Here is a 288,358-nt window from a genome sequence, read left to right on the forward strand (position 1 = left end):
TGGCATCGTCTCGGTTTGTGTGTGTCCCCCCCCCCCCCCCCCCACTACATGTGGCTGCAGAGATAGCCAGCAAACAGCTGTCTCTCGACATTGTATCAAGGCGATGGGTGACACTGGTCAGTCGGTTGCCGAGCTCATACAGCTGGAATTTTCTCCACTCACGTGGGGGCCTTTCCAATCGTATCGTCTCTCGCCACTCATGTCCTGGATCATCTTCCACATCCACTCCGCAGCCTGTATCGCCACTTAGAATATTACGCAAAAAGGGCAGTCGATTTGGCAAAACCCCACAAAAGTCGGCACAGGAACTGTTCCCCGGATAAATCTGAGTGTGTGTGTGTGTGTCTATGAGTATGTGAGTGAGTGTGTGTGTCTATGAGAATGCGAGTGTGTGTTTGTGTCTATGAGTGTGTGTGTGTCTATGAGCATGCGAGTGTGTGTGTGTCTATGAGTATGTGAGTGTGTGTTTGTGTCTATGAGTGTGTGTGTGTCTATGAGCATGCGAGTGTGTGTGTGTCTATGAGTATGTGAGTGTGTGTTTGTGTCTATGAGTGTGTGTGTGTGTCTATGAGCATGCGAGTGTGTGTGTGTCTATGAGTATGTGAGTGTGTGTGTCTATGAGTACGTGAGTGTGTGTGTGTCTATGAGTACGTGTGTGTGTGTGTCTATGAGTATGTGTGTGTCTATGAGTACGTGAGTGTGTGTCTATGAGTGTGTGTCTATGAGTGTGTGTGTGTCTATGAGTACGTGTGTGTGTGTGTCTGTGAGTGTGTGCGTGTGATGGGGAAGCGACGAACCCGATGACCCGAGTTCAATTCCCTCTCACGGCCAACACCAGTAGCTGGTGTGGTGCGTAAAAACATCGCCACTGGGGAGACAAAGGCGGCCGGGCGTGGTGTTGGCCACCCACTCCCTGCTGTACCGTTTCGCCCTTCATAGGTGCTCGCTTACAGCACTTGCCCCAACAGTCTGTTAAGACTAGATGGGGACCTTCGTCTTTATGTGCTTGTGAGTGTTGAGCCGCGAGTGTGTGAGTGTGTGTGTGCCTATGAGCATGGTCGTGTAAGTGTGTGTGCGCCCGAGTGTGTGAGTGTGTGTGTGCCTATGAACATAGTCGTGTGAGTGTGTGTGTGTGCGCTCGTGTTAGTGTGTGTGTGCGCAAGTGTGAGTGTGTGTCTATGTGCATGGTCGTGTAAGTGTGTGTGTGTGCGCTCGTGTTAGTGTGTGTGTGCGCAAGTGTGAGTGTGTGTCTATGTGCATGGTCGTGTAAGTGTGTGTGTGTGCGCTCGTGTTAGTGTGTGTGTGCGCTCGTGTTAGTGTGTGAGTGTGCGCGAGTGTGAGTGTGTGTGTCTATGAGCATGGTCGTGTAAGTGTGTGTGTGTACTCGTGTGCAGGCGAGTGTGGGTGCGCTCGTGAGCGCGTGCGTCAGTGCGTGCGTGCGAGTCCGTGAGTGTGCGTGTTTTTATTTTACGCAGCGGGAACCGGGGCGAGGATAAAAAACAAAAATTCCACTCTGCGGTTTGAGGTGAGCTCACAGACGTTCCTGTCAGCTGTGCTGAGATAGGGGGTGGCGAGGCGGGGGGAGGGGGGCAAGGGACCAGCTCCAAATGCAAATGAAGTTTTTGGCTTTTGCGGTGAGGGCTCTGGGTTTGACGTCGGGGCCGGCCGCGGTGGAGCCGTGACTCACCTTCCCCTGCCAGGAACGCGCAGCGGCACGGCTGGGAAAAGGCCACGGACGCACTTTTAATTGGCAGCGCTTGCCAGCGCTGTTTCTCAGACTTTCAGCGGTTTTTTGTTTTTTTATCCTTTATATTAAGTTCGCTTGCTTGCTTGCGTGCTTGCGTGCTTGTTTGCTTGCTTACGACCGTGCACATCTTTCGGTAATTTTTAACCCACTTCCCGTGATCCAATCGAGCTGACATTTTGCACACAGACTCGTTGTGCGAGACAATTAATGTTCGTGACATTTTTTTTCTAAAATTTTACACTGTTTAGGGAAAACAAATTAAATATTTAATTACCAATTGCTTAATACTGGCAGACAATCATCTGACCCATAGGTGGCAGCCATCTCAAGCCAGAGGACGAGAAGACTCGAGCCGCCACGCATATAAAGGATTTAGAGTGAAAAACTTTGTTTTTACGGGTTATACTTATTTCTCACTCCGCCATCCTTTGGTACAAGGCGTGCGGTCGGAAACGCCGAGTTGACGCTTACCGCCGCTGGTCCTGTTTTGAAAAGCGACAAGTGGCCAGCAAAGTTGTTCATTGACTTCTTTAATACGTACATTTGTTTTAATTAAGATGCTATTTTACTCTTGTGCACCGTGGCAATATTGCTCAGAAGCTTTATGTCCATGGCCAAGGTCTGGCTGGCCACGATAGGGCTTCAGGAGAGAGTTCGTGTAATTTTGATTTCACTGGTCAACAAAAACCAAATTCTGGCCTGGACTTTTGCAGCTGTTTTAGACTAATTTCAGGGTGCTGATTCCAAATCTGATCTCAGATTTGCTCTATCGCATCTCATTTTTAAATCCTTTATATTAAGTTCGCTTGCTTGCTTGCTTGCGTGCTTGCGTGCTTGCTTGCTTACGACCGTGCAAATCTTTCGGCCGTTTTTTAACCCACTTCCCGTGATCCAATTGAGCTGACATTTTGCACACAGACTCGTTGTGCGTGACAATTAATGTTCGTGAATTTTTTTTTCCAAAATTTTACACTGTTTAGGAAAATGTTTTTAAATATTTAATTACCAATTGCTTAATACTGGCAGACAATCATCTGACCCATAGGTGGCAGCCATCTCAATCCAGAGGACGAGAAGACTCTAGCCGCCACGCATATAAAGTATTTAGAGTGAAAAACTTTGTTTTTACGGGTTAATTTTTTGTGCTATCGGCATACCCCATTTTCATTGATTTTACCCGAAATTAACTCTGTCACTTATGATTGTCAAGTTGTTGCGAGTCGGTGACTGCTTTAGTGTTAAAATATGGTGCTGTATTTTTAGGATAGTGTGTTTATAATATAATTTTATGTAGATATCCACATTTATTTAATATTTTTCTTCTGCAGTTTTTATAGAAAATGCAATATTTGATATCTCAAAAACCTAAAGTGATAGACAAAAACTGATGCCAGATTTGGAATCAGCACCCCAAAATTACATTAGAACCGTTGGAATACCTTCTGCCAGAAAAAGTGTGTTGACCAGTGTTTTCTTCCGTTGAAGGAGCTGACACTACAGTGGTTTACTCTCTCCGATCCATAGTTTTGGTTGCATGGCCACAGTCGCACTCTCCTCTGGCTTGTTTTTACATTTGCCGTTCATGAAGGGGATGTGCGTAGCAGAGGTGGGACAAAGTCATTGTTATGCAAGTCCAAGTCCGCTCGGTTCACCGGCGTTCTTCTGGATCTGGGAGAGTTTCTAGCGTGATCCTAGAAGGGGGATCGGCACTTGAGTCGGTGGTGAGGTACATTGTTGAGGTCTTGGTTGACGATGATTGTGGGTGGTTGTCGTTGGCAAGAAAGCGCGTAAACTCCCTTGCGGTTAGCATGTCTCTGCGGATATTTGGTGGCATAATATTCACCAGAACAGGGAGCCAGGGGATTGGTGTTGGTTGCAGTGTTCCCGTTATGACGCACATTGGCTTATCTAATTGCGCATCTAGCTGTGTTGTGTACGAGCTCCCAGACCAGGCTGGCACGCGGTGACTGCCACTGAGTAGATGAGAGGGCAACAGTTCGCAGAGCATCAGCCGAGGCACCCCAGGACCGTTCCTGAAAGTTTCTGAAGCAGTGCAATACCTGATCCAGTCTTCACACAGATCTGTTTCATGTGGGGCCTAAAGGACAGGCTTTTTTTTCTTCTTGGTTCTTTCGGTAAAGTCACGTAGAAGGGAAGTAATAAAATAGTAAAAATAAAACATAATAAAATAATTCTCACGACGTTTCGGCCACAACGCAAGCAGCCGTCCTCAGGTGAAGAACAGCGTCTGTCGGGAAGACAGAGTCTGAATGGGCACCACCATGCTTGGCAGCGTATATTTAAGCTGGGTTGGAGGGGGGAAGGGGCGCCTTGACAAAGGAATTTGCATATCAAGAGGAATTTAGCATATTTAGTGTCCACGATCACCCCCCAGATGTCTTTGAGTGGCGTCATAGCGCACCGGGCTATCACAGAACGGTGGCATTTGCTGCATGATCATGTAGGTGGGAGGCACTGGTGGTCGTGGAAGGATTTGGTCAAAGTCTCCAGTGACAAAAACATATGCCTCCAATAAAGGTAGCTCAGCGGTTAAGAGTATTGGGAAATTTTAGCGATTCGTCATTATGGTTTAGAATGTTTAGCCCAGAGTCAAATCATCATCATCGACTCACATGAGATTGTGAGTTCCAATCCCAGCCAGTTTTGTATCACCAACATCATCATTACAATTATGATGATGATGATGATGACGAATCAATCATCTAGGGTGAGTAAAATCAGCACCACTTGATAAGGCTGAACCAAGTGGCTGCAGCTGTTGTGCACACAGGGACCTGACCCTACCATAAAAATGTGGAATTTCCACCACGGGCCTCAGGATCACTGCCGCACACATTCTATGGCAAGGGGTCACTGTCACTTCATGTGATGAATAATAGTTCATCTATTTTTGCTGTATTTATATTTTTCCTGAAAATGTACACATCTTGATTTATTAAATGTATTCAGCACGACACATTTTCTACAGGTTTGGGGTATTTTTTATCTCAAGATCGTACTTGCAGTCATTTTGTTTGAATGTTCCTGAGCAGGCATGCGGAGAAGATGATGATGATGCTGTTGTTGGGCTCGCATGCAGCTTTAACGATGGTAGCTTGGTAGCTACAACATTAACACCACCACCAACAATATCGAACTTCCTCCACAAGCTAACAATATACAACTATTGGCCCTAAGTATCGAACAGGGGGTCCCCGCTGCAGTTTAGATGGAGTGCTCTTGCCAATATCATCGGGTAACCCGGTGTCATTTTAACGGACCACACTGCTGATGAGACCCAGATGAGACTCAGAAAATCGAAACTGGTTCCATGTTTGCTCATTTAAATACTGCTGGATAATATGGGTCTGGATAGCCAGGAGGCCCATGCACTCAACATATTTTTGTTATTCACACGTGGAGGACATGGAACACACGGCGCTCTGCTTAGATATGCTTTTAGACATCATGCTTCAAAGCGAGCGCAACATGAGTTTGCTCGTGCCAATAGGAGGGGCTCCACGGTCAAGTGGTGAGCACACTTGCCTCTTAGCTAGTTGGCATGGAGTTGACGGTTTGATTCCAGCTAATGGATAACTATTTACGGGATGGCCTAGGGTATGTGGCGCGGGCAAGTGCCCGGCTCACATGTGGAAGGATTTAAATTTAAATTCCGGTTAAGAGGGTAAATTCACCACAATCATCCCTCTCACCGTCGGTAATAATGAATCCATTGCTGGGTGGCATTCTCCCAAAACCGTTACCTTCCCTCGTGGTCCTGCAATGCAATGGATCAGTTCCCTAAGGGTTGATAAAAAAAATTAGAACAACTTAGTGTCAAGTCAATAATGGTTTACATAATGGAGGGCGGCTGGTCCTCGTCAGAGGAATGTGTAATTTCCACTGCCGTTAAGTGTCCGTGTCAGAATAGCCGAATCTTTTCCACTCGATCTTGAATATACACTTTAGAGGTGACATGTACTGACAGTTCTCCATAAACATGACCAGTGACGGTGATGGGAATTCCACCTTCGACTTTATGCTATAACTGACTCAGAGGCTTGCCTCACTCACCATCCAGCTATTCATTCCTCAAACAGGGGCTTCAATTTCTTGTAAATGTGATGGAAACTCAATATGAATTCATCCAGCATCATTAAAACTAACTTTTACACACAAAAGTATGTATTGCATGCCTACACGTTTGCCTCGCGCCTGAGGAAACAGGGTACGTGTGTATATAAACGCGTTTGATTTAATATCACATTTGCAGTACGTTTCACATTAGTTTCATGTAAATAATGTGTTGCTTTTGCTCTGGTTAGTTTACACAATCCCTCCCTGCAACGTCCTGCAACTGCCGCCGTTGCCAGCAGACTTGGGCTGTTGGTGGTCTTTGAAACAGCTGCTGAGCTAAACTAAAACTCCTAAACTATGAAAAAATATGATTTTTATTTCACCACTGAGCTATATCGTTATTTTTCAGAAGCCGCCACCTGGCCACGAGTGATAGCCCAACGAAGTGGCTAATCATGAGGACCATTTATGGCAGCCAAATATTGTAAGCGCATGTCGATTCTGAATGTGGAGAGAAAAGACGAAGGGGCCTGGAGAAAAATCCACGTGACCACGGCAAGAAGATTCAAACTCCAAATATACATTATAGATTTGAAGCTTTCGTGACTGCAAGGATTCATATTCTTAGGTTCTTTCGGTAAAGTCACGTAGAATAGAAATAATAAAATAAAAATAAATATCGATGTAAAGCTTTCGTGACTGCAGGGATTCATATTCTTGGTTCTTTCGGTAAAGTCACGTAGAATGGAAATAATAAAATAAAAATAAATATCGATTTAAAGCTTTCGTGACTGCAGGGATTCATCTTCTTGGTTTCTTCGGTAAAGTCACGTAGGTAAAAAATTTAAATTAATAAAAGTAAAATAACACAACAAAGGCTCATTCCTAACAGCGTGCTTCAGCCGCACCGAACCTCACAAAAATAATATCCAGGGCCTACCTTGGCTCCTCCCACCCTCAACCAGTATATATACAAGGACTGTGTTCTTGGAATTTCTCTCACTTGATACAGCTATCGTGCTGTAACGGTTCCATCTGAAGACGGAAGCTTGTGTTGCCTCCGAAACGTCGTGATTTTTATTTTATTTTTTATTAATTTTAATGTTGTACCTACGTGACTTTACCGAAAAAACCTAAAAATATCCAAATATACAAGTGTCAGGGTCGTGATCGGGATCGGGATCGAACCCTCGACCTCCTGTATACCAGGCGAGGTAGTTAACATCTCGCCACCGTAGCTCAACGGGGGCCTGACCAGCTGCAATAATGTCTGAGTTGCTTTTTACATCTTGCAGCAGAACCGACTTCGGCACGCGCTCACCAATGAGCACTTCCAAGGCGCAGTTGATTAAATAATGACTCGTGTGATTACATTACTCGCGACCGTAATGAGGCCGGATATTTTGAGTCACGCATTTGATAACGGATAGCTTTTTTTTTGCCAACCAAAGGCGCGGTGCCTTGTTGGGATGTGTTTTTACGAACATTTGTTGATTTTGATTTCACTCCCACGGAAGGTTATGATTTTCATCCACGTTGGATTCGAGCCAGCCTCGGGCGTGAAGCGTCACGCATCAGTCGTATCCAACCATTGTCAGCCCTCGCCGGGCGAGAACTCCATCATTGCCATTGCAATGAATCCCCAAATGTTAGCACCTTGTCCACGGCCAGACCCAGCGTCTGGGTCAGATCTCCTTGGCCTGAGACAATTTAGGGAAATATTAAACCCCAGAAGAACAAGATCACGGTGGCGAGATGTTAACTCCCTCACCTGGTATACAGGAGGCATGGGTTCGATCCCAACTCTTGATATTTGGAGTTTGCACGTTCTCCCTGTGGTCGCGTGGATTTTTCTCCGGGTCCTTCGGTTTTCCCCTCCACATTTAGAATCAACGTCACGCGTTTCGTGTATTTGCCTGCTGTAAATTTCCACCCGATAAGCCACTTCATTGGACTATCCTTTGTATCCAGGTCGCTTCTGAAAAAGATCAGTGGGCCTTGCATGTTAAAACAAAAATCGTAAAATTTAGTTTAATACTGTACAAATGTAAAATGTAACAACGCTTTAAAATCCTTATCAGACAGCCCCTGGCAACAGCCTGTGTGTGTGTGTGGGACTGTGATACTACACATATAGGTTTTTCATTTGTGATTACCTTCTTGACAGTGGAGGCACGCGTCTTATCTTGATGAACGTGAACAACGTCTTTGTGATATTTCAGCCAAGCGTTTCCCATCGGAACTTGAGCATTTATATCGACAGGGTATGGACGGCGATCGATCCATCCTGCAACAGCCTCGTTTCAGCTGAGGAGAGAGGCAGCCAGACAAACGGACGGGTGTATAACAACTTAACGTTTTATATTCTTAGGTTTTTTCGGTTAAGTCACGTAAGTAAAACATCAAAATAAAAATAAAATAAAAGCTGCATCAAGTGAGCCTCACTTGATGCAGCTAATCCGGCTGTGACGGTCCCACCTGATGACGGAGACTTGTGTTGCCTCCGAAACGTCGTGATTTTTTATTTTTTATTTTTTATTTTATTTTTATTTTGATGTTTTACTTACGTGACTTAACCGAAAAAACCTAAGAATATGAATCTTTGCAGTCACGAAAGCTTCAAATCTAGAATTAACGTTTTATGTTTGTGCAGTGCTAAGCACTTTCACACATTTTTAATTGCCATTCTAAAACGACGGGCCATGTTGGAGGGTCCTACATGATTTACTTTTGACCTTTCATTTCTGAAAAAAAAACACGCAATTCTGAGGCTTTTTGTATCATCTATGGCCAGGTCGCTTCTGAAAAAGAGCAATTCAACTCAGTAGGCCTTACCTGGTAAGTAATAAATGTTTTTTTATTGTAATGAATCATTAGCACCCTAGAGGTGAAATTGCACTGATAGTGAACCAAACAAATGCAGCTGCCGCTGATTCATCTGCAGCCTTTTCTGCATGCCAATGATCGGGCCCTTTTTCTCAGAAGTTGAATTCCACTGTGATCAAAAACCCGATAGATTGCCGAAACACTCCATCTGAGTGGTCATCTCAAAAAATCGATACAGATTGCCCTGAAACGATTATAAAACCAAAAGCAAAAGTGACCCACTGGGAATATAAACGGAACACTTGGCTTCTCGTAAGAATAGAGATCTTTCTGGAAAGTTCGTTTTGCATTGATGAGTTTTAGTATCACTGCTGCATTATTATTATTATTATTCCTCTTCGTTTACAGTTCATCAGCAGACAATATGCAACGTGCCTGGGGTAAGGTTTGAACGAGGGTTATTTGACTATAGCTGATAACTTATCGGGTAAATAGTAATTTTAGCGGAAATATTTTCGGGCTGATTGAAATCGGTTCTAATTAACATTTAAGAAAAATACATTTCCAATGTAGCAGGATGGTCTTGTTGCCAGCGTTCAGGTTTTAATAATAATTCTTAATGTTTATACAAAGTAAGTCATTCAAACTGCATCTCAAAATGCTGTAAAGTTTGTAATGCAGGGAGTTTTTTTTCCTTCTCTCACATGCAGCCACAGGAAACAAAACAGGCCAGTGGGAGGAAAGGCATCCAGAACTGGCATCAACAATTGCCCAAGATCTGCAGGCCCATTTGTGTTGAGGATGTTTGGCCAACTCCGTTAATGATTGTTTATACACGTGTGAGTAAATCGGAGTTGCCCAAAGAAAACTCACGCATGCAAAGTGGCGGGTGGGTTTGGGGGTAACACTCAATCCCCATGCAGATGGAACACGGATGGATATTAACCCACTTGCTTTACGGTACACCCATACCACGGCAAGCCAGGATATAGTGATCTCTATGCCTTGGCCATGATGGGGTACAGGCGCGTGTAGCCACCAGCGAGAAAATCGACGGCAGCACCTCACTGAATCAGATGTCAACCTGGACACTGCACATCTCCATTGGCGGGCCTTGAGCAAGTGGTTGGAAATTCTAAGTTTTTTCATGGCAGGAACCATCTCACGAGGCCATCCATATATACAGACACAGACACAATTTCAACCGGAGGATGGTTACTCAGCAATCATTGGAAAGATGTCTTCAACCACTTTGGGTCATGACTTGTGTTTTCTTGTCAACCGCCACCGTCAGCAGTGTGCTGTGTGGAGCGGGGTGCAGGGATTTCCTGGCGGCCCTTTGCTGCATTGGCATTGTTGCTGCATTGGCAATGCTGCTGCATTGGCATTGCTGCTGCATTGGCATTGCTGCTGCATTGGCATCGCTGCTGCATTGGCATTGCTGCTGCATTGGCATTTCTGCTGCATTGGCATCGCTGCTGCATTGGCATTGCTGCTGCATTGGCATTGCTGCTGCATTAGCATTACCGCTGCATTAGCATTGCTGCTGCATTGGCATTGCTGCTGCATTGGCATTGCTGCTGCATTGGCATTGCTGCTGCATTGGTAATGCTGCTGCATTGACATTGCTGCTGCATTGGCATTGTTGCTGCATTGGCATTGCTGCTGCATTGGCGTTGCTGCTGCATTTGCATTGCTGCTGCATTGGCGTTGCTGCTGCATTTGCATTGCTGCTGCATTGGCATTGCTGCTGCATTGGCATTGCTGCTGCATTGGCATTGCTGCTGCATTGGCGTTGCTGCTGCATTGACATTGCTGCTGCATTGGCATTGCTGCTGCATTGACATTGCTGCTGCATTGGCATTGCTGCTGCATTGGCATTGCTGCTGCATTGGCATTGCTGCTGCATTGGCGTTGCTGCTGCATTGACATTGCTGCTGCATTGGCATTGCTGCTGCATTGGCATTGCTGCTGCATTGGCGTTGCTGCTGCATTGACATTGCTGCTGCATTGGCATTGCTGCTGCATTGGCATTGCTGCCCTGCCCATGCTGCTGGTGCTGCTGATACACTTGGGCTACGCCCATCTCCAAACCTTTATAAACAGTTTGCCTTTAGAGGCTAACCCCTTTACCTGATGACGACCGCTAGTGTTGCGATCGAAACATCGTGGTATTTTTATTCACTTTATTTTTATTATTATGTTTTCTATCTACGTGACTTTACCGAAAGAATCAAAGAATAGGAACCATCTATTTTTATTTATTTTGGAATAACAAGCTGTTGACTTTCCACAAAGTGTTCCTCGTTTAATCTGTCCGGAAAGCCATTATGGGCCAGAGGTGTCTCGTGACCTGGTTTCGAACTCGTAACCTTACGGATTAACACGTAGGAGGCTCTCGCGACCAATGTCATCCATAATACAGGTTTCTTGGGTTAGATCGCGCAAATATAAACTTGTTGTTAAACCCGCCACCACCCGACACGGCCAACTAGTAAGGGCTGTCACGTGAACAGAACTTGCCAATTCGTCACTAGTACAGCACTAACCGGTGTGTTGGAGAGCAAAGCCACAACATTTACAATCTGAGTGCGACGTTTCGCCAGTAATTACAACTAGCTTCACCCTGACGGATGTTGATTGCTCTGCCACGGTGGACAAATTCAGTGGCTTAAAATGTAAACGTTTTGCCATCCTTCCCTGATCGCCAAGTGACGGCCCACCAAGAGCAGTCTCAGGTAAATCGTAAAAAAAAAGGCTCATTTGTAAAACAACATTTGTGGAACGCTGCTCGGCTGGCTTTGAGTCGCGATTATCTGCATCAGGCGTTACACCTGCAGCACGAGGTGTATAGAGTTGTCCATCCTACAATCCTAGATATTGCGCATCCCTTAGCCGAGTGGTTCGTAACATCTACCGAAGTCTGCAATCGTTAAAACATTCGTCATGTTAATAAACACACAGCTTTGATTGGACAAAGTAGTTGTATTTTTCGATTTAAAGCTTTCGTGACTGCAGGGATTCGTCTTCTTGGTTCTTTCGGTAAAGTCACGTAGAAGGGAAATAATAAAATGATAAAAATAAAACATAATAAAATACAATTCTCACGACGTTTCGGCCACAACGCAAGCAACTGTCCTCGGGTGAAGAACAGGTCTGTCATTCAGACGCTGTCTTTCCGACAGACCTGTTCTTCACCTGAAGACGGCTGCTTGCGTTGTGGCCGAAACATCGTGAGAATTGGATTTTATTATGTTAATTTTTATGATTTTATTATTTCCCTTCTACGTGACTTTACCGAAAGAACCAAGAAGAAAAAGTAGTTGTACTTACGTGCCCGTGTTCAATGTGTGTTTTTAATGATCTACCTTTCAAAAAAAGAAATCTGGCCACGTCTCGCACACTCAGAAAGGGCATCTCGCGCCCCCAGGGAGTGCCGTACACCGCAGGTTAAGAACCACGGCATTAGGACATCTGGATAGCTTATTAACCAGATGGTAACCCCAAACGAACTTTGCATGCGTGTGCTGTACATGCCACCATCGCACGCCGCAGCGCTATTCACGAGGACAGCGTAAGGCGTGGTTGGTTGTGGTTTTGGGCGAAACAGTTTAATGTTTTTTTTTTTCCCAGAACAGCGTTCCGGACTGCTCCTGCTGAAATTAAACACATTCCTGCTGTGGAGGGAGCTGGTAGGAACGTTGGGTTGCTCGGTCAATGACCAGAGACAACGGCGGCGTGGTGTATTCCGCAAATATGCCCGACTGTGAGGGCGGGCACAAGCCGGCGTGAGTAGGTTAAACGTTGAATTTTATAAGGGCACCAAGGGTTGACCAGCCCCTCCCCACCCAGCCCCACCCCCCACCCAGCCCCACCCTCCATACCCAGCCCCTCCCCACCCTCACCACCCAGCCGCTCCACACTTTCCCCACCCAGCCCCTCCCCACCCTGCCCCACCCTCCCCACCCAGCCCCTCCCCACCCTCCCCAAAATAGCGTGACGTCATTTATGAACGGCCCCTCTCTCTCGAATCGCCGCACCTGCAACGTGGCCAACGCACCTCTTGCACACAAACGAGTGAAGTGGACACACACGTTACGAGTCGAGCTCGAGAATGAACGGTACATAGCAGCAATTAGGAAGAGAAGAGGAGAGAGAGAAAAAACCATACACATGGGCTCTGCTGTGTGCCGAGTGAGAATATAAATAATCGCGAGACCGAGCGCGTGAGTCATGGGTGCGCGCTTACATGAACAACAAGGCCACTTAAGATCCAGACGCTTACATAACACGATGACACGACGACACCCGCCCGGGGACAATTTGTTCACTCAATGTTCACTGATAGCATTGCGTAACCTGCTGCCGAGATGGGTGCAATTAATCGTCCGCAAAAAAATAGATGCTTCGTCTTCACGTATGTTGTACGAGGGGGTGGGTGACAGCACCACGCCCGGCCGCCTTTGTCTCCCCAGTGGCGATGTTCACACACCACACCAGTTACTCGTTTGAGGCTGAGTCGACCTAGGGGAGGCCCAGGAGCGGTTGCAATGATCGTCACCGGTGGTGGCCGTGAGCGGGAATCGAACTCGGGTCGCCGGGTTCGTAGCGCAGCGTAGCGCTAACCACTATACTACAATGCGTTACGCTTTCATATGCGCGGGTCACATGACAGATTTGACGTCACAGCTCACTTGCTGTGCAAAAAATATATGCATTATTGTGCCCCCCCCCCCCCCCAAAAAAGTGTATTTTTATAATGTGTGCATGGTGTACAGTCTGGAAAGTACTCACATGGCAAATTTCCAGTTTGTTGCATGTCGGGAAGTGCGCTAAACATTTTGAACAGACACACATAATCACAACTTTGCCTTGTATATATATGGAGATGTATCGATGTTGAACACGTTTCGCGCCGTACGTAGCCGACCGCTAAGACAGCGAAGCGAGGCTGTTGCAATGCAGGCAAGTTAAGATCTCTGCAAGTGGGGAACACTGCACGGCGCTTACGGATCCTTGCCGGGAGAGATTCGGTCTCAACTGTTTGGTTTTGTTCTGCAAAATTCCAAGAATCATTTTTCGTCACTCCGTCCTCGAATTGCGTCACGGTGGGGGTGGAAGTAAAAAAAACTAAATCCCCGCACGTTTCAAACGAAATGCGTTGGGCACAATAACGGAAAGTTTACGATATCTTAGCGCAAAGATCGTGAGCATGGGTTCCTTCTTCCTATTCCCAATTGTGACTCATGGCATTCAACAAAGAGCGGCCAATTGCCAGCCCGCTGTTTTTTGGTCCGCGTTTTTGTTGTTGTTGGTTCAAATGTATCACGTGAAACGAACCCACTGTGTGTTTTTTTTTTGCGCTGCCAAAGAGATGGCGGGTGGGTTTATGTTGTGAGGTTTGATGGAAAAAATACCTCTTAAATTTCGATTTAAAGCTTTCGTGACTGCAGGGATTCATCTTCATGGTTCTTTCGGTAAAGTCACGTAGAAGGGAAATAATAAAATAATAAAAATAAAACATAATAAAATAATTCGGAAAGACAGACCTGTTCTTCACCTGAGGACGGCTGCTTGCGTTGTGGCCGAAACGTCGTGAGAATTATTTATTGTTTTATTTTTATTATTTTCTAATTTCCCTTCTACGTGACTTTACCGAAAGAACCAAGAAGAAAAATACTTATTTTGTCGTCTGCTTCAAAAGCAATGAAGTGGGGCTCAGGAATTGTGAATGAAAGGTCGTGTTGTTTTAAATGCTGCTGGTCAAAGATTGGCGACTTGATTAAAGCTCTTTGGGTTGGTCTGTGGCTTCGTTGGTGGCTTGGTGGCTCAGAAGGGTTACAACCAGGGCCGGATTAGGGTTCTCGTAGGCCCTAGGCACTTCTATTCTTGGGTTTTTTCGGTAAAGTCACGTAGGTAAAAAATTAAAATCAATGAAAGTAAAATTTAAATAAAATAAAAATCACGACGTTTCGGAGGCAACACAAGCTTCCGTCTTCAGGTGGGACCGTCACAGCACGATAGCTGTATCAAGTGTCCCACCTGAAGACGGAAGCTTGTGTTGCCTCCGAAACGTTGTGATTTTTATTTTATTTTTATTTTACTTTTATTAATTTTAATATTTTACCTACGTGACTTTACCGAAAAAACCTAAGAATATGAATCCTTGCAGTCACGAAAGCTTCAAATCTAGAACCTAGGCACTTCTGTTTCGTATGCCTTCATTGATACGTTTCTAAAGTTGGTACTGCTACTTGTTGTTACTGCCGCCACCTCTGTCACTCCGCTTGTGTCACTCGGTACTTCGTCCAGCCGCTGAACAGATGTCGTTACTGCTGGTACGTTCATTATTTAGTCTGTGCCCTCATTCGATGGGAGCGCGCCGTGTGCCGCAGAAAAGCAGATTTAATTTGAAACACCGTGTGCCGATCCTTGCTATATAAATATATTTATTCGAGAACATATCTTGGTTACATTGTTTTATCATCAAAAAAACATGGTACAAATGTTTGTTTTGCAGGCCCTTTAGTTTTCGTAGGCCATTGGCACGGTGCCTGCTGTAGCCTATTGGATAATACGGCCCTGGTTACAACCACGAAACAAAAACCCTAAAAACATTGCCAGCAATCCCAAGTACAGCGGTGTGCAAATCCAAAGCGTTTCGCGTTCGCTAAACCCAACCGCTCTGCCGCTGGTTGAGATAACTGCAAAGCTCACGCGAGGAGGAGCGGTGGGGCTAGTGGTTGGGAACCCCGTCCACCCAAGTTGGATTCCCAGTCCTACGCTCCGCCGCCTTTGCCGCTGCAGCCGCTGCTGCTGCTTCATCATCAAAACGCACGTGGCAGCGTGGTGGAGTATGGGCAAATAATACCCCCACGTGGTCGACATGGTTTCGGGAGACCGCCATCCGTTGCTTAATGAACACCAGAACAATGTTTTTAGACACCAGCTTGGAAATTAATTTCTGTGAGGCACATGGTATTAGGGCCATTTTGTGAATAAGTTCCACATTCATCGTTTTCGTTTCTTCCTGAAACGCAAATCTTTTTTTCGGTGGTCACGTTGGCTGAAAACAAATCAGTCGCGACTGCTGCGTGTGCTTGCCATGCCCAACAGAGCTTGGGGTGAAACTTCCAAAGAAGAAATAATTCACAGCACTATTTTCGGTCTACTGCTGGATAAAGGCCCTCTCTCCATGGCGTGTGAGTCGCTTGGGTTGTTTGACCATACTTGACTGTGCTGGTCATTGCGGTTCGTGAAGGTGGGGGGGGGGGGGGGTAGTGGGTGCAGGACCGCTTCAGATAATTGATTATAATCACTCGCCGCCTGATGTTAGCCGTGGGCGGGAATCGAAGGCAGGTTGTCGGGCTTGTAGAGCAGTGCGCTAACCACTGCGCCACCACTCCACGTGGAATTCATTGTGAAAAAACAAAACGCACTATTTTTTGCGAGTTCCTCTGTATGAATGTCAGTGTCTCCTTTCTGAGACCAACATTATAGTCGGTGCTCATCATGGCTCGCAGCCCTGACCTCGAAGTGTAAATTCCACGTTATTATGACCAGAGTTAGTCTTTGCACAGGAACACCACCATCAACATTATTTCATTCAACCTGGAAGTCAACAGGCTGAAGCAACCCCCACCCCCCCACATAGAAATGTGGAATTTATCGCGGGAGTTGGGCAACAGCGTCAATGTTCACTTTGGCAAGAAGTTATTATTTGTCGCTTCTGGTTTTTAATTCATGACGAGTTCTTTCCGTCAAAAAAACCCATCCCGATCGCTTTTTCAGCGTAGCCAGTTCCTCTGAGTAACAAACGCTTGGCCACGTGATAGCTTCACGTGTTTGTGTCTTTGTCAGATGTGCGGAGGGTTTCTAGCGCCAATTGATATCATGCCTGCACGGTCTAAGGGCGTCCGAAACCGATTGTGAATGGTAATTCTATTCTTAGGTTTTTTCGGTAAAGTCACGGTTCCACCTGAAGACGGAAGCTTGTGTTGCCTCCGAAACGTCGTGATTTTTATTTTATTTTACTTTTATTAATTTTTATGTTTTACCTACGTGACTTTACCGAAAAAACCTAAGACTATGAATCCTTGCAGTCACGAAAGCTTCAAACCTAGAATGGTAATCCTGGTGATGAAAGCCTTCGTATGAGAGATTCCTTAAGAATTGTTTGCTATCCCAGCAAAGTGTTTGCCGCGTGGTGTATTTATGTTTATCTGGTAAGAGCCCTCCTCACAACAGGCTCTTAGCTGAGCTTCAAATAAAGGCCGCAGATGTACCCACCTCATCGCCGCTTTCGTGACGCGCATGGGCTATCACAAGAAAGCAACGTTGTGCGAGAGATCTGTATATGGTCCTTTATGTATACGAGATATTAATACGGCTGCGTAGGTTTTCAAGGTTTAGCCGTATAGCTCTCCAAAGTTGTTTTCGGGGTAGTTGCTGAAGAAGCTTCTGGCACGAAACGTCAGACATTGCACCTAGCAACATGCGGTACAACCGGAAAACCACGTCGGAGAGAAAAATAATGATGAGGTTGTTAGGCATCGCCTCTCTGTTTCTACGCTTTGCCAGCTGGCACGGAACCGATTTTGCTTTTTTCACATTAGCTTCCCTTGTCCCCGTCTCATCTGAATATTCGCTATTCATTGCACATGTCGTTCCGCTGCGCACGCTAATTGCGCGCGGTTTCATCTCGGTCGGTGTCTGTGTTTCTGTGTGCCGGTGAATGTTTTTTTATGCCCGTGATCCATTCACGGGACTGGGGGAGATGCTTTTTGTATGCCGAAGGGGGACACATTCGTATTGTTTGTCTCAGCGAGCGTTACAGAGGCAGATACAATAGCCGCCGGTTACATAACGCTGTTGTGAGCGAAGGACTTTCGTGAGCCGCCTCGAGTTGAAACGAGCGTGGGGTTTTTTTTTTGCACGAAAACCTGTTAAACGGCACGGAATTGCACTTTAATAATCATGGTGAAATTATTTTTACTAAAATTTGTCCTGGATCAGCGAGTGTAGAGATCATTTCATCTGGACTTTCCATGAGCCGGGAGGGGTGGGGGAGGGAGGTGATATCATGAATCATCGAGTGGAATATTTGAGTCCCGCGTCTATCGGCTTAGAGGTGCAAGTCACACGGGCAAGCAGGCTGGCCGCAATGTACGCAAGCCTCGCTCCGAGGAGGCCAATGAACTCGCGCGCGCTGCGGTTTCAATTGCACGAATATTTATACAACGTCAATACATTCGTTTTTAGCGAGTGGCCATTATTCACATTACACAACAATTATTGATTTCAATTATATGTCCGGTGTGAATTTAACTTGATGAAATGTTCACGAGTTTTTTTTTATCTTGCACATTTTATTCTTCATCTTGTATATGTTTGTTTTTTCTGGCTCCATTGAGTGAGTTCTGAGTGCTAAAGGGCAACAGGGGAACGGACAGGGCAGGCGAGGCTGACGCGATGTTCCAGCCGCGTCTGTCTCCCTCGGTGGCTATGAAATGTCAACTACCTCGCCTGGTATGCAGGAGGTCGTGGGTTCGATCCCGACCCTGACGCCTGCTGTTTAATATTTTGAGTTTGCGTGTCTCTCTCCCCGTGGTCGTGTAGATTTTTTTCTAGGTCCTCCGGTTTCTCCCTACGCATTTAGACTCAACATTCATTTAAGAGTATTTGGGCTGCTATAATTTTCCACAAGCCATATCGTTGTGCTATCATTTGTGGCCAGGTCGCCTTAAGTGGGAATGTACATTTATTTTCGTTTTAGTTCATTGATTCTCTCCCCTCACTCTCTTCTATGATCCTTCTGCCCTGCACCGGCTGTGTCCCCATAGCCATTCTAAGTTCTACATAAAATAAAAAAACAGGCTCCTTAAGACTAATATGATGATAACAACAGGTTTTCTTTGTTCGTTTTTTTTGTTATTGAGAGGCCAGGAAGATATTTACGTTTTGCCCGACTGGTTTTCTACAGGAACATATCCTCAGGAAGGATCGTAAATACAAACTTGTTTTTATTATTTTTTTATTAATCACCCCGTTATTTTTGTTACTCGCCTATCCGTGGCCGCTGTGCTCGCCTCGCTCTAAATAGGTCGTGAGCCAGAGATAAATCTTCACCGCACATTGCGGGAAAATTCCCCCCTCCCCCTCCTCCGACCCCCGTGCAGATAAGGGTTTACTGGAAAACACGGAAGCCGTTTAGGAAGGATGCAGGGAAGTCACCGCCACCGCCACTGCCACCGCCACCACCGGTCTGCAAGTTTGGTCATACGTGTTATGTATATCGTTTATTGTTCAATTTAAATCACAGTTCCTATGATTACTGTTGGTTGTTACATTGTTTTTATAGCTTTATTTTAGTGATTTGAAAACATATGGTTAATCTAAATTGTCTTATGGTTGTTGTTGTTGGCTTGCACCACATTGTGATTTTTTTCACACAGCGTTTTAATAATTTTTTGGGGGGGTCGGGGGGGGGGATATTTGCTGGTTTATTCCAGGATGTTTCTGTTACGCGTCATCGCTTTGGGATGTTCTGTGTTCATATTTTGTTTGTTGCGGTTGCACCCGACTCACGAGCCGCATGGCTCACAGGGCTTATACCTAATAAATGAAACTTGAAATCAGTCACCCCGGGAGTATGCGCCGGGCACCGCGCTGCCCGTCTGGGCAGTTTGCCGCCGATGCGGTTGCGGCAAGCGCGAGCTCTCCCTGGCGCAAGTGGCGATTTCAAAAGTTCCTTCGCCGATTTGTTGTTTATGCCATTTATTGTGAAAATTCCGTCACAGTTCCTATGATCACTGTTTCATTGGTTGCATGGCTTTATTTTGGTGATTTCGAAAAGTGTATTGGTTTAGCCATGTTTGTTTGTTGTAGTACAGAGTTAGACTGATGGCCTTAATCTAAGTTGTCTTGTGGTTGTTGTTGTTGTTTGATTTGCATCCCACTGGGATTTTTGCACACAGCGTTGGTGTACGGTGATTTTTTCTGCAATATTTTGCTGTCTTTTCTTGGATTTTCTGTTTGCACTCAGTCACATATTCGCGTTAAGATGTTTTTTTGTTCATGTGTTTTTGTTGTTGCGGTTGCACCCGATTCAAGAGCCGAATGGCTCACAGGGCTATACCTAATACATGAACTTGAACTTGTTTTGGTGCCGGGGCGGCCGCCTTGGAGTCCAAGCGCTGTGTGGGTGCAGCAGTGGTGTTGTGAAACTCTGCCTTGCCGTGGGTGCCGAGGTGCCATACTCTCTGGCTTGTCAGGAGAAGGCGGTGCAGTGAAATGTGGACTCCATCTGTTCCATCTGTATGTTGAACTTCTTTCGTACCGTGCGTAGCCCAACCGTGCTTATCGGAGGTGCAGAGGTACGGGATTGATCGTTGTCCCCTCGCACGCGTGAGTTTTCTGCGGGTGCTCCGGTATCCTCCCACATGTATAAACACTCATTAATTGGTCAATAACAATTTAAAGATTTCGTGACTGCAGGGATTCATCTTCTTGTTTCTTTCGGTAAAGTCACGTAGAAGGGAAATAATAAAATAATAAAAATTATAAAACATAATAACATTTTATTATGTTTTAAAATAATAAAACATAATAAAAAAATGTATTGTTTTATTATTTTTTAAAATAATAAAGCAATAAAAAATTATTTGTTATTATTTTTATTATTTTATTATTTCCCTTCTACGTGACTTTACCGAAAGAACCAAGAAGATGGTCAATAACACCTTAATATATATAGAGGATCGCAGAGCCGGGGGGAGGAATTTGGTACCGGCTCACCCGCGTGGCTGCTGCCTTCCCCCTCTCGTCTGCGGTTCCTCCTCGTGCCTCTGACGCCATTCTCTCTCTACGCGCTGCGGTGGCGCCACATTACAAGTTGAAAACATTCATTATGATAATTGTTTTTTTACCCTTCTATCTGGCAACAAAACTGACACCTTTTTTTACAAGGAGTCATGTTTGCATAGACCACAATACCTGCAGTCATAATGCAAAAAAACATAACTCTGATAATTTTTGTTTGCATTATGACCGCAGGTATTGTGGTCTATGCAAACATGACTCCTTGTAAAAAAGGTGTCAGTTTTGTTACCAGATAGAAGGGTAAAAAACCAAGTATCATATTTTTTACTGGCAAATGAGGTTCCAATGGTGTAAACATTCATTATATTATTATTTTATTATGTTTCATTTTTATTATTTTATTATTTCCCTTCTACGTGACTTTACCGAAAGAACCATGAAGATGAATCCTGCAAGCACGAAAGCTTCAAATCGAAATTCATCACACAATTGAGTAACCCATAACGATGTCTTGAGAGTTACCTCGCCTTGCAAGAGATGCCCCACCAATGCCAGCCGTGGGTTCCCGTCTCTGGTACTGAAACCTGCGCCGTTAACAGTCGACACCCAACCTCCGAGATTCAGCTTTTACTGCAACAAAAACCCCCATCTGGCTTTTACTCCTGCCCCTGGTCGCCGACTCCAATGCCCGTCTCTGGTAAAACACCAACCCTCAGGGGGTCCCCTTAGACACCTCGGGTCCGTCACTGCTTTACAGGGAGTCAAAGGTCAGAAATGTCATTTTAATCATGCTGGAGAGGGTGTGTGTGAGTACCCTGGTGTGGTGTGTAGTAAACATCGCCACTTAGGGAGACAAAAGCGGCCGGGCGTGGTGCTGGCCACCCACCCCCTCGTGTGCCGTGCCGGCCTTCATAGGTGCCACTCGCTAACAGCACTTGCCCCGACAGTCTGTTAAGGCTACACGGGGGATCTTTGTGTTTGTGGCTATTTTACAGTGAGAGCGGTGGATAAAAGTGGTTGACGCATTGCGGTACGAACCCAGTTACCCGAGTTCAATTCCTGCTCGTGGCCAATAACAGTGGCGAATATTTGTACCGGTCCTGGGCCACCCCTAGATCGACCCAGCCTTAAATGAGTACGTGATGTCGTGTGTGAACATCAGTACTGGGGAGACAAAGGCGGCTGGGCATGGTGCTCGCCCCCTTGTTGAGCCATGCCTTCATCGCGGTTCGCAAATAGCACATGTCCCACTCGCCTATACGGGGGATCTTTGTCATTGGCTACGTTAATCCGTGACTGTTGTAATGATGCCAGTGGGTGGGGTGTGAGGCTGGTTGTGACGGTGGGGTGGAGGGTGGGAGACCAGGTGTGGTTCCTTCGGATGCAGATGTTATCAGTCGCTCGTAAGGGTAATTGAGTGCTTAGACATTGTAAGGGTTCATTCATGGAGTTAACCAGTGACGGCTTTCACACGGTTTTAGTACGGCAGTGAAGGGGGTGGGGGGCTCTTTTAACGAAGCCACATGGCAGAGGGTCGCAAACGGGTTTTGATTCCTTACCCGTACCCGTACCCGGCCGCACCAGGGTCGCAAATGGGTATCCGTACCTGTACCCGGCCGGGTACGGGTAGCCGTTCCCTACCCGTACCCGTACCCTACCCGAAATGAGTGACAAACGATTTAAAGCTTTCGTGACTGCAGGGATTCATCTTCTTGGTTCTTTCGGTAAAGTCACGTAGAAGGGAAGTAATAAAATAATAAAAATCAAACATAATAAAATAATTCTCACGGCGTTTCGGCCACAACGCAAGGAGGACGGCTGCTTGCGTTGTGGCCGAAACGTCGTGAGAATTATTTTATTGTTTTATTTTCATTATTTTATTACTTCCCTTCTACGTGACTTTACCGAAAGAACCAAGAAGATTGACAAACGGTTACTCACCAGTGACTCACGGCCTACCCGTAACCGTACCCGGCCGCACTAGGGTCGCAAACGGCTACCCGTACCCGGCCGGGTAGGGGTAGCCGGGTATCGGGTAGGGTACGGGTATTGGGTACCCGGTTTCGACCTCTGCCACATGGCCCCTCGCGTCTCATTCCACCTCCTCCCCCGCTGTCTCCTCTGCTTCTTCCTCCCTGCATCGACCCCCAGGGGTCTCTCGGCAACCAAAATAACAAGAAGAGTGAAGTTTTTTTAAAAATCCTTTATATTAAGTTCGCTTGCTTGCTTGCTTGCGTGCTTGCGTGCTTGCTTGCTTGCTTACGACCGTGCAAATTTTTCGGTCGTTTTTTAACCCACTTCCCGTGATCCAATCGAGCTGACATTTTGCACACAGACTCGTTGTGCGAGACAATTAATGTTCGTGAATTTTTTTTTCCAAAATTCTACACTGTTTAGGGAAAACAAATTATATATTTAATTACCAATTGCTTAAACTGGCAGACAATCATCTGACCCATAGGTGCCAGCCATCTCAAGCCAGAGGACGAGAAGACTCTAGCCGCCACGCATATAAAGGATTTATAGTGAAACACTTTGTTTTTACGGGTTAATTTTTAATTCGGTAAAATTCCAACCCCCCTTCAATATTCCAAGAACCACAATGCAGTGTGAAGACCAGACGGTTAGCCCTTGACGAGTGACGTCACGGAAGCCAGCCCTTAACGCCCCTCCTGCCATAGCCCCTTTCTAATTTATACATAAGTTAAACATCGCAGGTTTATTGTGCGAATATTAATAATGATGAAGGTGGGGATATTTGCCTTGTCTCTCCTGTTGCCGAGGGGATGGAGAGACGTGTATTCGTCACCAATGAGGCGTCTCTCTCGTGATGCCGCACGTGGCAGCACAGCCTCCATGCATTTTGTGTTTAGCTTCTTGTCCTTCCCTCCCGCACTTCCGATCAGCACGGTCGGATATGTACGGTACGAAAGAAGTTCAACATACATACATATTTGGTGGGACACGTGTGCAGGGTGGAGGGGCAAGGTCACCGATTACATTAATCGGCGTGGCACCCGGATGTTGGCCACCGCAAGAGAAGATCTAAACCCAGGCGCTGGTGATTGGTCCGCCTATCAATCTATTCCAATCGCATTCAACACACAACGGCTGCCGCTGCGTCATTCATTGTCGCCGCTGTGATGTGATGTGGAAAATATCTGGCCACGAAGACCGGTGGGCCACACGGCTAACCTCTGCCACAGGACTGTGGAATTTCCCATCGTAAGGCCGATGGCGAGCGCTGTTGCGCAATCTATTGAGTGGACAGACACTTTGACCCTTCGACCCCGATGCAATGTTACTGTAAGCCGGGCAGCGTGGTGCAGTGGCCTGCGGGTCTCGTCCTAACCATGGCTAACATCAGTGGCCAGTTCGATCTAAACTGGTCCTGGGTACCCCGGTTCCACAAAGCCACACTGACCATCGTGGTGAAGTATGCTCATACAAACCCCATGAACGGGGACACCGTAATACAACAGCGGATAGAGAAAGGATTTTAAACTGCGGCCCGGTGGTCATCCCTGCGACGCAAAGGTGGCTTCTCACAAATGATAGCTCAACGAAGTGGTTTATGTAGAAATGTGTATCGCAGCCAAATCGGTATGTTTCTAAATGTGGAGGGGACAACCCGCAGGGAGAACTTGCAAACTCCAAATTTACAGCAGCAGGCGTCAGGGTCGGGATTGATCCAACGACATCCTGCACACCAGGCGAGGGAGATAACATCTCGCCAGGTGTGCAGGGGGTACCCACATTTTACCCCCCCCCCTCCACTCCTCCCGGGCAACTAATTGCCTCCACGATGAACTCAAAGTTGTAGTTGGAAGCAACAGCAGATAATTCGTGATGGAAACACGCTTGTAAGTAAGTGAGCACATAATCGCCGGCCCCATATTCAATTGGACGCGGTTGAAAATACATCACGTTTGTTCCCACGTTGCTCTGCATCAGGGCACGGTGACTCGGGCAAACGGAAGTGCACAGCGTGTCGGTCTCACGGCACACGCGGCTCGGCGTAATCTGCGAGTGAGTGTTCTGTACTGTCAACTAATGCAGTCATCAAACTGAACTTTCCTGCCCGGTACGGCTGGATAGAGGCGTAGCAATCTGGATCTAAGCGGCAATAAGAATTTGGCGCGTTACATGCACCTGCTCGCAAGGACAATTGTATCTGTTTGGCTGTGTTAGTTGGTGCGGGGTCTCAATGATACAAGTTGAGCCAGATCGTTGTGTGCCCGAAGCCAAATAATAACCACGAATCATCGTTAAGGACCTTCATGTTGGTGAGCAGGTCCCGCTAAGACTGCTTGGCTATTGGTTCTGTTGAACCCTTGGAGTGTCACAGTATCCATGGTAGTTAAACATCTTGCCACGGTGGAAAGATGTTAATTACCTCGCCAAGTATACAGGAGGTCGTGGGGTCGACCCGTAAATTCATATATTTGGAGTTTGCATGTTCTCCTCGTGGTTGCGTGGATTTTTCTGTGGGTCCTCTCCGCTTTTCTCCTCCACATTTATAATCGTGCGTTTTAGAGTATTTGGCTGCTATCAATTCTCACATATTGGGCCATCCATAAATGACGTCACGCACCTAGGGGGGGGTCATACATTTGTAACGATGTGTGACGAGGGGGGGGGGGGGGTGAGAAATGTGACGTCACATCAAAATGCGCAACTTTAAATAAATATAGACGACACGTTCTACTTAGTTAAAGACTTTTTAATAAATGTTTTCTCCTCCAACATCAGAGTGCAGCGCCACATTAAATATACACTACAATGACAATAGTTTAAAGCGATTTGAAGCATGTTTTATATATATTTTTTGGGGGGGGGGGTAGAGCTTTGTGACGTCATATTTGAGGGGGTTTGACTTTTTGTGACGCCGTGTGATGAAGGGGGGGGGGGGAATGGTCCAAAATCGCGTGACGTCATTTATGGACGGCCCCTAAGCCACTTCGTTGAGCTATCAGTTGTGAGTGCCAGGTCGCTTCAGCTCAGTGGGCCTTACCTGGTGACGACGCTCAGTCCATGGGCTAAAACAGATATTGCAATCACCAGAGGTGGTAAAACTTTAGTCGTACTGATGTGGTTATTTGGCAAATACGAGTGCATGTATTGATAACCACCCCACGCATTTCAAATGGTAATCACAAACTTCACAGTTCTTGGCCACGTGACAAAAACTGAACCATGAAAGTTATTTCACCGCACGTGGTACCAACAGGAGAAATATTTGGTCTGGGCCCATGGACTAATTAAATATAATTAACCACACAATGATTTATTGAGGCACCAAACAGCACACATGTTCCACGCGCATGTGAACCGTTATAATTAGCCACGGCGATTTTTTTGTACACATTTTTACATCTTATAATTCTTTTTTCTTCCAAAATTGACGAGAGGGCGGTGATGGTGTGGGGAGCGGTGGTGTCGCGGTTATCACGTTGCACTACAAACCCGGTGACCCGAGTTCGATTCCGACTCACGGCCAACACCAGTGACATTTATCTGAACTGGACCTGCGCCCCCCACTCGGCAAACTCAGCCTCAATTGAGTACCAAGTGCTGTGTGTAACAACATTGCTACAACATTGCTACTCGGGAGACAAAGGCGGCTGGTCGTGGTGTATTGTGCTGACCTTCATCGGTGCTTGCTAACAGCACTTGCTCCAACAGCCCATTAGGGATATACGTTGGATCTTTCTCTTTGGTGATGGCGAGAACGGTGATGTGTTTGTGTAATGAGAGTGATGATGATGGTAGCGATGTTTGTAATGGTATTGATGATGGTAAAGTGTATGGTCTTTTAACAGAAGAGGTTGATATAAATGGCTGATGGAAAGTGATGGTGACATTGGTTTGGTGGCGATGTCTTTGAGGGTGGTGAAGGGGACGATATGTTGCTCATGATGAAAGTGAGGACGACATTAATGATGAGGGATGAAAGACCTGGTCCAGATCTATTGTGACACACAGATTGTACATTGAACTACGTAGCCAATGGTGCTAATTGGAGGTCAATCTTTGTGCCTTGATCATTCCTGACCCCACCTGCTCATAACCATTATTGACGGAGACACGTAGAATTTCTCAGCAAATATTCAGAATTCATCATTGGCTTTTGGGTTCGGCCACAATGACCTGGCCAAAGTTGTGTCTCCAAGACGCTCTTCAAGTGAAACGTCATCATAATCTAATCGCCGAATTTGATTGCGAGAATTCGGCAACTTGCCAGTGAGTGGACACAATAATTTGACGCGTTGGAACGATTGTACGCAGGGTAGTTTCATTCATTTGGCCGTGTCGGGTGTTGGAGGGTATTGGCTACGCAGATTTGTCCGGATCATCACATGGCCAAACCCAAAAATCTATTAATCATTGTTTCAGCACCTTTATTGGAGGGCAGGCCTGGGTCAGGCTATGGCCATGACTACTGTTCACATTGGGGTGCAGCAGGGATGTCCTCTGGCTCCTATGGTGGTAGGGTGACATTTGCATCTGGTAAGGATATATTGGGAGGCTGATCGATGCTCGGATGTGGTCAAGGGATGGCTCCCTTACTCATCAACCGCATTACATTTGCTGACGACCTAATGACTGGTGCTCGCAAAGTATGAGATAAAGATCTCCCGTATAGCCTACACTGACTGTTGAGGCAAGTGCTGTTAGCGAGCACCTATGCAATCCGGCAAGGCGTGCGAGGGGGGTGGCTTGTCTTCTACCATGCCCAGCCACCTTTGTCTCCAGAGTGGTGACGTTTACACACCGCACCAGGTACTCATCAAAGGCCGAGTCGGCCTAGGAGAGGCCCAGGACCAGTTCAGGTATTTTAAATGCGCGCACACTCACACATGCTCACGCACACACTTGCCTCATACACACACTCACTCAAAGACGGCAGAATATCAACCTCGCCCAAAAAAAATAACTCAGGCCCGAAGCGTCTGTGTGTTTATTCTTCACGTTTTTGTTTATTGTGGATTTTACATCAGTTCATTATGCAACATACTCGTACAAAAAAAAAGTAATTAATAAAAAAAAAGAAAAAACATTAAGCCCTACCACAAGTCAGAATGTTTAACAGCTACTCATAGACGTACAGACACACACACACACTCTCATACGCTGTCCCGCCATTGCAAGGCTTCAGGACAGAACTTGAGTAATGCTCTGGAGAGGGGTTAACACATCTCGTCGAGACACTAAGAACAACACAGCAGTGGTGGAACACGGCTACTACTGCGGCACAACGAACTTACTCGAGGGGGGGTGGGGGGGGGGAGTCCAAATGTGCACATCAATCGGGCAGGTGCTTTTATTAAAACTGTTTTGCGTTTCGGTAGTTTCCGTGTGACATCCCGCGTCGCGCAACAACGCAGAGCCCGCCAGCACCGGCGAGACCTGGGGTTGCGAACTGGCCAAGGTAACACCCCACGTGAACTCAAGAAAACCCACCACGATCTCAAAGTATTCAGAGGAGCCGATGGTCTCAGCTCCAGTGGACTGAATAAACATTTTTTTTTTAAAACCCCACCAAATTAAAATTTAGGGTTCTAATTAAATGGGTAAAGCCCAGCTCTCTGGTCATATTTTTCGTTTGATTGGAAACAACGAACGGTGTTCATTAAAATGGTGTCCCGCTAAATAATTTGGATTTGGGAGCCCGAATTGAGGTGGCTGCAGAAGGAGGAGCAGTGAGACGTCGATTTGGAGCTGGGCCTTTTCCGCAACATGGGTGGAGCATCACATTGCCAAAGCGTAAACCTTTTCTTCATCAAGTATTCGGTCACGCAGTGATTTTTCTTTCGCAGACTTTGACGGCATTATCGCCGTGACTACCATTGTCATTTTCCACCCATCAGTGCCCCTATGCCTTTTGGAAATTATCTTATTTAACAATAAACTGATTTTATGTTAAAATTGCAAACTTTTTGTGTAAATTCATTGTGCCGTTTAAGACTACTAACCCAGCGTTTTATACATTGAAGCACACACAACGGAAAACATCTAACCTATTCCGCATGTCATACAGTACACCGTTACAGTATATCTTATTTAAAATGGGAAAAAAAAATAACCAAACGGTTAAAATACATCAAATACTGTACTCGTGTCAAATTAAGAACACCAGAACAATAGTTCCTATTGCTTGTAATCATTTCCATTCCTTTGTATTCTCAAATTTTTTTTCCCTTTGCAGAAAATTGCTTGACATTGCACTTATGCCAAGGAGCCAGATGAGAGTATTGCATTGTCAGGCAGGAAACAAACGAATAGAATTTCCGCACGGTGCAACACCGCAAGCGGAGAGAGAGGGAGAACCGACTTGCATGAACGCGATGTGCCCCAACACAGAGTTGCACTGCTGGGAATGGCGGCAGAGACGACAAAATTCGTTGTTCAAGGGGGCAGAACACGTTTTGACCTTTGACCCGTTTCTCTATGCATGCGGCACATTTATAGCATTTTTCTCTCCTTGACCTGGTCGGTGTTGGGAGTTAACGCTCCACTATCGTCAATATTGCCAAAGGAGGTTACTGGTTTTTTTTTTCGTGTGTAATCTGTGTGTGTAATATAAAATTTGGACGATTACTATCATTTTTAACATTTAAATATGTACTCTGAAAAAATCCCGGCAGCTACCAATGCATATCGATCATGCTAAGGTCTGCAGTCATAATAGTATTGTTATATTTGACAATCAACCTACCACTATGTATCAATCTGAAGATATTATGTTGCTGGAAAAAAAAAACATTTAGAATTTTAGTTTCCCTTTAGAACACGGGAATAAACGATAATCAGACAGATTGCCTTTCAAAAATATTGCTGCACGTGTGAAGGTGGTGCGCAGGTGAGTAGTTTAATCCACAAGGGACAGGGTGATAATTTAAACGCACGTTATAGCCATGTGTATAGAGATCATAGTCTAGATTTTGGATTTAAACATCAGATTTCCAAACTATGACAATTTCGGAATAAGATTTTTTTTCGGATTTGTTCATTTTACACATGACGTGCTCACACGTGACGTAGTGCTCTTGCCACCTTCCCGGGCCGGTCACTGGAGCACGCAGCGAGGACACATTTAGAAACTCCTCGGTTTGGATGATCTTCTCGTCTCTGCGACGTTCACAATCCCATTCCGAGAACGGCGCCTCCATTCAGACGGGGCTCAATGCTGTCATGTTCCTGCATATTTCTGTTGCCTCTGTGTCGCGCGCCTCTAGGAGGTAGACCGCAGAGCGAAATCAATTTGTGTTCAAACGCCCTTCTGCAACGCTGCTCACTTTAAAACTACTGGGACGAGGGCCAAGGTAGAAGTGAAAAAAGACTAACACCCTCATTCACATCTTTGATACATTTTCCAGCGACCGCTCTGCCAGTGAATGCTTTTAACTTGGGGGGGGAGATGGCCTCCATCAGAAATGTTGGTGGGGTGTTTACCGTCAAAATAGCAGCTGCGGGATATTAACGGAGGATACGTGTTTGTGGACAGCATTTACGAATCTACTTTGTATCGTAGCGTCTGGCTTTCATAAGCACTCTTTAGAGTGCATAAGAAAACAACATGTTGTTTTTTATATTATTACACCTGTCAGAAATCTGTATCCAATTACGGGGAAGTAAAAATATATGAAAATTGGCCTCTTTACTGCAGATTCATTCACAACGGAATGAGGGTCAGGCTTTATGTTTTTGTAATGTTATTTTTTTTTTAAGAGGTGTCAATGCATTGGTGTGTACCATGCCGGCCGATGGAACGTTTCTTCACAATCGGGGATGCATTGCCACGCAGAGCATAGCAATGCCGTGCGCAGATTTGTCTGTGGAGTGATCAAACCGACTTGAGATACACAATCCTGCACGTTTGGCTCCGGATCATTGGCAATGCGTAACCTGCAAATCATTGACCATCGATTATGCAGGCCGTACGGTGCGTTCAAGAGGGGGGCGGTGGGGTGTCTGCTTTTCTTTGTAATTAAACACACACACGAATGACACACGGGTGTCCTTTCCGAGAAACGATCCACAAACATCCAGAAATGAGCAACAACGTGAACACAAAGTTGAGCACCGTAACAAACTACTGCCGGCACAGGGGACGCAATCACGGACAAATAAAACTCGGAACACCGCGCAGCAAAAACGCACCCTCCTCCTCTTCCCGGTTGGTGCGAATCCCTGAATTCCCCCAGCGCAACACAAAATAAAAAGGCCACGTGGCTTTCGCAGAGCGACCCAGGCAAGACCACGTGCGCAAGGCCTCTTTTGTTTGCAAAAAAACCCAAAAAACTTGCCAACGACGTTTTTTTTATATGACCGATTATGAAATTAAACATTACCAATTTGCAATCGGGAGGGTAAGAAGGGAGGCGGCGGGAGGGGGGGGTGTTGAATCGACGAAACTACAGCAATGAGGCAAGCCGCCAATAGCTTGGGATTCCAGGTCACCTGACGATGCGAGGCTCGGGATTTCGTCGTCGCCAGTCGCGCGAGGCCCTCGTGAACAGATTCCGCTGGGTTCGTCACGGCGCCACGGGCAGGAATCGCCGCCCACGACATGCGGCCAAAACGTGGTCACGCCGACGCTTGAAATGCTCGCGAGCAATTTGCTAAAGCGGTTTTTACTTTTGAGGATGCATTTTGCTGCGCGGATTCCTGACATCGTGTTTCCCCGCATTCTGAGCTTTTCCAAAAACAACATCATCATCATCAGGAGAACACAGAGTTGAGGGTGGTGTTTAAACTTAGTCCATAGACTCTGTAAGGCCTTTAAAAAGAAACTAGTGACGAAGGAAAAGTGTGCGGTATATACAACCCTTAAGAACAAGTACAATGAGAGGAAAATGGCACTTCTGTGCTTATATCACGTGCAGTTCATATTCAGACACAGACTTACCCAAGAGCATATTCATTTCAGTACAAGTACATGAGCTTGATACAAGTGAATAAGATTTCAAAAATGTACATTTACACGGGCATCAGACCACGGGGAGGGGGGACCTGTGATTTGGAAAGACTAATGCTACTATCGTGGTCACTATTATTATCGTTATTGTGTCTAACATATTGCAACATCAAAAGAGGCTTGTAAGGAGATAACCATTGACCCACGGAAGGCTTGCCATAGTTCTGAATTATGCAGCCAAAGGGCACTGCGATTCACTTTCGTTGAATTTGCCGGCACGCAATAAACACAACGTGACCTTCGACCTGCAGTTGTGTACGTTGCGGACACCCGATGGGTCGTAACGGTCTTCACTAGTGGAGTGAGGAAATCAACATATGTGAATTAAACCATTTGGCTGCATAATTAAGGACGCGCGGGGATTTGACGGGATGCTGGCACGCGATGGGAGCCCGCGCGCGCGACAGACTGAATCTTGGAAGTTCATTCTTTGAGAGAGCGTGGTGTTATTATTGTTACGGTTTTTGTAGATAGCGTGCACCTTTGCAACTTTATATTAACAAAAAAGAAGCCGGTGAGAGGGTGGGACTGCAGCGTGCGTGTGCACGTGATCGTGGACACGCTTGAGCCAAGAATGATTTGTTTTATCCGAAAAACAGTAAGGGGGACCGACCCCCCCCCAGACCATTTTAAAACGGTCAGCCATATGGGGGTGGAAGGGGGGGTGCTGTTGGAGTCTAATGAAAATAAATCAAGGGAAACGAACAAAAATAATAATCCTGGTGCTTAATAGAGTAACGCTAGCGTAGAAGAAAAAAAAATACCTGATTATATAATAGAAACAAATGTTTTTTTTGTTGACAGAAACTGTTTTTAACTTGCGTTACTGTTCGACACAGCCCAGCCTTTCTCTCAACGATTTCAGTTTTACAGAGGCTGCAACGTAAACTAATAGTACACAATTTTCTACACGTACACCGAGAAAAATCACTACCGCACAAAGTCATCCAATATCTACGGCATTCAGACAGTACAATATTATTTTAATTATTATTATTGTTATTGGTATTATTATATTTTTTTGCCCGACACGCACGACATGGGCGATTCGAATAAAAGCGCTCCGCTCACTACAGCTGCAGGTGACCGAAAGAAAAAACCTTGTGGCAGACGATAGTATTTTTTTTTTGCCCGAGTAGGGTCTTCGACTTGTCGTGATGATGTCGCACGAAGTTATAGAGTTTAGCGTTTCAAGTGTCGGGGTGGGGGGGAGGTGGGGGTTCTTTCTTGTTGTTGTTGTTGGTGGTAGGTCCGAGACTTTCGGATGGAGATGCTGACGAACGGAAGAGATTTTTGTAAATCCTGAGCAAAGTTCAAGACTCGTCCATCAGGTCAGTTACAAGTTTCAATCGGTATCACATTTTTTTTCAAGCATTTAAACGTCTGTTTTTTTTTCTTCCTCATGCATTTGTTATTAATCGGGGCGTTGTCTCCCAAACCCCCCCTTTTCCCCTCCCTCGTGTCCGTTTTTACAAAGCGGTGGTCGCACCCCCGGCTGATGGGCACCTCCTGGAGATTCTCGGTTTGCCTTTTCTTTCTTTTTTAGCTTCGATTCTTTTCCGTGTCGTTTCCCCGCCGCGGTGTACGTTGGTGAAACGCGCGGCCCCCCTTTTGAGTTTCACGGGAATCAGAAAGGAAGCCTTCTTTTTGTTGAAACGTTTACGATTTTCCGTCACGATTACACGAGCGTTAACATCTATCATCCATTGTGCAGGACGATGAACTTCACACGTTTATTATTGAATCAAACACAAGGGCAGGTTTCAACACTCGAGTCCATCTTTGTGGAGAATTGCCTTCCTTACCATCACCTACTTTAAAACATGCATTTATGTTAATGGAGGGTTTCTGAGTTGTAATTCAATCATCCATAACATTTTTTTTTCTTAACATGTTGCCGAAACATTGCGTCCAGGAAAGAATCTTTTAAGTCGGCCAATATTTCACGTTGTCACTAATGAGGCGTTACAAAATAGACACATACACCACCATCCCATATCATTAGGACACCCTCCCATGCCAATATAGTCTCTCTGTTTGATTTGCCAATTTTTCACTGACAACAAACACAACCTCTATACCTCAGGTTTATCAACAAACGAAAACTGCAATGCCTCCATTTTTACTTTTATCTGATTTTGTTTGTTAAGAAATTGGAATAGATATATTTCCGTGCGTATGCTACGTGAGACTGGAGCGGCCATGTTTTTGGCCAGGTCGGATTTTCTCCTTTGCTCTGCTCCTTGCAGAGGTCTATTTTTAACGCCACGGAGCAGACCTCCCGCACATCGTCGTATGAAAACGCCGCCGCAAGCTGCACCTGAACCAAATCGGTCAAGGCCTGATACTAAATAAACCCAAAAAATCACTTCCCCCACCCACCAAAACCAAATCAATGGCACCTCTCTCTCCTGCAACTCGAGCACGCAGGCCGCAGCTACAACACGACTCGCAAACGCGACATCGGGAACAAAACAAAAAAACCCCTGCCAGGCTCGCCCAGAGCCTGGCTCATGTCGCTCTCAAATTCCACTTCCGTCACCGCCAATTTTTACTTCAAAAAATCAGCCCCACTCATCTTTCCTTTAAACAAACGGTCGTGTCATGTTTTCTTTGCTGCTGCTGCTGTAGTTGTCTCGGCTGCCGTCGATTCTATTCAATTCCTTTTCGGCCTTTGCCCTCGCTTCATGCCACCACGTACTCCGGCTCCATCTCCGCGGAGTTGGCCCACGCGCCGCTGCTCGCCCCGTTCTCCACCACGGCTTGATCGTCCAGCTCGAGGTCGAGACCCGACGCGTCGCTCGCCACGCTGCTCTCGCTGCCCGCGCGCCCGGCCTTGCGCTGCCCTCCGGCCGCCCCGGGGGCCCCGCCGCAGCCCGCCCCACCCCACCCTGCCCCCACCGTCCCGTCGTGCGCGCCGCCGGCCCCCGGGTAGGGGGCGCGCGAGTCCCTGCGCTGCTTGCGCCGCAGCTTGCGCTGCCGCATCAGCAGCTGCAGGTGCTCCACCTTGGTGCGCGTCGCGCTGTTCTCCTGGTGCTGACGTAGCCGGTCGCCACCTGAGGGAACGCACGCACGCGGACGCACGCGGACGCACGCACGGTCAGTACTCTTGAGGGCAAGGACAAACGATCGCCACGGGCGCGACGACGAGACGGACGGCTCGTTCTCGAGGGCGGAGACGGACGCAAGAACGTGCCGCGCCCAGTCCTGAGAACAAGCGTCAACTGTCACGCGTTAACGCGAAGGGTCGTGCCGCTCTGAGATCCGGGTGGAAGCCGTCTCGCGACATGATGCCGACAGCACAATGAGGATAACATTACATTTTATAACAACGAGGATCTGTGGGCTTGCACCCACAATGTCCTACTGAACTCGCAACATTGAGCAAACTGTCTTGGCCAATGCTGTCAGTGAACTCGAATCTCCTGGCAGTGCCACCAATCCATTTGTATCTGTGCACACTGCTCTGACAGCAGGGTCACGTTTCACAATGTGAAATGACTCCAAAACCATGTGCTGCAAATCCTCATCGGTTCTGTCTCATGCACAGTGTTTCGCACTGTACCATAAAAAAACGTTTCCAAAATGCATATTCGCGGAATATCTTCGAGGCCGAGTTTAGCATAACTATAACCGAGACGTTATTTTAGCGGGTAAGGCCCCGTTGCACCAAGCGGGTTGTTACGAGGACGACCGCAGCTCAAGAACTGTTAAGCGGCGGTGGCGGCAAGTGACACGGCATTGCTGGGGAGAGGAATATGCAACCTAACCGGAGCGCAAACAACAATAAACACGTTATTTACACAAAACAATACGTTCATAGATCAGAGTGTAGATGTTGGGCGACCCGTAGAGCCACTGGGGAGGACTGCCTCGCCACACACGAAGCAGCCGGCTTCATTCGAAACGGGAGCCTGGGATCAGGAAACCCCAAGCTTCTCAAGCATATTTAAACACATACCTGTGCAAATAGATACTCATGTCAGCATAACAATACTGTAATAAAAATATCATACAAGAAGAAACCAAAATAGACAGACTAATTATTATATATTTATTATAGTAATTTAATCATTTACTTATTTACCCCGGGGAAAGCCACACAGAGTCCAAAGACCTTCTTAGGAGGGCCCTGCATTGACTGGGATGCTTGGCCAACACCAATCAAGTAATGTTTTTTCTGTAGCCTTCGGAAGAAACCAGATAACCCAGAGGAAGCCCATGCAGAACAAGGGGGAGAACATACACACTCTACGCAAAGGCGCCCAAGTTAGGTGCTTCTTGCTGTAAGGCGCGAGTGTTCCTACTGTACCCATGCTGCTACCACCCCTGGTTGTCCTTGTAAAAGAGCTGCCAAGCTCAGCGGGCATTACCAGCTGAAATAAAGTCTGCCAAGTTCCCTGGTAAAGCCGACCACAAGGCTGCTGTTAAGTTGCGCCGTACGTGTGCGTGTGTGTGCGTGTGCGTGCAGGCGCTCTTTACGGAAGATTATTTCCCAGAAAAGGCCCGGGCCATTTCGGATGCGGGGTGACAATTTATATGCGTCCATATACGACGACGACGCCGTTCGGCCATCCAATTTTATTTTTTGCGAACGTCCTTAGAATGAGCAAGGGGCAGAGCTGAAGTGAACCCAGGGCACTCAATCACACTTCCCTGCCCCGCCCCGCCCCCCCCGCTGCAGGAAACATTTCTGTGCACTAACATCTGTTGAGATTGAGAGATTGCAATCCTTTGGTATCCACCCTCGTCACCACCGTTGTGCAACTGATGCAGAACTCTTCTGAGTGCCCGGGACCCTGTTAAACGAGGCGTCCTGTGTGCGTGTGTGTGTGCGCATCAACAACCTTGGGGTTATGTAACAGCTGTGACACTTCACAAGGGCATATTGTCCTTGGCCACGGACCTTAAGCCTGCGGTGCAATGTATTGCATGGGATGATCTTCAAATATATCTGGAGAGGACAGATCTAACGAAAGGCAGATGTTCCCATTGGCAAGTGCGTTTGTATGAATTAAGGGTCCGTGGCATCTTTGTGGAGGAAATTACGTAAAATGTCTCTCGCATTTTAGGTTATGACACGTGAGTTGGCGATTGGCACTAATGCCTAATAGTGTCAATTATGCCACAGGGTCAGCAGAATCGATTTTAGAGCAAAATCATTACTGGGTTGAGGTGTCATTCGCTATCTTAAACCCCTCTGCAATGTGCCACTTCATTTACAAAATGTGTTTGGCTTTAAACTTTTTTACAATTTAATTTTACTGCTTGAGCACACCTCATTGGTTTGGAAGGCCTCATATGACCCAAGGCGGTCACTACTGATTGACTGTGCTTCACATACTTAGAAAACAAAGTACATTGTTTAAGCTATTGACCATAACTTTGTACAGTGCTTTGATTTGTGTTTTCAAACTCCGGAACATTGCTTCAAATATGATGGGGCTTTTGAAGCTCAAATTTCCTTAATTTTACAGTAGGCCTCAAAAAAATGGCTCACCGCCCATGCCCATAACCAACTCCCACAGGACTGCTGTAATAGAGGCTCATTTAGTGCGAAACCATTGTCCACTCAGAAGCTAAGCAAATCGTACAATTGCTGCCACCTGTGCCACAAGTTTTGCAAGTCGGCCGGTCGGAAAAGCGTTACAGATTTAAAACCACAGCTAATGTTCAAGTTGTTTTAGTTACGGAAACAGGTGGCCAAGCCTAACAACACGACACCATCAGGTTGGACATTTTTCTGTTTCTGTCCTCAAAGAAAATACTTACAATAGGGTCTGGTATGTAATTACTAGCTCATTGTGATGCCCTTCGCAGATCGTGGATAATAAAAAAAATGAACACAGATTAGACCATGTGCTTTTAACTTTGCTTAAAACGAATGTTGTCGAGAGGCAACGATGATAGGGCCCACTGCTGGAAATATGATTGGTGTTACGTACAAGTCTGAGATTTTGTCTGCATTAATAAAACGATTGTGGGTCCAGGAAAAACTTTTTCGTAGGGGGAATATTTATGCAAAATGCACGATAGCCGCGTGTGCTATGTCGGCACGATGTAAATCTTAACAGTGAAAAGTACAATCATCGTACGATGTATCAGAACACAGCTACCGGGACAGCGACTTTGATGTTGGTAACTCACTTGCACGCGTTTCGTATCCACGCTGCCAGTAACCCACAGGGGACCCGGGTGGTGAGAACTCTACATATAACAGGGGAGATAGTCTCCAATTTGGCAGAGGGACCTGGGTAACCAACAAGCAAAATAAATAAAAATAAATTATGTAGAAAAAGAATTTTAAATATTACTAAACTTAATTCAGCTTGGGCAAATTACCTCCAGGTTGAACGCAGCACAAATTATAAACGCTCGGCAAGAGACTTGACCATTAAACGTATATAGCGTGACTATAGTACAACTATATTCTTGGTTCTTTCGGTAAAGTCACGTAGAAGGGAAATAATAAAATAACATAACTATAAAACAACAAAAAATTCTCACGACGTTTCGACTGCAACACAAGCAACCATCAAGCAATCATCATCAGGTGTGATGATGATTGCTTGTGTTGCAGTCAAAACGTCGTGAGAATTTTTATTGTTTTATTGTATATTATTTTATTATTTCCCTTCTACGTGACTTTACAGAAAGAACCAAGAATATGAATCCCTGCAGTCACGAAAGCTTTAAATCGTATAGTACAACTGTCTAAACCGGCGGTGCCTGCTAAGCGAACCGCGCGCCTGCATGGTGAACTTCTTTCGCACCGTACGTAGCCGACTGTGGTCATCGGATGCACGCCCCGCTGACTACTGACCTCATATCTCCTCCTCTTCTTCCCCCCTCCCTTCCTCCACGACAGCAAACACTTCCCCCTCCGTCAGCCATCCATCCTCATCAATCTCAGCACTGATAAGACTGCCTCCTCTCCCTTCCATCTTCAAAGTCTTTCTCACAGCCTGGAATGGCCTTCCCCGTCATCATCCACAACTTTTGACTCTCCGAATGGAAAAGCAAAGAGAAGCACAGGGCGCCATTCGATGCCTTCGCACACGGCTGAAAGTGTTTTAGTCCACACCGACTCTCCAGACCAATTTTATCGAGCAGAATTCGTTTAAAGCGAGCAAACCTCGAGACCGGTTTCGACATTATGGCTCTCGTCAGCAGTCAGCCGTCTTAAATCAATTCGGCTTGATTCACAGATGCTAGAATGATTACTATTGTAGCGATACTTCCAGGAAGGCCTCACCTGGGGATCGTCATCATCGTGTGTCCTTGAAACGAACTCAGTCAGATCGACGATGGCCATGTGTGGAGGGGCACAAGCCCAAGTGCAGTCGGTAACTGGTGCTTAACTCATCATCATCATCGGCTGTGCACGGGCTCCTTTAGCGGAGGGAAGAGGGGCCCAGAGAAAAAATAAACCCTACAGGGCTCACCGATCGATATCTCACCCACACACACACACCAATCAGTGTGTGATCCAGCAACCCTGCATATAACGTCCCCGGGGTACACGTGCATGTGCCAGCAGAGACTTAAATGGAAATCACCTCTCGTCTGTATCTCCCTTCAAGACATCCGTCTCGTCGACCGCGCTGACATTTCTAAGAGGTGGCAAAATATGCGAAAGACTCGGCGGCATTCGGACGTAACTTTTGACGTTTTGGCGTAATCGCAATGAGACACTCCTGAGCTTGTGCCAAGATTAACAGGAAAGAAAGGCGCAGACAAATGTCCGTCCGTCCCCCCCCCCCCGCCGTAGGAACACAGTGGTAAAAAAATATCATCGTGATGCGCAACTGATTAAGGGTTCGGCAAAAACTGTAACCAAAGCAGCAGCAGATTTGTCGATAACTCACAAACTTCCTCCTATCGCTCACTTCCTGTTATTCAAATCGTCCGACTTTTTTTGCATCAGGGGTGTTCCCTGTCGGTCTGGGACACCGCTTGACAGCAGGAGGCCCTGGTGGTTTGGGGCTAATACCACGCAGCACGGAGCCGGCACTGCCGATATCCTGCGTTTGAATCTGGGTATCGGACCGCCCCCGCTCGCTAAAAAAAACCTGGTATCCCCGCAAGCATGTCCATGAGTTGATGGTCTCAGCCCGGGTCACTGATTACCACACAACAAATTTCGATTTAAAGCTTTCGTGACTGCAGGGATTCATCTTCTTGGTTCTTTCGGTAAAGTCACGTAGAAGGGAAATAATAAAATAAAACATAATAAAATAATTATCATGACGTTTCAGGCCACAACGCAAGCAGCCGTCCTCAGGTGAAGACCAGGTCTGTCGGGAAGACAGCGTCTGAATGAAGACCAAGTCTGTCGGGAAGACAGCGTCTGAATGAAACATTCAGACGCTGTCTTCCCGAAACGCAAGCAGCCATCCTCATCTGAGGACGGCTGCTTGCGTTGTGGCCGAAACGTCGTGAGAATTGTATTTTATTGTTTTCTTTTTATTATTTTATTATTTCCCTTCTACATGACTTTACCGAAAGAACCAAGAAGATACCGCACAACAGACAAATGTAACGCAGGAGGCTTTGCCGACAAGTTTCACAAAGGATGCCCCCCTCCTCCTCCCCCCCTTAGCCTTGTGACTTCACCTCCGGCCACATGATTCAGCTAAAGAATCTGCAATTTCAGTGTAAAAAAATATTTAATATATCCCGTCACGCTACGCCAAAAACACAAGCCGGAGGAGCGGTGGAACGAGAGACCCTTGGCAACGTGAGCTTGCCACTCTGTAAGTTTGAAGCCAAAAGCGGAGGGGGGATCCAGTTTTTCTTTTTTTGTCTCGTCGTGAAACGATTTCAGCGATGCTCACCGAAATCCCCGCGCACGCTTTACACGAACGCACATTCGGCCATCGAGACGTCGACTTCAAAATCAATTTTCAAGCTCTGGTCTTCTCTTTTCTAAGTTACCATTTAAACGACTACAGCGGAAGAGATATCCGGGACGAGAGACGTGGCACGCGATATGCTGAGATCGCCACATTGTAAGCAACCACGTGCACTTTTGAGTTGAAATGCCACTCAGTGGTCGATCAGTCTGCCTTTGGTCCAGAGTTGATTTCCACTAATTATAGATCAGCACAGCCCCGTGTAAAGTCTGAGCACATACACACGAGGCTACGTGTGCTGTGTATGCATAATTAATTTCCTCGCAGAGATAGATGGAATTTCTGAAATCCATGAGACCAATATGGTTACTTTGTGCAAACCAAAATAAAAGTGGAGACAATAACTCAATTGAACATGGGCATTTTTCCAAACCAGCCATGCTAATCTTTCTTTGATAATCAAACAAAACTTGGGGGTCAAATGAAAGCACTCGGGTAATGTTTAACCATTCACATGGGCGGATAGCAAGATTATGATGATGATGATACAGCACCAGCGAATCAATGCACATTTATAAAACTACAGCATGCACGCATGACCCAGATATACCATGTGCAACTTGCTGTGACATCCATGAGAAGAACATCACGCATCTGGGGCCAGGCTTTCCCAGCGGTAGGGATCAAGGTTTTAACATTGGCTTCGAGATTAGAAATGTATTCTGATCATCTTAAGTCCCCTGTTTATTTTGTCAGCTGTGTACGCAATATTTAATCAGGGCTGGAAATGGGAAGAAGTTGCTGGAGGAACTCATAAATGCCCCCCCCCCTTACCCGTAGATCTGGACTGTACCAACTGAGAGGGTGCCAGAGGTAACCACTGACTAAAGCATTCACATTTTCTTGGTTCTTTCGGTAAAGTCGCGTAGAATGGAAATAATAAAATAATAAAAATAAAACATTATAAAATAATTCTCACGACGTTTCGGCCACAACGCAAGCAGCCGTCCTCAGGTGGAGAACAGGTCTGTCGAGAAGACAGAGTCTGAATGAGAGTCTGAATGACTCTGTCTTATCGACAGACCTGTTCTCCACCTGAGGACGGCTGCTTGCGTTGTGGCCGAAACGTCGTGAGAATTATTTTATTATGTTTTATTTTTATTATTTCCATTCTACGTGACTTTATCCGAAAGAACCAAGAAGATGAATCCCTGCAGTCACGAAAGCTTTAAATCGAAATTTATTTTTATTTTATTATATCTCTTCTACGTGACTTTACCGAAAGAACCAAGAAGATGAATCCCTGCAGTCACGGAAGCTTTAAATCGCATTCAGATTGTTGCCTCTTTCAGCACGCTCATCAAAAACAAAGCTACGCAATGTGTTACATTTATTCGGCAGAGCCTTTCTTCCTCAATGTTTTTGGAGATCCTCCAGTCTGTGACAGGACAGAGGACTATGCACTTGCGAATCACACTCACGGACTACGACATCACAAGTTTTGCTGGCTGGCTTGCGGGGGCCAGGAAAAGGTGCGCATTGGTGACGTCACCACTGGGTTCATGCGTCAGCCCCCACCCTCCACCCTGGCCGTGTATTCCGAGCAAATGCGCACCAGGGGCGTTCCGGGTTCCCACAGGCCCCAATTCCCACCCCTGTGGTATTAGAATTTGAAAGCGCACACACGCACACACACACCGAATAATTTGCTCCTTCAGATTCCGCTGGCTTCATTTTGAATGCCCTTGGGGCTCAAAGGGCCCAGACTAAAAAGAACCTTCAAGAATGGTGGGCTTCATCGTGAATGCCCGTGGGTTCGGACAGCCAAACTTGACATCCCAAGGTTCAGAGTGAGACTTGTGCACCTTCATGATGACTGCTTGGGTTCATTATTAATAGCCGAGGCTGGGACAGCCCGTTTCAAGAGCAGGTAACGGACATGTGCATATGTGTGTGTGCGCGTGTGCGTGCGTGTGCGTGCGTGTGCGTGCACGAGTAGGGAGTGGTGATACAGCGGTTAGCGCACTGCGCTACAAACACGGCGACCCGACTTCAATTCCCACTCGCGGCCAGCACCAGTAACGATTCTCTGAGTTGTTCCTGGGCATCCCCTAGATTGACTCAGCCTCAAATGAGTACCTGGTGTGATGTGTAAAAAGCATCGCGACATCGGGAGATGAAGGCGGCCCGGGAGTGGTGCTGGCCACCCAACCTCCTCGGGTTTCGTGCCGGCCTTCGTAGGTACGACTCGCGAACAGTCTGTTAAAGGCTACACGAGGGATCTTTGTGTATATATGGGTGTGTGTGTGCTTGAAGTGCAAATACAATTTCCAGGAAGTAACATTTCAACGTGGGTGTAAAAATAAAAACATCTGTGCAGGTGCTGTTCACGGTAGCAGCAGCAGCAGCAGCAGCAGCGGCGGCAGCAGCAGTAGTACCAGCAGCATGGCAGTGGCAGCAGCAGCAGTACCAGCAGCATGGCAGTGGCAGCAGCAGCAGTACCAGCAGCATGGCAGTGGCAGCAGCAGCAGTACCAGCAGCGTGGCAGTGGGATTGTGAGAAGGTGACAATTTCCCCGCACGCCGAAAAGGGCTCGCTCGGCACTATAGCTTCACACTCGCACTGCTCGTACTGCTCGTACGGCTCACGCAACACTGCGATGTAACCCCCACCACCCCCCAGTTCCTTAAAATTCCATCCCATCCCCTCCACCCCGAATCAATGACCCTCCCCCTCTATCCCCCACGATGGTAATGAAGTTGCAAAGCTCCTCCGTAATTGTCACCAATCTTGTGAGTGATTGCCCCAGCGATGTACGCGTGTCGTCGTGACATACAAGAAGTTTACAAGTCGCCTTGTACATTCCCTGGGTCACTGGACACGGCAAATTAAGAAATTTGCCTTTTATCAGCGGGGGACCGATGGAAAATAATCAGCCTTCACCCCCTCCTGCCAAACAAAAATAATAATCACAATTCAATAAGGCCAGACAGGATCTCCATCGTGAAGGTGGAGAGCACTCGCCAATAACATCTTGGCAACCTGGCATCATTCGAGACCCATATGGTCAAAACCGTTCCAGAAGTTTGTGTTGCCTAAACCAAATGCCGTGTGAAAAATATTGATTTAAGAGAGAGCCCAGAGGCTGATGTGCTGACATTTTTGTTCTTAACGCAGCGCCATGATGAATGGCGGTGCCGTTTTATTTATTTCACCGTGCGCACAACGCCCCTCGACGACAACGACTGACTCGCAACGTGGCCGGTTCCCATCCCAGTCGCCGCTGAAGCTGTGGTCAGGAACCCAACCCAGGTCACGGGGGACTTTCAGCCTCCGGCGCGCTTATCTATATACCCCAACCGTGCAGAGGCACGCACGCACGCACATTCACGCCCACACACACGCGCGGCGTGCGCACGGCCACTCCCAGAGGGGCAGGTACGGCACGACATTCTTGAAAGGGGTGGCCCTTCGGCACCACGGCACAGCGTGTTTCTACTTTCACGGTGGCCCAATAGCCTCCGGGTGCGTTCCCTCGCGTGGGCGATCTCTCCGTCCGCCTTAATTGTTATCATCGCTCTGCCTTCTCTGCGATTTCGTAAAACCCCATTGCGCTACGGGGCCACCCCGGGAACCTACGCCGAGTCACTCCTGCCGTCACCCGGCGTCGCCTACGACAGACGGCAGAGCCTTACGTCTCGATCGCGGAAGCCCCTGCCGGAATTTGCGTTCAAGATGTTTCCTCGATGACTATCGAGGGGTCTCTTACCAAAGCCCAGTGCAAGCGAGTCGTCGTCGGTGTTTGGGTCCATCAGCCACGAGCGCTCTTGCAGCTGATATCGACGGACTCAAATGCAGTATTTGGAGAATAACTCTCGGTTAGACGACTCAATTATATTATAAATCTACTTTTGGCTCAGGTGAGTGGTCGCGTGGGATTCAAATGAAGGATCTCGGCATTGCTGGGCTCAGTGCTCAAACACGGACAGGGGCCAATAACGTGATCCACTCACGTTGGTCGACAGGGGGGTCAAGAGAAGTGAACGCCGGTTGCTGGCCCACCTTTGTATGTTTTCAGAGTGCCCGTATCCGCCTGACACTATACGAGAGACAGGCCTCTGGCAGCCAGAACCCTGCAATCGTTAGGCTGGGCGACACTGTGCTAGAACGTCATGAAAGTCACGAGTTAAAATCCCGGTCGGGGTTTCGACTCGGGCCGTCGTCCTTCCGGCTAAACGGAGATGCTGTGTCGTGCGGCGAGGAGTCAACAGCGGTTGCCCTCTGGACCCTTGCACGGTAACGTGTCACAGTTCTACCACGGGCGAAAGGCTGCCAAACGCGCAGATGAGCACGGGCCCCACGCTCGGTTTTTTGCACAGAGACACCGCGTGGCTCATTTGACGAGGAAGAGAGACATCAGCAGGAGGACAATGAGGCTCTTGAGTCCCACCAGCCGCCACCCAGGATTTCCGCCGTTGCACATTTGTTGTGGCTTCGCCTTCTGTCATCTGCCCCAGGAAAACGGATTACCCCAAGGGCCCTTTAAGTCCGATGCAGGAAGCGCAGGGATAGATAGAGAATGAAACACAACCGCACTGTTTTCAACAGGATGGGATGCACATTTCCTCGATGATAAACACTACTTTCCTGTCCCAGAGTCTTAAATTTCCTTTAATTACTAATGTGGTGCGCCTGTGTGTGTGTGTGTGTGCACATGTGCATGCACATGTGCGTGTGTGTAGTGCTGGTGAGATGGTTTGCAAATTGTGATGCTTCGAATCTTGTCCACGATGCACACTGATGAATTGAAAATAGTATCTCAACCTCGCTTGGGCTTCCACTAGATTGACGCAGCCTAAAAATACTTGGTTGCAACGGTGATGTCGTGAAGATCGGCACTGGAGACACAAAGATGGCCATGCACGCATGGGGTGCTGGCCAATGACAAGGTCTGGTGTCTTTAAATGCCCAACCATTGTTTAAGTCTCAGATACCACTGCTCATTTTATTTGACGGGAAATTTGGCTGAGTCAACCCCTGGCCAGGATTTTTGAACTTGGAACTTTCCAATTGCGAATCATGTGCTCGGCCACGTTTCAACGGGTGCTCACTAACAGCACCTGTCCTAGCAACCTCGAACGTTTAACGGTGAAGACGCTTTGTTAGCGAATCGGCGGCGACATAACACGCACACACAAGAGGGGACGACACGAACGCTGGAAGAGCAACATGTCTCCCGGGCCGGGATCCCATCGCCGAACAGCGACCGCTTCGGCGAACCTCCAAATAGCGACGTCCGTCGTGGAGACGCCGGAGCGGGTCTTCGCGAGCGATCGCCCGGTCCCTCGTGACAGGGCACGGGAGCCCACTGGCACGCACTGCGCGGTATGTGTTTGACCGCGTGTGCGTTACTCACCGGCCCGGCCCCCCCCCCCCCCTCTCCTCGAGGTTAACTTAAGAAACTTCCGAGACAATTGGTGAAAAATTACCAGACGTGCCATTGTGCGCAAGAGATCCGCTCGCGGGGAGGCATCGAGTGCTAAGCAGAGGAGGCAGCGCAGCAAGTAGGTTTCGGACGGGCTGGGCGGTGCTCGACTGCCAGAAGCAGTTCAAATCCCAGTCCCAAGTCGACGCGGCCTCTCGAATTAAATAGTTCCACTTTTGTGCGAAAGTCCACGAACGGTGACTGTCCAGGTTGAGAACCTGACCCTGGCCGAGAATGTGGAATTTCCACCACCGGCTGTGGGCTGCCAATAGGAGAAGGGGCCAGAACCACACTGCTCATTGAGCAGCAGTGCTCCGCACATTCACTCGTCTGATAGTTACGATTAGCGCCTGTCATATTTCGATTACTTTATAACGAATTTGGGGGTCACGATTCAGGAAGTGATGATATTTCACCACTGAAGTACACAAAGTGCCCCTATTGGTCGCAGGGGTCACGTGACCGAATCACATGCAACGTACAGAGATCGAAAAAAATCAATCGTTGCACACGCACTATTCTCTGCTAGTATAGTGAGCGCGAGCATCATTTTAAATTAACGATTCGATGCCTGATGGTTAGCAAAGGGGGTTTTCTAGTCATCGTATGTACCTGCTGCTAGACATCCGTGAAATTACTACGCATCGGCAAAAAACAGCTTCATAGCTCATCAGATTTCTCCAGAATAATGTTACGTTGCAGAACTCCTCTCGTTTGGAAACGCAGTATTCACACGGTAGAGGCCCAAGTCCCCAGATAGGATGGACCCCCGGGGACTAAACCGGAGCCCCAGCTTCGACTCAACTCAGATGAAAGGATAATTGCAGGAATTAATAAACTGTGAGCAACCGAAAACCGCCGCGCGATCAAATGAAGATTACATTTTGAAGAGCTAAATAATTTATTTTGCAATCACTATTTACAATATGCCATGAAATGGGCCGGTGTGTGCGTCTAACCATTTTTAAATCGACGCTTTATTTTATTTTTCTGCCTCCAGCAAGCATTTTTTGAAAGACACAATTTGGCACTTTAGTAATTGCCAGACACTGGGTACACAATGGCTTTCTCTGGCAAACAATGTCACAATGGGGGCCACTTTGCACCCATACAAACGCAGCCACCCGTTCTGACGTGGCAGCTGACGTGGCCTAAGAGTCTCGAGTACCCTCGGACGCCCGGTGGCTCGGGGGGATAATTCTGGCGTCGTAGACACCGAACCCCCGTCACACCGCCGAGATGCTGGGTTCGGATCCTGGGTGCGGCCACCCGTGACCACAATCAGTTTCTCAGGTGTGTTGCGAGTCACTGGTCTCGTCGTGGTCACGGCGCACAAAGGCCACCGTAGATTCAACACGAAAAAATAGAATGGCACGTGATTGGTTGAAAATGACTACCCGCATCCACTAGAAGCTCAATGATTTAAGAGAATGATTTAAGAGAATCGAGTTCAATCCCAAAACGAATCGCGAGACAACCCCCGTATCGTGACAATGCGCACTGGTCGACAACAGGCTTCACAAATTAACACTGTGGCCGTGCCACTTGATTTTGGCCAAAAGCCAATAATGTGTAAATACATCGGATGAATGACGTGCGGTGAACCACACTTCAGGGTGATTTGCAGGCCATCTCGTGCTGGGATGCAATGCCGAGGTGACTGAGCACACACAGATTACCGAGTAGAGCCCTGTATTGGGACACGCACTGCAGGAAATTCCAAATTGACGCTTGTATGCCCCCCCCAAATGGTTGGCCCTGTTATAAATTGTATGAATTCCACGTTCCCATGGCTGGCCACAATTGACTCCGCTGAATGGTCACTGTTAAACAAATAAGTACCACAAAGTGGAATTCATTATTTTATTTTCCCCAATGTTGTTGTTGTTGTTACCCCGGGCCACGTTGTGAACTTGCAACCTTCTGATTGTGAGTTTTGAGTGCTCTAAACTCTACACAACTCGGCTAAACATTTAGTTACAATTAATAATTGAAAGCCCCTTTTGTCAATCCACTGCTGCTTGAAAGCCCCCCCCCCCTCCTCTCCGCCCCCCAGCTTGCGTCAGCCGTAGGGGTCGTGAGAACGTCGTTTTTCAGTGCGGGTCGCTTGAAGCGAGAGAGGGTGCCAAGACCCGGTTCGGATATCAGCGACGAAATCAGCTCGGTGGATTATTTGCATTGCAGGATCTCGAGATGGCGACGACTTGGTGGTGTTGAGGGGGGGGGTCCCTTCATGCAGCAGTGGATTGATCATGGCATCGTGGCTGCCGATGAAGATATCTACCAACAGGCGAACTCTACCGCTGTTTTTTTTTTGGGAAGACGCTGCAGAAACCGCGCCACGGGCAAGTGTTGAACCGTACAAAACGGGCTATGGTGGCGGATTGAGACGACCGGTCGAATCGCGAGTAATTTTAAACCGCAACCATAACCTCGGCGACCCCATTCTCTCCCCAGCTTCCCCCCCCCACCGCCGCACCCCCCTCTCACAAATCCTACTGTAGGCCATTTGCACAATGCCCCCCCCTCCTATCCAAACCCCTACCGTTTCCCTTTGAAGCCACCCACTCAACTAAAAAAAGCCCACGAGCCCAGAGAGGGAACACTGTTGACCTTTCTCCTACCCTTAAACCCTCCTCCCTGAGCAGGCACGCACACACGCATCAGCACGTATCGGCACGCATGCGCACACCCACATACCTCTCCAACACAGCCTCGCTAAGATCCCATTCTATGGCGCGCGGGAGAGGTGGGCGGTGGTATTGGATGGGGGGGGCATGCTCAGGCACAAAGACAAAGGTGCCCCCCACTCACCACCCATCGCCAAACTCTTGCGATGCCTGCGATAGGCCGCTGGGGCATGTGCTGTTAGCGAGCACCTATTGAGTGCACTGCAGACACGCAGCGAGCCATGGTGGTGGTGCCAACAATAGGCGCGCACACGCACACGCACACACTCACACGCCCGCACACATTCCGCCCTCCAACTCAAACTCAGGCTGACACGGTTGACTTTGCCTTTTGGCCCAGTAAACCTTAAGATGTGGGGGGGGCCCAAGCCAAGTCCAGATACCAGCTGCCACTGTTGGCTGTGCGTGGCTGGAAGGTGAACTCGGGTATCTCTGGATTGTAGCGCCACGCACCAATCCCCAGACCGGCCCCCTCCGAAGGCGGCGTGTGCTTTCAAGTCCTCCGCACTTGTGTGTCGAGAATCTACGAGTCCCGCGAAGCTCCTCTGCGTTTGTGTGCAGGGGCGAAGTTTTGCCGGAACTGCATCGTATGGGCCCAGACGCCTTTTTTTTGTCTTCCGTGCTGACGATGGCGTCCTCACACCGCATCGTCAAGTAGTCACATTTGGAAAAGGAACTCCCCCCACCCCCAGTCTGAGGCTCAGTCTGTGTTTCGAGATGAAATGGTGACCGACGGATGGTGTCCGCCGCCCTGTCACTGTCCGGGAATTGAACCAAGGCTCGCAGGGGATCGCAAATCACTCCGAGACAGAGAGACCAGACAGGCCTACACCCGTCACGGCATCAACAGCAATGAACCCCAAGCCGATCGCCTTGAACACAAAACAGAGAAATGTCATCCTATTTGACAAATATCAGGTGACCCTTTCAAAAAAAGATTATTTGAAGGTGCCCGCCGCTTGCCTGGGCAACGATGCGCAAGCACGAATAACAGTGGCCCTCACGTGCGCTCTGAAGAAGGGCGGTTGCCCGAAACGTCGGCCGATTACATACTCTTCCTTTTAAGGCCCAAAGTGTTGTAGACGAGCGTGTGCGAGTCGTGGGCTGTATACTACGTCCGACACGCCCGCTCTCGCAGGACTCAAGCCCGTGTGCACTGTACGAGGAAGCCGGTGGCTTGCCTGCATCACGAGCGGTGCCCAAGGGACAAATACGGGGTCACCAACCCTCTCTCATCCTCCTCTTCCTCCCCAGTCTCGTACCCCCCCCCTCCCGCAGCCCGTAGCCTCTGAAGCACCCCCCCTGTCACCCCCAGCCCAGCCATCCCACACCCCTCCCCACCCACTTCTACACCGCCACTCAAACCCCACTGCTGCCCCAAGCACAATGCTGAGAGTCTGAGAAGCGACACTTATCCCCCCGCACCCACATCCAGTACCCGCCGCTCCCAACCCACTGGGTACGAAGATCCCGGAGGAAGCTGCTGGAGACGGCCCCCCCCCCCTCACCACACTCCCCACCGCCCCCCACCAGGATTCACCCCACGGGTGCCCCCTTTTTCAATGTGCCCCCCCCACCACTCCCCCACACTTTTACGACGGTTGTTTAGCTTTGTGTTTTTAATGGCAAGCCAAGGAATCGGCGTAAAGATTTGTTCTTTTGGCGTCGGGGGCTGTGATTGCTCACAGCACTTGCCCCTACATTCTGTCAAGGGCCAAACGCGGATCTATCTCTGCGGTGCGGTAGTCGCTTCGAGCGTGTGCACGACGCACGATGCACGCACCTTCTCCTACCCGCCACTGGACCGCGTCGAACACATGCACGCACGCGCGCTGTGACACGCGCGCTGTGACACGTGCGCGCAGTTTCATCATCGCGCCATCCAATGTGAGTGTCGACGGCCTTCGCTTTGGCCACGCCATCCTGAAAGTCCCACACGCGGGTCCAGCCAAGACCAAGGCAGCAGCAGCAGCAGCAGATACCAATGCGAGTTTGCAATTAACACTGCGAGCACGCACAAGAGATGAACCGCACCCTTGCAATCGTGCTGACGTACGGGACACGTACGAACAACGCTACTAGTTGACATGGACACACAATGGTTTTCTCCGGGGAGCTACGATGTCGTGGATGTTTAACACTGGCTCCCTCCTCCCCAACAGTGAAGGCCCGTAGCGGGAATCGAACCCTCGCCTCCGTTGCCCCGGACTGACTCAGCCGTCCGAAGCCGCCATCCAATAGAAGAAGCGTCGTCTGCTTTGTTGTGGCGCTCCCCCAGTCATCCACGTGCGGGGCACAGTCGTGGGGGAGAACATCATGCCCGCTCAGGGCCCCAGCCCATCTCACATTTGTGAAAAAGGAAGACGAAAACTAAAAGAGCGTGCAGTGACGATTGCTCCTACGCATGCGTGCGTGCGTGTGGGCTGTAGTATCGCGGGTTGGCACGCCGCGCTACGAACCCGGTGACCCGAGTTGGATTCCCGCTCACGGCCAACACCAGTGATGATTATCTGAACCGGTCACGAGTGCCTGATGTCAGCGCTGTGGTCTACGTTAGCATGGCGGGGAGGGGGGGGGGTAACGAAGGCGGCCAGAGATGCATGTCACTGGCCACACCATCCACTCGAGCGTCCGCTTCACCGACAATCGTAAAGTTGAACGAGCAAATCCTGGTTGGCGGCACGGCCAACTCTAAGGCTGACGCAAATGTACGGCGAAAGAATTTCAACACACATACGTGTGTGTGTGTGTGTGCGCATGGACGCACGTAGCCAACCGTGTGAACCGGAGGCGTGCGGGGAATCGTAGGTGCGAAGTCAACAGCGGTCATGCTGCAGAGTTAATGGCCCTCGTCATAGTAATGTTGAATTTCCAGAAATGCAGATGAGCATCACCACTCCCCCCCCGCCCTGCTCCTCTGAGCTGGGAGTGACATTGCCGTGAGCAGCAGCGCTCTTGCTCTCACAGTCAGTGAGGTTGATGGTGGGGGGGTAGGTGGAGGGGGGCACCTCTGCGTGTGTGTGAAGGGGGGCGGCCGTAGGGGATCGGATGTGAAAGGCCGTGACGGGTAGGGGGGAAGCTAGCACGTGCACACCCTTTCCAGGAAATTAACATCAGCCCCCCACCCCCGGCTCACCTACCCCCCCCTCACCCCCACAATGAGCTGCCGAATTTGAATTTCCACCACTCGGCAGGAAAGGCCGCAGACAGAGCAGGCGGGGAGGGAAAAAAAAGGGGTAGAAAATAACTACTTTTCTGTTTTTGCTTCATCAGCAGTTTTGTTTATAGAGTTTTGCCAAACAAACAGGGCTCATTTCCTGCTTTAAATAACAGCCCAGCCTGCAGTGCTGCCTTGGCTGCCCGCTATTGTGTTTCTCGTTAGCCGACGTCGTCGCACGACCCGGGAGTCTATTCGCACCGTGACCCGTGGATACGCGCGCCGGGCACACGCGAGGGACACGCTACGTTAGGAGCGTCGTTCGCATGTGTGTCCCACTGAAGGTCGCGGCGTGGCACCGGGGTGGTTGGGCCAATGACCATGCTGATTACCCACCAACGCCAGCTAGCAGCAATGTCAAGGCTGAGTCGAGCGGGGAATGGAACAAAATATAGCAGGGATCTCACAGACATGCAGAGGCTCTCCCACACACAAAGACACACACAGAGATCCCCTGTGTAGTCTGAACAGGCTGTTGGGGCAAGTGCTCTTAGCGAGCAGCTACGAAGGCCGACACGGCACACGAAGGGGGTAAGGTGGTCAGCACCACGCCTGGCCGCCTTTGTCTCCCGAGTGGCATTGTTTACACACGTACCGATGCACACACGCAGACATCAAATTGCAGCCCACATTTTGCAGCGAACAAAATAATAATGAGATCGGTGCGGTGCTCATCTGACCGACTCCAAGTACAATGGGCATAATTGGCTCCATTGAAATACAATATGAAGTGCTCATACAGGACCAGACATTGCATACGTACGTACGAGCGTGTGTGTGGCCGATTGTGGTGATGTAGCGGTTAGCGCGCTGCGCTACGAACCCGGCGACCCAAGTTCGATTCCCGCTCACGGTCACCAGCACCAGTGACGATTATTTGATCCTGGGCCTCCCCTAGGTCGACTCAGCCTCAAATGAGTGCCTGGTGAGGTGCGTAAACATTGCCGCTTAGGGAGACAGAGGCGGCTGGGCGTGGTGCTGGCCACCCCACCCCCTCGTGTGCCACATTGCTGGCCTTCATGGGTGCTCGCTAACAGCACTTGCTCCTACATTCTGTTTAGGCTACAGGGGGGATCTTTGTGGCCGATTGCAAAACCGTGCTACGATCTCAGCCCTGCACATTGGCGGTAATCGTATCAAGTCGACCCTACCAGATAATCCAATCTCACTCCGAGAGGCTTTTAAGAAGAAGCCGTGTGAAATATCAGACAGAAGACAAGCGCTAACCCAAGAGCTCGTTTGAGCAGGAGACAAATTAATTGCCCTTGACTTTCTTATCCTGCAGTGGCAGTTTCATTTCTCCCTCCCCCGCAGGACCCCCAAATATATTTCTGGTTAAAGAACTTCCCCCCTCCCTCCCCTCGCCGCCTTTCCCGAATCACAACGCGAGTACTCCCTCTTCATCCAGCGTCTCAAGGCCAAGGGCAATTTCAAATCCAAGGAGTCTTCCGACTCAAACCAGCACTGCGGAGTTGCTCCGACCTCCGCTACCGTCCCCCCCACCCCGATCTAACGGTGGCAATTCCGCATTTCTATGACGGGTGTCAGTCCATCCACGGAACCACCACTGTTGACCTAACAGCCCACCCCACCCTCCCCCCGCGACTGGGGATTGAACTCACGGCCCAGTCAATCGAAGGGTGGCAGCCCCCGCTTCCCCCTGCCCCCCACCTCTGCGGCTGGACACGCCACCGCGTTGCGTTTACGCCGGTCCACCCGAGTCGCACGCACGGCGGTGCCACGCCGGTGTTTGTTGCGTGGGCGCCGTTGCCAGGGCCTCTCGCGGCGCTGCCCCCCCCCCCACCCCCGGCGTGCGTTCTCGGAGCGGCTCGATGTAGGGAGCGACTTCCCCCCCACCTCTCCCGCCCCCCCGCCCGCTCGACGCGAGGGTCTAACTGCGAGGCCGTAACACTCCGGCCCCCGTGAGTGCGGCTCTGTGGCACATTGCTCCTCCCAGTGCTCCTCGCTACGGCGCCCGGGACATCGTCCCCAACGCAGCCGCCGCCGCTGCCACCGCCGTCACGTGACCCGCGCAGCTCCCACGGTGCCGCTCTTCTTCTTCTTGTCGTACGGCTGCCGATGTAGACGCAAGAGCAACAGCTACGATTTCACATTCAGGGGGTCAAGCCAGATAGCCACGTTGGGAGCAGCGGAGCGCATCGGCGTTGTTAGCGAGCGCCTATTAAGCACGGCGCACGAGGGGGAGGAGCAGAGGACAGCCACCACCGTGCCTTGCCACCTTTGTCTGCGCAGTGCTCAATGTTTCGTGGAGGAGTGATCCAGGGTCCACTCTTTCACGCGATATCCTCGCCTCTCTTAAGGTTCTCACCTGGTTCAACAAAATGAACCGAACTAAAACTGCCGATTAAATCGACGCCTGTAGCTGCCAAGAAGTCACCTTCCTGTTTTTTTAAAGAATGCACACTCGCACTGTACACCCCCCCCCCCCCCACATCGCTCACTGCCACGAAAGTGGCTGCACATGTTTAGTAAACTCCAGTAGGTGAGGGAGGCCACTTTAAAACCAACACGCACTAGAGAGAAAGGCGAAGAAATATTTCCACCGTCTACCCTCGCAGTGGACAAATGTGGAACGATCAGAAGTTGTGGAACATCTTCTTGGTTCTTTCGGTAAAGTCACGTAGAAGAGAAATAATAAAATATTAAACGTTGACATTCATAACAAGGCCGTGGCCACTTCACGCACAAAAAGCGGCGTCGCTGCTTAGACTTCTGTACTGGCAGAGAAAGTTGTCTTCAGCGAGCACCTATTAGGGCTGCGAGAACAACATGCGCCGATGGCCGATGCGACCAGCGGCCGCTGTCGGCCTGCCGCCACTGCCTCTCCTGTGCGCATGGCGACCACGACGCTTTTCAGGCGCGTGCTTAAGGCTGAGCGGACCTAGCGGAGGCCCTGCGACATGCAGGTTCGGAGACCACCCTGCCCCGCTGATTTTGTTCATCGAAACCGGCAATCGAATTCGGGGAGAGAACGCGAGGTGCGGAGTTCGCAGGGTAAGAGAAACAAAAAACCCCTCCCGCCCATATAGCCATGAAGACTGTTGGGGCGAGTGCCATTAGCGAGCACCTATTAAGGTCATCGCAGTGCATGGAGGGGTGGTGAGAACAGCAGCATGCCCCAGCCACCTTTGTCTTCCCCATGCCGATGTTGACGCACCTCACCACCCGGTATTGATTAAAGGCTGAGTTGTCCTAGGGGATGCCCAGGACAACAAGTTCTGGAAACACGTTGCCACTGATGCTGTCGCCATGGCTGGGAATGTATAACGCACGTCTGTAACTTTAGCTTCACAATTTTAAATTCTGATGTAATGTTCATCTCTGAATAATCGTAACGCTGTATTGATTCAAATCTTTTTGTAGTTCAGTGCAAATCCATGCACTGCCACTTCCTATTGTAGTGCACACAAAGACAAAGATCCCATGTACAGCCTTTAACAGGCTGTACGGTCAAGTGCTGTTAGAAAGCACCTACGAAGGCAAGCACAGCACTCGAGGAAGGTGGGTGGCCAACACTCCACCTTTGTCTCACACGACACCAGGAAACTCATTTATGGCTAAGTCGACCCAGGGGAGGCGCTGCGCCGGTTTCAGATATCCGTCAGCGGTCTTGGGCGGAAATCGAACTCGGGTCACCGGATTCGTGGTGCAGCACGCTTACCACGAAGCCACCGTAGTGAACACACACACGCACGCACACACGCACGCACACACGTACGCACACACGTACGCACGCACACATGCACGCACACACGCACGCACGCACACACGTATGCACACACGTACGCACACACACACACACACGTACGCATACACACACACACGCACACACGCACGCACACACGCACGCACACACACGCACACACGTACGCACACACACACACACGCACACACGCACACACGCACGCACACACGCACGCACACACACACACACACGCACGCACACACGCACGCACATACGCACACACGTACGCACATACGCACACACGCACGCACACACACACGCGCACGCACTCTGTGCCCAGTGTTGGGCAGCAGCCTGCTCAATCCAGTCCATATGGTGAGCACGCTCTTGTGTGCACAACGGACGCCAATATGATTTTCTTGTTGAGTCTGCTGCCAACGCCTAGCAACGAAGCGTTGTTCAAAACGCACACGGCATGCCGCGTTCGTGCCCAGATCGTTCGATTGTTTCAGGTGGGGTAGTTCGTCGCTTTTAACCCTAAACCCTTGCAAGAGACAGCACCTGTCCATACACTTCCAAGGAAAGGGGGGGGGGGAGCAAAAAACCTGTGATATGCTATAAAAAAGTAAGTCAAAACTAAGGATGCACGTTTGTCATTGTGAAACAGGTGGGCTTTTTGCGTGTTTTTGTTTTTACGGTTCCACGAAGAATTGACTTCGAAAAATTGAGGAAATGTTTTACGTCCGGAGTACAATTGTTCCAATAAAATGTGTGTTTTTTTTAAGCAGGCAACCACTTGTACATTTGTAACGCTTTGCTGTGGCTGGTGTCTGCTGGCTGAGTGGCCCATCATTGCCAAGCGCCAGGCAGCTCAATGCACTTTGCTCGGGGAGATAAACCTCAAGCTGATCCATTACTTTAGTTGATCATTCGTTTGGAATACATGATCATCTTCATCATCATCGGCCATGAACGATCAATCCACTGCTGGATGAAGGACACCACAAACCGCCACCACCTCTCACAGAATCCCGGCACGTGACAATCAACAGAGCACCGGCAAGCGGGTTGATTTCGTTGCTCCATCTCCATGTCGGACGTAGCCCTCTCTCTCTCGGATGCGTTCTACGACTTGACTGCCATCCCGTCACCACTCTTGTCCATTGGCCATCATCGTCACTGTCACCATTATCATCGTCATCATCGTCACCATCACTGTCACGTCATCACCGTCATCACCATCGTCGTCGTCATCACCTTCGTCGTCGTCGTCATCATCATCATCCTCATCGTCGTCGTCACCATCACCGCCATCATCACCGCCATCATCACCGCCATCGTCACCATCACCGTCGTCGCCACCATCGTCGTCATCATCATCACCGTCATCACCATCATCACCATCGTCGTCACCATCGTCGTCGTCACCATCGTCGTCATCATCATCACCGTCGTCGTCACCATCGTCGTCATCATCATCACCGTCGTCGTCACCATCGTCGTCATCATCATCACAGTCATCATCACCATCGTCAACATCATCATCACCGTCGTCGTCACCATTGTCAACATCATCACCGTCATCGTCATCAAGGTCCCTTCTAGTGATAGGTCCTACGCAGGCCCTCTTTTGTCAAAAAATAACAAAAATTATGCAGAGCCCTTTGCTAATCCGCTGCTGGATGAAAGCAAACGATATGCAACTTATTATATTCCATCTAAAAACAAACTTTTTAAGAAGTTTTTCCGAATCGGTTTCGTTCTACTGGACATCTGTGAAAAGAGCTTCATAGCTCATCGGATTTCTCCAGGATGAATAAAGATTCAGATGTTCATACCTTTACCACTGGGTTCCTGCTCGAAGATCTTTCATTTTCATTCATGGTGCCTTGAGATTTCTTGTAAAAGGTGCCTTTCTAAGTGGCAACTATAATTGATAGCTCAACAAAATGGTTTATCATGTGGAAATGTACATCAGCCAAATACTCTAAACGCATGATTCTAAATGTGGAGCAAAAAACCAGAGGACACAGAAAAAAATCCACACAACTGTGAAGAGTGATACACGCAAACTCCAAATATACAGCAGCAGGCGTCAGGGTCGGGATCGAACTCGCGACCTCCTGTATACCAGGCGAGGTAGTTAACATCTCGCCACCGCGGCACGGACGGAGACACACAACTGGAACTGTAATGAACGAGACAGGACGCGAAACGATGTGGTGAACGAAACGAGTTGCTAAAAAAACAGGACGTCGATCATCGAATCGCGTCGCTGCAGCGAGGATGGAACCCCGGGGCCTCCCCCTCGCCCAGCACGCTTTGCTCGGCAGCTCGTGGTAGTCCACAGCTCCTGTGTATGAGTCAGCTCACGAAGGCGCGCTTATCATTACTACTACTACGACCATCGTTAATGCTAGATGCGATAATTGTTCATTTGCTCCCGCTGCAGAGTATGACGCAGCAGCAGCACGACGCGCGGGCAACGTGATCGCTTGCGCAGCGCAAACGCACGAGCACGCTCGCTTGTGCAGACTACTAGCTTGTCATGCCACCCCCCGCCCCCCCTCCCCTCTCAACGGTGGATAACCTTTTCGAGATTTGATGTTGAGGCCGCGTACAAGCAGACGTCATTAGCCGCCGCTCGGAGCTAAGTTTCCACTGCCGAGGCTTGTGGACGCGCCGATTGAGCTTGGTTACCCGCCCCGTGGCACGAGCGAGTCGAGTGCGGTCCGTGTTTGGTTGCACTACCGTTTCCGCACGGCGCAGGCAACAGCTTGCAGATTTGCCCCCTTTGCTTTGCAAACAGTTACACAAGCCAACCTAAATATTTGGCCATTTTCCAGTCACTTAAGACACACGTACACATGCACGCACTCGTGCTAAAGACTTTAAATCCCAACGGGACCACTATTAGGACACAATATTTAGCAAAAATAACCTCCAATAATAACGCTCCTCCAAAGCAGTCGGGTATACTTTGCAGTAATTAGCGAATACATCAAAAACATTTACCGATGGGTTAGGGACACGGAAGGAGAGACTCGTCAAATGCACTGGCTTGGCCAGCTTGTAAAACACTTTGGCTCCGGCGTGTACGTGAGCACGGGAGAGAGCCATCGTAGTTGCTAGTGCCGCTATGACGAACCTGGTTTTCACCGTGGCTAATTCCCGACCGTGAGAAACGCGCGGGCAAACACCGCCAGTGGCAATTCGTATTTGAAACCTCGCCTGGGATTCCTCCAGGTCAACTCGACCTAAAATTAGTGCTTTTGGTGCGGTGTTTCTGGCAACGCTTGGCAAATCGAGACGGAGGCAATCTGGGCGCATCGGGTTCGAATGACATTTCGCTCCATCTGCCGGGAGCTTTTTCAGAGACCAAGTAAGTTTCTGAAGAAGCTCTCGGTCACCGCAAAAGCTGCCGTACGGAGAAGCTCTCTGATGCGTGTTCGGTACAACCCGCAAGCACGCTGGCGACATCTCGGCAGCACAACCGCCAAAATCCTCCGCGGCATAACCGCAACAGCCTGGATGACAACATTACCTCGGGTCTCTGCTGTAATGGCATCATGTGTATTTTTCCGTTTTATTCTTCGAAAAAAAATTCCCTCTCTGTTCCAGTCCATTATGTTTGGCGAGGCTTTACGAATGGTACAGGAAGTCTATAATATGTTTGACCATTCTACCCCCGGCCTGACATGAGCCCTCTCTCTATGACCTTATTTTGCTACACGACAACGCGCTATTTGTTAACTTGCGGCCCGGCAGACATATTTAAAAATTGTTCCGCATTACCTGTGGCACACGCATGGCTTAAGCCACTCTTTCGAACAGCCATGCGGTTCTCAAACAACCAACCAACCTAAAAACACACTGACGGTGACCTTTAACACTTTTCCAGAGTCATGCAGAGCAGCAGATGAAATGCCCTAAAGGTGGTGGCATTTTTGAATGTCAAACTAGTCTTCATTCCCATTGTTTTTATGAGGTGGGGGGGGGGGGGGTCGGTGGGAGTGAATTGTGGGTGGGGAAATATTTGCATTTTTTTTTTTACTGTAGCATTAATTTCCCCACTGCAGTAACGATTAGCGCGCTCGGCTACGTACGGTGCGGAAGAAGTTCAACAATGAAGTCGCACCAAGTCAGAGAGCCGAGCCCAATCGCCGTCCGGAACGCTGTATGGCCGAGCGAGAGAGCGTGCTCTTCCAAATCAAGTTCCCGAAAAAGCTCCGAAGCAAGCCCCAGCAAAACGTCGGACGTCACGCCAAACAACACGCGCGCGCACGCACGGTACGACCGGAAAAGAAAAAAAACACATCGGAGGTTGTGTACCGGTGCGTGGGTGCAACAACCCAAGCGCCGGTACAGAATCACGTGATTGCACGTGGCCTCGTGTTTGCTAACCCTGCACGGCTGGGGAGGAGGTTAGTTCGGGAGCGGGAAGGCGGCCAGGTGTTTTCGGGGGGCGATTTGAGACGACGAAGGCAGCACAGGCCGGCTCCACCGCGGTGCGATGTGGTGCGATGTGGTGCGATGTGGTGCGATGCGGTGCGATGCGGTGCGATGCGGTGCGATGCGGTGCGATGCTGTGCAATGTGGTGCGATGTGGTGCGGGGATTCTTCATCTGGCAGTGCCGGAACGTGATTATTTATAACCGTGAACATTTTTTTATTGCCCCCCCCCCTCCCTGCCCCTCATCCCCATCAGCCTCAAATTGTGTGGGCCGCCCCCCTCCCCCCCCCATTGCAAGCGAGCGACCTTTTGGCCCGTACGCAAAGAAATGAAAAATTGATTTAACACAAAACAAACCGCTGTAAGGGGGAGAAGAGGAAAAAAAAACGGAAGTTGTGCACCGGAGGCGCTCACGCAGGCAGAATAATCCTACGGCACTCACTTAAACACCATCGCTTCCCCGAGTTTCCAATCGGCACCAACAGAAACACAGTCACACCAACGGCAGCACACAACACAGACCATCCAGTGTTCACCTAGTCAGACTGTCGGGGGGAGGGGGGGGGGGCAGGATCTGTTTGCGAGTACCTATTTACAGGCAACGTGACACCGTGAGGAGGGTGTCGTGACCGCGCGCGTGTGTGTGTCCTGAATGTCAATGCCGATGACCGCGTGCTAGGCCACGTGTGCTATCCATTGCTCGGCTGTGGTTACCCTGGGGAGGAAGTTCGTGTCACCCAAATATCACTGGCGTGGTACGTAACACCCACGAATCAATATCGTGCGACCGGCATCGCTGTGCAAGCGGCATATGTAGCACAACGCCTGAGGGAGGGGGGGGGGATGGGCAAACGCTGTCGGAACCCGGCCCTGGCTTCCCCATCCAGGATTTTGGCGGGCCTTGAACAGGCGCTCGCTAACAGGCGCACGGATCCGCACTGCTCTCGGGGTGAGCGCGTGCACACGCGACGGCACGTTCGGCCGCGAACGCTCGCTTTACTGTCACACGCGCGCGGAAGATTGCCATCGGTGCAGCGGGGGCCGTCCACGCGTGGAAAATGCGGATGGAAAAAAAACAAACCAAGCCGCAAGCCCAGGCAAAAAAACTCCCAGATCGCATCAGCGCACGGCACAAACAAGGGCCTCGCCCGGCATGCCGAGCAGCGCAGGGCAGCGACTTTTAGAGCGACGGTGAAAAAACAACGCGCGAGTCGTGTCTCCCCCCTTCTTCTCAAGCAGGTGTCGCGGTGATGCTGCACAGGCAGGCCTCTCTAGGACAGTTTGCACGGCGGTGACGTGGGAGGGGGAGGTCGATCTACCGGCCACTTCCGACAGAATGGTGGCTAGTGAATGACTACAGAAGGACGGGTGAGCAGAGCTGACCCGCCCGTCCGGGATTCGAACTCGTGAACGTCCGCTTGTGAGAAAAGGGCCCTGACCACAGCTCCGCCACCTACAGCCACGGTCGACAGACCCGCCCATCTGACTGCTTCCCTCGAGAGCGGCGAGCGTGTGGCGTAAACGATGGCTCCACGTCTGCGTGGTCCACTGGACCCTCGATTCCAAGGCAGTCGATTGCAAACATGCGCGCCTCTGTTATAACGATTCGGGGCCCTGCAGCCACCGGTGTTAGAAGATGAAGTTGTCAACAGCAACGGCTAGAAATTCAGATAACATTTTTTTTTAAAGCAGAAACTTCAGTTCGAATGCAACAATGCCCATGAGATTCCACCACACTGTCGTGTGCTCCCTTCCCCGTCAGATCCTAAACAATTTGACAGTCGACAGTGGACCTCTAAGCTCCGCTGTTGCAATATCCCACAATCTTGCTATCGGACCAGCCGTTGGTGGTCAATCTTTCCCGGGGCCCAATCTAAAGCCTGTCTCCATAATCTGTGCTCCCCCCCCCATCCTGCACACACACACACACACACCTCCCACCCATCCACGACCTCCTCTATTTTGGACTTCCAAAGTAGCTCCACCCTATCGTCGCCAAGAGATTCCTCGCATTGTCTAAATAAACCCGATAAACTTCAACGAGCGAATGTTTGATTTTAAACGATCCCCGGTGTCATCGCTCGCGCGCCGAAGCCGCTGCGGAATTTCGCAACCCGCCCGCCCGTTCGCCGACCCTTTGCAGGTGACGTAACTTCAGCACGCACGCACGCAGCGAAACGCTCGCCGGGGCCAGGGAACAAAACAGGAGCGTCGCGGAAACACAAAAAGAAGCGTCGATGATTTCTCAGACGCATCACCCAACCTGCACCTTTTGTTCCGTGGAAATGTGTTGCCAGTAACCCCATTGGGAGACTCTGAGCAAACCGTAAAGTATGCACTAGGTTGCCTCTTTAAAGCTACATTCTCGAAAGCAATTAAGCGTGGGTGTGAATGGGGACCCTTCTGCGCAGATAATGCGATACAATGATCGCACAGGTTGGGGAGAGAGCGAGGATTTATATCCCGAAAAGTCAAACGGGTCTGCTCTTGAAATCATGAGCACTGTTATTATAAATCATAAGAACAATGATGAGTATCACAAATGCTTGAGCAATCACTGGTAGAAGTCACATGGCCTAAAATCGGGTAATGGAAATTCCATATTCCTCTGGTGGGGTGCAGTCTCCCTTGTTGACACCTACTTCTGACTCTCCGCAATGCTGGATTAATTTTTTCACTTGCAGCCAAATGAACCTTTGACCGCGATTGGAACTCGACTGCAAGTCAAGCGATGTAACCACAGCGCCACAGGACAAGATAGCAAGATAGCGAGATGCACAGCAGATATATGTACACAAAAAGTTAGACAACAATAAGATCTGGGGATTCGCGCGTAGCTTGCGTCATACCTGCAGAGCGCACTCCCACCACGCGGTGCGCCAGCTCCCGCTGGATCTGCTGCTGGAGCTGCTGATGCAGTGCATGCTGGGAAGGCACCGGAGTGGCGGCAGCAGCAGCAGCAACAGCTGGAGGAGGAAGGGGGGTGGCAGTGGCCGGAGAAGAAGACGAGGAGGCGGCGGTGGCGGCGGGGGATGAAGACGGCGAAGAGGAGTGGGCAGAAGGGGAGGATGCGGGCGAGGGCACGGGGGTGGCGAGGCCCTGGCCGGACACTCCCGTGCCGTTCGCGTTGCCCCCCACGGACGTGGCGGCCGCCTGAGCGTGGCGGTGGAGGTGCTGCAGGGAGGGCGGCATGCCCTGGTAGTGGCGAGTGGCGCTCAGCAGATCGTTGAGGATGTGCAGGATGGTGTTGATGTCCCGACGAGGTTTGCCCAAGCTGTCCTGACAGTTGGGGTGCAGCGTGCCTGAGTGTCGCAGAGAGAGAGACCAAAGCAAAATCAATATCAATCAATGCAATGTTGACACCATCACGCCTTGCCACTGAGCCTTCCTTCTGCCAGATCAACTCGGCTGTTACAAACTTGACACCAACCCTCCAAGTTTTTTCTCTAGATGTGTCACCGCCACCGTCCGGCGTTTGGTCTTTACCATGGCCACCGACCACCAGAAGTCATTCCAATGCCCGTGTCGGTGACCCAGCCCCTCGTCCTCCACCCCGACCACGTGTCCCACCCTAACCACGTGTCCAAATCCCCCTAACCACGTGTCCAAATCCCCCAGGTGCTTCCTCTGTACTTTTACCGAGAAGCCAGATGCTTCTTTTTCATTTGATTTGTTCAGAGATGTAACAAACAAGAAGGTTAATCCTGTCCCACAGACCCATGTATTAACACCACACATTCACCTCTCCGCTACACGTAGTAGAGTGGTTTACGTAATCCATCGAAAACCTGCCCTGACGCAACGCACCTCTCAACCTGCTCAAAAACCACTTGGACTACGCGCATGAGTAGCTGAACAGACAAAGCTCTGCGATTACTCGACAGCCTCTCTGCATACGCACACCTTTGGTCAAGAAACACAGAAATTATTTAAATGCCCGACACTTCATTGGCCACTTGCTTATTTATAAGACACTTATTGCTTATGACACACCGAGCCATCAGCAGTTATTGATTGGTGGCACGGTGAACCAGATGTGTAAATTTCACGAGCACATGGGCGAAGACCGGTCTCCACTCTTCACCTCCCTTGAAGCAGAACCTATCTCATTTGCCCTCAAAGGATGCTGAGCCGAGTCGGCCCCCGACCAGGAGTTGAACTAGCAACTTTCTGATTGCGAGTTGCGCGCACGCTCTGCCACGAGTGCCCACCAACTCACGGCAAAATTTTCATCTTTTTATTTTTCTTAAAACGGGCCAAAACTTTTCCAAATGTGTGCTTTTTTTTAACGACAACTATTGGGCACATTCGATCAAGTCAACAAAATAATCGAGAGAACAATCAACAGCAGGATTTAAGCAATCACTTCTCGCCTCTCGAACAATAACACTGAAACGAAAATATAAACGGCCCGCAATCTCTGTGGTCAATGCCCCAGGGTGGGGACCCTCGACCAAAAACAAAATAAAGGAGAGAGAGCGGTCGTTTGCCACCGTTCAGCCTATTTTTAGAAACGGCCAGTTTTCCAACCGCATCCCCAAACCGCGGTGGTCAAATCTGCAAATTCTCGGCCACTTGGCGCTCGCCGGTACTCGGCGCGGCCGGGATACGGCGCTCGCAGCGACACGAAAACACCGCGCCGGTGGTGGCGTTGGTCGCGACGATACCTGTAGGTGAACGCCGGATTGGCGTGATCGAGCTTGCATCCGAAGATCGTGTTTGTGTGTGTGTGTGTGCGGGGAGCGGTAGTGGTGGTTAGCACGCTGGGCTACGAACCCTGGCGACCTGCGTTCAATTTCCACTCGTGGCCAACAGCAGTGACGATTATCGGTACCGGTCATGGGCCTCCCCTAGGTCGACTCAACCATAAGTAAGTAGCTAGTGTGGTGCGCAAACATCGCCACTGGGAGACCAAGGTGGCCAGGCGTGGTGTTGGCCAGGCGTGGTGCTAGCCATCCACCCCCTCGTGTGCTGTGCCAGCCTTCATAGGTGCTCGCTAACAGAACTTGCCCCAGCAGTCTATTAAGGCTACATGGGGGAGCTTTGTCTTTGTCTCCTCGTCGCCGTGCGGTGGTGGAAACGAGCGCCGTCGTCTGTCTACCGCTCGGGGGGGAGGGGGGGGACTGGCAAAGGTTTCAAGTGACAGAAAAGCAAAGTCTACAAAACTTTACAAACATGCCGGCTGCTGCAGGGGCTCTGTGCGCTTAGGCAATTCCTTATCTAAACGGCAAACAGCGCCGCTAATGCGAGAGAAGGCTGCCCTCCCACTCCAGACCCGAGCCTCGAGTCTATTGGGCCCCCCCCCCCCCCCCCCAGAAATGTTTGTGCAAACAAGTGGTGGTGTTCTTGGAATCAGGAAATGTGCACAAGACGAGCGCGGCGGCATGACACTTACATTTCCTTGGCCTTCCGAGGCCTCAACGGGCCCTCACCTGGTTCAAATGAAGGGCCGTTTGTTTGACCAGAAACCCCACTGTGTTGGGTTCTTTTTGAACACAAGTACCCTTGAATGCAAGTATTTAAAAAATCGTTTGCATGTTTACCGCACTTACGTGTGGTTAATGCATACACGAGTCCTTGCACAAGGTTTCTATTTGGTGTTTGAACATCTTAACACCTACTGTTTGATTGCCAGGAAGGGTAAAAACCTATTCTTTTTTTTCAACGGTTTACTCAACTTGATTCCCGTGTCGTGGTCAAATCTTGTAATCAAAATTTCGTCTACTTCCTGTTGTCCAATCAATTCCAAATTTTGCTCACGTACTCAGATCCAGGTGACAATGCATGCCTGTATCAACATCGGCATCAATTATTTAATTCGCTACTTTAAAGCAATTTACATTTTGTATGCACGCCTTATTATTTATATATATATATTTGTGTAGGTCAAAAACGCAGCGGTCCCTAAACTCTGGAATCGCCTTGCCCAAGAAGCAGGCACCACGTGCCTCAGGCGCGCGCCTGCTCCGTGTGAACGAGTTACGGCATAATCAATTTATTCAAGTAAAAGCGTTCATGTGAGAGCAGGCGCCGCATCATTGACTGTACTTCTCGACCGTGCGTTAAACGAAGTTGTTATTAAAACCGTTGTTTTAAAAAAAAAAATTTTTTAAAGGAGTTTACTTTTTTGATACTGGCAAAAAAAGGTCCCACAAGTAGCCTCCTTGTAATGTTATGAAAACACGTGCGTGCGTGCGTACGTGCGTGTGCGAGTTTGATTCCCGCTAGCAACCTCACTGATTATCTGAACTGGTCCTGGGGCCTGCCCTAGGTTGGCTCAGCCTCAAATGAGTACCTGGTACGCCCTGTCCAAACTGGACACATTAATTTATTGTCAGTAGTTTACAATTTAGATTCAAAAATAAATTAATGATATGCACTCTCGATTCCGAGTATGAGAGACAAAGTGAACCCCGGGCCCTGCCTCCCACCAAATATAGAAGTCAAACTCCGCCTATGGGTGCCGGCCACACCACCACCCACCCCTCGCGTGTCTCTCGTTGCGGCCTGCGTAGGTGCTCGCAAACAGAACTTGCTGCAACAACATTCCGTCAAGGGTGGGTCTTTGTGCGTTTGGTGGGCCGGTTGCAGAAGCAAAAAACATTCTGGCATCGGACGTGGTTTTTACTTGACAAGTGCTGGGCTCCTCTGGCTTTAGTTGTTGAGGCAATTAGGTTGGGTTTGTGATGAAAATGTTGGCACAATAATGACCTGCTCTTGTGAGTGATGTCACAGGATCTTCATTGTTCCCTTTCTGGCAATGAAATTGATGCACTGATCTGGTGCGACTGGTGGGCACAACAGGCAGCCAAAATTGCAATCATATGGGATCATTAATCTGACATTTTCCACATATTCTTTACTCGTATAACGAATTAATGAGTATATAATGGGGGTTGTTAAAGCATCAACAACGGACCTTACGGATGGATAAACACAATACCCTGAGCTCCGATAGAAATTCCAGATTATTGCGTTGAGCATCGGAGCCTTCTTAAACGATGACGACTGTTGATCTACCGCAAAACGTAACTCACTTTGACCAGCCGGTATTTAAAGCTTGCAAACTTTCAAATCGGGAGCAAAGCCCTCTAACTGGCAGTGCCACTCTGCTGGACTGTGGCCTACCGCCTATCTTACAGGGTTTGTAGATTACACTCAGATGTGAACAAAAAAATCCCTTCAGAATAATGGTAAAACTGTTTCTACACGACGGTATATTTATTTTAAAATGACTAAATAAAGGACTCTCAAGTGTCCAGCTGACAGCGAATCACAAAAAAACAGCCACGGGAAGAGTGTGGGCAACTTCACAAGACCGCTTTCTCAGGAACCACAAAAATGCTTCTTGTTGAAATGTTGGAGGGGGGGGGTGGGGGGGGGCGAGCGGGCTTGCTCCTGGTTTATTATCGTTGTCGACCGCGCCGGGACACCTCAAGACCACAATTGTTCCAGCGAGAGACTGTGGACAAAAGGGAGTGCTGTCATTCGCAGCTCACGAGAAACGGAACACGAGGGTTTGTGCCGAGTCAGGAGCACAAAGCACAGACGGGGGGAGGAGACTGCAAAGTAAAATGAGATGCCCCCGCCGTGAAGACAGGCGAGTTTGCAGGCATTGGACCGAGCAGGAAATATTTTTGGCCGATCTTTTAGCACGTTGCGGCGGTTACCAAACCAGAGGAGGCGCAGAAAGGTTTAAAATAACAGTAATTCCACCTGCACCACTGACCATGTCCATTTCCTCATGGAAGGGAAAACGGCTTTTGTTGAAGAAACACAGGCAGCAGCGATGATGATGATGATGTGTTAATCACCCCATCCACTCGTAGACAATGGTACAGATTCATGTCATTATATTAAGCCGCCTTTCGATACGGGACGCGACAAATACTGCACCTTGAAAAACACAGGGGTTTTTTTGTTTTGCGGTTGTCCAAAGTCTCAAATTAAACGGCGGTGCAGGAAACTATCAGAAGCATCTTTTTTGTCAATTTACACTTCTCGAAAGATCTGCCCGGTGCGTGTTTACAAGAGTTAATGAACTGCTAATCGCAGCTCTCTCCCTTGCAAAACAAGACTTTGTCCCGATGGCTCCTCACCTGGTTCCAAATAAAGGTCATCCGGTTGATTGATTGGTTGGTTTTCTTGCACAACAGTGGCTGCCGCATTTCTTTCATGCTTTTTCTCTTTTTTGAGCAAATTTGCACTGGGGCAGAGCACTTAGCTCACAATCGGGGGGGGGGGAGGTCACGAGGTCAACTCTAGGACAGGGGTCGCCTGGCCTGTTAACCGTTATCTTCCTTCCAAAAGGTGTTTTATTTATTTATCTATAAACTAATCCCCGCCATGGGAATGTGGAATATCGTCAACCAGCACAGGGTCACCCTGTGGAGGATACAAATTTCAAAAACGGAGAAACCTTGACTTTCTGTTTCGCACCACCACGCCCGATTCTCCTCCCAGACCAATGAAACAAAGAACTTTGTAAACGACAAGACATTTCATCCCCCCCCTTCCTCCTCCTCCTCCTCCCTCGACATTACGACTCAATCCTATTGGCTCCACTGAATGTCACAGGTCACAAACGGTGGCACGGGATTGGCCGCACGCCTCTGGCCTTGGTCAGCGTTGTTGACGGGGCGCACAGGAGGCAGCTGCCAAAGCTTTTGTTTGTTTGGACTTCACCCCCCCCCCCCCCCCCGTCTCATTTTGTTGATGGACCTGCCTGCCCCCCCCCCCTCTGCAGGCGTTGTTTATGCATCCCACTGCTAATTCTGCAAGGCACGAGGGAGCGACCCCGTTCCCGAGGCCCTGATCGCACCGCCCTTCCAGCGCAGTCGCCAGCGCCGCAGAAACAAGTTGACATTGTCACATTGGTAACGCATGATTTCGGGAAAAAAAAAAACCTTTATCAGCCCAATGCAGGCATTGCTGTTTTAAATTAATCAAATTAATGTGTGTATGCATATATATACACACACACACACACACCGACACCCACGCACACCGATGCTGGGAGTAGTGGTGCAGTGGGTCACGCACTGCGCTACGAACCCAGCGTACCGAGTTTGATTCCCAGCTAAGATTGCTGGTTGGCGACATGTAAACCCATCCTGGACCTCCCCTAGGTTGACTCAACCTGAAATAGGTGTACCTGGTGCTAAGACTAAACATCAGCACTGAGCACACCGAGGCGACTGGGCTCAGTTCCGGCCACACCACCCCCTCTTGTTCCGTGCTGCCCTTCATAGGCGCTCACTAACAGCACGGTCCCTGGTTAAAATGGTGAGCAGTAGCTACGCTATGATCCCAGTGTAATTAGGTTCTGGACAAACCCAACATTAGTGGCAAGTAGTATCTGTACCAATCCTGGGCTTCCCCCAACCTCTCGGACAACTCGGCCAGAATGAGTCGATGGGTGCAGTGTGTACATATCAGCACTTGGGCAGACAAGGCATGGTCGTGCCATGCCGCAGACCTTACCGACAACATCTACCTACAGGAGAAGGCCTCAAATAGGGAATTTATTAAGGTGGTGGGAAAAAAACCTCAACTATGAGCAAGTAACGCCCAGGTTGGAACTCCCGCCGCTGATCCTAGCTGGGGACTTTCGAAAAAATTTCCGTTTTTCTTGCGGCTCAAGCGTGCAGCGCTGGACTTGCGAAAAACAATGGATGTGCCCCCTCGCGTACCGAGGCTAATTTCCAAGCAACTCCCCCTCGAGCCAAGCGCAACAACAGAAGAGCGAGCGGCGTCCCCCCGGCGATCGCAAAGACGCGAGGGGAGGGGGTGTGGCCGACCCTCTGCCGCCGCGGGATGATCGGCGCCGTCGGTCACGTGCGGCGCGAAAGAAGTTCAACGCACATACGTACATACGGGAAACACTACGCAGTGCCCTCCCACCAGCGGTTAGATGGGCGAGGTCACTGGGCGTGTTGTAGGCCGTCGCTAAAGACTACACTTGTTTCGCCCGGCCTACACTTCCCCACGTATGACCAGTGCACCTTCGGACTTTTGTAAGTATTTATTTGTCCTAACTTCGTGCATGGCGCACTGAGATCTGTGGATGAATTGCGCCTTATAAATGTAAATCATTATTATCATCACATGCGACCGTGCACCGCAACTCTGCCGCCAGCGTGCTGCTACTCTGCCCCGCACGACGTTACAAAATCGATTTTACAGCTCCGAGTAAGGTACAGATGGAGGTACAGGGTAAGGTACAGAGATGGGGTCCATCTCTGTACCTTACCCGGAAGCACGTCAGTGACCACCATATATAAATATAAACAAACCAGCTATCGGTGGATATCGCACATCGGCCCGCAGTGTTACTTCCACGGTAGCTCTGCAAGTTGTGCCGCGTTTGGCACACAAGTGAACGTTTGGCACAGCTGGGAACGTGGCGATGCAGAGGGTGCGGTTTTGTTGATCCCCGTTGAAAGACTCTCCCCACCCTGCAGGGCCGATGAGGTACCACGTGGTGGGCACAGGACAGCAAATTGGATGTTGAACTATCTGCGTGGACGTTCCTTTCATTGGCCGTCCCACCCCCACCCCTCCCTTCTTCGCGAGTATTTTCTCCAGGCAACCACGTGAGTAAAACAAAGCTCAAGGCCAAAATCACAAAGAGGGCCCTGCTGAGAAGTAGATCTCGAGGCTCGGCGGGGCGTCGTCAAGAGATTCCTGCCACTGGGATGTCTGTCCATTTCTTTTGTAATGAGCGTTATGAATCGTGAAGAAAAAAAAAAACCCGCCACCGTGCGTACGAAGGGAAAAGCATTGAACAAAAATCCCCGCAAAAGGGTCACCAGCCCACTTGCTGTGCTGCCTTCCGTTGCCAGTACCACCCTCACACCTCTCTGCTCGATCCACAAAAAGCCCACGCTGGCAACACGCCGCTGCCGTGCTACAAGCGTGCAAACGCTGCCACACGCGTGGAAAGCGCCGACCCCTGACCTACGAGACACCGTCACTCTCACACGGCAGGGCGGTGGTGGGGGAGGGGGCGGGGCTCGAACGCCGACCTGGGCGGAGAGCGTGGGCCCACTCGGGGCGCTCTCGAATCGCACGAAGCACACTTCACCGGCGGAACATTTAACAGCGGACCCACTTCTCCGCTTACCTCTGACGATCAAGCGCGAGCGCGCCGTTCAGCTCGAGGGCCCAAGCGCGGCGACCGCGGGACGATTTAGTGCCGAACGCCAATCACTTTCCGCCACTTTTTGTTGGTCGAAAAGCAAACAATTGACATGTGCGTGGAATGACTTGACTGCCCTTTGTTTTGCCTGGAGAGTGAGAGGGCCCCCATTAGGAGCAACCATCTTTTTTGGCAGGGCGACCTCGGAGGCCACTGGGAATTTTAACGAGTAATTTATTTCAACGTGCAACATGCAGCCACCGCCGCACAGTATCCGCTGGCTCTCGAAATAAGACAACGACTCAGAGGCACGAGGAGGAACCACAGACAGGCAGGCAAGCCGGCGCTACCAACAATTGCCCGAGCTCTGCGATCCTCTAATTAATGAGTGCTTACAGGCGAGAGGAAACCGGAACACCCGGAGAAAGCCCACTGTCGTGCGAGGGGGCAACACTTTATTTTATACGGACGGAACAGGCGGAGTACACATTTGCTGTACCACCTGCCAACGCCTGTAGACTCCAAAAACCGAGATAAAGGGGCTGTGCGTCTCTGACACACAATGGGCGACTCACCTGAATGATTGAGGGCGTCTGTTTATAGTGGGCTGGTGACTCAAGGTTAGGGGGGAGTAGGGGGCTCATCGTGCCATGGGAGTTTAAGTGCACGAGGTGAGAAGTTGTCCTTGTGGCATAATGCCGCGTCACGGAACGGCTCCGGGTATATGCCACCGACAAAGAACGACGGGGAACCAGGAAGAGGAGACTTCGTTAACCGACCCCAGAAGATGGCCACTCATTGATTCTCCGCAACGGAGTCATCCTGCCGTGCGCCAACCGTGCGATATAGTCGACACATTGTGCAAGCCCTCCGCAAACTAAACTGGGTCGTCAAATTAAAGTGAAAGAAAATTGGTTGTGTTTGTGCCGTCCTTGGTGACCGAGCCGCGACCTTTGAACTCGCCACGCTTGAGACTGTCGCTCAATCACAAGGGGTGATGGGGCAGCTGGATTTGAACCCAGCCCCCCTATTAAGCAGCATGACTCCATATCTCTGACACGGGCGTCTCTCTGCTTCCTGATGCAAGCCAGCCGCCTCCTCCTCCTCCTCCCAAAGCGCGCGTGTTTACATTCACATAACCAACAGCCTCGCTCAACCGTACAATGTGTCGGTGACAAGAGTGAACAGCAGGAGACAGATAGAGATTGGGTATGACTGACATTGAAAAGGCGACCGGTTGAAGGCCCCGAAGCTCTGACTCTTTACCTTATCTACGATGGAATGCATCCTCATAGTCGCCATGACCACGTTGTAAACACTGCCATTTACAAGGACTCCCACCCTCCCCACCCCGCCACTTACGCGATAACTTTCTTGCGCTTATTTCAAGAATGCGAGGTTTTACGTCCGTTTCAGACAAACGCAAAGGTTGAACCGGCCAGGAGGTGCTTTGGTTAAAGCGCCTGACTCACAGTTGGAAGAATGTGAGTTGGGGATCAATAAAAATGACCTTTGAGAAGTTAACGGCTGTCCCAAATATAAAACAACAGCAAACACGTTGATTGAGCTTGACCCGTGTGCTCATTTGCAGGAAGAGGAACGTGAGCCGATAAGACAAGGCGGCCACCGGTCGAACGACCCACAATATTGGTCTTTAAGGTGGCTGATTAACCGGGCACGGTGCGACCGGCGTTTCTTTGTTGTTAATATATTTTTTCGCGACTGCGATCTATTTACCCAGGAAAATATATTGCTGCACAGAACTGAAAAGAAGCCAGGTTATCATGTATGTATGTTGAACTTCTTTCGCACTGTACGTAGCCAACCGTGTTCATCGGTAGTGCGGGAGGACAAACTAAAACACACAAAAAGCAGTTCTAAAGAAATTAGTTTTCAATCCAGATGATTTCAAAGCGCAAAGCTCCAGTGGGGCCTTCCTAATATCGGAAGGAATAGCCTTCCAGACTGCCGCAGATTTCAGAAATCAAACAAACAAGCAAACATACCGGAGAAGGTTCCAGAGAAGACGCCAGGAGCGTGGTTGACGAAGCTCTCGATGATAGCCCCGGGTTTGCGGGCCCGGCTGTGAGCTGACGGCGCCGGTGCCGCCACTGCCGTGCTGGCCGGCGCTTGCGTCGAAGTCTGCCGTGTGGGGAGCAGAGGAAGTAGACAACACACACACACGCGCGCGCGTCAATGTTTATATTCGGTTTTCCAGACGATGCGCCACGGAGATTTACCACCTGTCTAAGTCAGCGTGTCTCCTTGCAACCGGCAAGCATGGGCAGTGTTCACACCCCTAAGGTTGGCTGAAAGCCTGAGATGGAAATTCCACATTCCCACGGCAGGTGTGCCAGTCACTCCAGTCACTCCGTAGAACAATTTCCTGTCAACTTCCCCCACAAGGGTGGTACTTGTGTCATGCGGAGCAGTGGGGATGTGAGTGGAGCATGCTCATGCCAGTGATACACAGCCGGAAGAGGAATCAAACACACACTTTAGATAATTTACGTACGTCATTGTGGATTATTGTTTCGTGTCCACGTGGGGTGACAACCGCGCTGCCTAATTTTGGGAACAATTTTTTGTTGTGAAAAATCTGGCAGGACCCTCCTGAAAAAAAGTCTAAGATTCAGTGATGCTTTCCTTGATAAAAACAAATATAAAAATAACAATAAATATGACAACCAATGATATTATAACTACCTCTTCAATAAACGGCATTATTAATAGCGATAGTAATTTGAATTTAAATTGGATCTGAAAGCTAAAGAACTCCAGGCACTGTTGAACAAATAATTTAAACGCTGAAACAAAAAGGAAAAATACTAAAATAAAAATATTTTTTTTTTTTTTACAAAATAAAAAAATGAAATTACAAAATAAAATAAAATAAAAACTCGAGCAACGATTGGGCAGCGTGCGACAAGTGCTGAGCACCAGGCATGCGTCAACCACCGCCGGCCACATAATAATAATAATATCACGTAACACGTAGGGGTGCATTACAACAACAATTACATTCCTAATCGGAACAATGGTACAACCTACGCTCGCATAACTCTTGTTGCAAAACAAATTATAATTTTCATGAACTTCCTCGCCCCGCACGAAGGTGCCCCCCCCCCCCCCCCCACGGCTGTGTTGCCCTATTTGGGGGGTGGGGGTTATGAGGCTGGGGAGGGGGACATGGGAGGGTATGGAGGAAGCAGGGCCAAAGTTGATGATGCGAATGCAAATCACCCCGACTGCATCGTGGTTCTAAACCCGTCTCTAGGCCCAGCTATACCCAGGCTCCGGCAAGCATGCTCCCAGATAGTTATGACGATGCAGCTTGAGTGTGCTCAACTCGGTCGGAAGCAGCTATAGTGGCCTCAAACCCATTCTAGATTTGAAGCTTTCGTGACTGCAAGGATTCATACTGTTAGATTTTTCGGTAAAGTCACGTAGGTAAAAAAATTAATTAAAATTAATATAAAAAAAATCGACGTTTTGGAGGCAACACAAGTCTCCGTCATCAGGTGGACCGTCACAGCCAGATTTGCTTTATCACTTGATACAGCTGTATCAAGTGATAAAGCAAATCTGGCTGTGACTGTATCAAGTGATACAGCAAATCTGGCTGTGACGGTCCCAGCTGATGACGGAGACTTGTGTTGCCTCCGAATTAAAATTTTTTACCTACGTGACTTTACGGAAAAAACTAAGAGCGTGCCTCAAACCCAGTTTCATAGTCTGCCGCGAATGGGTTGTTTAACCACCGACTGTGCAGCGTTATGCATATCAAGATCTACTGCTGTGTGTGTGTGCATGCGCTACAATCCGGTTGTAAAAATACCAAGACAGATGAGCCTCCTTTGCATACACTCGTCGGAGGTTCTCAACAGGCATTAACAACGTGCGATAACTCCGGTCAATGAAAGTGGCTGCAGCGGAAACACATTTGCGATGTACGCTGTGTGTGTGTGTTTTTATTTGTAACCATAACTGAGTAAAAAAAAAATGTTCATGATACCGGGCGATATAAAACCCACCTTTGACACCAAAGACTGTTTGTACGATGAGGCTCCCCGATTTGACGTATTGTGTCATGCCTATTGCAATCATAGCCGTTCCAAGACATATGGTGGGCTGCTTCACTTCACGAACGGGCTTACAAGCAAGCCCATTTCCATTATTCTTGTTTGTATTTATTGTGTTTTGTTCCAAGCAAAAGGAGTGGGTTCAATTTAAAAGTTGGTCCGTGACTGATGGCCCAAAACCTAATACCTCTGCTTGCGCTGGGTTCGTAACGCCCGCGATGCCGTTCGACGGAGCCTCGCAGCTTGTGAACTTAAATTGTAATTAATTAGGGTTTGCTCTGGACCATCAGCTGCGTAAACATGATGGGGATAATCGTGGCCTGAAGCACTGGATATGCAGCAGCTATTTCGTGTTTACACGCTGTAAGTTACATTGGTACGCGCGCGTTTCGAGGGGAAAACCGCAATATTTTGAGAATTAAGTGAATTACTTTAGAAATTTCTCCGTAATACTTATCAATAGTTGTTCACGACACAATTCGGCAAAGTTACTGCTTTGTTATTGACAAGACCCAAGCAGTCAGCACATCTAATCTCTCGCCCCGAAAGTGCATTGGTCGCCCATCAACCAACGCCAATAAAAAATGCGCTCGACCAAAATAAACAAAGCAATTCATTATTTAAGCGACGGAATTTTGAGAAACTACGTCACGCAAACTCATCGCGCAGGCGGCCAAACGGTTTCGCTGCTACGCGCACTTTCTCGGAAACGTCACGGCGGTAGCGGCGGTGGTGCGCGGTGGTGCGCGGTGGTGCACGGTGGTGCGGGAGGTGCGGGAGGGGGGGGGTCCCCCCAGCTTGAGACCCCCCAGCGGTTAGTGCCCACGACTCCCCGTGCTTGTGGGTGGGTTGGTGTGGAGGGGACGACCTTTCGGACTCAGCTCCGCCGATCGAGCGATGGTGTCGCTCGAGCTCAAGACATGCGTGCTTGCTCGCTCATTAGATATGCGCCCCCTCAAGCCGGAGATTCATGATTCGGACTTGGGAAGAGGCTCAAACGTCTTTTGGATACCCCGCGCCAGCGCTTCACGCCATGACCTAGTCACAGAAAAATTTGGACGCACTGCCAGCGCCGTTTTCTTTTATAATTTTTTTTTTTACTTTTGTGGGTTATTGCTCGTGCGTGGGCATCACAAGTGGAAAATTTCAGTCAGATGTTGCACCTGGTTTTGCGCCCGCTGTGATGGGCCTACGGGGGGTAGCGGCGACGGTGGGGGGGGGGGGATGGGAAGGAATGCCACTGTGTGGGGCTTCTTCTTGCTGGAACTCGCAGTCCGCGGGCTCCACACCCCGCACCGATTGACAAGGCGTCGCCGCGCATGATGCTCATGATTACAATCAGGAGCTCGCTTATTAACGACGCAGCCGGGATACTCGGGGGACCCTCCGAGCGCCGAGCCGGCACCGTCCTCCGGATGCGGCGTTTGTGTCGGACACCTGCGCTGCTTGCGCCAGGTGCTCAAGCGTTGTTGTTGTTGTTGTCATGGGACCTTTTCGCCAGTATCAAAGTATGAAAAATAATAGGTATTACCAGAGCATGATTAATGCGGGCTTGATTCCTTGCAAAAGGTGTCTATTTGGTGTTTGACTATCTTAACACCTCCCGTTTTATTGCCAGAAAGGGTAAAACCTCTTCTCGTTGTTGTGGGCCGTCGCGTCGGATCGACAACGCCTGTCTGAGAGAAAGCTATTTTGTTACATCTACGTTTCTTCACAGGTCTGAAGTGTAATTAGCCGATGGCGTCCGCCCGGTCGGCAATGACCGCACGAAAAACGACCAAATACAATCTGGTTTGTCTCTTAATTCTGCCGAGGCGATTTCCGAGAGCCAAGGGGTCGCTTACAACGGTAGCGGCACACCCCGCGCATTTGCAAAGAGAAATATAACTCCCACGCGTAGGCTGCCGATTATTAAAGTGAGCCGCTAGCGTCAGGTCACGCTAAACGCGAGCGCGCACTAGCGCGACGGGTTTCTCGAAATGAGCGTGTGGTTGGTCTTACTCGGTCCATCGCACAGCTCTTCCAACGTCGCAGATGCAGCGGCCGGAAGTGAAGCAGTGTATTCAACTCCAAAGAAAACTGCGTTTTAATCGTAATAATGTAAATTTGTAAGGCTCATTTCATTCCCAAGATCCCACTGCGTCCCCTGTTTGGAAAGCAGGAAATAAACAGGGCCTGCAGGGTAAACGACCAAAACGCGGAGGGGTAATGGCAAATTTAAAGAGGTGATTCTAGATTTGAAGCTTTCGTGACTGCAAGGATTCACACTCTTAGGTATTTTTGGTAAAGTCACGTAGGTAAAAAATATAAATAATAATAGAATTAAAATAATAAATCACGACGTTTCGGAGGCAACACAAGTCTCCGTCATCAGGTGGGACCGTCACAACTAAATTTACTGTATCAAGATACAGTTAACTTAGCTGTGATACAGTAAATTTAGCTGTGGCGGTCCCACATCATGACGGAGACTTGTGTTGCCTCCGAAACGTCGTGATTTATTATTTTATTTCTATTATTATTTATATTATTTTTATTATTATTTTTTTACCTACGTGACTTTACCGAAAAAAACTTAAGAGTATTAAAGAGGTGAGTTTTCAAGACAGACTAAAATATATCAAACGACTCCGATTGTCTTACTAGCAAAGGCAAAACGTCCCAAAGCGTTGCGAGCTGCAATGGCGAAAGCCCCCGCAGGAAATGAGCCTTGACCTCGGAGTACTGAGAAGACAATGGATCCCAAGATCTCAGCGACCTTGTTAGAGTGTGCGGATGGATCAGCAGTTTTTAGTATTCACGCTAAAAAACTCGGCTTTCATAAGTGGCCACGGACACGCTCGCGGGCATGGCTAAGGTAATCATTAATCATAATTAATAATGAGAATGAAAGTTTCTGAGTGCCTGACGGCACAGGCCGCAATTCAATTGCCTCTTGAGCCGGAGCATGTCGGAGACAACTTGCATCGCCTCGTGTGAGTCACGACGTTGCCCTCCCCCCTTCCCCCCCTTTGCACCTCTCCACACAATTTTGGACCATTCCCACCAGCCCAGCTGATCACGTGTTACACCCGGTGCCAAATTGCGGGAGCGCAAATTGGCGTTTCGATACATTTCAGTCGCTCGAAACAAAATATTGGCAAGCCTTGTGTCTGCAGAAGTTGGAGACGACCGATTATAGCCTGACATCTGGATTTAAAGACCCTTGTTTTTTGGAGTGTGGCCGTGCTGTGCATTGACCATTCTTGAGCACGAGGGGCAATTTGAGGCTCGTGTGCGAAGGGCAATTATCGACACGGTAATAGCCTTGCGCGCGACACCCTGGTCGGGTGATGGAATCTGATGGAATCTCACCCGACCAGGGGCGGGCCTGGGCAGGGTGATTTACAAAACTCAAAATGGAATCGATGACCTCGGGATGTTGTCCTCACCCGGTTAATTTTATTTTTTTGTGAAATGAGAAATGAATCCCGGCCGAGCTACAGGAGTCGGCAGAACAGCGCGCCTCCTTGGCAGCCTAGTTTAGTGGCTTGACGCTGATACTCTTTAGACGTACTTTAGAATGAGCTCCGCACCATGATGAAAGGAAGCTGCGGTATACTAGTACCCGACGCTTTGTGCGGGTCAGCAGTGGTTGTATTTGGGAGACAATGGAATCCACCGTAGCAATGTCACCACTCAAAAAGGGTGCAGAGTACTGCTCTCATGTAATGTTAGTAGGAAGGGCACTTTGACTTTTGGGCTGTAAATAACTACCCAGTAAACCAGACAATGCTGGGTCAACGTTGGTTGGATCTGTTGGAACTTTCCGTGGTTACTGAGTAGTCTGGTTGATGACTATCATTTTATATTGTCACATCATTGAATTACGGCCTGTATATAATACAGTGACCACATTTACGATGGTGATGATGATGATGATGATTTAAAGTCGACGATGACAAAAAGGGAACAATCGCAGCGGTGGACAAAACGCCGCCCCCACGACGGCACCGCCTACTTACGTGGGCCGCAGCTGGCGTGGGTGGCGGCTCGCATGGACAGCTCTGATTGGCCGCCCGAGCCGCGTGCCACGCCTGATTGGACATCCTGCCGAAGTGGGGCGCGGGGGCCTGCGCGGGCGACGAGGTGCCACCCGGCGGCTGCTGCTGCTGCTGTTGCCGTTGCCCGGCCAAGTGGCTCAGGGAGAACGCCGGATGGCCCGAGGAGCCGGCGTGCTGAGCGGCGGCCGGCAGCTGGTGGCGCGCCGACAGCTGATGAGCGGCCTGCGCCTGGAGGGCCGCCGCGGGGAGGTGGTGACCGGGCGAGCCGTGGTGGCCCGCCGGCGGCACCGCCCGCTGGTGCTGGGGGACAAAGGGAGGGACGCCGCCGGCCGACGCGCTGGACCCAGATGCCTGGTGGCCCCCGGTGAAGGAAGACGAGGAGGTGGAGGAGGTGGAGGCGGCGGAGCGGTTCTGGCGCTGGTGGCAGGCGTGCAGGCAGCCCGTGGCGTGCGAGTGCGCGCGCGGGTCCCGCGAGTAGCGCTGGAAGCGCGGGTCGCGGGGAGCGCCGTGATGGTGGTGGTGGTGGTGGTGATGGTGGTGGTGGTGATGGTGGCTGTGCGGCTGCTGTTGTTGCTGCTGCTGTTGCTGCTGCTGCTGCTGTTGCCGTTGCTGCTGCTGCTGCTGGTGTTGCTGGGGAGCCAGCTGGAGTTGCACGAACATCATGTGATCTCCGACGCGCAGGGCGAGGGTCAAAGGTGAGCGGCCTGACAGGAAGTCACTGACCTGCGAAGGGTAAACAACAAACAGAAGGATGAGCAATGGCGATCAAAATAACTAACACATCACGATGATAGCGCCTCATTATTTGGTGGGCAAAGTGACCGCACAACACATTCGCCATATTCACTGTGGCTCTGGCACTTATACAACAGACTCTCAATAATAATTTCAATCAAAGGGCTACATAACGACGAGTCATTACCTCACGAGACGTGCGGCTCTCATTTCAGAGATGGATTGGGGCTTTGTTAAAAAGGACACGTTGCTTAGTGTTGAAACACCAAGAGCAACCTCACAGGATAAATTGGTCATGTTTAGTTCATCCGTGTGCTAACCCATTTTAGTACTGTCTTGGTAGCGGTGCACAAAGCACAATAACGCTGTGGCCTTAAAGAAAACAATATTTAATAGGCGACATTTCAGGCATTTCCTGTAATGCCGGAGTGTTCGTGACTAATGTGTTGAGTTTTCATTCTAATAAGTGCAATATTGAGAATACCGAACATAAAAAAAGAAAAATCATTAAATGCGATGCCATCAATTACTATCGAATGAATATATTAAAGCCAAGCACCCCTCTTGCCCAAATTAATGTTGGGCAGTGCTCATCGTTGCCGGAAGACTGAGGGGCCAGCGGTGGAAAATTCCACATTCCCGTGACAGGTTGCCAATATTTCCATGGAACAACCATTTGAAGGCTTCCAAAAAAGACAAAGTGGTATTCATTTTAGTGACCTCGGATGAATGATTAGCCGAGACGACCCCTGACCTGGGTTTGAACTCGTGACCCTTCCATTTACGAGTCACGTGCCCTCGTGAACCACCCGACAAGCAAATAAACGGATTAATTCATCGCGCATTTAGAAATGTTGAAATAGAGCGAGTGTAAAACACGCCCCCAAAATGTCATTCCTCTTCTCCATTTTAACCGTGAACATCTGCACAGCGGCATTTCCCGAAAGAAAAAAATCCAAGAGGCGTCTGTGACGTGGCCGCAGACGAAACGTCACGTACGCTTTCTCATCGAACCCGCTGTCGCAGATTTCGCATCGATAACGCAATTCTAGGTGGCGTCCAATAATACATCAACTGACCATCAACGGTCAACGCTAAGTGGCTGTAATCTACAACAGGACAATAATGCCCGTGTCCTCAGCGGCAACAGATACCGGACGTTGCATACGACGCAGAGTGACCAACCGTTTATTAAGAGGGTGGTCATTAAAAAAAACCCTGAACAACAGCAGTACGTACGTGTGTTCTTTACAAACACTGTTAATGTTATCAACTCTATCCACATGCTGTGTTAGGAGGAGTCTCGGAACTACGTCACTACACTGCTTCTCGGCAGTGCTGACTCAGTGCTCCGACGCGGCTATTGCGAGCTCAATTCGTTACATCCCAAAATATTTTTCCACCTGATTTACAATAGAGTAAATTAAGTCCAAAGTCGTGGATCAGTGATGATAATCATGCTGGGGTGCGGTCTCTAAAAATGATTACCACTTCGTCTGCGAGAAGTCAGACAGTGGTTTGGGTTTCCTTGGCTTCTGCCATTGGAATGTGGGCTCCATGGTGGCGAGATGTTAACTACCTCGCTTGGTATACAGGAGGTCTCGGGTTTGATCCCAACCCTGATGCCTGCTGTATATTTCGAGTTTGCACATCTCTCTCCCCCCCATGGTCATGTGGATTTTTCTCCAGATCCGCAGGTTTTTCCCTCCACATTTAGAAACATTCGTTTAGAGTATTTTGCCACGTGATAAGCCACTTCATTGGGCTATTAATTGTGGCCAGGTTGTTTTTTAAAAAGAGCTATACAGCTCACTGGGCCTTGCCTGGTAAAATAAAAATTGTATTTAATAGTTTTATACTCAAAATAGTTTAAATCGTTTTAGAATATTCCAGCAATTGCTCAGTGCGCTCAACGGAAAATGAGGGCCACACAACGATAGGTTGGACGAGGGATGTTTTGCATTGTCACCTTTCGTTTAGAACCAGAAACTCGGCGACACGTCCCAATGGTGTGGACCAGTCACAAAATCGAAAATTCGACTCTCCTCTCGTGAGACCACTGCCGGAGGCCCTGGGATCACCGCGAGTTTGAACGTCGTGATTAACAACAGCAAAATACTTTCAGAACTCCTCTTCTTCCCCCTGTTTTGCATGTCTACCGCACACGCGTGGGTCACGCGTGTGCACACGCCCACACACGTGCAACACCCATGCCTACGCGCGCACGTACACAAGGAAGTACATTTTTTTTTGGTTCACACGCTCATTCGGCCCTGCTCCTGTTTACAAACTCTTAAACAACAACAACGACGAAGGTACGGGCCCACGCAGCCGACAACGTGGTGCCAGTGCGCTGGCTTCTTTACTCGTGCGTAACATTCCAACCGGTGGCGCCCAAGCCTCAATTGCAGTTTTAGATCCTACGTGGCGTGGCACACTGCACGTGGGTCACTGGATCGCAGGAAGATCGTAAGTGTGCGCGAGGCATCCGAACGCGGGGCTACGGCGTTTTCTCTGGGTATGCCAAAGTGTCCTCCCCATGTGCAAAACGAATTGGTAAAATAGCAAAACTAAAAAGACATCTTATAGAGTATACGGGGCACCCAGTGGGGCTTTTCGAGACAACTGTATGACATCGCAGGGTTATTGTTAGGCACTCACTGAACCAGCTTCGGGTGACCTAGTTGGCCTCTTGAGCTATGGGAACATGGAGCCGATACGCGTCCCCAGTGTCTCAGTTCTAAGGGAGCCAGGTTTCAGGTCACGATGAAGGCTCACAGTGGCACATTCGCGGTTTCACTCCAGCCATCAAAACGGCACTCGAGAGAGGGGGCCCACGGGCGGTTTGGGAGATTCAAAATTTGCTTCGTCAAATTGGTTAGTCGGCACAGTCAAGATTCAGGGTTCAAATCAGATTCGGCGGCCAGCCCGACGAGATGAAGCAGCATTCTCAAACGAAGGGATGGTGGCCGACGATCAAAGAATGAATCGCGGAGTGGCAGCCAAGCAATGGAAACACGCCCGATAGAAACATCTACCGAGGGAATGGAGCGCCGGAATGGAGTCCTGCTATTTTGTGCAGATCCAAGGTGGATTATTACATTGCAGGATCGCGAGAGATGGCAACAGATTTTGGGAGGCGAGGCCTTCGTTCGGCAGTGGATTGATGATGGCGGACTATGGCGCTAATGACATGAACGAAAACAAACTTCCGAATAAAGAAAAAAATATGGAGGTTGAGTTTCGAAATGCAGTATGTTCTGTCGTCTCATTCTAAAACTATTTTTTCCACCCATCCTAAATGGCCATGCAAATTGGACCAATATTATTGAAAACAGAAGGAGCGGGGCAAGTCTGAAACCGCCGAGGCTAAATGGAGCAGCAGCCCGTTCCCTTGTGGTTCAGCGCGTGCGGAACCATCACCGAGCGCCGAGCGCAGCCGGCTGGCTCGTTTGCACGGGTCACCGTGACCAGGTCACCGCCAGCAGCTTGTGGACAGGTCACCGTTGATGCAGAGCTCCGCAGAGCTCCGCAGAGATGGAGCAATTACCGTAGCCGCACCGCGCGCTGCTCCCCGGGGCGATGGCAACGCTCGCCTCAACATCCACACTTTCAACGTCATCCTGCCGGATGCCAACGTCGGTCATTCTCAATCTGCTGCTGGGATGATTCAAATACATTTCTGGCTCCGTATTCAATGTCATCTCACTTCCCACGCGTTCCCTCTCTTTGCGCGTTTCCTTTTTTGTATAGATGTTTGTATTTCACGACCGCTAATTATATCCCAATTGCGCCAATGTGGGAGTGGAAGTTATGAGATGAAACGTGCTTCTGAATATGGAATAATCAAGGGAATTATTTGTGTGTCGGCATGACGCGTTCCAGAACTGCTTTTCGGTGAAGTCAAGTGAATCGGTTCTTGCTCCCCGTTTCAAAGACAAGACGGCGTTTCTTCCCACTCTGAAAAAAGCTGCCCATCATCCAATGCGGTCACGAACCTTAGAGAGATATTGCACCAAGTAAAACCAACCAGTTAAAATTCTTCAAGAGCAAATAAACATTTCAAAATACCTAACATCTTAATTACATTTTTAATGCATACAGCAAGGCTTTCCATGTAAAAAACTATTTTAAAAAAATATACACAATACACACATTATGCAATCATTGGTGACTACCCTCATACAATTATGTTCACTGGAGCACCCAGGTTTGATAAACGATGGCTTTGAACCTAGATTGAGGCCCTGGGTCTCGGTAGTTCTGACTCGGCGACAAACAACTCCATTACCCACCCCCCCCCTGCTGCCACCACCCAAGCTGTGCTCTGCTTTCCCCTGTGCTGGTCGACGCTTCAAGCAGCCTACAGCCACCGCTGACGATCTTTTGAGAAGAGCAGCTTCGTCGCTTCATCGAATTCCTTCAGTTGCGAATAAATATTATTCCGATTCTCCCTGCGTCCCCCCTCCCCTCCGCCGTAGATACCAGCCAGGGCCAAGGCACCACATTAATAATAAGTCTACTTAAAATAGACGACGCTACGCATGCATTACTCACTTATTTTCTTTCTGACATCATCCGCAAACAAGCCCCCTTTAAAAGTGTTGAGGCGAGTATTATTAGCGAGCGTCTATTAAGGCGTGCGTGACGCATGCAGAGGCCTCCGTCTCGCCCGACCAACCAAACAAGGGGGAGGAACTCATTCGTATGGGAACCACCAAAGTGGAAACGGAATGACAAAAAAACCCACAACAACCGCACGTAGGAATGACAGATTACAGTTTCTCTGATCCGCAGGAAATGACAGCAAATGTGAGCTGACCTTTACGAAGCGGTGGTTTTTAAGAGAGCGCTAGAAATCCGAGGAAGCAATGGAAATCTGCAGAAGCACAATCCAACACGACTGAACCTTGTCGCTGGTCTCCCGGCTTTGATGAAAAATCCATGCCACCGGAGTGAATTGTTAAAACCAGGCAAATGTGCCTCCTCTACGTCAACTTGGCATGAAATAAAGAACCTAGTCTGGTGACACTGGTCATCGTGAGCACTGGGAAGAAACGCAGGTGGACTGGGCGTGCGTTCTGAGCACACAAAGCCCTTCGTGTGATGTACCAGCCCTAATAGGCACTCGATAACGACATGGCCCATGAGCCAAGGGGGCGGCGGTGTTGGTCGGTACAGTCTGAGATGCCAAATGCTACTCGTGTCCACCATACGCGGTATCCACGAAGGGCACGTAATTGTTAGCGCACATACCGTGTCTTTTATTTCATTTCAAATTCCATACAAATTTCACATCAAACGACATGTTTCTCGTAATAAAGCTACCACGGTGACCTTGCTATCATACACATTTGTGATTTGGGGATAATATACTTCAAGAATATCATTGTAAGCATTTGCAGTTTGGATGGTACCGATAAGGTACATTTCTGCGCCCGATGGCTTGAGGGACCAACCTGCCCTGGGCGGTATAAACCACCACAACAACAAGAAACAGGAGGCCTTTGTCTTTTCATCACGTCAATCATAATGAGCCCTGCAATGGCGGTCCTTACAGCCTCGTAGAGCGTGGGAGGCGGCAGGAGTGTGGGTGGCGGAGCGAGTGAACCACCTTGACGAACCTGGGTGAGAGACTGGGAGATTATGCGACGGAGCGCTCGTCGATATTTTCGTAACATCTGGGGCCGATCTAAAATTAGGTCCCTTTTAAATCACGGGGCAAGGGAAGCGGCGTGTCAGCCCGAGCGCTATTTTCGCCCTCGACACCCTTGGCTCCACCGCCGAGCGAGCGAGCGAGTGCGAGCGCTTTGTCATCAAGGGCAGTGGGGGGGGGGGAGGTTATTTCTTGCAACCCTTTAGCGAATTCGCAACACTTTGTGCAACGGCGGCCGTACGGAAATATCGTCGTGCATTTTCGCTATCACCACGTTACGAGCAGGTGACATCAACAGCGGTGTGCCGCCACCGCCGCCGGTGAGAAAAGCCTCTCAAGGAGTCTCCACCGTTGAGTTTCGGCAGGGTCCTTTTTATGATCGGATTTAACAAAACAAAAAATGGTCCCTTTTCAATTGACTGCTGGTCTCCCCCCGCGGTCATTTCACCAAACTACGCGGTGATGGTGACGAGGGGAACGGCGCCTGGAACCGGTTCATGATATCGCTCACAACTCTAAGCCAGCGTCAGGGATCGAACTCGGCTGTCCGGCGTTCGTGAATAACCGATGCGTCGTCGCCGCTCTTACCCTTTTATTGGCACGCCTGGCGAAATCGTTATCGAGTGCTCTACCGTGCACGGGCAGAGTTGAGCGGCGGCGGCGGGGAGGAGGAGAAGCGACAGATCGGGGGGAGGCGGCGGAGGTTGGTGGGGCCCCGGTGCTTGGGCTGGCTCGTGAAATGTGACAAGCGGGGGGCCGATGCGCGGCGTGTAGAGAATTCCGATCTCACAGGCGGAGCAAGTCTCCCCGCTCACGTGAGCGCGGCGTGCTGCTCGGCACTGCCGGAGGGCCCTCGAGCCGGTGGCGGACAGCGTACAACTGCTACGCGGTGTTGGCTGGCGTCTCCCGAGGACAACCACCGCATTAATCCTTCTAAAGGACATCTAAATAAAGATTCTGATTCTGATTGAACCTGGGGGTGGGACGGGGGCGGAAGATTGTCCGGAGTTAAACGCCAGCCAAGATTCTAAAATCTTCTCAGCACGAGTCGAATTGTCTGCCACGACACCACCTGGCTGCGCTTGACATTCCGCAGTACACAGTGTGCAGTCATTTGTACGCTTGCACACGTACGCACGCACGCACGTACGCAAACGGAAATACAATGCAGTTCATCGCTCGGTATGTACACTATGCAGAACCATGATTTTACTCCAAACAACTATTATACGTCATTATATTTTTTCTCCCCATTCGGGGCAGTGTTGACAAACGTGTCGACTTCTTTCAATTGATCAGTAACTGTAAACAGACAGCCCTGTGAGAGCTCCTGCACGAGACATTTTATCTAGGTTTGAACGTACGTACGTATCTTTCACTTCTTTCTCGTTCCGTACGTAGCAAACCACGTTCGTCGGAGGAACAGTTGATTTTTGCAATCAAAGAGTTTCCGGCGTTCGATTTCACTGGCGGGAATTTGGGCCACGACAGACACGATGGAAACGTAGCACTCCGCCACAATGTCACGGGGTCCTCAAGATCTACTTCACAGCTCGAGGTGATGAGAGTTGCGCACTACGGAGCATCTGTTTGGATCACGAGCTAGATTTCCACTTTGCAGACCAAAGTCCACGTTTTTTTTTATTGGCCACTCTCAACACGGAGGCGACGACGACGACGACATCACCGTCCTACTCCCCTAAAGATTCATGGCCAACACATTCGTCTCGAAGAGTCCTTGGACGTTGCCATCGAGATCTCCCGAACAGTATTGCCGCACGCGAGAACAGGATCACCACATTTATGCCGCTTTTGTTCCAAGCAGCCCCCAGTCAAAGCCTCCGTACCCATGCGGCGCGCTGGCTAACGTTGCATCAGCCGTCTCGGCTGGGTCGGCCATTGAAATAAAACAAAACCTTCAACTCAATCAACCTAAACTGAAATAAACCGATTTACTGGGTTAATTCGCCACGGATTTATTTCGGGGCGAGTGCAGCGGGAATCGAACCGTCGGCGCCACATTGAACTGATTGACCGCTAAGCTGAAAAACCGCTCCAAAAACACAAAGATCCCCCGCGTAGCCTTCACAGACTGTTGGGGCATGTGCTGTTAGCGAGTAGCATCTATGAAGGCCGGCACGGCACACGAGGGGGTGGGTGGCCAGCACCACGCCCGACCGCCTTTGTCTCCCCAGTGGTGGTGTTTACCCACCGCACCACTGACGATAATCTGAACCGGTCCGGGAACTCCAATAGATTGACTCGGACTCAGATGAGTACCTGGTGCGGTGTATAAACATCGCCATGCGGGAGACAAAGGCGGCCGGGCGTGGTGATGGCCACCCACCCCCTCGTGTGCCGTGCCGGCCTTCATAGGTGCTATTACTCGCTAACAGCCCTTGCTCGAACAGTCTGTTAAGGCTACACGGGGGATCTTTGTCTTCCTTACCACGGGCACACACACACACATGTGCACTCACGCGGCCATTTCATGAAGCCTGAAGCCTTGGAGGCGGGCCGGGGGGGGAGGCTGTGATTTCACACCGAGGTCGTGTGGTGCTGATGAGGTCTGGGTGGGCAAGACCACGGGGCGTAGGGGGAGGGTGCGGGGGTTACTGCGGGGGATGGGCAGGAGGAAGGGGACGGGGCCGGTGGGAACAGCTGACTGCCTCTTCTTGACAAAGGACCCGAATGTGTGCGTCCTCGACCTGAAATAGCCGTCGAGAAAGGGATGCGTTTTCTTTTTTAAGCAACGGCATTTAAGCAGCTCCGGTCAAATTTTCTATTCTTATGCCAAGGGCTCAAGCGTACGATCGTGTGTGCATTTCATCAAGTGTACAGAACGTAAATTGTGTCGTGTGTGGGTGTGTGTGCGCGCGTCCGTGTTTTATTTATGCGTGCGGTGGCGGCAGTGCAATGGTGCACAAAATACCGCACAGCAAGTTGGTGATCTGGTGAAGGAGCATAAACCATCACACGAACTCCGGTCCATCCTAGCAGCAGCGGCTTTTGGGTGGCCATCGAACAAAGACGGTCACCGCATCGAGCGCCTTTGAATGCGCTTCTGCGGCCGTCTGGAACGCCCTTCTGACATCCAGAAGCACTTTCAAATTATCTCGATTGAAAACTCATTTCTTTAGAACTTTTCGTGCTAAGTTCGTAATCCTTCCCCTGCACCTCCGATTAGCGCGGTTGGCTACGTACGGCGCGAAAGAAGTTCAACGTACGTACAAACAACCGGGGGTTCGATTCCCAGGCACGTGCATCGATGTCGAGCGGCATGGAGAGCAACCCTGCCAACCGGCCGAGGTGGCCCGGGCCGACAAGAAGAGCACCGGGTATCGCGTGCGTCGGGGGGGGCGACGAGCCGCACCCCAGTGTGGTGCCCGTGTCGACTTTAACAAGTGCTCGCCAACAGCACGAGCCTCCGTGGGTCTCGAGAGGGATAAACGGGGGCTATATGTGTGTGCCCGTGTTAGAAAAAAACTAAACAAGGGTGGTGTCTCCTATGCCACGGATTGCTTCATACCTTTCTTGAGCGTCTGCCAGGAATGGGGTGCGTGCAGCGTGGTGTCAGCGGGTGAACCTTAACCAATTCCATATATATTTTAAGCAACAACAACAAAACAACTCGCTTGCAGCGGATTGGAATAGTTGTAGGGTACAGCAATATGGGGGGGGGGGGCAAGTGGATGCTGCTCCTCCTTGTAATGAGTGAAGCCATGGCAATCAAATATTAATGTGTGTAAGCCTTCTGTCAACACCGGCAGTCAATCTCCACTCAGCGAGCGGTCCCTCCTCCTGTGCCGAAACTGGCCTGGAAATGCCTCTCTCCCCCAACCCATGCCAGCGTCGTCCCACTGTTCAAGTCCCTGGCACAAAGAGCCCCTTCCCCCCCACCGCCCACACTTACAAACCATGACCTCAACCGATCTATTTCCATTCAGCCACACAGCGCTCTTTTCAGAAGCGACCCTGGGCCATCACGAACGATAGCTCAACGAAGGCGGCCTCATCATCGCGTGGAAATTCACGGCAGCAAAATCATCTGGACGCGTCGTGTCTATTCGACACGAGGAGGGGTAAAAAGCCAGAGGGCTCTGGCAAAAATCTACACGGCCACTGGGAGAGAGAGCACGCAAACTCCAAATACAGAGGCGACAGGCTCAGGATCGAACCCACGACCTCCTGTATGCCAGGCAAGGTAGTTAACGTCTCCTAGCCACCGTGGGGCCTCGGCCTTCTCTGTCTCTCCTATCGCAGCTCTTCCTGCGTTGTGGCCTCTCCTCATCGCTGTTATAAACTCTCCACGCACATCCACCAGTCACCTCCTCCTGCCCGACGTTCTCCCTCATCGTGTCGGCACGTGTCGAGGTGCCGATGGATCTTGATTCATCCGCCGCTGGTTTGATAACTGGGACATGTACTTGAACTGAAGATGATGATGTTGATAAACAAGTTGGGTTTATAAAGGGGAGACATTTTTAATGTTCTGCAAAACAGATCAAAATGTCCTTTATCAAATACTGCAAAGCCAAATTGAATCTCAAAATGAGGACTTGGGGAAAAAATGCATCTATTAGTCGACTGATCATGGCTCATAATAAACGATGATGAATCTTAACACACTTTTTTCCTTCAGGGTTCTGCGTCAAGATATTTGGCCATACACTCAAAGGCGAACATGCGTTCCCCTAATAAGGGCTGTTTTTATGAATGTTAAATGTTGCGTTACAGTGTCACTTAACCTTGTATTGCATGACTATATCATACGCAAAAGTCAAACATTCCGTTTTACAAGGGCAAAAATCGTACATCTAACGAATGACGAAGCCAAAACAAAACACAAAAACTCGATCATCTCAGCCAACGGACCTTCGCGAGAAGGGCGACCTTACACGCTTCGATGTGGTAACGAGAGAAGGGGGTGTTGCACCGCAAGCACCACGAGCCAGACGCGGGAGTGCGAGTTGCCAGGGCAGGACAACCTCGCCCGCCCGCTCGCTCGCGGTAAACAGGCCTCCGTATCGCAGGCCTGGGGACGGCATGTCCTCCGGGCGGATCACAGATCTCATTCCGCGCTCGTGCACGCGTGCGGCATGTTCCACTCGGGCGTGAGAGGAGGAGGCGGAGGCCTTGGCCCTTTGCCCTCATCCTCCATTGCGAAAAATATGTACGGGTGGCGAAAAAAATAACACACGGTAAAGGCCGACTTAAATACTTGTACCCACAACACAATCATTTAGAAATGTTTACATAAAAGATGACCAAGTGCGTGTTGTTTTTTTTAAAAATTCAAATCACACAAATGATACAGATTAAGAAAATAGTTAAGACTTAATGCAACTGCAGTGGAACATCGTCCTAAAAGCATCTACACTGCCTTTACAAATGCCACCACGCGGAAAATGCATCCTGGAGAATAACGCACCGCAGCTAAAAGCCATCGGTGCTCTGCTGCAGCAGAAACAGCGGCGCACGCGAATGAATCTCAGAATCAAGACTGCTGGAGCGTGACACGTGTGCTCTCCTGCGAGAGAAAAGCTTTGATCACAATGGCCGGTCGCAGCCATGTGCCGAGATGGGTCGGGGGACAGTCAATTCCAAAATTGCGTACTGTATTCTCGGACCTCCTCCGTTGTCTGTTTGCATCTTAATACATTACGATATTTAAAAGTACAATGATTTACAAAATGAGGCTTCTTGCTATGGGGCTTGACGGCAGACAGGCAAACTCCTCGGCCTTGTAAGCAGGTTGCCAGCTAGGCCTGCTCACTGCCTTCTGTTTTTTCTCTTCTGCTCGGTGTGAAACTCGCCTTCCACAAAAAGGAGAAACATGCCATCAGATATACCGCCGAGTAGTGTCGGGGCAAAGTCTTGTTAATATAAACACGGCAAGAAGAGCTGAGCAGGCATTTCGACACTTGCGAATCCCGGAGCTTCCATTTTGTTTTCTGTCGTCAGAACATGGTGGAAAACTATTTTCAAAATGCAATATCACGAGCCCATGTGTCAGAGCGGCTCGTTCAGCAGGCGATGGAGGTCGCGGCAGCTCGAGAAATTTCTCAGCTGCCGGGCGGTGCATGGGCGCGCGCACACAGTAATCTTGTTTAGAAGACAAGCCGTCAATCAGGAGAGGTTGTGTCACACCAGGCAAGCCAATTGGCACAGCCTGTGGTACGGTTACTCTCTGAACATCGTTTAAAAAATATATGAAAGAACTAATCTTGTAAGCAAAACCAGGTTAAGAGAAACAAGCGCACGTATCAGCCGAATAACAGTTATTGTACACTATGGGGACCTCATTTGCCAGTAAAAATACGATAATTGGTTCTTTACCCTTCTATCTGGCAACAAAACTGACACCTTTTTGCAAGGAGTCATGTTTGCATAGACCGCAATACCTGCAGTCATAATACAAACAAAAGAACATAACTCTGATAGTGCACATTATCAGAGTTATGTTCTTTTGTTTGTATTATGACTGCAGGTATTGCGGTCTATGCAAACATGACTCCTTGCAAAAAGGTGTCAGTTTTGTTGCCAGATAGAAGGGTAAAGAACCAATTATCAACAGTTATTTTGTTTGGTGTCCAAGCACGCACAGAGGTACTCCTGTGACGTAAACACATATTTGATTATTATGGTCACAGAAATTGGGAAGACATAACAATGGAAGATAATGAGAAAAGATAGCCGAAATCCTCAGTGGAATTCTGGCCAACAAAAGGCGGGCTTGTGGGGCTGATAGGCCATACTACACCACCATAACCATATATGGTAACAGAGAAGGAATTTTAGTGGGTTCAAGGGTCATTATGCTAGAAGGCACATGTGCGAGACAGTCGGCAAAAGATTAGAAATCTGCAGCAGCGTCAATGCCTCTTGAAAAAAGCTCTGCCCATTGTTTTACCTAAAGCGGACTGCGGTCACGGATTTCTATCTGGAGTCTGTTCACGTACGACAGAGGGTGCACATACACGGGCCTGTAATTACACAGCAAAGCCAGGTTCCTATTCCTGGACACAGTGTGCTTATTCGCCAGAGGCATCGGTCTGTGACCCTGGTCTCGTCATAAAATGGCTACCCGGTGGAGTTGGTGAACATAAGCACCAGGGAGACAAAAGAGGCTGGGCACAGTGCATGCCACACCTCCTAATGTATTATTCTGGCCTTAATAGGTACTCGCCAACAGAACTTACCCCGATCGCCCACAATGATGAATGAGAGGACGTGTGTTTTTTTGGCTGGGTAAAATTTTAAAAGAGCCATTCTCAAAACAATTGAATGTCTCTGCCTATATGCGTTACAACTGCCGCAAACGCGCGTGAGCGTGTGTGCTGTGTCGAATGAATATGCGCTCGCGTCTCCTTCATGAATGGGCAATTTAAAGACGAGCCGCAGTGTGGTCCGTGGCCATATGGATCATAAACTAAACCACCGTGGCCTGCGCTCCTTCATCCGAGGGGGAGGAACAGCAAAACAAACTCCACCAACTCTCTCCTGAAAGCCCTCTTATCGCGACTCGCAGACATCGACGTTGGCAATTAGCCCTTGAACAAATTGCCATAAGCAGGGATGGACAATAGTACGTACTGTACATGAATTTCAGGTCGCAGGGTTTATTGGGATTTAAAGCCCACGGGCATCCAGTGATACATTTTAATATTCCTCCCAGAGCTTTATTGACTCGCAACACTGCTAGTGGCGTGCGTACGGTTTCTTTGGCAGCACAGAGAGCACGCTCAGTTTAAAAGGCCACCCTTTGAGGCCTAAGAAACAAAAAAAAACATTTACGTCCACACGGATTTACATTTGCATCGCTCGCTTTGTCAGCGCCACAGCTTGCGATTGTTTTACAGCGCGTTGGCAGGCGCACGTAGACGCTCACGAGGACTCGAGGAAGTAGCATTGGCGAGCACCTATTAAGGCCGATCATGTCACCACCATACACGCTTGCGCCTTTGTCTCTGAAGCGCCGATGTTGAGCCAACATAGGAGTGGCGCAAGACATGCCCAGATATCCACTTGTCACCGATGGCCAATAATTATCAACCCAGGTCACGGGGCCCAAACGCACAAACCGCTTGACGCCACCGCCATTCACGACCACTCGACTCCGTTTGGCATTACAGACTGCAACCCTCCGATTGGCACGGTTGGCTACGCACGGCGCGAAAGAAGTTCAACGTACGTGCATACACGTTCCGTTTGCGAGCACGTATTAACACGGTAGACAAAGACGGTGTGTTGTGGCCCAAAAACCACACCTGGCTGACCTTATCTCCACAGGGATGATGTTTACACAACGTTACCAATACTGGTTCAAGGCTGAGTTAATGTAAACGAAGCCAGGACTGGTTCAGATCCCAATTTCCATTGTACTTGCTCAGACGAGAATCAAACTCGGCTCACCAGGATTGCAGCAATGTCAGTGAACCGCGTGCGAGCGAGTGAGTGAGCGAGCGCACACACAAACACACGACAAAGATCCCCCGTGTAGCCTGAACAGACTGTTGGGGCAAGTGCTGTTAGCGAGCAGCACCTATGAAGGCCCCCAACCCCGCACGGAACACAAACGAAATAAAAAGAGAAGAGAAAACTGTACAAAGCAACGTCAACAAAAAAATACCCGGTGCCTAAAGCGTCTGGGCGAGGGAGAGACGTCACACGTTCCCTGATCGCGTGTGCGACTGAGCGTGCGTGCGTACACGCGTACGGCGTACTAGGGAGACAAAGGCGGCCAGGCGTGGTGCTGACCGCCCACACACTGCCGTGCCATGCCGGCTTTCATAGGTGCTCGCTAACGGCCTACAAGTCTGTTAGGGCTACATGGGGAAGGGGGGGAGGGGCAGTCTGTCTTTGTTGCGTGGCGTACGATCCTCTGCCGAGTTCCGTTTTTTGTCTCCTTCCACTTGGAGAACTTCGCAATGACGGGCCACATTCTGCAAACGAACTCGCGGCAACAAAAAAAATAAGGCGCCTCTCCTAAGCCCCGTGATTGTGAAGGGGATTCGCACTGCGAAGCTCTTTCAGAGGAGACCTTAAGCCAGCGCTGTGAATACCGATGAGACACATCGCACGCACAAAGACTCTCTCGTCCTGCCTGGTAGATCGCGGCTGCCCGGGGGGTCTGAGCGAGCGCGCCCATTGGGGGGGGTCGGGTATGGCGAGCGAGCGAGCGCTGTGCCCACGCACGCCCGCAGATGCCTTCGTCTTCCACCGCTGCCGATATTCAACGGCGAGTTGGCGCAAGGGAGGCCCCGGCACGCTCACGGTACGATAGGCAACGAGGAATTAAGCCGGGGGTCACGAAGACTGCGGCGAAGGGGGTTAACCGCTGCACCACTGCTCCCCACGCATCCCCCCCACCCACCTACGCTAACCACCGCACACACACACGCATTTAGATTTCACGCAAAACCACCACGATTTCTGGTTATAAATGTATCAGCTCTGCACTTCGGCGCCGTGAACGTGGTTCTATAGCAGCCACAAAGAGGCGCGAGGTGCCTTAATTAGCACGGGCTGAAAACATTTCATAATTAGACAAAACACGAAGTTTTAACTCCACTTTTTTCCCTCGCTTCGATGCAAATTCGTCAATGCGGTTTGGTTCCGCTGAAAAAGACACGGGGCGAATGGAAAAAATATCAACTCGATCTGGAATAAAATCCCCCAAACCCCCCCCCCCTGCCCAATCGCCTTTCCAAAAAGAAAAAGCACACAGATTCTGCCGTGCGACGGGGTCTGGTTTAAACAACGTGCGGTGGTGCCAGGAGGTGGCGGGCCGGGGGAGGGGGAAGTATGGTCCCGCTTCCGTCTTTGAAATTGCAGTGTCACCAGCGAGCATGCACCACCCCCCCCCCCCTGCTCTGCAAAAGACAGATAAGCCCAAGCAGAGCACCCAGGCAGCCGCCGAGCGTGATGGTGGTGGGTGCTGCCACCCGCCCGCCCACCCGGCCAGCCCAGCCAGCCCCAGCCCATCATGGATTTATGAATGCATTTATTAAAACGGAGAACGATGTCGAGAGCTGGAGAGAGCAATCATTTGCTGGTGTCTTTAAAACAAAACATAGCAAGAAGAAGCCTGGTCGAGAACCCACTCCACATGCGGGTAGAGAGGCAGAGATCCGCCAATATCTGGCACACACAAAAAAACTAGCCCAAATGTGCCGCTGGTTTTTCCTGACGCAGTACAAACCCGATGTCCAGACTGGTTTGCGCCAACACTTTAGATTTCGCTTTAAGGAGTGTCCTTTGCTTGTAAATTCCAGCTAAAAGGTGCCATGGGGTTGGCACGCTCCAACTCACACGAGCAGAATGTTGAGTACTCTTAGGTTTTTTCGGTAAAGTCACGTAGGTAAAAAATAAAAAATAAAATAATAGAAATAATAAATCTAGCTGTGACGGTCCCACCTGATGACGGAGACTTGTGTTGCCTCCGAAACTTCGTGATTCATAATTTAATTTCTATTATTATTTCTATTATTTTATTTGTATAATTTATTTTTACCTACGTGACTTTACCGAAAAAACCTAAGAGTATGAATCCTTGCAGTCACGAAAGCTTCAAATCCAGAATGTTGAGTTCACATCCACAGTCATGGGTTGACACGCAGAATCCCTGAAAACAACTGCTTTGCAAAGAAAGATCCCCCGTCGCAGAAACGTGGAGTTTCCGCCAGTTGCCAGAGGCTGCCGACAAGAGTCAAGCGACGCTCATTGCTCGTTCGAGCAGAGAGACACACTCCGGGGTTCGTGCTTGTGTCGATAAGAGATAAGGAAGATGCAATGAGAGGAGGGCGCAGAGGGAAGGGTGCGGTGAAACGAGATATGAGGGCAGTGGCTGTGACGAGAGAGGAGCCGCAGAATGGTAGAAGATGCGAGCAGCTGGCCTCGTGCAATAACTGCGACTTCTTTGGCTACGAAAGAAGAGACTTTGTCTGTTTAAAGCTTTGGTCACTGCAGGGATTCATCTTCTTGGTTCTTTCGGTAAAGTCACGTAGAAGGGAAATAATAAAATAATAAAAATAAAACATAATAAAATAATTCTCACGACGTTTCGGCCTCAACAGCTACTGCCGTTGAGGCCGAAACGCCGTCGAGGCCGAAACGTCGTGAGAATTATTTTATTATGTTTTATTTTTATTATTTTATTATTTCCCTTCTACGTGACTTTACCGAAAGAACCAAGAAGACTTTGTCTGGCTCGGAATGTTTGGCAATGCGGGGCTCCACCCCCAAGTGATTCACCGAGACACTAAATTACAGGTGCGCACTCGAAATGTCACAAACCTTCCTTTTTCCCCTTTCCCTCCCCAGCCCCAGCTTCCACCCCCCCCCAATCACCCCAAAAATCTCAAAGCACGGGCATTCTTTGGAGCAATAAGCAGCGCTCCCTAAATTATTGTCTCGAGCCCTAGCGTCAAGCCACGGTTTGATTTATTTATTGATGTCCTTTATTTAAGCAAGAGAGAGCCCATTAAGATTTGTTACATCACTCGCAAGGGAGACGTGGTGGAGCTAGAGTTATGTTCGGACATAAAAGTGGAGCAACGACAACAACATACTTGGGCCTCTGCAAGTCTGAAATCAATCGCAGAGCGCCAGTAAATGTGTGCGTGGGCAGGCGTGTGTATGTGTGTGTGCGAATGTCTGCACGGGGAGCTGTCGTGTAGTGGTTCGCGCACAGCACCACAAACCCAGCGATCCCAGTTCGATTCCCGCTCACGGGGCCGACACCAGTGACGATTATTGATGATGACTCGGCCCTTAAAATGAGTAATTGATGTGGTTTGTAAAGGTCTACCCCTGGCCGTGCCAAAAGAGCTTTACCCCAACAGTCTGTTAAGGGCTTCATGGAAGATTGTGTGTATGTTGGAGCGGTGGTGCAGTGTGCAGTATGCTTTAATTCCAGTCACCTGAACCAGATAAGCGTTCATCATATTTGAACCTATTTCTGACCCCCACCTCCCCTCGGTTGACTCAGCCTAAATTGAATTACTACTAGAGTAAGAATTACTACTGAAATGAGCCAAGAATGTCTGTTTGTGTGTATCGTGCGTGACGTCACTCCACATGCCGCACCTCCCCGTCATTAATATTCACGAGCGGATGGATTTTTTTTCGGAAATTCGCTTTAAATTTGACGTTTCTTTATTGGAAGTGAATCTAATACATTATTCTACACAGCAACAAAGTGGATTTGATGTCTTCATTTATTTCTTCAACACTTGAGACAAAAGGCAAGTCTAATTGATGCTTCTACATTGTGGTAAAATAGACATTTATCCATGATTTTCCAGATATTGTATCGCTTTACAATTTATTTCAACCCCAGCGACTGAAAGCAGAAGAGAATAAAGTATCAGAGCAGTGAATTTGAATAAATTGAAGGTCAATTAAATACAGTGCTACAGTGACATGAAGTGAGGTGTTTTATGACGTAGTTTTGTGCAAGAATCACTGCCATTAATACAGCGCTACAGTGAACTGCAGTGAAGTGTTTGATGACGTACTTTCGTGCAAGATTCACTGCCATTAAATTTACACAAGATACAATGATACCCTGCTCAATTTTTTCGTAAATATTACAGCTTCCGTCCTTGGACGGGCAAACAAGCTAGCGATAAAAATAAACGGTCTGAACATCAGCACTGTGGAGACAAACCTGACAGGGCATGGCACAGGTCACAACACCCCCTCGTGTACCGTCCCAGCCTTAATAGGCGCTCACTAAAAAACAGTTGCTCCGATAATCAATACGGACGCAGAGGACACAACATTGCTCATAGTGGTGTGTGGGTGTGTGCGTGTCGAGCAGTATTCGTGTGGTATACACTGGTTCGCTGGGCGATAATCGCAAAAGTCAGGTTCGATTCCTGGCTATCACGCGCAAAACCATCAAGATATAGGAAGTCTAATCCTGGCCTGTAACTCCCTTAGGTCTCCTCGGCCTAAAATTAAATGTGCAGCATGGCGGTCATCGCGATGTTGCTCACACGCAGCGACTCCCACCATCGCTTGCAATCGGAAGTGATTTTCATCAATGTATCGACTGACAACACTCCACAGACGCTTAAGCAGCAAAACGTAAACCTGTTAATATATTATGACATGGATCCAAATCCTCTCGCAGCAATCTGTGCAACCAAGGTCAGCTCGGCGGAAAGTGGGCTGCGGCATCGCGATGCCAGCAAGCCGAGGTTCGAGTCCTGGCCACGATCATTAATTTCGGTGGCGATTTCGTTGCCCGGAGCTGGCGGCTTGGGCCTCCTCTAGGTTTGACTCAGCCTCGAGTGAGCACACCCTGACTCAGCCAGCCAGGTGAACGTCATGAGCACTGGGGAAAACAAAGGCAGCCAGGACTGTGGATGGGTGTGAGGATTACACCGCCGTCATTCACGTGAGCGACTCATGAGTATTAATGTTCAGGGACTGCGCTGTGTCAATCCACTGCTGGATGAGGATCTCCCCCGCGCTCTGTGGGGTCCAGGCCTGGCGAGCACGAGTTGGTGGAAAGCAGAAGGGAGCTCGGGTCGAGGAGCATAAAAGCTGTGCTGCTGTCCGACTCCCCTAGGTCGACTCGGCCTCAAATAACTACCTGGTGCGGTGTGTACACAACGTTAGCTAGGCAGACGAAGTCGGCCGGGCGTGGTGCTGGCCACCCACCCCCCTCGTGTGCCATTCCGGCCTTCATAGTTGCTCGCTAACAGCACTTGCTCCAAGAGTCCGTTGAAGGCTATACGGGCTGGACCTTTGTCTTTGCATACGGCACAATAAGCCCGTGCGCGTTAGTCCACGCGCAATTGCCGAATTCCGTGGCGTAACTGACTCAGGCTAGACAATTGCGTTGACATCGTTAATAAAGTATGGTACTGTATGCAGAAGTGAAAAAAAATATTTAAAAAAATAAAGAGAAAGGCGGGGGGGGGGGGGATGAGCTGCAAAAGCAATGACCCGTTTCGTTCACCCGCCCAGTCCCTCTAAATGTAAAATATGTGCAGCTGCTAGACCCCATAGAGACCCTAATCTGACAAGAGGGCGAGGAGGAATATACCAACTCGGCTCGTGGGTGGGGGTGTATGGGGGGGGGGAGAGAGACGATACAGATGGGGCTTCCCTTTTCAATAAGGCCAAACAAAAGGGCGTCCAATTTTCAGCCACTGTTCATGTGAGCGTAAATCTCGCAAATTGCTGGGCACGCTGTCAGTATGCACGTGCGAGTGTGTGTGTGTGAGAGACATCACCAGAAGAGACAAAGCCTGGCTGGCTGGGTGTGGCTCTTGCCCTTACCACCACCACCTCGCGTGCCATTAATGCATCAGTGGATGCTCACGACCCGAATATGTCTCCTAACGGTCTGCAAGGCTAATTCGAAACAAGGCGGTCATTGCATGTGCACGGGGAGTGGTAATGCAGCGGTTGACTAAATGCACAACGAACCCGGCGACCTGAGTTCCATTCCCCGCTCACAGCCGAGACAAGCGACGAATATCTTAAGTCGGTCCGAGTTCGAAGCAGCGGGTGGAAACATCACCACTTGGGAGACAAAGGTGGCAGGGTGCGGGGCTGGCCCCAGCCGCCCCATCTGGTACTGAACGTGACTTAATAGGTGCACGCGAACAGACTTTGCTCCCAATGGTCTGGAAGCCTTAGCGGGGTCTTTGTGTGTGCACCGTTCCACAGGCGATGACTCAATTTGGCCCAAATACAGCAGCTGCACGCAACAGAATGAGTTCATTCACAAATAGCACGCAATTTGTGAACAACAAAGCAGTTAAACCGACATAACCAATGGTAAACATTGCGCGGTAAACAGCACACATGGAACTTATAGCAGCCCAATACTCCAGACGCACGTTTCTAAATGTGAAGGTAAAAACTGGAGGACCCGGAGTAAAACCCACACGACCACCACAGGGAGAACATGCAACCTCCGAATATCCAGGCGTCAGGGTCGGGATTGAACCCACGACCTCCTGTATACCAAGCGAGGTGGTTAACATCTCGCCAACGAAGCGAAGGCACCGGTGCAGTCACACAAAGCATACCACAGTCCTTGTCAACTCCAGTCACACGGCTCCTACGACAAAGGACTCTGAGCATGTTCTCGACAACGCAGACAATTATTTAGTTTGAGTCACGTATTGTGTCATTTTGCGTTGAACTGAGACCCCATTATCACAAGGGAAGGGCTCTTGCCTACAGGATCGTCAGTTCACCAGCACTGATTCAAGCCCAGCTCTGCTGATGAGTCACTGAATGTCGAAATCGGTCCAGTTCGTTTGTCTTGAAACAATGCTTCTGAAATGCGCTCCCAGAAGGCCACGCAACCGATGGGCCTGCGCAAGAAATAATTGTCTCACGTCGGGAGACGGAAATATGAAGGAGACGCATTGTCTGCGTATTTTGTTATTTACGTTCTGCACAACAATGCCAATGATTATATTGAGTTATGTACGAGCACAGTCCAGGCACGATGCGTGGGAGTGGGCGCCCGAGACGCTCGCAGACAATGGCCCATGGTCGCGGACCGATGTCACGGGGATCTTTCATTTCCGTTCGGCTGCCAGATATCTTCGCCAATAATGCTCATTGTGTTTTCTTACAAATACAGAAAGATATGGGGGGGGGGAGAAGGAGGGTCGGGGGTGGCAGTAGTCCAGAACACAAGACGTTCAAGTGTTTTGCCCTCTTTATGGCTCATCGGCGGAACTGGAACTCGACTACGCGACTGCCGGGGACACTCGCTCTTTTGGCAGACGCCAAAACTCGTGGGGAGCTCGCCAGCGTTGTGAAGATCCTGGGCGACAGGCGGGAAGAAGGAAGAACCCAAACGTTTTACTGGGTCCTTCCTATGTTCATCGGTAAGCATGACCCAGCCATGCAATGCCAATGATGTCCCAGAGTGGTGATATTTGAGTGAGCAAACTCGGATGGATGTGGAGGTCCTGTGCATTCTTTTATATGTGTATACATGTACACGACAGTTTAAAAAGAAGTTAAACAATTTTCAGTATTTTGCGAGTGCACTGCTGGATGGAAACCTCTCCACAACATGTTGATCTTGGGGGTTTATTTGACCATTCTAATAAAAAAAAAATATTGCACCTTGTAAGGCCCACTGAACCATACAACTCTTTTTCAGAATCGACCTGGCGATTGCAAATGATAGCCCAATGAAGTGGCTTATCGTGTGGAAATTTATAGCGGCTAAATTACTCTCTGAACGCGTGATGTAGATTCTAAAATGTAGAGGGCAAAACCGGAGGACCCGGAGAGATACACAGGAAGGGGGGAAGGCTGCTTGTAGTGGACCTACATGGGTAGCACGTGTACATCCACACAATAATAATAATCATGCCGGCTAACCACATCGATAACGGTCAATGTAAAAATGTGGATCGGTTTAAACAACAATTGGGGGTAGTATTTACCTTCAATAAGGGCTCTGAAGCAGCATTTAAAATTACACATTCCTGTGGCCAGGGCCAGTCCATCCACTGGCCTATCACTGTTGGTGGCTGTGAAGGCCGCATGTAATATAATATAAATGCGATGGTCAATTCCCGATTGCTTAAGGTTGGAGCGTGCTGCTTTAAGGCATTGCAACATTAAATAGTAATACGTCTGTGTGGCCAGCTCTTGCAAAGCCCACGTGCTCATCTGTCTCCGGGCAGAAATAAAAAAAAAACCCAGAGAATATGTAATTATTGCTCACGACTCCAGCTTTTATATAAAACTCACGACTCACAGATTTGGCAGGCGGGGGAAGGTTTTTTTTTTTTGCCCAGGCACAACGCCCACTCAAGCGGCCCGAATCACGACAAAACACAATTGGGCGAGAGAACAACACGGCGAATGCAAATAATGAAATAAAGGCCAATCGCCATTGACTAAATAAGGCAAATGGGAGGGAGAGGATTGAGGCCACGGGCAGTCACGACGCCACAATCCACTCAGGGAACAATCGAGAGAGACATCAAAGGAGAGCCATAGTCACGACTCTCTCTCCTCTCTGTGTCATCACCCCCCGCTCGCTTGGGAGACCCCCCCACCCGCCACAACCCTCCTCCTCACCGCTGCCGCTCGGAGGGGAGAGACCCGCTCCCCTATGCCCCATTCCCGCTGAGCCATGTCGATCAGCCGATTTCGCTGCTCCAAACATTGTCTTCGCGGGCAGCGGCGATAGACGATCGATTGCGAGAGTATTTTTTGCCAAGGCGTACGGAAGGATTTATTGGTTTTATTTTTTTTAAAGTTTTGCCGGCTGGCTGGCTGTCTGGCTGGCTGGACAACGGACAGTCACGTCTAAAGGATGTGTTTACCGACAAGCAATCATGCGTTTTACTTATTTTAATCCTGACCTTAAAAAATTGAGCACAAAGGAAAACATACAGCTACCTAAAATCTTACGTAAGGAACTTGCAAAATATGTTTTACGTAACGTATGTGTATAATATTATTTTTACTATTAAAACACGTTTTCTTAATGTCACGTGAAAATAAATAACCTTCATTTTCACCGAACACACTCACAAAGAAGCCACCTCTTTTTTATAGGCAAAAAAAATTGCTACTTCCGGTGACTGTTATCTTGGTAAATGCTGTTGTTGCTTAACACCTACATGGAAAACTAATTTCTTTAGAACAGTTTTTTTTATGTTTAGTTTGTTTTTCTCCCCCCCCCCCCCCCCCGCACATCCGATTAGGGCGGTTTGCTTACAGTGCAAAGAGAGTTCAAAATACCTATGTAGTGACATAAAAGGTCTCACTATAGTGTAGCGACAGTACCGAGTGAAGAGTGGTACTGTATGTAGAGCTTCTCTCTAGCACCAGAGTGAGTATGCCATGGAAGGCCTCTCTAGGGGGCATCGCGCTGGTGACGGCGAGAGAGAGGGCGGGCGAGGGCATGGTACTCTGGGTGAACCCGAGAGGGCACGTGACCGGACGAGGTGGAAAGGGGGCCCCCAAAAGGCGGTGAGAGGGACACGTGATGTGGGACCAGAGTCCTCGAGAAGGATCGAGAAGGATCGGGAATGGGGCGTGGCCAGGGATAGAGCCCGGTCTAGCCGGGTCCGAGAAAAGCCCGGTGCGGGGAGGCAGGAGAGGGCTGTCCTTGGAAATGGAATCTGCCGGCCAAGTCTTCGGGCTTCGCACAAGACACCGGGAGCCAGGCAGTGTGTTAGCTGACCTGGCCGATTATATAGTATTCCGGGAAGTGGTTCTACATGACTTTACCGAAAGAACCAAGAAGATGAATCCTTCCAGTCACAAAAGCTTTAAATCGAAATTTAGTGGTTATGTAGTTAACCGTGGTGGTCACCACCCTATATCGTTATCCTGCGAGTGGTTATGTAGTTACCCCGTTGGGTCCGGAATAAACGTGTTGCCTCCAGGTTCAAGTGCGTGCCTCAGTTGAACCCACGACACCTACGTACATACCTACTATATAAAGCCGCAATTGCGCAAGACGATTAATTTGTACAAGGTGGGGCTGGCGAGTCCAGCATCAGTTGATAGCCTCCTCCGTGTGCAACAATGACGACTCTGTTCCAGGTACCCATTCATGGCTGGGTCATCCTCGGGGAGGTTAGGTAAACCCAGGTGCAGATACCAATCGTGGCTCGTGCTGCGATCCGTGGCCAATTCACATTCATCATCGGAGTGCAATGTGCCCGCACGCATTTTCCAATGTCAAGGCCAAGAGGCTCCAACTCAAAACAACAAGACAACGATGATGGCAGCTCCTCTCTGCAGCTCGCCATCTTCTCATGCTATGACCCTCCCCACTGTTGAAGTTTTCCATAAAAAGGTAACTTTTTTTAAGCAACCCACCATAAGCCGAGCGGGTCCCCACCAGGATGTGAACTGGCAAAACCTTCCGACGGAGATGGACGCTCGTTCTGGATGGATGGGTACCAACTTGCATTGCAGTATGTCAAAATGTAAAGGGGAATAAAAACACTTCCTTGTGGAAGCGGGCAAAACGATTTCCTTTCTCCATTAACAACCATCCCCAAACGCACGCCTACAGCCATCGCCCACACAAAGCCGCATAACCCATTTTCACACGGCTTATATATATATAAATATATGAGTATTATAAATGTTGGGAGAACGGTGGTGCATTGGTTCGCACTCCGTGCTATGAATTTTATTTGCAGCCACAGCTAACATCAAGCTAAGTATAAATATTTTTTGTTTTACCAGGTAAAGCCCACTGGTCACAAATGAAAGCTCAACAAAGTGGCTTATCGCGTGGACATTTATAGCAGCCAAATACTCTAAAACGCATGTTTATAAATGTGGAGGGAAAAACCGGAGGACCCGGAGAAAAATCCATGCGACCATGAGGAGACACGCAAACTCAAAATATACAAACATCGTCAGGGTCGGGATCGAACCCACGAGCACCTGGCGAAGTAGTTAACATCACAAGCGGCGAGTGATAATCCAAACTAGTCCTCACAGCCCCTCCCACACTCCCTGCCCACCACAAACCCTGACCAGTTTGGTGAAGTATGATAACTTCCCCACTCCCATGACCAAAGCATATTCACAAAGTTCAATATTAATCAGACACCACACACGAGCGGATGCAAATCCATCACGCAATGCAGCGTTTTGATCGTTCCACGCAACTTCCCCAAAATCTTCTGACAAACGAGTCCCCATGAAAACAAACGGAACTTATTTGCATGCGACTGGGAAAATTAGAGACACAAGAAGCCAGGGGAAGACGGTGAATTAAATTACATAAGCAATTTGAACAAATGATATGCAGCTGGTAGTGTCTAATTCACAGTTCTTGAATAAATATCACGGACGGAGCTAAATGGACGTGGCACAGACAAAGAATGTGGGTACTCGTGTTTGGTTCTGCGGCTTTTCTGTGGCTAGCGACGCTGTCCGAGGACTGCAATTAAATTATGATTTTTTTTATCGATTGTCTCTGACGGCACAGTGTGGAAAAAAAAAACTAAGATACTGGATGCTGGAGAATATGATGCAAACCAATTTTCCAAGTGTCTAAATTAACACAAACAAAACATTTACGGAGCGTCTATGCGTAAAATAAATAAGCAAATAATTAAGACAGCTTTGAGAATTCAATTAATTAATTTGTAATTAAAGGGTCCTCCCGTAATTAACGCACCCATTTTCATCACGGTGGTGATTAGCCACTAATCATTTTTGTGCGAATATTAATTAATATCTTTATTTTGTGTTAGCCTGCTGCTGTCTGGAGAAAAATATCAACACAACCGCACTGCATGCGAAACCTGACCAATTAAGGCAATTAAACCTGGCCCAACAAACCGGAAGGGGAGAGTGCAAAGGTGAACATGTCAGGAGTGCAAAGGTCAGAGTTTCAAAGCACGGGTGACCAAGGGCCAGCCTCATCTCTGCATTAACTTTTTTTTTTTACATCGCTTCCAGAGCAGTGTGGACATAAATAGACAACATTTAGGGATGTTTAGCGTCGAGTTTTCTTGTGATTCCGGCCGTTAATGGTGAACGTTCTGCAGGCTGCATGGAATGATGGCACGAAGAACAACGCACAGGCGAGACACTTCTAACCTGCCAGGTGACGTGGGCTTTGCTGGGTATATTGCAGTAAAGCAAGTGGATTGATTATGGAAATTAATTTATTTACGGTTATTCCAAAGTATTTCGAGGCTTTTTTTAAGCGTAATTCTTGGGTTACTCGCAAACACATTTTTTTTTTAAATACCCGAGAACAAACTCTGCAAGCGTGTCAAGCAGAGCTCACAGTCTTACAACTCACTGCAGCTTTCCGTCAACAATTCAAACAAATTATATTTTCATTAAGCGCTTTCTCCAAAAAAAACACATTATTTCCTACCACTTTCGTTGTTGTTGTACTAATTGTACCTTAAATCCAAGGCTATATGAATGTTGGATCTGGTCATTGATGTAACAAGAGCCAATCGAGAAAATCCCGTTAGCACAGGTCGCAAAAAGGGTTTACAAAGTGCTGCCACGGATTTCTACCGTCCCCTTTCATCACCAGTAAAAAAAAAATAACAAGGGCTGCTTGTGAGGCCCATCTCACTTGACAGCAAATCACACGACCTCACGGCGGAGAAGAAAAATAGCCAATCACCCCCGAGGATACTGATCACATGCCTTTACGATTACGGTTTAATTATTGTTATTGTGGCTAGGGAAATGGCTCAGCTGGTGGATAGTAGTAGAGCTCACAGTCTCAGCTCTAATCCCGAGTTCAAATCTCGGCCAAGTTTCACCATCCACAGCCCCGTCGACACTGCAACCATCGGCGTTCCTCCGCAACAACCGCGCGAGGAACTCCGGTTGAGGCTGCGCCAACTTGATGCTTGAGACGTCGAAAGTGGTTGTGGGGTGCTGGGCCCCGTCATAGGAATGGTGACAATACAGTCACAGTATAACTCGTTTGGTAACAGTCTCATGAAAACAGAGGGGCATCTTCTTGGTTCTTGAGGACGGCTGCTTGCGTTGTGGCCGAAACGTCGTGAGAAGAATTTTATTTTTATTATTTTATTATTTCCATTCTACGTGACTTTACCGAAAGAACCAAGAAGATGAATCCCTGCAGTCACGAAAGCTTTAAATCGAAATTTAACAGAGGGGCAGTTCGTTGACTATTCCCACCATAATCGTGAAGGCATGGTCCGATTGTTGATGCATTCCTCAGTTTATATTTGAAAACTTGATTTTTTTTCTCCCTACAGTGCACAATTGATTTTCTTTAAACCACCCCACACACACACAGTCTTGCATACTGAATTGTATATGGCCAGGGAAGTGCTACGTAGTTTAAGTGAACGTCAAAATACTAGTAAGAAGTCAAGTCGTCATCCTACTGAATGGCCATTCCCTGTCATGGGAATGTGGAATTTCCACAATGACTCTTGGACACCCAATTGGAAGTGAGAACCCTCCCCGCCCACACTCATTTGATGAGCATGTTTTTTTTATTAGTCTATCGTGATGCAGATAAACCACACGCAATAATGTACAAAACAAAAAATTAGTCAATGAAACCGTGTGGCCTTAAAAGGAAATGTGATATTTCAGACAGGAGCCCTTCTTCATAGCACATATGGATATAGTTGCAGATTGCTCTCGACACCACAGGGTCTGATAAAAATATAACAATTCTGATTAACAGTTTTTTAATTGACATTAGCATAGTTACACTATTAGTAGCTATTGAGTAACAGACACACCCTTCAGTGATCAAAAAGTAGGACTTAAAAAATTTGTGTATTTAAATAAAATTAAATAAATAAGATGTTGTTGGCTCATTGCATTATGGGATTAACTGTCGACGTGAGGTCAATGCATAATCCATTTAGTGATTTTATTAATGGGCCCAATTTTCACACAGTAACATGTTCAACAACAGCACAGGAGTATCCAACCTACAATCCAAAATGGTCATAGAACCACACCACGGCCGAAGCAAGGCCAGCGATAAAGACTGTCGTAGATTTATATTTGTGCTTCAGCAGGTGTTTAAAATATGTATCCAATGCCCTGTAACTTGCCGTTGCTGCCGACGGTATTGGGCTGCGGTCGTCCTAGTAACAGAGCTGCTTAGCTCAATGGGGCCTTACCGGCTGAAATAATAAATCCCGAGTCTGAGCATCCACCATCCCAGCCACTAAAATGCCATCCACAAGCGGTGAATGAGATCGGCACAGTCAAGGTGACCACTTAACAAATATTCCCTTCACCCTGGGGGCCATCACACTCCAGGAATAAAACACCTGCAAGGATTAATGTGTACCGAGCGCACATTGCACGGCACTAAACCTCAGTCATTATGTTTATGCAGGTGGAGGGAGAAGTGGTTAGTCCTTCCAGGTTGGTAGTGGTTCGCACCTTGGACTTGCAACGCAAGGTTCGAGTCCCAAGCAAGGCAGATTTAAAGTTTTGGGCAAATTACTTCGCCCGTTCACAAGCATTATAACCACAATGCCCCGTGTGTCCGGCATCGTGCATGCAGGGATTGATTGATTGATTGCAAACAGCTCTTCACACAGATACGTAACACAGGGCTGGCTGTGGGTATAATTATTCGAATTAGTTAAAACCAAAAATGCAAATGTTTACGTCAGATGCAAAATTTGCTAAAATTATATTTGGAAATGTTTGGCTAGGCAAAAAAACAACCGTGCATTAATTTGACTAAATGAAGGTAATCTCAATGGACGACTGTTCAACTTGCGCAACTGCATTGCGTGATTACGCGCTTCCACATGGCACTGCGGTATTTGCACATCGCAACTCGCTGTAGGCATGTTTTGTTTTAATGCCATGCGGTTCACATAAACACACCGCCGCCTTTCAGCATCGTACCGCATAGGAGATGAACTCCTCCAAGCACGCGATGAAAAACCGACACAAATAACACAGTTTTATTATTTGGTTCTTTCGGTTAAGTCACGTCTACCTGATGATGATTTGGTATACCTGATGATGATTTGCTTGTGTTGCAATCGAAACGTCGTAATATGCTATTATTTAATTTATTATTTTATCTTTAGACGTGACTTAACCGAAAGAACCAAATAAAAGTTCTAAAATTAAGATTGAACACAGTTTTAGTTTTCCCCCAATTGTCACGTCTCAGATTATTTTCGATCGATGTTTTTTTTGTTGTTTACCAAGTGCCAACTTTGCAACGAATTTCAGCAAAGGCCGCTTTGATTTTACTTCACGACGTGAAGTTGTAAACTCCCCTCTTTGATTGGCCGCTCGGAGATCATGTGTGAGTCACAGAGCAGGTCAGAGGTGGAATCCCGGTGGTGAAACAATATGGTGGTGGCGACGCTTCACGATGACAGCTTGGCAATGATAATGGCGGCACAAAGGCCAGGTGTGTCATGTGGCTATTAATGTCAGGTTTTGGGAACTGGGCAAGCCACTTACCTAGGCAAAGGTCTGTCGGTTTAAATTAAAACGTTAATTTGGATTCGTCAATGCTGTGAAGCCGGAGATGGTGAAAGATTACACTGTGGCTAATTTAAAAATTTGAAAACGTATTTCAAGAGCTCCAAAGAAAATGTGGTCCAGTTAATTTAATTTATTTTAAATGTCAAAATAACTGTAAGTCTATATTTACATCAGTGAACGAGTGCTCTCGTGTGTGCTTAAGGAGCTGCAGAATAAAAAAATATTCCCGTAAAATACTGCGGTGGAATATTTTTCATCATCCGCAGCTTTTATCATCGTTTTACATTTACTAATTCAAATGCCTGCGCGTTTAATACCTGAACATGGCAATACTACGATGAAAACCTCAACACATTTCGTCAATACGACGTTTCGGCCAACGGTGCTTCTTCAGAGCATGTAAGTGGCATGACGGATCTACGAAAGGGGAATCATTTTTATTTTATTTACAACCTGCAGCTGGCACACAATGACACGCACGTCATGCCCAAACCACCACCACCAACACATTTCTGGCATTTCCACAGATTTCTATTCCCACCTGGAGCCAGTTCTTTGCTTTACCGCGTGGGTGGCGAGGTGTGTGCGCTCGGGATGAGCAAGATGCACACACTGCACTATCGCCGGAGTCCACCCACACGGGCAAAAATAGCACCGGTACACCGCGTTCCAAAGGACACAAAGCATTTCAATTCGATCTATTCGTGTGCCGCGGAGGGCTAAATTTACTGAGGAGGGTGAAAAAAAAGAAAGAGACGAAAAAAATAAGCGCTTGTGAAATAAAAGGCCTCCCATTCTCAAAAGAATTGAGCGCAGCTGATGAAATGTATTTTTAGACGGGAGGCATCCGGAGCTGGAATGCGCGCGCACGAGCCCTCGCCGGAGCGGACGGACGGGCGAGCGTGTGTACATTTTTTTGTTTGTTGTTTTTCGCGGATCCATATTAACGGATGCCCGTAAGCATCCGAGGCCAAATTGAATCTTCCCACGTACGGACGCCCACGCGGCGTGCGCTCTCCTTCGCGCCGATATTGCCTCGGTGTTTGGCACGTGGGCGAGGCGGAGACCTTTGCGAGACAAGAGCGTTTTTCTGCAGGGGCCCCTGAAAACGGGACTAGGCAAAAAAAAAAGGAACAAAGGTTTCCACGGCTACGGAGCCTTCCGTAGAGATGGTGTTCTTCTCTCCATGCCGCCGCAGGGGTGGTGAAAATAAGAAGTACAGATTTATCCTGCAAACACTAAAAATAGTCGAGGCTAAAACCACGACAAATAATAAGATAGAGAGCAGTCGGTAATTATTTTCAGAAATGTCGCTAATGACACGTGAAGCGCCTTCAGAATGTGAATCCTTGACATTTTAAGTGCCGTTTAAAAAAATAAACCCCATCTATTTTCACTACATCCCAGGTCAAGAAAATAGTTTTCAAATAATGATGATGACGACGATGATTATCACTCTGCAATTAATCAAGAAAGCGAGAGCAAATTATTTAAAACGGATCACGTAAATGCCAGCGTCCAAAGAGTGAACAATAATAACCACATTTGCACGGCAGCAGAGCATGGGTCAGAAACAAAGCAAGCCAACATATTCCCTCTGGAAGCAAATGACGCTTCTTACTGCCTTAATTTTTAAACAGGTAACATATATAAATATATAACCCTTGTTTAATATATAACAGTGAAACACCGCCAGAAATGTTGTTATGAAGAATAGCCACAAAAGAAATCAGAAAAAAGGCTCCATGCAATTTTTTTTTGTAAATACTGGGGGTAAATCTCATTTGCCAGATTGCTATTACAAAGCCAATGTGCCTCGATTGTCTACAGCGGTTTAAATTGGGCCGTATCACGCTCTGTAATGAGGGCGTACGCCGAAAAGCCATGGACTGCAGCTGCGTGCAGGACAGCAGGCAATAACGCCCGCACACAGAGAGGGCCTTTATCAAGCTGTGGATTGAAAATGGCTGCGGCGGCTGCTGCTGGTGCTGATAAAGCATTAGCATATGAACGCGACAGTTTTCGGGGGGGGACAGTGCGTATGGTGACATTAGGGAGGACTATTTAATGGCACGACGAGAGGCGCTGTGGTGATTTCGATTGGCCTCATTTGAGAGGATGGCAAGGCGAGGCAACTGTGGTATGAATACTGATCAGACGTGGCTGCCATTTGTCTTTTATCCTCCCCCCCCCTCTTCTCCTCTTGTCCCTGCAGGGCCATTCTCCACGACTACCTTCCCCGGAGCACTCGCGACCTGTCCACGCTCCCCCTCCCCCACCACGCCGACCGGCACAACCACACCCTCTTGATAACCTTCCTCCACCGTACCTCCACGTGGTGAGTTTATCGGGATTGGAGCGGTTCCAGAGGTTTGTGGGAGTTGGGTGATGATACATTTTTTAGGGGTGCCTTTGGGGTTCGCGTGCAAAACCGTCAACGCACAACCACCCGCTTCCCCTCTCATGCCGCCCCCTCCGCCGCCCCATCCCCTACACCCTCTCAATCGCTCACAACAAATGGGTTCAGCGTTTGGGGCTGCCAACGTGACTGGGTGGTGCCTTGGATGCAAAAAGCCATGGCACCGTGTCAATAGCGACGGATGCCAATCCTGGGGACCGAGACCAATATCTACACAGGTTCTTATCATCAGCCATGATCTATCTACTGCCAAATTAAGGCCTCCGCCATCTCCCATGCTCCCACAATACAACAACAGCTGCCATTCACCACCAAGTGGCGGTGACGTCACCACAGCGCCAGGCCAGGTGCACTTTGAGGCCATGAATATCTATTTAAAAAATTGTAGGGGAGTAGTTGCATATTTCGGAATTATTAGGGCTCCAATGTCTAAGTTTGAATCCTTGGCTGAGAAATCACTTGTATCGCGCTGCAGAAAATCCACAGTGGTGGTGGTGGTGATCTAATGTAACGGGCAGGATGAGCCCCACATTGGAAATGTGGAATTTCCACCAGCTGCTCCAGGTCGCCTGGGACAGTGATCACCACCCAATGCTCTGGTGGTCGACTCGGGAGACACCGACTTGTTTTTGTTACCGCGTTGATATCTCGTTCATTCCAGACCGGAGGGCGGCCGTAAATAAAAAAAATAGTGGGGGGGGGGGTTGTGGCTTCGACCGCAAACACCACAAGCTCGGTGCTGCCTTCGCGAAAACCTCCCTGCGCTCCCCCGGGGAAGCCCCGTGGAGCCTACAGCATGGATCCGAGCGAAGCTGCTTGTGGTCCCCGGCAGAATCCCCCAACCCCCACCCAACCCCTCGTTGTGGGCCGTATCTTAAATCAAGCCGGACCGGCTGAGTGATGAAGGGAACGGTTGAAAAGAACGCCTCTCTCATGTCATTTATAACAACTGATATTAATTTATGATAATGCGAAACCCTTTGTTTATCAGCAAAAACACCACGCCAGGTCTGCCTTTTGCGAAGGCGGAGAACGCTTCATCTCAAATGGGGCTTCTCAAGTAGCCAAAAGGTCTCGGGGGGGGGGGGGGGGGGTCCTCTGGCAGCAGGTTCCTACACTTGCACTATAATATATACCGACACTTCCTCGAATCACACTGCGGTGGTTGAATTTTTCTACCGTAGAAGCAAACTGATTAACCTAGAGAAATGTGCCCGCACATGAAGAAGATGACAGGGATGGGATCGGAGCCATACTTTTTTGCACGACCATTTCCTGGCTATCTCACAAACCCAGCCGTTTAGAAGACTCGCGCTCTATCATGATCTATGCCGGATCCACGACCTCAAGAGTAGTTGTGGTGAAGGAGACATATTGGCGTAGCTCTGTGGAGACCCTCCCAGGTAGTTCCCATTTCATCCGAGGCTCTGTTGCAGTGTGCGTGCGTACGAGTGTGTGTGCGTGTGCGGTTCAAATACACACTTACGACTGCACAACCACAACAGACTAACAGCCCTGACACCACTGATAACAGCGCATGGGCTACGAAAGGTGATAACATCCGAGACATTACATATTTTTTTATTACAATCCGGCTAATGGCTTGGGAGGAGGCATGCACACAAGCCCAGGGGATGCCTGCATTCTGCAACGATGAAGTAAAAAAAAAAGAAATGTGTTTTTCCACTTTCATGCGAATTAGTTCAAGAAGAAACTTACAGAGAGACATTCGCGGCATTTCCGTGTATGCGGCACGCGACCGCACACATTTAAAGTTCACCTGACGACTAAATTGCTTTGAAACGAGTTCAGTGTGCTTCTGTTGGCCATTACAGACTTACACTTTTGCTGGTTATCCAGCGCCCATTACCACCAGTCATTTTCACAAAAGGCACTGGGCAACGACAACATCAGCTCCAATGCGGGGCGTAAATCACCCCTACCACCAACCAACCAGCCAGCCGCTACGAGCACAGAGGTATCCCTCGAGCAAACAAACGAGCACACGACTCGTGCACAAGCTCCGCTCGTGGCCACGCAGCGAGTTTGTCCGCCCCACGACAATCTCAGAAGCATTCGGTTCGGATTCCCGGTCGCGTGCAACCGTCGACACGGCCTAGCGGCGGTGATGCGGCCGAGTGGTCGTGCGCGTTTTGTTGCCGCTCATCGCAGAGGTTCGCGGTTCGAATCCAGTTGACCGCCCCGGTTAATTGCTGTGCTGCGCGTATGCACGATGACAAATACTTCGCTCACGGTGGATGTTTAAAAATCACGCTCAAGTAATTGCCCAAGAGCGGGCCACTGTGTGTCGGTGTCGGGTGTACAAAATTTGCCAAATTCGAGAAATGACGCCGCAAATGACTCAATTGGGATTGTACACGCAGCAGCCATCGTCCCCTTCCACTGGCAGACCAATGCTCCACAGTTCCCCCTTGCAAACGAGACGCATCCTGGTCTCTTAAGTTTAACAGCGAGCCTGCTCGGAGCCTTTTCTAGGTCAACTCATCCGTAAAAGAGTAACCCGTCAATGTGCAATCACGGGCTCTATGGAGACAAAGGCAGCCTGGCGTGGCGCTGGCCCTATTATTTGATCATGCGCAGTGCCGGCCCTAATAGGTGCTTGCGAACAGCGATTGGCCCTACGGCTTACGAGGCTAAATGGGGACCCCTTTTATTATTGTTATCTATATATGTATATAAAACACTGGGCTGTCCTGGAGCATTAGCCTAAAAAGGCTGCAGCCGAAATAAAAGAATAATGTTTGCCCGCCCTGGGAACAGCTGTGTTGGGATTGGAGCCAAAAAAGCACTTGGGTCTGTCCGGCAGGAAGGAAGGAAGGGGTAGGGATGTGGGTTGGGCTGGGGGGGGGGGGCTCTGTGGGGGGTGGGGGCGTGTGGCGACGCTGGGGGGCCTCTACTCGCGGGGCTGGGGGTAAATGGCGGATGGGCTGGTTGGCCGAAAACGACGACGCGGAATGTCGAACCGGAGAGCATGGGGCTGCAAACACAGGGAGCGGCTGTTTCTCTCTCTCTCTGCTCGAAGCTCAGGGCGCCAACCCCACCTCCCATCCCATCTTCCACCCGCCGAACTCTCCAATCCGCAATGCTCCCCTCCCTCGCTCTGACCATGGAGCAAGGTGACAGCGGCACCCCGACCGCCGCTACGCGGACGGCAGCCATCCTCACCGTCAACGCAAGTTGCCACGCAACTTGGTGCTTCACGACCACATCGTGAAGCACCGCAGTCAGCGGCTCGTTCAACCGAGGCGGAGGGAGCAGCAAAACTTACACAAACTCTCCCCTGAAGCCCTCTCTCACACAGGGGCAAAGTAGCACGACCTCGACATTGGCATTCAGCTCCTGAATGCATTTCCAACGTAGTGCCCGCAACACGCAGCCATGCGCGGGAAGAGAACAGAGTAATGCCTCCTCGCTCTTATCGGCGTTGGGCTACGGTGCGATGACGCATGGGAGCTGTGTGACACCATTAGTCATTGTTATCATTTCATATCAAACCATTGTTAGAATCCATAAACACCCTGGATCATACACTGCAGTCTTTCGCCATTGTCTTTTAGCCACGGCAATAAAATGCCACGTACTGAGCTGTGATGGCTTGTTGTTACAATTTACAATTTTTTTTATTTTTTTTCAATCTACGTGACTTTACCGAAAGGCCAAAAGATTACGATTTACTATTCAAATAATCGGATTATTTTCCCACCAAGTGTTTCGATGCACTAAGTGGCCAGAAGCATCTCGCAAGCTGTCCACATACTCCTTTCAAATTAAATCGTTTACAGGCACGCTGCTCGTGCCCGATGATTGGTGAGCACGTCCCGATTGAAACTCGCCGAGTCAAATCCAGATAGATCGTGTGTGTGTGTACGCCTGTGGCAGATTTAAATCAAGAGCCTCTATCCTAAATTTGAATCGGCATTCTCCACGTCATCACGTGTTTATTCATCATCAAGGGTGTGTGCGGTGTGAAATTACATCATTTATATTTGGCCTATGTTCTGAGAAGAGGACCTTTGCCCAAAACTACATCTATTATATACAAGTCCCTGTTACTGGTGCACGTGTTGAGTTTCTTTGTTACACAGCAATGCGAATTGTGGTGGTCGACGCTAAATGGAGTTTGGGACACGGCTGACTTAGGCGATGCGTTTGGGTCACTCAGCAGACACTCAAGTTCATGATTGTAATGTATGTTGAACTTCTTTCGCACCTTACGTCGCCAACCGTGCCAATCGGAGATTGCAAGCAAAAAGATCACTTGAAAAAAATGCCTTCGTGATCAAAATGCTCACGAGGAGTGGGTGACCCCCGCCCGCCCCCCCAAGCCCCCCCCTGCCCCCCAGAGCCCCCCACCCCCGCTCCCCAGAGCCCCCCCCGCCCCCCAGAGCCCCCCCTGAGCAAAAAGCTACCGTATTACATTCTTGCGATTATTCAGATTCCATGGAATGCCCAACACTCCACGTGGCCAGACTAAAAGGCACGCACGGGGATTTCTCATGGCTGCAGTGGCGGAGGAGACGGCAAGCTAAGCGCGGCGCGTCGTCAACCTCCCCGTGGGGAGAGAGAGAGGAAGAGCTCCTCCACGAGCGGTCTGCCTCGCTGCTGTAAACGTGCAGCGACTTGCGTGCGAGTTATTTCGGACGCGGTCTTCTGCGTGACAACTACGGTTACGAGGGGGGGGGGGGATGGGGATGCAGGGCATGGAGGCGCTTTCAAGGGGTGCAGACTTGCAACGTTTCAGTTCCTAGAAAGAGCATTCTCGGTAGCCGAAAGGTTTTGCGTGGAACGCATTCCTTCGCAAAGCTTTTCCAAGCCGGGGGCTAAATTCCTCGAGGAATATTGAAGAAGAAAAAATAAAAGTTGAGATTTTGATGCGAGCGCTGTCTTTATTAAGCAAAACAAAAAAGAACGCGAGTTCGTGGATGCATTTCCAGAGCTAGAAAATCTACCGTAACTACTCAACCGCGTGCCATCTGTCGTCAATTGAAGTGGCCCACGATGGCCAACTTGTGAAAAAAATAGGCGTGCTGTCTGACATCCAATTCGCAACAATTTCTCTCCCAAAATATGTATTTTTAGTCTGCTTTTAGGTTGCCAACCTACTTACTTGTATTGTTACATTTTGCCATCTTAAAATAAAGCAAGACGATCTCTGCGCGACCCGCTAACTCCTCGCGTGCACAGCGCTGGCTGGATTTACACCATGCCCGGCCAATCGGCTCGGCCAATGGCTTAGCCAATCGGTTCGGTCCTAGTGCAGCCTCCTCGTGAGCTCCATGTTTATCGTCCCAGCGCTCCGAACATTCCACTTCCTTTGTCCGTGTTTTGAGAGCGCCATTGAGCGATGGCGATGGTGGTGGTGGCGAGCGGTCGTGTAGCAGTCAGCGCGCTGCGCTACAAACCCGGTGACCCGAGTTCGATTCCTGCTCACGGCCATCAACACCAGTGACGATTATCTCAACAGGTCCTGGGCCTCCCCTAGGTCAACTCAGCCTCAAATTAGGAACCGAGTGCTGCGTGTAAATATCGCCACTGGGAGACAAAGGTGGTTGGGCGTGATGCTGGGCACCCACCCCCTCATGTACCGTTCCGGCCTTCATAGGTGCTCGCAAACAGCACTTGCCAGTATAACACGTAGGCTTATTATGAATAGCACTTGTCTAGACAGTCTGTTAAGGCTATACGGGGGATCTTTGTCTTCGGTGGCGGTGGGAGGAAATGGCAGCCTTGGGTGAACCTGCCCACGGCTGCTAGCGATGATGTAATGACCCAAGCACGCTTTTGCTGAATGCACCACTTCAGCTTCCATGGGATTCCAATGAGGCCTCCGAGACGGTGAAAACCGCTTTGGTCCGAGATCGGCGCGAACGCGGCATGCATTTTGGGGAACCAGCCGTAAGTTTGTCCGATCTGAAACGCGGCAGCATCGTACGCTTCTTTCCACTGGTGGAGCAAGGGGTGAGAATTTCACCTTCCTATGAGACTATCAATAGAACGACCACTCTTGACTACCAGCATTTGAAGCGGTGCATATTCCCTCAACCCCAGAGGGACGATGGGCCCGAGCTGACTCCCAGTCGGGACATGAGCTCACACGAGTTCACAGCCTTCTGCCACAGTGACACAAGGGCCGGACATTGTCCTGATAGCCTTGGAGTTTTCCATCGCTGTAAGAGTGATCCTTGAAGGTGGCGTGTCGACTTGACGGCGACTGCTAAAGCTGGCGGAGGAGCGGGGCAGATTGGCCTTGCAAAAGGAACGTCTTGCCTTAATGCGGTTTCAAGCACTGTAGCCATAAGGAAACTCTATATCAACTTGTGTGTGTGTGTGCACATGCATCATTGTAACTTATGATGACGTGGGAGTGTAGCGGTTAGCTGCGAACCCGGCGACCCGAGTTTGATTCCCCTCAAGGCAAACGCCAGTGACGATGATCCGAACCGGTCCTGGGCCTCCCCTAGGTTGACTCAGCCGCAAATGAGTAGCTGATGCGGTGGTGTATAGCTGGGGAGACAAAGGCGGCCAGGCTTGGTGCTGGCCACCCACCCCCTCGTGTAACGTGCCGGCCTTCATAGGTGCTCGCTAACAGCACTTGTCCCTAGTCTGTTAAGGCTATGCGGGGGATCTTTGTCATCATAACTTGAGGTCGGTGTCATCCACGAAAAGAATGTTTTATTATGCCCAACCCTGGTGCCCACACCACAAGTATTTCTATTTGTTTCACACATAGCAGGCGTTTTCCATAAATATGTAAATCACATGCCATTTGTAAGTAAGCAGAATAAGGTAATTTTCATAAATTCCACGCAATATGAAAATCCATTTCCCCCCATTAATTATATAAATGCAAACAACAAAAAGACTTGATCTTATTCCCAAATAATTTTTTTTAAATGGTAACTCAAATTGTTGCACTCAATAATATCCCGACGCAAATCACAAGATTCGCCTGCTGACAAACATTGTCCAAGCCGTTGGGTCAACAGCCCTCGGAAAGTCAGTCAGTCCCATCATCATCATCACAATCAGCCACTGCTGGATGAAGGCCTCCCCCCAAGCCATCGCTACCATCAGCCACGGTCAATCCACTGCCGCATGAAGGCCTCTCCAAGCCATCGCCATCTCTCGTGGTTCTGCGACGCAACAATCCGCCCCGCACCGGCGCAGATTCCATCAAAGCCATCAGAGAATAACTTAGCTCCATTATGGGTGAGGCTGTATATAAGGTTTATCAACATACGTGCCCCTGTTTGTGATTCGTTTTTGAGCACTATTTATTGTTCATCCTGTTGACGGTAAGTTCTGGCGTGGGTTTCCTGCAAATAATTATTTCTCTTGTTGTGTGTGCCAAAATCCCTCACTGCAATGTCCTGAAACTGCTGCCAATGCCAATAGTGTTGGGCTGTGGATGTCCTAGTAACAGAGCTGCTTAGCCTGATGGTCCTTACCAGCTGAAAGTGTGAGTCATATAATACCGTAATGATATCGACCATGGCATGGAAGACATGCAGTCTGGTCAAACTCAGCCCAACATCCCTCCCTTGGCTGAGAAATGACTTGTATCACACCGATGGAAAAATACACAGCGGTGATGATCTAATCGAGGGGACCGGGCCCCACAATTTCCACGAGCGTGCTCCAGGTCGCCAAGGGGCAATGATCGCCACCCGGTGCTCTGGTGGTCGACTCGCGAGATACCGACTTGTTTTGGTTACCGCGTTTATCTCGTTCATTCCAGACCGGTGGGCGGCCGTAAATAAAAATAGTTGGGGGGGGGGGGGGGGTTTGTGGGTCAACCGCAAAAAACACCACAAGCACCGCGGTGGATTCGTGAAAACCGCCCCTGCTCTCCGCCGGGGAAGCCCCGTGGAACCTACAGCGCTTAACGGACCCCCTAGCGAAGTATGGCCCCCCACAGAGCCCCCCCCCCCCCCCCCGCCGCTCCCCCTTGTGGGTCGTATCTTAATCGAGCAGAATCGGCTGAGGGATGAAGGGAATGGTTGGAAAGAACGCCTCTCATGTTAATTGCGCTTATGCTTCAGATTATTTACACAATCGCTGCTATTGTTCTGCTATCCCCTTGGCAAGCTGGAGCCAGCAGGAATGCTTCAATACGGCTCTACACATTTAATTCGTGCAGGTGTGTGTGTGTGTACGTAATGGGGAGCGGTAGTGCAGTGGTTAGCACGTCGCGCTATGAACCCGGCGACTCGAGTTCGATTCCCGCTCACGGCCAACACCAGTGACGGATATATCTTAACCGGTCACGGGCCTCCACTTGGTGGACTCAGCCTCAATTGAGTACCTGGTGCGATCTATAAACATCGGCACTGGGGAGACAAAGGCGGCCGGGTGTGGTGATGGCCACCCACCCCCTCGTGTGCCGTGCCAGCCTTCATAGTTGCTCGCAAACAGCACTTGCCCCAACAGTCTGTTGAGACGTTGTCCCAGGCTGCCACTGCCCTAATCTCCCAAGCTGAGCGCAGCTTGGTCTGGGTAAACCTAATGGCGGTTGACCACCGGAGTGGGATATTAATTCGTGGATGCTCTACGATGTGGGCTTCGTATGCTGGAGCGTGTCAGGATGGCACATTGTCTCGAGCAGAGTGCACCCAATGTGTGCCACTCATCGTCACACGTGGGGTCAACCCAACACGAGCGGGGGGGTGGGTCAACTTGGCCCTATCATCGTCATCGTCCCACCGCGATGGGTACATTAAGGGCGTTTTTGTGAGGCTCGAATGAGCTCAGCGGTTAACGTCCAGTGGATAGAATGGGTCAAGCGAAACCGATGCAATTTGGGTTAAACGGCATCCAAATCCAGTGCAACCGCATCTTGAGACGCTCTCCATACACCGTGCCGCGTGCAACTTCGTGGAGATGGAAGTGTACACGGTGAAGAGTGTTTCAGAGAAGAAGCAGAACAGTCGTAGGCAGTAGCAAATAGGAAGGTCTAGAGTCTGGACTTAAACAGGGATGGGAGGTCAACAACACGGACGGCTGGTGGCAGGGAGTCACTAACTGCGAGAGCAGCACAGGAGAAGGAGCGACTCCCCGCCCCCCCTGCCCTCGCCGAGCAAAGGCTGGCTGGGGTTTCAACAGGAACCACAGGTCCTAGACTCCCAAGGAAAACGAGACCCTCGGAATCATTCTAGCATGGGTAGGTTTTGAAATGTTAAAATATAAAACTGGACTGACATCTGGAGAGCACTGAGCCGCAAGAAGTGCTGGGATTTGCACCGTAATCCATTAAAGTTAGTTCTTGTCGGCCGTTTTGACATCAAAGACTCGACGCTTCTCTCTTCCGTAGGGGGCAAAGGAGGTGTTCACCCTGGCATCCGCTATTCAAATCCACTGTGGAGGAATGAAAATTCTGATTAAATTCCCCACCGACAAGGCTGCAGGTCGGATGCCAAACACGCGATCAGGATTGTTTTCACCGATACGGACAGCGGACTGACTGCCTTTTCAATGAGCTCCCAGGGCACGGGGGCATCACAGTCGAGGTTAACCCAATGACAAAGATGCCCCCCCCCCCCCCCCCCCCCCCGTATGGACTTACCATGCTGTTGGGGCGAGTCCTGCTAAGCGAGCAGCACCTAAGAAGGCCGGCACGGCACACCAGAGGGTGGGTGGCCAGCACCATGCCAGTGCCGATGTTTGCACACTGCACTCTGTATTCATTTTAATGCGGTGTCGACCGAGGGGAGGCACAGGACCAGTTCGGATAACAATAACTGGCGTTGGTGGTCGTGAGCGGGGATAGAACTCTGGTCGTCGTAGTGCTATCCGCTACACTACTGCTCCCCGCAACTAAGTATAATCACAACACAGACGCCCAGAAAAGTAATTAAATACAGCCAGCCGTGATTTGACAAACTTTTCAATTAAAAGAACACAGCACAGTACAATTCTCGGGGTTTGTAATCCACCGACATGGCTTACGTTCCATGAGCCAGCATGGAGCCACACAATCGCCGCTAAGTGCTCCCGCTGAACACGCCATTCGCATCGCGCGCAAAGAGACACGAGGCCCACTCGTGATAACCTGAGACACGACGTGCATTAGTCGCCACACGTTTGTTAAATCTACTTTCTTGCTCGGGTCACAAGGGACCGCGAGATTCCACGGCCAACAACGCGCAGCGTTATCCCGCGACTTGCGCGTTGAGGGGCTCTCGATGGGGCGGCCGTTTCTGGCGACCGACTTTGGAACCCCGCGATCCCACCCCCCTCCACGCCCCTCAGTTGGCCTTGCGGCTTTTTGTTTATGGTGTCAAACTGACTTTTGCTCCTGCTCGTGGGCCCTTCTCTCGGCATCACACGGACGCTTATTTATTGACATGTTGCCGGAGCTGCTCGTGGCACTTTTTTTTTTTAAAGAACCAGCGTAGTTTCGGGGAGCATGAGGGAAGTAGGCAAATATGCTTGCACAGCTGTTACTGATCTGAGACAGTTTCCTTTTTTTTCTTCTGGGGCCCTTGTATAATCATCACGGGCCCACGCAGGCCCGGCCCACGCATTCCAGCAAGCCGCCTCCGACATCAAAGGCCGGGGGGGGGGGCCGGGATAGCCACGTCCACGCTGCTCTTTTAAAACAACATCCAGCGAACGCTGCCCAAACACCGAGCTAACCCTGCACAAATATCGGCAGAAAAAAATATGTCAATTATTGCCAATCGCCGAGGGTTGCGAGAGGGCTCTGGTGAAAGGAAGGTGGGGGAGAAACAGCTTTGATGCTTCTCCATCGCGGAATGTTAACCGATACCATGAAGCCACATGTGTTGGTAGAGTGTGTGCGTGCGTGCCACACGACAGGAACCTTCGGAACGCCGCTCGCGGGGGCAACGTGCACTCGCGTTTGGAAGTGCGCAGTAATAACGGCTCGCGTCCCACCGTCACGTGTCCACCCCTGACCGATTAACCGGCCCCACACCCCCAGTGCCATTCCCATTCCCTGCACAAATCCGACCTCGTCGGACGGCGGTCGCGCTCGTCCCGACACTCGCTCGCTTCCAAAGCCCGGCAGTGAAGCACCCAATCCCGCATTCAAAGTGACGAGTGCCTCGTTTAGTAATCCGGTAACGTGTCTTTCGCTCCGCGGTGTCAATGTCCGTTGTCTGCCGATGGTCATGTGTCCAGTAACCTGTTGACGCATCTGCCTACGCGTCGGTCCCCAGCGAGAATCAAGCACGTCGACGTTGGAGTGTGCATTTCCCCCAGCCAAGTAACGCTTCAAGAAACACTTCACTTTTGAATCCGGGGCCTCATTTGCAGTTTGGCGGTAAGAGCCTGGCGATGCCGCGGTCACGAGCTGTGCAGTTCCTGCTTTTGTTTCAGCTGCACAACAGTGGCGAAACACCCCTCCTGGCTGCAAACACGTGACCGTGGAGCGAGTCCCAAAGTTCTGGGGCCGAGAGAATGTATGCGGGAGCTACCCGCCCCCCCCTCCCCATTTCCCCAATGAGTTTAGAAATTGGTGAGCGTGATTCTCCCAGCAGAACTGGGGGTTACGCTCCGCTGGATGCCCTTTCGAATTGAACTGTTAGCGCGCCACATGTGCGTCCCAGATTGCACAGTCCCACGAAATCGACCATGGAATGGCTTGGATGGCCTAGATGGTGGGATCGCCACACTCAATGCTTAGCGCTTACGACGAAGGAGCAACAACCTTCAACGGTGGGATGTTCCAGACGTACCGAAAACACATCATCACGGCCGTGTTACTTAAGCATTGCCTTCCGTTGTGGGGTGGACGTTAAGAAATCTTATTTCTTTCTTAAACACACTTTCTTTTAGGGGAATTGAGATGTTGCTTAGAGGTGTCAGACAGAAATTCAGAAAAGTCCTGAAAATTGTCTCATCGGGCTCTTTCTACAACTCACCCATTTCCGTCTTGAGAAATAAATGTTTTGGAAAAGTCAATTTTTGATCTCTGAAGGAAACTTAATTTAATTTGAAACCATTGCTATACATGCCACTACATGCCAAACCGAATGTTGCCACACACAGTACGATGATAAAAAGTTTCAAAATAAACAAGCAGACAATACATCTCCTACAATTATCCGTCTCTCCACGTAAAACATATATTACACAACCCATCAGACGCACGGCCTTCTAGGAGTGCACGATGTCAGCAGCATCGGTTCAATACGAGTAAACCCTGCACCGATTTCGACACACAGCGCCTCATCAGCAGTCAGGCTTGTTCGAATCAACGCTGGTTAACTGCTTATCTGACAGACAAGGACCTTCCCCTTACGATATAGCGCATAGTTCCCTAAAACGGCGCTGATGATTATTCTGAGTCACGCAGAGTTTTCAATGGATCATCTGCCAAGGTGCATACGCACACTATCACATGCGATAACCTCAGAACAATCCCTTATGGTTTTATTAATTTTTTCCCATCTTCATACTTGACAACACCATTGTTCACAGGTCTATTGTGAAGGCGGTTACTAAATTATACCACGCAGCTACGAGTGATTTGAATAGTGCGAGTTTCAATCAGGCAGGGGCTCAACTCAACCCATCACTCTTCGGACGTTATTAAAACAAATACAGATTTTTAGGGAGTCAATAGTGGTTGTGGCATTTCAATCAGCTTCTCCTCCTCCTCCTCGTCCTGTTCAATATCGTCATCAGAAATGCGCCGGCGAGTATCCACGTTTTGCAAAAGGGGCTTCTGGCAAGCTTAGGCGAGTGTCACAATCGCTTCAAGCAAGGTGTGGTGTGCTGTCGGAGCAGTGCTGGTTCACTGACAGGCCTATTGTCGTGCTGACCAAGCCGGCACCTTTTTTTTTTACCATTTTCAGGACCACTTCGGTTTTTACTTCACCCGTTACACAAAAAGCGGTCGCCAATTGCAATTTGGCATGGCGTTCGGCGCGGGCAACAGAAAGGTTCCGATGATCTCCTATTACCCGCGACACACTGTGATGTCACAGCGGACGGGCGACGCTTTCAAAATCACCGGCGTTCCTCGTTCCAGGCGACAAAAAGAACAAAAGGGGAGCCCTCAGCGCCGGGCGCCCCCTGCGCAAATGTGTCCGCAGTAATGGATGCCCGGTGTCCCTTTGGCAAGACCGCGGGGGGCTGTTGCCGTTAAAAAGTTACAGGAACAAAAGCGGTGGGGCGAGGTGCCCTTTACTTCGGTAGTCACGGTACACACCCCGATAATAACCTTTTACCCGCAGCCCTGGAAACCCAATCTCCGGCCGTGTTTGCGGGCGGGCGGGAGCGAACGCCGAGAGGGCGTGGTGGGCAAACGACGCTGCGTTAAGTGGCGTCTATCTAACGAGGCAACAAAGATCCCCCGTATAGCCCCGTGGGCCGTAGGGCTATGCTGTGCTCGTGCTAGCAAGCCTCTAGAAAGGTCAGCGTAGCATCTGGGCGGGGGCGGGGGTAGGGAGAGAGGGGGGATTAAGACGAACCCAGCCACCCTAATTTCCCTGAATCTTAATGTTCATGACACCACTACCAAGCGGCGATTTTGGATGAAGCTGACCTAATAGAGGATCCAGGCCAGGTTCAAATTCCGACTTGGCACGAGTGTTTTGAGTCGAAACCCAGCGTACAGTTAATTCGCGCGTTCCCAGCGTACGGTTAAATCGCCGATATAAAGCAGCGTACGATTTCGTACGAGGGTGTCTGCGATCCAAGCCTAAGCGGGGGGGGGAAGGGTGATGCATGGTTGACAAACGAGTGCGAGGAGAAACGGCATGGGCCCGCGTTCATGGCAAGACACACTGGGTGTGTTTTTGTGCCCATCTCCACCGGCAACCGATTGCGTAATATTTGCGTAGGATAGGTACATCTTGTCCCCTTCTGGTTTCAGGGTCCGCAGTAAGAATGGGATGCTGCACGCAACTTACGGGAACGTTTCCAAACGTACGTTGCTCAGCGTTAGGATTGCCACACCGATTGCATTATTAACGCCGTTGTCGTCGTCGGAACTGACTTGCGGAGGAAAATACATTCCATGGTGAACGGCGTGTCTGTCCTCCTAACATACACGTGATTGTGAATGGCTGGAGAGAGGTCAGATACTCTGATTGTATCACGGTGCACATTTAAATGATGAGGAAACATTACAAGCGAGCGAGACGGCTAAAACATTTCCAAAAATGGAGAAATAAATCCTGAATAAGAATCACAACCCCCCCACAACCTACCACCCCTTGCAAAAAAAAAAAAATCGTGACAATTAATTCTTGTATATTATTACATTCCTATTGTTATCGTTGCTTCAGTGAGCTGTTTCCAACAGAGTAAAAAAACCACCCATATATACACAACGGCTTGAGAAAAATAATAACCAGACCGTCTGCGAATGCTAACGCCGCTCCCTGTCGCATCCGGGCAGAAGGATGCTGGTCGCGTGCTACGTGACCCGGCCTAATTTCCCACTTTCTTCAGCCGGTCCGTGCCAGCTGAGGCACACTCTCAACATATCCCTCATCGTCAATTATTAAACGTTCGTCTTGAGGCAGCGGTGGCGAGGCCATGTTGGGTAAACGGGGGTAACTCCATACAGAATGGAGTTCCCTACAAACCGTTCGTATCAATGCGGATAAGAGGAGCGGCGACCCACTACTCTGTGGAGTAACATTGATATAAACTCTTGTTACAATATGAACAGCGCATTGAAAACGCGTACCATTTTACGTACCATTTACAAAGTGTGTTCACAAATCCATACTGAGAAACACGATGATTGACAGAGGGGTGTAAATTATTTTTTCGATCGTGTATTTAAATAGAAATATTTCAAGTAAGTAGTTTTCAGTTATAAAGGCATAGTTTAGCAAGACAACACTTGCCACCAACCTTCAAACCCATTGGTGAAAAAGAACATTTATTTTGTTTACATTATAATATAATGCGAGAGCCGGGGGCTTACGGGACCCCGGGGTCCCGTCATAAGGTTAATATATTGTGCATTCTTAAACATGTGTAATCGTTTGTTGTTCAAGCGATGAGTCAAGACATATCTAAGTCTGTGCTCTCCGGCTGCCTGGGTGAAAAGCAGCAAGAGGAGCCGTGTCCCTTTCCCCAATCCTGGCCCTAGGCTGGCTCAAGAACGGCAATAAACAAAAACGCATGATGACAAACGAGGAGGGCAGGGGGACGTGAAGTGCGAGCGATATCAAGGCGACGTAACCGAAACAGCGTGGTTCTATCAATTTAATCGAGCTAAGGTTGGGGATATTGAGGGCAGCTTTGTGTTTAACGCGCTCGCCCGCCCCTTCACGGAAAGGTCTCAATGGGCAAGGCACACTTGGTGTAACCCTTTGGAAAACGCCTTGCAGACAGAACATTTATGTAATCGAATCAAAACAAAACCGCTGCTGCTATTATTACGTAACAACGCAGCAAAACAGTGGCTAAAGGTATTTTCATAATTCGGCACGGCAAGATTTTCTACACACTACACTCACTGCTGATGAGGACTTGAAGTCAAAATCCATTGCAGGGTTTTGACTGATTTAACAAACACATGGGCTGGAGAGGCACACGGAGCCAGGCGGATTAAACGTCAACGGACAGTTCCTTTCATCAGTGCGCGGGCCGCGTTGACGATGCTCAGCGCGATTAAACTTCCTCCTCTCCCGCATCGACGTCCGGACCTAACGCGCTTCTGCCGACACACACCGAGACAAAGACGCGCAGGCGACCAAGCCGCGTGGGGGGGGGATTGAGGGGGTGGGGGGGGGCGTTGAACGGGCAGGAGGCCCCTCCACCGGCCGGCGTGCGGTTTGTTGTGGCCCAACCACCACCGCCGCCGGACGGCTTGGCTTGGGGTACGCGAGGGAACGCATCGCCCCAGCGAAGCCCCTGCCGTGACAACCAAACGCAGCAACTCAGCAGTCCCACGGGCACACGCGCGCACGCGGGCGGGCGCGCATTGTTCCACATGGAGACCGGCTGATAAGCCGCAAAAACCGCAAACTCGCGACCTCCCTCCACTCTGCCGCCTTTGGCCCTGGTCCCAGCAGCCCCCATCCGCCAAACAATTTCGGCCTCGTTCGAGCACACACGCACGACGCGTGTGTTTTTCTTTTTTCCCCCGTTGCTATTTAACGTGGCTGCGTAACCCTAGCAGTTGGGGCGTGCTGGCCACGGCACCGGTTTTGCGCCGTGCCCCGCGCCTTTGATGTTTTACTTAAGAGCCTCTGATATGTACTGAGAAATTACCAAAGCGTTTTGCTATGAGGCAGATGTTAAAGAACCTACAGCGCCGGGCTGAAACATGTTTTGACAAAAAGACAGCTTTTGTCAAAAAAATGCTAGGAAAAGGGGTGAAACGGCTGCGATTTCCAGCAATTTGAGGATTTTTTTATATCCAAATTTTGAACGAAAAACAATCTTCAGCAACAAAGGAATCATAGCCATTCATACGAGAAATCTACCAGGGTTGGAGCTGTATTCGTCATTTGAAAAGTCCCTCATTTGAAAATAAAGTGCAACAAAATTACACGAGATTTCCTCTAACACCATTAAAGATGTCCCCTACAAAAAGTCACATTTGCCCAGTTCTCGCCTTTACAAAAAGCGGTAATGCACCGCAGGAGACATTTCGAGCCGATGAAATAAGGGGCACCGAATTAACTTCTCCACGCGCATTAAGCACCGACGATGACACACGGTTGGGGTAAGCGCGTGAAAACGTTTACGCTGGGGTTTCAAAAATGTTAATGTTTGAAAAAGAGCGTAATGTTTGAAGCAAGCGCAGGTGCCAGGCAACTGCAACTCTCGACTTAAACACGTCATGGCACCTTTAGCATCAATTCAAACACGGCGTGTCAAAAGGCGCGTGATTAAGCAAGCCACGGATCGCGAAATCCGCGAGGCTTCTACCACCAATGTCAACGAGCGAGCAAAGGGCGCAGGGCATTACAAGACGCGGTGATAAAACGCGAACCTTTCGTTGTACACAGCCAAGCGGAATGTACAGTAAGTATATGGCGAACCTGTGTGTGTGCCCATTGTGTGTGTGTGTGCCCATTGTGTGTGTGTGTGCATCAAGGCCAAAAAAGGCGACCATGGTAGTGTCCCTTGCTGAAAGCATGCCAAAGCCAGATGCCCCTGGCCTCTGGAGAGAGATCCCTCCGAGACAAAACTGCCTCAAGGTAAAACTCGCCATATGGGTTGTATATTTAATCAGCAGTACTATGTGCTGTGTGGGTATAATATTCAGCGCATAATGTGTGTTGAGTATACCTCTCAATATTCAAGTCAACGGACGTCACACCACTCCGACACAAATGTGAGGCTCATCTCCGTTGGCAATCCTGAGCCAGTGGGAAACCAAAATCCCCATGAATGTGGAGACACTCTTTTTTTAGAAAAGGAGGGGGGGGAATGTTACCTTTCCACAGAGTGGTACTCATTAAATCCTTTATATTAAGTTCGCTTGCTTGCTTGCGCGCTTACGACCGTGCAAATCTTTCGGTCGTTTTTTAACCCACTTCCCGTGATCCAATCGAGCTGACATTTTGCACACAGACTCGTGCATGACAATATATTTTCGTTAAAAAATTTTTCCAAAATTTTACACTTTTTAGGAAAAAAATAAATTATATTTCATTACCAATTGCTTAATGGTGGCAGGCAATCATCTGACCCATAGGTGGCAGCCATCTCAAGCCAGAGGACGAGAGGATTCTAGCTGCCACGCATATAAAGGATTTATAGTGAAAAACTTTGTTTTTACGGGTTAATTTTTTTTAATGACTCAACAGCAATCATGGGCAAAGTTAAACGCGCAGCCAGGAGTTGAACTGGTCGGCGATTGACGATTCATGTTTGTTCTAAGCGTAGTTGCTGAGCACATAGGGCGCAAAGGCCCGACACGTCAAGCGGCCAGCAACAAACAGCAACGAAGAGCTTTGGATAAAGAGACGATGGGGGGATTTACTGAAAGTGAATGCGAAGCAATGTACAGCGGCATCTAAATGCCACGGTGTCTGCATTTCCACGCGTATATTGCGTATATTTGAGTGCACGATTTGCTCGCTCATCGCATGCCTTCCGCCCTCTCATTACGACTTGCCACATCAAGGCCGCGCCACGCATCAAAATACAAATTCCCTCCATAGCGTCTCCACATAAATCCAATTGCGCATTCACTCGATGCACACGCATAGCCACACATGGTGCACAACGCAAGTGTTAAATCACCTCTTTAGTAAAGAAAATGTGCACGAACAAAATATATTCCAATTACCTAAGCCGTTGTGTCCAAGTGCGGTCAGAGAGAAGCAATTAAGGTAAAATAAGTGCCTCACACTTATGTGTCCTGGCCACCAAAGTCTTGCCCACAAATTGAACCCAGATGGCTTCAGATCATAGCACAAGGCGTTCGAATGGCACTCGCACAAACAAAAGACGGTGGTCCCTCGGTTTACGATGCCATCGATTAAACGATATTTCAATTAGCGATGATTTTCGTGGAAACAATTGATATCGTTAACCGAGGGACCACTGTACACTCTCGTACAAACCACGGTACCACAGGATGCAGTGTCTCATGCAAATTGGATTTAAAAAAAAACTGTCTGGGCTCCCACCTGGTGAAATAAAGGAGACGGATCGATACGCTCGCTCGCTCTCTCTTACGCCGCCGCACTCACGGGGACACTTAAAAACGACGGCGTTCCCGTCGGGGCGGGATTGAGCGTGCGTGAGCTACGGCATGCGCCAGAGGTGAGAGTTGTACTCTCCGTGCATTCGTGCGGCCGCCCAGAGCCATATCCAGTGACTAAGAGATCAAGTATCTTGGCTGGCGTTGTTCGGCCGCGCTCGGGCTTACAAAGCAGAGCCCCCCCCCTCCCCCCACGGTGCCGACGCCTTGTCGGTAAACCGTGTGTGCGTCGACGCCCAAAGAGTTCATGTAATCGCCGTAAAAACTTTGAAGCGCAACAGCCACTTTGCAACGGGAAAACTCGGACGTGTTCGCCGATGACACGGCCGCGGCCTTAAAAGGAAAAAGAAACTCAAGAAATAAAAAATATAGTGGGTGACGTTTCGGGCAACGAGCCTTCTTATTACAACGGGACATGGTTTGAAAATTTGGGGTGGCGTCCTCCAGACTTGCTGTTGAGTATGTAAAACTGGCAAATGGATGTCATTATGTTGTCCAGCATAATAATTTACAGGGCTTTGTCCAGCCACTTTTAGATGAGGTCCTCACCATGCTCTGGCAATCGCGGTGGTTGTGTGCCTCACAAGTGACGCTATCACATCTAGGGAGGAGGACGCCCCTGCCATGCATAGTCCCATGGGATGTTGGCTATCAACAACAAGGCAACTCCTATGACTAATTGGGAATGGGACGCAAGCGTAGGATTGATCACCCAGTCGCTGGCCGCCTTTGGGGAGGGTGTATAGTATGAAAGGCCGAAACACCCTAGGAACCAAAGGGTCACTACTGACGATGCGCTCCCCAAATTTCACCAGGCTCACTGTTCATGAACTCTTGGAAGTGCTTGCACAAAGGATAGTAACATCTCATCCTGTGTTCTTTGGAATCTATTTAAGACCGAAACAGAAGGATTTCTCCACATTTCTGGCTGTCACCTGATGAGGCTGGTTGTAATTACCGGCGAAATGTCACAGTACTCGAATTGTAAACGCCGTGGGTTTTGTTTACGTGACAAACCTTATTAATTGGCTGTGTCGGGTGGTGGCGGGTTTAATGACACATGTATATTGATGCCATCTAACCCAAATAAACCTCTGTTATGGATAATTGGGGGGTTGGCGAAGTGGGGGGGGGGAGGCCAGGATCGGTTCTGATATTACTAACCACCGATGTGAGCCGTGGTGCGAATTGAACCTAGGTCACTGGCCGAACCACCGCACCCCATCCCTTTACGCGAGCCTTTTCGGAAATGCGATGTTTAGAAGACATCAATGTTAACTGCATATTTGTGATTGTTGTTGCTTTTATTTCCAATAGTTAATCCAATTGTGTTCTTCTCAATGCAGATGCAATTGAATTATGCTTTAGTTTTCTGCTTTTACAGACTGCTAAAGTTGTGGCCAATTCTGGGAGAGCGGTCTGCTCACGAGCGAGATTTAGTAATACATTAAAAACCGGGTAACAATAATAATGACAATTACACTGTCTTCAACGATTTAAAGTAATATTAAAAAAAGTGGCATGCTTTCTCTCTTGTGTTGTACACTGCAAGGCCCAAAGGGGGTTCTATAACCAAGTCATTATCGCAACGGCACAAGGATTGATAATTATTTGTCAAATAGCGTAGAGTGCAGTTACAGTTTTCTTTATTTTGTAAAAAAGCCAAAGAAAGCGACTTACTTGGAATTAGTCACAAGTCAGTCGTTAATCTCAATTTAACCAGGCCTGAATTTGGCCAGTGTACCCAAGCTTAGTAAAACTCTCATGCCCGCCATCTCAAATCGCATCACGCGGCTTTGATTAAACAATAACGCACGCCTCAAAACATCACGCGATTAGGTTATCAATCTCAGCGTGTCCTCACAAGGGTTTAACTTTACCGGCTCAGTCTGTGGGACGACGTGCAAGCGAGCAGTCACAGACGTGCGTGTGTGTACGTAGGTGTGTGTGCGCGTGTGTGCTTGCAAATAGGTGGGGAGCAGTAGCGTAGCGGCTAGCTCACTGCGCTACAAACCCGGCTACCCGATTTAAATTCCAACTCACGGCCTCATCTGAGCCGGTCCTGGGCCTCAAATGAGAACCTGGTGCGGTGTGTAAACATCACCACTGGAGACAAAGGCGACCGGGCGTGGTGCTGGCCACTGACCCCCTCGTGTGTCGTTCCGGCCTTCGTAGATCCTCACCAACAGCACTTGCCCCAATAGTCTGTTAAGGCTAAACGGGGGATCTTTGTATTTGCTTGCGAATGAGGATACCTATACGCGGCCCCTTTAGAAGGGCCGTTCAGCTTTTAATAGCAACAGTGCAATGCTAAGAATAATGATGCTAAGAATAATGATTCTCAGTGATGCGAAGCGGATATGCAAATTGAACTTGGCCAATGAGACGTCTTATGAATTCTAATTCCCAAAGCAAAGGCATGACTGTACAGTAGTTTACATTTATATATTTTCAATTCAATTAATGGTCTCTTATTGAATCCAGCGACAGCTAAATATGAACCATTGCCTCTGTTACAAGGCCGACCTTCGTAAGGTATATGGGAATAATTATTTTGTCTATTTTTTATTCATTTGGGGAGGAATATTTTCTCGGGGATTTTGGCTGTGACATCGAAACAGTTGTCCTCACAGGAGTCTTACATTTTCAGATTAAACCAGACAGCAAGGCTTTTGGGAATGCCGCTCAATGAAAATTGCAATAAAAGCGTGATTTTGCCCAAAATTTAGACGTCAACTGGGCGCATGTCATCCAGCCGCCCCTACGTGCTAGAGCAGCGTGCCTGTGTGTTTTTGTGTCCCATCATACGACATATTGCCAACACGCACTCCTCGCATAACGACTGCTCGACACATCGGTAAGAGCCGCGTGCACAAAGGCCCGAGCGCGCACGAAGCGAATAAAGCGACGGTCATTTAAAAACAGAATAACAATAACACCGCGGAGACCTTCCATGAGCAAACGAACCAACGAGCAGCCCGGCCACGGAATTATAATTGCACCCGCCCTCCCCTGAAGGCAGTCGCATTGATTTGAGCATTAGCACAATTACACACCGTTGAGTAGTAATGGCGGCGAAAATAACTCGGCAGCGTCCCGCGAGCCAAATGGGAAGTGTCGCGTGGCACCTTCCCGTCGATTTGTCGTCGTTCCGCACCGGTTGGGCAAATTCAAATTGCGAGCGCGTCCGATTGGAATGGAGGGGCAATGCAAGCAATGCGTGCGCTCTGCCAAATCTAAATAGGGTGCCATTCGGATCTCAACGGTCGGCCGAATTGTCACAGACACATATACGTGAAGAAAGATCAGATGAAAGAGTATTACAAGCATTTGCACTTTGTTTTAAAACAGAACATTTTTTCGTTGCTACAAAGTATTTGTTATATTTCTCTCGCACTGGTAAAAAAAAAAATACTCAATAGCAGGCCAACATCTGAAATCACGAACTCACGGTTGAGAGCTCCCTCTGCTTTACCGAATGAGCTGTAATCTGCCCACATTTACATTCTATCAAAAAAATACTTTGCTTTTAAGTGGGATATGACCAGTGTGTTGTTTCATTATCCACCAAAGGTGCATGGACGGTAGCAGTAAAAACAACACGTGTATCAACAATGCCCTCTTAATAACGCCGAACCCATAATGGGTTAAATGGAACTCTGAACTAACAGCACTGGATGCCCACAATGGCGTCAACCCCTGGCCACCAGCAACCTACGTTCCCACCCAAAGCACTCAGGCTTGCCATGGCAGTAATGCACTGTCCATCAGGCACTTACATCTCATGGCTTTATTTGTTGGAAAGCGCATTCTCTTCCCTTATTTTCACTACAAAATCAACCGTCTCAGTCATTGGATTTCATAGACCGTGTGAGTAATTGCGCATTTCAAGAAAAGCACAACCCCGGAATGCCGTGTGTGTGCGTGTGCATGCGTGCTGGGCAGCTGGCCCACACCCACTGTACAGCAACGCCTTTCATTGGCTCGTGGGTCCCAGGCAATCTCCAGCATGCAGCGTGTGGTTGGGTCCCCAAATATATACCTTGGGAAGCCCTCCCTCCCACTCACTCACTCTGCAAATCCCACACCCCACCACCGCTGCCCCACACCCAGTGCCCAACCCATTGGGGCTACCCCTCCCTACCACATGCCACGAAACAGCTGCCTGGTACAGAACAAAGGAGGACAACCCTTCGTTCCCAACCCACACATCTCCCCCCCCAACAAGACTGGACTCAACACTGATCCCACTCGTAGCTTACCCACACCACCACACAATGCAGCAGCAGCAGCAGCAGCAGCAAAATGCCAGTGTGGCGCCCTTACCTGGTTGTCAGACAGGCTCTCCAGAGCTTGCATCACCGACTGCTCCGGCCTTGCCGACTGCGACTGCAAAGAACAATTGCAATACACGTGTTAATTAAACACAGACAGTACCGAATCACACATATATATTCCAAGCCGATGTTCGTGATCGTATCCTATTGGCAGTCCCAAGCAAATATTAGACATTTCAATTATGGGAGACGGTACACCAAAGGATAACCACTGTCGACTTCCTACAAAGTGGTACCCACTTTATACTGCATGAATGATCTGCTTAGTCAACACATTTGTGGATCTCAAAGCTGTGCCCTCCTGAAAATGAGGCTTGACCCTCGATGAGGCTTTCGTGTCTAGACATTAAAGTATGCAAAAACAGTACTAGACCAACATGCACAGCCCCCCCGTACAAACAGGACTTATATGAGGATCTGAGTCTGCGTTTTTCATTGTATGGCCTTAGATTTGCTTCAAAAGCACCGGGAATTGGCTTTGAAACTAACAGTCTTTTGTAACAAGATCCAGGCTTAAATGTTACACAAACAGCTTTCCTCTGACTCAGAGGGTACCATATAAGCCGATCACATGACAGCGTTTTCCACGGCTGTGATTGTATTTTACTGTTTAAATGTTAGCACATATTGTTCAATTGGCGATGACTATCACGTTGCGATAACGCATACTACGCTTTCTCTGATACATGCCGCGTATAGCCAGTCACGACCGACTCCGTGACTGATGCCAATTCAATTCATGTTCGAGAAGGGTTCGAAGGCTGAAAAACACTTGGCACGGATATAGTTGAGCTTTAAAAAATATAACCCATCAAAAACGTGTGCGCATGCATTTACAAAATATACACTTGCAAGGTATGGAATACATCTGTATTTATGAAATCATGTGAACAATACAATATAATTTGAATTCATACGGCATCTGAATGTAAGTGCATGTGAAGCCGCAGTAGAGAAAGAGTGGGCAAATGAGCTTTACAGAGGCTGTCAGAGGCTGAGAAAACAAAGGAACGTCCACAAGACTAGACTTTAAACAGGGGGCAGAGTCGACAGCATTGATGGCTGTGGGAAGGAAGTTCTAGAGAACGGCGGAAGCAGAAGAGAATGAGCAATGTGTGTGTGTGTGTTCAACTGTTTAAACTGTTAAACTATTTATTTTTACTTCACTAAGGCCAGCTGAGCTGTATAGCTCTTTTTTCAGAAGCGAATTGGCCAAAAATGAAAGCTCAATGCAGTGGCTTATCACGTGGGAACTTACAGGAGTCAAATGCTCTAAACGTGTGTTCCTAAATGCTGAGAGAAAACCCGGAGGACCCGAAAAAAAATCAACACAACCGTGAGGAGAGATTACATGCAAACTCTTAGTTTTTTCGGTAAAGTCACGTAGGTAAAAAATTGAATAAAAATTAATAAAAAATAAAATAATAATTTTTAAAAATCACGACGTTTCGGAGGCAACACAAGGCTCCATCATCAGGTGGGACCGTCACAGCCAGATTTGCTGTAGCTACGTGACTTTACCGAAAAAACTAAGAGTATGAATCCTTGCAGTCACGAAAGCTTCAAATCTAGAATTACATGCAAACCCCAAATATACAGGCGTCAGGGTCGGGATCTAACCCACGACCTCATTTCTACCAGGCGAGGTAGTTCACATCTCAATCTTAATTTTGGAGCTTTCGTGACTGCAGGAATTATTCTTTGGTTCTTTCGGTAAAGTCACGTATAAAGATAAAATAATAAATTAAATAATAGCATACGACGTTTCGATTGCAACACAAGCAATCATCATCAGGTATTTCATTATTTCATTATACCTGATGATGATTGCTTGTGTTGCAATGGAAACGTCGTATGCTATTATTTAATTTATTATTTTATCATTATACGTGACTTTACCGAAAGAACCAAAGAATAGTTCACATCTCGCCACCCCGGCGTCCTTCTTTGCAGATAACCCGAGTGTGTGTTCTTTGCGGGTGTGTTGTGCGTTGCAATTCACAAACATACCACGAGTCCCGTCTCCACCGTTGGCACCAATGTAAGCTTGCTTCCGTTGGACACAGCATAATCACGCAACTTGCCCGTTCTCAGGTGCCTGCAGAGACAACAGAAGAGACACACATAAGTCCATGTGCAACACTTACCACGCAACAACACGGGCTTAAACGCACGCGCCAAAAACATTGGCTCACAAATATACTGCAACACACTCACGTGGACACAAAGGCAATCTCACACGACGTCAGTTCTCCAGCATTACGTTCAAACTGATTGCGACAGCTTGAGGAGTCTTTCGTGGAGCGGCGGATTGATCACGGGCTGGTGATGATGACAAACGCCGATAAAATAACAGACGTTCATCTTTGTTGTCTGCGTGGCTATTATTCAGCAAGACAAATTATGAAAGCAAAGAGAGAAAAAAATGTTGGGGAAGGGGGTGGTGGTGGTACACGTGCTGTTTTCATTTGTGAAGTTTCATAAAACCATTAGCTTTTCATTTCACAACTGGCGAGGCAGCGGCAGTGTACACTGGCTTTTGTGAGTTAAAATAAGCAATTCGCGGTGCTGTGCTCATGGCACAATGGGGCATTGCATGTGCAGTCAATTTTGTGTCTTTACAACACAGGTGCTCTTCCTTCAAAGGGGGTTTCACAATGGTGGCTGATTGTACCGTAGTCTCCTCCTGTCTCTGATGACGGGGCAGACTGCAGGTCTCATGACAGATCCTCAACAAAAGAATGAATGACAAAGCTCACCCCCAGCCCACCCTCCTCCCCGCACAGACACAACGTATGCTACCGCAATTACGACTGTGGCTCATAACGTCTTCGGATTATGTACAAGGACAAATATCCCCCATACAGCATTAACAGACTGTTTGGGGAAATGCTGCTGTTAGCGGGCAACCTATTTTAAGGCCGGTACGGCACATGAGGGGGTGGGTGGCCAGAACCACACAAAGATCATCCAGTATATGCCCGAACAGACATTTGGGGCAAGTGTTGTTAGCGGTTACCGAGCACCTATGAAGGCCGGCACAGCACACACGGGGGTAGGGGGGAAGAGTGATTAGCCCCCACGCCCGGCCGCCTTTGTCTCCCCAGTGGCGATATTTACACACCACACCAGGGTAACTCATTTGAGGCTGATTCGACCCTGGGGGAGGCCCAGGACCGATTCAGATAATCGTCACTGGTGCTGCTGGTGGCAGTGTGCGGGAATCGAACTCGGGTCCCTGGGTTCATAGCGCAGCGCGATAACCGGATACACTCTAGACTCCTTTGTGACACACACACACACCGCATGGGTTACACGTGACAGAGCCACACTGCGATGACACGTTACCGGCTAACAAAGCACGCGAATTCGATATAGAGAAAAGCAGTTTCCCCCATGCAGCAACACCAGCGTGTAGCAGTCGCAGTTACACGGCAATCCGATCTCGCAAAAAATAGCACGCTATTTATATAGACGGGGCTGTTGCACTGCCGACTAAGTCGATAACACGCAAGCCTCTCCTCCCCCTTATTAGGTCGATAAGCAGTGCCCGGTAGTAATGCGACAGCGAACCTGAGCAAGGCGAATTGTGTTATCATCTTTACCTCTTTTGTTCATGAAAGCTGCAGCGGGCAACCCAACATAGCATCAACACATCAGCTGTGACAATAACACGTGGTATGTAGCACGCGGCCTCGGTGCGATATATTAAGACCGCAGTATAGGTCTACACAGCAACGTATGTTTTGGTAATAGGATCGTATAGGCTGTACGAGGTATGGTATAGTATCGCGTGGAGTATAGACTATATCAGGATATTTATTTATACTGGATGAATCCGATGAGCTATAAAGTTGTTTGTTCACAGATGTCCAGTAAGGGGGTAGGGTGTTATAAAAGAATAGCCTGTGTAGGGTACAGCATAACAATCTCTGTGGGATATAGCATGCAGTGTAGCCTATATAGGGAATAGCAGAGCATACATCTGTACATGGTATGATATACAGTATATGTAGAATATAACACTGAATTGTTTGTTGAATAGCCTAAATAGGATACAGTATTCTTAAGTGTATAAGATGGTGTGGTATAGCACACATAAGGTACAGGATAGAATAGATGATATAAAACGTAGCCTTTCGAGTGAACGCTATAGATGAAAGTCTATGCTATTCCGTATCGCGTACAATAGTTGAGTACATAGCCTCTGGTCCATGTGTGTGTTTGGTTTAGGTCACGTGGTAGTATTATTCCAACGTTACTGTCGTGAACCCTCCACCACCCGACACGACTGTCCCGTTTCACACAAAACATCATTATTCACAGGTGGCCAAAGTGTGTCGATTACATTCCGGCTTCGGATTTCTCACCACCGAGTTCAACATCAAGGTGGGGCGGCGACGTTTCGCGTCAAGACCTCCCCGAGCGTCATCAGATGACGAACTCGGGAAATTCAGTACCTCCAGTTTCAAGTTAACATAGCCTCTGTATTGAAGTCCGTCTAGTGGAGACTATAGAGCCTGGTACATAGCATAGCCTACACATGGCATAGTATTATACATCATAGTCAAGAGACTTATGCAATACAAAAGTGTACAAGCACATTCCATACATCGAGTGTATCCTGGATAGAGTATAACCTAGACAGCATAACCTTGTAGGGTGAAGAGTGTAGCGCAGCCTTGTAGGGAAAAGCGTGGGGCTTAGTGTCTCTTGCACAGATAGTGCAGTGGTTGGTGACACAAAGGCAGGACCAGTCAGTCTGCAGTCGAATACGGGACAGGAGTCACAACGCAGCCTGTGTGTAGATCGCTATATGATGCATAGCATGAACTGCACAAAGGAAACTGCATATTAGACCCGTGTATTATGTAAGACGCGCTTGTAAGATAATAACTGTCTTGCATGGTTCCGTTCGGTAAAGGTTCAAGATGTGTATACTGGGCAGGATAAAAATGCTTCTCTATAGGGCGTAAAGACTATAATAGTTCAGTCAATAGTAGTCTGTATGACCACAATAGGCGTTACGTCAGCTTGAAAGAGGTAATAGCGCGCTATATATTACAGTATTTGATGGATATAATTGACAGCCCTGTGTCGTTTCCTGCATAATGAAGGCTTCCCCACGCAGTCGGGAATGGGTGGGGGGTGTTTGACCATACTTCAACATGCTGGTCAGTGCAAGCTTGAGGGGGGGAGGGGGGAGATCAGATGTCTATAGCTCGTCTCTGATGTTAGCAATGGCCCGGAATCTAACTCACATTTGCCGGGTTCCATACCGTTCCCACCACACCGTAACATCAGCATTGAGGTTTTTTTTAAACATAGTTTTCTTGTTATCGTTCCGATCATAACTTGAGATGCAAACGCAACGCAGTGATGTGAACACAATTAAAACCGTATACAAAATGCAAATTAGCTTTTATTTATTTTAGGGTGCATGAGCTGACCCATTTAATTGACATGACTCAAAGCGCTTGTCGGACACCGCCTCACTGCCATCTGCGAGTCGCGAAGCAACACGGCGCTCAGAACAGACAGCTTTCAATAGGCGAATAAGATAGTGTGTGTGGGGGTTGCATGAGATGTATCCAGCAACAACAGCCCACAATTACCATATACCTTGGTTATCATGTACGACTCCCCTTCGCATGCTATGCTACTGATGGCAAAGAACAGCACCGCCTACGCGAACACTGTGATCCTTATTAAGCATCACCACATACCGAATACACTGCGCGCTGCAGCGTGCACAATACTTTAATATATGAGCTCTCCAATACATATATATTTAACAACTAAATCTGTACTGTTGCGTGTACAGCCCTGTGCATTTGGCAGTGTTCTCGCATGCAGTTTATCATTCTCAATCTACCGTTGGCTGAAGCCTCCCCCCTACGTCTTGTTGGTCAATGGGGGTTTTATGACCAACCACACGGACCAGTTACGTGGTTGATAACAATGTGTAACAAACAAATCATTGTTCCTGGGTAGTAAGTGTTAGTTCCTAATTGCGTATGCCTCAAAAGTACAGAAAATGGCTATTATTCCCCCACAAACTTTGCTTTTGTGACCAGGACAGTGATATTTTGAAATGTACCTATTTTCAATGATAAAAAACGTAGTGTGCATTTTTGTCATTCCTTCAGATAAAGTCCCGGTCACAAAAGCAACGTTTGTGGGGAATAATATCCATTGTCTATACATTTTAGGCATAAGCAATTTAAAAAAGAAATACACTTAGTACCCAGGAAGAAAAATTGTGTTACATAGTGGTATAAAGCAAGAGAGGGTAGGGGGGGGGTAGATATCACGAGCCACTCGGAAATTATTTATCGGGAATGATATCTCGGGATGGATATCTCGGGGTAGATATCTCGGGGGTAGATATCTGGGGGTTGAGCCGGGGGTGACAATTGACAGGGCGTAGAAACACAGCAGAGGTTCTGGACAGCAGAGGGCAGTGCTGAAAAATCCATTGTTTCAGTTTTTCAGTTTTCATTTATATGGTATAGCCCTGTGTGCCATTCGGCTCTTGAATGCGGGTGCAACCGCAACAAACAAAAAACCAAAAACATGAACAAGAAAACATCTTAAAGTGACTTTGCCCAAACAGAAAAATCCAGGAAAAAACTGCAAAGTCTTCCAGAAAAAAAGGCACCGTACACCAACGCTGTGTGCACTCCCTTGTGCACATTCAACCCAGAGTGGTGAAGTATGGTCAAACAAGCCCCCCCCCCCCCCCCCACTGCCACGCAAGGGGGTGCGGGGAGGTCATCATCCAGCCAACAAAGACAAAGATCCCCCCAACCCCCGTGTAGGCATTACAGACTATAGGGGCAAGTGCAGTTAGCGAGTAGTATCGCACCTATTAAGGCCGGCACGGCACACGAGAGGGAGTGGGTGGCCAGGCAATAATGCTTATATATACACACACACACACAGTGCTATCATATTGTAACAGCGTTGTGCACTAGAATCAGTCGTGGTTGTATAGTTTAAAGTTTAAACTACCGTGCTACAAAACAAAGTTATGACAATATCAACGCATAGATTTAGCTCACGGGCAAAGTCATATATGGGATCACCCTTGGTATACCCACAGAATATTCGCTGTTTTAAATACACACGCTCGCTCACATACACCACGTTATAGCTTCACGCATACAATAATACACAACACAGCATTATGTAACAAGGCCACATAGCCATAGATTTATACTATTAATCTGTAAGGCGGTGTGTGGTTTCACAACCACGCTCTAGGAGTGCGACTGTGGATTGGAGGGGCTCCAATGTCTGTGGGGTTCGCAACTTATACTACATAGCACCTACGGTAACACCGATGAGTATGACACAGTGAATAGCATGTGTCCTATATATAGCTCCTGTGATGTAGTCTGCGTATATAGGTAGTCCTCGACTTACGATGGAGATGCGTTACGACGACCCCATCGTAAGTCGAAAATGTCGTAAGTCGAAAATGTCGTAAGTCGAATATGGCCTCGCCTACCCAGGAGTCTTAAAGAATGGTGATAATTTAGCAAAAACAGAGCAATTTATCGTGGTAACCTTAAAATGAAATCGTATCGTAACGTATCATATTGTACTGTACCCACCAAGATTCTGTCCGTCGTCTGCATACTTGATCGTAAGATCGAAATATCGTAAGTCGGGCCATCGTAACTCGGGGACTAGCATCGTAACGCGGGTACTGCCGACGTAACTCGGGGACTATCATCGTAACTCGGGGAATATCCTCGTAACTCGGGGACTATCCTCGTAACTCAGAGACTATCCTCGTAACTCAGAGACTACTTGTATTAACATCCCTATGTAGAAGAGGGCGTCCGTAAACCTGCCGCATACAAAGTCTATACACACACACGCTTTATAAATTATCGTGCAGGGTGATGTATAATTATATATTGTACACACGTCTCCAAATTGTACGGTACAAGCCTACGTGGTACACACGAGTTAATATAATCACGCGTGAAAGTAAAGTGTGGTTGGTGGTGGGTGAGGCTTGTGTATACTCTAGTGCAGTCTGTGTGTGGGTTAGCACGGTGGACATACACAAGTGTGGTGGCGTTAATGTGCTGCCTTGTAACAAGTCGGAGTGATGCAAGGCTGTCCCGCTGTGATGTCTCCACTCGTGTCTGTGTAGTCGTGTCCCACGTATTAGTGTCTCTGTCCCCGTGTGAGTGTCTCTGTCCCCGTGTCTCTGTCTGTGCCCGTGTGTGTGTCTCTGTCCCCGTGTCACTGTCCCCCGTGTGTCTCTGTCTCCGTGTGAGTGTCTCTGTGCCTGTGTCTCTGTCTCTGTCCCCCCCGTGTCTCTGTCTCTGTGTGAGTGTCTCTGTCCCCGTGTCTCTGTCTCTGTGTGTGTGTCTGTCCCCGTGTCTGTCTCTGTCCCCCCCGTGTCTCTGTCTCTGTGTGAGTATCTCTGTCCCCGTGTCTCTGTCTCTGTGTGTGTGTCTGTCACCGTGTCTGTCTCTGTCCCCCGTGTGTCTCTGTCTCTGTGTGTGTGTCTCTGTCCCCGTGTCTCTGTCCCCCGTGTGTCTGTGTGAGTGTCCCTGTCCCCCGTGTCTCTGTTCCCGTGTCTATGTCTCTGTCCCCGTGTGTCTCTGTCCCCGTGTCTCTCTCTGTCCCCCGTGTGTCTCTGTCCCCGTGTCTGTCCCCCGTGTGTCTCTGTCCCCCGTGTGTCTCTGTCTCTGTCCCCGTGTGAGTGTCTCTGTGGGTGTCTCTGTCTCCCTGTCTCTGTCCCCCATGTGTGTGTGTGTCTCTGTCCCCGTGTGTCTCTGTCTCTGTGTGTGTCTCTGTCCCCGTGTGTGTGTGTCTCTGTCCCCGTGTGTGTGTGTCTCTGTCCCCGTGTGTCTCTGTCTCTGTCCCCGTGTGTCTCTGTCTCTGTCCCCGTGTGTCTCTGTCTCTGTCCCCGTGTGTCTCTGTCCCCGTGTGTCTCTGTCTCTGTCCCCGTGTGTCTCTGTCCCCGTGTGTCTCTGTCCCCGTGTGTCTCTGTCCCCGTGTGTCTCTGTCCCCGTGTGTCTCTGTCCCCGTGTGTCTCTGTCCCCGTGTGTCTCTGTCCCCGTGTGTCTCTGTCTGTCCCCGTGTGTCTCTGTCTCTGTCCCCCATGTGTGTGTGTCTCTGTCCCCCATGTGTGGTGTGTCTCTGTCCCCGTGTGTCTCTGTCTCTGTCCCCGTGTGTCTCTGTCTCTGTCCCCGTGTGTCTCTGTCTCTGTCCCCGTGTGTCTCTGTCCCCGTGTGTCTCTGTCTCTGTCCCCCATGTGTGTGTCTCTGTCCTCGTGTGTCTCTGTCTCTGTCCCCGTGTGTCTCTGTCTCTGTCCCCGTGTGTCTCTGTCTCTGTCCCCGTGTGTCTCTGTCTCTGTCCCCGTGTGTCTCTGTCCCCGTGTGTCTCTGTCTCTGTCCCCGTGTGTCTCTGTCTCTGTCCCCGTGTGTCTCTGTCTCTGTCCCCGTGTGTGTGTGTCTCTGTCCCCGTGTGTCTCTGTCCCGTGTGTCTCTGTCTCCCGTGTGTCTCTGTCTCTGCGCTCCACTCACGTCTCTCTGTGCAGCAGCGTGAGTCTGTCCCGGGACACCTTGAGACGGCGCGACAGCTGCAGCTTGAGGCCGTCCACCGTCTCGTCGGCAGAGACGGTCACCTCGAACTCGGAGCCCGTGGTGGAGCGGATACACACGGCGATGGGCGACGACACCTCGCCAAGGTCATAGCTACTGCTGCTGTTGCTGCTGCTGCCCGGTTCCATCTGTGCTGCTGTTCTTGCTGCTGCTGTTCTTGCTGCTGTTGTTGTTGCTGCTGCTGCTACTCGGTAGTTTTGAGCTTTTTACTCGGTCACCGTCGCCGGTTTCACTCTCCTCGCTCGCTAAAGCTCTCGATATTAGATCGATATTAGATCGATATTATTAGATCGATATTAGCCCCCCCAACCCCACCACCTTCTTCTTCTTCTCCTCTCCCTATCTGGGGAGGGGGGTGCTTTCCGTCGCCTCTCGTTCGCCTTTCTCCGCTTGGCTGTGGTGGAGGAGGCTGTGGTGGTGGAGGTGGTGGTGGTGGTGGAGGTGGAGGGGGGTGGTGGAGGTGGTGGAGGGTCCGCGTCTGGCTGGCGCCTTTGCTCGGCTCGGCTTGAATGGGGCTGCTGAGCACGGATGAGGTGGGGACGGCGAGATGGAGCCACGGGGAAGGCGGAGGAAGAGGAGGAAGGGCTTTGGTTGGGGGAGGGGGGTGCCTGCTACTACTACTGATGCTGCTGCTGCTTTAGGGGTAGGGTTAGGATGAGTGGGTGGGACGTGCTGATGCTGATGATGATGCTGGTTGCAGCAACAGCAGCAGCGCTTGATGGTGCAGTTATAAAACGAAGGCAGCAGCGTTCTCTCTCTCTGTCTCTCTCTTCGTCAGTCAGTCAGTCACCCCAAGCACTTGCGAGAGAGAGATAAAGTTACACGGGAAGGGCTTTCTTCGCTCTCTGTTCGCCGGTGGGCCAAGTGTCTGGTCCGTGCAGTCCGTGCCGTGCCTTGCTGGCCCCTTGCCGCTACACGAACGCACCACGTGTGTGTGTGTGGATGATGATGGTGATGGTGGTTTCGGGACGGAGGATCACTTTGTTTCAACTTTATGGCAAATTGTATTGAGCAGCAGCAGCAGCCGGTGGCTTTTTAGAAGAGCAACAGCTCGGCAATTAAACCCGAGTACAAAGCGGATCACTCGAACGCATTCTATCGTGCGCTCACTACACAGAGCTGTCAAATCAGACGCGCACGTGGCTGTCTGTCTGCACGTGTCTCCTCGTGTCTCCTGGGTGGCTGTCTTCCTACCCGGACAGTATATGCGTCCGCTTGTCTATGTATATGTGGCTGTATCTATGCCTGCTTCCCTGTGTATTCGTCCGCAAGTCTGTGTAAATGCCTGCTTCTATTTGTACCGGTGTTACGTGTGTCTCTGTTTATACCCGCCTCTGTCTGCCACTCACCATCCCTGTCTCTCCCCCCGTCCGCGTGTCTCCCCGTCTGTGTGTGTGTCTCCGCGTGTCTCCGTCCCTGTGTCTCCCTGTGTGTGTTTCCCCGTCCCTGTGTCTGTGTGTCTGTCTCCGCGTCCCTGTGTGTCTGTGTGTCTCCCTGTGTCTGTGTGTCTCCGCGTATCTGTGTGTGTCTGTCTCCGCGTGTGTGTGTCTGTCTCCCTGTGTGTCTCCGCGTGTCTGTGTGTCTCCCCGTCCCTGTGTGTGTCTGTGTGTCTCCCTGTGTCTGTGTGTCTCCCTGTGTCTGTGTGTCTCCGCGTGTCTGTGTGTGTCTGTCTCCGCGTGTCTGTGTGTCTCCCCGTCTGTGTGTGTGTCTGTGTGTCTCCCTGTGTCTGTGTGTCTCCCTGTGTCTGTCTGTCTCCGCGTGTCTGCGCAGCCCGGGCTGAGTTGCTCGCAGCCTCTCGCGTGAAGTCTCAAACAATGGAGCCCCCCCCTACACCCCCCACTAGCCCCCTCCCCCACCCCCCTAGCCCCCTCCCCCACCCCCCTAGCCCCCTCCCCAACCCCGCTTGCCCCACCCCCCTTGCCCCCTCCCCCACCCCCCTAGCCCCCTCCCCCACCCCCCTAGCCCCCTCCCCCACCCCCCTAGCCCCCTCCCCCACCCCCCTAGCCCCCTCCCCCACCCCGCTTGCCCCACCCCCCTTGCCCCCTCCCCCACGAGTGTGAGAATGAACACGACGCGGTGACGTCATCACCCGCCTTAAAGAATGAATGCGAACGCGGTGACGTCACGCGGGCTAAACCTTCGAAAGCCGGCGCGCGCCAACTCAGCAAGTTTATCGGCGTGTGCTCGATGACGTCATCACGCACGCGGCCGAGAGATCGGCCGGTTCGTGACAAGATGACGTCACCACGCACGCACCGACAAACCGGCCGGTTCGTGGCAACATGACGTCACCACGCACGCACCGAGAGACCGGCCGGTTCGTGGCAACATGACGTCACCACGCACGCACCGACAGACCGGCCGGTTCGTGGCAAGATGACGTCACCACGCACGCACCGACAGACCGGCCGGTTCGTGGCAAGATGACGTCACCACGCACGCACCGACAGACCGGCCGGTTCGTGGCAAGGTGACGTCACCACGCACGCACCGAGAGACCGGCCGGTTCGTGGCAACATGACGTCACCACGCACCGACAGACCGGCCGGTTCGCGGCAAGATGACGTCACCACGCACGCACCGAGAGACCGGCCGGTTCGTGGCAACATGACGTCACCACGCACCGACAGACCGGCCGATTCGTGGCAAGATGACGTCACCACGCACGCACCGAGAGACCGGCCGGTTCGTGGCAAGATGACGTCACTACGCACGCACCGACAGAACAGCCAGTTCGTGGCAACATGACGTCACCACGCACGCACCGACAGACCAGCCGGTTCGTGGTAACATGACGTCACCACGCACGCACCGAGAGACCGGCCGAGTCGCAACGTTGGTGGGCGCGCGCCGCCGCTTCCCGCCAAGTGACGTGATGACGTCCAGAGGCGGCACGTGATCAACGTCGCGTCTAAATTACCACGGGCGCGATGACGTCACGCGGTACGTGATGACGACACTTTGCGGTAGGAGTTTAGTGACGTTTCGAAGTGACGCGATGACGTCACGTAGCCGATCAATGATCGCGCCCTGGTATCAATCCACTGATCGATAACCCCCCCTCAATCCCATGGGGGTTACTAGTCGCTGAGAGTTGGTGATGACATAGACGTACAATACAACAATGGATGTTGCCGCACTGTGTCCACTGCTTGCCATAATGCAGTAGAATCTGTAGCTCGTAACACCTGTTAGGGGACGTCCATAAGTGACGTCACGCACCTAGGGGGGGGGGGGGGTCAGACATTTGTGACGATGTGTGACGAGGGAGGGGGGGGGTGAGAAATGTGACGTCACATCAAAATGCACAACTTTAAATAAATATAGACAACACGTTCCACTTAATTAAATAGACTTTTTTAATACATGTTTTCTCCTACAACATCAGAGTGCAGCGCCACATTAAACACGCACTACATTGACAATAGTTTAAAGCGATTTGAAACATGTTTTATTTTCAAAATAGAAATATAGTTTTGGGGGGGGGGCAGAGCTTTGTGACGTCATATTTGAGGGGGGGGGGTCTGACTTTTTGTGACGCCGTGTGACGATGGGGGGGGGGGGGTCAAAAATCGTCCAAAATCGCGTGACGTCATTTATGGACGGCCCTTTATGCATTGTGGTCGCACCATTATCACATTTAGTCCAAGTAGCAAAAACACCGAGGGACAGCTGCCAATAATTTTGGCAAGTGCCAATTATTTTGGCAATTGTGTATGATAAAACCATGTGCTGGTGTCACATGGTGTATGCAGTGTATAGTGAATACGCACTGCAGTAATTGGGATAATTTAATGTTACGTTAAGAAAAAATAACATTAAAAAAAAGTATGTACATTCTACGATTCAAGTGATTTAAAGCAGCAGATACAATCTTGCAGCTGGGATTTTCCATGGTGATTCAAATGAAATTTGCTAATTGAACGAAGGAACGCAGAGCCTTTGACCTTGTGTTAATGCAATAACCATTAAAAACTAATAAAAAAAAGTGAACATGTAAAAGTTTAACCTCTTAATCATGGTAAATTTATGAAATGGTCAAATGGAAGTGAACCACGAGTATGCGAGGAAGCGCTTTAGAGTTTAGACGACACACTGATGCCCACTACAGAGAACTTTAGGTACTTAAACACTAAGAGAACCATTCGCAGACGAATTGTCTGCTGAATTTGGACAATCTCTCCAAAAACGTTGCCAATTAGTTTAGATAGTGTTTCATATAGATTTGCGTCGACCTAGGGACCCACATCTGACAGAGAGGGCCTTTGCCAATACACATCTGGCAGTTCACAGGTATAAAAGACCCGACGCAGAAGCTACTCGATCTTGCACGGAGCATGCGGGACCATCCTAAACCGCAACCGCACAAACCATGGCAACAGATGATGGGGATACTGGATGGTGCACAAATAAAAAACATAAAAACTCTCCGGCAGTGTGCGACGACTGTGCTCACCCAGAACATGGAACATATGACGACCGGATGCCCAGTTCACAAATGCGAATGAGCCATCACAGCGATACACTCCTCTAATCCTAATGCAATTATCTGGCTCAACCACACCGGTGTAAACATTATAGTTGTTGCTCTACACCTGCATCAGCCATACGAAGAATACGGGTCAAGTAAGCTTGACTGCTGATGAGGCACTGAATGTTGAAACCGGTCCAGAGTTTGCTTTAGGTGAACCAATTATTTATCCTGACAGAAAGTGTTCACACTGTTTATAAGCAGGTGAGAGAACTGGGATGTTTACCCAGTTTTCAACTGAGTTTTTATTCTTTCGGTGTAGGAGAAAAGCAAAACTGCTGGAGAAAACCCACCTCCATCAGGATATAGCACTCATATATAGAGTTGGACCAGTCACCTACTTGCTATACTGCCCGTCTGTTGGTCAACCCATAGTTGCATGTCTCCTGGTGGGACAGCGATCACTGGACCACGAAGATATTTTCGTGTACATGTGTATGTGGCGTAGCTGTGAGCAATGCACATTTTTTTAAAAGGAACTTTCCATGGTTGTTCTTGTTGTTGCAATTAACTTTTAAGCATTCTGCTTGAACAGTATTTCTAGACTTTCTCACTTCTACTTGAGTCTCAACACTCTTTTTCAAAATTATATACTGGAGGAATCCGAAGAGCTATAAAGCTCTTTTTCATAGAAGTCCAGTCGGGGTTTGTCAGAACGTTACAACAACAAACAATCCAAAAATACGATAGGCGTGCAAAGTATAGGAAAGGTAAGTGAAAGTTTTATTTTACCAGGTAAAGCCCAATGAGCTATTAGCTTCTTTTTTTAGAATCGACCTGGCCACAAATGATAGCTCAACAAAGTGGCTTAAAAGGGCTCCACATTGGGACACTTGGCTCATGCCAGCAAGGAGTGACGTGTGGGTGGAAACCAGAGAACATCGACAGAACCCACCGGTTTTCAAAGGTGACAAACAGCACTGCTGTCTTCTGGCCACCTCATATCCCCATGCCATATAACACATGGCAAGCCCCAGTGGTCACGGTCCGAATACTAACCAGATATTGGAAAAATAATAAAATAATAATAAAACATAATAAAACAATTCTCACGACGTTTCGGCCACAATTACTTCCCTTCTACGTGACTTTACCGAAAGAACCAAGAAGATGAATCCCTGCAGTCACGAAAGCTTCAAATCGAAATTTCAGATATTGGAAGTAGTGTATATCTGCCGATTTAAGATCGTGTATATTCACGTTGATTTTTTTGTGGGCAGTTTATTTGTCAGTAATTATTGTTGTTTTTCAAATTTAAGTACACACAGTATTAGGTTTGAGGTTTCCGCAGCCTCCATTGAAATCTATTTTTTAACTCTTCGGGTATGACACACACACACGCGGCGCTTTTCAAATAACGTTTAAAATGTAATTCTAAGGACATCTTAGTTGGCCATCCATTGTGAGTATTCAGGTTCACGCTTACGTCATCCACCCAAGTGTCTCCTTTCTTCTCTGAGTGTTGGGGCAGTGCTCACCTCTGTTGGTAGCCCTGAGATAATGATGGAAAGTCGCATGTTCCTATGCTACTCCATAGGACAACCACTGTTGCTTTCCCACAAAAGTGGTGCTTCTAGTATCATAGACCCCAGAGGGAGAATGAGGTGATACATCGTTGAGTCATGGATATGTAGATATAGAGCACGCCTTGTCAATCCGCGACTGTATGAGCGCCTGCAAGGGTCTTGGGGATTATTTGACCACAGCTGACTGATGAGTCCAGGTTAGTGACGGCAGAGTGCACAGATATCGTTGCACGGTAAAGCACAGCGGTGGATTTTTGCCGAATTCTGTTTTGCTTTTGACGTACGGCAAAACGTGCAGGAGCTGAATGGCAATGTCGAGGTCTGCTCGCCACGAGAGGGTTTCATGAGAGAGTTCGTGTATCTTCTTGGTTCTTTCGGTAAAGTCACGTAGAAGGGAAATAATAAAGTAATACAAATTTAACATAATAAAATACAATGCTCACGACGTTTCGGCCACAACGCAAGCAGCCGTCCTCAGGTGAAGAACAGGTCTGTCGGGGAGACAGCGTCTGAATGGGCACCACCAAGCTTGGCAGTGTATATTTAAGCTGGGTTAGAGGAGGAAAGGCGCCTTGACAAAGGCATTTGCATATCAACAGATGAATTTTGCATATTTATGGAAAATGCAGATATGGGATTAGTCACTACTTGTGGAATGTGTAGGAGGTGGGGGGGGGAGGTCTCAAATTCATATTATGCTCGTGTATTATGTAGGATTAGCAGTAATAAAGGAGGAAGTAGGGCTATCAGTAATAAAGGGAAGGAATTTTTCATAGTAAGGAGTTCGTGTAGTTTTGCGATTCCTCCGTTGAAGGAACGCAGACTACAGCGGTTTACTTCCTGGTCCACAGTTTGGGTTTCATGGCCACAATCGCACTGTGGCTCGTGTCTTTCATTTTATATTGCCCCATGCAAGCAATGTAGCCTTGCAGCAGGCAGTAACACCTATTTCATGCACAGGTGGAAGCCCTTCCATGCACTATTCAGGCTCAACCCTGCTGTAGGCCGGAGTGAGTCATGAATAGTTTTGTTTTGCAAAAGAATATCACGTACTTGAGGCCAAAATAGTAAAATGCTTTTAAACGGTGGAAAGAGTACACCAAGATCTGAATAATAAATGGAAAATGCAGCTCATTGCATTGTGATTTTAATGCACATGTAGTTACGGATGCAGCAATATATAACACTAAATGCTAACCACCTGCTTTGAAAGGCACATTTCCATGAATTATGGATGAGCTGCAACGTGGTTGCAATTTAATGAGTGTAAACACTGAGCAACGATCAGATTAGATGTCCTGAAATTCCGCGTGTGCACGTCCGGGAACAGTGTGACGGTGCTCGCCGATTTTACGATTCATCGTTGATTTCTATGTGGGTTAGACCCTCCACCACCCGACACAGCCCAATCATTTAACGTGGCCCCGTTATTATTGTATCAGCTCACCGGGTGAGTTGCGGAACAATGCTCACAACCAAACGTTGCAATTATTACATAGGAAGTCTCATTTGAGCCTATACATCACAGCTTCAAACCCTAACATCCATGTGGTTCGTCTACGGAACTTCGCTTTTGGTCCCCGTGCAATAGCGCCCCACGACTCAAAACATCGGTGGCGATTGGAATCGGAGACCTGTATTTGGATCCCTCCTCAGGGATAACAACTCATCCTGAGATGAGTGTCCCACCCCCCACCCCCCTATCGTCAATGTGCCCAACAAGGCTCTGGAGAGCCAGAGGCAGATGGGCAAATGTTTGGGATCGCGGCCTCATATCACCCATCACCCTCGTGTGTGCTGTGCCGGCTTTCAAGTTGCTCCCCAACAGCACTTGCCATCAGATATGAACATTAATTCACGTACAGCCCTTTGTCAATACAAAGGACACTTAATGGATGCTTCGTTGGCCATAAGGTCCGCGAGTCGGAAAGGAAAATAATAAGAGAAACCGTTTTTTTTTCGAATTTGGTTTAAAAAAAAAACAATCGATATTTCAAGAGCCGCAATGCAATGTGTGGTGAATACGAGACGGCGTGGTCCTCAAGAAATAACGCCACGAAACAGAGGCCCTTAGAGACCCATAGCCAAGGGTGTTGCTTTGGCCCAACTTTCACGCGACGTGTGTCAGTGTGCGCTGTCCAAGGAGGGGGCCGAGACCGCTTCAGAAACGCACTCGACTGATGTTGGCTATGTCCAGGAACCAAACTCGGGTGGCCAGGTTCAATAGTGCAGTGTGCTTATCCGCCAAACACTCCATCCCAGATTTATGGGCGAAACAATCTTTCGATTTAAAGCTTTCGTGACTGCAGGGATTCATCTTCTTGGTTCTTTCGGTAAAGTCACGTAGAAGGGAAATAATAAAATAATAAAAATAGAACGTAATAAAATAATATCATAATATAATATTTTATTATGTTTTCTTTTAATTTTTATTATAATATAATAATATATTATTTTATTATGTTTTATTTATATTTTTATTATAATATAATATTATATTATTTTATTATGTTGCATTTTTATTATTTTATTATTTCCCTTCTACATAATAAAATAATATAATAATATATTACTTTATTATGTTTTATTTTTATTATTTTATTATTTCCCTTCTACGTGACTTTACCGAAAAAACCAAGACGACGACACAATATTGTTTTGTGCATGCGTCGACGTGTCTGTGTGTGGCTGCCTGTTGAGAACAGTGGCCTGGTGGTTAGGGGACTGCACTACGAACCTGTCAACGCGAGTTCAATTCCCGCTCATGGCAAACATTAGTGACGATTATCTGGATCAGTCCTGGGGCTTCCTTTGGTCTCAGCCTTAAATGAGTACCTGGTGCACCGTGTCAATAAAACATTGGCACCGTAGAAACAATTACGGTTGTACCACCCTCTCATGCACCGTGCTGGCCTTCACAGCACTCGCCTCAACAGTCTGTATGACTACACAGGGCATCTTTGGGTGTCTATAAGTAAGTGTGTCTGTGTGTTTCTGAACGATGGGAGATGGTATCCAGAAAGCAGGAAGCGGTGCTATTGTATTTTATTTACGCAGGCGCCATTCCTTGCCACGTACACCGATGAAGGTCACCTCGGCCTGGTGCAGGTGTGTCAATAAACAGAAGTGGTCTGAGCCCCCGCCGCTGTCTTGATTTCATGCCAGGCAGGCAGCAATAGGTGCTCTCGAACGGAACACCGTCAAAACAACAAGGGGTATGAGGGGGGCGGCTCTCTCTGTGTGCGTGCGTGCGTGTGTGCACGGGCACAGGTGAAGTGTTGGTGGAGCGGTGGCGCAGCGGTTAGCACACTGTGCTACGAACCGTGCAGCCCGAGTTCGACTTCTGCTCACAGCCAAGGCCGAGTATCTGGTCCAGTGTGTAAATATCAGCAATGCGCAGACATATGCGGCCGGGCCTGGTGCTGGCCACCAACCCCCACGTGCATCCGTGCCTGTCTTCTTAGATGCTCACAAACTGCACTTGGCGCAACAGTCTGTTAAAGGCAATGCAGAGGATCTTTGTCTTTGGGGACCTGTGGTGAAGTGTTTAGTACACTTTGTTATGAACCCGGTGAACTGATTCCAAATACCAGAAATTCATAATTGCTCAGCTCAAATCTGAAACGTATTTTTTTTGTCTCGGATGATCTTAAATCTTGTATGTCGGTCTGATTCTCATTTTTCGATCCCAATGACACGAGTGAAAGGTGGTATTCGAACCTGACCAACCTTTTAAATGAATACCTGGTTGCACCGTAGAAAGCAACGATGGGGAGATAAAAGGCAGCCGAGTGTGGGCCCTGGCAATTGTAGCCCGAGCAGTTTCTCGCGAACGGCGCTTGCGCCAAACAGTCTCCGTGGCTATCAGCATATCTGTGGCAATTTGCATGTGAAAATGTAATAAGAAATATTATCCGAGTGTGCATCATGCAGACAGGTCGGCAGTAAAGCATTTTCCTGGATACATGCATTGGCTTATGCGACTGCTTAAAAAATAATGATACGCTACCGTTCGAAGGATTGGGTTTCGGTTAACAGTTTTGGGATATCATATTTTCATAATAGAGGTTGTTTTTGGGTTAGATCGCGTAAATATGAATGTCGTTAAACCCGCCACCAACCGACAGCCAATTAGTAAGGTTTGTCACGTAAACAGAACGTGCCAATTCGCGACTAGTACAGCACACCGGTGTGTTGGAGAGTAAACCCACAACATTTACAACATTGTAGTAGAGGTTTTCATTTGCGAAGTGTGTGTTGGGCTTCTTTCGCGCCGTAAGCAGCCAACTGCGTATATTCGATTTGGTCCTTATATAAAATATAAAAAAAATAATGTAGGGCATTGTGGTATGCTGTTGGCATGAATGGCGCCATATAAAATGAAAGCATTATTAATCTACAGCCCTCTGTTAATCCACTGCTGGATGTAGGTCTCCCCACACTCTACCGGTCATGAGAGTTGCTTGACCTTATTTTACCACATTGGCAGCTATTCACTCCACTGTCACAAACAGAGCTCACCAGGGTTTGACCCCTAACCCAGGCAAAAGTTGGCCAGCCCTAAACCGCTGCAGAACAGGGCACGGCAGATGCCCTCACCTCCTTCATCATCGATGGGAGATGAAGAACAGTCGGCGTTGTGACTGGCCACCAGAGCCGGAACCATAGACCACGTGATCTTTTCCCCCATACCTCCGATTAACAAGGTTGTCTACGTACGGTGCGAAAGAAGTTCAACGAACATACATACGGTATACGATCCCACACTTCTCCGTGCACCGCCGGATCACCGGCAACGTCACCGACATCGGTTGGCTGAATAACCTCGATATCCACACGGATAACGTCGCTAAGCTCACCTTGCCATACGAAAGAATAAGAAGCACACTACGTCGGTTAGAGCAAGTCGGCAAAATGTGTTAATTATGGCCAGGAATCAAACTTGGTGTTCACCGTGGCCAAGAACCGAACAAAGGTCGACAGGTTCACAGGGCACCGTGCCACAGCTCTGCTCACAGGGGGAATAACAGCACTGTCATTCCACAAAGGTGGCAGCCGCTTACCGACTACACTGCCTTCCGCAGACCACCTTTGCATTACCCGGCAGGTTGGTGCCCCACGCACACGACAGTCCCGGCGTGATCCATCAACCGTGATCCAAAGAGCTCTGGATTGCGGGCGTGCACCACCATGCCTGGTTGACGTTCTACACACCGGGGACTTTTGATTTGAAGTCATTCACCACTGCCTCTGACCGCCGTATCCAATGAATAACACAAAACAAGCAAATATTACGTTGAGCTTGTTACACCGTATCTGTTTAGATTTAAAGCTTTCGTGACTGCAGAGATTCATCTTCTTGGTTCTTTCGGTAAAGTCACGTAGAAATAATTTAATAAAATAATAAAAATAAAACCTAATAAAATAATTCTCACGACGTTTCGGCCACAACGCAAGTAGCCGTCTTCAGGTGAAGAACAGGTTTGTCAAGGAGACCAAGAAGACCGTATCTGTTGTTTACCCCTGGAATTGTGGGCTCTTTAATGACAATAAATGTATGATTAAACAAAACAAGCAAAGCCATGACAGTGTCCTTCTGTGGGCACCTTGTAGCCCCCACAGGCCATCGTGGGAAAAAAAAATTGGGAGCAAGGCCAGGCAGTTGTCATGAAAAGCTCCCTCGAATTATGGCAAAAAGTCAAAATGTGTCTCGTCGCCCAGACAAGCACGGGGCGTTGCCCCATCGCCATTGGCGTCGCGGACACAGAAGTGGAAATTCCACATTGCTAAGGCAGAGCAATGTGTATGCAGGGCCATCTACTGGCATCGTGAGAAGTGTGGTCGGGTTTCCCCCCCCCCCCCCCTTTACCGACACGACAACAACCGACAGAATTTGAACTCCCAAACTTCCATCTGCGAGCCAATGCGTTACTCGCTAATTCCAACACCGAGAACGTGCACCTTGAGCTAGCAGCAAAGGCTGCTCTTGCTGCCTTTCACGGAAAGCCTCCCCAAACCCCCAGGCATCCCACATTGATAGCTGAAGCTGTGAATCCAAACGAGACTTTCACAGCGCTTAGGTGCAACGATGACTCTCACGGTGCCTTTTGGGTATCCACGGCGTTATATTTCAAGACATCTGCTGTGTTCATATTAGACGTTTGAGGAGTGGGAATTTTAATGCGGTCACCGGTACACTTTGACTTGGCCATATTTGACACATGATGTTACCACGGTGGTGGAACGGTTATCGGACTGCACTGGCGATCCAGAAATCGACGGTTCGATCTCCGGGCGCAGCAGGTTCATTACATCCGCCCACGTCTGTCCACCCAGCGGTGTGAATGGGTTCACCCACAGTCGATCAACAGGTCACATGGGCTGGAGGAGTAAAGTGTGGGTTACTCCCATCTGTTCTAAGACGTCTGGCCAGCGTGGAAGAGTAGGCCAAATACCGGGAGCTATCTCTAGAAGGGGGCATTCCGCCAACAATGGCGCGAACAAAAGTAATTACAGGGCTCGATGTCGAGATTGAAAACTCATTTCTTTGGAAATGCTTTTGTTGTGTTTAGTTCGTCGTCCTTCCCCCGCACCTGCGATTTGCGCGTTTGTCTAAGTACGGCGCGAAAGAAGTTCAACATTCGTACACACGGGGCTGCAATTTTACCTTTCAGATTTTTTTTACGAAGGCAAAAGGGTCACCGTGCGTCTGTGTTTCAGATTGGGCCGCACTCATTTCCACCGTCAGTCGTCGGCCAGTTGAGTAATTTCCACAATCCCACGGTTGGAACAAATCTTATGCATGAACTTTGAAATACAGTACACATGTGAAACAACTCCGATGCACATTGATGCGGGGAACGGGAGGGGTAGATGCTATAATCTGCACCTGTTCGTGAAAACAACTCCTCTTATCTGCAGAATAAACTCTCCAGTGTGTGCGTCTGTGGTCACCCAGAATAGACCGTTGAACAAGTAAACCACTCAATGCCCGATTTACTTATACGAAGGAGGGAGGCATCACGGCTGTACACGCCAATGACAAAGATCCCCCGTATAGCCTTAACAAACTGTTGGGACAAGTGCTGTTAGCGAGCACCTGTGAAGGCCGGCACGGCACATTAGGGGGTGGTGTGACCAACATCACGCCCAGCCACCTTTGTCTCCCCAGCGTTGATGTTTACACACCGCACTTATTTAAGGCCGAGTCGACCTAGACGAGGACCAGGACCGTTTCAAATATTCGCCACTGTTATTGGCCGTGAACAGGAATCGTACTCGATTTGCCGGGCCTGCAGCGCGGTGCGCTAACCACTGCGCCACCGCTCCTCACAACCCACACACACACACGCACGCCCGCACACCTTTAGCCAACAACCAGTTCTCAACGGGATCTTGCAGCGGGTTAACGCAAAGCCAACAGTGCCGGTAATACCACATCCGTATTTGTAATACCCTCACCCGAAGCTGCAAAGCAAACTAAATTACGTATTGATGTTGTGTCTCCACGGCTGCGGAGGGTTTAATGTTGCACGTTTTGGTTGGGCACGTGCGAGGGAGAGGTCGTATTGTTCCTGGGGTGGGTCCAGAGGTCGCAACCGGGTACCCGATACCCGTACCCTACCCGATACCTGGCTACCTGTACCCGGCCGGGTACGGGTACCCGTTTGCGACCCTGGTGCGGCCGGGTACGGGTACGGGTAAGCCGTGAGTCACTGGTGAGTAACCGTTTGTCACTCATTTCCCAACATCTTGTCTCTTCTCACAATTCAAGTTCCTAGAATCACCCCACCCGCGCCTACAACATGGCTTCATCCCAGAGGTCGCAATCAGGTACCCGATACCCGTGATACAAAATGCATCCTTTCAGAGATTTTGTTCAAATTAGAGCTGGGTAATCCGATTAAGTAATGCATTACTTGACCTTCTTCTTTTGTAGGGCTGATGTTGATGTAAACCAACAGCTGTCATTTTACGTGGAGGTGGTTGAGCCAGATGACTGCGTCAGGAATAGCGGAGGGGTGCATCGATTTGAAGCTTTCGTGACTGCAGGGATTCATCTTCTTGGTTCTTTCGGTAAAGTCACGTAGAAGGGAAATAATAAAATAATAAAAATAAAACATAATAAAATAATTCTCACGATTTAAAGCTTTCGTGACTGCAGGGATTCATCTTCTTGGTTCTTTCGGTAAAGTCACGTAGAATGGAAATAATACAATAATTAAAATGTAACATAATAAAATAATTATTATATTATATTATTATCTTAAAAATAAACGTAAAAAAATAATTATTATATTATTTTATTATGTTTTATTTTTATTATTTTATTATTTCCCTTCCACGTGACTTTACCGAAAGAACCAAGAAGATGGGTGCATCGCTGTGACGATGCCTCCTCCTCCTCCGTGTTCGTGAAACGGGCGTCGAGCCGTGGTGACCACAGTCCGCTGAAGAGTTTTCCATTTTCCATTCGTGGATCAAGTATCTGCATCTGCTGCCACGGTTTGTGTGCGGATGCGGTTCAGGGGTGGCGGGCCAGAAGCTTTGTGGAAGATCAAAGCCGTGGATTTTTCTGCCGAGGGCGTTTCACGAGGAGGCGTTTTGTTTGCGGCTTCATGCGAACTCCTTTCGGCTTTCCAAACTTCACCGTCGGGGCTGAGGTCCCAACTTGTGAAGGTTAATTTAATCGACTAATTGGATACGGCAAAAAAACAGGTGGGGAAAAAAACGTCTCGCGAGGATATATTTAGCATATTTTTCCATGCTGGCCAATTATATTTTCACGACTGCCGATTCGGGCTTAGTTTCAAACCCGGTGCTGCTGGATCTGAGTGCAGAATTCGACACTTGGTTGAGCATCGTATTCTGCTCAAGCGCCGAGAGACCCTGGTTAGCATCAGCGGTGCAGTTTTTTCCTGGCTTAGCTCCTATCTGACCGATCGGAAACAGTTTGTGACGTTGGCGATCCACACGTCCGAAACTCGCCCAGTTGTCACTGGTGTCCCCCAGCGGTCGATTTTAGGGCCTTTGTTGATTTACATCTCTTTGTTTCCTCGTGAAAATGTTTTCCGTCGTCATGGTCTGAATTATCATTGTCATGCCGACGTCACCCAGATATATCCGCAGACTAAGCCTGGTACTTCTAGATTTGAAGCTTTCGTGACTGCAAGGATTCATATTCTTGGGTTTTTTCGGTAAAGTCACGTAGGTAAAAAAATTACTTGATACAGCTATTGTGCTGTGACGGTTCCGCCTCCGAAACGTCGTGAATTTTATTTTATTTTTATTTTACTTTTATTAATTTTAGTTTAAATTTTTTACTTACGTGACTTTACCGAAAAAACCCAAGAATATAAGCCTGGGACTGATTGCTGCCGTTTCAGTTCTGTCTCAGTGTCTCTCTGAGGTCGGAGTGTGGATGACTTAAAATTTCCTGAAGCTTAACTGCGACAAAACTGAAGGTCATGTTGCTGGGTTGACCTAACCTGCTTCATCAAGTAAATTGTTTCGGTGTGATGATTGATGATCTTGAAATCATACCATCATCTAAGATCCGGAACCTCGGGGTAATTTTTGATCCCGCCTTGATTGTTGAGTGTCATGCAAGGAATCTGGCTAAGGTCTCCTTTCACCTGCAAAATATTTTACGCATTCGATCAATAATTATCTCAATGCCGGATGCTGAGAGACTGCTGATACGTGCTTGTATTTCATCAAGACTCCATTAATGTAGTGTCCTGTTTAGTGGTGCAACAGGGAATGTTTTAAATCGTTTGCAGCTTGCCGAAAACTCTGCTGCCCGGGGTTTTGTGTTTAGTGAGGAAATATGAGCACATTGCTTCCAGTAGAATATAGTATCGAATTTAAAGTTCTTATATTAGTCTTCAGGGTCCTGAGAGAGTTAGTAAGCTACATTATAGCAAGCTCCGTTATAGTAAGCTCCGTTATCGTAAGCTCCGTTATAGTAAGCTCCATTGTATCTCTGGATATCTACTGACACCGTACGGTGAGCCCCTGTCCGGCAACTTGGATCCACCAAATCAGGGCACCCCGAGAGTGTGGCGAGAACAACCAGAGGCTGCGTCCAAGTGGGTTGATGATCGAAAGCGTTCAGGAGCCAGGCACCTCGCTTGTCCAACGTCTCGCCCCGGGTCCATTCAGGACGCTCCGTCAGTCGACGTTTTTAGAGCTCGTCTGAAAACCACATGTATTCATTTTATCTTGCGTATCCGTCTGTGTAGGGTTGTTTTCCCTCTTAGTTTTAATGTTCAGGGTTTTATACTGGGATTGTGTTTCTAAGCGCTGTGAGGCCTCGTGTGAATGGCGCTCTATGCTACTGCCTGTTACTTATGTCTTGGAAGAGGTGAGAGTCCCCACACTTTACCGCACCACTCGCAACAAGCCGATCGATGTACACATTAATACAATGCCACTGAGTTGACTAACAAGTGGTGAACAGTTTCAGTTGCCACACCGGGAGATGAAACATGGAACCGGCCACTTCTGGAATGCCTGCCCACTGTGTTTGGCAGCATCCCGAATTCAATCGAGAGTATGATGATGACTTTTTTTGTATGAGCAAGAGTTTGAACTTCCAAGCACAAGAGCGGAATTACAGTCCTAAACAATATTGTCCATTTTTTTCTCGTGCAGTGCGGTGTGATTTCAACAAACAAAAAACATTTTTTCGAAAGGATTCGTAAACGACGAAATGCAAACGTACACTGATCCATTTCCTCCGACACGTCATTAATCTTTTGCTGTTAATGCGCCATTGAAGACGATTATTTTATTAGGCCCCGTTGTAAACAATTTTTTATTGTGTTTGTTTAACGACAACTGACTGAACGAGGATGAAATTAAGCCCGCAAAGTTGGATGTTTTCAGATGTTGTAATTCGCCGCCCCCCACACCCCACCCCTCATGTTCGAGTTATATGTTTATAAAGTTACACCGACAGGCGTTAAGTTAAAGGTTAACGACTGCAATGTTATGTTGACGTCATAAAAAAACTTTTTTTACAGCAAGCAAATAGCAAGTATTTCCATGCGCAAGCAACTTTTTTTTCTACCCGTCGCTACACCACGGGAAGGGGAGTCAAGGATGTAGCGTATGGAAAGAGAGAAAGGAACGGGTGGAAGAGAGAAGAGGAAGAATGGGGATTAGGAGGGAAAGGATGGGGAAGGAACGGAGAAACGTGAGCACTGAGTCAGGAGAGATGAGGATCGGGAGGAAGAGGCTGCATCAGGGCCTCAACGCTGCTGCACAGAGGAGGAGCCTCGTCTGTGGTCACAACGGGAGACGAGAAGAGGCCAGGGGTTCGGAGTAGGATTGGTCAGACAGGACGTTACGTGGTTTACTGCAGGCTTGAGCTGACCTAGAGAGAGATGCAGAGATGAGAGGGTAGGGGGGGGGGGGTTCAGGTGGCCACACAGGAAGTCACGTGGTTTACTGGAGGCTTGAGCTGAACTCGAGAGAGATGCAGAGATGAGAGGCCAGGGGTTCGGAGTGGGATTGGTCAGACAGGATGTCACGTGGTTTACTGCAGGCTTGAGCTGACCTAGAGAGAGATGCAGAGATGAGGGGGTAGGGGGGGGGGTTCAGGTGGCCACACAGGAAGTCACGTGGTTTACTGGAGGCTTGAGCTGACCTAGAGAGAGATGCAGAGATGAGAGGCCAGTGGTTCGGAGTGGGATTGGTCAGACAGGATGTCACGTGGTTTACTGCAGGCTTGAGCTGACCTAGAGAGAGATGCAGAGATGAGGGGGTAGGGGGGGGGGGGGTTCAGGTAGCCACACAGGAAGTAACGTGGTTTACTGGAGGCTTGAGCTGACCTAGAGAGAGATGCAGAGATGAGAGGCCAGTGGTTCGGAGTGGGATTGGTCAGACAGGATGTCACGTGGTTTACTGCAGGCTTGAGCTGACCTAGAGAGAGATGCAGAGATGAGGGGGTAGGGGGGGGGGGGTTCAGATGGCCACACAGGAAGCCACGTGGTTTACTGGAGGCTTGAGCTGACCTAGAGAGAGATGCAAAGATGAGAGGGCATGGGGGGTACAGAGTGGTGGTGGCCACACGGAAAACACACGGTTTACAGAAGATTGGAGATCATTTATACGTCGACTATTTTGTTTATTGCAGTTCAAAAACGATATTGGTCCTGAGCCAGTGGTGGCAATTCCTCATGTCTATGGTGGAGGCCAGTCTGTGTAGGATTATTAGTATGGGCACTGCCGTAAAAATGTGTAATGTCTATCAGTGGTAAGCGTAAGCACGAAGGCACTCGTAATTATTTCACCACTAAATTCAAAGAGTATCAAGACTTTTTCAAGAGGGCCCTGCATTGGGATGAAAGGGAGGGAAAAAAACCGCACGACTTCTTCAACGCCTTCCAAATGCGAATTGTTCCTCGGCGCAGTGTTTAATGAGCGATACCAACGTTGCCTATCGAGTCGCAGAACGATACGTCACGTGGCGTGGCACATAAAAACAAGAATCCTGTCGTGACGTTCGTGACAGTAGGTCACTGCATTCCAGTGTCCAGTGTCAAATTAGCTTCTAAGAGCCGCTCCTTCTCTGAACTAAATGTGCACGGCTCAATAATGAGGTCACGCGTGGACATTTTAGCAAATGAGTTACGAGGAAGTTTAGACCGGGTGCTTATTTTTAAAATAAGTTTCTGCCCCACCCCGCCACCCCGTGCACCCTGCCAAAGAAATAACTATCGAAACGTGCCGTAAAAAATCAGGAAACAAATTAAATACAAGCTGAAGGATTTTAATTCCGTTCCCAATGCTACCTTTGAGCAGGTAGACACTTTACGCTTGAATAAAAAAAAACAACAACAGCTTCCCCCAACGAGAAAAACCCACTCAAAGGAATGAAAATAATAATAATACAAATACGAGAACATTTCACTTGACGCCACACGCATTGATTAGCACTGCGTGTGCCGTGCGCTCGGCAGTTCGCTCCCCTACGAGTCATCGTGACCCCAGTGCATTGCCACGGGTGTCCGCGTGTCCACACACGGCGTGCACACGTGCGCAGACTCGCCCGCCCAGCCCGGCGCCACGGGCAGAGGGCCGAGCCGGCTGCGTTGAAACTCGGCGGGCGGCGGCGAGACACGCGGAGAGTCGCGACGCACACAGCGGCTGATTCCACACGGAGGACTCGACTGGGGCGGGGGAAAGCGAGTTGTATGTCGGAATCAGAATGTGTATTTACACTGGAGGAATCCGATGTGCTATCAAGCAATTTTTTGTTCGCAGATTTCCTGCCAGGGCCCGGGGTTAGAACGTTACAACAAAGTACGATTTACACCATGGGAACCTCATTTGCAAGTAAAAATATGATCATTGTGTTTTTTTACCCTTCTATCTGGCAACAAAACTGACACCTTTTTACAAGGAGTCATGTTTGCATAGACCACAATACCTGCAGTCATAATGCCTGGTCCAACCCATGTGAGACTAGGCTCTAAGGAAAGCTGTCTCGGGTGTGGACCAATCAATTTCAAGGACAGTGCACATTATCAGAGTGGTGTTTTTTGTTTGCATTATGACTGCAGGTATTGTGGGCTATGCAAACATGACTCCTTGGAAAAAGGTGTCAGTTTTGTTGCCAGATAGAAGGGTAAAAAAACAATTATCAAAGTACAATTTAGGTAACAAATCACCCAAACACTGATGTGGTGCTGGCCACCCACCCCCTTTGTGTGCCATGCCGGCCTTCATATGTGCGTACTAACAGCACTTACCGTGACAGTCTGCTAAGGCTATACAAAGGATATTTGTCTTTTGTTGAACTTCTTTCGCACCGTACGTAGCCAACGGTGCTAATCGGAGGTGCGGGGTAGCGAGTTCACCGTTTCACAACGCGGACACCAAAGTTTCAATGCCTCGGTGTGTCCCCCCGCAAAAATAGAATAGCGAAGAATCCTCATGAGACCTCCTTTGCCAGTACTAAAATATGAGAATAGGTTTTCCCCCTTTTTTCTGGCAACAACACAGTTGTGTTGAGATGTTAAAACACCAAACTGAAACTTTTTACAAGGAATCATGTCTGCATTAACCACAATACTTGTGGTCAGAATGCAAACAAAAAACATACTCTGATAATATCTGCATTGTCTTTGAAAACTATTGGTCCACACCAGAGACAGCTTTCTTTTGAGCCTAGTCCCAAACGGTGTTAGACCAGAGGACGCCAAAAGGCATTCTAACCACAAGTATTGTGGTTAATGCAGACGTGATTCCTTGTAAAAGGTTTCAGTTTGGTGTTTTAACATCTCAACACCTGTTTTGTTCCCGTAAAAAAGGGGAAAACCTGTTCTCAGCGAATAACCCTGTCCGCTGCAAGCTCTGCTGTGGGTTGTTGTGAAAATTTGGTTATTTTCGCTGCGTACTCTTAGCTTTTTTGGTAAAGTCACGTAGGTAAAAAATAAAATTAAAATTAATAAAAATAAAAAAAATCACATTTTTTTTACCTACGTGATTTTACCGAAAAAAAACCTAAGAGTATGAATCCTTGCAGTCACGAAAGCTTCAAATCTAGAAATATTTTCGCTCCGGTTAGTTTACACACTCTCTCCCTGCAGCGTCCTGCAGCTGCCAACGATGGCGACAGTCCGGTGACTGCGGTCGTCCTTGTAATCAGAGCTGCTTAGCTCAATGAGGCCTGACCGGCTGAAATAATAAAGTCTGAGTTTGAGCACTCATCTCCGTTGGCTTTTCTGAGCCCATTGGTGGAAATTCCAGGGTTTGATGGTGGGAACCACTTCTCTTATTACTACTGTCACTGCAGAGCAGGTTTTTCGTGGCAATGTTGTTTGTATGCACGTTGAAAGCGAATTGCCCGATAATGCTGGATGCAATTACCAGCAAAACGTCGTATTCAAATTGTAAATGTTGTGGCTTCAACACACCGGTGGGCTAAAGCAGTGAACTATTTGTCTTTTGTCAACGTGACACTTTTTTACTGATTGGCCGTGTCGGGTGGTGGAGGGTTACGACACATTTATAAATAACGCGATCTAAACCCAAATTGTTGATTATGAACGTTGAACTTCTTTCGCACGGTACGTAGCCAACCGCGCTAATCGGAGGCGCGGGGGAAGGACAACAAACTAAACACACAAAGAGCAGTTCCACAACACGGGGGAGAACCGACGACAGTGAGGGCCACTCTCAAAAACGTCGTCCCAAGAACAACAACAAGAGACGGAAGAAGCTGTGGAGATATCCTCCACAAATGGAACGACCGTGGGACTCCACCAAACTGCGTCCCGTCTGGAACGCTCTTCCTTTCGATGTTAGGAAGCCACTGTAGCTGCGCACTTTGAAATCTAGGTTGAAAACTAATTTATTTATAACTGCTCTTTGTGAGTTTTCGTTTGTTGTCTCTTCCCCGCACCTCCAATTAGCACGGTCGGCTACGTACGGTGAAAAATAAATTCAATATACTGCGAAGGCGGTGGGGTGCAAACCATCGGGAGAGTATCACCGATGACCGCCCCAATACAATGCGCGTGTTCTGATGGAACAAGCGGATCCCACCTAGCGAGCACCCTGGATGCCGTGGAATGGCTGGCGACGTTCAAAAGAAAATTACCATCGTAGGCCTGCCGCTTTTTTCGTTTTCAAATGATGTACAAAATAATAAGAATCGGAGCAGAAATCCTTTGATGTCTCGATCTATGACAGCTCGCTGCCGAGATGTGTCTGTCTGCTGTGAGTAATACGTTCGAAAGATGGGGAAAAGAACTTGGCAACAGGTGTAGCAATTGGCAAAGTGACAGGGTGGAGGGGGGCAGGAGGGGGGGGCAGGATGGGGGGTGTGAAATAATAATTAAAATACAGCGGGACCTGTCAAGTCGAGCTGAGCTACTTTTCTTACTCGCATGGGCGGGCAGATCCAGACAGCTTCTGTTCGCCAATCACCGCTCGCCCTCCGATTGGGGCGCGTGATATTTGCCTAAGGGTCGGTGTTAGGGTTACCGTAAAGTACGATTTGAAAATCTTGAGCAAGAAGATCGATTAATTGGTGCTGCTGCTGTATTGGCAGCGGTACAAATGCACAAATAAAACACCACATGATGCCTTGTATAAAGGTGTCAGTTTTGTACCAGTTTAAAAGGTAAAAACCTATTACTATATTTTGCCACTAGTAAAGGAGGTCTCATAGTGTAAATGCTTACCCGAGCTCTCAATACTCTTATAGTGCAATGTTTTTGAGTTGTACGCCTTTTGGCGTCATCTGGTCCAACACCAATGGAGACTGGGCTCTAAGGAAAGCTGTCTCGGGTGTGGACCAATCAACTTCAAGGACAGTGCATATTATTATCATTATCAGAGTTGTTTCTTTTTGTTTGCATTTTGACTACTTGTGTTGTGGTTATTGCAAACATGATGCCTTGTATAAAGGTGTCAGTTGTGTACCAGTTTAAAGGGTTAAACCTTACTACTAAAACACCAAACTCAACACATTCATCCACGCAATAAATAGACGACGTTTTGGGCAATGTCCCTTCTACACAGCGCAACGAAGACTGGCCCAAAAACGTCTAATCTGAGTGCACTGCACGAACCGGTGGTGTGGTACAGCCTTGTGTCTCAACCTCCCCAAACCACACACTCCTCTCTCTCACTCTCTCTCTCTCTGTCCATCTTTCTTCACAGCTCCAAGCCGCCGGTGGATTTCTTTCTGTCGTGAAAAATGGAGGAATGAATGGCGGGTGTCTTCGCAAAGGTCACACGCATTCTTGGGATTGTTAAAAGTCAAAGGGCAAACAGTCGAGTATTGAACAACGAGCTCGAAAGCACATCAAAGGGAGACACCGATCGCGGCAATAATTCACAGGCTATAATAGTTTTTATGGGATCGTGGTGTCTCGCGAATGGCACGCGTGGGCTGACACCCCTCAAGGCTGCCTCTGCCTGAGTCGGCACTCAAAGTTGAAAATATAAAATGTGCCCCAAAGTGTCCGGTCCGCACCGCTGCAAATAAACAGAGCACCGCGTCACCGCACGTGGCATTTACCAAGCGATTGTAAAGACAGTCTGGGCGTGTGATCGGGAGGGAACGCGTGTGGAGCGCAGGAAAGGGGCCGTCCATAAATGACGTCACGCTGTTTTCGACGATTTTTGACCCCCCCCCCCTTGTCACACGGCGTCACAAAAAGTCAGACCCCCCCCTCAAATATGACGTCACAAAGCTCTGCCCCCCCCCCCAAAATAAAACATGCTTTAAATCGCTTTAAACTATTGTCAGTGTAGTGCGTATTTAATGTGGCGCTGCACTCTGATGTTGTAGGAGAAAATATTTTTTAAAAAGTATATTTAATTAAGTACGTGTTGTCTACATTTTATTTAAAGTTGCGCATTTTGATGTGACGTCACATTTCTCAACCCCCCCCCCTCCCTCGTCACACGTCGTCACACGTCGTCACAAATGACTCCCCCCCCCCCCCCACCACAGGTGCGTGACGTCATATATGGACGGCCCCAAAACTAATTTTCCAATATACATTGTTGCGGCCTTAAAATTGAGAAATATGTAACAGGCGACGTTTCGGGCAGGGCCCTCTTGCTCATCGCACATCAAGCAGAGAGCACGTGCACCCACGGTATATTTTCGCTCCCTATTAAGGCCACACACTGTTATCGACACACGTGTTAGAGTTGCATCGTTAGTCACGCGTGTTAAGTTTGATGTACCCCACACCCCCCGCGCACCTCCCATTAGCGCGGTTGGCTACGCACGGCGCGAAGGAGCTTCAACATAAGTAGATAACAAAACAGCCGAATGACCCAATTAATTTGTTTAATTAACAGGACTACACGGGCAGATCAAGAGACCGTCAAAGTCGCACCGTCTCTGCTACGCGCACGCGATCTTGTATCGAGCGCCACTGGTTGAGGGCATCGGTCCAAGTAAAACGCGCACGTTCGTGTGACGTCGACCCAGTCCGTTAACAACAAAAACCACAATCCCCGTTCGTCAAGTTCATCAAAGTGAACGCGCCAAATACGAGGCCGGCAGTGACGCACAAATGCTGAAGCGCAGATGCGGTGCGCGGTCGTGGTGTCTCCCGACTCTTTTTTTCACTCGATGTCCATGGTCTCTGTGTGCGCGTGTGTGGTAAAGAATGGCCATTTTTCTCAAAAACGCTGTCCCTTACATACGTTGCCTATTATTCGATAGACAGTGGATAGTTTTATTTTGGGGGCAGTGCTATTGACGAATGTGTCGCATTTTTTGTTTTGTTGCTACGAAGATAATGGAATCTGGGCTGGGAACTATAAGTAAATTGATGTATGTGGTTGGTTGAGGAGTTGCCTCGTCAAAAGGGGCTAAACAAGGTACAGCGTCTCTCTCTCTCTCTCGCTCTCCTCCAATGAGCATTGAGTTTGGTGCTCATCTTCATTGGCAGCCCAGAGCCACGAGTGGACATTCCACATTCCTAAGGTGGGAGGAGGCCACTCTCCTCAAAATGTACCACTGTTGACTATTTACACCGAACAGCACCTGGTTTCACGTGGGCCACAGTGGTGCTGATGGGCTGAGTTCACCCCCCCCCCCCCCCACTTGATTTTAATTCTCAGCTGAGCGATCTGGAGTCGAGCGTTATGATGAAACTAGAACTACATTATTTTTCATTGTCCATGATACAGGTTGTTTTGGGTTAGATCGCGTAGATATATACATGTGTCGTTTAACCCGCCACCACCCGACACAGCCAACTAGTAAGGGTTGTCACGTAAACGGAACATGCCAATTCGTTACTAGTACAGCACGCCGGTGTTTGAGAGCAAAGCCACAATATTTATAGTATTGGTCGCAAAAGCTTACATGTTAAACTATTTTTATTGTGCCAGCTAAGGCCCACTGAGCTATGTAGCTCTTTTTCATAAGTGACCTGGCCACAAATGATGGCTCAACGAAGTGGCTTATCATCATGTGGAAGATTATAGCAGCCAAATTCTCTAAACGCGTGTTGCTAAACATGGTTGAATGCAATGCTCCGTTGAAGTGATTATAAAGTTACTCTGGTCTGAGACCACGCGGGGTAAATGGAGTTGATTGGAGTATTATTTCCTCAACATAATCGTCGTCATCAGCAACCATGCTCTTTTCACTGCTAACTGAAATCCTCCAGAAGTCGTCGCCGTTATTAGACATTAAAATATCCGAAAACCTGGATTTGAAAAATAAATGCCTTCATATATTTACAGGCAAAAATATTCAGACGATAAGCTTTCATATTTCACCTTTCTCTGAGAGGTTTTTAAAAATATTTTAACATTTCGTGTAATGACTGAAAATGCCGATCATGGAATGACAGAGCCTGCTACCGCAGTTGTCGCATGGAGAAAATATTAGACATCTCATATTTTATAACAACCAATGGAAAAAAATTACAGGAATTAATTTAACGACTTCATTAAAAATGACTGCAAAGTTTTGCTCAGGATAAACGTGGGCGTTATTGATATTTATGTTAAATCCATTGCCGCATGTGCCAAGATAACAAACCATAAACCAAGGACAAAACCCCCCATGTGAATTGCAGGAGAGTAAAATTATTGATATCATGGCGATGGTAAATGTATAACGGAATGGTGCGAAAATTAACTGCCATTCAACAAATATAAAGCATATGCATGCGTGACCTCGCCGGTCAACATTTCCTCACGTGCTGTTGTTGGCAAGAGTGATTCATAATGAAGTCGTCACACGTTTTGGATTTCACCGCTTCCCCGTGCGGATTAATGATCCCAAAGCCGTGACGTCCCGATGATGAAAATGTAAATAGCTCGACACGTTTGACCGGTGGCTGACAGATGTAGATACAGTTCATTCCAGCCCTGCCCCCCGTGTGCGCATACACGTGTGCATGTATGTATGGGGAGCGGTAGGCCTTAGGTGACCAGCTCCCTCTTTCCTCTTGAAGACGATCGCTTGTGTTGTGATCGAAGCGTCGTGGTTTTTGTTTTTTATCTTTATTTTTTTTATTGGAAGAAAGAAGAATAAGTCTACATTATAGAATGCCACTACGCTCACCAAGCTTAAAAACCAGGCTACAGTCTACATTATATACTGCCAGTACACTCACTCCGATTAAGAACCAGGCTACAGTCTACATTAATGTTTTTTTAAATATATTTTTTTCATAATTTTTTGTCACTTTATTTTTATTATTCTTTTTCTATCTACGTGACTTTACCTAAAGAACCAAATAAAAATGGATTGCTTGATTATAATCAGACAGTTCATCTCTAGAGGTAACCCACATACAAGGTAACCCATGCACACGATGAGATAGCAAAAACCTGTACATAGGTCAGCAGCCTCGTGGTTGGCACGTTACACGGTGGGCCATTGTTGGCATGTGGTTGTAAACGTTGGACTAACGTGGTTTAGCCATGTTTGTTTGTTGTAGTACAGAGTTAGACTGATGGCCTTAATCTAAGTTGTCTTGTGGTTGTTGTTGTTGTTTGACTTGCATCCCACTGGGATTTTTGCACACAGCGTTGGTGTACGGTGTTTTTTTCTGCAATATTTTGCTGTCTTTAATTAGATTTTCTGTTTGCACTCAGTCACATATTCACTTTAAGATGTTTTTTTGTTCATGTTTTTGTTTTTTGTTTGTTGCGGTTGCAACCCGATTCAAGAGCCGAATGGCTCACAGGGCTATACCTAATAAATGAACTTGAACTTGAACGCACCATGTTTAACGTTGTATTTTGCTGACGATTAGCCAAATCAGAGCCCTGAGTCTCATGCACAACGATGGTACCGCTTCATCCAGTGCGCTGCGTCACAGGGCAACCGTGGCGCTGTAGATTTCCACGCGCTGCGTTCTCATGCCTGCAGTGACCCGTGCTCCATCCCCTACCCAATGACGCACAGAGGCAAGGGGGGAATTGATATCCGATTCCTGGCTTGCGATAAGCGCGGTTGACGCATCGCCTTATTTGCAGGGCAGCGACAGGTCAAGGTTCGTAAATTCCTGTGTTTTACCTGCACAATGTCTTCGACATTTTTCGTGGCATTGAAATGCCACGCAATTCAAATGTTACCATTATACAATCGCTTTGGTAGCTTCGCGCACTCCTACTTTGTGCAGTAGAAGTGTGGCCCTTGTCACCCCAGCGTTTCTCTACGTTCACCGATTCTCTTCGACCATCATTACTTGGTCAATGTGTGGACCAAGATTTGCAATGGCAGAGTTGAACTGGGCTGATGATGGGCCATGCATGTGAAACCAGGATTCGGTTTTCGTACTTTTTGGCCTGTATAATTATTAAAATAGCTACACGTTTAGCTTTTGAAACCGCTCTGCATAAACACATCGTGTATCTCAAGTCGGCGCATGCATGGCATTATATCATACGCTTCCAGAACGCCATAGCCAATGGAATCGTCTTAATAACCAATTGTGCTTTATTAAAACAACAAGTAGACAAGGAGACAGTACGGCTAACAACCGCAAAAGTATTGCGAGGGGGAAGTAATAAACATATTCAAACTTTGCAGCGGACAATCTACAACGCAGTATATGACGTGCGCATTGGCCTAATCTTCGCAGTGCCGACGCACACGAGGAGAATGCCTCCTTGACAGGACAGGCTCGTGCAGAAGGTGGAGCTCAGCTCCGCCGCGTAGAGGGGGAATACATCGGCGCCTGGGGAAAACGCCCCAGCGAGCGGTTCACGCACCACAGAAGTTTTTTTTTGGCGTCCGTGTCTCCGTTGTGTTCACGGATTTTTTTTGGGGGGGGAGGGGGGTAGATGAGCTCGATAAATGCCGAATCACGGTTGTCGACTTGTTGAGCGGAGAAGCTGTGGTGTGAGGGCCTTTCGTAGATTTTCTCACACGGTGACGACAACGATGGCAGACCTGTACGCACAACACACAGCAGAACGCCTTTTCACCGACATCCTATTATCTGCAATTATCCTTAATTGTGTTTAATCCCACGGATAATAGCATTAGAGATGGGCGTCCCACAAATCACCGAGGATATGAGGAGTTTTCCCGCACCGCGTATGCAAATAGAAGTTGGTCACAGGCCAATCTATTACTGGATTGTGGGACACCAATCATTTTTGTGTAAGTTTCTTGGCTACATCTCTTCAAGCGGGATGGATTGGGTGCTGCCGTGGCAAGATGTTAACTCCCTCACCTGGTGTGCAGGAGGTCGTGGGTTCGATCCCGACCCTGATGCCTGTATAATCTGGAGTTTGCATGGTCTCCTCGTGGTCATGTGGATTTTTCTCCGGGTCCTCCGGTTTTCCCTTCCATATTTAGAAACGTGCTTTTAGAGTATTTGGTTCCTGTAAATTTCCACACGATGAGTCAATTCGTTGAGCTATCGTTTGTGGCCAGGTCACCTCTGAAAAAGAACTACATAGAGGTGGTCTTGTCCTGTGTGCTCTCGGTAGGGAAGGACTCAGTGCAGTAGCAAGTGGCAAGGGGAGGACTCGATGCAGTACCAAGTGGCAGCTGCCTTGACATGAAAACGCTGGTAGGGCTGCGTGCAAGCCACACGCTCTCTCTGTCTCATGTCAGATTAACCCTCGGCGACAAGTAACATTTTGTAAAAAGCTAAAATCTGGGCCAATATCTAGTTAGGGTGACCAGCAAGTTACAAATAAGTAATTTATGTTTGAAATGAAAGTTGTGCTGATGAAATTAATAAAAGTAAAATAAAATAAAAATCACGACGTTTCCCACCTGATGACGGAGACTTGTGTTGCCTCCGAAAGGTCGTGATTTTAATTTGATTTAACTTTTATTAATTTTAATTTTTTACCTACGTGACTTTACCGAAAAAACCTAAGAATATGAATCCTTGCAGTCACGAAAGCTTCAAATCTAGAATTGTGCTGATGAGTTTATGTCAATAATTTAAATTCCACTCGCATTGGGTGAGGGGGGCAGGGGGATCGAGGTCCGAGGGTGTTTGGCTCAAACAAACAGCGGGGCCCCCTGGGGGTTCACCACCGTTTGTGACCCGGAGCCAGTGGTGGAAATTCCACATTCCCTTTACGGGGTCCAGTCTCTCCATAGGACTATCACTGTACAAAGTGGCACTTATTTTAGGATAGGTTGTTAACCCCTGACAAGATTTAAACATTTTAATCGTGGGGGGTAGTGGTGTAGTGTACTCTGTGCACTGTGTACACTAGACTACTCATCGATACACACATATATATTTATTTGCCTTGTGTATCCGATGTTTCAATTGCGTGAAAGTCACGTTTAAAAGCACCCGCCAAATTTAACTACGCCGGGTTGTTGTGTGAACGTCCTCCGTCTTCCGCAGTTCCAGCTCCATCCTGACCCGGCGTGGTAGAACCTCTAGCCTAGGGGTCCAGACGGTCCCCTTGTTGGCTGCCAAGGATGGCGGCGTCTGATGCATGCGGACGAGCCTACTGAGTCACTTCGACAAGCCGCTGAGTCATATCCCAGACAGGTGGCGGGTGACACTCTCATCGGGACAACGGCACACTCGCCGCTGAAAAGGGGGGGGGAGTTGTGAAATTGATTGCCCCCCCCCCCGCAACCTCCGATTAGTGGACATGACGGTGGAAAGATGTTAACTTGCTCGCCTCGTTTATAGGAGGTCGTGAGTTCGATCCTGACCCCCGATGCCTGCATATTTAGAGTTTGCATGTCTCTCTACCCGTGGTCGCGTGGATTTTTCTCCGGGTCTTCCCTCCATATTTAGAAACACCCATTTAGAGTGTTTGGCTGCTATAATTTCCACGTAATAAGCCACTATGTTGAGCTACCATTTGTGGCCAGATCGCTTCTGAAAACGAGTTGTATACTGTAGCTCAGTGGGCTATACCTGGTAAAGTCTAAAAAAAGTTTCATAGTTTGGCTACGTACGGTGCAAAATAATTTCTACGTACATACATTCATATGAACGCGAATCAGGAATAGGCTCCCCAGAGCTGTTGAGAAATGCGAGGGGAATCCAGATCGACAACTCCGCCCTTGAATAGAATGGCATAGAGGCGTGTGCTTACCCAGGAGCAGACGTGGATTCAGATGACAATTTGGAAGCAACGTGTGAAGGTCAACGTCAAACTACAGAAGATACAAAGAAGTCAGCGGAGGAACAGAAAAAATGTGGATCGGTAAACTGAATGAATATTCAAACATTATCAAGAGAAAATTCAAGAGATAGTTGAGATCTAGAATGAAGAAGTAACGCTCCATGCAGTTAAATTCAAGAATACATCGCTTTACTTGTGACCTCGTAGCCTAAGCCAAGAACACCTGCAGTAAGTATTGTACGTATTAATTGTATTTATGAAAGTATGTGACCTGGACATTCCCTCGAGGTGTAATGTCTCGTTCGTAAAAGTTACGAGAGTGCCAAGTGATGACAGAATTCTCTGGCAGTTCCAATCCGAGTGCTAACCTGGGTTCGCATCCTGCTTGGCTTCTTACATCCGTTGAGATTCCGTGCATTCAGGGAGATGTGTTCGTAGGCAACGACCAAAAAAAACGGTTCAACTTTGAATTCTCAAAACATTCGGACTGCGAGTTCATTGCTAAGCCACGGCTAAACTGGCTCGGTCAATGATAACACACTGCATTAAACGAGCCCTAAATAAATCGATGCCAACAGCAGCTTGCAATAGGTTCTTTGTAGCGTGGCATCAAAATTAACAAAATTACAATGGCGAAACTGGCTTGCGAATGCGTCAGTGGGAGGCACGAGTAATCTGGAGCACTTCTAAAGGGGAATCTCTCTTAGTTTCGGGAGTCAATTCAAACAGCGTATTCACATTTAAGTGTTGCGCAAATGTGAGGGCTGTGCCTTTTTAAATCCTTTATATTAAGTTCGCTTGCTTGCGTGCTTGCGTGCTTGCTTGCTTGCTTACGACCGTGCAAATCTTTCGGTCGTTTTTTAACCCACTTCCCGTGATCCAATTGAGCTGATATTTTGCACACAGACTCGTTGTGCGTGACAATTAATGTTCGTGAAATTTTTTTTCCAAAATTGTACACTGTTTAGGGAAAAAAATTAAATATTTTATTACCAATTGCTTAATACTGGCAGACAATCATCTGACCCATAGGTGGCAGCCATCTCAAGCCAGAGGACGAGAGGACTCTAGCCGCCACGCATATAAAGGATTTATTGGAAAAACTTTGTTTTTACGGGTTTACTTATTTGACTTGCCATTCACTTATCCCAACGGGGAATCCATTCTTATGTAACCACCCAAACTTAAAAAAAACTTTCATTTTTTTAAACGTGCGGTTTAGACATGTTTCCATTGCACTTTAATCCGTCACGTGTGTTGTGCTGGTGTCCCCCCCCCCCTTTCATATCCTCTGCGTTGTGTACCCGAGGCGTTTTGTTAATAAAATAATTTTGGGGAAGAAAAAACACACAAGACTCGCATTCACGGCTCTTTTAATCGCACTCACGCCGGATTCGCACGGCACCGAGAGAGACATCACAGGCAATTTAACTTGGCTTTCTTTTTTTTTTAAATACGAAGAAAAAAACTTCACGCTTTTGACACCAATTATGGCCTAATTGGATGTAATCGAGATGAAGAAATGTTTTTTTAGAATCCCATCATCCGACAGCGAGCGCCGTGTCATGTCATGTCAGGGAACAGCCTCCTGATAGGCGAGACTGCCGTGACTCAGTCCTTGCGTGCCCCATGTACTCGACCGCATTTTCTCACGCTCGCTAATGGGTGTTTTGCTGCGTGTCGGTCGTCCGTTACACGCCGTTTCAAACACTTTTTCATCCCCGAAAGCTGCGCGAATCTGAAGTTCATTGGCGACTGTGACAAAACTTAAAGCCAACTCGCTGAATGTGATCACCTGGATGAATCAGGGGTGGCCGAGACCCAAGTTTGAACCCAGGCTTTTCGGCGGTTGCTAACTCAGTGCCAGAACCGGCCCTAGACCTTTGGGGGCCCTAAGCAAAATTTGGTTGGAGGCCCCTTTGATGTATGATTTTTTTTCACCCACTAGCTAGCAGTGACTCTAGGGGGCCCTCTGCTGGCCACGGGGCCCTTTGCAATTGCAAGGGTCGCTTAGTGGCTAGGCCGGCTCTGCTCAGTGCTTCCGACGCGGAATTTATTAGCCTCGCGAGCCACCTGCCACCTCGTAATGGGGCTCTCTGCGACCCATTCATTACCGACGCCTATCCCCTGCTTTGCTGATGAAAACGTTCCGGCAAAAAAAAAGTAAAATGTACAAAATGAGGCACCGAGTAACGAGACAGCAGCAGCAGCAGCAATAACCACGGAGGTTGGCCTTTGGTGTAGTGGTCAGCACACCGGACTTGCAGACCAGACGCCGCCGGTTTGATCTCCCGGCGCGGCAGTTGAACACAACGGTGCAAGTTTCTTACGTGTTTTTTCGGGCTAGCTTATCGAAGAAAAGACGGTCACTGCATCGCGTCGCTTTCAGATGCGCTTCTGGGGCCGTCTGGAATGCTCTTCCTTCCGATATTAAGAAGCCACTGGAGCTATGCACTTTAAAATCTAGATTGAAAACCAATTTCTTTAGAACTGATTTTTGTGTTTGATTTGTTGTCCTTCCCCCGGACGGTGCGAAAGAAGTTCAACATGGATACAAATCCCCACCCCATCTCCACCCACCGAACGGGTGTAAATGTACGTACCACAGTCAATCGTGTGGTGGGGTAAAGTGTGAGTACCCACCTCTTCCAAGAGTAGGCAATTTTACAGGTAGGAACAACAGTTCCACACTGCCCACCAGGGATTATTTGTCTGTCGTGCATAGCCCCTCCCAAACATGTAGTACGCTCCCGGATTGGTTGAAGTGCGTCACGTGACTGCGAGCTTTCTGCCGTGCACGAATGTGCTGTCCAACCAAGTTCCTATCTGCCCACTCCGAAGGAACGTGTTACCTTTGAAAGGAGCTCTCCTGAGCCACATGTAGTGGAGGTCCTTCCACTAACGGTGGTGCCAATCAGCACTTGCAGGGCTGCAGCTTTATACCTTATAACGCCCTGAGGATGATTAAGGGCGTTTTATACATTTTTAATTAGTATTACCTTATTCGCTGTCATCCACCAGCGGAATGTGAATTGCCGTTGACGACATCGCACTGGCGGGGCTGCACATGAACGGTGCGGCTCGATATTGTGGTTCATGTGTTGCTCAGCTGCGTCCTGAACAGGCGAGGGGTGCACGAGTCACTGTGACGCAACTTCGAACCTATTCTGTTCCTCTAATGACAGCTAAACAAAGACAAAGATCCCCCCACAACCGTGTAGCCTGAACAGACTGTTGAGGCAAGTGCGGTTAGCAAGTGGCACCTATGATGGTCGGCATGACACACGAGGGGGTGGGCAGTCAGCACCACGCCCGACCGCCTTTGTCGCCCCAGTGGCGATGTGTACACACCGTGCCAGGTACTCATTTGAGGCCGAGTGGATCTAGGGGAGAAGGCCCAGGACCGGTTCAGTTATTCGTCACGAGTGTTGGTGGCCGTGAACGAGAATCGAACTCGGCCCTCCGGATTTGTAGCGTAGCAGCACGCTAAACGCTATACTACCACTCCACGTAAATAATACACACACACACATGCAAACTCTACACCAGTGGTCTTTATTCCAAGGCCCGTGGGCCACTGGCGGCCACTGATGGCCTTTAGTGCGGCCCCTGATTTGCGGCCCCCGTGACAACACACAAATGTGAAAACACCCCCCATCATCGGGCTTGCTGTCAAACCCCAATGGTTTCAAATGTGTGGTGGCCCTCACACCGATAATGTCTTGTCGGCGAAAGTGGCCCACCCACCTCTGAAAATTAGTCAAGAACACTGCTCTGCGTCAATAATGGCTACTACTGCCGAAACTTCCGCAACGCAAGACTCACAAACGCACGACTTACACCAGGCACTCCTAGAGTACCGAGGCCTTCCATAGAGCGTGTTGGGGGGCCTACCCTTCTTTGTTGGCTAGATAATCTTGGGAAGGAGGTGGGAGCCCTGTAAAAATACGCAACATTGCGTATTTACTGAGTGTACCCACACTTTACCTCACTACATGACTCCAGTGCACCCAATTATACGCCACGGGTGGCTGAGATGTTTACTGCCTCGCCTGATATGCTGGAGGTCGTAGGTTAAATCTCGACCCTGTTGCCTGTATATGTGGAATTTGCGTGTCTCTCTCCCCGTGGTTGCGTGGATTTTTCTCCGGGTCCTCCGGTTTTTCCCTCCACGTTTAAAATCGACACCAGGCGTTTTAGAGGTTTTGGCTGCTCTATATTTCCACATGATAAGCCACTTCGTTGAGTAATCATGTGTGGCCAGGTCGCTTCCGAAAAAGAGTTATATAGCCCAAGTCAAATAAAATAACAATGTGTTTAGTTTAAATAACTGCTGCTTAGACAGAGGAAGTGGGGTGGTTTAAAAAAGTTGCACCACTGGTATTGACCCAAACATCCCAATGATACAAAAAAATACCTTAAAATTACTCAGACTGGTGTTTATACGTAGCAACAAAATCTGCCCAAACTTGGCAGGAGCCTCCGAGTTTTGAGACACAGGGGATGGCTTCCCTGGGTTAACAAACTTCATGTTAATCATAAAAAAAATAGGTTTCAAAAACAAACTTTTCAATGGACACACTTTTCTTTGCACTCTAAAGTACAAAATCAATGATTTTGACCCCAGAATTAATCACTTTTGATGTGCTGATTACAAGTGGGTGGTCTCCTTTCGATATGTTTGATTGTCTTCATGCAAGCCACCCACTTTTACTTAGCACATCAAAAGTGATTCATTCTAGGGTCAAAATAATTGATTTTGTACTTTAGAGATGGCCATGATGGCTCTGCCTATGTCAACCCTTGTCCATACAATAAGTAAAACGTATGCGCATTGCTACACAACAACAGTTTATGTAATGGAAGTTTGATAGCAAGCATCACGGCCATTACAAATTAGAATAACGATCATGCCGATTGCAACGTGGTGAAATGGCATTTAGAACAAGACGATTCGTGTAACTCGTTGAATTCTCGTATTTACGATCATTAAGTATTTTTACTGAATGAGAGTCGGTAAGACACGCATATACTGCAATGCTATAACAATGCACAGATTTAACACTTTAACTTATAGCATTCATATCAACAATCACAATTAGAACATTGTTATTCTTGGTTCTTTCTGTAAAGTCACATAAATAGAAAATAAAAATTAAATATAAAAAAAGAATAAAATAAAATAAATGTTATTTTATTTTATTTTTCTATCTACGTGACTTTACCGAAGAAAACGATTGTGCCACATCAAAGGCATTTTTAAAAAAACTCTCAAGGTACAAAGGCGACCTCCGATTAAACATAAGAAGAGGAAAAACACGCAAACGCGAGCCAGAATCGGGTGTTTTGCGACAGCTAAAACAGCCGTTTTGAGATTAACTCGTGTGATTAAATCTTGATTTGAAGCTTTCGTTACTGCAGAAATCCATACTCTTTGGTTTTTTATAATTAACTCATTTTCCGGCGTCGCCAGGGCTTCAACTCGGGTGTGGGTCGTGATGGCACCGACAATTTAGAACGACGCCTGCTTCAAGGCAGGCTGCTTACGCGAATTTTCCATCGCGCGGGTTAAAGGTGCAGCCCGCGCAAATGCCGGCTAACACCACTACCGCTGCTGGCAGAAAGAGCCTTCACGAGAGATAGAGAGAGGGAGGGGGGGTATCTTAGAGAGAGCAACTTTAGGGGGTGTTTTCACCCACCCCACCACATCCGAGGACGATGTGGCAGTACCTCCTCCACACTTGTTGCTACCCACCACACGTAGACTGCTGATCCACTACCCAATCGTGACCGCTGGGGGTGGAAAGAGGATTCTAGAAACGTCACCCCCCCCCCCCATTGTTTTAACCCATTGCGAAACTTGCCACGCGTGTAACGTTTTTGCGATTGTGGTGAGCTTTGTCGAGCCGTGGAAATGCACAACCACAGCTGCGATTGAAAGGGGTGGGTGTGGATACACTCATCGTTGGCTACCAGTCAAATTCCGAGTGGATTTTAAGGTACTGCTATTAACATTGAAGGCTTTTAAAAGGGCTCGCCCCACACTGTAACTATTCCATTTATATTTATATATTCAATCAAGGTCGATTTTAAGCTTTCGTGACTGCAGGGATTCATCTTATTGGTTCTTTCGGTAAAGTCACATAGAATGGAAATAATAAAATAATAAAAAATAAAACATAATAAAATACAATAAATAATAATAAAATAATAGAATAAAATATTTTATTCTATTCATTTATTATATTCTTTTATAATGTTTTATTTTTATTATTTTATTATTTCCATTCTACGTGACTTTACCGAAAGAACCAAGAAGATCAATCAAGGTCCTTAAGATCTTATGATCTCCAGCTGATCAGCACTCCCAGGTCTACAGGTTGCGCTCTTTTGGTGATCGGTGCTTTGTTAATGTGGCAGCCAAGCTTTGGAACGCCTCGCCACTTGAAATCAGGGCAATCAGAGTATGTAGATATATTTATGTCTGCTTTGAAACCCCCATCTCTTTCAAGTGGCCCTTCCCTCTTTAGTGTGGTCGGTTGCCCCTGGTTCTGTTTTTGTCTCCTGCTTTTCATGCGTTGCACATTGGGGATCTTAGGATGGATTACCGCGTTATACATTTTAATTCTTATTATCACGGAGTGGCAACGAAAGATGCTTCAGGAAAGAGACGCGCGCCCAGTGTTTCCACTGCCGCACCGGGAGAACGAAATCGAATCGTCGACGTCTGGATTTCAAGTCCTGTTGCGCTAAATCGTTTACACCGCGGTGGCAGCATCGCTTGCAAACGACAACAACACAAAACTGGCACGAATATGAATCAGCTTTCACGAAAGACTCAACACGTGTTGATGTACTGTGCAGGATGTTGAACTTAGTTCGCTCCGTACGTAGATAATCGCGCTGATCGGAGGTGCGGGTGGAAGGGCAACAAACTAAATAGAAAAATGTCTTCTAAAGAAATAAGCTTTCAATCTAGATTTAAAAGTGCATCACACTGTGTGGCCTTGAAAGTAAAATGTGTAAATAAAAGGCGGCGTTTCGGGCATTGGCCCTTGTTCGTAGCATATGGCAATGACGGTCTTGTATGATGAGGATTGACATTCGATTGGTGAAAGCGCTCCTGTGAGGCCATCTCCTAGCCGCCACCCACGGAGATGTTAACTACCTCGCCTGGTGTGCAGGAGATCGTGGGTTCGATCCCGACCCTGACGCCTGCTGCTGTATATTTGGAGTTTGCGTGTCTCTCTCTCATCATCACGTGGCTAGGAGATGTTAACTACCTCGCCTGGTATGCAGCAGGTCGTGGGTTCGATCCCGACCCTGACGCCTGCTGTATATTTGTAGTTTGCAGTGTCTCTCTCTCCCCGTGGTCGCGTGGATTTTTCTCGGGATCCTCCGGTTTTCCCCTCCACTTTTAAAATCAACATCGCGTTTACAGTATTCGGCTGCTATATTTGTCTACATGATGATGATAGCCACTTCGTTGTGCTACCACTTGTGGCCAGGTCGCTATTGAAATCGAGCTGTATATATTTCAGTGGGGCCTTACCTGGTAAGATAAAAAAAAACATGTTTTATAGTTTCAGTTATAGACTGCTGCAGGCTTAACGACTCCCCCACGGACACTGACGCATCCCCAGGTTCTGTTGCGAGCATCATCATCATCATCACGAACTCGCCCAGGGCGTCACAGCAATGAGTCACGGGAAGCTGAGGCAACAGCAAACAATGCTTGATGAGATTCCAATTACCGTCGAGGAAGAGGAGGAGGAGGAGGGGGAGGAGTGAGTCAGACGACAGCCGCGAAGATTAACGTCACAATGAACTCGCTCTAAACGAACAGGTAGCAATACACGCGGAGGCGAGCACTTGGGGTGGCTGAATAAAAAAGTATTGGCGTGCTACGGGACGTGGGGAATGTGGAGTCAAGTGAATAACTTTGAAGGATACGTTAATTTAATGTGAGATATATATATTTTTAAAAGAAGATTGTTAATAACGTGTTAGCCGAGCTGCATTTGGCTTCAGGTTGCTGAACAAATACATGATCAGAAAGAGAATGATGTGTTCATACCGCAGGAGGAATTCGAAGAGCTATAAAGTTATTTTTCACAGATGTCCAGTCGGGGCGGGTAAGAACGTCACCATAAGGTCGCACTCATTACACACAACGTCCTGGCCACAAAAGAACCACAACACCTTGTCGACCTCGTCAAGGAGCATGAACCACCATCACGCGAACACCGCCGGTCATCCTTCACAGCAGCCGCTTTTGGCTGACCGTCGAACAAAAGACGGCGGTCACCGCATCATCATCGCGCTGCGCTGCCAGATGCGCTTCTGCGGCCGTCTGGAACGCTCTTCCTTCCACTCTGCACTTTTAAATTTATATTGAAAACTCATTTCTTTAGAACTGATTTTTGTGTATCGGTTGTTGTCCCGCACCTCCGATTAGCACGGTTGGCTACGTACGGTGCGAAAGAAGTTGAAACATATATAAAACGAATATGTTAACTAAACATTTTTTTCTTATAAATCTCACAAGAAACCATATTTCACAAGACCTGGCTCCCAGTGACTTCCACGTGTTTCCACTCACGGGGAGAGACTTATTTATTTAATTTACAGGTGAAGTGATATCCACAGTCAATGATTCCAAAAACAAAGCACGTGTTGGTCTGTCGAGAGGTAAAGCCTCAGCAGCATTCGCCGACGACCTTCGCCACGCAAAGGCGTTGTTTACCAGTCTCACCGTCTTCTTGTCAATGTGAACATTCAAGGCCCTTGCAGCACAACGCTCAAGAGTGGCCTGTTGTGTGCTTGAGTTAGAGGCCAACATTTAGAAATTACCCTTCTTGGTTCTTTCGGTAAAGTCACGTAGAATGGAAATAATAAAATAATAAAAATAAAACATAATAAAATAATTCTCACGATTTAAAGCTTTCGTGACTGCAGGGATTCATCTTCTTGGTTCTTTCGGTAAAGTCACGTAAAATGGAAATAATAAAATAATAAAAATAAAACATTATAAAATAATTCTCACGATTTAAAGCTTTCGTGACTGCAGGGATTCATCTTCTTGGTTCTTTCAGTAAAGTCACGTAGAAGGGAAATAATAAAATAATAAAAATAAAACATTATAAAATAATTCTCACGATTTAAAGCTTTCGTGACTGCAGGGATTCATCTTCTTGGTTCTTTCGGTAAAGTCACGTAGAAGGGAAATAATAAAATAATAAAAATAAATCATTATAAAATAATTCTCACGATTTAAAGCTTTCGTGACTGCAGGGATTCATCTTCTTGGTTTTTTCGGTAAAGTCACGTAGAAGGGAAATGATAAAATAATAAAAATAAAACATTATAAAATAATTCTCACGATTTAAAGCTTTCGTGACTGCAGGGATTCATCTTCTTGGTTTTTTCGGTAAAGTCACGTAGAATGGAAATAATAAAATAATAAAAATAAAACATAATAAAATAATTCTCACGACGTTTCGGCATCGACGCAAGCAGCCGTCCTCAGGTGAAGAACAGGTCTGTCGGAAAGAACAGGTCTGTTGTGGCCGAAACATCGTGAGAATAATTTTATTATGTTATATTTTTATTATTTTATTATTTTCCTTCTACGTGACTTTACCGAAAGAACCAAGAAGATGAATTTCTGCAGTCACGAACGCTTTAAATCGAAAAATTTCGAAATGAGTTGTTTTGTTGTTTAAATGTCGCAACAGAAAATTAACAAAAACGATGTAATATTCTCAGAAGGATAAACTAACCCGGTGGTTCGTAACCTGGGGTGCACGATGTCCTTGCTGGGTTAGCGAGACATGGCCAGATTTTATTTTAGGAAGGTAAATAATCGAAAACACAAATCAAGCTCAGGCACGCAAGCACAAGAGATACTACATCAAACCCCTGTGTATTTATTAACATTCTACATGTGTTTTTTTCAACGACACAGAACCAAAGGGGTTTGCAAGGCTGCAGTCAAGGTTAAGAACCACTGTACTAACCATGCATTCCACGAACGAGATCAATGCATCTCGATGTGGAGGGGAAGGGTTGTCTGGGTGGAAACTCTCTCGTGCCTTACTGAAGCACATCGCCGATCTGTCGGTGCGTGCATTCATTGGAAAATGAGGGCAACAGGCAAAGTGGAGAGACGCAGGGGGGGGGGCAGCGTTAAGGCGAGCGTGTAAAGCATGCAACACCTGCATTAACACGTTTGAATGGCATGCAAATGAGCTGTCTGGGACTGCTTAATAGAAATTTCGTTTTCACGCCGGTGGGCAGGTGATTTTGTATTTTTTTCTCTCTCTCTTGAATTCCGAAGCATGTCCAAACACCGACGCGACAACCGAGGCCGTTCTTGGGCTCGCAGTTTAATTCAAGGCCAAACTGTCGGATGTTAATTTGATCTTTGTGTTCTCGGAATTCGCTCGTGAAATATTTCAGTGGAAGAAGCTGACAATGGCACTCGCGAAAGCAACTCAACGGGCGTCTCGATAGCAGGCGGCCCTTTATAATTTAATGTGATTAAGGCTGCTCTATTTGTGCAAATGAATGTGCATTGTGAGCCCGTGAGCTCTAAAGCTGCCATTTGAAGGGCAAATGAGGGCTCCCCCATTGTTCTAAAATTAATTATAAAAGACGACTCATTAAAAGCCGCCGCTGGGTTTGCGACGTGGCAGAAACCCACTTGCTCGTCTCACAATCAGACATTGTGCCACGGTTCAGTGTCCACTTGGGGTCAGCTCGGTCCACCCTCGTGACAATGATCTCGCCGGGACCGATAAAACGTGAAACCACTTTTGGGTGAACGCGATCGTACGTCCGCGTGGGTTTTTGCGCGGTTAGCGCTGCCGCATAGTTCTCCAACGTGTCTTGGGGTTGCGCCGCCGGTCATACAGCACACAGGTCGACGTGTCGCTTCTCGATAAAGCGACTGGTACGTCCTCAGCGAAACGTCGGACCTCACGCAAAACAACACGTGGTGCAACCCGAAAACACACGCGAGAGGAACCCAGCGGTGGCTGTCCTTTGCCATAGAGCATGATAATGGTCCAGGCACTGCACTACAATGCCAGTTGGCTTGAGTTCAGCTCCTGGGCCATGAACAGCAACCAGTGAGAATTCACACACCTCAACAAGCACCTGGTCCGTTGCAGTCGTGAACGCCACGTCACTTGTGAGACCGAAATGGTGATGTTTCAAGTTGATTTTGTTTAACCAGGCGAGAAGTTTCAGTTTCATTTATTTGGTATAGCCCTGTGAGCCATTCGGCTCTTGAATCGGGTGCAACCGCAACAAACACAAAACAAAAACATGAACAAGAAAACATCTTAAAGTGACTATGCGCAAACAGAAAAATCCAGGGAAAAACTGCAAAGTCTTACAGAAAAAAAGCACCGTACACCAACGCTGTGTGAAAAAATCCCAGTGGGATGCAAGTCTAACAACAACAACAACCACAAAACAACTTAGATTAAAGCCATCATTCTAACTCTGTACTACAACAAACAAACATGGCCAAACCAAAAAACTTTTTGAAATCACCAAAATGAAGCCATAAGCAATGTAACAGTGACCTGGGGCATTAGTCTGCCATGGGGCGTGGATGGATCATCGCTATGTTTATTACTAAATTGAGCAAACTGCGGGTGTAACATTTTTCAAGTTGGACAAATATTGCGAATGACTGCAGGGAGCATCTTTAACGTCCACTCCGAAAAGCAGGCGACGCGCAGTGTCGTTTCGGTCAACGCGAAACCGCGAACCTTCGGAAAGGCAAAACTGCCGGGGACATGCCCCCCCCCCCCCCATGGCCACCCCTCGTGCTCACGAACAGCATCGCCGCGATGGCTAAGAGATGTTAACTACCTCGCCTGGTATACAGGAGGCCGTGGGTTCGATCCCGACCCTGACGCCGGCTGCTGTATATTTGGAGTTTGCGTGTCTCTCTCTCTCATCATCATCACGGTGGTGAAATGTTAACTACCTTGCCTGGTGTGCAGGAGGTCGTGGGTTTTTTTTCGGCCCTGACGCCTGCTGCTGTATATTTGTAGTTTGTGTCTCTCTCATCATCATCATCACGGTGGCTAGGAGATGTTAACTACCTCGCCTGGTATGAAGGAGGTCGTAGGTTCCATTCCGGCCCTGACACCTGCTGCTGTATATTTGGAGTTTGCGTGTCTCTCTCTCTCATCATCACGGTGACTAGGAGATGTTAACTACCTCGCCAGGTATACAGAAGGTCGTGGGTTCGTTTCCGGCCCTGACGCCGGCTGCTGTATATTTGGAGTTTGCGTGTCTCTCTCATAATCATCACGGTGGCTAGGAGATGTTAACTACCTCGCCTGGTGTACAGGAGGTCGTGGGTTTGTTTCCGACCCTGACGCCTGCTGCTGTATATTTGGAGTTTGCGTGTCTCTTTCTCCCCGTGGTGGCGTGGATTTTTCTCCGGGTCCTCCGGTGTTTCTATTCTCATTTAAAAACGTGTGTTTAGAGTGATTGGCTGCTGTACATTTCCACGTGATGAGCCGTTTCGTTGAGCTATCATTCGTGGCCAGGTCGCTTGTGAACAAACAGCTCTGTAGCTCAGTGGGCCTTACATGGTAAAATAAAAAATAGTTTAGTTTTAATACACAAATGTGAAAACACCCCCATCTGCTGTGAAACCCACTGCTGAGGCATATGCGGTAAAACGGGAGTCTATACGGTGAGACTGGACGTTTGTGACAAAGAGCTTCATAGCTCATCGGATTCCTCCTGCAGTGCAAATAAAGATTCTGATCATTGGCAAATGATTGTCTCTGTGCGGTTTCAACTGCCTATGCGCGACAAAACACAGGAGCGCTCCAAGTCCTCAGCTGATTCATTTATGCAAATCACCGGCCGGGGCAGGAGGTGAATGGTTTGCTTCTTGGCTCAACAAAAATTCCCGTGGTGCGGGAGGACGTCACCCAGCTTGCCCAGATAACGAACCACACAGAGCCCCCCCCCCCCTCGCAAGCCCCTCCCCCCCGCCACGTGAGCCCCCCTCCCCACGTGAGCCCCCCCCCCCCCCCACGTGAGCCCACCCCCCTCGCAAGCCCTCCCCCCACGCGAGCCCCCCCCCCAGCCAGGCGAGCCCCAGGGTATTGCAGAACACGCACCCTAGAAGTGCTCTAACGTTACAAGCTGTTTGAGTGAATGAGTAATAACCCCGATTTACGTCATTTCCCAACACACTTCACTATTAACACCGCTACTCGTGAATGACTCGCGTCGTCTCAGCCCCACACTCGCCTCGCTCACGGCATTGGTCCGTCCGTTCTCGTTATCCGTCGGCTCGCAGCCTCCGCCTCCATCACCACCATCACCACCACCGCCGCCTACCCCACCTGTGCATCGCTTCGATGGGCGTCGTTTCGATATTCGTCGTTGCATATTGCGGGAAAGGCACCCCCGACGCATTTTTGTTGTTCAAAAATGTGTTGTTCAAATCACCCAAAAGACAAATTAAGCACGAGCACGTTAAGCACAACTTTGTTTCATCAAACCGATGTGTTTATTAACATTATACATTTTTAAAAAATATTAGAACCAAAGGGGTGTCAGGCTACAGCAAAGGTTAAGAACCAGTGGCCGAGATAATAAAGAGAGCAACTCCTGTCCCCAATCCCCTAGCATCGACCCGAACGAGCAAATACCGCGAGACGGAAGCGCGTTACGAGTTTAAATGATGACGACGATGATTGTCATCCAGTAAATTGGCCAACTAGAATCGACCCTAACCAGCCGTAGCAGCAGCAGCAGCAGCGTGCGTGAGTCAAGATGACTCATTTTAAACGTTGATACATTATTATTTTTTATCGGCTTCACATTTTAGCTGAATCTGCGAAAAAAATTATTTCTTTCAAATTGTATCAGCGTCGTTTTAATTTCCCCCCCCCGCCTGCTCCGCTCTCGGTGCGGGGAATTGACGCAGGTTGCATGCCGACCTCTTACGACGATGCCACCACATCAGTTGCCTACGCTCGCTGACTCTTTCACATCTGCCACCTCCAAACTCAGACTCAAACAGAAGTTAAAACTAAGCCAAAACTACATTAATATTTGATTTTTTTTACCAGGTAAGGCCCAAACACTGCAGCTATATACTGTCAACTGTTTTTTTTTTCAGAAGCAAACCCGGATATCACAAATGTCTATGGCTGAACGAAGTGGACTTATTGTGTGCACATTTAAAGCAGCCAAATACTCTAAACCAGTCGTTCTTAAACTTCACTGCAGCCTTGCACCCCTTTGGTTCTCAATCGTAAAAATACAACAATGACAATGTTAGTACATACACGGGGTATGATGAAACAAAGTAAGTTGTACTTATGTGCCCGTGCTGAATTTGTGTTTAGACGATTTACCTTCTAATCTGGCCACGTCTCGCACCCCCAGGGGGTGGCGTGCACCCCAGGTTAAGAAGAACCACTGCTCTAGACGCACATTGGTTTTAAATGTGGTAGGAAAAAAGCGAAAACTCATGCGACCAGGAAAAGAACACGCAAACTCCAAATATAGAGCAGGCGTCAGGGTCGGGATCGAACCCACGTCCTTGCTGTATACCAGACGAGGTAGTTAACATCTCTTAGCCACGTGATGATGATGAGAGAGAGACACGCAAACTCCAAATATACAGTAGGCGTCAGGGTCGGGATCGAACACCACGACCTCCTGTATACCAGGCGAGGTATTTAACATCTCGCATCCGCGGCTCCCCATCTCTTGTGACAGCCCGCCACCAACCTCCTCCTGGTGAAGGCTTACAAATTAAAAAAAATGCTGGTACAAAAATGAGAACGATCAAGCGATGGGGCATCATGTAAAATCGATGAAAGCAGAGGGCCACACGTCGTAACCACCTGCTCATTCTGTGTTAGTGCTCAACATTTGTTGTTGGTTTTAAAAACTCTGTCGTGCCCTCCTTTAGTTAGTGTATGCCCCCCCCCGCCCCGAGCTTTAAACAAGGTCACGCTGCAAACTCGCATCATCACCATCAGCAGCATCTGCAGCATTAGCAGCTGCAGCATCAGCAGCAGCCGCTGCAGAATCAGCAGCATCAGCAGCAGCATCCGCAGCATATGCAGTATCAGCAGCATATGCAGTATCAGCAGCATATGCAGTATCAGCAGCAGTATGCAGAGCCCCGCAGAGTTGGGGGGGAGAGGTAAAAAGGGAAATTTGCTCCCAGACCTCACGCAAAGGAAGGCCCCCCACAACGGGCCCTGTTCTTTTGACGAAACAAACGAATAAGAAGAGAGGGGAGAGAGGGGGTGGGGGGGTGGTGGCACGTGGCGTTCTGCCCTCTGCCCCAGGCTTCAAGGAGCCCCGGGCGGCCTTGGTAGCGTGCTCCATCAGGAGTCGTTGTTCGTATGCCAGTCACATACGAACACGGATCTACACGCCATTACTGGCCCTCGGCCAAACTTAAGAGAGCAATTCTAGATTTGAAGCTTTCGTGACTGCAAGGATTCATATTCTTAGGTTTTTCGGTAAAGTCACGTAGGTAAAAAAATTAAATTAATAAAAGTTAAATAAAAAATAAAATAAAAATCACGACGTTTCGTGATTTTGATACAGCTATCGTGCTGTGACGGTTCCACCCGAAGACGGAGGCTTGTGTTGCCTCCGAAACATCGTGATTTTTATTTTATTTTTATTTTACTTTTATTAATATTAATTTTTTACCTACGTGACTTTACAGAAAAAACTTAAGAGAGCAACCTAATTGTGACCTGATTGTAACGTAACACATTCATCAATAGCACTGACTGAAACGTAACAACAGTATATAATGGACAACGTTTCGGGGCAATGGTACTTATTCATAGCACGTGATTATAACGTGGGTTTTTTGTGTCTGCAGTTATTGGTGACCCAGGCTTAGGCCATCAACTGGCTACATACTGTATGAGAGCCAGGTTTTAATAAAGAGTGCCCAAACTTGAATGAAAACCCAGGATCTCAGCTACACTGGCCGGGTACACTCAGGACCCGCTTACTTGTTACAAACCCAAAATTGGTCGTCTTATGGATAAACTGGGCCCCTGCCATGGGTAATGTGGAATTACAATCACTAAGCTGCTGGACTACGGATGGAAATGAGTTCCACAATACTGTTCAGTCGATCCAGGAGACACCGTTCTTCGGCTTTGCCGTGACTTTCATTGTTACGGGTAGATTGTGTGATTGTGTGGTTGTGTGATTATGTGATTGTGTGATTGTGTGGTGCGATGCTAACTTGCCGAGTCTTCAGGATGTCGCCGATTGTGTCATTTTGCAGGAGAGACCCCGAGCATCTGTTTGGGAAAAGCAGGTGCCGCGGTTGTGAAATATTGGAAATGTTTTAGTCGAAAGTAATTTTTTTGTTTCGCTGAAACACACAATAATATCACAGGATCGTTGCGGCTGACATTTTACTTGGAAATATATTCACCCCCACCCACCGCCTCCACCCCCAAAAAATTACCAGGCAGCTCCCGTGGCATTTGAACTGTGACCTCCATGCCACGTGACTCAGTGTTGGTGGCGGTGCCGAGCACTCGGCTAATTCGTTTCTGATTACTGATTACGGCCATTGGGGTTTTAGAGGTTTTAACGGGCAAGAGGTCATCACGGAAAACGCCGCCACCAATTGCCTGTCGCACCACGCCATCGCTTCCTTCCCTGAGCCAGATTCATCAGCCGTTGCAAAGTCACAAAACTGCGTCGGCTCTCTCACAGCGGCGCCTCTTGCTATCACCGTCACCTGAGTTTTAGCCCTTCCGTCACCTGGAGCCACTCCAGTGCCCGTCTCTGTAAACCTACACGAACCCGAGCTGCAGACACGCAAATATTTGAACTCGTACATTTTTTATTTTACAAAAATGCAATCGGCTAATGCATGCTAAGCAACAATCATCTGATTAGAGGCTGAATTTCATGTGAAAACAAAGTCGTAACTTAGGACTACTTTTGCTAATCTGACTTACCCATCACTTTCGAGGCACACTGACTTACACATCACGACCGTGGTCAGATTACCAGATGGCAATGCCGGCGTTGTGCTGTTAAGAGAGTGACACTCACAAATTTGCCTCTCATTTTGGTGGTGACGTCATGGCCGAGGGTGTCGCGAATTGTTGCCGCCTATTGCAGAGGCGCGCGATTCTAGCCTCATGCCCCAACCTGGTTGACGTGAAGGGTGTTAGTTTAACACGCTGTCGGCTTCCGCGATCAATATTATCCATGACAGAGGTGTTTTTTGTGTTCGATCGCGTAAATTCTAGATTTGAAGCTTTCGTGACTGCAAGGATTCATATTCTTAGGTTTTTTCGGTAAAGTCACGTAGGTAAAAAATGAAAATTACTTGATACAGCTATCGTGCTGTGACGGTTCCACCTGAAGATGGAAGCTTGTGTTGCCTCCGAAACGTCGTGATTTTTATGTTATTTTTATTTTACTTTTATTAATTTTAAGTTTTTTACCTACGTGACTTTACCGAAAAAAACCTAAGAATACGATCGCGTAAATATTAATTTGTCGTTAAACCCGCCACCACCCGACACAGCCAATTAATAGGGGCTGTCACGTAAACAAAACGTGGCAATTCGTTGCTGGTTCCGTACACCGGTTGTGTGTTGGAGAGTAAACCCACCACAACATTTACAATTCGAGTAGCATGACGTTTCGCCGGTAATTACAACAACAGCCAGCATCTTCAGGCGGACAGCCAGAATTGTGGAGAAATCCTCCTCCTGCCTCGGTCTTAACTTACGGGCGAAGGTTGTCCATTCACCACGAGGGATACGCGCCGTCTGCTCCACAGGGGAGACGTTAAAGATGCCGTGACGTCACTTGAAAAAAGAACACGTTTGACCACGTGTGTGCTGGCGTCACGGCCCAAACTTAAAAAAAAATAGAAAATGCAATTCACTCAATCGATGATCCCCACCGCAACAAAAAAAACCTGGCAGGACCCTCCTGAAAAAAAGCCTTGAGACTCTGCTAGGCCCTGGTGGGTGAAACAAACAAAGAAAAAGTGTCGCGCAAACAAATGTAACAATTTTCCAGGAAGTGAACATGAAAATGTTGTCAAATGTTTATGAATTAGTTGTTGTTATTGTTGAAAACCTCCGCGGAGCAGTATCAACATAACGGGTTAACAGAGCAATGTGCCCAACATGCAAAGATGACCTTTGCATGACCTCCGATGGTTCGGTCTCCTGGAGCTGAGCGTCATGCGACAACGCAACCGCGCGTGTCGCTTTTCCATCGACGGTGCGGTCCTGCGTTTGCATTGCTCACTACGCGGCGTGCGCAGCGCACAATCGCCCAAACGTAAGCTTCGTCACAAGTTCCACCGATGGATTGCCACGATATTCCCCTGCCTGGCGAACACGAACGGCTTCGCCGCAGCGAGTGGATCGGGCGGCTCGCGTGCGGTGCAGGTAACGTGCGGTCACTCCAGAATTTGTTATTCTGCGATAAACGTCCGGCCACCGTGGAAGAGTAGGCCCATGCCCTCTTTTCGTGGGGGATTTCTCGAGCTCGTTCTCGTGGACGCCCTTCTGCCAGCAGTGCCCGTGACCTTGACCTTTACCGTAAGTTGCCAATACAATGGCTTTTCTTTCATTGCTGGTCAGAGCATCCATAATTCAAGATAAGGCAATGCAATCCATGAGCCAAGGGACGCGCACCAACTGCCACGGCCTTCTGTGCCTTTCAGCTTTGCCCCAAGCGGCGTTTCAAACCTTTGTTGTTTTATTTATTTATGAGCAGCGACGATCGGTTTATTGGCTCCTGATATCCTTTAACCCAGGAAAGCCTCGCCGAGTCTCAAGACTCTTTGTCACGAGGGTTCTGCTAATTTTCGGCAGAATTTTTTTTACATTTAAACTAATAAAAACAATTGTTTATTTTACCAGGTAAGGCCCCACTGACTTGTACCGTTCTTTTTCAGAAGCTACCTGTCCAACAAATGATAGCTCAACGAAGCGGCGTATCATCACGTGGGAATGTATAGCAACCAAATACTCGCACGGCGATTCTAAACGTGGAGGGGAAAACCGGAGGACCCGGAGAAAAATCCACGTGACCACAAGGAGAGAGACACGAAAACTCCAATTATACAGCAGCGGGCGTCAGGGTCGAGATCGAACCCACGACCTCCTGTATACCAGGCGAGGTAGTTCACATCTCCGAGCCACCGTGTTACCGCCGCCACCACCGATGACCTCCTCTCTTTCCGAATAATGTCTCCGGATCTTTTAACATCCACTCCTGCGAGGAAGACGGCTCGTGTTCACGGCTAATGTGCCCGCAGCATTCAACTCGGGTGGCCGTGGGCCTCAAACCACAGACGCGCCACCGTTCAGCTAAGAAGAGCCCATCGCTGTTCTCCGATGCTCGCACGAAGCGTCACTGCCAGTGATGTCAGTATTTTTTTTATATATATTGAATGCACTAAGTTTATATATGTACAAATATATAATCTTGATTTGAAGCTTTCGTGACTGCAGGAATCCATACTATTTGGTTCTTTCGGTCAAGTCACGTAGGTAGAAATAAATCATAGATCACGACGTCTCGATCTCCACACAAGCAATCGTTCTCAGGTGGGATAGGACGATCGCTTGTGTTGCGATCGAAACGTCGTGATCTATTATTATTTCTACCTACGTGACTTTACCGAAAGAACCAAAGAGTATACACATATATGTACTTCGCGCATTCGGTGAGTTGTTATATATTAACACGAATTTTAGTTTTCATCCCTCGTCCGCGAGTTTTCTGCGGCTACCGCTGTGGCCTCACACGTCGTCAAAAAGAAAATATTTCTCAACGACCGAAAAAACACCCAAAGCGGGAGCCGCCTCCCCCTTTCCCCCCGCGAAGTTGAGGTTTGTTTGAAGAGAAAAACGCAACGGATGCAGTTAGCGGCAAGGGTCTCTCGTCGCGAGGGACACGAAAGCCTGGGAGGAACACACAGCGTGTACCCCACCGCGGCCAGAGTCATACGACGGGGGTAGCCACGGTGATGCAAATGTTCCGGTTGATGATTGGCGAAACCAGGCTCCAGAGAACCGTGCCCCGTGGACACCTCTGAGGCCCCCCCCCCGCCCTCCCGATGTCCCACAAAAAGTGGCACCGCAGCCACAAATCCCCAGCGCACATCGCGGCCGAATTTCCATACCCCGGCTATGATTAATGCCCCCGGAAAATCAAGCATTCACCTTTAAATAAAGGGTGGACGGACATCCCTGCGGAGGCGGCCTGCATCTCGGTGGACCTCCGCGAGCAGCATATTAAAATGCTGCGGCGTGTAAATGGAATTGCGTTACAAATGCGCGGCACCGCACAACCGGGTGATGCGTATCGGCGGGGACCATCGGTGCGATGCCTGAGCCGCGCTGACGTCAAGACACAATTAAATCGGCGGAGAAATTCCCCGCGGAACGGCCGATGTGCATTCCCAGCGCCGTGTCCTGCGGCTCTCAATTATAAATAAAAGATGACGAATTCTGCGGGAAATCGTGGCGTCTGCCCGCGCGTGTGGGGTGGGGCTCCACGGCAGGCATCGCAATTCCTGATTCAAATTCCCCCCGATCCCATTCGGAACTCCTCCGAGAAATGAGCTCTGTCAGGGACAAAAATTACGAATTCGCGGCCGGTATTACTGGCGGGTCCGTGACGATCGCTGCGAAGTGGAAGGCATGTCGGCTTCTTGGATAGGTTCTCCCCCGAAATCTCTAGCGAACACTGCAGTTGGTTTTGCCGCGAAGTGGGGCTCGTTCAACCGATCCCGCAAGACCGATGTGGGTTCCGTTGGCTCCTGAACGGGTTTCAAATGCACAACCTAACGAGTGACTGGTGGGCGAGCTGAGCACCCATAATAGAGTGCGTGTCACTTGTCTCAATAAAATATCAATAACAGCAGTTGCGATATCCATGGCCAATCCACTGCTGGATGATGGCCTCCCCAAGCCACCACTGCCACCTCTGTATGTACGCGTATCTCTGTGATATCTGTCTGCTTATATGTCTGTCTATATGTCTCTGGTTCTGTGTTTTATGTCTCTCTCAAATTTAGCATTCTCAGGAAGAACGTAATCAACCAGGTAGGGTGTTGACTGTTATGTTATCCGACTCTCTGTTGTATTACGTATTACATTACATTTCTAAGTATACTAGATTTGTGTTTTTTATTTAATTTATACCTGATGATGATTGCTTGTGTTGCAATCGAAACGTCGTATGCTAGTATTGAATTTAATTTATTATTTTATCTTGATACGTGACTTTACCGAAAGAACCAAAGAATAATTCCTGCAGTCACGAAAGCTCCAAATTAAGTTTGTACGCGTACGTGTTGAACTTCTTTCGCACCGTACGTAGCCGACCGTGCTAATCGGAGGTGCGGGGCTGCGAAGCGGGTGAGGGTGGGGGGGCAGGACAACAAAAATCTGCGGACAAGAAAACCGCTCGTGTATCCGCGATATACTCACCTGGCACCTGCGCGCGAACCGATGCCATCGCTCCGTCTCATCGGTGCACGTGCTCGTGCTCGTTCCGCGATGGAATCCGCACACGTGGAGTCTCAGGGCTCACGTTCCGCTTTTGAATTTTCGTTCATTCGCCTGATATTACCGTGCTGTTGTTGTTGCTGCTTTGCACGGGAGAGGGAGGTTAATAGTTTCTGCAGACAAGCCGCGCGCACGAAGTCGACATCGTTCACTCCCTGCGACGTGCGCTGAGATGATTGTTGAGGTTCATTTGCCAAAATGATGGGGACACTTTGTTGAGCTTTCATTTGTGGCCGGGTCGCTTCTTAAAAATAAGTTGGTGGCTCAGTTGGGCTTCGCCTGGTAGGATGGGGATGGTTTAGTTTTACTTGTGTGTGTGTTTGGGTGATTTGTTACTTTTCTTGCACTTTGCACTCCTGTCCTGTGTGTTTGTGCTGTTTGTTGTTGTGGCGTTCTCACCGGCCCCGACTGGACATTTGTGAAAAAGAGCTCTGTCGCTCTTTGGATTCCTCCTGCAGTATGAACACTTCATTCCGATTCTGATCATGTATTTGTTCAGCGACCGGGAGCCAATGCAGCTCAGCGAGCACATTATTAACAATCTTCTTTAAAAATATATATATCTATTACATACAATTAATGTATCCTTCAAAATAATTCACTCGACTCACGTCCCGTAGCACGCCAATACTTTTTTATTTGGCCACCCCACGTGCTCGCCTCGGCGTGTATGCTACCTGCTCGTTTAGAGCGAGCTCATTGCACAGAGCGGCTCGCGACCTACTTGTCGTGCTTTCGCAAAGCTGCCCCCTCGTCGCTTTGCACGAGGGGGCCTCACCCGCACGGTGCATCTCTGTGCGACCCACCAACCCCCACGAGCACGTGACTGGATTACAGGCAATGCGGTACCTCACCAGGCCAGATTTAGAATTACTCTCTTGACTCTCTGGTTCTTTCGGTAAAATCACGTAGAATGAAACAATAATAAAATATCTACGTGACTTTACCGAAAAAACAAGAGAGTATGAATTCCTGCAGTCACGAAAGCTAAAAATCAAGAATTGCTCTCTTATTTTCTTGGTTCTTTCGGTAAAGTCACGTTGAAGGAAAATAATAAAATAATAAAAATAAAGCATAATACAATATTTATCGGGAAGACAGACCTGTTCTTCACCTGAGGACGGCTGCTTGCGTTGTGGTCGAAACGTCATGAAAATTATTTTATTATGTTTTATTTTTATTATTTTATTATTTTCCTTCTACGTGACTTTACCGCAAGAACCAGAGAGTATGAATTCCTGCAGTCACGAAAGCTTCAAATCAAGAATTGCTCTCTTGCTGTTGCCAGCCTTATCTGGTCAAATATGATGACGATGATGATGATTTTCATTTTATTTGCCTCCCAGATATGAACGTGCGTTCAAAGTTACAAATATTCACAGCTCGGTGAATATCCCTCTCGCGTTTTGACACACAAAAAGGGCACACGCTCAACGGCTGAACAGTGCAATTCCTAGCATTTCGATATCTTTAATATCGTCGAAAAATACATAATTGCAACATGAATCAATATTGCATTTCTACACCGCGCGCCAGGGCCATCATGCTACGCGGCTAAAATAAGATCTAATAAATAATGCATGGGGGAGGGGGGGGGGACGCTTTGGATTGAGCTGTGAGTAGATCACGCCATTTCCATATCCCAGCCTCAATGCTGCATTACTCACACTCTGAGAATAAATGTATAAGTGCCACGATGGTCTGCCCGATAGCTTAAGAAGGGTGCCCTCTTGTTTTTCCAGACACTGCAACTTCCAGTGCGTCACGGGGGGGGGGGGGGGGATAAAAAAAAATCTTCGACCGACTGTTTCTTTTTATTGTCGTCAGCCACAGCCGAGGGCTACGCCCCGAGTCATGACCCCATGATGTTTTGTTGTCGCAAAGGTGGCGATCGGGGAAATTATTTTAAATGTAGGCACGCCATCGTCAGCTGTGGTCAATCATCCGCTAGACGAAAGACTCAATCTCCCCCCATCCGCCCCCCAGCAAAAACCATCGCCATCTCTCACGAATCCAACGTCGTAGCGATCCGCTAGAGCGACCTGCTTGCCAGAGCACGTGAGCTGATTTCACCGCTCCGTCTCCTGTGGATGGAGTTTCTCTCGGACGCGTTCCATTCCTCGGCTGACAGCCTGTCACGATATCCTGGGCCATCGGCCACGATGTCACAGCGGGCGGCACGGTGGCTAGGAGATGTTAACTACCTCGCCTGGTATACAGGAGGTCGTGGGTTCGATCCCGTCCCTTGACTTCTGCTGTATATTTGGAGTTTGCGTGTCTCTCTCCCCGTGGTCGCGTGGATTTTTTTCTTCCGTGTCCTCCGGTTTGTCCCTTCACGTTTATAAACACGCGTCTCGAGTATTTGGCTGCGATACATTTCCACGTGATAAGCCACTTCGTTGAGCTATCGTCTGTGGCCAGGTCGTTTCTGAAAAAGAGCTTCATAGGCTCAGTGCGCCTTAGTTGATAAAATGTGTTTTTGTTAAGTTTAGAGTTTAAAGCTGTCATGAACTTTGTGTGTTCTCTAATCCCCGTCTCTCATTGTAATTCCAAACAAGCATATCTCTCTCTGTACTTATTTTCAGTTTCTTCCAAATTTGCTTGTTTATGACCATTATTTAATCATACTTCTTAGCGGGTAGTGCATACTGATTTTTGTTAAAAAGATATGTTACAACACCGCTTATAATCTCTCGTTGTGACTGGCTTTGCTAATCTGGGGTCTGGACAGTGACACAGGAACACGGCACTCGTGATCGGTTATCCAAAGATCTTAAATCGTTAACGCTTTCTTAAATATTACAGCTTGTTTATTTTTAACCCGAAGATCGGAGTCGGTTGATATATTCAAGTCTGCATTGAAAACCTCTTTCGAGTGGCATTCTTACCTCCCTAGTCTCGTTGGTCGGCCCCTGGTTCTGTTTTTGTTTCCTGCTGTTCAAGCGTTGCACATTTTGGGGCTTTCGGATTGAATGCCGCGTTATGCATTTGAATAATTATTATTGTTGTTGGTGTCCATTCTACAGTTTTAACACTTTCACGGCCTTTTCTGTTACTCCAGCTTGACACCGACTCGTCTTTTTCACTTTAGTGTGGCGCTGCACTCTGATGTTGTAGGAGAAAACATTTATTAAAAAGTCTATTTAAATAGAACGTGTTGTCTATATTCATTTAGAGTTGCGCATTTTTATGTGACGTCACATTTATCCCCCCCTCCCCCGTCACACATCGTCACAAATGTCTAACCCCCCCCCCCCTAGGTGCGTGACGTCATTTATGCACGATCCCTTATTAGAAAACTGATTTTGTGTTTAGTTTGTTGTCCCCCCCCCTCCCCATGAGCACGTTTGGCTACGTACGGTGCCAAAGAAGTTCAACATCCACACGTGCTGTACATGCCGTGCATGGAGCAGTGGCATCGTGGCGACTGTCCTGCACCGCAGCTCGATTCTTAACGAAGAGGCACAGCAGCGGCGCGTACTGGCTGTGAGCACGTGGTACCAGCGAGCTGAATGTCGAAGTCATCGATTTCTCTTAACGGCAAAATCGAATAACACGCAAATAGTCGGAAAAGTGTATGCTAGTATTTAATTTATTACTTTCTCTTTATACGTGACTTTACCGAAAGAACCGAACAGTGAATTTCCCCTGTACAAGAATACGGGGTAAACCGTGTGGGTTTGACACGGTGTATGGGCAACCATCGCAATCTGTCACCGGGGCTTGCGGTGTTGTAATTATTTGAGTCCGAGCTCGACCTCTCAGTGGGGGGAGGGAGTGGGGGATCTAAAACTCGCACCAGGGGAAGCCAATTCAAGAGGCGGACCTCCAACCCTGCACCTCCCAAATCCACGTGGCGGGCGGTGCCGGCGAACGGAGCGAGTGACTCGTCAGCTTGAAGGCGCGACGGGCACGCTGTGGGCCCGTCTTAGAAACAAGGGAGAGAGCGCAATTCTGCCCAGCCGGGCTAAAATGTTTGCCTTGACACGCTCGAACACGCGACTCCTCTCTGCTGTGAAGCCTCGTTTTGCTCAAGTGCCACGTAGCCCTTTCCCTTTGCCGCGGTAATTATCATCATTATTATGATTTCCTTCCCGCGCAACCTGTCACTTTTGATAACATTGGAAAGGAGCGGGGGTGGAAACAACCCCCCACCGTGGCCTCAAGCATCACATTAATCAATCGATGCACGCACGAGCATCGGACGACATGCGCGCCACGAGCATGAACTTATCCGAAGAGACACGGCACAGAGAGTCCTTTTGGTCTGCTGAGCAATCGGCCCGGCGGCATGTTTGCACTCCGCGTCTCGCACAGCCCTGCAGGATCGAGCCTACGGGAGAATTCGTCCTCAAACCGCACCGCCCATTGTCATGGGCACGTGAAGGGTGCTGGTAGGGGATGTTTAGAACGAGTTGGGAGCGTTCGCAGGCAACGAGAGGAGAGGGCGACACGGCCAAGGGGCAGAAGCACGTGGCAGACAAAAAAATTAAATTAAATTAATGTCACGTCCATGGCACGTCCTGTTGGCAGTTTTAACATTCTACGTGACTTTACCGAAAGAACCAAGACGATGAATCCCTGCAGTCACGAAAGCTTTAAATCGAAATTTAAATCGAAATTTTGTTGAGAGTCTGCTCCCGACATTGAACGCTCCTCTCCCCAAGTGCCCGTTGATATAATCGAGCTGGACATCGTCTCAACCCACCCAGCCTCTATCCACGAGACAAGGCGCTTGGCGAGAGGGTTCACAGCAACCCCGCACTGACTGGGATGGTGGAATTACGGTCAACAAAAAAACAACCTCCCAATAAGTGAAATGGTCGGAGGGAGGTCTTCATCCAGCGGTGGCTTGAGACAGGGCTGCACAACGTGATTGCGTTAATTCTAGATTTGAAGCTTTCGTGACTGCAAGGATTCATATTCTTAGTTTTTTTCGGTAAAGTCACGTAGGTAAAACATCAAAATTAATACAAATAAAATAAAGATCACGACGTTTCGGAGGCAACACAAGTCCCCGTCATCAGGTGGGACTGTCACAGCCAGATTAGCTGCATCAAGTGATGCAGCTAATCAAGTGATGCAGCTAATCTCACTTGATGCACCTGATGACGGAGACTTGTGTTGCCTCCGAAACGTCGTGATCTTTATTTTATTTTATTTTTTTATTAATTTTGATGTTTTACCTACGTGACTTTACCGAAAAAAACCTAAGAACGTGATTGCAGCTGCTGGGTTTTGTGTTTGCTCAGCCTGTCCGTGATGACGAGAAATCCTCTTTATGGCAACGCTGCCCGTCCTACAATTAACTTCATGTGTTGCGCATTATCTTACAAGGAAGTGTACTTTTGTTTCTTGAACTGTGTTGTTGAGTAATTAAAACCTTCACGCGTAAACGTGTGATACTTTGAGGTTAAACGTTGTTTCGTTTGGTGCTCGTGTTGTCAATTACGTACAGTCATCCACGTTTTGCCACATTTTCAGTCCATTTTATACTTACACATATTTATTTTTTATTTTGTTATAATTTATTCCACGATCTCTGTTGGGAAAGGGTCTGCTGTGTCTCCACAGACTGCTGTTGCCTGGTTAAATAAATGTAGCATTTACATGAACTACGATTCAGGTGCCGCGGTGGCTAGGAGATGTTAACTACCTCGCCTGGTATGCAAGAGGTTGCGCGTTCAATCCCGACCATGACGCCTGCTGTTGTATATTCGGAGTTTGCGTGTCTCTCTCCCCGTGGTCGTGTGAATTTTCTCAGGGTCCTCCGGGGGTATTCCCTTCACATTTAGAATCGACACTCGTTTCGAGTATTTGTCTGCTATAAATTCCCACGATAATGATGATAAGCCAGTTCATTGAGCTATCATTCCGTGGCCAGGTCGCTTCTGAAAACAAGCTATATATAGCTCAATGGGCCTTACCTGGTAAAACAAAAAAAATATAGGTAATTAGCTAGTTACCATTGACATAAACCGAAGTATTTTACAATTATTATCAAGTGCACGTGTAAGGCCGTTTTTACGGAATGTATTTAGAGACAGGACAGCCGGCTGCCAGCGACATAGGCGGTTGTTCGTGAAACGACGACGTAGTTGCGAAACGACGTGAACGTGGGAAGACGTACATCCGTGAGCTATGAGCGTATCACTCTACAACGACCTTCGCTTGCACTGCCCTCTGCTGTCCAAATGCCCACAAACGACGCCTCCCTTGAGCTCGCCTCGTTCCAGGCCTCACTCACACACCCACACCTATTGCACCAACTCATCTGGCTCGGATTAACCAACGCCAAGAGAATGCGCATAACATCCCAGTAACACACAGTGCCACCACGGACCCCTTCACGACGTGTTGTGGACAGCCCTTCTATCCTCCCTCGATCTTCATCTCTCTCTCTCGCCGCGTACAAACTCCATCATCCGCGGGCCGTCCATCTGGGGCCCGGATTCTATCGTGGCCTGACCACACGTCCCAGGTTGCGATCACCGAGAAAAAAAACACAAATAAAATCCGTCTCTCCAAACACACCTCCCTATAAAAACACCCACCCGAGATGTGAACTCCCTCGCCTGGCATGCAGGAGGTCGTGGGTCCGATCCCGACCCTGACGCCTGCTGCTGTGTATTTGGAGTTTGCGTGTCTCTCTCCCCGTGGTCGCGTGGATTTTTTTTTCTAGGTCCTCCGGCTTTTCCCTCCACATTTAAATCAAGATGCGTTTAGACTTTAGAGTATTTGGCTGCTATAAATTGCCACGTGATAAGCCACTTCGTTGAGCTATCACCCGTGGCCAGGTCGCTTCTGAAAAATAGCTATATCGCTCAGTGGGCTTTACCTGGTAAAATAAAATAATAATTTTTAATAAATGTTCAGCCCTTTCAGATGTTAATTTACGTAATTAAGCGCCATCTAAGATAATGTTAAGTAAGTTTAAGTTGTTCAAGATTAGCACATGTGTACACATGCTTAAAATGTCTTGTACTGGATACATACAGGACAGAGGCTAGGAGAGAAAAATATTTTTTGTCATTATGATGAATGGTTTCTCATAGTTCTAAAAAAAGAAAGTGTCAGCACGGCCAAGACAATCGGTACAAATTTAGTTTAAAAGCAACATGTTCAAGAGCCGATGCAATATTAATTTAAAATGCCAAAAAATTAATAAAAGAATTGAAAAACAAAAATGCAATTGCCTGTCCCACACTGGCACAAGAAATCCAGCGCAAAAAAAATACACGTTACAAAAACATACATCGTGTTCTACAATGACACTCCGTGCAGGACCAGTTTACATGCAATGACTTTTAGAAATGTGTGAAATGTAGAAAATGTGAGTCATTGCACCAGCACACAATGTCCTTAATAGTGCGAATTATGATGTCATTACATGTCAATTTACAACAAATGTCTGCCTTGATGTCAGTCTGTGCAACACGAAGTGGAATTACAGCCAATAATTTGCGAAATCATTTTGTGCGAGTGGCACATCACGTTCATCAGCCGGCCTATGAATCCCATCAGAGTTTAAACTATTAGAGGTGTTAGAGGTGGTCGAGTCGGCGCTGATGAGATGCCGGGTTTGTTCGTCTTTCATTAATGGCTCTCAAGTATAGGAATACACGACTCGTACGAGCCGTGAAGCAGATGACCATGGACAACATTATCACGGGGTAATCCACAATTTTACTTCTGTAGGGAACACAACTTTGCGGACAACAGGATGCAATTCCCACGCGACTCATCATATCCGCAACAGAAATTGTGCACATAATTGTAGGCCATTCTGCAATTAACTATGGAGGTGGGGGGGGCGGTGTGGATAATCGCACGAAAGTAGAAGACTCGGGACACTGACAAAAGGCGTTTTCACGGCGCCGACAGCTTCCGCATATTATGGAAGTTACAAATAACTGCACAAAAGCAATATGTGCATAGAGTACGTTTGTTTTTCACTTCCTCGGCCTCCCTGCGGCCTTAACGTTGGCACTCCCGTCCCCATAGGGAGTGGACTGCCGTCCGAGAGCGGTGTTTCGTAACCGTCAAGAGGGAGGGGGCCACTTTCGCCGACAAGACATCGTCCGCACCTAGTTTACACAACAAAGGCTCATTCCTAACAGCGTGCTTCAGCCGCACCGAACCTCACAAAAATAATATTCAGGGCCTACCTTGGCTCCTCCCACCCTCAACCAGTATATATACAAGGACTGTTTTCTTGGAATTTATCTCACTTGATACAGCTATCGTGCTGTGACGGTTCCACCTGAAGACGGAAGCTTGTGTTGTCTCCGAAACGTCGCGATTTTTATTTTATTTTTTACCTACGTGACTTTACCGAAAAAAACCTAAGAATAAGACATCGTCAGTGTGAGGGCCGCCACGCGTTTGAAACCACCGGGGGTTGACCAGTGCCGGATGAAGCTAGCGCGGGGCCTTTAGCAAATGTTGAAAAGGGGCCCTAAATATAAAAAACCCACAAATATTCAAACACAAACTTTTAACTTGCATAGTAAAGTAATTGTATTTTTTCATTTGCTATACGGCCAGATAATACGACAAATCGGTAACCTTAAACATCCGGTCGTCCATAAAATTTTAAGGCGATATAGTACTATAGTAATAGAGCAAGTGCAGAATCACTGAACTGGAATTGATAGCTTGAAAGTGCGGGGCCCGAAGCTACAACTGCATATATGTAGTAGCTACATATGTAGTAGTAGCTACTGTTGCTACTAGGATAATTCGGCACTGGTGTTGACAGTAGCACGACGACGATGATGATGATGGTGGTGGTGTTTTCACTCTTTGTGTAGTGTCGGGGCGCAAGTCAGGGGCCACACTAACGGCCACCAGGGCCGCCAGTGGCCCGTTGGGCCTTGCGATGAAGAGCCACGGCACTGGAGGCGTGGCACAGGGAGACGGAACTAACTCGCAAAGTAGAAGCCTGGTGTCCTCTTGCAGGGCCGTTATCGACATCCTGGGAAACACTGGTTCTGGAGACGCGAAAGCAACATTTGTTCACCTCCACGGAGGAACGTCCGTGACATGGCTGGTGATACCATTCCACAGGTACAAGCCCTTTGTCATTGTCCTGCTGGATGATGCCTTTCCCACACCGCGTGGGACGTGGCTGAATATTTAACACTTCACTGGCCTCTGTAAACCCACTACGTTGTGTATATAGCTACAAAAAACAGCGAAGTCTGCAACGCAAATGTTGTTTTTAATTCATTTTTATTTCATTTTTTAAAAATGCATTTACTGCATAACTGTTATTTACGTAACTTATTTCGAACCAGGGGAAGCATCAGGTGGGGTGTCTCTGAGGGCATGGGATGCTACGACGATGCATTAGGTAGCGTTAAACCATCCGCAACTTCCGAGCAATTCAGATGCAGGCCATCGTGCAAGACGCCAATCTCCACCCCCCACCCCTCGCCGTCCGAATCTCCACTGCGTGCTCACAACAAACATGACATAAATATTTACAGTTACAGGCAATTCATTTAAAATTTACAGGAGGGAAGGGGGGGGGACATTTAAGGTAGGATATAGGTGAAATTAAACTAACATTTTAGAAGGCCCAACAATGTTCCGTTCATTCTCAGCGAAAGCCACGGTTTTTTGTGTCACACCGCTTAAACATCGTAAGACGGTGCCGCTGCTGCAGCTCTCTCTCTGCGTCGCTCCCCGATGTCATCTCGCGAGCACGGGGTCGTCTCCACGCCGCTGTGTGCGGAGCGTCCCGACCGGCACGCCCTCCACTCCCCCGGGAGCCGCTTTGGAGGGAACGTGGCGCGAAACGTCGCGGGACACCGCGCAGAGCAACACGCGGCACGACCCGACAGCTACGCGGCAAAAACCGCTCAGCTTTTGACTTAAACTTTCGTCACTGCAGGAATTCATATTCTTTGGTTCTTTCGGTAAAGTCACGTAGATAGACTTACCGAAAGAACCAAAGAATAGGACAACCGCTCAACCCTACGCACTACTGCCCTCTGCAGTTTCAAAAGTACATTTGCTGGTTCGAAGGACTTATTGCCAATTAAATAACTGGATGGAGTTGCTCTTTAAATACTATTTTCCTTCTTAAGCTTCACTTTGGCAAGGTTTTTACCGAAGGTGCAGTCAGCAATGACAGATACAATACAGATTTGTTTGACAATTAAATATTTGTGAAGACAAACGTGAGAATGTGAAAACCACATTTTGTCAACGCGTTCGTGACCGTGTGTTCCACTGCAAAAGATAAAACTACGCAACCCATGTTTGATACACGTGTCGTCAAAAACTCATCGCGAATTCCCCACTGTGATTTCTGCCAATGCACGCTGTGGTTCGTACTACATTTTGATCAGAAAGCGACGCTTACACAGACCGAAACTGCACTACACGGAGTGCAACTCCTTTTATCCGCGACTATATAAACTTAAACCAATTTGTTTTATTTGACCGGGTAAGGGTCCACTGAGCTACATAGCTTTTCTTTTTTAAATCGGACTTAGCCACAAATGATAGCTCAACGAAGTGTCTTATCACGTGGAAATTTATAGCAGCCAAATAGTCGAAACGCATGTTGGTTTTAAATGTGCAGGGAAAAACCGGACGACCCGAAGGAAAATCCACGCGACCACGGGGAGACACGCAGACTCCAAATATACAGGCGCCAGGGTCGGGTTCAAACCCACGAGCTCCTGCATACCAGGCGAGGTAGTTAACATCTCGCCACCGCGACTATTATTACTCGCAAGAGCCATAGGGGCGTTTGCAAAAACTATTATCCGCCGAACCTATTATCCATGATTCTCCACAACCCCCTCGCAAATAAACGAGAGTAAAATTCGCAGATAACCACGCGGATAATGGCATCTGCGTCGTTCATTTCCCACAGAATCGTGGACAAGAGGAGTTCTACCATCTACCAGTACGACGTAGCAAAATGTGCAGTGTTTCCGGATGATGTGCGAGTCTGTGGTGACCAGCCATGGGGCTTTGGTGTTTCACCACCACGTGTATTCAATATTTTTTTTTCGTCTCACCCAAGACCAGACACAAGCGCCACTTGTCATAATGTCTACTTTAGCAGATGAGTTAAACCGACCTCAAATATTAAGTAGTCTACGAGACACACCGAGCTAGTCTACGTATGAAAGCACATTTAAACTTTAACAACAAAAGAACACTGACCGTGTACTGGGACACGTTTTATTTTTTCTCTCCAAATAAAACGCAAGCAGACAAACTGTGCGAGCTGTCCACGGGTTAAAATTATGTCAAACGAACTTGCCGTCAGACAACTGTAGCATGTAGTGTTCAAACACGGTTAGCCGGTAAACAACAAACGTTGGGCCAACGTTGGGTCCCGCTCACATGCCAACTTTGTCCCAATGTTGCGCGTAGTTTACCGGCCACCCAAAAAGTTATTTTCTGTACATAAAGTTTTTTTTTTGCTTGTGGCAAAGTATTTGTGCTGTTTAAACATCCCCTCGCTAATGGGGCACGTGTCAGATACAAACTCCTCCTCTGGCGACGATGCTCCCCCCCCTTCCGTTACATTTCCCTATGCAAGGGGCTACTGAAATATTTCTAGATGTGAAGCTTTCGTGACTGCAAGGATTCATACTCTTAGGTTTTTTCGGTAAAGTCACGTAGGTAAAAATAAATAATACAAGTAAATAATAACGATAACATAAATAATAGAAATAATTATTTGTAAAATTAATATTTTTATTTGTAGAAATAATTATTTTATTTTTATTATTTCAATTTTTATCATTATTAATTATTTATTTTTCCCTACGTGACTTTACCGAAAAGACCTAAGACTACCGAAATATCTCCACCTTCACACGAGTGGCACGCTCCACGCAGAACGGCGCGCCCTGCAATAAACATGAACGCTGCCATTTTCTGCAGGTGTCGCTCGCTGCAATGTGCTCAGTGGTCATCGAGTCTGGTCTCTCCAGGAGTTTTTTTGGTTTCTAAGGTTTTGTTCATGAGTCTAAAGAAGAGCCATCACCCGGATAAAATAAAAAACAAAGTATAGCGCGGCAAACCCCTCCCCCAAAGCGAGTCCCCTTCCTCGGGGAGTCCCCTCCTAGCAAAGGCCCCATTCCTATCCCCGAGTCTCCACAGCAGCGATCGATCTGACGCGGCTCCTTTAGTTTCTGACAACAACAAAATGCAACCGAAGCGATATTCATCCATCGTTACTATGAATATGCATCGTTTGCAACTCTGAAAATGTCTAACGCGAGATGTCGATGCGAAACCTCAGTGGTCGTCAAGCCTCGCGCAACCTCGCAGAGCGTTCTAAACGTACTTGCTCGCTTGCCGAGTGCACTCACGGCACACAGGTCATTGAAAGTATTTGTTTTTGCTGGCCAGTTCGGAGCCGCCTACGCCTCACCTGTTCTCGGTCCTTACACATTCCCATATTTCCAAGACTTCCAAACAGTGGACCAGAGTCATCGCTAAGCGTGCTACACACGTGCGCCATTGCCACACTTTAAAAAAAATGGTGCTGCCAATCCCTTTCGTGGGGCCGACCTGGCACCAGCCATCGTGTTACGGTCACCAGATGAGGAGTGCGTGACGGTGCCAGTCGCAGGTGCCACTCAAATACAATGAAAACTATCAACAATGTAAAAAAAAAACGTAATCCGTGCGGTGCAGTGCTCGTAATCTGTTGACAGCCCAAAGGCAGAAGTGGAAATTCCACATTTCCCGTGGTGAGGAAAACTATTTTCAAAGGGCGACCACTCCTGACTTATTGTAATGTGGTACTCATTTTATCTACTCTAAAATTTGAACCTAATACCTCCCGACTGTGAGCCGAGCACTCTGTAATCGCGCCATCCAACCGGTTATATAAATTATAATGAATTAAAAAAAAAGTTTTCAGTGAACGTGGAACAGCATAACTTTCGCTCGCATGAAATGCGCTGAAGACAACAACGTCATATTTGGCCCACTTCCTGACCCACGCCATCGGCCAAAACGTCACCTGACAGATCTGCCCAGCGCAGCCCACGTTGGTTGCTAATTGGATCCTAGAAGACAAGAGGGAGTATGAAGGATTGTGCAGGAGAACTCTTTTATCCGTGCCAATGTGGAGAGACCAATGTAACGGATCCTTATTATATGCGGGATTATTTGCTATCTGACTCCGCTTGCCTACAGCGAAAAATTCACAGACAATCGCAGATAATTGGAAGGAGACATCATCACGATACACCACTCCCGCTGCTCCTGACAACCTGAATTTGAAATTGTAGTTGCCGCTCAGCATCTACATCGGCTGCACGAAAGAAGAAGAAGATTGGAGTCATTTGCAGCTCAACTCCTCCGATGCACAAAAAATGCGGTTGGAGATACGGTGGTGGAGTGCGGTAGGAGATATTGGGAGGGAGGCGAGGCCTCTAAGCTCACTGCGGCTCAGTTAGGGCCCCGTTTGGATGTCGAATGGCTCCGGCTTGCTTGTACTTGGTCATGAAACATTTAGGGGGAAAATATTCAGCAGCAGCCTTAATGTGAGGCCCAAACTGACAAAAAACGACGCACACACACGCACACACACACGCACAGCCATCCAGTTTGGGTCCAATGCAAAGACCCCATCGCGCTTAAGGCTGCGCCATCAATCTTCATCCTCGGCGTGGTTTGTGTAGATCCCGGCCTCCCATCGCATGGCCTTGGCGCTTTTCCTCCGAGTAACCCGCGTCACCTCCACCACCTGGCAGCACAAACGCCCGGTGTCAATCCCACGTAATGCCACCGCCATCTCTCACCCATCCCGCCATGTAACAATCTACGTAAACACCTGCGCGCGAGCCGATTTCATCGTTCCATCTCCGTGGGCGCTCTGCTCGGACGTTTTGTGTTCCTTGGCCGATAACGCGCCACTTACTCTTGACCGTCTCATTCTCGACTTGTTTGGAAATTTCTTGCCGTGGTGGCGCGTGTGGCAACTCATCGCTTTGGCGGTAGGGGGTAGGTGGATCACTCAGGAATCTTCACGTGCGTGTGACTGCCAAGCTGCTGGAAAACCACGGTGGCAAGCTGTTAACTACCTCGCCTGGTATACAGGAGGTCGTGGGTTCGACCCCGACCATGACGATGCCTGCTGTATAATTGGAGTTTGCGTGTTTGGAGTTTGCGTGTCTCTCTCCCCGTGGTCGCCGTGGATTTTTCTCCGGGTCCTCCGGTTTTTTCCTCCGCATTTAGAATCAACATCACGCGTTTAGAGTGATTGGCTGCTATAAATGTCCACGTCATAAGCCAATTCTCGTTGAGCAATCATTTTTGGTCAGGTCGCTTCTAAAAGACAGCTATATAGCTCGGTGGGGCTTAACTAGTAAAATTAAATAATAGTTTTATAAATAAAAAAATTTGTTTAGAATTTCTTGGCGTGGTGGCGCACGTGCACAACTCATTGCTTTGGTGGTAGGTGGATCACTCAGGCATCATCATCATCATCAGACTGCCAAGTTTCTGACAACCAGGAGATGGGAGTACAGCAAGTGGGTTCTAGACAAGTCCTCATGGTTTTAAAGCTTTCGTGACTGCAGGTATTCATCTTCTTGGTTCTTTGCGTTGTGGCCTTAACGTCGTGAGAATTATTTTATTATGTTTTATTTTTATTATTTTATTACTTCCCTTCTACGTGACTTTACCGAAAGAACCAAGAAGAATAAGTCCTCATGGGTTTTGGCTGCTGCCTTCACCTATGTGCGGGTTCTCTCTGGGTCCTCCCGATTGTGCTGACCCCATGCCCATACTGGACATCTGCGAAAAAGAGCTTCATAGTTCATCGGATTCCTCCTTCAGTCTAAATAAAGATTCCAATTCCGATTATTCTAGGGGCAAATTAATCCTTTAAGAAAGTGCCAAACATTCCATTGCAAGGCCCTCCTGAAAGTAAGTCTCAGACAGAAAAGTGCTATTGAGATTTTTTTTCGAAAAAATCCTGCATTGGGTTGTTAGGATTATTTCATCGTAAGAAGCGTCTTGCATATGGAAGGAAACTGGAGTATCCAGAGCACACCAAGGCGTTTGACATTCAAAGATCCGCACAGATGGGTTCAAAAACCCATTATTCCAAACTGCCATATCCAGGCCCATCCTGCATCCCAGGCATCTCAACGTTCTCCTGCTTGGCTTCTTCTAACGCAGCCGTGTCCGACAAACCTTCACACACTACGACCTCTCTCTCAAAGGGCACTTATTCCGTCAGGTACAGAAAATGTCATTCACACTGAACAATTGCTGAGAAGTCTACGGTACCTCTGATGCAACTTCATCTGCAGCAAGGATTCCAGCGTACTGAAACACAACAAACCACAAACACCGTCAGTCCACAGTCTAAGCACTCTCTCTTTCATTAGTCCATCACTGGAAAAGCAGAGGGGTCCATGAAGTTTGCTCATTAATTAGGCATGCAACGATGCATTCAATTTTAAGTTCACGGTACGTGCTCGTTAAACCGATCCCGCAGGCCTGGTGGGTTTCGCTGGCTCCTGGATGGGATTCAAATGCACAACCTTACAAGTTGTGAGCTGAGCACCCAATCAGACTACGTGCCACTTGTCTGAATTAAATATCATCATCATCAGCAGCAGCCATGGTTAATCCACTGCTGGATGAAGGCCTCCCCAAGCCACCACTGCCACCTCTGTATGCACGTACGTACGTGTTGAACTTCTTTCGCACCGTACGTAGCCGACCATGCTAATCGGAGGTGCGTTGAATCGTGTTGTTGTAAGCAACCAACTTTCGTTTAATTCGAGATTTGAAGTTTTCGTGACTGCAAGGATCCATACTCTTTGGTTCTTTCGGTGAAGTCACGTAGGTGAAAAATAAAAATAAGAATTAAAAAAAATCTTATTTTCATTATATTATTTTGTATTATTATTTTTATTTTTCATCTACGTGACTTTACCGAAAGAACCAAAGAGTAACTTTCGTTTAACTTCGCGTGTGTTGTTGCAATTGCTTCGCGTGCACGTGACCCCGGCAGCCACTAGAGGCACTACAGTCACCACACAGGGGATTCTTGCATTGAAAATGACGAGAGGAGAATCGTTACACCCCCCCCCCCCCCGACTCATTAGAAACGTGGAACTTTATAAATGGTCCCCCCCCACCACCACCCTCCCAAATGATTTCTCAGTATTGGAATAATACCGGCGAAAGTGTCTCATAGCTATAACCGCTTAAGCCGAGCGTTCATGCTTTGGTGTTTGCATTGTCATTGTACTGCTCGTCTTTTTGGCACCCTTTGGTCTATAGCATTAGTGATACAGTGCCATTAAAGAGGCTGCCTCTGGTATAGGCCAATCAGTTTCAAGGTAACTGCGTACATTGTCAAACCGTATTTGTTAACGCGTTTTACCGCAAGCACTGTGCCTTGTAATTGGTGTCTATTTGGTGTTTGAACATCTTAACACCTCCTGTAGTTAAGGCCAGAAAGGACACACCAATTGTTTGTTCTAGATTTTAAGTTTTCGTGAGTGCAAGTATCCATACTCTTTGGTTCTTTCGGGAAAGTCACGTAGGTGAAAAATTTAATAAAAAATACAAATAAATTAAAGTAAATTAAATCACGACGTTTCGATTGCCAGCATCTCTCCCACTTCAGTAAAAATCGTCTTGCTGTGGTTGTCACACCTGATGATGATTGCTTGTGTCGAAACGTCGTGATTTAATTTACTTTTATTTATTTTTATTTTATTTTTCACATACGTGACTTTACCGAAAGAACCAAAGAGTATAGCAATTGTTTGGTTTATCATTCAAGAACAATGTTCGCCACCCCTCTCATTTGCAAGAGGTTTCGAACAACGCGTGAATATACACGGGCGGTCAATATTTATTCCGGCCAGTAGGTGGGTGGCGGGGCTTGTGAGTGTTGGGCGTTGCGCGCACACCGGCCACACGGATGACGGAGGGGCCCCGATACGCTCGGTGTAAGACGCGTGTTTGTTGCGTTTTAGAGGTGTTCAAAATTCATGTGGTGTCACCATCGTTCCGGAGAACCCCCCTGCCCCGCCTCCAAACTTTGAACGTGCAAGAGATGGGTGTCATGGTTCACTCCCCTCTCGCGGTTCATGGTGACAAGTTGATCGAAGAATCGGTTCGTTTTTAATAACGTGGTGACTACCGTTGCCGACAGTGGACTTGCAGGGCTGTAAGCATCCAGTACTCACAACGTATGTGAATGTGTCATCACCGATTCTTTCGTATCGTGAAACGTCCACCTCTGTTACTCATCGGCACCGCTTAGATCAGGAAACGTCGATTTTTTTCACCCCAACGACATGCGTTTCCGCAGACTCAATTTGGCCACCCGTAAAACCAAAGTTTGCGTGAGGATTTCGATGCGTCCGTGTGTCACGCGACCTGCCAGCGAGCTCTTAGAACACTTCACGTCGCCTGAAAGTGCACCGAGTGTGACACAAATGTTGGGGTGACATCATGTCACCATCACGTGGGGCGGTGACGTGGCCCAGCGGGAGCACGTTCACCGTTTGTTAGAGGTTCGTGGTTCGAAAAACCGGTGGCTGCCCTGGTTATTACTGCGGGTGTAATAAACATGGAACACGCACCGTCTGCTTCACGGTGAACTTTAAGAGATCCCGTGACATCATGGGCATCGGGTTACAAATTTGCCAAATAAGAAAATTACCCACAAATTGATCAATTGGGATGGCACGCAACAAGCAATTTAATCATCACCCCCTTCCGGCAGACTCATGCCTGTGTGCAGGCCAGGTGTCGAGTAGTGACCTTGTGCCCACGGGGACAGCTGCTTCTGGGGGCGCCCTTTGAAAATGTTTGAGATGAGATGAGACGTAAAGCGCTCTCCAGTCAGACACACCGTTCGTAGCCAACCGGGCTGAACGGAGGTGCGGGGGAAGGACAACAAACTAAACACAACAACAAGCAGTTCCAAAGAAATGAGTTGTCAATCTAGATTTAAAAGTGCATAGCTCCAAGTGGCTTCCTAAGAAAGGACACCAGAGAAGCAACACATCATTATGAATCTTGGCGAATGGTGGCGCGGCTGCTTTTGTTGTTGTCGTTGTTGTTATCGTTGTTGTTGTGTACACTCACCAAGGGTTCATATTCTTGGGTTTTTTTAGGTAAAGTAATTTACTTGATACAGCAAGCGTGCTGTGATGGTTCCACCTTAAGATGGAAGCTTGTGTTGCCTCCAAATCGTCGTGATTTTTATTTTATTTTTATTTTACTTTTATTAATTAAAATTTTTATTTTTTACCTACGTGACTTTACCGAAAAAACCCAAGAATATGAATCCTTGCAGTCACGAAAGCTTCAAATCTAGACTCACCAAGGGGTCTTCCTTCTTGTCGCGAAGCTTCACCTTGTCGTAGTCTTTGACCAGGGACTGCATGAGACCCTTGCCACGTTTGTCCGACTCAGCGGGGACCTGCTCTTCTGCCTCTTCCAGGGTGCGTGCGGTGGCGGGCTTCACTCGCTCGATCCTCCCTGCGTCGTCACAGTAGAGAGAGAGAGAGGACAGGGGAGGAGACTTCATCATCAGCGTCGCGGAGATTTTGACCCTAAACGTGGAAATGATGTCAATTAATAATAACAACGACTCTTCTGCAGACCTTAATAAGCATAATGCATAGCCCCGTGGTCAACACGCCATATTTATGTACGTGTGTTGAACTTCTTTGGCACCGTACGTAGTCAACCGCGCCGATCGGGAGGTGCGGATTTAGTGTCGGTCGTGGGGGTGTGCGACGATACTTGACCACGCTGGGCAGTGCGGGTTGGTGAAGAGGACCGGTTCAGAGATGGCTCACCTGCGCCGTTCAGCCATGGCCACGAACAGAAATGAGGTCACCGGGGGTTCACGGGGCAACGCGCCGAAACACTGGTTGTGATGATGATGTTAACAATGATGAATGCTGTTTTTATGATGATTTTACCGAAGGTAATGACCGATCCAGCAGTGGATTGACCATGGCTGCTGATGATGATATTCAATTTAGACAAGTGGCATGTACTCTGCCTTGGGTGCTCGGCTCACAACTAGTAAGGTTGTGCATTTGAATCCCATCCAGGAGCCAAAGGAACTCACCAGGCCCGCGGGTTCGGTTTAAAGAGCATGTACCGTGAACTTTTAATTGGATGCATCATTGCATGCCTAATTAATTAGCACACTTGATGGACCCCTCTGCTTTCCCAGTGATGGACTCATGAAAGAGAAAGTGCTTAGACTGTGGACTGACATACATAGACACATAACAGCCCCAACCATAGGAATGTGGAACTCCCACCACTGCTGTTATGTTGCCGCTAGTCCCCCCCTCCGCCCCCTCTGCCCTCCGTACCTGGCCCGGTCTTGTGCTGCTGGGACGCCTCGGCCGTGGGTTTGGGAGCGGCCTCGGTGGCCGGGCCCTTCGTGGCCTCGTCCGGCGCCGGCGACGCCGCCGGCGGCGGTGACGGCGAGGGGCAGGAGCCGTCGTCGGAGCTGTAGAGGCTGCGCCTCTGGGCCCGGAGCTCCTCCTCGCGCTCCTGCGACTCGCGGATCTCCTGCTCGATCATCGACAGCGTGTTCTGCTTGCGCGGGCGGAGGCGGAAGCAGGGCCCCTGGGGATGCTGCGCCGGCCGAGCCGAGTCCACCTCGTCGCCCCCCGCCTTGTCCTCGTGACGTTCGCCCGCCCCGTGCTCCTCGCCGCCCCTCTCGGCCGCCGCCGCCACCTCGTCGTCCTCTGCCGCGTGACCGTTCTCCGAGGGCCCGGCGGACGCGTCTGCGGGCCTGCCCTCCACGGAGACGACGTCTTCGGGCGCGGACTGCCGCAAAGCTCTTTCTCGAAGAACTTCCTCTCCCACCACCTCCTCCTCCTGCCTCTCTTCCAACGTCGCCGAAGTCACAACCTCCGCCGTCGCTTCGTGGAATTCTCCCGGGCCCCCCGCGGAACGCGAGTCCGCCGGTTGGCTTTCCGCTTCCGGTGCACGGTCCGCCGCCTCGTTGGCGGCGCGCCAGGCGCCGACGTCGAAGTCGTTCATGGCCGCGTAGGCGTACGCCAGGCCCAGCGACGACTCGAACCCCTCGAGCTCCTCGGGGAAGTCCTCCGCGTCCGTCTGCACCGCGGTTTCGGTGACGGACGCCTCCGAGGGAGGCGGGGTCGGCGGCGTGACCAGCTCGCGCGTCGACGCCGCCGCGTCCCGGTCCCGCGGCCACGCCGCCTCCGAACCGACCGCAGCCCCATCCTCGTCGTCCGGCTGCGCCACGTCGGCCAAGAGCTCGGCCCTCTCACCCTCTCGGTTTGTTTCGTCGTCTCGGTCGGTGGAATTCTCGACGATGACGACGATCGCGACGCCCCGCCTCGCTCCGCCCGGTTCGGTGGGCGAGGCAGCGTTCTTCCGCCACTCGTCCGGCATCGATGCGTTTCCTTTGCACATCTCCACTCGCTCCTTCCGGAGGTTTATTTCGTTGTCTCGGTCCGTCGACTTCTCTTCGCCGTCTTGGTCTTTCTCGTCGGTGCAAGGCTTCGGTGTTTGTTGCTCTGCGGACGATGCGACAGGGTCTCTTTCCTGCACGGACACGTCAATATTGGTGGATTGCTCTGCTTCGATGCTTGATGCAACTGAAGGTTTCTCAATGTCGTTCTGCCTGCTGTCTTCAACCAAAGATGTCTCGATGTTCACTCGCTTGTCTTCTTCAGCAGAAAGTGTCTCATGGCCCACCTGCTTGCTATCTTCAACCGAAGGCGTCTCAACATTCACTTGCTCGCCTTCTGCAATTGAAGATGTCTCAGGGTCAACTTGCGTGTGTTCTTCAACTGACCGTGTCTCAACATTCACCTGCTTGTCTTCTTCAACTGACGGTGTCTCAACATTCACTTGCTCGTCTTCTGCAACTGAAGGTGTCTCAGGGTCAACTTGCATGTGTTCTTCAACTGAAGGTGCCTCAACATTCACCTGCTTGTCTTCTTCAACTGAAGGTGCCTCAACATTCACCTGCTTGCCTTCTTCAACTGAAGGTGCCTCACTCACCTGCTTGCCTTCTTCAACCAAAGGCATCTCAACATTCACCTGCTCGACTTCTTCAACTGAAGGTGTCTCAACATTCCCCTGCTTGCCTTCTTCAAATGAAGTTGTCTCAGGGTCAACTTGCGTGTGTGCTACAACCAAAGGCATCACAACATTCACCTGCTCGACTTCTTCAACTGATGGCATCCCAGGGTCAACTTGCGTGTGTTCTTCAACCGAAGCCGCCGCTACGTCCACGCGCTTGTCACCCTGAGCCAAACTTCTTTCAACATCTGCCTGCCTACCTTCTTCGAATGCGACCGTGTCCTGCAAATCTTTCACTACATCCTCAATCTGAAGTTCATCCGCTCCAATATCCTCGTTCAGGCTCTCGTCGCTGCCGTTGACGTTTTGAAAGCTGGGGGACGATGCCTTCACTTCGACAGATCCCGTCCTCGTCACGGGATCCGCCGTTTCGTCCGCCGGAGCCTTCCGGCCCGTTGCGTGCTTACGCTGCTCGTCGAGCAGCGACGACACGATCATCTCCTGCTCAATGATCTGGTTGTTCTCGTCGCTGACGGAAATGAACAGCATCGGCATCTTCTCTGCGTCCGGAGTGACGTCCGCCGAGATGCTCGGCGTTTCGTTCGCCGTGTCGCAGAAGTCGCTCACCAAGCTGAGCTCCGTCGAGGTCAAGCCCAGGGTGTTGTTGTCGCCATCGGGAGTCTTGGTGGCAACGCTCTCCACCCCGGAGTCGAACTCGCCCGTGGCGAAAACCAGGGCCTCGTCCAACACCCTCACCTCCCCCTTTGGCCCGACGGCGTTCACCGAACCGATCACGATAACCCCCACGGACTCCCTGTCCGCGACGCCACTGAAGCAATCGGCGGACTCGGACGCGTCGAGGGAGGCTTGGCCCGCGAGCAAACTCTCGGATGATTCGGACGCGAGCGTGTAGTCCTCCGTCGTGGGTTCCCACTCTGCCTCCGCCGCAGCGACCTCGAACGTTTTGCCGTCGCGGTTATCTTCCGAATTCGCGGTGGCGTTCATCATCTCCACCGCCTTGGCCACCATGGCCCGAACCATCTCCGCGGCAACGGCTTCCACGCTCTCCCGTCCGTCGTCGACGTCCGCGAATCTCTCGCTGCCGCCGCCGCTACCGCCGCCATCCTCCTCCAGATCAGAAAACTTCAGAGCAGAGCCTCCACGGCTTTCCGACAGGCGATCCGATTCACTGTCAGCATTGCCCGTTGCGGCATCGTCTCCTGCCTCCCCATCGACGATCTCAATCTCCACGGCCTCCTGCCCCACGACGCAGTCTTCTCTGCCAGCCTCGCCGCTCACTTCAGCGAAGGAATCGTCCAGACCATCTCGCGTCTGCGGAAAAGCGAGAGATCCCGAATCCTTCTCCAACGACGGCTCAACGTTCGCAAGGCCGTCTGGGAGACACATGGTACCTTCCGGCATCTCGCCTACATCGGTTTTGTTTCCACCTTCTGCCGCTTCTGCCGTGCATTCCTCCACACAGGTGATGCCGGTGGTATTGTCTTCCTGCCTTATTGCATCCAACAACTGCTCCTTATTTTCCTGCCCATCTGACAGTTCTGTACTAGATCCGGGCGGCTCAGTGGGCTTATCCGCAACATTAACTCCACTGCTTTTTGGAGCTGCGTTATCTGCCCTTTCCTGCTCGTCACTCAAGACCACGGCTTCTTCGCGCGGCTTGCTACGCTTCGAGGGCAGCTCAGCGCAATCCCCCTCGCTCGGAAGTTGCCCAGCCTCTGGCGCGCTAGTGGCCGTCGCCGGCAGAGGCGCCTCGAGGCCCGTCGTCTTCTTTCCCTCGCCGTCACACACGCCGTTCGTCACGTGCAGAGCGCCGACCTCGCGATTCAACACCGCGGGCCCCAAAGTCGATTCACATTGCTCGTCGCCCGCGGCTGCACCCTGCGGCGATATTATTTTCTTTTCATTATCTACCGAGTCATACAATGCTTTGAGCGACGGTTCAGTGCTCACGGTTGGTTCTTTAGTCTGGTCAGCGTTATCCATTTCAATATCACCGCAGGTTGAAGCCGTGGGCCTGCTCTCTGCATCAATCCCGGCCTGAGATTCTTGCACACTCTGCTGCGAAGAATTGTCCGCAACATCCCGATTCTCCACGTCCAATTCCTTAATTACGTCCACAGAAGCCATCATCACGGGTTCCACACGCTCCCCCCCTTCCGGCTCTTCTTTCCCCGGTGCTTCTCGCTCACCCGACTTGCTTCTCGCGCATTCAGCGCTCGCCACCTGCCCCACCACCGCTTCAACTCCCACGTCTCGCTCCGGTGCCCTCCCCTCGGACTCATCGCCCGCGGCCTCCGCCCTCGACGACTCCGTCGCAGGAGGCCGCCCCCCACGCCCCCGCTCCTCCGACAGCTCCTCCGTGTCCGTTTGCACCGCGGCCTCGGCCACCGACTTGGCAGGCCGTGCGAGCGCAAAGCCCGGAAACTGCGTCGGCAGCAAGCCGGTGGCCAGCGACACGAAGCCGGGCGACTGCGGCGAGGGCAGCGTGGCGTGGGTGGCAACGACGGCGGGCGGCTCGTGCGTCGCGGGCCGAGCGGAGCACGGCAGAGGCCGAGGGGAGCCCGGCGGGGGCGTGGAGCCCGGCGACTGCTGCAGCTGCTGCTGCTGCGCCGTGTTGGCGGAGTGCGCGGGGAGAAAGCCCGGCGCGTGGCTCGGCGGCAAGCTGGCGTGCGAGAAGATGAAGCTGGGAGACACCTGCGGGCGCTGCACGGCGTGCGTGGGGAAGATGGGCGACTGCGAGGTGGAGCGCGGCGACTGCGGGGACGCGGTGCGGGGCGACGGCGGGATGGAGCCCAGCGACTGCGGCGTGAGCGACTGGTCCACGCTGGCCCTGCGCCGGATCGGGTACGGCAGCGACGACTGCAGGTGGCTGGCCCTCTCCATCATCAGGAACTGCCGACGCGCCATGGCAAAGTCCACCGGGGCCACTTCCACGTTCTCGTTCTTCACCCGCGGCTGCGGCTGCGGCGCCACAGCCGCCGAGATGGCGGGCTGAGACACGCTCTTGGTGACCTGCTTCCTGTACGGCGGCGACGCCGCATCCGACTCCGTCCCTTCCGCCGTCTTTGGCCGCTGCTCGGCGCTCGCGACGTGGCCGCCCCAACGCCGCTGCTGCTTTTGTTTCCGCTCCTGGTAGCGTCGCAGCGACTCGAGCTGCGACTCGTGCAGCGTGTCTTCCAGCGTGGCATCCTGCGGGGGGTTCCACGCGCGAGCCACCGACGCGACGCCGCCCGACAGCGAGCCCGCCACGCTGCGCTTGGCCTGGCTCCGAATCAACGCCTGCCGTTCCATCTCCAGCCCCTGCTTCTCCTCGTCGCGCCGGTCCTCGCGGCAGAGACGGTAGCCGCCCTCGGAGTGACCGCCGCCGTCGTCGTCGTCGGAAAACAGTTTCGAGGGCTTCCGCTCCTCCTTGCAGGCTTTGATCTCGAAGCGGGCCTCCGAGGACCGGCCCCCCGCACCGGCCGCCCTGGCGAGAGGCCCGGGGCCAGGGAGCCGCGTCTCGTCCCCGACTCGAGCGGCCGGCGTGGGTGGCGTACCGCGAGCGTGCGTCGTCTGTGCGTCGCCCCCTGCCGCCGCGACGTCCGCAGTGAGAGCGCCACCGTCTTCCCGGTCGCATTCGTCGTCGTCGTCGGTGACCATTATTTGTTTCGCCACCAGCACCGTGTCCTCGGCAAAGTCGAGCCCGTTGAGGAGTCTGGGAGAGGGCGAGGTGGTGGCCGCGCCTCCGTTTGGCCGAGCTGAGTCCACGGACGGCGCGGCGGCGACGGTGGCGGGGAGTTGGGGTCGAGGCTTGGAGGAGGAGGATGCGGCGTCCGGGTGCGTGGGGCTTCCCTCCATCGTCTCTTCGCGTGCGGCGCCGGCTCTGGAAGCGTCCGGTCTCACTCCCAGCTCATTCCGGGGAGACAGCGACCGAGTTGATCTCTGTAAACACCGGCGCACGCGCGCACAGAATCAGAAGTTTATTATCCGAGTAAATAGCCCACTGAGCTATACAGCGCTTTTTCAAGGGTGACTCTCGACCAGCAGACAGACACGGGAGCAAGAGTTAATAAACAAGATACAAAATACTAAAAAGTAGAAAGTATTTATAACCAAATGATCTGAGAAAACAATTACGTACATTGGGACCAGCACACACAAACACACACCAGCACACACTAGCACACACAGGCACCCAAACACACAGGCAAAACAAAGACAAAGATCCCCCGTATAGCCTCTAACTAACTGTTGGGGTAAGTGCTGTTAGCGAGCACCTACGAAGGCTGGAACAACACACTATGGGGGTGGGTGGCCAGCACCACGCCCGACCGCCTTTGTCTCCCTAGTGGCGATGTTTACACACCAGATACTCATTTGAGGCCGAGTCGACCTACGGGAGGCCCAACACCGGTTCAAATAGTCATCACTGGTGTTGGCCGTGAGCGGGAATCGAACTCGGGTCGCCGGGTACATAGCACAGCGCGCTAACCACTACAATACCGCTCCTCACAAAACACACAGGGACACACACAGTGTGTTTAATACAGTTGAAATACATTTAAAAACACAAGATTAAAAAGAGTCCATAGAGCCATGCGCAAAACCTCCACTGTTGATTTGTCGTTATGCTCCATTTGATCGACGCCATTGGCATATGGTCAGCTGACTAACTGCTTGACGAGGAATAAAACTCACAACACGTCCAACGTCATGTTGAGGAGTCGGTCCGCAGCGCTAACACGTTTCAGGCATAAGTAGCCGTCCAATCAAGCGCATAAATGTCTCCCTGCTCCAATGGGCACTGGAGTGGCAGTCTCTCTGAGTAGCCCTCAGCCAGTAGAGGAAATTCTATTCATAGGACAGCCACTTACGTGGCCTAGTAGGCAATGATACCCTTTATTTGCATATGGCAATGGATTGAGATAATTTTGTTATGGATCTGCTCGTATGGAATAAAACACGAGCAAATGCAAAAAAAACAAGGGGTTGTAGACATTAAAACGACTCGGATAAATGTGCAATCGTGCTAAACCAGCAAAGAAAAAGAGCAACCTAATCTGCGCAAATTCCAGTAAACTACAGAATCATTTTTAAGGTGTATGACGTCCCGTTGTGGGGGATTATGGGATTTTTTTCAGAATCAACAGACAAAAAATGCCCATCTCTCGATAAACATTCACGAAATCGCGTTGTTAGTTCAGCAGCCGATCGGCCCTCTGGAGCGATGTCTCTGCTGGACATCTGTGAGAAAAAGCTTCAGAGCTCCACGGATTTAGTCCTGGTGGCTACGCTGCTCCATGTGGGCTGCCTGTAACCCGGCGCTGTGGAGGCAGCAGCGAGGGTTGGCGGATCGCACAGAGATGGTTCGAAACTCCCTTCCCCGTGGGCGTCGAGGAGGTACCCTGGGCTCGCCAGAAAAAGGTCGTACGGCAATTGTTGACTAACATCGTCTGTGCTATCTGTATGGGATAAGTGTTGCCTCGTCGCACGCGTTGGTTTTTTTTCAGGGCCCTTTGATTTTCCATCCACGTGTAAGCTGAAAACTCCTGAATCTATACGCACCTCGGTTTTTGCGAACTGCGCAGGGCTGCGTGATGGAGGTGAATTAAACAAACCGCGCTGGGCAGCCAGTCCACGGGCAGTACCCTTCCACCAACACCACACTCAAAGCACAAAAGGTAAAGGCGCAGGCCTGCAATTGCTTGCTCACGCAACTGCCGGCGAATCGGCAGCTGCGGAGAGTCACTCTCGAGAACAGACTGTGTGGTCTAACCCATCCACGCTGGCCGGACGTCTCTGAAGAGGTGCGAGTTACCCACACCTTGCCCCAACCATGCGTGATCCTGTTGATTGTGACTCGTGGTGGGTGGGTGGTGGGGGTGGTATTTCAGAAACTCGCACCGTTGTTTCAACTGCCGCACGCCAAGAGATGGAATCGAACCGGCGACCTCTGGTTTGCAAGTCCGGTGCGCTGACCGTTACCCCAATGTGGCAGCATCCTCCCCCCCCACCCCCTCCCATAAACAGAATGCGTACAATACATTGAAGTTGATCATGTGAAATTTCATATTAGGATGTTGATGACGATGATATGAAGATAGCGAGTGAGAGAGATGAACCACTGCGCACGGTAGTGCAAAACATTGATTCGATACGATTAAAGAGGCAGCATTATCATGATCGCTACGATATTAATAGTGCACAATGCACAAAGCGGCTCACAACCTTCAAGAGCACGTTTGAAGATGCTCACGCCCGGAACCAATGTTGTGCTGTGCGCGAGAAGGAAAAGGCATTGAAGAATTATAAATAAAATAACAACCCGTGCTTTAATCAGAGGACAGTATGTCTATCCGTAATGAACAAACTCACACCTTCAGCCACCAGTTAATTAAATTGGCCAATAGAATCGATGAGACGCGTTTGGGGGGCAAGGCCAATGTCAAACCCGAGAAAAGGCACAATCGATGGCGCACTGTTCACGGACAAAGATGCGCAGACGAAAGCCTCGTCCCTTCGCACGGACGCCGAACAGAAATGGGAAGAGAGGCCCCGGCGAATAGCTGCAGGATTATGTGACGCAAGAAGCCCCCCCCCCCCCCCCCCACCTTGACGCCACTGCGGTGTGCGGTTTTTCGGCCGGCACGACGGACCGTCGATGGGAGTCATCAACCGGAATTTATCATTATCAAATTTTTTTTGTTTTGTGCGTGGCCGCCCCGACTTCTCGGCCTCTCCCCGAAGGCAGGAAACCCACCGCCCCCCCCCCCCCCCTGCAAACAACGCCGTGCGTGTTCGAGGCGGCCTGATGATGCTGACGGCGTGGCCAAGCCCAGGCCCCATCACCTCCCGTCCAGCGGCACAAGTGGGAACAGGGCAGAGACTTTTTTTTTCGCTTATCCAAATATATTCGTGTTATCCAATTAGTCAAACAGATAATTGGAAAAATGATGGTCACTGTGCAGTATGTAAATAATTTTATATTCCACACACTTGGATTTTTTGTTGAACATTCTGTCTTTTGTAAATGCACGGAGACGCATGACTCACAAGTGTATGTCAAGTGCTCCTTATACCCACAGTGTAATGAGGGAGCAAGTCCCGCAGTGGTTAGCGCACTGCGCTACGAACCCGGCAACCTGGCCTCCAATCCTGGCCACCGTCAACATCAGCGATGAGCGATATCTGAACTGGTCCTGGCTTGCCTCCCTCCCTCCCTCCACCAATCCGCACCGACCAGCATGGGTCAAGTGTGGCCAAACAACCGCCAAGGTTGATACGACGTGCATGGAGTGGCCTTCATCCACCAGTGGACTGACACGAACGCTGTAAATTCATACGAAAGTCATCATTGTCAGCGATGACCTGTGACCTATCCACTGCTCGTCGAAGGACGCCCCCTCACGCACTCTCAATCCATCTCAGTTTAACACGTAGGAGGCTTTCGTGACCAATATCATCCATAATACAGATTTTTTTTGGGGGTTAGATCGCGTAAATATATGTGTCGTTAAACTCGCCACCACCCGACACAGCCAATTAGGTTTGTCACGTGATCAGAACGTGCCGATTCGTTACTAGTACAGCACACCGGTTGTGTGTTGGAGAGCAAAGTCACAACATTTACAATCCATCTCGCAAAGGTAATTTTGGGGTGCTGATTCCAAATCTGGCATCAGTTTTTGTCCATCACATCAGGTTTTTGAGATATCAAATATTGCATTTTCAATAAAAACTGCAGAAGAAAAATATTAAATAAATATGGATATCTTCATAAAATTATATTATAAACACACCATCCTAAAAATACAGCACCATATTTTAACACTAAAGCAGTCACTGACTCGCACCAACTTGCAATCATAAGTGACAGAGTTAATTTCGGGTAAAATCAATTAAAATGGGGTATGCCGATAGCATAAAAATGAGATGTGATAGAGCAAATCTGAGATCAGATTTGGAATCAGCACCCTGAAATTAGTCTAAAACAGCTGCAAAAGTCCAGGCCAGAAAAAAATGATTTTTTTTTGTTGAACAGTGTTATTTGGTGATGCGGCTGCGTTGGTAGCGGTGCACAAACAAAAACAACAACAAAAAACACAACGCATTCATCTATAACACTGTGGCTTTAAGAGGAGAAAAATATATAATAGGCGACGTTTCGGGAAAAGGCCCTTCTTAGCAGCACTATTCTTAACAGTCGATTTGATGTCTCTAGTTCGCACATGATCTCGAAATCCAATTGGTCATCATCCTGGCACTCTGTGTAATTTCAACGAGAATTTAATCAACAGGAACTTCCCTGCAATGAAAATGTTAATATTCTGATGTGTTAATGTGCAACGTTTATCTGTGTTCTATCGCCCATTTTTGGAAAAGGGAAATTGGATTCCATTCGAGGCTATGAATAGAATAAACTTTTTTTTATTCCGAAATGCATTTAGGTAATCGTGTAAGCGATGGAAAAGATAATACTAATAAACAACGCATTGGCTAAATTCAGGTATGTGCATAGCTTTCCGTTTTATTTCTCTCCATGTCATTTTAACGAGCTTATATATATTTTTTTACAAACGACATTCAAAGTCACTTTCTGTAGGTTTACAACAGTGGCATTAAATAAACGTAATAAAACCTGGCAGTTAATTTCGAATAGATTTCAAATACGAATTAACTTGCGGGAAGGGCTCGCGGCGACTCGTGATTCGTGCACTTTCGCCCAAGGGTGCACCGCGAGTCCAGGAGCAGTCTGCAATCTTTGCTCCGGAGCTCCACCTACGGTTGTTTCAGCCGAAAATGAGCACCTGGTGCAGTTGGTATGCTCAACATGAGTGCTTTGGTGGTAAAGACAATGGCATGTACTACAGCGGCAGCATATGCCCTACTCACAGTCTATACGGCTAAGTGTGAGCCGTATCTCTCTATGTAACTCAGCTCATGCCTCCCCCATGAATCACGTGACTTCTGTGTGAACCCCTCCCCTCTCCCCGCCCCCTGTGAAAACAGACGCCGCTCCTCCTTCTCTCTGCTACTCCCTCTCCTCCCTCCCCACTCATCATCATCATCACCATCGCCCTCTCATCCCCAACATCTTGGCCCAGTCGTTCCTTCCCCCCCCCCCCGCTGCTCCCCATTCTGCAACGACTGCTCCTCCTCTCTTCCTGCTGCTCGTCTGGAGCGGTGCCCTCCTCTTTGTCGTCCGCCTTGCGGACTTCCCACCTCGGCCTCCGTTCCCTCTCATCTTGTCCCACCCCCCGTCCCCCCCATCCCCCCCCCCCCGATTCCGCTGCCCTTCTGTCAGAGGTCGCAACCGGGTACCCGATACCCGTACCCTACCCAGCTACCCGTACCCGGCCGGGTACAGGTACCCGTTTGCGACCCTGGTGTGGCCGAGTACGGGTACGGGTAGGCCGTGAGTCACTGGTGAGTAACTGTTTGTCACTCATTTCCCAACGTCTTGTCTCTTCTCACAAATCAAGTTCCTAGAATCAACCCACCCACGCCTGCAACATGGCTTCATCCCAGAGGTCGCAATCAGGTACCCTACCCGGCCGGGTACGGGTACTCGTTTGCGACCCTGGTGCGGCCGGGTACGGGTACGGAATCAAAACCCGTTTGCGACCTCTGCCTTCTGTGCAACCGACTTCTTACTCCCCTTCCCATTGTGTGCCACGGGTAAAGAGTTTTATTTCTTTACGATAACAATAATAATTTACAGCCCTTTGTCAATCCACTGCTGGATGACGGCCTCTCCATGCTGTGTCAGTCATAGGAGTTGTTGGACCATACTTCACCATGCTCGTTGGTGCAGGTTTGCTATTTGCGTTTTGTACAGTGTGTGTGTGTACATATCCATGGGTTTTCATGTATGTATGTATGGTTGTGTATAGGTATAACGGAGGGCAGTAGCGATGCTCACAACAACAAGCGGAGCGCCGGGTGGCTAAAATACCACAAGTTGGCACAGTAGGGAGTACAGGTGGTGCCATCAGCCAGTCATCTCAGTCAGTCGACCCGTGGCACCTGCTGGGTCTGCCCCGTGACCTTCTGCCAGCGGGCGTTCGACACTTCACGTAGCCTCAACGTGCACATAGCCTGGCACAAGCGCCGTAGGGACATCACCGCCACTTAGTGGCGAATGGCGGTTGTTATTGTATAAGTCTACGTATTTTTAGACTGGTATTTCTGTACCATATATGCATATCCGTGCACTTATCCATGTGCCTGTGTGCACATATGTTTGTACGAGTTATACACGTGAGTTTGTTTACATGTCTATGTTTATATGGCACAGTAGGTGTGAAAAAGGTGGTGCATTTGCTAGCCATCGCAGTTAATCGACCCGTGGCACCTGCTGGGTCTGTCCCGTGACCTCCTGTCAGGGAGCCTTCGGCACTTCACGTGGCCTCAACGTGCACCTGGCCTGGCACAAGCGTCGTGGTGTTGTCATCGCCACTTGGTGGCGAATCGCGGTTGCTGTTGTTGTCTAGATGTGTGTGGACTGTATGCACCTCCGAAGCAGTTGCCCAGTACCTCAGAGACGTCATATGAATGTATAATTTCCCCCCATTTGAGTCTGTGCTAATAAAAAGGATGAGCAGTGCTCCATTGCTCATTAGACCAGAGAGACACGGGCACTCGACTTCACCCATTCTGCACACCAAGTCATCTGGGAAGGCCTTCATCAAGCAGTGGATTGAGCATGAATAATGATGATAGTCCTCTGGTGACACAAAGACATCCCCATGTAGCCTTAACAGACTGTTGGGACAAGTGCTGTTAGCGAGCGCCTACAAAAGCCGGCACGGCACACAAATAGGTGGGTGGCCAGCACCACGCCCGGCCGCCTTTGTATCCCCAGTGGTGACGTTTCCCGCACTCCTGATTAGCACGACTGGCTACGTACGGTGCGAAAGCTCAACATACGTACACACAAATGGTGTCAGGTACACATATTTAAGGCCGAGTCGAGCTAGGGAAGGCCCTGGGCCAATTCCAATATTCTCCGCAGTTATTGATCGCGAGCGAGATTTAAACTCAGGTCGCCGGGTTCGTGGTGCAGTCTGATAATGACTGCGTCACTGCTCCCCACTCACACGTGTACACAGACACACAAACGAAGATCACCCCCTATAGCCTGACCAGACTGTTAGGGCAAGTGCTGTTAGCGAGCACCTATAAAGGCCGGCGCGGCACACGAGTGGGTGGGTGGCCAGCACCACGCCCGGCCGCCTTTGTCTCTCCAGTGGCGATGTTTACACACCGCACCGGGTACTCATTTGAGGCTGAGTCGACCTCGGGAAGGCCCAGGACCAGTTCAGATATTTGTCACTGGCATTGGCCGTGAGCGGAAATCGTAATCGGGTTGGCCGGGTTCGTAGTAGCGTACTAACCACTACGCTACGATTCTCGACAACACACACACGTATATACACACACACACTCACACGTACACACACGCACTCACACGTGTACACACACACTCACGCACTCACACGTGTACACACACACACTCTCGTGCGCACGCGTAACCCTTGGCAGCGCCACCCCCACCGCCACGCAGCCCCCTCTCCTGCCAAGGTCATTGCAAGAACTCCTGCTGGGCCCTGCTGCCCGGGCTCGGACGCACGCAATGCCCCCCCCCCTTCCCACCGCTGCGTGCACAGCACCGCACACCCCACCAGCCAGAGAGGGGCTCAGGCGCCAATCCGATTGCCCGCTCGAGTTCCTCAAATGCGCGGCATTATCCGCATTAGCGCGGCGCCTATCGCACGGGGGGGGGCCAAGGGACGGTTGCCACCGCGACTCGGCAGCCGGTTTTGCACGCCAGGACTCCGCGAAGGCGCGCCGGTGTCCGCCCCCTCGCGCAGCCAGCGCCGTCGGAGTCGAGGGTCGGCGGATCCGCGCGAACCTGCGATGCTCGCAAGCGCTCTGGGGAATGGGAGGTGGCCGGGAGACGATGGAGAGTGCGGCAAAGCGAGTCCGTGAACTCCATCTGTGGGGACCTTCCCAAGTGGCATCCCCCTTGTTCGTGTCCGTGGGGGTTTCTGCGGCCCACGCGGTTTCCTTTGCATTCAAATGTAGATGGCCACACGTTTTGCAAAACGGGATCCTCTTAAAGACGCACCTTAATATTTAGAGAGGCTTCCTTAATAAATAATTGTATTGTTCAAAATGCAGAGTCTAGGTTTATTTTGCACACAATTTACAGGAGAAAAATCCACTCATCGTTGTTATAATCATCATCATCATCCTTGCCATCATCTGATCTCTCAAGCAGGAAGATGCAAATGAATGAGAGGCCAACGGGTGGCATGAGATTGACCAGTGGCAGCGTGATACTGGTGAGATTAAGGGACAAGCGGAGGAAATTGCTTGGGTTGCTACTTGATACGTCCAGTTCAAATCATGGGTAAGGGGCTACCTTGGGCTGTCAGCAAAAATTCTGTATAATCATTGAAGGAAATTATCACATGAAACTGATTAAAAAAAACTTTTAACAAAGGAGTCAAAAGCATTATCAACTGCCTTGTAATTGTTTGCGAATGATATCCAATGTCACTTTATGCAGGCTTCCAATGCCATTATTTCTAACAAAAAAAAGTCGTGACATCTGGCAGTTAATTGAACGTATAATTGATTGTGGCAGGGTGCCAGGCACAGTGGGAAGGTTGTGAATTAAAATCCTGGCAAGTCCACTCAGCCCTTTCATATTAACATTGTCAATAGAACGTTAATCACGCTGTGGGAAAACTAACAGCGCGTGTCATGTGCGGGAGACTGGTCCCTGCCAATGGAATGTGGAATTTCTACAACCGGTCAGCACAGGGCACACCAAACGAGGTTGAGCACATTTCGAACATCTGCTCAAGCGGCCACGCTTTCATTTACCCGTTCGCAGAGCGAAGTATTGAACCGCGGGGATATATTTCACCGCTATTGAGTCAATAATTCCCATTCGACATCCGCACGCGATGTCTCACCCTCGCCAATCTCTCCGCAGGATCGTCGGTCATTTGCAGTCCGGGATTGGGTCATCCCCCCACGCCACGCGGGACGGTGGGTACCGCACACCCGGACGCGGTGCGTTCTCCGCAGCGCCGAGATGACTCTCGCGATTAGGAAATGCAAGCTGAAGCCAGAAGTCTACCCCGTGGCCAGTGACTTAGTTACAATCGCTGCAGATGTTCAGCATATTTGCAATACCTCGAAGACAGGTTGTATGACAGCACACCTCTGGTATCTTTTCTGATTCATCTTTAAACGAACTAAGAATGACAGTACACCTCTGGTATCTTTTCTGATTCATCTTTAAACGAACTAAGAATGACAGTACACCTCTGGTATCTTTTCTGATTCATCTTTAAAGGAACTAAGAATAACTCCTCGAGGGTAAACGCGCGTCATGCAAATGCACGATGCTATGACCCAGTGCAAAGGACGAAAGCGATCTACGATCGCCACATTAATATTTAACAACTCAATACAAGGGCATGGTGACGACAGCTGAGATTGGCAAGCACAAGCATGAATTGTAAAAAGTGAGTGGAATTAGGATGCAAGAAAGCAGTACAGAAAGTCTTTAGAATTGTCTCTAGATAGTCTCCCACGAAGCACTAACTTCCTGCCATATGTAAAAACACTCTGTAACACATGCTTCCTAGATAAGGACTTCATTATATTATTCAAAGTCAAGGTATGAATTCGTGTAATAATGGACAACGTTCAGCCCTTTGTGAATCCATTGCTGGATGAAGGCGCCACCATCCCCCTCCATCCTGCTACTTAACAATCCATCGAGCACCGTGCACACGAGTCTACCTCATCGCTCCATCTCCTCAGTGTACGTCATCTCGGACGCAATCCCTTTCCCTGGCTGCCAGCCCATCGTGTTGACCTTTGGCAATCACCGTGCCTTCTGGCGACTTAACCTGCCCGAGCCACGCTTAGCTGCTTGAATTTAAAAAAAATTCTTAAACGGAAGTTAAATAAAATATTTCCACACTTTTCTCAATAGTTTGAATAATGCCTCCGAATGATGATCTGGATATCAATGTGTCCATCGTTCCGTCTAAAAGTACTTCCCAAAGTAATAATTGTGATCACGGAAATAATTGTAAATATTTGAACAGGATAATCGCGCCCCATTCAAAAGACGAATTTAGACGAACAGAAATTAAATGCGACATGAAAATTAATATCATCCATGTGCTTATGAAGAAGGGCCATTGACCAAAAAGCTGCCTACTATATGTTGTCCTCTTAAAGCCACAGTCGTATTTGACGAATGCGAGTTGTTTTGTTCACAAAGTCAGTGCTGTCGACCTGGTCAATCGAGCAATGGGACACGCTGCTTCCTTCTGGCGGTACTGAAGCTAGTGGAGGCAATTCCATATTCCCATAGCAGAGGGCCAGACAGTACATTATGCACGTGTAAAGAAGTACTCAACAACTGAGTACTTATCTCCAAATACATATGTTGTACACAAACACACTCCCCTTTGAGCAAATCACCCAGAATGCCCGCCAATCTCATCGGCTGTCATAAGCTAAGCTAAGGGGCTGAGAGCCTGGATAGTGCTTGGATGGGTGACCCACCATGCATACAAACAGGTGTAGTGCGTCGGTGCAGGCCATAATTGTCAGCAGAGGGCAGTGCAGAAAAATCCACTGTGTTGTGCTGTACTATGCAGCTGGAGTCTATACTCTCTACAATTACACTGGTCAACACACTTTTTCTGGCATAAGGTATTCCAACGGTTTTAAGATAATTTCGGGGTGCCGATTCCAAATCTGGCATCAGTTTTTGTCTATCACATCAGCTTTTTGAGATATCAAATATTGCATTTTCAATAAAACTGCAGAAGAAAAATATTAAATAAATGTGGATATCTACATAAAATGATATTATAAACACACTATCCTAAAAATACAGCACCATATTTTAACACTAAAGCAGTCACTGACTCGCAACAACTTGCAATCATAAGTGACAGAGTTAATTTCGGGTAAAATCAATGAAAATGGGGTATGCCAATAGCATAAAAATGAGATGTGATAGAGCAAATCTGAGACCAGATTTGGAATCAGCACCCTGAAATTAGTCTAAACAGCTGCAAAAGCCCAGGCCAGAATTTTTTTTTTGTTGACCAGTGAATTATCAACCAGCACCGACCAGCCCGTTCAAGTGCGGTCAAATAATCAACGACCCGTACGGCGTGCGGAGACCCTCATCCAGCAGTGGATTGACAAGAGTGCTCTACAAGTACGTGTTACAAAGACAAAATTAAGAACCTCCATGGAGGTAGTCTTTGACAGACCGTTGGGGTGGGAATTGAACTTAGGTCACCGGGTTCGTGGTGCAGTGCGCTAACCGCTGCACTTCCGCTCTCTCCCGTGTTACAAACAAAGACAAAGTTCGCCCGTAGCCTTAACAGACTGTTAGGGGCAAGTGCTGTTAGCGAGCACCTACCGCTCCCCACTATCCCGTATTATGCACACATGTAAGCAAACGTGTATAATTCATAAGAACCCAATGTACACAATCAGACACGTGTACAGAAAGGGGCATTTAAATACCTGCGCGCATGTCTAAAATACAAACACACATTCGCATGCATACACACACAGACACAAAAGGAAACACAAATTAAAACAAATCTGCACTAACCAGCATGGTGAGTTATGGTAAAAAAAAAGCTACATGACTGACACAGCAAGGAGAAGCCGCTATCCAGCAGTGGATTGATAAAGGGCTGAACATTTCTACTATATCAATATCACTCTAAATTACAATTGTTATACTACGCAATTGGGATTATGAACATAAACCATCACGCCCGGCTGGCAGACTCCAGGTTAATGTCCCGGTCTCTGGAGTGCTCACCTGGCTACCGCAATGAACTTGAAACTCGCACTCACTCAATCATTTACCCACTCACTCATCATCATCATCTCACTCACCCACTCACTCAGTGACTCACTCGTTCATTCACTCATTAGGTCGCGCTCGCACACGAGTCTCATCCTGGTCTCCTTGAGTGCTCACCTGGATAATTATCAAAATAAACTGGAGGCTACCGTACTTTATCCTGATGAAAATCCAAAGCGCTGACCCTGCACGGTGAAGTAGGTTCAACAATCCCCGTGACCAACACGCAGCTTTGTCCAGGTAGTGGATTGAAAAAGGATTGAAAGTCATTAACCGTCGACATGAATAAAAACCAAACGTATAAAAACACTCAGACTTCATAGAACTTGTGAGAAATCAGCACGTCGAGGGGCAGGACATGTTCGCACCAACAGACATTACCAGGAAACAATAAGTGATGACGATGATGAATAAGTGATGATGATGATGAAACAATAAGGACATTTCAATATTTCGAAGATGACAGTCATCTAACAACACAACCATCTCTATGACACACGCCCCACTAGCAGCATAAACACGTACACGAGTCTTAAAAAGAAGCCGGTAAATGAGGCCGACGTATAAAAGTGAATTAATGAGAGCGACGCACACCCAGTAAACCTGCAACAACGTTCAGCCAACATTGGCACGTGGTCACAACAATCGGTCCAACGTTGTTCACCCAACGTTTCACGTTTGCTGGGCAATGACCTGCTGTTTTGCCGCATGTAATTAAATAAGTAATATATATACTAAAAAAAAAGTTTTTTTAAACACGCTTTAATGAAATGTACCGTACTAGTAATGGAAGAACTCCACGACTCCTGTAAGTGGCCTCGAAGCTTGCCATAACGTAAGGGACCGTGGCCATTTACAGCCAACGTCAGTTTTACCGTGGACAATTCGACACAAGCCGAAACATAACATATAAAAAATAATGTTTTTAATTTTTATGATAAAATATAGTATTGTCACCAGTATGACATAAGTATACCAAGTTTGCAGTCGATACCACATTGGGAAGTGGGTAAAAATTGAGTTACAATATTTGAGGATACAACAACAGACAACAACAGTTAAATAAAAGCGTGTAATAAAAACTAAAGCCGAACGATGCTGTTAGGGTGCCGTGGTGGCTATGAGATGTTAACTACCTCGCCTGGTATTCAGGAGATCGTGGGTTCGATCCCGACCCTGACAACCTGCATATTTGAAGTTTGCGTGTTCTCCTCGTGGTCGTGGAGATTTTTCTCCGGGTCCTCTGGCTTTTCTCTCCACGTTTATAATCAACAAGCACACGTTTACGGTATTTGGCTGCTATAAATTCCCACATGATGATGATAAACCGCTTTGTTGAGCTATCATTTGTGGCCAGGTCACTTCTGAAAAAGAGCTATATAACTCAGTGGGGCCTGACCTGGTCAAATAAAAAAGTTACATTTAGTTTAGACTTGCAATCGGAAGGATACGAGTCCCAATCCCAGTCAGGGGTTGACTCGTTCCATGAGTTGTTTCTCTGGAGACCTGGAGATCGCTGATCGATGTCCGTTCACCGAGATGATGGCACTAATAATTTGTGACTTCTCACTCAACAGTGGGCCGTGTGAAGGCTGCAATCCTCTAGCCCCTATCAGCTCCCCCCCCCCCCCCCCCCCCCCCCCGGTATCTTGTGATGTGAAATACCCCTCCCACAGGAATGTGGATTGTCCACCACCAATCCGGTCAAAACGGAGGCTGTAAATGAAGATGAGTATCACAACACCATCGTTTGAGCGTAAGGTCATTTGGACTTCAACTTTTAGAATACGATTAGTAATTATTACATATTTTTACTATCTATGGAGGAGGCTTGCTTTTTAAAATAACAGCGACACACAATGACCAGCTGCTGTTGCACGTCGCGTCACAGAATCGTCAGACAATTCGCCTTTGCAACCGAAATGTTGCACGCAATTAGGTGGCGTTCCTGTCCGAAATTACCAAAACGAGCGCTGCGCTGTTGTGTGCTCACCGCACGGTTCCACCACCGAACCAACAAACAAACAAACGATTTAGACCGGACGCAGAGGGCTTTTACCTGTGCACTTTGGTCCCACGACTGCAGCAGGACCTCCCAGGGGGCCTGGTATTTAAGTTTGGGTAGAGACATCTCCGTCGTGAGCAGCGCCCCGCCTCTCACAACGCAACACCGCCCAACAATGTGCTTCGATGGGGTCACGTCAATCGCCAAAGAACGGCCACAAAAGGAAGAAAATAAAAGAAAACCCGTCACCGTTTCTTGCCAAATTCACATCCGCGCGACATTCGCGAGAAATGTCGCGCGCCGCCCTGGGTTTCTTGTTAGTTTGTGTCGCATCCGAAGCTTTTTGTTGAAAAATTAAAACGCCAACGCATCACGCGTGCCCATTCACCCTCGATCCCGTCACAATTTTCTGCCACTTTGAGGCCGTGCGCGCTTCTCCGCCAAAAGCCACCGCCGCTGACCACCCGGCAAGTCACCGGACACTTGGCGATGCATTCATTATTCACCAGACGAAGGGTTTACATTTGCACCTAAAACGGCAGTCGCCCGTCCACCCCCCTGCATGAACACATTCTCACGCACACATTCTCACGGCAGCGCTCGTCACAGCTGGCTTCTCTCCACGGCCCACGAAAATTAGCGAGCTAAGACGATAACGAAATAATCTCGCAAAAGCCACAAGAGGCCAGGGGCGCGTACGGAATCCTATCGGCTGTTCTTCCTACACACTCACACGCAAACACGAGGGTTGTGGTGTGTGAGTGTGTGGGGAGGTAGAGATCCCCCCTTCTTTGTCGCCACACCACCACACGGCATTCCATTCTCAGCACGACCTTTCAACTCGTGTCGCCATAGGGACGTTGACATCCCAAGAGGGCCCCCTTCTGTTTCTCTCTCTCTACACAACAACCCCAATCCGCCCCCCCCCCCCCCACACAGAGCTGATCACATTTCTTAATCGCTGCTCAACACAACGGGGATACTTTTTTGTCGTCGTCGTCGTCGTCGCAAACCAAACAACGCAAAAATATATCCGAGGGAAGCGTCGTGGGTTGCCCTTGTCCCTGGGAAAAAAAGGGGAAGCACTTTGCCACGGCGGGTCACGGTGGGTCACGGTGTGGGCTGGAGGGAATTCATGTGTCGTGTTATTTAGACGGCACTGCTACGCAAGCACGTGGGAAGGTGAAGTATGGTCGAATGACTGTGCCCCGCACCGTGACCTGAACAGTGCGAGGACACCCTCAGCCGGTTGGGGATTTAGAAAAAGGGGCGCACGTGTGGACAGTATACAGGCACACGTGTGTACTGTACACACGTACACAGTACACATGTGTACACAGTACTCATGTACACATGTGTACTGTACACATTACTCATGTACACGTGTGTACGTGTGTACTGTACAGTTACACAGTACACAATGCACACAGTACACACGTGTACATGTGTACTGTACACAGTACTCAGTACACAGTACACACGTGTACATGTGTACTGTACACAGTACTCATGTACACACGTACATGTGTACTGTACACACTACACAGTACACACTACACAGTACACATGTGTAGTGCGTACGTGTGTACATGAGTGTGTACGTGTGCACATTCCCATGGCAGGGTCCATGTACATCCATAGAATGCGCCTCCTTCCCCCGTTGACTTGCCAACGTTTGAGCACAATTTAGTTTGCGTGACAGGACGAAGACATGGGCACAAATCACACAAATCAAAAACTCAACACGTTCATCAACAACACTGCACCATGGAATCGTCGACGTGTAGGGGGGCAATGGGGGTCCGGTCTTCTTCACAGCAGAGAGAGAGAAGACTGCTGTTACTGCACGAACGAGTGGCTTTTTTAACAATGATGCACGAGCCAAGGATCAGTTCTGTATGGGTCAACAGCATAGGAAAATAAGCGGAAAGGATGGAGAAAGAACGGAGAAACAGAGGTTCAGGGTGGGGGGAGATGAGAGGGAGGAGAGGTCACACCAGGGCAGGGATGAATAAGAACCACTCAGCAGGATTAGAACTCGCAATGTCTCATCTCGAGTCTTCACAGACTGTAGGGGGAGCAAGTGCTGCTAGCTATGAAGGCCGGCACGGCACACGAGGGGGGTTTGGGTGGACAACACCACGCCCGGCCGCCTTTGTCTCCCTCGTGGTGTTGTCCGTATCGTTCCCCACACACATGCGTAGTGCCAGCAGCCTGCCTCCAGTATGTCTCTCTTACCTGCACTGCATTGTCTGCATTTCTATTGTTGCAACATTATTGTCTGCGAACGTATTTCGAAGTTGCATTGCAATCTCTTGCTTGGAAAGACGCTTACTGCGAATCAAATACCCCCGTTAGTTTTGCCACCTGAAGATGTAATTTGTGGCAGTATAAATAATAACCACAACTCGTTAGCCTTTCCCTCTCTACCTATCTGTGTGTATATCCATACATAAATGTGACTTAATTTAAGCATTAAATGTCTCAATCCACTGCCGGATGAGGGCCTCCTCATGCCACGTGGGTCGTTGTTGGACCATACTTCACCATGCCGGCCAGCGCTGAACGTTGAAGGCAAGGGAGCGGATATGGGAGCATAGAAGCAGGGTAGAGTACAACTATTGATTTTACAGCACGGGCCCTCTCAGTATCCCTGCCTCCGATAACAACCTGGCATGCATAGTGGTCACCAATTAGCTTCAAATCTGACGAGCTCGCGAACTTCAAGGGTGATTCGGTCACAGGCGGGGCTCCAGCCCGTGCTGTGTTCAAGCAATGTTCTGCGATGTGACCACGCCAACATACATCGCCACATCACTCAGACTTAGGCCAAGCCAAATTTAGATCAGAAACGTATCTAGGATGTGGCTTGTTTCATTGCGAAGCCACTTTGGGCCGTCAGGTCGAGACCATTAGCCGGCTACACTCGACAACGGTTTTAATGACTTTGTTGCTAAATCCTAGATTGGAATCCAATGGCTTGGCTCAGTGCTGCTGCCTCCCTAAGCCAGCAAAGTCTCATACAGTGCAACCTTAATTTGACAAGGGCACCCCCGGAGCTGCCCGAATCCGAACCGCCAGGTGAATAATTGAAATCGGAGAGGTCATACAGCCACCGGCATCCCTGGACTGCGAGTGATGCTTCGACTGCCCGAGACCGGCACGGAAACATTCCAGTCCAAACTCAAAAGTCCGGCTAATATTGACTCTGTGTGTGTGCGTGCACCCAAAGAAGGCATTCTAACCCGCAGATGGACCCTTATCTGACGGTGCTACCATCACATTTGTTAATACACAACTGGATTGTTCCGGTTAACCGGATGGGGGGTGACGCTCAGGTGAGAAGAGGCACAGGGCTTCGAGTTTAATAATAGATATTTTAATAAACTTTTTTAAAAACACGCTTTGAAGACTCACTCTCAAGGAAGTGGCCCCGAAGCTTGCCACAACGTAAGGGAGCGCGTGGGCAATAACAGCCAACGTTAGTTGACCGTGGACAATTGGACCCAAGCCAAAACATAACATATAAAAATTAATGTTTAAAAAAATATATTTTTTATGATAGAATATAGTATTGTCATCAGTATGACATAAGCATACCAAGGTTGCAGTCGATACCACATTGGGACGTGGGTTAAAATTGAGTTACAAGATTTGAGGATGCAACAACAACAACGACAACAGAGTGAGTTAATTAAAAGCATGTAATAATAAAAAGTCACATAGGGAAAAAAATGAAATAAATTTTTTTTACCAAATAAATTAAATCACGACGTTTCGGGCGCAACACAAGCGTCCGTCTTCAGGTAGCGACAACGTAGCGAAAGCACAACCGCTTAAGAGTATGGATCCTTGCAGTCACGAAAACTTCAAATCTAGAAATAATAAAAAGGTTAAAGCTGACAATGTCGTGATCAACTTCTCACCGAGGAGGATACAATAAGTACCACCCTGTGGTCCAGCACCACTTGGTTGGAAGTCAACATTGGCTGTCCGACGATAAGAATTGTCCTTAACACAGGAATGTGGAAGTTTGCACCGCTCAGGACCGCCAGTGAAAATCAACACTGCTCAACGCTCGTGACTCTGACCTTTTGGTTTCACTTTACCAGGACGTCACGCTCTGATAATCTACCGTTCGCCTGAATTGAATTTCTAATAATATAATTTCAACTTGTAACGCGCCACTGCGCAGTGTTCGCTCACTCTCAAGGAGAGAGAATAATATTCTTAGGTTTTTTCGGTAAAGTCATGTAGGTAAAAAATTAAAATTAATAAAAGTAAAATAAAAATAAACTAAAAATCACGACGTTTCGGAGGCAATACAAGCTTCCGTCTTCAGGTGGAACTGGACATGCGAGGGAGAAACAGTTCCACCTGAAGACGGAAGCTTGTGTTGCCTCCGAAACATTGTGATTTTTAGTTTATTTTTATTTTACTTTTATTAATTTTTATTTTTTACCTACGTGACTTTACCGAAAAAAACCTAAGAATATGAATCCTTGCAGTCACGAAAGCTTCAAATCGAGAGAGAATAACCCAGAGGCGAGAGTACGAGCCACAGGTGCATGGGAAGGCAGCAGCAGCAGCCACGCGGTGCTGTGCCAACGCAACCAACATCTGCCAAAGCTCTGCGGTCCTCTATATTTGAAGGTGTTTATCGGCCAATTAACGAGTACTTGAATGTGGGAGGAAACCGGAGCACCTGGAAAAAAAACCCACGCGTGCGAGGGAGAAACACTCGATCCCGTACAGACGAACAGGTGGAGTCCACATTTCTGCTGTTACCGCCTTCTCCTTGTGAGCCAGGGGAAGGGAGTTTCAACAAAATGCGAGATCCACCAATCCTCACCACGACAGTCCTGGATTACAGGCCACGTGCATAACCACCATCGCCCGGCGATTAGAGGCATGAAACACCACCCAGCTCACTAACACAGCGGTCATCCTAGGGGGGGGGGTGGTGGGGGAGCCTGTACCTTGACACAGGAATGTGGAATATCCATCGCTGGCTCAAGAACTGCAAAAAGCGTAGATGAGCAGACACGCCAATGCTTTTGGTTCTTAAGACACGGCGAATCTGAATAGCCGCGTGGTGGTTGTTGTTGTTAATCACGTCGATGATCATCATTAATGATAGTCACTATTGGACACGTGACAAATTACCCACGCGTTAAAGATTTAACCTCAGCGATTTAGAGTGCCCCATTAAGTAAACACTGTATCATATCTTCACTTGTGGCATCTTAATTCGTAGCATTAAAATGATCGACCGGTGTTACATCACGTGGTCGCTTCTGCAAAGTGTATAACACGACCCACGAGGGCCTATTTGAAAATCTCAAAGCTGAACGTGCAACACAAACTTTCCGTTGTTATTTTTATTCTTAATCAGCTCTCGGTGTTTACTGAAAAATGCATTGAGAACGCAGTCGTGAGTGTTATTTCGTAAGGCTGAAACCATCCGCTGCCATCACAATTAAATTCATTTCCACAAGTCAGTCATAATTGATTCCAAGAATGAATTCCTTGTGGCTGAAGGAGTCGCGTGAATTCATTACACACAACGTACACAAATCGAAACATAGATTACTTACACAGCTTACGAATAAATATCAATCGACACGTCTGCTTATACCTCTAAATGTTAGGGGCATTGTGAAGCCAGGGTTTCCTTTCATACGTTTGTCTCCGTGTTCATATCACGGGCGGTGGTGGCTAGGCACGTGGCCTGCAACCGGCACTGTGCAGATTTCTTGCCACAAATGTGTTTGGGTGTTTGTGTGCGTTTGGGTGATTTTTTTGCCCCTCTTATACTTTGCACTCCTGTCTTGTTTTTGTGCTGTTTGTTGTTGTAAGGTTCTTGACCACCCCTCCTGGACATCTGTGAAAAAGAGCTTCATATTCCTCCAGTATAAATATTGTGATCTTGAACCACAGCGGCTTGCTCATCTCGTCAATGAACATAAACCATCACGCAACATCCGGTCATCCTCGCCGCGGCTTTTGGCAGGCCATCGAACAAAGGCGGTTACGACTCCACGCTCTTTCAGATGCGCTTCTGTGGCCGTCTGGAACGCTCTTCCTTCCGACAATAACAGGAAGCCACTGGGTCTATGCACCTTTACATCTAGATTGAAAACTCATTTCATTAGAAATGCTTTTTGTGTTTAGTCCGTCGCCCGCACCTCTGATTGGCACGGTTGGTTGGCCTTTACGTACAGTGTGAAAGAAGTTCAACATACACACTACGTAGAGCAGCGGGGCGAGAAGATGAACTCTGCCAGCACCACAGATGGCATCTATCCCCCAACTCCGTAGCCTCGCCACAGCTACCGGCGGAGTCGCCCAGGAGTGCACGCCCAGCACCTTGTCAATCCACTGCTGGATGAAGGCCTCCTTCAGGCTGTTGAGACTAGGAGCCCTTGTAATTGCTTGCAATGTTACGCCGGTATAAAAACAATGTTTTGTTTATTATCATCATCATTAATTGCTTTCACGCTAGAGGTGTAACAATTCTCCCTTGGGCAGAAACGACACATTTTATTTGTTTGCGATTCTAAGGTCAACAATGAAATAAAATAAAAAATAATTTATTTTATTTTTTGGTTTGTTACATTGTTGTGAATGTAGTGGCCTCTAGTGGCTGCAGGAGGGGGGGTGGGGATGTCATGAACTGGATTACATAAAAGACATTCCGAATCAAAAAATGTAAGCTCCTTGCAGGTGCGATAGATGTGTCATGTTCAGCAATCCATGTTACCTTACACGAGCTTGTTTGCCTGTCCTAGGACGGAAGCTGTAATATTTACGAAAACATTGATCAGAGTATAATTGTATCTTGTGTAAAAGTAATGGCAGTGAATCTTGCACGAAAGTATGTCAAACACTTCACTGCAGTTCACTGTAGCACTGTATTTAACCGACCTTCAAATTGTTAAAATTCACTGTTCCGACACTTTATTCTCTTCTGCTTTCGCTCGCTGAAATCAATTGTAATTCGATACAATATCTGGAAAATCACAGAGAAATTTCTATTTTATGAGAATTTAGTAGCATAAATTAGACTTGCCTTTTGTCTCAAGTGCTGAAGAAATAAATAAAGACACCAAATCTACATATATTTGAATAACTTTCAATAAAGAAACGTCAAACTTTATGCGAATTTGCGAAAAAAAACTTTTTTTCCACTCGACCTTCTGCGTTCAAGTAAAAATCCACCCGCTCATGAATATTAATGAGGGGGGGGGGGGCGCATGTGGAGTGACGTCACACGCGGGACACACACACACAGCCTTTGTTGTTTCATTATATTAGTTGCTGCGTTGATTTCTTTATTAGCTTTACTTTCCATAAAGGTCAAAATGAAAGCGAATTTGCGTAAACAAATTTGCGCTTCCGCTCCAACTTCTGCATGCGTAGTGATGTCACCCATTCATGATTATGAATGGGTGATACAAGAGATGGAGGTTGTTTTAAGGGAAGAACAGAAGCGGGCGAGTGAAGCCGATTGTGCTCGTTGCGACTTAAGCACAGCAGCATATTCAAATTCGTTGCAATTAACGTTCGGCTGGGCGACACGATAACTCGGTCAGCACGCTGTGCGTTTTTATCTGCGATCAGTCACTGAGGATTAGCGATGGCGTTAATTAAGAGAACGGTCTTCGGAGATAAATAACGGGGCACTTGCACAGGACGACGGGGTGAGATCTCCGCTGCAGATGATGATGGTGTTTGGTCGTGGTGGGAACTTTGATGCCGACGGGGATGCAACGGACGGTCTTGTTTTACCACCGTAAAAAACCACGTCGAAAAAGATATGTAAGATCACAAATGTCTCCCTGCTCAAAGGAGCCTGGGGAGCTGCCCACACTGAGCCGGAGGAGGTTACAATTCCACATTGCCATGGTAGGGGCAAGTTTCACCAGGAGACAACTACCGCTCACTTCCTGCAAAGCAGGGACATGCGGGTCAGGGGAGGCAGAGCCTCATATGTCATACTGTAATGAAAATAGCTGTTACTAAAAGTAAAAAAAAATTATAATAAAATAAATATTAAGATTTTCCAATGATCTGTGTTTGAAATGTCATTTCTGTACGATTCCAATCATTTTTATGGTCAAAATCGCCAAATTTGCGGAGCTTCGCTGCAAATACAGGAAAAGACGGCAGGTGAGGCAGCGATGAGCTCAGCCTCCCCTCTGATTGCGCAACCCCTCAGTAACTGGATGGAGCGTGGGCAATAAGCGCGTGCCTGTTACTATCTCAGTATGTCACCAATGTAATGTTTGTAGACTCCTTCATTTCATGTCCTCGCCTGCCATAGTCCAGGTAACTTATTTCACGTACGTGTATAAAGATATTTAGGCTCGCTGGTCTCGTCATGAAACTGCAATGAAAAAGCACCAGGGGAGGCAGCTATCACGCCCCCCTCCGTGAGCCCACGCCCCCCTCTGTGTGTGAATCTGGCTCTGACACTAGCCAGTGCCTCCCCAGCCATTGACCTCACCACACGTCACTGCTGCAAAGTAACAATCGCTTCATCATCCCTGCAAAAATGATGGGCTAAGTGGGTCCCCACAAGCGAGATGTGAACTCGCAACCTCCTCCATATGGGTCAAACACTCTATCCACAGATGTGGTGAATCATCTCAATAATAATGTACGGCCTAATTCTAGATTTGAAGGTTTCGTGACTGCAAGGATTCATATTCTTAGGTTTTTTCGGAAAAGTCATGTAGGTAAAAAATTTTAATTAATAAAAGTAAAATAAAATAAAAATCACGACGTTTCGGAGGCAACACAAGCTTCCGTCTTCAAGTGGAACCGTCACAGCACAATAGCTGTATCACTTGATACAGCTGTATCACTTGATACAGCTATCGTGTTGTGACGGTTCCACCTTCCACCTGAAGACGGAAGCTTGTGTTGCCTCCGAAACGTCGTGATTTTTATTTTATTTTTATTAATTAATTTTTTACCTATGTGACTTTACCGAAAAAACCTAGGAATATAATGTATGGCCCTTCGTCGATCCACAGCTGGATGAGGGCCTCCCCTATACCGTGAGGGCTGTGGGGGTTTATGTGACCAGACTTCTCCACGCCGGTCAGCGTGGGTTTAGCCGGGCGGTGGTGGCTACGCTGCTGCACGTGACTGCATGCAATCCAGCAGTGTGGAGGCGGCAGGAGCGAAGGTTGGCGAATCACCACACGGATGTTGAGAAAATCCCTTCCCGTTGGCATCGAACAGCGGTCATAATACCCTGGCTCGCCACGAGAATGCGGTAAAGTAAAAATGTGGACTCCACCTATGTCTGTCTGTATGGGATAGAGTGTTTCCCCCTCGCACAAGTGGGTTTTCTTTCGGGTGCTCTGGTTTCCTCCCACATGTAAGCACTAATTAATTGACTGATAACACCTTCATATATAGAGGACCGCAGACCTTGGGTAACTGTTGGCATCGGCTCACCGCTTTGCTGCTGCCTTTCCGCTCGTTTGTGGTTTCTCGCACCTATACTGTGCAGGACATTACAAGCGGACATTTAAATTATATTGCAAGATGCTGACATGCGGTGTGTAAACCTGGAGTTTAACCTCACAGCCGGGCGAACACAGAATATTAGAATATTGCTGCGGCATCAAAGGCAACACACTCTGCTGAATAATCACATCTTTTGGGGTCACCCGCGCCACTTGATTCAAAGTCAGCTTATCTACAGGGATGTCCGCTCAGGAAGAAATATTACTTCACAGAGTCGAGTCGAGCAGAGGACATTGACCATTAGGTAGAGGAGGGGGGAGGAATAAACGCTGCACGCTTGTAAGGCCGGACGGGGAGCGTGCACATGTTAGTGCCTGTACCTGCTACGTAGGTGGTGCAGTGCTCACGCATGTATGTTGAACTTATTTCGCTCCATACGTAGCGAACCTAAACACAAAATGCAGTTCTCAAGAAGTTCGTATTTAATCTATATTTAAACGTCCACAGCTGCAGTGGCTTCCGGATATTGGAAACAAGAGCGTTCCAGACGGCCGCAGAAGCGCGTCTGAAAGCGCCGTGCGTGACTCGGCAGCCATCAAACGAGTGCCTGGTGCGGCTTGTAATCATCAAATGTGGGGAGACAGAGGCGGCCAGGCGAGGCGGTGTGCACATCACTCCCTTTACGTGCTGCGTCAGCATTAATAGGTGCTCGCTAAAAGGACTAGCAAAACTACGGTATTTGCGCATTTGTGCACATTTCAAAGTAATGTAAGAGTGGGACTTTCGTGGTTATCACACAGCGCCTGCATACCCGGCGACCCCAATACGATTCCTGCCCACAGCCAACATTGGTGACACATCTATACCGGTCTTGGGTCTTCCCTACGTCAACTCAGCCTGAAATGAGTACCTGCAGCAGTGTGCAAAACATCGTCACGAAGGCGGGAGGGGGAGGTGATGGCCACCCACCCACCCACCCCCTTCATGTGCCGCGCCAACTTTAATAGGCGCTCGCAAACAGCATTTCCCCCGAGCAATATTTTCAAGGATACAGGGGGATCTTTGTCTTTGTTACGCAATATACCAGACAAACAGCCCTGCTGTGGCCGGCCAGCTGGGTTTACTTGGAAGCCAGTAAGGGCGGGTTTAGGCTGAACAACACCAACAACGATGGACGATTAACCTCGAACGACCTTCCCTGCATTTGCGCCGCATTGCCAGAACCTCTCGCGAGCCTCGTGCTTTGCGTGTGCAGCGCAACGCGCCACACGCGTGGCGATCGATCGTGTGCTGTGGTTTCTACTGGTGTAACGCCAACTTCAAAATCAAGAGTTCTCATTCGGGTCAACTCAACCCTCCCCCCCATTAACCCTTAAAGAGTTGAACACAACCTTCAAAAAAGTCCCAATTTCGATTTGAAGCTTTTGTGACTGCAGGGATTCATCTTCTTGGTTCTTTCGGTAAAGTCACGTAGAATGGAAGACAGACCTGTTCTTCACCTGAGGACGGCTGCTTGCGTTGTGGCCGAAACGTCGTGAGAATTATTTTATTATGTTTTATTTTTATTATTTTATTATTTCCATTCTACGTGACTTTACCGAAAGAACCAAGAAGAAAAAGTCCCAATGTTCTATGAGCCGATTTGCACTGCAAGGAAGTGTAAGATGTGGCTTTTCATTGAACACTGATGAATGTTTGCAATATTTGTTTTATTTCTCGTGTGATTCAGTGTTTACGCTTCTTTTGATCGTGTCACGTTGGCGACAACCCAGGCGGGGGGGGGGGGGTCGCTCTTGCAAATGAGACTCATTCTGGTCTCTTGAGTTTTCAGCCGGTTGAACAAATTCAACTTCAAACTCTGCCGTGCCTACTGTAGGAAAAAAAAAGAGAATCTCCACCAAGGCAACTGAATATATATACGGCGAGTCTGAAATGTCGGTAGATTTACAACCATGGCAAGACTAACCATAATAAACAACTCGATTTACGAACGTGGGATTTATGTTCAATGTGGAAACAAAATGGGGAAGAAAAAAAACATTTGCTCAACCAAAATTTATGAAAAGCTGACAGGGGAGTTTTTAAAATGCTTGACGACATCGTTATTTTCAGATTTTGCTTACAATTCAACGTTTCAAAGATCGCAGAGATGTCATTTCAATCACAGGGATGAGTGCAAAAAGAAAATCTGCTTACATCCGCCACTCCTTGCCGCAACCGCTCCCTCTGCTCATTCTGCAATGAGCAATTGAGCAACAATCATCTTCCATCAGCAGCCTTGAGCCAGCCAGCATGGAGAATTCCACATTCCTATGACTTTGACCAGGCTACACTGAGCATCAACTGTTGACGTCTCTCAACGTGGCAGTCATACTCACCCACATCCCAAATGGGATATACTCAGGACAACACCTCCGCTTAGCATAGTTGGCTACGTACGGTACGAAAGAAGTTCAACATACATACACATACATAAAACGTAAGAGGACATTTTCTATTGGGCCAACGATGCGGGCAACGGCTTTTAGGCTCGACTCCCGCACAGTAGCAATTTGCGTGAATACATTGGGTTCATCTTCTTGGTTCTTTCGGTAAAGTCACGTAGAAGGGAAATAATAAAACAATAAAAATAAAACATAATAAAATAATTCTCACGACGTTTCGGCCACAACGCAAGCAGCCGTCCTCAGGTGAAGACCAGGTCTGTCGGGGAGACAGCGTCTGAATGAAACACCACCACGCTTGGAGCGTCTATTTAAGCTGACTTTACCGAAACAACCAAGAAGATGAATCCCTGCAGTTACGAAAGCTTTAAATCGAAATACATTAAGTTCACCATACGCTTGTAGACTGTTTGGCTGCTAAACGTTTCCACGCGATAAACCACCTAGTTGAGCTGTCGTTTTTGCGGCCAGGTCGCTTCTGAAGAAAGCGCAATAATAGTCACGTGGCAGCATCTGAAGACGCTTAACAAATAAGCGAGCCATCGTCGAAGCCACCACTCCACCGCCGGGTTGTGTATCTTACTCGGAGAAAATTGCGAAGGCGACACAATGAGTAAGAATTCGATTCGGGTTATTCCCTCGTTATTCACGAACTTGCTATCCGTGATTTTGGTTTTCCGCGAACGGCATCTGGAACTCGACGTGACTGCATCGGGAGAGAGAAAGGAAGTGATGAGATAGAGAGGTGAGAGATAAAGTGATGATGGGCAGCATCATTCTATTTTAAGGTAAGTGAATTTATCAACTATTATTTAATACAATTTTTATTTAAAGCGTTCGTGACTGCAGGGAGTCATATTCTTGGTTCTTTCGGTAAAGAATAAAAATTGGTTAATATATTTTTTATTTTATTATTTCCCTTCTACGTGACTTTACCGAAAGAACCAATAATACATTATTTAATACTTACATTTGTATTTAATTTATGTTAATCATAACCAAATTGTATTTCTCTTGCGATCATTTTCATGTATTTGATAGCTTATTTATGTGAGGTCATTCATTAAAAAGATTTCCGTAGGCCAAACATAATTTTCTGTAATATTTGCTATTCACAAGAATTTCAGGAAATTATCCCAAGCCGCCCAGTGGCTCACCGTTCCCACGGCTCACGTGACACCCCCCCCCCCCCCACGCCGTTCGACACGAGGTGGTTGCGGAGCGAAGACCGTTGACGCGTCGGGGTCATCCTTGAGGATGTTTTTGTTTCATGTCCACGCCTGCGTTTGTCTTTCCTGCTGCGGTGACCCCCGTGTTTAATGCACCCTCTGGGATTGGGGCTGCTCTCTGCTAGGGGTCGAGACGTGCATGCTGAGAAAACAATATTGTCCCCCCGTGTCCATCGTATTTTCTGCGTTTATTTATTTGCTCTTAAACGTGCCTGCGGTGGGCCGACTTGCCGAACGGCTCAGGGAACGGAGCGCTGAGCTCATACCGGCCGCGATCCTGGCTTCGTATCTGAACCAGGTTCTCAAGTGCAGCGAGGTGGCGATTAGAGACTTCATCACCGATGACTCCACACAACGAGCACCATATTAAAATCAGTTTTGCACAAAAGTTCGACAATTTAACATATCGGTTCGAATGCCGTGCACCGAGCGTGACTCTTTGTAGCAAGGCGGGTGGGAAAGATCTGACCCGCCCCTCCCCCCCCCCTTGTGTGTGGATCAGAAGCGACTTGAAAAGATCTCAGGAGCATACTCTGTCTTCACGACAGACCTGTTCTCCAACTGTGGCCGAAACGTCGTGATAATTATTTTATTATGTTTAATTTTTATTATTTTATTATTTCCATTCTACGGGACTTTACCGAAAGAACCAAGAAGATGAATCTCAGGAGCAGTTCTGTGCCGTCTCCTTCTGCGGACCGTTTCCTAACGCGGGCTGAAGCACCGCTCTGCGAGAGTTCTACATTGTTCTTCTTGGTTCTTTCGGTAAAGTCACGTAGAAGGGAAATAATAAAATAATAAAAATAAAACATAATAGAAGGAAAATAAGAAAAGAAAGGTTAAACTTTATGTTTTATTTTTAATATTTTATTATTTCCCTTCTACGTGACTTTACCGAAAGAACCAAGAAGATGAATCCCTGCAGTCACGAAAGCTTTAAATCGAAGTTCTACATTGGTTTGTCGTCTCAAGATATTACTCCGATTACACGCATGGAATACATTGGGGGTCCAGCGTTGCTTGTCTACTGGGGGGGGGGGGGGGCCACGGTAACCAGCAGCACAGCGGCACGAACCTGCCGAGAGACTGCGTCTGATGTCTGCCCCGCGGCCAACATCAGTGGCGAGCGATATCCAAAACCGGTCCCTGCCTGCCGCCAACCCGCGGTCACCAGCGTGGAGCGCGGTCCAACGAGCCCCGTGACCGATCAAGTGCGCGGAAGCCCTTCATCCTACTCGTACAATGGCAAAGAACTCAACACACCTGTTAACAAAGCTGTGGCCTTCAAAAGCAAGGACATATGTAATCGGCGACGTTTCTGGCAATGACCCTTCTGCATAGCGCACAAACGCTCACGTGCCATGAAGAAGGGCCATTTCCTGAAACGTCACAGATTTCTATATATTTTTAAGGCAACAGCGATGTTGACGAGATGGCGTTGAGTTTTTGTGGTCATTTGCGCCTGTGCACCATCGCCAAAGCAACAGCAGCAGCAGAAGCTGCAGCAGCATCGCCAAACAAAGTGGCATCTTGATAAAGGGCTGTTGATGTGGTCTGGTAAATCAGGTGACGGACACACAAACAGCGCAAGCAATGTCTCGTCCCTGCTGGAGGAAATCTAGCAATGGACCATAATAAGAATGGTGTTGCTGCAAGTAATCCACTCCACTCAATCTCACGCTCCAGCAATGATTTTCTGAACACAATGGGCACACGCCGCTCAGCTTAATCTATTTTTTTTTAAACTTCTTCTCAATATTTAACACTGCTGGGCACGCACGTCACCTCGGCGCTCCGCGGAATACAATTTACGTACACGCACGTAATGTGCCCGCGAATTCGCCGCTCGTTCGCAGCAGCCTCCCTGTGGAATTGTAACAAGAAAATGCTTGCGGGGGGGGGTGGTGGGGGTAGGCAACATGACCCGAAAATTCATATTCTTAGGTTTTTTCGGTAAAGTCACGTAGGTAAAAAATTAAAACTAAAATTTATAAAAGTAAAATAAAAATAAAAATCACGACGTTTCGGAGGCAACACAAGCTTCCGTCTTCAGGTGGAACCGTCACAGCACGTTAGCTGTATCAGGTGAATGACCCGAAAAGTCAAAGTTAGTCTGCACATTTAATCGCGAGCTCGATGAAATTGCGTGGTGGAAGATGCCACGGTGCTGGAATAATGAGCGCAGCTGGTTTTCATCTCCCTTGACGCGCGCAGCAGTTTGAAATAATGGAGCAGGAATTTATTTTAAACATCGCTCCCCCTCCGTCCACCCAGCAGCGTCAGCAGCAGAATGAACGGTGTTTACCGCAGTTTCGTGGCACCTTTGCTGGAGGAAAGTGCAGGGTGACCAGCACGCGTCTTGCAAGACGTCTCGGCCTGGTGGCACGAGCAGGCCCTAAACAGCCCGTCTCTTACAGCCCTCGCAATCCGAGGGCCCCTTCCACCAGAAGCGGCACGAGAAAGCTAAATTGCAGGGCTGCACCCTTGCCCACGATTTATTATCACGCCTTTATCGGTGTTACTTTTTGTTTCACTCACTTTAAAGCAAACACACACACACACTTCCCCCACACACCCCTCTCGATGCCCTGCCAAGTTAAGATAACATTTTTTTTTCAGGAAACCATTTTCACGATGTGCTTTGCTTGTTATCACAAAACACGAATTCTCCATCGGGAAACACCCCCACACACGCGCACAATGATCCCCCTCCGGTGTAGCCTTCACGGACTGTTTGGGGGGCAAATTGCTCTTAGCGAGTAGCAAGCGACCTATGAAGGCTACCGGCACTGTGGCACACACCAGGGGGCTGGGGTGGCCAGCCCCACGCTCGGCGATGTTTTGACACATCGCATATTCATACCTGCCAACCCCCCTTATCACAGACCAATTCAGACCTTATTGGTCACCTCGTGCCCCTTGGAAATCTCAACGTGCATCCTACAAAGTCCCATCACCACAAGGGTGAAACACAAAGACACATTATATGTTTGTGTTTGCCCGTATAGAAACGGCTGTACGCTTATGTACCTGAAAACTCAGTTTTCCTATACAAGAATAAGTTTGTATGGGTGGACAGCTATGGGTTGACAGCTATGGGTGGACAGCTATGGGTGGACAGCTATGGGTTGACAGCTATGGGTTGACAGCTATGGGTTCACTGCTATGGGTTGACTGCTGTTGGTTCACTGCTATGGGTTGACTTCTATGGGTTGACAGCTATGGGTTCACTGCTATGGGTTGACTGCTATGGGTTCACAGTTATGGGTTGACTTCTATGGGTGGACAGCTATGGGTTGACTGCTATGGGTGGACAGCGATGGGTTGACTGCTATGGATTGACAGCTATGGGTTGACTGCTGTGGGTTCACAGCTATGGGTGGACAGCTATGGGTTGACTGCTATGGGTTGACTGCTATGGGTGGACAGCTGTGGGTTCACAGCTATGGGTGGACAGCTATGGGTGGACAGCTATGGGTTGACTGCTGTGGGTTCACAGCTATGGGTTGACTGCTGTGGGTTCACAGCTATGGGTGGACAGCTATGGGTTGACTGCTATGGGTTTACTGCTGTGGGTGGACAGCTATGGGTGGACAGCTATGGGTTGACTGCTATGGGTTCACTGCTATGGGTGGACAGCTATGAGTTGACTGCTGTGGGTTCACAGCTATGGGTGGACAGCTATGGGTTGACTGCTATGGGTTGACAGCTATGGGTGGACAGCTATGGGTTGACTGCTATGGGTTGACAGCTGTGGGTGGACAGCTATGGGTGGACAGCTATGGGTTGACTGCTATGGGTTTACTGCTGTGGGTGGACAGCTATGGGTGGACAGCTATGGGTTGACTGCTGTGGGTTCACAGCTATGGGTGGACAGCTATGGGTTGACTGCTATGGGTTGACAGCTATGGGTGGACAGCTATGGGTTGACTGCTGTGGGTGGACAGCTATGGGTGGACATCTCGGATATTCGTCAGTGGCGCTGCGCTGTGGAGCGGGGGAGGTCGAACCCGAGAACTGCGTAGCGGCCACTACGAGGTGCGGAGCCCGAAACGTCGTCGGCCAGACAGCGGGGACAGAGAGAGCGCAAAGCCGGCTTCAACGTCGCTCCCGACAACACGGGCCGGTTAGAACAAAACAAAAATCTTTTTAAAATCAAGAGTCATCGGACACGTTACATTGCAACAATAGGCACAAAAAAAACCTCCCACACCCCATCAAGTGTCCATTGTTCATCTCAACTCTGCATCACCAATAATAGAAGTCATGCTGCTGTGGTCTCTCGCCCCTCCGCACCGCTCCACCCAATCTCAATCCATCTCGGCGCCATCCCCTGCTCCTCCTGCTCCTCCTTACCTTGGCAACTTGCGGCGAGGCCCAAAGACAAAAAATCACTGTGCGAGGTGTCGGGAGCGAACCGCCAAAAAGCGTCGTCTTCACAACAATAACAGCAGCAGTAGCAGCAGCCTACACGTAGATTGCGCTGGCGAGAGCCCGCTGGCTTGGACGCGAAAATCCGCCAACAACAGAAGAAGAACGAGGAGAGAGAGAGGAGAGAGAGGCGATCACCCCCTGCCCCGCTCCAAACAAAAAACACCCTGCGCACTGCTGATTGTGTTGCGTGTGCGTGGGGTGTGTGTGTGTGTTGTGTGTGCGGTGAGCGCTGTTGTAATGACGGCAATCAGAGAGTTGTTCCTGCCCGAGTCGGGGGGGGGGGGCGGCCCGGTCAGCCCAGCCCCGCGGCATTCCGCAGGCAGAGAGAGAGAGGAGGGGGGTGAAGTGGAGCCGCAGTCACCCGATTGGCTTGGCCAGTCAGCACCCAAATCCATACACACCCAGCCACACCACACCCACCACACACCCACTCACTCACACCCACCCACACCCACCACACACCCACACCACACCCACCCACACCCATCCATCCACATCCATCCACACCACACCCACTCACCCACACCCACCCACACCCACCCACACCCATCCACCCACACCACACCCACCACACACCCACCCACACCCACCCACACCCACCCCCCCCCACCCACCACACACCCATCCACCCACACCCACACCACACCCACCCACACCCACACACATCCATCCACTACCCCAGCCATCCACCCACCCACACCACACACCCATCCACCCACCAACACCCACCTACACCCCACCCACACCCTATCCATCCACCCACACCCACCCACACCCACCAACACCCCACACAAACCCCACCCACATCCACCCACACACCCACCCACACCCAACCCACCCACACCCACCCACACCCACCCACATCCACCCACCCACACATCCACACCACACCCACACACATCCACACCCACACACATCCACACCCACTCACCCACACCCACCCAGACCCATCCACCCACACCCACACCACACCCACCCACACCCACCCCCACCCACACCCACCCACACATCCACAGCACACCCACCCACATCCACACCACACCCACCCACATCCACCCACTCCCACCCACAAACCAACCCACATCCAGCCACATCCATCCACATCCACCCACACCCACCCACAAACCGACCCACACCCCACCTACAAACCCACCCCGCACCCACCCCAGATAACGCAAAATGCCGCCCCGGGTACCGAGCGGCAGCTTGAAAGAGACGGGGTTTGGGGTTTTTGCGAAGGGGGGAGTGTGGGGGAGGCAGGGACGTCGTCGTTGTTACTCGAAGGCCGACTTTTATTTAGGCTGCCTTTTTTACGACGCATCAAGTCTGGCAGAATTAATAAAAAATTAAACATAATAAAATACAATTCTCACGACGTTTCGGCCACAACGCAAGCAGCCGTCCTCAGGTGAAGAACAGGGCTGTCGGAAAGACAGCGCCCGAATGCTGTCTTTCCGAAAGCTTGCGTTGTGGCCGAAACGTCGTGAGAATTGTATTCTATTATGTTTTATAATTTGTATTTTATTATTTCTCTTCTACGTAACTTTGCCGAAAGAACCAAGAAGATGAACTCCCCACTTCTTCTAAGACCCCTGGCCAGTGTGAAAGAAGAGTAGGCCAACGTACCCTCTCGTGAGCCTGTCTAAAACTCGCCTCTAGCGGAGGCCCTTCTCCCAGCAGTGGCGCGAGCAAGCACATTGCAGGGCTGAACCTTTACCTCCGAGGTGACTGACAGATGGTGAAGCACTCTTTCACAGCGCGTGAAGGAGAGAGGTGGGTGCCACTTGTGAGACAGGCCTAATGAAGTGACCTCAGAAGGAGTGCTAAGCGGGGGGGAGGGGAGTGGATCTCATATTTTCTCTCAATTCCCCACGAGGCGATGGAAATCTACACAGTTTTTTCATGAGCTCAAGGTGCCAACTGCGGCTGTTCCAGCAGGATCTGCATTTGACATGACTCCAATAGCACAATTAGAATACGATCAGTGATAATGACAACAAGGGGGGGGGGGAAACGCATTTTTAATATTCCATGTGCCTTGTGAAATATGCATGCCATCTGACACTGCCGAAGATAAGTGTCAGTTTTTCAGTGTCGCTTCAAAATGCGAACGCATGCACACAATGTGAATTCAAATGACGCTCCCGGCTGCACTGTTCGCTTGCTTGATACGCGGTTGTGCCAGGCACATATATGACACTATACTAAACATTTTTTGTTTCTACCAGGTAAGGTCACCACTTTTTCAGAAGCGACCTGGCCACAAATGATAGCTCAATGAAGTAGGCTCATCACGTGGAAATGTACAGCAGACAAATACTCTCAACGCACACGTTGATTAAAAATGTGGAGGGGAAAACCGGACGACCCGGAGAAAAATCCATACGACCACGTGGAGAGAGCCACGCAAACGTCAAAATATACAGCAGCAGTTGTCAGGGTTGGGATCGAACCCACGAACCTCCTGTACACCAGGCGAGGTAGTTAACATCTCGCCACCCTGACACCACATCACTCTGTGATGCTGTAGGGTACAGGTTAGCACACTGGACTTGCAATCCAAAGGTCACCGGTTCGATCTGCCGGCGTAGCGGTTAAAACGATGCAAGTTTCTTAAATCCCATCCCTCACCTGCCTCTCGTCTCTGTGCACACAGCAGTCATCATCGGTTCACCACAGGCGAACGTCAAGATGTCTGGCCAGCGTGAAATAGTCCACTAAATAGCCTCCCCATAGCTGCCCCTAACTCTCCCTCTGGAGTGGAAGCCCTGCTGCCACCAGTGACAATAGCAATTGCAGGGCTGCACCTTTAACTTTCATATTAATTCATAATCAACTCCCCTGCGTTGCTTTCTTATCACGTTCTACTCCGGACTTCCAAGTTTCTTACCCCGATTCTCCCATTCAATTCCTAGCTCCATCTGCACGCACCTACGCCATATTCGGGTAAGCAGCAGGCGCTTCCAGTTAAACAAACGCAACATTTGCGCGTAAGATTAATGTTACGGAGCGAAAATTAGAAACAACACAACACGCGTATTCTCATGTGGTAGTAAATAGTAACGGAGAGAAAATTGCAAGCTGTGCGGGAGTGAACCCGCTGAGATTGGTTGGCATCGGCAGCAACCAGCCCACACGAAGTTTCTAATAATCTGCCAAACCACGAACGTCTCCCCGTCTAAAACCTCGGCAGATTATGAAATCACATTTGTAATTTAATAAAGAGAAACACCACGCGTGGAAACTTGCCTTGGCTATTTGACAATGGGCTCCCTGTTTCGCGTAAATATTGCAATTCTTGCGGGAGTTGTCAAGTTGTGTTCTGCGCAAAGCGTCACGGATGGACCGAGCCTCCTCGTCGGTTCTCAGAGCTGAGCAGGGTTGACCCTGGCAGGCATAGAAACTTGGATGTGCGAACACGACTTGAGTTTGCTATGTGTTGTAGGCGTGGGGCTGCGAGATGGACTGAAGGTGGAAGGGCTGGTGGTTTTAACCCCCCCCCCCCGCTCTCTCTGTGTGGGATTTCTCCAGGTCCTCCAGACGCTCATTAGTGACACTTGCCAAATATCCCCAATGCAGGACCGTCCTGGATAAAAACCACAAGACTCGCCAAGGCTTTTCTGCCTGGGTAAATAATTGCCATTTTTAACAACATTTAACAGAACACTCTTTGCAAGATTATCTCAGCTCGTGATATACGAATCCGGCTGAACATCCGTTCAAAAGGATAGTGCGCTCACTTTCTGTGCGAAATTGGGCAATCAGAAACGTGCGAAAAACGGAAGGGCCCGGAAAAGTCAGAGTAGTACTTACAACAAAAAACCATTGCAATTATTTACGAAATCTTGCCTATTCAGTTTTCATTCATCCACGCAACAGAATAGTTAAATTCTGTTGTCTGAGCTACAGGACTAGCCATCTCAGCGTTCGAATAATTGCGTGGCAATGCTCATCTCCACCGGTAGCCCTTCGTGCTCGCTCGGCCCATTGTCAATCCACTGCGGGGCGAGGGCTTTCGACGAGCGGGTCGTACGGGTTCCTCTTTTGCACGGCAGGGTGATCAGCAACGCGCTGTGTTCACGTCCAGGCTGGGGAGCGAGTCTGGGGCTTCCGCAGAGAGGCGCCACGAATTTCTGGGACGCTGTCGGCGATTGACCGCACTTGCACGAGGGTCTTCAGTGCAGGTGGAGGCGGGGAGCGTAGGTGTGTGAGCATAGAAGTATAGTGCAACAAGGATATTTGCAGCACTACCTTCTGCAGACCAACCACGCGCAAAGTGGAACTCATTTTATTGACTGATGGGTCGAATGGCTCACAGAGCTATACCTAATAAATGAACTTGAACTTGAACTTGGGTTGAGTGGACCCTCAAACTCGAACTTGCAGTCTTCGATCGTCAGTGAAATGCTCTCGCTGCAGCGCCACACGAATGGAATATTTGCAACAACAACAAAAACAACGCTTGAATTATATGAAAAAATAAAAATAACGCCAACAATGGAATCCCTTACTAAAGGCCCGTGGAAGGGGTTTTGCAGCCGTGCTGGAAATCTCTCCGCAGGGACTCCGACGGAGCTCTCACAGGACGGAGGGGGGGGGGAGTGAAACGTCGGACGTCGTGCGGCACGACCCGAGAGAGCCCCACGATGGAGGGGCCGTGCAATTCCTTTAAATGTGAAAAATACGGAAAGCGTTTGTGTGGCGACTCTAGTTGGCAGTGAAACACTCCAAATAGCGTACAGTGGCATTCCCATAAAAAATATACACACTGCGCTGTTTTTAATTACCAATTATATCCCAATTATGCTACTGCAGTGGTGACATAAAACAAATTAAATTCCTGGAAAGTCAGCAGAGCTTCAGATCGCCAGGGAAAGGCGCCAGAAAATGCCAATGCAGACAAACTTCAACAGCGATCAGCCGGGACGAAAAAGAGAGGCTTGTTTATTTGTGGCCGCCTGAATTAAAACCCCGGGGGGGTCTCAGCAGTGCTGGCTCAAGAGGGTCTGACGGGACCACGATGGGACTCCTGCGGGCACCCACCGTGCCACCTCGGGCCGCGTTGTGTTCGTAATCACGCATCAAGATTACAGCCCCAACGAGCGACGAGGACACGCGACTAACGATGGTCGCGGGAGATTCGCTGCGAGCGGTGGAACATATCTCTGCAGCAATTATTCACAAATGATGCCACTGGAGTCCCTTGCAAACGCGAAAGCTCTTGCATTCGAAATTCCCTGCAGGCAATGGCGACACGTGTATTGCCAAGGAACAAGAAATTTACGGGATTAATTATAATTCATCCGGCGCGGTTCACCTGCATTGGGCCCGAGGGCAGCTGTGGTTGGCACGCTCGGCTCCCAATCGTGGAGGTTGTGAATTAAAATCCTCGGTCGAACGTCGACCGAGGATTCCGTAACAGGTGGACTCGGGATAAATGAAACGAGTGGCGATTTTGTGAAAATACAATAATCCGGCTGTGACGGTCCCACCTGATGACGGAGACTTGTGTTGCCTCCGAAACGTCGTGATTTTTGTTTTATTTTATTTATTTTTTATTAATTTTGATGTTTTACCTACGTGACTTTACCGAAAAAACCTAAGAATATGAATACAATATACATCGTTTTATAAAGATTTGGAATGTGATATCACTTGATTAGGGAATTCTACAGCGGTTGAAATAACATATATATACAAAACGTCCAACCAGTGTGGAAGAGTAGGCTTCAGAACTGATTTTTGTGTTTAGTTTATTTACCTTCCTCCACACCTCCGATTAGCGCGGTTGGCTACGTACTGTGCGAAAGAAGTTCAACAGACATCCACGATAATACCCTCTAGAGCTTCCTCCCTTGGAGGTCCTTCTGCCAGCAGTGTCGCAGGCAAGCAAGTTGCAGGGTTGCACCTTCACCTTTTGCCTGCTAAATGGGGGGAAATGTTCCGAGGGCGCCGCGCGGGGGCGATGCACGTGGGGGGCACGTGTGCACGTGTGCACGTGGTGGGCACGTGGGGGGCACGTGTGAACGTGTGCACGTGGTGTGTACGTGGGGGGCACGTGGGCACGTGGTGGGTACGTGGGGGGCACGTGGGCACGATTCGCAAACCCCGGTCAGAAAAACCTTGCGGGGTGGTGCGTCGAAAATAATTCTTCGTGATGTTGAAGCAGCCGGGAGGCGAATGTCGGTAAAAATTCTGATTTTAAACTGTTTTTTGAGGACCGGTGTGTTATGCTGCACCTGTGTGCCACCAATACGTTCATTTATCCACAAAACCTCGGGTGAGTTCCGTTTGAGAGTAATCGGACACAATACAAAGTGGCTCCATGCGTCTTTTTTGTTTAAGCATCGATCAATGGACTTCTCCTTTGGCAGCACTGTCCACATGACCAAGGTAGGTCACCTCGACACAACCAACGTTCAATTCCCACCAAATGGTGCTCATTTGATGGATCATGGAGGGACGATACGACTGCTGTTGCTGCTGCTGATGACGATCATTGTGAAAGTGGCGGTTATGATGGTGATGATGTCACAATGAAGCTGATGATTTCGAATGCAGTTGATGCTGCTGCTATTGTAGTTGATGATGATAATGCAGCTGCAACGATGACTACACAGCTATGATGTTGCCTATGCAGCCACCAGGCAAACATAGTAAACTTTGAACTACAATGCAATACAATTACAGACAGTCGACCAACACAACAGTCAACACCCCACCTGGTTGTTTACATTCTTCCAAATATTACTGTGAATGCTACATAAATTGGAACAATTTTCTCAAAACGTTTATATTCAAGCCAAATGGACCCATAACCACCGCGCCTTACGCCATATCGCCCCCGGGGTTTAAAAAATAACATACAACAGTGCTCAGCTGTGGAAGTTTCGTTCGATTGTTAGCAAACGAACACTTGACCATCGCGGAGCCTCCGAGGAGGGTTCCCTCGAGTGACCACAACAACAACACAACAACAACAACACAACAACAACAACAACGACGACGTGTTCCACAGCAACACCCGAGGGGTTGGCTCCGGGAGGAGGGCACACACACGAATTGCTGCGCCAGAGCACTGAATGACCACGGCCGAGATTCCGCGGTGTTGAATCCGGGACTCCCCGAGCGCGGCGAGCGGAGGATCGTGACGGACGGTGGTGGCGATGACGATTGAGGCACCGCGTAACGGCGGAGTCGAGGCATCGATTAAAATCGATTGCCGGCTCTCGATACCCACGTGCGTACGAACGTGCGTGGCGCCATGCGTGTAAGAATGGATTGCTTCGAGTTCGAGGAAATTGTACGCGCGACACTACGGCAATGTCACAGAGGTTCCCGTCGTCGGCAACAAAAAATTGCCCCGTTCGGGAACCCAGTTTGAGCGTCCACCTACAAAACTTGCACAGGCGCCAAACTTTGCATTTGTTATTGATCCCGAGCTCTCATTACCTTCCCACAGATCTCTCAACTCTGCACGACCTCACACCTCCAGCAGCGCAACTGCCACCCACATCAATAATTTCCTAACACCAGCTGCCGCTGTGAACCTCACCCACTTCTGCAAGCCTCCCCTGTACGGCGTCCCCATGTTTAGTTTGCTGTCCTATCCGGCACCTCTGATTGGCACGGTTGGCTACGCAAAGTCCCTCACCCCGTGTCCCTCACCCCCCCCCCCCCCCCCGCGTCTCTCACCTCGAAACTCCCCAGATATAAATCTAAAATATGATTAAAAATGTCACTGTCAGACTTGTCACCTGCACCCAAGACCACGTCACCCCAACACTCCGTTCCCTCCACTGGCTTCAGTTGGAGAGGCAACACATTACTCGCCTAGTGATGAAGATATTGGCTACGTGACGTTGCAAGGCATCCTCGTCATGCCATGAGGATTTATTTTTTTAATTGAGGGTTTACATTATTATCATTGCCACAGCAAAAAAGAAAATTATGTTTCACCAGAAAAAAAAAATATCCTATCAAGTTTTAATTGAAAATCATTTCCCAGAGCTACACAGCGCTTGCCTCTAATCAAAATTTGAAAATTATTATTTAATTGATGTTGATTAAATGGAAGTTGCATTTAAATCCGGTGTTCAGACGTTGCCTTAATATCATCACAGTAATAGGATTTCACACGCAGGGGAAGCAAGTTGAGGGTGATTTTTTTTTGTCTTCGCGTGTTGGCAGCATAATTCGACGTGAACATTTGTGAGCCGCGGTCAATTAATTGAAACCTACCTCGCCGTCATTTCTCAAGAGCCCTCTGAGATCTGCTTCAATCTTGATGCATTACACTGGTCAACAAAAAAAATTCTGGCCTGGACTTTTACAGCTGTTTTAGACTAATTTCAGGGTGCTGATTCCAAATCTGATCTCAGATTTGCTCTATCACATCTCATTTTTATGCTATCGGCATACCCCATTTTCATTGATTTTACCCGAAATTAACTCTGTCACTTATGATTGCGAGTTGTTGCGAGTCAGTGACTGCTTAGTGTTAAAATATGGTTCTGTATTTTTAGGATAGTGTATTTATAATATCATTTTATATAGATATCCACATTTATTTAATATTTTTCTTCTGCAGTTTTTATTGAAAATGCAATATTTTATATCTCAAAAACCTGATGTGATGCCAGATTTGGAATCGGCACCCCAAAATTACCTTAAACCCGTTGGAATACCTTATGCCAGAAAAAGTGTGTGGACCATAATTATTGCGTGTTGTGTGTTTGTAGAGGCTGCTTTGGCATTTCACCCCCGCCCCTCCGTGGTGTACGGGCACGCAAAGCCATCGTTGTCGACGCGACTGCCAGGTGAGGCCACACGACCGCACAGAAATGTCTGGGCCGAAAATATATTCACCGGAGTAACTTTCGTCAGAAGCCTCCGGCCTTTCTACGTATTACATCGGTGTCAAGGTGTAGTTAGGTAAGCCACCATTCCGCATGCGTAGGCTCGTGCCTCGGTTCAACAATGTGAAAACTCTTAGGTTTTTTCGGTAAAGTCACGTAGGTAAAATAATAATAATAATACAATTAAATAATAATAATAATAATAAATGAAAATAACTTTATTAAATCACGACGTTTCGGAGGCTACACAAGTCTCCGACTTCAGGTGGGACCGTCACAGCCAAATTTACTGTATCAAGTGAAGAGAAATCCAAGAGACCAGATCTTACTGTATCACTTGATACAGTAAATTTGGCTGTGACGGTCCCACCTGAAGACGGAGACTTGTGTTGCCTCCGAAACGTCGTGATTTCATTTAGTTTTTCTCATTAATTATTATTATTATATTTTACCTACGTGACTTTACCGGAAAAACCCAAGAGTATGAATCCTTGCAGTCACGAAAGCTTCAAATCTAGAATCAACAAGTGAACTTGAAATTATGATTTTTTAAAATGTAATCCAGGTGGAGGACGAAAAGACCTCAACAGCTTGTCAGAGGATCCTACGATGGAGAACGAAGGCCAATTCCAGCACATACGAGTGGGTAACAAGCTGATGTTGACGTGTCATCTAGGAAAAATCCCACCTCCCCCCCCCGACACAACCCACAATTCATCTCTGTCCACTCGGGAGTTTACATGAGTTCTCGACAGTGGTGTGGTGGGGTAAAACGTGGGTAATGCCACCTCTTCCAAGACGCCTGCTCAGCGTTGGAGGGCAGGCCGAAATATCCTCTGGTGGGAATGGGTGGAGGGGTTTGGGCCCTCTTTAGCTCGCTGCAGTGGAAGCACATTCAGCCAGCAATTGGCGTGAGCGAGCGCTAGCAGGGCTGCACCTTTGCCTTCGATGCAGGCGTTGTATCAAGCGCCGATGGGACGCGGGTGCACGCGTGGCAAGAGGCAGCATTTTGGAGGAGACCGTTACGTGCCGGGGGGGGGGGGGGAGCAAGATGGGAGCGACGCGAGGTAGGGAAACAAGGGATGGGTAATAAATTGCACGCCAGCACCGGGCCCCGATTTTTTTTTACGACAAAATAATGAACGGCGAACGAATGACCTTCAAGTTTCGCCGCCACGTTCGCAACGCGCGGGGTGTTGGGCGACGCGGAAGAACACGAGTCCGCACGTCTTCGCACGAGACCGCGGAGCGAGCCGGAAGGGGCTTGCGTACGAATCCAGGGTTGCGGTTTTAGCGGCAGAGTGTCTTCGCGTTCGGACACGAGTGGGCCAAAGAACCTCAAGAGAGGCATCCCTTAGAGGTCTCGCTAGTGGATGGCCTTCAGCCAGAAGTGGTGTGGGTAAAGCAATTACGGAGTTGCACGGTTACCATTTAACCGTGTTAATTTCATATTCTCTGGGTCTTTCGGTAAAGTCACGTAAAATAATATTTTACATTTTAAAAATTCTTGACTGTTGTTTATTTTAAGTTTATTACATTTTTGATTATTTATCTTGTGTTGATCGCCGATTGTTTATTGTTTATTTATGTCTGTTAATTGTGATTAATTTTTTAATTGCTTGGTTGCACCGTGGGACCAAGAGAGAGGACTGTAATTTCATCTGTGTTGTATGTCATGCATGTAACACACTTGACAATAAAGTGACTTTAAGACTTTAAGATAGGTTCAAAGAAAATAACAAAAAATTGCAAAAAACTACGACGTTTCGATCGCAACACAAGCTTTCGTCATCACGAAGATGACACATGCATCGTAATATAATATATGGATGTATATGGGAATCTGCTGGGGTCGTCACATCTCATCAGGAAGATGACGGACGCTTGTGTTGCGATCGAAACGTCGTAGTTTTTTGTTATTTTTTTGTTATTTTCTTTGAACCTATCTACGTGACTTTACCGAAAGACCCAAAGAATATGAATTCCTTCAGTCACGAAAACTTTAAGTCAAGATTGATTTAATCTCCGCTGGCAGCCCAGAGTTAGGCTTTGAAATTAGACATTACTATGGCTGGGACCATTCTCATAATAAAATGACCACTGCTGATTTCACACAAAGTGGTGCTCTTTTCATAGACTCCCCCCCCACCGCAACCCTCCCAGATGGGACGGTGGGTCACGGCGACCCATTCACGAGATGTTAACTACCTCGCCTGGTATACAGGAGGTTCGTGGGTTCGATCTCGACCCTGACGCCTGCTCTATACTTGGAGGTTGCTGTGTCTCTCTCCTCATTGTCGCGGGCATTTTTCTCTGGGTCCTCCGGTTTTTCCCTCCACATTTTGAATCAACATCACACGTTTAGAGTATTTCCTCATGCTGAGCCACTTCATTGCACTATCATTCGTGGCCAGGTCGCTTCTGAAAAAGAGCTATATAGCTCAGTGGGCCTTACCTGGTTAAAAACAATCGTTTAGTTTAGTTTTAAACAGGACCGCCAACTCCGTATGTCTTCACAGTTGTTCCATACGACTCTCTGACGCGTTTACAAGTCGTATCGTGTGCTGGGAGCTTATTCAGCTCAACTGAACTTCAGAGAGCTATGTGTAAATGACGTGCTATGAAGGGTCATGTTCTGAAACGTCATCTATTGTAGTCTTCCTCGTAAGGAAACGGTGATACTGACGGCTGTGAAGGGTTTGTTGTGTAAATCGGGTTGATACGCAAAATCCGATTCGGTGGATTTCTCGGCCAAGAATATTTTCAAAGTCCTGACGCTTGTCTTTCCATCTCTCCATGACCTCTTGCCTCTCTCGTCTCCATCCATGTCCCCTCTCGTCCTCTGAATTTCCAATGTTCTCCGTCTCTCTCTCTCTCTCTCTGTCCCTCCTTCTCCCTGTGCCCAATCCCGTTTACGGTACTTTTTCCTCCTTGCACCCCTCCACTGAAATCAACTTCCCCTCTACATTGAGCAGCCTCCATCCTTCATTTCATTCCATTCCTCTCTTAACGCCTCACCTCTTCTCTGTTTCCCATTCTCTTCCTCTTCCCTCCCCGCACCCCTCCACTCCTTCCCATCCCTCCCCTGCCCTTTGGTGATCCCTAAGTACCCCTCTATCCCGGTCACCCATTCCTCAATCCTTGCACACCCCTGGCATCTACATCGTTCTCCCGTCGCCGTTGTGTTAAACGGCGTCAAACGCGTCGAGTGAAAGGTTCTCAACAAATATAAAACAAGGTCATGATCACGCGAATGTGGACTTTCCACCTATGACTCGCTACACAAGTGGGCCTTTGCGTGGTGTGCATTGCAGATTGGCCGTCACTCTGAGCAGAATGCCGAACGTGTTGCCTGAATACGTAACGTGGTGAAACAAATAGTGTGTGCACGATGTGTGCCCGTGATGACGATGATGATGGCGGTGGCACTGCATTAATGATGATGATGTCTCGATCGAGGTGTGAATGGTGATAAGCGATGCCAAATCTCAATTATATTAACGGCGGCATCATGATGGCAGGAAGTGGGTTTCATGGTTATGGGATATTACACAGAGCGGTGACTACGACAGCCCATTGCCACTGTGTCTATGTCTGGTAAGCGTCTAAACACGTTGCAAATACATTTCCAAAGCAGCCCTAGACAATAGCCTTACACACACAAATTTAGACGTGTCAGTGGCCGGTGCTATGGTGGCACCATCCGACGTTGTAGACGTCCAATTACAACTCATCACATCGTACGCGTCGATGCCACGCGGAGTTGTACGTACCTGGGATGCACTTCCCTGGCGATTGTCACGCGCGGCAAGTTCCTTATTCAGTGCCACTTTAATTTGCCGCAAGGGCATTCCTCAACGGGCAGCTCAAGGACCCCGGCTCCGTCCATGGTGAGCGACGCCGCAGAACCGTTTCACTTTAATTCCGCGCGCCATCAACTTACCCCGCGAGCATTAACTGCCGCAAAAGACGATTTCCAAAAGGATGAATGTAAAAATATACAACACAGCCTACACACGCGCGCACGCGTGCAGCTGTTCTTCACACTCCGTTGAAGCAACCTTTTAAACACCTCCTTTGTAAGTGGTGCAATATTCCTCAAGGACCCTGCGCTCGTTCTCTGCAATGTCGCCGTCTTTGTTTCGTTGCTGCTGCTCGCTGCTGCTGCCTCTGCTCACTGCAGCAGCACGGATCTCTCCGTGGAAGCTAGCCAGGCGACCGGCACAACGGGGCCATCGCGCGTGTCGACAAATCAAAAATAAACTCAATTGGGACAACGGCAACCAAAAAAAACTCAATAACACCGCATGGCCTCAAAAGGAAAAAATTTCTAGGAAGCAACGTTTCGAGCAATGGCCCTTCTTCGGAGCACATTACTATCATGCGTGGCACGTGTGCTACTACGACGAAGAAGCGTCAAGTTTTTTCCGGGTCAAATTCGGAAGAGTAGGCAAAATACCCCCGAGAAGGGCCTCCCAGAAGCTCTCTCTCTGGGCTTTCTTCGCACGCTACGAAAAATGGCCCTACATTTTATTTTATTTTAAGCTTACAGTGTTTTATATATTTTGCTTTAATGTTCTATTATTACATTGAATATTCAAGTGGTGGTGCTTTGAGTGGGAGATTTCACTTGACTTTGAGCGTGTTGAGATTCTCACTGTTGGCTGCGCTTTGGCACCACAGCCAATGCAGCAGCAGCAGCAGCATCGCCACATTAATATGCTCGGTCTCTTGCGGTGTACACACACCAATCATTGAAACAATTCATTCATTTGTATGAACGACAATCCGTAGATTTTACTCTATACAATTTTTTTTCCGCATTTTTAAACATACAAGCAAATACCGTGCAATACACTCAAAGTATACGCAATGCATTACCACCCCTTTATAATACACACAAAAAAAGTATAGAAATAGTTACTTAAGTACACGCTCGTTCACAGCCAGATACACACACAGGCACCTGCGTGCAACCGCACTCCGCACACGTTCCGCTTAACGTCCCCGTTGCTCCCGAATGAATGCCCTCTGCGGAGCAGCAAACAGAGCGGCAGCGGCCGTCGATTTTTCAACGGGTCGCCAAAGCACGGCAGTAAATTCGTGTTCCCGTGCACCACGGCGGCGCGGGGAGGGGGGGTAAGAAGACGCAGAATCTGCGACCACCGCGGGCCGCTCGTTCCAAGCGCTCCCGCTGCGATCGCGGCGTTCTGCGTTTGGCCATCGTCATCCCAGCGGGTCGCTCGCTACTGCGCAACGGGCGCGAGGCTCCACAGCAAACGCTCATCACCCACCGTTGGCAAAGCCGAGGACGAAGGCTGAGATGATGACGACGATGTTGGTGGTGGTGGTGGTGACTGGGTTGCCCCTGTCTCGCTGGCGCAACGCATTCACTCGTCAACCCGCGCTGCCTGCCTAGACCACGGCTGCTGCTGCCGCTGCAGTATAAGTCACGAGCATTCGTCGTCTGCATACAGATCGGCTCCAGAGCAGTGCCCCCCCAGTGTGTGCGCGCGTGACACTGCTGTGTGGGTGGGCATGCCGCCACGCATCTGCGTGTGGGTGTGTATACGCGATATGTGAGTCTGTGTGCGCGTGTGTGCCAGGGGGGCAGTGATGCTGTGCACGCTGCGCTCTGCTCCGAGTTCGATTTCCACTCACGGCCGACACGAGCGAACATTGTCTAAAACCGGTCGTGGGGCTCCCCTAGGTTGACTCAGTCTGAAATAAGTAGCTGGTGCGGTGTGTAAACGTCACCATTAGGGAGACAAAGGCGGCCGGGCGTGGTGCTGGACACCCACCTCCTCGTATGCCGTACCGGCTTTCATTGGTGCTTGCTAAGAGCACTTGACAATACAGTCTGTTAATGCTATACGGGGGATCTTTGTCTTTGTGTGGGTTTGTAGGAGCGGTGGCGCAGTGGTTAGCGCACTGCCCTACGAACCCGTCGACCCCAGTTCGCACGTCCGATTAACACGGTTGGCTACGTACGGTGTGAAAGAAATTCAACATACATACAGTTCCCACTTATGACAAAAATCAGTGACGAATATTTACGAACCGGTCCTGGGCCTCCTCTAGGTTGACTCAGCCTCGATGAATAAAACGTCGCCGCTATAGGAGACAAAGACGGCCAGGCGTGGTGCTGTCAACCCATCCCCCTCGTGCAGCGTGCTGGTTTCACATCGGTGCTCACGAACAGCACTTGCCCCGACAGTCTGTGAAGGATACACGGGGGATCTTTGTCTTTGTGTGCGTAAAGGCGTTGCACCTTCGCAGACTCGTCAAAGTGTCGCAGTGGCCCGCGGGACAGCGCAACGATCCTGGCGAACAGCGTGGTCCCTGATTGTGACGAGTTTCTTTCAGGTTGACTCGGCCTAAAATGAGGACTGTAACATGGTTACGGTGTGTGTGTCAAAGATGATCACGTGTGGTCCTGGCCACATCGTTCCGAGCTGGCCTACACTATCACGGCAATAGGCGCTCGCTAACAACACACGTACCGACAGCATCCCTTACGGTTTAACACGTAGGCTTTCGCGGCCAATATCATCCATAATACAGTTGTTTTTTTATAGAGTATCTCATATAGCTAAATCTGTTCAAGCCTTCCGTAAGTCACGTGACGTCTGCTTGGCCACCCCCACTCTGGACTCCTCCCCCTCTGGCCCCGCCTCCTGTGAAAACAGACGCCGCTGTGTCGTGCCGCTCATAGGTGCTCGCACCTTCTTTCTTCTACTGCTCCCTTCCCTCCTCACACATCATCATCACCACCAGCACCACCCCTCTCATTCCCGACATCTTATTTCGTATTTAGGGAGCACCTTCACTCAAGGCACTTGACGTAAGTGTAAAAAAGGGCGACAAATTAGAGTGATTTAGATGACAGACTCGGTCATTCCATCTCCTCCTCCTCCCCTTCCTCCTTGGGGTTCCTCCTCTCTTCCTGCTGCTCATCTTGACCCGTGCCCTCCTCTCTGTCCGTTTAAGGGACTTCTGTTCAGGCATCCGTTCCCTTTCCCGGTCCTCTCTCTCTGTTTCCGTGCATCACCATTATTATTATTATACCATTGACTCTACGGACACTCCCCTTCCCGTGATGTGCCAAGAGAAAAGTTGTTACGGATGTTTACGTGCTATGGCTACGTACGGTGCGAAAGAAGTTAAGCATACGTGCGTGTGTAAGTGCATCTTTGCATGCACCAACGTGTGTGTGCTTGCTGTGTGTTCGTTTGTTTTTGGGAGGGCATTTCACTGCGACTGTTAAAGGCTGCTGAATTCATTACCGCCCGATGCTCAGCGATAATAAATTACTCCGAGTGTAGGGCTGCCATTCCTCAGGCTCCCCAAACACACCAAAGACAAAGATCCCCCGTATAGACTTGACAGGCTGTTGGCAAAGCTGTCGACCCACACGGCTCACCCCGTATTCTTGTACAGGGAAATCGAGTTTTAGGTCCGTACGGCGTACGGCCGTTTCAATACGGGCAAAAAATATATGTTTGCCTATTTGTTTGTGTTTCTCCCTTGCGGTGGACTTTGTAGGATGAACGTTGAGATTTATAAGGGACACAGGGTGATCAATACGGTCTGCATTTGTCTGTAGTAAGGTAGGGCACTGATAAGGGGTTGGCAGCTATGGGAGCTCAACAACAACAACAACCGCCGTTCGCCACTAAGTAGCGGTGACATCGCCACGGTGGTTGTGCCAGGCTAGGTGCACCTATAGAGAAGCCCCCACCCCTACAATCGCCCAAAATCAATGAGTAAAACTGTAACAACGGTCCTGTTGGTATGCAGTGGGGGTCAACTCCCACAGCGGGGAAAACAACAGCGCGGAACAAGTAATCTTCACAACGTTAAACATGGGGACCACCAAATGGGACGCTATGAAATCCTCTCACGCCGGGGCCAAAGTGAAGAGAGCTGACAGCCAAAGGGGCACCGGTTGCATCCGCACGGCAATCGTGGTTCGGTGTTAGATGATGATGACGATGACGGCGATGACGATGATGATGATGGCACGCGTTCTCACGGGGCGAAGTTGGTACCGCAGCAGGTTTAGCGTATCAGTGCTGTGGACCCCCAAGTTCGATTCCCCGGCCAAGGCGAACAAGCAACGGCGAGTTATACCGTGAACCGGTCCCGGGCGCCCATTGCTCAGCGTGGTGAAGTATGGTCAAACAACCGCCATCATTGGGGGTGTGCTGTGAGTGGTCAAGTATGGACTGGCAAAGGGCCGTGAAATACAATTCCAAATATTGGGGGTCCTTAGCATCACCGGTGCAGGTGGAGCCAGCCACGCCAATTCATCGCAGTGTACACCACGCGCCTGCGTTGTTCCTGTCAAGACAATCACCTTACGACCACCCAATCGTCACAGTGGGAGGGAGATCATTGGCGTCTCCCAGGGTCCTGTTAGCCACTCGAGATAAGGGGACACTCAATGTCTGAGAGATCCACACGACGAAGCAAGAGGGAATCGGATGTCATTGCGTTTGCGAGTGAAACCTGAGGACTCCCATCTCCACTGCCGGCTCCCTTTTAAGGCAGTGACTGGACATTCCACATTCCCATGACGAGGGGGCGGGCGGTCCGCCAGTAAAACAACCTCTTGGGGAGCTCCCAACGCCGGGGACAGACTTAGCCGGCCACTAGGCCCTCGTTCCCAGGCAACTGCCTCTCTCTGCTTCAAAGTCTCTCCTCAGAAGAGTCATTCCCCAATCAATCCCGTGCCATCAGATCTCCTTAATCGCTTCCCTCCCATTCCCTCCTCTGTATGTGTCTGTGCGCCAGAGATATTGGTCATGCTTTGGGCGCATTAGTCACATCAGACTGTTGTCTGGCTCTACGCATTAAGCCGCGGACTGTTGTACGTGCATAGCCGTCAACCCAGACGGTTTAACCTGGTATTCTTGTAGAGGGAAATAGAGTTTTCAGGTCCATACGACGTACAGCCGTTTCAATACGGGTAATTTGTTTTTGTCTATTTGTGTTTCTCCCTTGTGATGGGACTTTGTAGGATGAACGTTGCAATTTATAAGGGCACGAGGTGACCAATAAGGTCTGAATTGGTCTGTAATAGGTAGGCTCTGATAAGGGGTTGACAAGAATGTACGCAGCAAGAGGCCCATACGTTTAGGCTGGTTTGGGATCTCATAATTCGTGCAAGCAAAAAAGAGCGAGGGTGATTCATTTATTTTTACAGTTTTTTCGGGCTGGATCTACGCGGGGGCTTTTTTTTCCGCGTCGGCAAAACTCAAAAAATTCCCTGGGGAAATGTTGGCTCACGCGATCCCACAATCGCACCCTCGTGTGTCTCTCTCTCACTCTCCATGAGGAGCGATCTCGTAATTTTCAACTCGGCGCCACGGCGCTTCTGTAAATGTATTCAGTGTTTTCCCTCTCGATCGATGCGAGGATTCATACTGTATGCGCTGTAAAAACTGGAAAATGTATTGAAGCTCTAATCACGGAAAAGCAATGATGTGGGGGGGGGGGGGGGTGTACGTGCCAGCTTTAAACATTTAAATTTGTGCACACGTAGGTCAAGGCCGCTGTGATAAGAGGTCACCGGGGCCAATTCTGTTGACAACAACAATAAACAGCTGCACATTTACCCGGGATAGCCGCAGTGAGTCCAGGGACTGGTTATTTTTTTTTAAAGAGGGTCCTGCGTAGGGATTCTAGATTTGAAGCTTTCGTGACTGCAAGGATTCATACTCTTAGTTTTTTTCGGTAAAGTCACGTAGGTAAAAAATTAAATTAAAATTAATAAAAATAAAACAATAAAATCACGACGTTTCGGAGGCAACACAAGTCTCTGTCATCAGGTGGGACCGTCACAGCCAGATTTGCTGCATCTGGCTGTGAAAAAAAAAATTACATTAAAATTTATAAAAATAAAACAATAAAATCACGACGTTTCGGAGGCAACACAAGTCTCTGTCATCAGGTGGGACCGTCACAGCCAGATTTGCTGCATCTGGCTGTGACAGTCCCACCTGATGACGGAGACTTGTGTTGCCTCCAAAACGTCGTGATTTTATTGTTTTGTTTTTATTAATTTTACTTTCATTTTTTACCTGCGTTGGGATGTTCGCACACATCCTTGCCAATCCGTTTCCTTCCTTCTGCTCGAACCCACAGCTTCTGCAGAGTCGGCATGCAACCTGCCAGGGTTGACTGTCGCAGTCTCATCACCGGCCTTTCCGAGGTTGTTGACCTCTGGGTGGCACTTCAATGCCCCCTCTGGGAAAGTTGTTGTCCTCCTCCACCCCGCAACCTCCTCCACTTACACTATTCCCTCGTTATTCACGAACCCGACGTCCGCGATTTTGGCTATCCGCGAATCGCATCTTCGATTCTACGCGACTGAATTTCGATTTAAAGCTTTCGTGACTGCAGGGATTCATCTTCTTGGTTCTTTTGGTAAAGTCACGTAGAAGGGAAGTAATAAAATAATAAAAATAAAACATAATAAAATTATTCTCACGACGTTTCGGCCACAACGCAAGCAGCCGTCCTGCGTTGTGGCCGAGACGTCGTGAGAATTATTTATTAATGTTTAATTTTTATTATTTTATTATTTTCCTTCTACGTGACTTTACCGAAAGAACCAAGAAGATGTGATCAACTTTGTTTGTGCTTTTGTTTAGGTGCCATTTCTTAATTTGTTAATACATTTTATTTTGCTTGGTAATAGTAGGATTTTCATTGGCTGGGTAGTGGCTGTATATGGGATTTGGTCCTCTATACAATTAATCGACAGCGTTATGGGATGCTATTAGCATGGGCGCCACGGTGCCGAGATGTTACCTAGCTCGCCTGGTGTGCAGGAGGTCGTGGGTTGGATCCTGACCCTAACGCCTGTATATTTCAAGTTTGCATGTTCTCCCCGTGGTCGCGTGGATTTTCTCTGGGTCCTCCGGTTTTTCACTCCTAATTTAAAATCAACATCGCGCGTTTAGAGTATTTGGTTGCGTTAAACTTCCACTTTGTTGAGCTGTCATTTGTCGCCAGTTCACTTTTTAAAAAGAACTTCATAGCTCAGTGGGCCTCAACTGGTATATAACATTTTTTTTTAAGTAGATTAGTTGAATGAGGCTATATAAAATGAAATAATTATTCTGCCATAACATTAAGTCATGCATAATTGCAGTGATTTATTGCTTGAGAGTGCGCACATCAATTACCGTAATATTGACACCACAAGCACGGCCAGGGACGGACTTTGCAGAGAATGACCTAGCCCGTAGTTGAGACGTAATCCATTACATGCACCGTGTCAAATCATTTATGCACCGCAATAAACAAGCACGCCAATTCAAGCTGGGTAAAAGCCAGCATATTAATGGAGTATTTATGATGATGCCGTATTTTATTTTACTCCAAAAAGCCCACAAATTACTCTCTTTAAATCGGTTTTTTATCACAAGTATAGGTGAATTATTATAGCACACGATCGTGAGAGATGGTGGAGATGGCTATTCGGAGGACTTCATCCAGCAGTGGATTGACCATGGCTGACAATGATCGTGGTAGTGGTGATCACAATCATTCTGCTTTGGAAGTTTATCCAGATTAATTTATATTTTCGTGACATCATTCACAATATTTCATCAATATCGTCATCACAAGCCATGCCCTATCCACTGCTCCAAATCCATTGCCGTTCCTCGCGGTCACAGTGACGCAGGACAAAACCTCACCTCGCTCCTGCCCACTCACTGATCCCATTGCTCCATCTCCCACTCGGACCTCCTCTTGGTGGAACTCGTTCCCACCTTTGGCTGCCGCTCCAACTTTGGTCTCAAACCACCGGCCGTCACCTCTCTGGTGCTGTCGCCTCCTGCCCAAGCCCACTCGCTCGGATTCATCGTCGATTCGATGTCTCCAACGTGAGTTTGCGCTGTGGTCCACGTCTTCCTCTCTCCGTCTCTCAGTGTAATTCGCTGTAAAGCGTTGCACCTCTGCTTTGTGCACTTTCTTCTGCCTTTGTTACACACACTCGTATGTTTCTGAGCCATGTGTCATAGCAGGTGATATTGGCACAGTTGGCTACGTATGGTGTGAAAGAAGTTCAACACACACAGGTGACAATACAATTATGTGTCACTTGTTATTATTCTTCGGACACATTGCTGTGAAACTTTTCATTGTGGAGTTCGTTTTACAATAGCGCCCCAACCTGCCTCTTAATCTCATCATTTTCATGCAGGTCTGTCTTCAATAACTGCGCTAAGTTTACATCCTCCGATGGGTTTACCAGTTGATTCCCTCTTGTCTGGCACTGCATTTTAGTCTGCATTTGTTAAGTGAACCTGTGCTTGCGTGATAAACCAATTGGACAAATGCGTAGGCGTTAGTGGAGAGTTGTATTCACCATTTCGCATCTGCTCAGGACAGAGTTCTTATATCGCCGATAGAAATTAACTGCAGGAAACAATTGAAGAACTCAATGAAGAATGCTGCAGAGTTGGGCCCAAGATATGCATCAAAACATACAAATAAATCAATGGCAAGGATGACGATGCCAATGACACTGATGGTCACAAAACTGCGTCGATTTTCGCGGTTGCGATGTCCGACGTTTCGCTCGATGCGTTGGGAGCTTCTGTACGGGGCTGACTAAACAATCTGTCGTCACGAACTGAACCCTTCAGCTCCCCCGAAGAAGCGGCCGTCACGAGGAGCGAAACCGACATCGACCAACACACGGTGCAGCCCGAATGCACATCGTAGAGGGCCGTGACGGTCACTGCTGAACAACTCCGTTGGTCATCTCACACAAACGAGGCCACGGGGCCCACCAAGGGTGGCTCTCGCAGGTTCACAGAGAGCCTCGTCCCCAGAGCGACGCATTCCACGTGCTCAATGCACTCCCGGTTAGCACGGTTGGCTACGTACGGCGCGAAAGAAGTTCGAGAAACACGCACAACGCACTCGCAGCGGCGGCGGCGGCTTTTGGCTGCTGGCCATCGAACAAAGACGGCGGTCGCCGCATCGCTCGTATTTCAGATGCGCTTCAGCAGCCGTCTGGGACGCTCTTCCTTCCGATATTAGGAAGCCACTGGAGCTATGCACTTTTAAATCATCATCCCGATTGACAAACTCATTTCTTGAGAACTGCTTTGTGTGTTTAGTTTGCCGTCCTTCCCCCGCACCTCCGATTAGCACGGTTGGCTACGTACGGTGCGAAAGAAGTTCTACGTACGCGCACTATACACCCCCATTCTCCAGGGCCGCAAAACAGCTGACGGCGCGGATTTCTCTCGCCCTCGGCGGTGATCGATGCGGCACGTCCCTCTTCAACTCACTTCGTACGGGGGTGGGTGGCTGGGGGTGGCGTCCTTTCGACGTTACCGGCGCTTCCATCAGCCAAACGCGTGGCGTCGTGCCGGGCGATCGGGGCCAGGGTCGATGCACGCGCGGGTAGATGTTGACGTCGGTGTGATGAGAGGTGTTCCTAAGCAGGCGGTCGCGGCAGCTGCATTGAATCCGTTCAGCGATGCTCACAGCAAGCCGTTTTCACTCGTCTCTTTTCTTTTTTTACAAGTGCGTGCGTCTGTCCGTGTGTTTGTGTGCTTGGGGAGCGGCAGTGCGGCAGTTATCACGCCGCGCTACGAACCCGGCGACCCGGGTTGGATTTCCGTTCATGGTTAACAGCAGTGACGATAATTATCTGAACCGGGACTGGGTCTCCCCTAAGTCCACTTAGGCTCAAATGAGCACCTGGTGCGGTGTGTAAACATCGCCACTGGGGAGACAAAGCAGGTCGGGTGTGGTGCTGGCCGCCCGCTCCCTCGTGTGCCATGCCGGCCTTCATTTGGTGCTCGCTAACAGCACTTGCCCCAAGAGTATGGTAAAGCTATATGGGGGATCTTTGTCTTTGTCTACGTGGTGAGTGGGGGCGCACTGGTTTGTGTGCAGCGCACTTGGAACCCGGCGAGCTAAGTGTTGATTGCCAGCCATGGTTATCGTTAGTGGCGGGAGCTATCTGAACCAGTCATAGGCATTCTCTAGATTCTCTCAGCCTTAAATTAGTAGCATTTGCCGATTTGTTTTTAAGATGGAACGGCAATGATGACGGAAATAAAATAATGACAGGGTAAGTTGCATTTGCATCTATTACATCTCTGCATTATACATTCTTAATTACATATTAATGTTTATTCCTTTGTTAATTTACTGGTAGCTCAAGGCGAATTACAGGGGGGGGGTTAACCATACTTCACCATACTGGTCAATGCGGGTGTGGCAAATGGGGTGGGTGGGTGGGGGCGGTCACAGCACCGGATCTCACACATCACTCGCCACTGATGTGAGACGTGGCTCGCAATCAAAATCAAATTGGAGGTCACCGGGTCCACAGTGCGGAGTCCAGAACGCCGCGTTCGTGCCCAATCTCGCGCTCGCCTCCCAGCACCGTCAAGATGTTGCTTAGTGAGCCGCAAAACATTCGGCCGCCTACAAAAACCTTGACTGCAACCTGATTCGGGTCATTAGTGAGCAAAACCGTGATGACGAAACCGAGATGTGAACTTCTAGATTTGAAGCTTTCGTGACTGCAAGGATTCATATTCTTAGGTTTTTTCGGTAAAGTCACGTAGGTAAAACATTAAAATTAATAAAAGTAAAATAAAATAAAAATCACGACGTTTCGGAGGCAACACAAGTCTCCGTCATCAGGTGGGGCCGTCACAGCCTCACTTTATGCAGCAAATCTGGCTGTGACGGTCCCACCTGATGACGGAGACTTGTGTTGCCTCCGAAACGTCGTGATTTTTATTTTATTTTACTTTTACTAATTGTAATGTTTTACCTACGTGACTTTACCGAAAAAACCTAAGAATACGAGATGTGAACGTGAAAGAGTGAGGCGTTACATGTTGAGTGAATACCCCGTATCGTCAATAAATAGATCCGTGCTGTGCGTGTGTTAATAGTCGTCTCCGGTGGCAAGAGCTGCTCCTGCATTGCGCTACGGACTCGATGATCTGGGTTCAATATCTGGCAAGGCGACATCGGTGGCAGGTTGTATCTGAACCTGCTCTGGGTCTCCCCAAGGTCAACTCGGCCTTAAAATGAGAAACAGGGGCAGTGTGTGAACGTAAATACTGGGGAGGTATGACGGTGGCTCCATCTCCCTTCCTATCCGCGCCCTTCCTTGCCCTTTATAGGTGCTCGCTAACAGTGCTCGCTCCTACGGTTCCACACGGTAAGAGAGGACGCGTGTGTAAGAGTCATCGCTGTTGAAAAGAGAATAAATGCCCACCCATGCTCCAGCCAGCATTGTGCGGTATCGATGTCCACTGGACGCTCGGATTAGTCGCTGGTGCAAATTCCACATTTCTGCGGTTGGGGACTAGTCACGTACAGTGGGGCAAATTGCCCAGGTGATATGTCACACACAGACAATTAAAACTACAAACTATTTTTTTCATATATAATACTAGACAAGGTCCACTAAGCTATATAACTATTTTTCAGAAGCGACCTGTCCACAAATGACAGCCCAACGAGGTGGCTTATTGTGTGGACATTAATAGCCAAATACTCTAAACGCACGTTGCTAAATGTGGAGGGAAAAACTGGAGGACCCGGAGAAAAATCCACGCGAACACAGGAAGAGAGACACGCAAACTCCAAATATACAGGGTTTGGATCGAACCCACAACCTCCTCTATATCAGGCGAGGTAGTTAACATCTTGCCACCACGGCGCCAATTTGCCGAGATGTGAATCTGGGCGAATGTGTGCCAAACACGATATGTTTTCTTTTTTGAAGCTACGGCACGGTCCGTTAAAAAGGTTAAGGTGCAGCCCTGCAATTTCTCGGTCACGACACCGCTGGCCAGAAGGGCCTCCACTAGAGGGAGCTATAGAGAGCCCCTCCAAGAGAATATTTATCTCCCTAATTCTTCCACCACGGCCAGACACGTCGAAAGCGGTGGTAGAACTCACACCTCACCCCACCGCACGCAACATGGCGATCAACATTTATAATTCGGGGTCAACAAATGTCGGGGGGGGGGGGGGATTTAAAACAAACTCGCCGATTGCTTCAACTGGCGCGCCAGGAGGTTGAACTGGCGACCTCTGGGTTGCAAGTCCAGTGTGCTCACCGTTACACCCATCGCAGAATTCCTACTGAAAGCAAGAATAATCTTACCAGATTACTTTATCGTCGTCCGGCCGGTGGGTGCTGTGGTCAGAGCCCTTGACTCACAATCAGACGGTTATGAGTTCACATCCGGGCAGGAGTAGACTCAGCCTACGATCAGAACTCCAGATATGCAGCCTACTGGGAATGTTACGCATGATAACAGATGAATTGATATCCAAGACGTTTACCTTTGACGTGTTATACTGGTAGGAATCTCCTGGTTACACCAGCCCACAGGGGATTATTGTGTACGTCCGTCCGTCGTGCATCCAAAATGGGAGGGGTGGGGCTGCGTGGAGAGGGGAGGGTGGGGAAGGGCTGGGTGGGGAGGGTGGGGAGGGGCTGGGAGGGTAGGGTGGAGCTGGGTGGGGGGTGGGAGGGATGGGGCTGGGTGGGGAGGGGCTGGTCACCCCGTGGTGCCCTTATAAAACTCAATGTTTAACCTACTCACGCCGGCTTGTGCCCGCCCTCACAGTCGGGCATATTTGCGGAATACACCACGCCGCCGTTGACCCTGGCCATTGACCGAGCAACCCAACGTTCCTACCAGCTCCCTCCGCAGAAGGAATGTGTTAATGTGCGCTGCAATTTGCCGCACTGCTCGAGTTCGCGTGACGGAAAACACATCAAGAACGCGCCGTGAATGAGCGGTCACATGATCGTCGGGCCCGTAAGGGGGCGTTCAGTACGCACTGTGTGTCGCTGAGCAATAATGTAATGCAAAATAATCGACAGTGCCGTTGTGGAGAACGCATTTCTGTTGAGTTATAGTTTACATAATTTCGCTTTAGATGATTTAAAGGAATGTGTTCTGTAACTTCGCGTCGAACTGAGACCCCAAAATCTTGCCTGTAACATTGGCAGTTCACCAGCATTGATTCAAGTCTGACTGCTGATGAGACACTGCATGTGGAAACCGGTCCAGTTTGCTTGTCTTGAAACACTGCTGTTGATCTTATGCACTCCCAGAAGGCCACATTTTATTAACGTGGAGACATGAATACAGCAATGAGATGTACTCATTCATGTATCCATGTTTCTGCTAATTTATATTGCTAATCTAGAATTCATGATTCTCCTTTGTTTAGAAATTAATATATGTTTTATTCTCTTCTTAGAAACTTGCTTGGGGTTCTTGGTCTCCCATCGTGTTCACTATTTCCTGATTTCACTTCAAGACTAAGTATATATACAGGAGTTCAACTTAACATTGCACTCAAAATGTAAGGCCTGAGTTAATGCATTCCACATAAGGCATCATTAAACATTTCGCAGCGTTTATGAACATGACTTGCAGGTCACGTTGCATTTTATCGCCTGAAATTATACTTTACTCACGTAAGTGTAAACATCGGTTGGGTAAACCACTCAAAAACCCACAATATCATCATGGAGCACTGCCCCTGATGCTCCTGGAGGCTTTATAACAAGCACCGCCTTGTGGGATGTCAACAGTGGTTGATGGGACGAACCCCAGTAAGCATGCAACGTTGGACTAATTTTGGCATGTGGCTCAGACCATTAAGTCCACGTTGGCCCATGTTTTACTTGGAAGCCACCTCAGAGAAGTGGAGAGACCACTGCAAGGAGGTACCGGTGTGACACAAACGGTCAATGTCAACAGCTCAATGGCCTAGAAGAATGAGAAATGTGGTTGTCCTATGCCCTATGGACAACCTGGTTCCCATCATGATAATGTGGAATTTCCACCACTGACTCAGAGCCACCAATTTAAATTCGTGCCACCCCACTGCTCGATAAAGAAGGACACTTTGATTGTGGCTTGACTGGCAGCTTGCGCAAATGGCTCCGCTTCAATATGATTCGTTTAACACGTAGGATTTCGCGACCAATATTCAGTATGGTTAACGGCATGAAAAAATAAACACAGAATTAGAACGCTCTATGCTTTACACATTCACAAATCGACACACTAGTTCATGCTATGTGTTTAAGCTGCAAACCCTAGCTCGGGCTTGACAGCCCATGTATCCGCTAGGATTGGTAATATAAATACTCTTTTGTGGGAAGGAAGCCGTGTTTATCCTTTATAAAGTCTGGCTCATTTCACGGTAAAGTGGATTCCCAGGGCCGCTGAGATTTGGACTGCCCAGTGCTTTGTTTGAGTGGTGGGATATTTTCACTTTCTATTCCTGGGATTTTGACATTTTAATTTAAATACTTTCCCCCAAAACCTCGCTGCTGAACGGCCACTATTTTCGCAAATCTCAAGAACGTACACCATTTCAACCGTGTGTTTCAAATAAAGTAATTCAAATTCTAAAAGTTTCATAAAAATGTTTATTAACACGGTTGGCTATGTACGGTGCGAATTGTCGACCTACATACATACGTGCATTAAACACGCAGATAAATAAATCATGCCATTCTGCAGAATATTTAAATTTTCTCAAACACAAGTCAATGGCAGTGCGCGCGCGTAATTATTCAACTTACCTCGATGCTCTCCGCGTGGATCGAATCCTCCAGGGCTTCCTGGCCATCCGATTGGCTGCCAGACCACGGAGACATCCCATTGGCTTGCACCAGCACATGACTCCAGCCTAGATGTGGAGCAACCGAGATCGAAATTATAACCTCCTGTCTGTCCACCCCATCTCATCCTGTTGACACAAATGGGCCCGTTAAACGGTCATGCCAAAGTAGCTTAAGGCTGCTACTCAATACCTGAGCCAATTTACGATAATTTTGTGAAAGTTTAAATTATGTATGCCAAGGGATACAATGTGGTTGAACCGCAAGGCATGATGTGAAAGCTCCCACAATAAATAATAAAAAAAGTACATTTGACATTCTCATCATTCTTCAAGCGCAAGGATATTACAAAGGTTTGATTTTAAACAGAAGAGTACAGAATAGTCTGCCAGTGGGCTTGATGTTGTTAAGAAATTTTCCCGATTAAGATTGGATATTTACATTTTGGAGGCCAGCACACGTGGCCGTCTGTTTTCAAATTATCGCAGGATCTTTAATGTTCACTGTGGGGAAGACTGTATTGTTTGGTTGTTTAATACACGCACAGTATTAACCAGGGTGGCCGCTGTATTCAAACCGTCGCAGCCCCTTCTTGTCGTGAGAATGCAAGTTGTGGTTAATTCGAAATTTAACATGGAGAGGGTTTACGACGTGCATTTTATGTCCGTGATCTGACCCAAAAATGTATTATGAATGTGATTGATTTTGTTTGTTACTTTAAGTTGTTATCATTGTTTGATATCCTTGTGCAGATAATTATCTCCGAGTCTCAAGACTCGTTTCAGGAGGATCTTGCTCGGATGTTTGTCTTTGTGAAGCTTCTACTTTGGGGAGAAACTGTCTTGCCCAGATGATTTTAAACGTTTGGCACATGTGATTCCTCTTGTTTAGAAAATAATATATCAAGGTCTGCGATGTTTAACATTTTAAGCAAATATTAGACTTACGTGGTTTGCTATACTTTTTCAAAACTAATTAAAATCTGAAATTTCTTAATCAAAATTACAGTATACAATACACCTTGACAGATAGTAATAAGAAAATACCTCAGCTTGGATATGTTACTGAACTCAGGATTTCCCAATCGTTTTTGTTGTTGTGACATTTGAGAATTGAATGTGTGATGTTGCCACCACGATAAAATAACGTGCAATTATTTAAGACTCGCGGCATTACGCAACCAAAAACTATTGCTTAATTATAGCCACCATAAAAAATGCCATAATAGAAGTTTTTGAGTTAGTTTGCATAAGTGTGTCTTTAAACCCACCACCACCCGACACAGCCAATTCTTAAGGTTGGTCACGTAAACAGAACGTGCCAATTCGTTACTAGTACAGCACGCCGGTGTGTTGGAGAGTAAACCCACAACATCTACAATTACAAACTCAAGTAAACAAGACTGAAGGTGTTCAAAGGAGATAGGAATTATGCCTCTTTTTATCATGGCACGTGTTACGTTGTCATTCGGGCTGAGCCAGTTTAAGAAAGCATCTGATGCCTGTCGTTAAAGAGGTGACAGAGCAGGGCCCGAGTTGAACAGGTGGCAACTTTTCCGCAATGATTTTGCCTGCAACAATGATCACGTGAATTTTCATCCGTTTTTAGCCTTGAACTGCGCTGATGAAAGGATGCAGGGTTGGTTGGCTTGCGATTGCAACTACCGCCATGCAATTCGATTCGAAGTCGTTTTGAAATGCGATTGGCTGAAATGAGGTCGTCATTGGCAACACGTCGGCAGAAAAAAAAATGGCTGCTAATTCCGTTTACGTGGGAAATCGTGCAAGATTATGTATTCGTTACAGTCGAATTAAGGTCTACTTATTTAAATACGTAAAAACTCAACATGTTCGTCAATAACACCGTGGCCTTAAAATGTTAAATATAGCAGCACGTAAATGGAGTATATATACATGTCGTATTTATATGCTTTGAAGTAGTAGCATTGCCCAAAATGTTGCCTATTCTATATTTGTACTCTTTAAAGCAGTGTTATTGACGAAAGAGTTCAGTTTTTGCTGTTTATGCTGGTGCACTACTGCCAACGCAGCATCATCAAATGTTATTAAGGTACTTAATTTTATATACAGCAATGTATTATTTTATTGATAAAGTGTTCCTATAGTGCCGCATAGTTTTGTTATATAGCGTGGGTAGGCCACAATTCCTTGCCTAGATTCCAAAGAACACAGGATGAGATGTTACTATCCTTTGTGCAAGCACTTCCAAGAGTTCATGAACAGTGAGCCTGGTGAAATTTGGGGAGCGCATCGTCAGTAGTGACCCTTTGGTTCCTAGGGTGTTTCGGCCTTTCATACTATACACCCTCCCCAAAGGCGGCCAGCGACAGGGTGATCAATCCTACGCTTGCGTCCCATTCCCAATTAGTCATAGGAGTTGCCTTGTTGTTGGTAGCCAACATCCCATGTTGCCTTGTTGATGAATTTCAGTTCAGCTCTTTAGCCAAGGGAATTTTGTAATTTTAATAACAATTAGTGTATTTAGAATCAGAATTTTGATTGTTAAACGGTCTTATTGGTTACTCAATATCTACTTCTAGGTAACTATTCGTCTGCCAAATGTACAAACTGTTACTCAATAAATATATCCAACGTGTCATTCTTATCATGCCCTGATATCAGTCTCTAACTCTTATTATCCACTCCATCTCTCAACCGGCCTCTGTATTTATGTGCTATGACGAAGAGCCATTCGCTGAAATATCGCCTGTTATATCTTTTTTCCTTGTAAGGCCACAGTGTCATTGACGAACGCGTTGAGTGTTTTTGTTATTTGTGTTTTTGCCCCATTGCCAATGCAGTGTCACTAAATAACTTATTTATCTCTGGGCTGGGGCACCGAGGAAAGACAGTCAGGTAGGTAGATACAATATTGGGCCTGTCCTCGCGTCTACTGAATTAATCATTATAATTATGGACTTAGCTTGGCTAGAATGGCTTAATAATGTGCAAACTGTTACAGTGAATACAAGAGCAATGCATTTATCACGTTTGACCCAAGCTTTTCTCAACATTTGGAGAATGCAGTAATAATTAGATGCAGTAGAGACGGCCAGCGGAATTGATTCGGTTATAACGAGCGGTTATGTGATTGAAGCTGCCCAGTTGCGAATCCTCGCGCAACCTTCACTCCCGTGGTTGCGAAGAGCGTGCTTGCCCATTCCCAAAGTACCTGCGGACATGGGACTCTCTACTCACTTCCGTTGGTTTGAGAAGTGTGAGTGATGCATTTGCAAATCTCAAATGAATCTCGAACTTCCGAGCAACTCTACCACGGTGCAGACGGGGTGCAGCGTTTGACTTGGGCGCTGCGGTGGCTAGGAGATGTTAACTCCCTTGCCTGGTGTCCAGGAGGTCGTGGGTTTGATCCTGACACCTGCTGTATATTTGGAGTTTGTATGTTCTCCCCGTAGCCACGTGGATTATTCTCCGGGTCCTCCGGTTTTTAAACCCTCCACATTGAAAATCAACGTGCGTTCAGAGTATTTGGCTGCTATACATTTCTACGTGATGGGCCACTTCCCTGAGCTATCATTTGTGACCAGGTTGCTTCTGATAAAAAGAGCTCAGCGGGCCTTACCTGGTAAACAAAGAATAGTTTTATTTTAACGTCACGTGAACGCAGCAGCGGCGGCAGCAGCAGACGCCGTGGAGGCAGTGAGTGAGAGAGCAAGAGGAGCAGAGGAGGCTTACTTTTGCAGGCCGAGAGCGCACTTAGCAGAGGGCACCAGAGAGGCGCAGCAGCAGCCGGAGCGTTTAGTCATGCCTGTGGAGGGTGAAGTTAGAGCTGGCAGCAGGGCAAAGGGGCTTGTTAGCAGCCGATCCGCAAGAGTGGCGCGAGGTCGCGGAGAGGAATGGATTGGGTGGGTGAGCGGAGTCGTCCGCTGGGAGCAGCGCCCCCGCTGACCCCCCCCCCCCTCCCCGGCACGTTGTCCGATTCACGCCGCTTGCACACAGTTCACTCCGTTGACCTGATCACCGCTACATGGCTCCACGGTGGCGGGATGTTAACTCCCCCACCTGGTATGCAGGAGGTCGTGGGTTATATTTTACTTTTTTTTTACATTTTACCAGGTAAGGCCCACACTAAGCAATGTAGCTCTTTTTCAGAAGAGACCTTGCCACAAATGATAGCCCAAAGAAGCGGCTTATCGTGTGGAAACTTGTAGTGGCCAAATACTCCAAGCGCGTGACGTTGATTCTAAATGTGGAGGGAAGAAACCGGAGGACCCGGAGAATAATCGACTCGAACATTCACACTCCAAATATACAGTAGGCGTCAGGGTCGGGATCAAACCCACAACCTCCTGTATACCAGGTGAGGGAGATAACATCTCGCCACTGTGGCGATCCATTCGATCCCAACCCTGACGCCTGCATATTTGGAGTGTTCGTGTTCTCCCCGTAGTCGAGTCAATTATTCTCCAAGTCGCCCGGTTTTTCCCTCTACATTTAGAACCATGCCTTTAGAGTATTTGGCTGCTAAAAATTTGCCACTTCGTTGAGCTATCATTTGTGGCCGGGTCGCTTCTAAAAAAAGAGCTATATAGCTCAGTGGGCATTACCTGGTAAAATAAAATAAAAAGTAAAACAGTTAAATGGCAGCGTGCAATTCAGTGATTAAATCACCCGAAATGTGCCCAACATTATCAGACCTCAGAAGCTGAGCAGGTTTAAGCCTGGCCAGTGCGTGCATAGGTGACCACCACGTGCGAAGGGCAGGTGCAGTAGGCGTAGCGGGCAGCAGAGGGCAGTGCAGAAAAAAAATCCACGTGGTGTTCTGTACCCCCCCCCCCACTCCACCTTCACTGACCAGCGTGTGGCAGTATGGTCAGTTAGCCCTCACGGACTGCAAGGTGTGGAGAGGCAGTGGATCATCCAGCAGTGGATTGACGGCGAAAGAGGCCAACGCGGACAGGCAGCTAACGGCGGCGCATGCCGTCACGCATCATCATTTAAAAAATCCGTGCGTGATACAATAACCCCACACGGCGCAGCTCGATGCACTGTGCTTTCAAATGACGTTCGTCCTTCGCACGTGGTTTTTGCCACCACACGCACTGCACTTTTACTGCAAGGTGAGATGCGCGTGACCTGTAGTACCTTTCCAGTGGTAAAAACGATGGCGTGCACTTATCCATAGCATTTACAACGGTGCTAAATGCCACGCAAAGCCCTGCGTTTATATACGCAGAATGGGAACGTACGGACACGCCGCAACATGTGTTTACAATTATTCGTTAGGAAAATGAAACACGCAAAATAGTTTACGCGATTAATCAGTTATACGGTTACGCAGTTACGCGGAGCCCAGTAGGCATGCTGCAATGACGCCAACAGCTGGATTGTGGTTTGAATCGTTGGATCTAACGTTTGCCAAATGTTCGCCAAAACGTTTGCACGTCCACTGAGTGTGCACTGAAGCGGGGTTGCACGTCTACCCGAAGGCAGTCACTTTTAGTGTGCATCCAGTGAAGTTTGTGACGAGCTTCGAGACTTGTTTTTGTTCTTTCAGAAAAAAACGCAGAGAGACAAGGGGACAAATGTAAGTCGCATTGCCGGAGTCTGCTTCCTTTGTTTCCTTTTCTTACGATTTAAACTATTTTTTTATTTTAGCAGGTAAGGCCCACTGAGCTGTACAGCTCTGTTTCGGACACGGTCTGGCCACAAATTATAGCCCGACGAAGTGGCTCATCACGTGGACATTCATAGCGGCCAAAGACTTGAAACGCGTGACGTTGATTCTAAATGTGGAGGAGGTCAAACGCGGAGGGCCCGGAGAAAATTTCACGCGAAGAGAGACATGCAAACTCCAAATATACAGCAGGCATCAGGGTCGGGATCGAACCCACGACCTCCTGTATACCAGGTGAAGGAGTTAACATCTCCTAACCACAGCTCCATCATCATGTTTCACCAACCCCAGATAAAGTCACCGGTTTACTAAGTGTGCTTTACACCGACTCTACCAACCACTGAGACATTCGAAATGTCATGAAAAAGTGTAAACTCAAAGATGTATTGCAGGAATTTTGTCGAGCAGCAGCTAATTTAGAATGCTCTTAAATGTGTCTAACACTTATAACCGCAGCCAGTCCCGAGTGAGCGAGTGAATAAGCGAGGGAATGATGTGAATTCTCATGACTTTTCTAGAAGGGCAAGAGCTCAAATTGATCAAAATATAGTCACGTGTATGAGTATATACTCATAAAATATCTGAGAACCAATGTCTTCGATATTGGCCTTGCTCCAAACATTGGAGAGTGGAAAATATTTTCAACTTTTTTTGCTATCAACCAAGGCCTAGAAAAGTTTGCATTCGCAGCTTTTCAAGAGTGCTGAATACAAACACGACAGCAAATATTGAAATCCTTGAACCAAACTTGCAGATTTTCCGCCCCCAATATTGGCGAAAAAAATTGTGTCTACGTTTTCACTGTTGAGCCTAGGCTTGCGAAAGTTCACACGTGAAGATGTTTCAAGGACGCTTAGTTAGCGTGCGATGGAATAGTTTCAACATCTCAATTTTTCGGCCACGTTTTGGAAGGGTGTTGATGCACAAGCATCGTGTGTCGTGACACACATGATGTATCATCCACAACCATGTGATCACATTTCAACCAATCACATTTCAGTATTATTTGCATGTATGCGTGAACGTACGTGGGCACTGCATGTCTACGCACGTGCGTTACATGTGCACGTGCGTTAGTACGTATAAACGTACATATAGTTGGGTACAACATGTGTACGTAGCGTGGACGTGGTGAAGCATGTGGTTAATTCACTGCAATTGGAGGGGGGGTTGGTGAATCACGCAGAGATTGCCATGTTAATGAGACCTGTCGAAGCTGCCTCGGTAAAAAAATGAATGACATTATTTTTATTATGAACCGAATATTTGGTTTCCAAGCCGAAACATTACTGTTTGTATCGCCAGCGTACTGTGTTTCAATCCATTGTGCTCAACCAAGATTTTTTTTTAAACATCCATACACCGTACAGACGTTTGCGAGGGCTAAGGATGTCAATACCAAGGGCTGTAATAATGGGGGGGGACCTCTACGACATACTGATGATCAGGTTTCATGCATGAAATGCCAAACCCTGTAAAGTTTGGAGCAAATCCTGAGCTACCGAGTCACTGACGCGTCCTTCCCTTCGAGTGCTTGCTCGCGAAAATGTGCTGACCGACGTGGAATTTTCTCCCACTCGAAGCTAAATTTGGTCGATAATTATTCACAGCTGGTTAGAGAATGCAGACTAAGACTTAACTTTGATTTACAAAATAATGATTGTGGTATTATTATTGGTTATCCAGCCATGAGGAGGCTGAGACGGAGCACTTTTGACTCCTGATCGGAAGTTTCACGAGTTCAACTCCCAGGGTTAACTCAGCCCATCATGTCTCTTGTGAAATTTTTTTAAGTCAGTACCACTTCTTGGTGAGTCAGCGGTGGTTGTTCTATGGGATATGATGGCTCTGGCATGACAATGTGGAAGTTCCTCCATTGGCTCGGCACCACGAATGCCCCATGCTCATTTGAGCCTCTCTATACACAACACGGTAATATGTGTGATCATCATAGCAATGAACCGTTGGGTCTCTGCCACAATTGCGAACGCCTTATTCAAGCTCCATGTAATCCGAGGCTCTGTAAACACGTGATTACGTGTGTCCGTGACAGGATTTGTTGACACTGTTACTCATGTTGTGTTATCAAGCACCGTTTATTGTTTATCCCGTTCACAGGAAGTCCTGGCGTGGGTTTCGGGTAAACAAATGAACAAGATGCAAAAAAACAAAAAATTATAATTTGTAATTTGTTTTTTTTTGCATCTTGTTCATTTGCACATTCCCACCCAGCAATGCCCTCTCGCTGCCGCCACTGCCGACGTCCTGGGCCGTGGCTGCACCACGAACTGCAATGTTTGTGCGAATCCATGTTACA

General features: G+C 48.6%; 2 protein-coding genes across 7 annotated transcripts; both read right to left on the bottom strand.

Annotated features, from left to right (window-relative positions):
- Nucleotides 1-27,426: 27,426 nt before the first annotated feature.
- On the bottom strand, nt 27,427-146,315 carry MIDN (midnolin). The gene is made up of 7 exons (XM_061564490.1): nt 144,470-146,315; nt 136,926-137,013; nt 134,905-134,967; nt 79,084-79,845; nt 73,004-73,139; nt 62,707-63,159; nt 27,427-34,507 (listed from the first exon to the last, which is right to left on the bottom strand). The coding sequence occupies exons 1-7, from the start codon at nt 144,673-144,675 to the stop codon at nt 34,137-34,139; spliced, it is 2,079 nt and encodes a 692-aa protein (XP_061420474.1). The 5' UTR covers nt 144,676-146,315; the 3' UTR covers nt 27,427-34,136.
- Nucleotides 146,316-208,062: 61,747 nt separating this feature from the next.
- On the bottom strand, nt 208,063-280,597 carry LOC133350303 (uncharacterized). 6 transcript variants are annotated; one of them, XM_061564545.1, is made up of 6 exons: nt 267,017-267,149; nt 217,498-221,277; nt 215,646-217,305; nt 214,634-214,791; nt 211,567-211,605; nt 208,063-210,016 (listed from the first exon to the last, which is right to left on the bottom strand). In XM_061564545.1, exons 1-6 carry the CDS (start codon nt 267,110-267,112, stop codon nt 209,921-209,923), a joined length of 5,829 nt encoding a protein of 1,942 aa, XP_061420529.1. In that variant the 5' UTR covers nt 267,113-267,149; the 3' UTR covers nt 208,063-209,920. The 6 variants fall into 6 exon arrangements, with proteins under 6 accessions (XP_061420529.1, XP_061420496.1, XP_061420487.1 ...); XM_061564512.1 differs by lacking the exon at nt 267,017-267,149 and adding an exon at nt 280,348-280,597 and having other exon boundaries at nt 215,646-221,277; XM_061564503.1 differs by having other exon boundaries at nt 215,646-221,277.
- Nucleotides 280,598-288,358: the final 7,761 nt, after the last annotated feature.

This window comes from Lethenteron reissneri, chromosome 4, assembly GCF_015708825.2.
Source record: "Lethenteron reissneri isolate LAM-NWPU_2019-01 chromosome 4, ASM1570882v1, whole genome shotgun sequence".
NCBI classification, from domain to species: domain Eukaryota; kingdom Metazoa; phylum Chordata; class Hyperoartia; order Petromyzontiformes; family Petromyzontidae; genus Lethenteron; species Lethenteron reissneri.

Excerpts from the sequence above, each read along its gene's own strand:
- MIDN (XM_061564490.1), bottom strand. The coding sequence starts at position 144,675 with ATGGAACCGGGCAGCAGCAGCAACAGCAGCAGTAGCTATGACCTTGGC. Across the intron at positions 73,140-79,083 it reads CCACGCCAGCTGCGGCCCAC|ACTTCGACGCAAGCGCCGGC; the intron begins GTAAGTAGGCGG and ends CCCACACGGCAG. Across the intron at positions 63,160-73,003 it reads CTTCTCTGGAACCTTCTCCG|GCACGCTGCACCCCAACTGT; the intron begins GTATGTTTGCTT and ends TGCGACACTCAG.
- LOC133350303 (XM_061564503.1), bottom strand. The coding sequence starts at position 267,112 with ATGCGTTGCGCCAGCGAGACAGGGGCAACCCAGTCACCACCACCACCA. Across the intron at positions 221,278-267,016 it reads CGTCCTCGGCTTTGCCAACG|AGATCAACTCGGTCGCTGTC; the intron begins GTGGGTGATGAG and ends CGGTGTTTACAG. Across the intron at positions 211,606-214,633 it reads ACAAGAAGGAAGACCCCTTG|TACGCTGGAATCCTTGCTGC; the intron begins GTGAGTCTAGAT and ends GTTGTGTTTCAG.